This window comes from Vicugna pacos, chromosome 4 (genome assembly GCF_048564905.1).
Source record: "Vicugna pacos chromosome 4, VicPac4, whole genome shotgun sequence".
Lineage (NCBI taxonomy): Eukaryota > Metazoa > Chordata > Mammalia > Artiodactyla > Camelidae > Vicugna > Vicugna pacos.
The window spans coordinates 62,582,575-62,816,476 of NC_132990.1; the positions used below are offsets into that span (position 1 = coordinate 62,582,575).

General features: G+C 43.2%; 2 protein-coding genes and 3 long non-coding RNA genes across 10 annotated transcripts; 2 read left to right on the top strand and 3 right to left on the bottom strand.

Moving 5' to 3' along the window:
• The first annotated feature begins 10,875 nt into the window (after positions 1-10,875).
• Positions 10,876-113,952, top strand: LOC116280353 (uncharacterized). 2 transcript variants are annotated; one of them, XR_012072219.1, is made up of 8 exons: positions 10,876-10,981; positions 52,454-52,536; positions 89,734-89,811; positions 92,485-92,584; positions 96,702-96,776; positions 108,950-109,059; positions 109,488-109,630; positions 113,923-113,952. It is a non-coding gene; the product is annotated as an uncharacterized lncRNA (long non-coding RNA). The 2 variants fall into 2 exon arrangements; XR_012072220.1 differs by lacking the exons at positions 10,876-10,981; positions 52,454-52,536 and adding an exon at positions 58,600-58,728.
• Positions 35,019-59,525, bottom strand: TNFSF8 (TNF superfamily member 8). Its single transcript, XM_006211370.3, has 4 exons — positions 59,041-59,525; positions 49,598-49,640; positions 37,308-37,379; positions 35,019-35,843 (listed from the first exon to the last, which is right to left on the bottom strand). The coding sequence occupies exons 1-4, from the start codon at positions 59,233-59,235 to the stop codon at positions 35,449-35,451; spliced, it is 705 nt and encodes a 234-aa protein (XP_006211432.1). The 5' UTR covers positions 59,236-59,525; the 3' UTR covers positions 35,019-35,448.
• LOC140696138 (uncharacterized) lies at positions 100,897-116,332 on the bottom strand. 2 transcript variants are annotated; one of them, XR_012072217.1, is made up of 4 exons: positions 116,200-116,332; positions 110,144-110,381; positions 101,546-102,723; positions 100,897-101,234 (listed from the first exon to the last, which is right to left on the bottom strand). It is a non-coding gene; the product is annotated as an uncharacterized lncRNA (long non-coding RNA). The 2 variants fall into 2 exon arrangements; XR_012072216.1 differs by having other exon boundaries at positions 100,897-102,723.
• Positions 116,333-133,575: 17,243 nt separating this feature from the next.
• TNC (tenascin C) lies at positions 133,576-224,767 on the bottom strand. 4 transcript variants are annotated; one of them, XM_031677466.2, is made up of 28 exons: positions 224,556-224,767; positions 198,233-198,827; positions 193,353-194,762; positions 191,816-192,079; positions 190,702-190,817; positions 189,803-189,959; positions 186,134-186,403; positions 185,190-185,375; positions 184,901-184,990; positions 183,169-183,432; positions 175,259-175,531; positions 174,483-174,755; positions 173,599-173,871; positions 170,541-170,813; positions 168,009-168,281; positions 160,037-160,309; positions 158,210-158,482; positions 152,701-152,823; positions 151,407-151,550; positions 149,158-149,277; positions 147,136-147,279; positions 146,239-146,369; positions 142,874-143,006; positions 141,085-141,236; positions 140,407-140,503; positions 139,368-139,529; positions 136,863-137,026; positions 133,576-134,277 (listed from the first exon to the last, which is right to left on the bottom strand). In XM_031677466.2, the coding sequence occupies exons 2-28, from the start codon at positions 198,687-198,689 to the stop codon at positions 134,167-134,169; spliced, it is 6,606 nt and encodes a 2,201-aa protein (XP_031533326.2). In that variant the 5' UTR covers positions 198,690-198,827; positions 224,556-224,767; the 3' UTR covers positions 133,576-134,166. The 4 variants fall into 4 exon arrangements, with proteins under 4 accessions (XP_031533326.2, XP_015100841.2, XP_031533332.2 ...); XM_015245355.3 differs by lacking the exon at positions 160,037-160,309; XM_031677472.2 differs by lacking the exons at positions 160,037-160,309; positions 168,009-168,281; positions 170,541-170,813; ... (1 more) ...; positions 174,483-174,755; positions 175,259-175,531 and having other exon boundaries at positions 224,556-224,766.
• LOC140696144 (uncharacterized) lies at positions 152,862-184,490 on the top strand. Its single transcript, XR_012072227.1, has 3 exons — positions 152,862-153,092; positions 182,517-182,693; positions 184,401-184,490. It is a non-coding gene; the product is annotated as an uncharacterized lncRNA (long non-coding RNA).
• Positions 224,768-233,902: the final 9,135 nt, after the last annotated feature.

Below are 233,902 nucleotides of genomic sequence, written 5' to 3' on the forward strand. Positions count from 1 at the left end.
TCATCTAGGTGAGGAAGAGTGGAAAGAGCCTTCTGGATAGACAGACAAGTGTGAGAATACGACCACTGCTGCTCCTCCCACAGCTGCTACCTGACCCTTACTGAGTATACACTGTAGGTACCAGATGCTGTTCTTTGCAGTTTAGACCTACAAACTCATTTGAACCACACAACCTTACGAGATATATACTATATTGTCACTGTTTTGCACATGAAAGAGCTGATCAGGTGACTTTCCTAGGGTCACACAGCCAAGTAAGTAGTGGTGAATTGCACCGAGTCTGACACCAGAGCCTGATAAGCTTAATTACTATTTAAGAGTGGCTCCTCATACTATAGGGAAATTTAGGGAGCTTAGTATTACTGAGTATAAGGATAAATGCTAGCAGTGGTCAGAGATGAAGCTAGAGTTGGTAATTAAAGGCTTGGTCATGGGGTCCTTTTGTTCTTTTCTTCCAGGGGAAGGGGCTCCTGGAATTTTCTCTCTCATCTCTCTTTTCTACCAAGAAATCTCTTTCCAGTTGAGATGGACCAACTTGGTGTTACATCAGTTGTCTATTGTCTCAAAAACACTATGTAACAGTACAGAATATTTAGTTCAGGAGTCAGTTGGATTCAGATGCTCTGGATAAGACTTGATCTTGGCTGAGTTTGCTCATGCATTTGTGGACAGCTATGAGTCAGTTAGGTAGCTCTGCTGATCTTGGATGAGCTCGCTCATAGGTCTGGGAATAGGCTCACTATTGGCTGATCTAGGCTGGAGTGCCTCTGCTCAGTTCCACATGACTTTCATCCTCTAGCAGTCCAGCTCAGGCCAGGTCACATGGCAGTGGCAGAAGTGAATGAAGCAAACTGAAATGCTCAAGCCCCTTTTCAAGTCTCTGATTACATCCTATTAGTCAAAGCATGTCACTAGGCCAGCCAAGACTTGAGGAGTGGAGAAATAAACTGAGACGCACATGACAAAGGGCATGATATATGAACACGAGAAGAATTGGATCATTAATCCAATCAGTCTACCATATACACTCACCTGTTTTGAGCCTATTGCTGCAAGCCATTTACATGATCACTTGGAGGAGCTGTTTGGCTGCTGTGCTTATTAAAGCAAGGAAAGGAAAAGAGTGGAGAGAAGAAAAACAGGACAGTGTTCGTTTTGGAGTGGGGAGAAAGAAAGACCTATTATTAAAAAAGTTACGATTCTGCATTGAGTTTTTTTTAAAAAAACTTTTATTTTAGAAATTTTAGAATGGTTTTAGATTTGCAGAAAAATTACAAAGATAGTACAGAAAGTGCCCAGATAACCTGTGATCAATTCCTCCCTATTCTTAACATCTTCTATTAGTATGGTACACTTGCCATAATTAATGAACCCATATTGGTGCAGTATTATTAACTAAAGTTCATATTTTATACAGATTTCCTCAGTTGTTACCTAATATTCTCTTTCTGTTTCTGGATCCTATCCAGGGTGTCACATTATATTTAGTCATCATGTCTCCTTGGGCTCCTCTAGGCTGTGACAGTTTTTCAGACTTTTCTTGTTTTTGATGACCTTGGCAATTTTGAGGTGAATTGGTCAGGTGTTTTGTAGAATAGCCCTTATTCAGAGTTTGATGTTTTTCTCATGATTAGTCTAGAGTTATGGGTTTTGGGGAGGAATACCACAGAAGGAAAGTGTTATTTTCACCCATCGTATCAAGGGTCCATGCTATCAACATGACTTACTACTGTTGATATTAATCTGCATTGAGTTTTAAAAATGAATGTTATATTAACAATTTATTTTTAATCACATAAACTATATGAAGAACAAACTTATAATTTTTTAATGCCAAGAGAATTTATGCCATTTTAACTAACATTTGGATTAAGTATGACAAGATGAGTGAGATCTTAACTCAATGGTTTAACTATTACAAGTGTGATAAATAAGTTTAATTTCTCATAACAAACATAAGGTGAGTAAATAAAATTTCCCAAAGCAAATGAAGGAAGCATTTTAATGTCAGAGTAAAGAGTATATCACTATGAACCATTGCAGTTCAAGGAGTATCTCATATGAGAGTTTCCTGGAAATAAACAACTCCTTTCCATTCATAACTGGATATAGGATCAGAGCTTTAATTTTCAGAAAGACCTTTCTTTCTTTTTCTTGATGAATGCTTTTTGCCTCCACCCACTCAAATTTCTTCTAGTCTTTGGAAAGATGATGTTGTCTACCCTAGAGGGTTTTATTCTCAAAAGAACTCCTAGGAAAAATTTATTTTTATTCTTTTAGGATTCTTCATTTACTGCCATAAAGGCATGAGACCTTTGGTTTCAATAACAATATCAACCAAAGTGGAAACAAGCTATTGGAACACATAATTCTCTATTTCCAAAGTCTAGGGGGCACAAACAGGAAGAAATTAGGCAGAGTGAGCATTCACTGATTCAGCTAGTATTTATTGACACCCGTATGGGCCTGGCTCTCACCCAGAGGGCAATGAGACAGTCACTGCCCTGAAGGAGTTCAGCTGTGATGTGGAAACAATGACAAACCAGTGTGAAAAGTGTGATCCATGTGTGGGGCTGCAAAGCAGAGGTACTGCCTTCTGGGAAGCGGGGCTGAGGGCACAGTTCAGGGAGGGTTTCTTGGAGTCCTTGACTTCCAGAATACCTGAAGGAGGAGTAGGATTAGGGGAAAGAGGCATTTATGTGCATGCATGTGAGCGTGCGTGTATGTATATTTGTGTATGTGTGTGTCTGCACTCGTGTGTGTATGTGAATAAAGACTTTTTACGTGGAGGGAAAATCTAGAGATAAGCATGGTTATGGCATGATCAGAGAAGGGCAGGAATACCTGTGTTTAATCTGAAGAGTTTGATTTAGGAGGGTTCCTTGAATGTCTTAAATGAAGGATGGGAGGCAGCAAGCCAAACCAGGGGGTGGGAGGGCAGGACTCTGAGTTGGGACCATGGCCTCAACAAAGTCACAACATGCCTGGTACCCTCAGGAAACTACAGAGAGCTCAGCCAGACCAGACCGAGATTGCAGGGAGGAGGGCACAGAGACAGGGGAGGTGATGAGAATCTCAGGTCTGCCACTCAGTAGCCTTGAGAGCTTGAATGAGTCACTTGACATCTCTAGCCTCAGTTTTTTCATCTTAAGGTGGGGATAACGACAAAAACAACTACAACCACCACCGCCACCACAACAGACCCTGCTCTGTAGCATTGTTGTGATGATTAAATGAGATAAGCCTGCAGACGTGTAGCACAGTGCTTGGCATGTAGCAAGAGCTCAGAAAGGGGCCGATTTGATTATCATGCACTGACTTTGAATTGTCAATGCACTGATTAGTAACCACTGTTTGCAGCTGGAGGTTTCTGAAGTTCTTCAACTTTCCCCAGAGTGCTCGTTGGAGAAAGCCTTGGCTGGGCAGAGGGCCTGGCACATTACTGGCAGTCAGAGGCGAGGCATAGAGGTGAAGGGAGATTATTCTTTGGGTTTCAACCACAAGGATGGACCCCAGCCCTGCCCAGGCTCAAGTGAAATAGAGTGGAAGGCTACACAGGAGTCTGATCCCACTGGGAGGTGTTCCTCACCCTGGACTGAAAGATTTCAGACAGACACGTGTCCTTGAAGGCTACTCTCAGTTTTTGTTCCAATTTTAATCCCCTCTCCTCCATTTTTTCCCCTGAAATAAAAATGGGCATGTTGAGGGTGAGGGTGGTAGGAGGGAGTATCATGCAGTATTTTTTCGTTTAGTGAAGTACTGTTCTGCCAAAAATTCTACTGTGATTTTCATCTTTCCAACTGACTGGCAGACTCTGGGTGTGTAGAATATTTAACAAGATGGAAATCTTTATGCCTTAAATCTTTACAAGAGAGAAGGAAACTGGAGAGGGAACCTGCCTGTAATGGACTGAATGTATGTTTGTGTCCCTTCAAAATTCATGTGCTGAATCCTAACCCCAGAGGTGGTAGTATTAGGAGGTGAGGCATTTGGGAGGTGATTAGGTCATGAGGGTAGAGGAACCCTTATAAAACGGACCCCAGAGAGCTCGTGCCCTCTTTCTGCTGTGGGAGGATACAGTAATTCTACAACCCAAAAGAGGATTCTCACCAGAAGCTGGCACCCTGATCTTGGATGTCCAGTGGCCGCAGGTGTGTGAAATAGGTGGCTGCTGTTTATAAGCCACCCAGGCTGCGGTCCTTTGTTACAGCAGCCCAGGCCGCCTTGCGCATAGCCAGTACCCGCTTAGATTCAGACCACCGAGGCCCTCTTCTCTGAAGGTGTTTGGGGCCATTGGCTCAGGGCATTAGGGTTAGACCACTAGGTCCAGAGCTGATAATACCATCCTGTTCACAAACATGAACAGAAAAGCAGGGACTCTGTAAAGCTTCATTACTTCTAATTATAAATTAGGAAAAATGCCAAACCCGCTCTTGATCAAACCAGCTTTTCTAGCTGCTCCTCTACAGCCATCCTGCTTCTGGATATTTATCGAAAAAAATGAAAACACTAGTCTGAAAAGATCTATGTGCCCTCCTTGCTCATTGTGGCATTATTTATATAGTCAAGATATGGAAACAGTGGATGACTGGATAAAGAAAACGTGATATATATATCCCATTCACAATGCGGTGTTATTCAGCCATACAAAAGAATGAAATCTTGCCATTTATGACATGAGTAGACCTCAAGGACATTATACCAAATGAAATAAGTCAGGTAGAAAGACAAATACTGTATGATCTCTTACATGTATATATAAAACCAGTCTTATAAATGTGGAGAACAGATAGGTGGTTGTCAGAAGTAGGGGGGGTTGGAGGGTGAGAGAAATGGGTAAATTGTCTTTATTTAAATAAATTAAATAACAAATAAAAATAAAGGGAAAAAGAAAAAAAGAAACATGCGAAGTCAGCTCCTGACCAGCTTTCTCTAGCTGTTCCTTTACAGCCGTGCCTCTCTCTGGCCATGTCAGTTTACATGTGCCTGCATTTTCATGCTTCATTGTTTTTGCCCGAGCTGTGCCCTCCATCTGCACTGCCCTTTGCCACGTGCTCTTCTCTGTCAGGTTAGCTCCTACGCTGATTGTATGTCATAATTAAGCTCAGGCAAGGCTCTTCTCTGCAAAAGTCTTCCAGTGTGTTCACCTTCCCTCACCTGGTGGATGACTTTCTCTGACTCAGCCTCCCTCTATTGTCTTGAGTTCCCAAATTAGCATTAAATTGGAAGCTCAATGAGGACAGGGATCTTATTGGACTGATGTCTGTAATTCAAATCATTACCATGAGAGTATAAAGTTTGAAAGAAAAAAATAAATGAATTAGTAAAAAAGAAAATAAGTAGGCTGAGAAGACCCACCAGAATAATTTTTTCTTAGTTTTTAAGATTACTTTAAAGACAGTGTTTCTGGTAGATTTTCATTCTTTATAATAGCTTAGTAAAAGTTGCATTAAAAAGTTTACTGTCTAAAAAATGATTTCAAAAGTAATTTTTATTGTAAATAAAGTACATCCTCCTATAATTTTGCCACTTAGAATATTTTGATACATACCTTTACATTTGATCAAACAAGTATGTATATAATTTTAAATACTACATAAACCTCCCTTTAATCACTTTCTATATCATGAAAATCTTTCTTGCTGTTCAATATTTTGTCATAATAGCTGCATGATATTCTACTAAGGATGAATCAAATTTTATTTAGTGATTTACCTGCAAGTAGGCCTTTTAGATGGTTTCTTTTTCTTTGTTTGCTACTATGACTACTGCCATATGAACATTTTTGCAACTAAGTATCTGTGCATATTTATGTTTTTCTTTCCTGCTTTAGAATACATTCTCAGGAATATAAAATAATGGAGTCAGAAAGTATGAGGATAATTTTTAAGACTTTTGACACATACTGCCTTTTTGCAGTTGAGGAAGTTAATACCATTTATACTACCATTGAAGTGACCCCTTGCCAGCACTGGGCACTGCCATTACTTTTAATATTTGGCGATTACATGAGTAGAAAATGATATCTTACTTGAAGATGCATTTCCTTGATGATTGATGAGGTTCAGTATCTTATTTGTTGATTGATCATTTGTTTTTCTTCTTTCCTGAATTACCTCTTAATGATCTTCATCCATTTTCCAACTACTGGATTCATCTTCTTTTGTTTCTTCTAGTACCAGTGATAATACTGATATTAAATTGAGGCCCACCATTTGATAAATGTCTTGCATTAACTATCTCATTTAATTCTCACAGTAATTCTGTGAGGAGGTAAGAGATTTTTTTTTCCCGTGACACCAAATGTGTGATTTTTTTCCAGTACTACTTCTCTAACTCTGACACCAACTGTATGTCAATTATGATACTAACTACCCAGAGTTAGCATCAGACTCATAGGTTTAAGGGCTCCGTCCCACAAGACTGCCTTTAGTTCAGACACTAGCTACAAGTATCAGGTCAGTGATAGACTTGGCTATAAATTGAGGGTTCCCACAACCCTCTTCTCAGGTTTGATGGTTTGCTAGAATGGCTCACAGAACTCAGGAGAGCACTTTACTTATTGTTACTAGCTTATTATAAAGGATATAAGTGAACAGCCAGATGAAAAGGTGCATAGAGTGAGGTCCAGAGTGCAGGAGCACTCCCGTGGAGTTGGGATGTTTACCATCCCAACACTTTGATGTGTTTATCAACTGTGAATCTCTGTTGTTTAGGACTTTTCATTGGCTTGATTGATTAAATCATTGGTCACTGATGATTAGCTCAATCTCCATCCCCTCTCCTCTTTGAATATTGGGGGATGGGGCTGAAAGTTCCTAACTCTAATCAAGTGTTGATCTTTCTCATAACCATCTTCCATCCTGAAACCATCTAGGAGCCCACCAAGAGTCATCTCATTAGGACAAAAGATGCTTCTATTACCCTTATCACTCAGGAAATTCTAAGGTTGTTAGAAGCTCTATACCAGGAACTGGGGACAAAGATCAAATATTTTATTTATTATAGTACAAGAGGGTATTATCCTCATTTTGCAGAGAAGGAAACTGAGGCAAAGAGAGACCATGGCCCAAGTCATACATTTGGCAACAGGGAGCCCTGGAGTTGACTCTGTCTCCAAAGCCCATTTCTGAACAAAAGGCTATGTGGCATTATTAATACTTATTAGTTCATTTATTAAGTATAGCAGTCTGTGTCTGTGGTAGTTGTTGAAAATACATTTTGTCTTTTTAGTATATTATTTGTCTTTAATTTTTTGACTATGGAAATTTAATTTTTTTCATTATTATTTTATTTTTTGAAAAACTAATCTACAGACATAAAAGCAGCACAATGACAAGTTAGTCACTTCCCCACTCTTGGCCCCCAGCCTCCAGTTTTCTACTCCAGAATTAAAAAAAGGAATTTACAGCTGAATCTGTTCATTTTTACTTTAGTGGCTTGTACCTTAAGCACTGCATTTAAAAAGCATATCACTACTACAAGATGTTATGAATATTCATTTATATTTTTCTTACAGCTTTTATAGTTTTTTAAGATCTAATTTTTAAACCCCATGGATTTTATTTTGATTTAAGGCATAAAATAAAGTTCTATCTTTTTTTCTCTGTTGTTAACTTACATTTAAATTTTAAAGTTGGAGGGAAGACAGTATATTTCATGTCTAACTGCAGACTCCAAGGGAATTAATTATGCAATAATAAAAAGAGAAAAGATGCCTCATCTGGAGGGAATGCTGAAGATGTCATAAGAAAGGGCTGCTTCTGTGAGAGAAAGTGAATGCACTCATGATCTCACCAGTGGAATCCACAACTTTTAACAGAACTGGTTTAAATGAACTAATGTGATAAAAGAGGAGCCCACAGGACCACTCCCAGAAAACTCTCCCGTTTGGATTTCTGCCACCGTGTTCTGCTGCAAACCCCCAGGGAAGAATGAAGGCAGGCTTCTGTGCATCTCAAGTTTGGGGACTTTCTCAGTTTTCCTGGGTGGAGATCTGTCCCCTCTCAGGGTTATTGTAATTGAGGCCTTTGGCAGATAACCAATCCTGGGACCCATGATGGAGATCTTCACTCTGTAATCTTATCTGACTCAGCCAATGCCAAATTGAGCTAGGACCTTGGGAGCAATGATTGGGGGAAAATTGGTAAATTAGAGAGGGGCTGGTCTGGGGAGGTCACAAAACCTGTTCTAGTTCCATTTTCTTACTGAATCTGAACATGCTCAAATTCTACAGAATCTCTAAGATCCTTTCCAACTTGAGGTTTATGATCTTTCTGGGCACTTCCCATTGCATCCCTGTAGGCCTCAGGCATTCATTCACTCATTCATGCAGCGAGTGTTTATCAAGTACCTGCTGTAGAGATAGAAGTTCTCACAGCTAGCTCAGATAGAAGCTCTTAAAGAAAATAAAAGTGGCCTAAATAATAAGACAAAAAGAGCTTACATGACACAATGTTCTGAGATAGGAAGACTTCAACATAGGCTAATTCAGCTACTGAATGACATCAAATACTAGGTTCTCCTGCCTTTTGTAAAATAGGAAGGGGTGAGGCTTGAAGCCCCTTCAGGACCTCTGAGGATTTCAGGGCTGTTTGCCACAGGCCACTGTCACATCAGATGAAGGCTGATGCATCCCCTCATTTTCCCAGTATAGCTGCAGCAGCTCATTGTATCCTCATGCATTTGGGGCAAACAGAGTGGGTACTGAAAGGTGAGCTTTCTAAGAACTAAGAAACTTCTCCTAAAGTCTTTCTCATCTTTCTCGGTGTATTCCTGTCAAATATAATTAGCCGGAATTGGAACATATGTCCCTTCCCAAGCCAATCATTAATAAAGAGAGTGGAACGACCAGTTTTGGTTTCTACTAATCAAAGTTCTTTCTTACTGGGATGGGGCTGGGCTGGGACCTAGAAAAATAAAGCCAGCTGGAAGAGCCTAGAAACCTGAACAAACCCAGAGCTCTGCTGACAAGAAAGGGTGCTGCTGGTTAGGCAACCGACATGTCCGCCTCACCAATTTTTATATTTTTTGCCAATCTTAAGAGGCAAAAAGCACCGTTGCATACTTTTATTTGTTTCAGTTAGATTTTTTCCCTATTTTTTGGCCATTTTTATCTGTTGTTTTATAATTTGCCTGTTCATATCCATGGCCTGTTTTCCCATTGGTACATTCATTTTCCTTATTGATTTGTAAGAGGTCTTTGCTTAACATTTTTCTAGTGGAATTATTATTTTCTTCCCTATTCCTTTACTCTGAATCAGATAATCCTAAATTCTTTCTTTTCCTCGGTCCCATATACTTCCAGATTTACCGTCTTAGGGTTGTTTCAAAAATTCTTTCTTTTATAACACACACAACCCTGGCCTAGCATGGAATAGTTTCCCACCAACATGAAGTTAGTCCGCAGTCTTCTGTATTCTTGTTTTAGAATAAACGTCACATCCTTTTTCCCTCTTCTCATTACAAATGCCCCACCCACTTCTTCCTTTGGACTGTTGCCCTGGCCTCATAATTGTTTACCTCTCCACTAGTGCCTTCCTTTTTATTCATCCTGCAGTGTATCAGTGAGAAAACACCAGGGTGTGGATGACACAGCTTTACAGCCATTGTTGCTAAGGGTGACCTTTCGCTTGTTCAGTCAAGTCTAGACTTCTTAGCCTAGCATGTAAGAACTGCTCCATTCAGTTCCAAAGAACCTTTTTCACTGTTGCCTTATGCTCTTATTATATCAGTCTACCATGATTAATTCTGTTTTCTACCAGAGCCATTTCCCTTCGTCACGTCCTTTTGGTGAAATCTCACCCATTTTCAACACCCATTTCAAGAGCAACCACCTTGTCAAAGTCTTCACAGATTCCTCAAGTCAGAATGACCTTCTCTTTCCTCTTTCATAAGCATTTTTCCTGTTCGTGTTTGAGTATTTAGGACATTTTGCCTGTATCACTGTCCCGTATATGTGGAGCTCTCCATAGTCTGAAACTCTGATCTAAGCTCGAGTCCTGGAGTTTATGTGTAGTGACATTCAGTGTGGGCTTGCTGAATCTGTTAGTGCTCGGTGAATGCTTGACATTAACAATTCCTCTGGATGTGCAGTTAACTCAGGGGTCAACTTAAATTTAGTGGCCATTTAGTACTTGCTGGAGCAAGGCTGATTACCACTACATGCACCAACACTTTTGGAGAGGAGGTATTTTCCACAGTCTGTTTGTAGCATGGATTTTCAAGCCTCATTTTTGATTTGTTAGCAGATGACTCCATAGTGGTCCCTCAGTCAATGGATCCTTTGAGTGTGAGGATATTTTAAGTGAATTCAGCCTCAAAATTCCTGCTCCAAACAAATCTTCATAAGTCGTGCTCATTTATGGGGAATGGGGTCAATTGTAGAAATTTACTTTTCTAGTTCTTTTTAAGAAACTTTAAAAGATATATAATAGCCAGTAGTTATTGACAGTTTGATACATGTCATGCAGTATTTTAAGTACATATGTAAGTTAATTTAATTCTCATAACACTTCTAAGAGATAGGTACAATGATCATTTTCATCATAGACATGGGAAACTAAAGCAAGCCACACACAGTGAATAAGTGAAGGAACCAGGATTTGAATTGAGACAGTTGGATTTCTGAACTCACACCCTGAAGTGAACTCTGAGCTATATTTTTACTACCACCAAGGAGGTAAGTCAGTTCCAAGCCATTCAATCAATATAAATTACGTTTTCAGCAACCTTAAGTTTTAAGGGACAGAAGGACAAAAAGGAGAAGAGTTAGATGGTAGAAATTTTTGGCTAAGTCTACAGTTAGGAGAATTAAAAACTGTATTCACTTACCATCTTACACCACTCTTGATTTTCTTGCTAGAACACCTGATGCTCTGGAAGGCACAAAGATGCAGAAAGATGATAAGATATAACTTAGAAGGAACATTACAGAATTTACAGTTTCATGCTGCTATGCTGAGCATTCTGTGTCACGAAGGTAAGCTTTTTTGGTGGATTTTAACATCTATGATAATCATTTAATGAGAATGGGCATTCGGATTTCTCTGCTATTGACATTATGATGCCATATTCTAGTAGGGTAAGACCTTATATCTATTTTAAAGCAGAAAAATAAATCCTTTGATTAGTTTTCCCTACTGTGTGTAGAACTTGCATTATGAAATGTGTGACGTAATGGTTCTCAGCGTGTGGTCTGGGAACCCCTAGGGGGTCCTTAAGACCCCTTCAGGAAGTCCATGAGGCAAAGGCTATTTTAATAGAGGTGCTAGGATGCTATTGGGCTTCTTCACTTGCATTCTCTCAGGAGCACACAGTGGAGTTTTCCAGAGGCAGTAAGTTGAATGCAGATGCAGACCTGAGAATCAGTTGACTTTTATTAAGCCAAACTTTAAAGAGATTTGCAAAATGTAAAACATTGCCACGTTTCTCATTAAATTATTTTTGTTTTGGAAAAATACTTATTTTTCATAAAAATATGTTGTTCATGTTAACCCATTAATATGTAATGGGTCTATTACTACTATTTAAAAATAAATACTCTCAAATAATCAGTTTTAACTTGTAATCCATTCCATATTGATAGGTATAACTCATGTAAACAAAAGCTCTTTTAGATCTTCTCTGAATTTAAGTGTAGAGGACCAAAGAGTGTGAGAACAGCTGATACAGAGAGACTGGAACATATCCAAGTCCTAGCGTCTAAGATCATGATTTCAACCTTGTGTATGTGCTGAAATATTTATAACTTGGAATATATTCACTTAATTATTCACGTATTCAGTGGATATTTATTGAACTCTTGCTGTGTGCCAGGTGCTGGGTGAAGCATTGGGGGTACAAAGGGAGCAAAACAGCCAGCTTTCATTCATTCCTGCAGCTTTCCCTTTATCAGCTATACCCAGGGTCTACTCTAGTCTTAGTAGAGGTTCCAAAGGGTTTATAATCTAGAGAGGCAAGACACCTGTGTGGAATCTTTAAGCAAATCAGTTGCAATGTCATCGTTAGCAGTTCTCATGATGTTAGGAGCTCAGAAAAAGGAGAAATAAGCATGGGCTGGTATGATAAGGGATTCTGGAACTGGTCTTAAACCCAGAAGGACAGGCAGGCTTAAGAGAGGCTCAATTGAGAGGAAAGGGCCAGGCTGGGTGGTGGGTGAGATGAGCAGGCTTGTGAAGGTGAGATCATTGCTCACTGTTGGGATGTAGGGAAGGGAAGGGGCCTGCCTAATGGAAGAGTCTTATGGAGGGGAACTCCTGGTCCAAGACTGGGTTTTTTTTTTTATGTAGTTGATGGAAACCTCCTATGTCTTACAAGCTGCTGATCATCATTTTTTCTCTCTTGAGAATCATTACAAGTCTATGCCATCATTCAGTATTTCCCAGACTTGCCAGATCCTAAAGTTTCCCAAATAACAAGAATTATCTGGAAGTACTTGTTAAAGACACAAGTTCCAGGGCTCCATCCAAGATGTACTGATCTGGGGAGGGGCCTAGGGTTCTGCATCTTTATTAGGCATACTAGGGGATTTTCTTTTTAATAATTATATGCAAGTTTGAGAAATATAACTCAACCCATTACCAATTGTTCCATCTCTGATGAAGCACACTGATGAGAAACTTAAAAAAATAAAAAAACCCACTGTGACCTAATTAATAATAACAGCAAAATGATAGAAACAAAGATAAACTAACAATAATTAGAATTAAATTAGAAGAGTTTTTGGTCCATACTTACCCCTTCAGTTGCACCATTTTTTCCATAGCCCAAGAATCAGCTAGGAAAATCACATCTGGCTCCATTAACAATGTTTTGCTAGTTTCAAGATGCCAAGAACACAGCATTGCAAACTTAGGGGTGTGTTTATTGGTGGGGTGGAGGGAAGAGTGACATGGCTTGCTTTGGAGAAAAAGATAACATTTGTGATTGCTTTGGGCTGTCACTGTTTGTTCAGATCACAGCCAAAGTTGAGGGCATCCCATTGAGGCTACATGGGAAATAATTCTCTTAGCTCTGCTTAACTGGAAACTTTGGGAGGAAGCAGAGAAACAAAATCACACGAGGGCTCTCATTATTCCTGAGAACTTTCTAAGTAAATGCGAAGTATGTGATGTTTGATTCCACAGGAAAATCAATTTCTTTTTACTGAGAAGGTGTTGATGTTTTTCCACTTGTGAAATCATGGACTCCACGTCTTGGAGGCTCACAGGGCCAGAAAATCTGTGAGAGGCATTTGGCTTTACTGCTTACTCTCTCTGCTCTTCCTCACACAACCACTCCCAGAGGGAACTTGGAGCTGCCTCTGGCACTGTCTTGCTTTGTGACCGTGGGCAGGCCCCTTGCGCTTTTTGGGCCACAGCTTCCCTATTTGTTTGAAAAAAGGCGTGCTTTTAATTTGTTGTATTGAACTACTTGCTAATAATCTAATACCTCAATTCGGTTTCTCCTGAGAGCAAAGCCTAAGGCAAGGATTTCAGTGAGAAGTTTACTTGGGAGGTGACCCCAGGAAGTAGAAAGGAAGGAAGGGAGAAAAACCAGTAAAGACTATGTCAGTGAACTGGTCACTGTTGTGGGCAGCTGGAGCTCAGTCCCTAAGGGACCCTCTTTCAATCCACGTAGTTCAGTAGTTCTTAACTGAGTGATTTTTCTCTCTCAGTGGCATTTTGCAGTGTTTAGAGATGGTTACGGTTGTCACAACTGGGAAGTGCTACTGGCATCCAGGATGCTGCTAAACATCCTGCAACACACAAGAAAGCCCCTCACAACAAATAATTATTCAACCCAAAATATCAGTGGTGCTAATGTTGAGAAACCTGCCTCAGAATTGTCCCTTCTATGGATGATAAGCCTAGAGCATCTATCCATCAACTCTCAACCTCTCTGGGTAAGCATTGCCTCTGGGAGTGTGAATGGATTCAGACTAGCAGGCTGCGCTTGAATTAGGGCTGGGCAGCCTTCAATGGGTTTGGGAAAAACCCTGAAGCGAAAAAGCAGAGAGACACACATAGGTGGGGCACAGGCCACGTGCAAGAAATAGCCTGATGTGTGCGGAAGTCAGGCCAAGGTCGAGGGGTTGTGGCTAAGTGTAATTTTCCTAGCTGAGCAATGATTCTGGGCTGTGAAGAGTATGGTACAATTGAAAATAAAATTATAAACCCCCAAACTTCCGTAAATTAATTTGACTGTGAAAATGGTTAAAGGCTGCAAATCCAGTATAGTACAAAGCTGCTATGTGGTGAAATGGTTAAAAACATGGTATCTGGGTCAAGACTAGCTGCCTTAAAATTCTGCTTCCAACACTTTTTAGCATTGTGACCTTTGGTAAATTAATTAATTTCTCTGGCTCTCAGCTTTCTCACCTAGAAAATAGAGTTAATAATGGTTGCCACCTCATAAAGTTGCTGTGAGGGTTAAATTTTATTTGTATATGTATGTGTATGTATATATATCTATATATTAATGTAACATATATATTTAATGCAACATACATAAACTACTTAATGTAACATATTAACAGTACTTGGCATTTGGTGAGCTGACTGACTGGTTGGCTGTTATCATCATCCCAGGGCTTGGGTTCTGGGCTTGGGAAAATGCAGCATTAATCTAGTTTGGCATAATTGTACCCATTTTGCAGATGATTAAACAGATTCAGCAAGGTTAAGTGACTTTTTCAAGAACTTAAAACAAAATAGCAGATGTATGATTGGAATTCTGGCTCTGATGCCCACACTGTCTCCAGTTCATCACAGTGGTTTCATAAAATATTCAGTTGCATGGTTTAGAGCCAGCGGCTTATTGGATAGGAATCGGAGGTGAGAAAATTGAAAAGTCCAAACCATTGATTCACTTTGAATTGATTGGCATCCTTTAGTTTACTTTTAGGAACTTCTTTTTTAAAACAAGGAAACAAAAATAGGTCATTGTTTAAGGCCCCTTTTGGAAAGTAACAGTGAAAGGTGCTTTGGGCAGATCAGTTTTCATGGTGTGTGATGGATATTACTGGTGCTTGCCAGAAAAGACCTCCCATCATAGTACAGCATGCAGTCCCATATATGGGGTACTCCTGACATGTGTCCCATTTAGAATTCCCTGGAGTTTGGGTTGTCTGTCTAAATACTGCTTTAATACTGACTTCACATTTGGACACATTGTAGCTAAAATTTCATTAACTGAAAAGTAGACTTCCCCAGAATTTATTCCCTATTTTATTTTAAGAGAAAGAGAGAACTCATTTTTTTAAAAAATCTAGAATTAATCAGTTTCTTGGAGCGTTCTGGTCAGTTGAATTCATCTCAACATATACGTTTCAGGCTCCCGCTATGTGCCAGAACCTGGGACAGAGTTGCACACAAGACAGAACACTAACCCTAGAAGAAGCCACATAGACTCTGTTAGTGTGTTATTTTTCCAGTTGTAAGAGCTCTTTTTTTTTTTCCAGTTGTAAGAGCTATTTTTCCAGTTGTAAGGGTCTCTACCCTCCCAGCTCAACTAGGAAATACTCAATGTTAGGAAACTACTTGAATAGACAACCCCAATTTCAGGGAACTCAGGAGCTCCCTCAGCCTGCTGTAAGGATACATGTAGAAAAAAAGGAAGACTAGAATCCCGGTCACACAGATAGATCCCTAAAAGATTGGCTCATCATGGGAGCACTGGAAGGCTCAGGGCCCTCCCGGAGCACTGCTTGACTACTGCTACTGTCTTAGCTACCACTAACACATTTCTCTTTAATGACAGTCGTGCCTGTTAAGGGTCAGGCACTGTGCCACTCTCCAGTTCTGATCATTTGTCCCTTTTTCATATTGTCTTCTACTTCTTGGCTATTACTCTGCCTTCCTTTACATGTGTGCTTTGGCTTCTGGCTCTTTAATAATTTCTCAGCTTGCTGTGCCTGGATTACAAATGTTACAGAATATCCGATTGGCCCACTTCGTTGACTCATTTAACTAGTATTTATGGTCCTCCTGTTATATGCCAATGTTGAACTAGGTTCTGGGGATTTCAAATTTAATGAGAGTGGTGAGTCCTAAAGTGTGTGTGAGTGTGTTAGAAAGAGAGAGAGAGGATGTGTGAGTGAGCTAGACCAGTACACTAACATGATCCAGTTTTCACTTTAAGAAGATCATTTTTCATGAATGGAGAATGCATGAGGGGTGCGGAGGAGGAAGCAAGAAAGTGATGAGAGCAGGAGGAGCCTATTCTGGTAATCCAGGTGAGGATGATAGTTTGGATCACAGTGCTGATAGCAGAAATGAAGAAAAGAGGAAAATATGAGAGTTTATTGTTGGTTGCTTGGATTTTGGATATTAGTGAAAGGGTGATTTCTGGTTTGAGCAGTCGAGTTGATGGGGTGACAATTTTTGAGGAGGGTTAGAGAATGGGAGGCATGGAGGGGAACAGAAGATGTTAAAATTAAAAGTTTGGGACAGTTTTTTTTCTTTCTCATCTTTTTTAAATTAAAGTATAGTTGAATTACAGTGTTGCGTTAGTTTCAGGTGTACAGCAAAGTGATTCAGTTATATATACACATATATATAAAGTTTTGGATATTTTAAATTTGAAATAACAGGGGAAATTAATTTGAGTTTGGAAGAGTGGATCTCAGAGGAGCTGTCTAGAGTGGAGACAAAATTTGGTAGTTCTAGCGTATAGATGGCACTTAAAGCCATGGTTATGAAAGAGATAATGGAAGGAAAGACCATAGAGGGAGACCAGAAAGATCCTCCAAAGAACCCTAAGTTTGAAGGTGAGGAGGAGCCATCTAGGTGATCAACTGGGACTGAGGAGGATGTCCCAGTGTGGTGAGAGAAAAAAACCAGGTGATTGTGATGTTATGGAAGCTGAGAGAGAAGCATGTGTCAGGGAAGTATTCAACTGTGACAAATACTGAGAGACTGAGAAAGATGAGGACAAAATGAAGTCCATTGGATTTAGAAATATGGAGGTTATTGATTGATTACCTCAACAAGAGCAGTTTCTGTTGAGTGGTGGGGGTTGGAAGGCAGAGTAGAGAGTATTGAGAATAAAAGTTTGAAGCAAAATTTCCCATTTGTCCCACACTTAGTCTTATCCTGCTGTCCCTACCATAGTAGCAAGCAGTGTCATGAATTTTGTGTGTATCCTTTTGATTCATTTGAAATACACATATAGAGATAAATATCCAGTACTTTCTCTGCATTTAAAAAATTTCTAGAAAAATACAGTAAGTTGAAAATCAGTAAGAGGAAGCAAGAATTTGGAAGTATTGTGTGTCCATAACTCTAGGCAAGTGTGGCTATGATTGGGGGATAGAGGATGGTGCGGAGGGGTCAAGACTTGCCTTTTTAATAAGAGCAGATATTTGAGCATGTTTGCCAGTTGGTAGAGAGGGAGACCAGTGACGTTCCAGAAGGGGCATAACTAGGGAGTGAAGTCTTTCAGAAGGCAAGGATGGATCCATGGGATGGAATTCAAAGCCCAAGAGGAGGGTTGGCCTTTGTTAGGCCCAAGGACACTTCCTCTATCATGGTAGGGTAAAACAAGGAGAACATGAGTACAAGTACCCAAGGCTTGAGCATGGGTGGTGAGAAGCTGAAGGAGTAGTTTGCTTCTGGTGACTTGTGTTTTTCTCAGCGTAGTATGAGGCAGGGTCATCAGCTGACACTGTGGGTGGAGGAGAAGATGTGGGAGGCATAAGGAGAGAGGTTATTCACCTCTACAAGTGAGGAGGTGAGCCTGGGAGAGAAAGATGGTTAGCTCCCTAGGGAGATGTGAGAACCCATTGGTACTTGGGACTGTTAGATTCACGTGACTCCATCAGCTCAGTTGTGTGTGCGTGTGATTGTTTTCTCCAGCAACATACAGCTGCTTGCAGCCAGCCTCAGATGGAGGGGGCTGTGTGTGAGGAAGTTGAGGCTATTTCCTAGGAAGTAATTAAAATGAAGCTCATGAAATCATGGATGGGCAGGAAGGAAGTCAAAGGAGATTAAGGGATGATGAAAAAAATGGTAGAGACGGAAGAATAAGGTCAAAGAATTGTGGTAGTAGGGTTGGTTAGAGCTGTTCTGAAACATGTGATTTGGAGTGATGGGAGGTGGTGGTCAGAATAGGGGTGTTTAAGTTGATATTTCACAAATAATACATTGTTTTGTTGGAGGAGAGATCCAGGATGTAACTGTGAGAGTGGGTAGCTAATAGAATGGAGGACAAGGTGAAGGACCTGAGAGACCAGGGCACTGGATGTTTCATTGTGTGGATGTTGAGCCCAGTGAGAATGATACAGAAGTTGGGGTGAAGAGGAAAACTGAGCCAGGAGCTCAGGTCTTTAAGGATTAATGGAGTGGTCAGGAGATTAGTAGATACAGCAACAAGGGGGAGGTGTGAGTTCACAAGAGCCTGAGTGTTTTGTTCTTACATAAGGGTGAGGAAGGGTGTGGGAGAAGAAATGGGGAACAAGGAGGACACCTACCCCATTTCAAGACTGCTGGTGTGGGCTGTGGGAGAACGAAGCACCTCCACTTGGGAGGCCACAGGAGGAATGGTGTCTCAGAACAGCCAGATTACAACTAAAGCAAAAAGGTTAAAAGGCTATTCACCAAGAAAAGTTGATAATTTATTGAAGTTTGCTGACCCCAGAGTAGGATTTTCAGAGGGTTACAGTGGAAGGGTTTGTTAAGGAGGGGCTGAGTTAGATGAGGAGGTATGCAAAGCAGCATGGAGGTCTGCGCCCGCTTGCTCCCTGTCGTCCCTGCAGAGCTAAGTTTGTACACCAGACTAATTCACAAGTCACTGACCATTCTGTAGGCTTGACCAGGGGTAACCTGTCCCTGGTCAAATCCCCTAAAGTCAGATGGTTGTCACTTGGGTACAGAATGTGGCTTCCTATGCTTAAGCTACCTAGAACTGTTTCCCTCAGCAAAGGCTGGTAGGATAGGGTAGGTACTCTTAAGGCAGTAAATTCCTGTACAAAACCTTAAATAATCCCAGCCTCTTTTCAGAACAGCTGTCATCTTGATAGCATGGTCAATAGCTGATGTTTAAACCTGCTTAGTTAATATGACAATATTTCTAAAGTCTAGCTCATATTAGTGTTGGCAGTTTCCGGCATAGATATGTGATTAAGTTATTTTTAAATGCCAAATAAAGTGTCAATGAGATGTCATCTAATCCCCCTTAGATTAGCAAAAATAATAAAAATCGGTAGTACTCATAACTGGTGAAAGCATGGAAGGAAGGTGGGCACTACTATACACTGTTGGGTGGACAGCGAACTGGTTCAGAATTTACGGGTGTACTTTATGATATCTATTAAAATCTTAAGTATTCATATCCACTGACATTAAATTTACTTCCAGGAGTCTAACCTATAAAAATTTCCCACTGTATCTTAGTCACATAAAGATGTATTTTTCAGGAATGTTGATTGTAGTACTGTTGAAATAACAAAAAACTTAAATGTTTGTTCATCAATGGAGAGAAAAATGGTTTGAAAATTAACTCTTTACAAAGAAGTATTAGACAGTAATTTAAAAGAATGAAGAACAACAACAAAGAGATCTGTCAGCATTGACATGAGGATGTTTTTGCTATATTATTAAGGAAAAAAGTAAATTGCAGATGCATATGTATCATTATTGCACTTTTTGTAGAAGAAAGTGTATATGTATTGTATGTGTTTCACCAATTTTAAGGCTTAACATTTTTCATATTTTCATGTCTCTGAAATCAAGATGTGCCTTACAGTGTGTGGTGTGTTACAGTAGAATTCACAGTAGTATTTTTTTTCTCTCTTGGCACAGAAATTAGTGGTGCATTTTACAATTGACAGAGACCTAGGCATGATGAAATATGGTAAATAAATAGACAAGTAGAGAATAGGAAAGAAACATACAAAGGTATGAGCATAGGAAAAAAGATACCCATCGAATAGTTATTTGAAGTTACCTTTAGGGGGATTTAAATGACAATGTGTGGGTGTTTTCCTTCTTCTTTAAAATATTTCTAAGTTTATTTAAAATTTTCAAATGAGATAAAAATGTCCAAATCTTAAGTAAACAGTTTGATGAGTTTTCATGCATGTATATAACCTGTATAATCATCACTCAGAACAGCTTTAGAATATTTCCATCACTCCAGAAATTTCCTTCATATCCAGTCACCCACAAATGTAAACCCTGTTTTGACTTCTATCAACAGATTAGTTTGCCCATTCTGAACATTATATAAATACAACGATATATGAATGTATTCCATTCATCAAATGCAATGAAATGGAATGTACTCTTTTGTAAATCTGTCTTCTTTTGCTTAATAAACTGTGTTTGAGATTCATTCATATTATTGTATGTGGCAGTAGCTTTTTTAATCCCCCATTTTTGCTGCCTAAGTACTTTGTATGAATATACCACTATTTATCCATTTTTCTGTTGAGTGACATTTGAATTCTTTTAATTTGGGACTATTGTGAATAAAGGTGCTACATTCTTCTACCTGTCATTTTGTGGACATATGACCTCAGTTCTCTTAAGTTTATGCCTAGGAGTAGAATGGTTGAGTTACATACAGGGCAAACACATGCTTAGCTTCAGTAGGTATTACCAGTTTTCTGAAGTCTACCATTTTCACTTCTCCCAGCAATTTATGAGATTTCTAGTTGCTTCAAATTCTCACTCATATTTGATGTTGTCAGTCATCCTAATGTTAGCAATTCTGATGCATGTAATATGTCATTGTGGCTTTAATTTCCATATCCCTGACTACTAATGATACTAAACACCTTTTCATATCCTTATTGGCCATTTGGATATTCTTTTTTGAAGTCCTGTTCAATTCTTTTGCCCACTTTAAAATTAGGTTGGTTTGTCTTTTTAATTTATGGGAGTTTCTGTACATTGTAGATGTGAATTCTTTGTCATATATATATGTAGCAAACATCTTCCCAAATATCTCTGGCATTTCTATTCACTTTCATAATGGTGTCTTTTGATGAACAGAAGTTCATAGTTTAAATGAATACCAATACCACAGCTTTTATGGTTGTGTCTTTCATATCCTATGGAAGCCATTTTTGCCTACCTCAAGATCGTGAAGGTATTCTTCTATATTTTATTGCAGAAGTTTAATGCTTTATTATTTACATTTAGGTCCATGGTCCATCTCAAATAGATTTTTATGTATGGTGCAAGATAGGGGGTAAAAATTCATTTTTAATACTATTGTTTCAGCATCATTTATTAAAAAGAACCATTGTTTCTCCACTGAGCCTTTTGTCACAATTCAAATGATCATGTATGTGGCTGTACGGTTAGACCCTACTGCTTTGATTATCTTAACTTTATAGTAAATTGAAATCTGATATTGTTAAGTCTTGCAGTGTGTTCATTTTCTTTAAGGCTGTCTTATTTATTCTAGGTTTTTTGCATCTCCAAATAGATTTCACAGTCAGTTTGCCAATTTTGGCATATAAAATATCTACAGGGATTTTAACGAGGATAAAATTTATTCTTATAGGTCAATTTTGGGGAAAAATTACATCATAATATATTGAGTCTTCTAATTCAGATACCTGAAATATCTCTCCATTTAACTCTTTGATTTCTCATAGCAATGTTTTATAATTTTCAGTGCAGAGGTCTTGTACATCTTTCATTAGATTTAGTCCTAGATATTTGATATTTTGGGTTACTACTTATTGTACATAGTATATTTTTCTGAATTTTGTTTTCTAATTGTTAATAGTATGTAGAAATATAATTGATTTTTATATGTCGACTTTGTATCCAGAAACCTTGCTAAGTTTGTAGACTGTTTACAGTCTTATAATTAAAATATTTGTATCATCTATTAATAAAGACAGTTTCACTTCTTTTCTGAACTTTGCACAATTTACTTCTTTTGCTTACCTTATTGCTTTGGTTTGGACTGCCAGTACAGTGTTGCATGAAAGTACTGGTAATGGACATACTTGTCTTGTTCCCTACCAGTGGGCAAATGTTCAGTGCTTCACCACTGAGCATGATTTTAATTGTAGGCTTTTATAAATATAATTCTTTTGTTTCTTAGTGTGAAATATTCAAAATAATGATGAGTGTTAGTGAGAAATACTTCTCTTTTCCAGATGTTTCTTTCACATGCAGGAAGTTCAGTTTGGATAGCATCATGTCTCTTTTTGCTCTTCAGTTCATTCTGCCATGGGGTAGTGGCATGGGCTTATCTGCTTGGTAAATCTGAGATGAATACAGTGGGACTATTTCTCTCAGCTGCTCCCTTTATTTTCCTCTTGGTGGACCCATGTTCTTGTCCAGGATTCAGGAATGCTACAACAGTCAGTTCCCTCTAGATGAGGAATTTAGCTGGAAGGGCTGGTGTATTTGGCTTTCAAGTCAAGACACATCATCCAACTTGGCCTTTTATAATCACAGAGTTGAAACTTATTTCCCATCTATCTTAATTTTTGTTTTAATTTTCAGTCTGTTTCAGAGCCTGAGTGCAGAAAGGAAGGGCTTACTATTTGTTGTCCCCTCCTAACCCTGAAACTTCAACAGTGGTATCAAGGAATACATACACTTTTTTGTTGCATTATTTTTAGATAAAACAAGTTTGTCACAAATTTTTTTTAATATATAAATCCTTAAGAAATTTTTTTAAAGATCTTATTTATTAATTTTTTTGTTGTGGGGGAGGTAGTTTATTTTTCTAATGGAGGTACCCAGGACCTCGTGCATACTGGCATACACTCTACCACTAAGCTATACCCTCCCCCCAACAAAGAATTTTAAAAATAGATGAAGCTAAGGTATCTTCAAGGTATGATTTTCATGAACCACTTGAGCATCCTTCTTTATTCTGCTTATCCTGGCCCTTTTGCCATTCCCCTTTCCTTCTCTCCACTGTCTTGTTGCACCCTAGCCAGGTTTCATCCCCTTCCCTCCTTGAAGGCTCTGCTGGCCTCTCTCTCAGCACCACCACATCTGCTTAGCTGATTTGTCCTATGGATCCCCTTCTTCCCTAATGGATCGACTGAGGCCCTGCAAAGTCAAATTCCACAGTTATCACAGAAGCTCCACCCCTTCGTTAGACCTTCCTACAATAGGCTCTGAAGTAAATTAACCTCTCAGGGCCTCATTTCCATATCTTCTAAGTTGGAGATAGTAAATAGGACCAACCTCATAGGATACCTGTGAAGATTAAAGTTATTTGGATGTAAAAGCACTTAGATTAATGTCTGGCTCAGTGTGCTCTCATTACATGTTAGCTACTATTGTTAGCTGATATGATCACATTTGTTGGGCTTTTTAATGTATCGTATTAAATATCATATATTTTCTACTTTTATCAGGATATTTTGGGTATGTATAACTTATTTTCCAAATTAGTTTTTAAGCTGTATAAAAGCACATCTTAGTCTTGTACTTGCATTTCTTTTGTGCTAGTTGAATTTACTGTCTGTAATAGAACAGCAAAATGATAATATTGGAATATCTGTATTTTTTTTCCACCTGTATTTCTCAAATACCATTAGCCTGATCCTTTTGAAGTGGTGATATTTTGGGGATAATGGATAACTCTATTATGTGGAGATTTTACTTCTTTAAATATTCAAAGAAAGAGATGAAGAAAGCGTCTCTCAAGAAATAGAATAAAAACTAATTTGGTTCCTGAAAATCTGGGTAAGAGTCCTGGTTTTTTCATTTAGTATTTATTAGCTAGTTGATTTTCATCTTTGATTCTCAGTAAAATAGGGACAGTAAGGCCTCTTTTTTAATGCAGCCTTTAGCTTTCTTCTATATTTTTAATATTCAGATTAAAAATAGCAAGAAATCTTATTTACTGAAAAAAAGTACTACTTAAAAATAGCTAGACTACCAGAATACTGTAAATCTGTACCACAACCACTAGTACGCATGCGTGTGTTAAGTATGACATTGTTGAGTTAACAATTCCAGAAAAGATTATAGACCAATGTTTACCAAAGAAGATTCCCTGGAGGTGCTAATAGATGCTCCTGGGTTGGGGAGAGGGTTAGAATAAATGAAAACTTGCAGAACTTCAACATCCACAAAATGATAATCAGTTGCTTTGCATGAGGCACAGTTTGCACTTTTATGGACAAGAACTGTTTGCATTACTGTCACATTTTTACAACTTTCAGGGTTGTAAAAAATATCAGAGACCACAGAAGCTTGAAATAATTCGAATTTATGAGCTAGTCAGTAATTTCACTAAATTTTAGTCTTTCACAGTCTTTCACTGTTTTCTCAAATAGAATGCTATTCTTACTAATCTTGTATTTAAAAGGAGTGTTGAATTAAGTATTTTAAAAGTATGTGAATATAGAGTTCATTGACTGAGTATTTGGATAGAATATTTTCAGTTTAAAAGAAATTTGAACTAAAAAGAAAAAAATTCTATGTAGGAAGTTTTTTTTTAAAAGGTGATTTCATATTCTATTCAAGTTAATAAATATTTCATGAGTAACTACCATGTGATTCAAAGAGGAATAATAATGATATCTTGTCTTTATTGGGTGCCAATAATGTTCTACTACTCACAGTGTTGGGTTTGGCCCCATGTTTGAATAGGACCTTATGTCTGATAGTATATTTCTGGAAGTCTGGATAATTCAGTCCAGAAAATAGCCATAAAAGGGTTTTCATAATTCACATAAAATTCACTTAAAGTCCCCTTTACTGGTATAAATGGAAGATATGTTTTCATGCCCCTTCAGTCACCATCTAGTCTCTGTATCCAAACTCCCCTGGGTAGCTGATTGAAGAAAAATATACAAATCTAAGAACAAATCATAATTTTCTTGGAGCAGTGCATTCTGAATTCCTATTTTAGAAAGAGATGTTCATTAAAAACCTTTTAATTATTGTAAAGAAGTTCAAATCCTCACATTTCAAACCTCTTTTATTTAAAACAAGATCTTTGCTGTGTTTTTACATAACTAAAAAGTCCATTAATGTGTTTTTCTCAAAACAAAAAACTCTTTGTCCTCAAAGGTTAATTCAGGCTTCTCACTTAGAACGCTCCTGGCAGCCTTCTATCTAACTCAAGTCATCAAGATTTAATCATAATAATAAAATAAATACAATACAAGAGATGTGTTTGAGTGTGAGGCACTGTATTGCCACTGGATTGAGTTGGGCCAATTATAAGAGTGTGTAGGGCTTTCACAGAACCCCGAGCTAAGGGGTCCAAGTTGTGATTTTAAAATTATTCTGTTTTATTCATGGTTCTGTCTCTTCTTACTAGAAGCTATTCCTTCTCATTGTTTTTGGTGGATTTGCCTCTGAAGTCTTCTTCTTTGAGTTTGTTACTTGTATTGTTAGAATAGATGCTGCCATGGTCAAAGCCCATGCCCTGGCCCATAGTACCTGTCACTCAGCATTCACAGACGTATTTTATACGCGATTCCAACATACTGGATACTTTCTTCTCACAGTTAACAATATTGAGAAATTCAGATAGAGCCAGTGGCCTGGTGGTTCTCTTTGTGGGTGAATTTAGGATATGTATATGTGGTATGTAAATACGTACATTTGAACATGTATGAAGTCACCAGTAATATATAGCAGATACGGCAAGTATTTTCTATAAAGGCCCAAACAGTAACTATTTCAGGCTTAGCAGGCCATAGGGTCTCTCTTGCTTCCTGTTGTGACTAACAAAGCAGCCATAGACTGTGTGTAAAAGAAAGGACACACAGTAAAAAAAAAGAAAGTTTTACTGTGTTCCAGTAAAACTTCACTTATAAAACATGTATATACCGTACATATGTATAGCTCAGGGAACTAAATTCAATACCTTGTAATAGCCTATAATGAAAAAGAACATGAAAAGGTATATATATATATTCAAAACTGAATCACTATACTGTAAACCAGAAATTAACACAACACTGTAAACCAACCATACTTCAGTTTAAAAAAGTGATTACCCCAAGGCTGTCATTTGCTGACCCCAGAATACAGTCTAGTTTAGAGAAGCGATCAGAATCCTGGGGGCTCCCAGGTCTGCATGAGTGCACAGTTTAGTTCCCTGAAAGAGTGGTTTTGTAAACTCTAAAATATTATGCAGCCATCTAAGGTGGTTTTCACCACCTTTCATTTATTCAACAAGTATCTATCAAATGCCCATCGAGAACTATCCTAGAACAAGACGGTAGTGGATAAGGATGAATCACACGGACTTTGGTGGGAGTACCAATATCGGACTGTTATGTGATTGTCAGGTTGGGGTCATAGGGTAAGATGACAGCCTGGTAGGTGGGGGTGGGGTTTTCCCCTGAAGGGAATGGATGTTCACATAGTTATTTATTTTGGGAAGTGGTTAATTCTGGGCAGGAAATGAGTTGGCACTTTGGCTTGGGATGGTCACGCTTCTTTCTCTCTGGGGCCAGGGAGAATTGGGTCAGGATTCTCAGTCATGAAAGGGCCTGGGTAATTCTGGTAGCGGAGAGTAAGGTATTGCCTGGCTGTGTGGTTTTAGGCCTAGAGTGATTGGTATCTTTAGGTTCATAATTTTCCACTTAGCAATGACAGTGACCAAGAGGAGAAGCAGCCAGCATTTCTGGAGCAGCCAGAATGAAGCATGAAGGCTCAGGGATGTAGAATCACCAGTCTCAAGGTAGCAGTGTCCTTTCCAGAGTCCACAATAGGATATGAGTGGTGGGGAATCATACCAAAATAATTTGGAAGCAAGAGCCACTTTGACTCTGTCAGGAAAAGTATACTCTCTTTAAGCAGTGTTCTTATTAAGAAGTCTAGCAAGGGAAGCAAACACGTAATCATACAGTTATGGTTCAGGGAGATAAGACTTTTGATGGAGGTGAGAATATCAAGGCCCAGGTTGGAATGCCTGACTTAGCCTGGGAATGGTTCTTGAGAAATAATGTTTGAGTTGAGATTTTATGAATGAGGTCAGCTAACCCAGCTGAGAAGGGAGGGCAAGAACCTTGTAGGCAAAGGAGTCACAAATACAGAGCAGTGTAGTGTTTTTAGGGATGCGGCTCTGGAGTCAGACTTTGAGCATTGACATCGTGGCTCCTGGCCTGCTTAAACTTGGACTTGCTGATGCATTTCTTTGAACCTCAGTTTTCTCATCTGTAACATGGGAATGGCAATCTCTCTTTCATAAGGTGTTGTGAGAATGCAATAGACTACAGTACTTGAAGGCTTCAATATGATGCCTGGAACCTGGTGAGTAAGCACTCAGTAAGTGTTACCAATAACATCTGTTCATATAATATAAAACTGTGTAAATAAACACATAGTTATTGAAGGAGGAGCATGGAGAGATCAGCTCAACTGAGGCAGTGTATTCGAGTGTAAGAGTGTAACTTTGGCAGCGGGAATTAAGCCTCCTTAAGCATTTTGTTGCTTTTTCCTCATCGTAATGTGGCAATCCCGTGATGGGTTGTGGCCTTTCTTACCTTGACTACTTCTGTGCCTGCGTGCATCAGGCCAGCCAGTAAAATGAAACTAGTTGTGAGAGTGGAAGGTGAAGTCAGAAGGTCATGACAGTTACGTCATCTGTGCCCCCAGCAAAGGGAATGAAATGATGAAACACTTCAGCTGGTTTTTCCTTGGCACCTTCCAGTGGTGAAGGGGGATCAGATTTCAACGTAGCATGTTCCTAGCTAGCGGCACTGATATCCTCACCGATTAATTCCCTGTCCTGCTCCAAGTGAAATCTCCATTTTCTGTGTGCTGACTGTGCCAGACACTGATCTAGGTGCTGGGGTCAAGAGGAGAGTTCTTGCCTTCTGGATGTACCGCTCTAAGTGGGAAAAAGACACACAGATACCGACACCTGCCATGAGGGAGACACAGGGGCGGGGCCTGCGTGCTCCACCTCCACATTTTCAATTGGCTGATCCAGGCCAGTTTTCTGTAAAGTATAAAGCATCCTCTGCGCATTTGTATCACGGATGCCTTTGTTGGTCCAGGGGTTAGTTTTCCTGGACACAGATAGGAGTGGCTTTGCTGAGTTTGGGGAACCTTCATTCCTGTCAAACATGCCATTGTCTTTTTCCCCTGCTCCTCCCAGAACAGTCAAACTCCTTTATGGATACGGAATATAATAAAGTTACCTCACATTTGTGTACTTTTCAAGCTGACTGTATGTTTGTTCTCCCACAGCTTTGGGAAGGATTATGCTTCTCATTTTACAGCTGAGGAAATTTAAGTTTACTGAGTGTTTGTGACTCATCAAGATGCTAATATTACTAACTACCTGAGCTAGGATTCAAACTCAGGTTTCCAAACTGTCCTTTCCCATCTGCTGCCCTCAGACTTGTTTTCTGTCTTCCTTGGCCACAGGGAAAGTACATAACCCTCTCTGTACTGTATCCAGAAGTTTCAGCATATTGGCCATAACTTTTTCCCGGGTCCTGCCTTAGATTCCCAAGGGAGAGAGCTGAACCAGAAACAAATTTTAAAAACTCAGTGATGATAATTACAAATGAATGCCATCATCGTGACTTAATGATGCTTTTGGCATATCCAGACCCCACATATTTGCATAAGCAGCAGAAGGGAAGAGAGACTCCATTTCCCAAAGTCAGCCTAGGGGAAACAGGGAGGCATAATGGATACGGAGTAATCTTCTCCACTTACCAGGGAAAGTCATGGAAACCAGTGTTTCTCAAACTGTTAGGTGCCCGTGAATCTCTCTTGGATCTTATTAAAATGCAGGTTCTGTTTTAGTAGGTCTGGGTGGGTGTGAAATTCTGCATTTTTAACAGGCTATCTGATGATACCAGGGATGCTGGTCCAGGGCACAGTATGGATAGCGAGGATTTAAACCACTGACTTTTAAACTTGGCTTTAAGTTCAGGATCGCAGTCCTAATGCCTGGGTCCTAACCCCAGAGGTCCTAATTTAATTGGTCTGGGATGTGGTCTAGGCATGAAGATTTTAAAAAGCCTTTCAGTTGTTTCTAAAGTACACTAAATTTTGATTTAAACTCTCTAGGGTGACTTTTGCCACCTACAAATGATCCTAATAGCACATAGCTATCTTATAGGGAGAGAAAGAAATGGGTTATATAGTATTATACCTAGATTATATAAAATATTCAGTAAAGTGAGGGTTTGCCTTTTTGCCTTCTAAATTCTCTAATGGCACAGGTGGATCTGTTTTCTGAAAATTTCACCTTTGTTTAATCAATGTTCTTACTCTCCTGAGTGCTGAAAAATATTTCTAAGAAAAATAAGTGCCTTTCAATTTACATTTCCATATTTGGTAAAGAGTTTTTATTTCTTTTTTTAGATAGCTTATTTGATACCTTTTCCCTAGACAGGGCCTGTTTTAGAGAGCTTTTCTTCAATTATTTATTTAGGAAATACAGCTATTAAGCTGTCTGTTTTGTCCCAGTAACTGTGTTGAGTTGTAACGATCCAGTGCTGAATAAGATTAATAGGGTTCAGGGAGTTTGGATGTTAGAAAGGAGCTATAGAAGAATCAGAGGTGGACAGTAAAGTATAGAAGAACCAGGGGTGGCCCTTAAGGATGAAGCAAATGTGGGAAAAGACAGCAGGGAATTAGGTGTGGCCAGAAGTGACAGAAAGACTTTGTTGAGGAGGTCAGAACAATGATGGGAGTTAACCAGGCAAAAGAGAATGAAATGGGTATTTCATGCAGAAAGAAGAACAAGTGCAAACACCTGGTGGCAAAGCTGAGCACAGAAGGTTTGAGGAATTGGGTGAAGTTCAATGTCATTTAAGCATAGAGCATGGGAGGTGAGAGGTGGGTATGAAGGCATGAAGCTGAAGAGAAAGGCAGGATCTAGAGGGAGAGACCTAGGTTTGGAGACCTTGGATTTTAGGAAGGCTAGATTTGGAGTGATTGGAGCATAAAAGGTGGATGTTCATGAACCAGGGCTTGAATCCCAGCTCTCCCACGCGCTGGCTTTGTGATATTGGCCACAACACTCAATGTCTCAGAGTCTCAGTGTCATTGTTGCCTGCAACCTGCCTGCCTCATCAGGCTGACTGAGGATTAAATGAGCGAGTACTTGACAAGTGCATGTTTGGTAACTGATCATTATTACTTTCAATTTCAAGAACAATGAAAAGTTGTTATTCTGTCTGGAGATGTGATTTGTAAGGAGTAAGACAGGAGACAAGGATGTGAGTTAGGAAGTAATGGGAATGGTGCATATGAAATGATGGTGGCTGGGACTAGAGAACTGGATAAATTGGACAAATGTGGATTGTATGGGAAGTAGGCAAGAAGGGGCATGAGAGTCTCAGATAGTCCCTGAAATTTAGAACATGGGAGTAGCGACAAGTTTGGGGTGCATGTCATGAGGTCAGTTTTGTACATGTTGAGATTCTGTCCATCAGGGATCAGTTAAAGGGAGCAGACTTCACTCCAGCTTGCTCAGCAGGAAGGCATTTATTCCCAGGGTATTAAATGGCTTGTAAGATGTCAAGAGGGCTGAGGAAACAATCCAGGTTGAACTCTCAGGAGCAACGTCTTACGCCACTCCTAGGAACTGATCTGCTCTGGTAGCTGCTGTCTCTTAACAATCTTGCAGTCAGGAAGCTACCTCCTCTACAGCTACAACACCACTGTTTTGAACAGGAAACTGCCCCAATCAGGAAGCCGCTACTGCCCAGTTCTAGAACCAGCGTGAATCTGCAACAGACCACGTCAGCAGAACGATGCTGCTCTCCCTACAGTCAGGCTTGCCACACCTACTAAGCTGGTGTCTGAACACTGGAACCTCTGCAAATGCAGCTCCAGGAAAACCACGTGCCTCCACAGCTGTGCTTGCAGGGTGACTGGACTAACATTCCAGAATCTTGTCCATCTCAGACCAAGGTATTCTAAAGCCCAAGCTGCAAGGGGATAAGGAAAGTATATTTTTAGCTTTCCCACTTCCAGAGCAGGGAAAAGCACGCTAGAACAGTATTTTGCAAACTGTAGGTTGTGACTCACAAGAGCATCGTAAAATCACAAGTTTTTTTGCTCAGTCACAAGTAATAGGGGTAAGTATTACTTAATGAAATGTTTGTCTTAGGTGTGTGTGTTTGTGTGTATGCAATCTTGTTTGCAAAGTAAAGCATTTCTTCCTCTGGGTAATGGTGAAACAAAACAAAACAAAACAGAACAAAAAACCCCAAAACTTGAAAGCCACTGCACTAGACATTGAGTCTGTCCAGTCGTCCACTCTAATGGGTAGAGTGCAATAGCTATTGAATATATGGGGTTGGATTTTATGAGAAGAATCAAACTGAGGATAGAGATTATGCAGTCATTGGCAAGAAGATGAAGGCAACGGGGTTGATTAAGTCACCCGGAGAGACAACATGGAGTGCAAAGAGAAAAGGGAACACACCTCAAGGAACACAGACATTTGGTCTTGGGGGAGAAGAAGATGGGGATTTTTCGTTTTCTCTCCAAGAAGAGAACTGGATCCAAGGGAGCCCTGGGTGCTTTGGAAAGGTGTATGTCAAGCACAGGCCAACTAGAGCTGATTTTGCAACAGCCACGCACACACTGTGCTGGGTCATAGGCTGGCACTGGCCTGGGCAGGAAGAACTCTCTAGATTCCAAGGCTGCAGCTTATGAGGAGAAGTCTGAACCTTCACTGGTCAAGGCTGACTCAGTAGCTTTAGGGTACTATTTCTAATTTTCAAAGAGGACTTTTGCTGTATTGAAAAATGGCAACAAGTGGTGGGAACTGTTACAGGAAGATGTCCTTATTGCAACAAAATTGGGAGGCAAACTACATGTTCATCCATAGGAGAATGAGAAAAATGTGGTGTATTCAAACAATGAAATAGTATATAGCAGTTAAATGAATGAGCTATATTGACGTGTGTCAACCTGGATAAATCTCAAAAACTTAACATTATGTGAAAAATTTCAAGCCACAAAATGTTATTTAAAATATGATATCATTTATTGAAAATTTTAAAACCGCACAAAATTGTACCATATATTCTTATGGGTAAACAAATATAAAAATTATGTAAGTGAAGGAGACATGCAAACTTCCAGGCAGTAGTTACCTCTGGGGAAGGCATAGGGAAATGGATGGAGGGGTGAGACTTTATCTGTATTGTTACTTTTTTTTAAAAGAAGCGGAAGCAAATATAGCAAAATAGTAATAGTTATTAAATACACTGGTAAGGCATGGGAAAAATATTACTTTCTGTTCTTTTTATAATTAAAAATAAATACAAGCATACATAAGTTTTGCAATATCCAAAGCAAGAACAGACTTCCTTCTCTGACCCTAGGTTAAGTATATGATCTGTAAAACAATTATTAGGGAAAAGCATATACACACACTCGTACATATATGTGTATGTATATAATATACACATGTGTACACTCTTATATACACATATTTATATACACATACCTACTTACACACACATATACATACACACATATATGCATAGCCTCAAATTAAAACATGCTTTTAATTTTTTTATTGCAAAATATCATCCTTATATTTCTTCAGTTTCTGAGAGAGAGAACTTTTACATCATGGGACACTAACCTTTTTCTGTGATTTGAGCATGTACAGAATTTATAGACACATTAAAATGATCCTGGATTGATTTGAGAGGGGCTAGGAGAAACAGAGGAATCCCTGAATGCTGGGAACTGCTCCAGGGCAGGGCAGGAAAGATGTGACCTGAGTTATAGAAAGGCTGCTGGTGGAGACCAGTAGGACCTAGTGGGAGATAATGGAGTCAGGAGGCTGGGCTCAAATCCCAGCTCAGCTACCAACCACATAATGAGGACTTATGTCTCTGCCCCAAACTGGGCTTCCGTTCAAACGCTAGCTTAGCTGATCTCTCAGGATCTTTCCACAGATGACACTGACTGACTTCTTTGTCTCCCAGTGCCAGAATAATCAGTGGAATTCCAGGGATTCTGGAAGCCTCCCTTGTGTGGTAAATTCTGCCCAGTTTTCCTCAGTACTTCCTCCCTTTGGTGCCCATTCATATCAGCCCTGCTAGGGGTGCTGGGCCCTTCTCTGGGCCAACCTTTTTGTGACCAGGAGCAATTCTGAGAAGTTGAATAAGGGAGTTACAGGAGACATCAGTGTGTGATGGAGAAACTGGGTGAAGGAAAAGTTGTCAAATGTGGATGAAGAAAGTCTTATGAATTTTCATAAAGGCAGGAGTACATTTACACTGACTTGTTAGTTTTTTTATTTTAATTTTTATTTATTTTTTGGAGGGTATGGGCAATTAGGTTTATTTATTTATTTTTAGAGGAGGTAGTGAGGATTGAACCCAGGACCTCATGCATACTAAGCATGTGCTCTACCACTTGAGCTATACCTTCCCTCCTGACTTGTTATTTTTCATCAACTCATTCATCACCTTCCTCTACAAATTCTACCAGTGTACTGTGTGTGTGTGTGTATTTTGGGGGTGGAAGTTTGTGAACTCCAGATGAGTTTTTACCGAAGAGGCATGTTTTCAGTAGTCTGGGTCCCCAGTTAGCAAAATGATTTGTTTTACTTGCATAGATGGTATCATTTGCACACAACATTCCCAAGAGGTAGGTGACCCTCAGAGAGTGACAGAATTTCATTTTAAACTTTCTAGGATGTCCACTCCTATGTATTATAAGTTGAGTTATTGATTATTGTCTTGTACTTTTTTTGTTTTGCTACTGGATTCCTTTACATTTTGTGCTTCCTGTGTATTCAGATGTTGGCTTTCAGAGCATTGCTTGACAGAGGCTAAGATTAAGAACTCTTTGTGATGTAAAAATAAGGTACCTACTTCAGCTCGGAGAAGGGTTGGTGATAAATGAAAATGAAAACTTTCTCAAGTTAGAGTATGAGATGGTAGAAAATTTGCTTAGTTTACACATGTTTAGGTTGCAGATACCTTTTCAAGAGTGCATTAGTTGGTTTAAGCAAGATTTCATTTATCCTACAGAGTTAGGGTATAAATACCAGAAACTCTCTTGTAGCTTTGGGTTCTCAAAGCCTCTCTATTTTTACCACCTATCACTTGGCTTGCTGAATTCAACACCTTTCCCAATGCTTACTCTTCCCAAAGAATCTGCTCACAGAAACATGTTAAAGAGAAATGTAGACTTCACTGAATATTTCATAGTGGAGACCTAGGAGGGGTCAACATAGCACCCTGCTCAGTAAATGCCTTAAATCTCTCCCTTAGCCATTTTTGTTCTCCAAAGCCCCTCTCATTCATACCAGCACTGCTGGGTTTTTTTTCCCCTTCTTTTAAATATTTTCTAGTCTTTCTCTGACAGACTTTCCTGAATTCTTAACTCCTTTCTTTTCTCTCCTTCAATTTGAGAAAAATAAAAAATTTTGCTCCATTCTTTTGCATAGCAGGTGAGGGTCCGTGTACTTCTGATGCATAACCTCAGGGGTTTATGCTTCAAGTCAGTGGTCCTTCTCTCAAACAAACAAGGTGCTCCTTCGAAGCCGACAATGGACAAATGTAAACGTTGATTGAAATGTCCTGGCTTCCTAAATCAGAAGGGGACGTGGCCTCAGAAGTCCTTTTCACCATTTTCAGAGTCATCGTTGTCTATCAGCAATGTTGTGGGGCCTTAGAAATCCTCCACAGAAATATGTTCCTGACAGATGGTTGAAGCAGAAAACAGAAAGCGATCACGTGGGGGATGGCAGCGGCTGTCCTCTGACTCGATGACTGGTCACCTTGACCCCTGCATGCTGACTGAGTGCCTGCTGAACTCACGGTGCTTTCCTGACAGGAAACAAAAGCTGTCTGTGGTTGACTTACTGTCAGTCTTAACTGAGGTGGAGTCATGCCTGGTCGATGGTTTTCCAAATACCCAGAAGGTATCAGATGTTCAATTTTACACATTTGAGATCCTACAGTTCGTACTATTTGGCAAGGTGCCCTGAATCTTGTCCCCAAATCCTGACTGTGTCGAGGTGACGTGCAGCCAGAACTACAAGTACTGTCAGTTTTATGCCAGTGTGTGGGGCCTTTGGCTGGGGGCTTTTGAGAACACTGCCTGGAATCTTAGTTCACAAGTCTGTGATGAGAGAGCCTGGTCTTTATAGATGGAAGAGATTTTGGAGATATTCAAACCTAGCCCCTTGATTTTTCAGACATGGATCCTGAGTTCCAAGGAGGGGAAGGACTAGCTCTAGGTCATACAGTGAGCTAATGGTTGGGCTAGGGCCTAAATCCATCCCTTTTGATTCCTGTGTGGGGCTCTGTCCACCACACCACACTGCTTCCCTGCCTTCTTTCTGAAAGATACTTCACTCAAAACCCCCTTTTCTTTTCTTTACTTTTTTTTTTTTTTAACCCTGGAGCTGTATCTTCCCAAGAGACAGAAAGAGAAGTGTGCTATTTAATTCCCTTCGTGGTTTTAGTCTTGGTTAAAATTTTCTTTTTTTCCCCCCAAGTGCCTGGATGGATGAAGTGCTGTATGATAGAGAGTTCCTTTCTTCTTAAAAGCCAGAAGAAACAGTTCAGTCTGAACTACTGTATAGGAAGATGGAAAACACATTCTCTAGAGGAAAGGTATTTGTATCCACATACTGAAATTTATCCACCTTGACCGATATGGTGGTGTTGACCTGGAGGTGCTCCAGCAAGAACTGAGAGAGATTCTGGTATATGTTTTTAGTTTGCGCTCCAGACTCACACACTGTCACCAGTGTCTGCTTTTTGACATCTTTGTTGATGAGAAGCTCCAACTTCAGGTCGACAGAATGTTCTGGGCATTTCACAAGAAACTGCAGTTGGCAAATGATGAAGTACCAACCTGGGAACTGGACCACTAGATTCCCATCCTGATATCGGACTCCATGGATAATGCCATCTTTGTTCCAAGACAACTTGGTTTTGTTTATATGCTTTGACACTGGAAAGAGAGGGACAAAAGAACCCCAGAATTATTAGGCAAATTTCAGATGCAGATTGGAAAGTTTGAAGTCTTTATTTAAGGTTCCCTATTCAAGACCAGTGTTTTCTGTATATTGCCTGCTGTTTCAGCCATCTGGAGTATCTTCTGCGTTACTCCTAGGTGCTGCTTAATGGTCAAGGCACAGGTGCAAAACCACCCCTCTTCCTCTTCTGTAATGCATAAAGCTGAAGGGTCAGAACACACGCGGCATTAGACCTCTGCCTCCTACACAATTGTTTTCCACTTAACTATTACATTATTCTGTTATTGTTCTAATTATTATTTTTCCCTTTTTAGACTATAAGGTCCTAGACTGTATTCTCCATAAATTCTGGACTGTCAGGCTCATTTATTCAGTCAATTAATGAATGTTTGGTCAATGAGAGACCACTATTTGGTAGGCATTGCACAGAGTATCAGAGATAAAGCATTCAATTTTGTTCAATTAGTAACTAGTTTAGGCATCAAGAGGTCCAGGAGAATCTGTTTTTAACTGTCACACAAACATGTGTCCTTTAACTGTTCATTGTCTGAATTTTTAAATGTCTTCCTCTCTTAAAAAGGGTGGCCAAATATAACTGTGTAGACCCTTCAAGTGCACATTAAAGGACTCTTCCCAGCTGAGATATATAGAAAAATAGAGAATTAGCAGACCCTCTAAGCTGACATGTTGGTGTCTGAAGCCAGATCTCTGAGTCTTAACAAGTGAAAATCAGCACTGATTGGTAAGGGTGCCTTCAGGACTGGGAAGCTGTCATGTTCATTTTAATTGCTTCCCTTTAAACCTCATTGTGATTCAGTTGAAGAATAAGAACTCATCTAACTGCAAAACTGAAGTTTTAGAATGAGCAGAATGGCTATTTCAGAGGATGTTGGCCATCTCCTCTGCACCTCATCTTCCCCAGTGTAAATGCCTCCTATTATTTCATTTATAAGAGGCCTCTTCCCTGAGGCATGCTGCAATATGCAAATAGGCCCATGCCAACATGCTCATTAAGCTGTCAATCTGGGCACAAGGCAATTTTGTGGTTCCCTTGTGAATAACTTGATAGAGGCAGAGATTAAGAGCCTGCTTCCCTTGCATGAGGAAGAGTACTGTATATTTGGCCCCCAACCTGAAGACAGATGAGTGAAGAGGGACGGTGGGGTGGGACACAGATGCCTTCAGAGGCCAAGGAGGCAAACGTAAAGGAGGGAATGAGGCTGAAGGAGCAGGAGCTTTGAGCTTTGGAGAGTATTATTCTCCCCGTCCCCACGGCATTTATATCCAAATTGTAAAAAAATACCATGCAGGCTAAACAGAAGACATCTGCAGGTCACATCTTGCCATGGGCTTCTACTTGTGAACTCTGGCTTAGAGATTTCAGAAAGGCCACAGGAAGTGGTCTCATCTGGCTGGGGTTCCTGCATTCGGTTACTGACCTTGGAGGTAGGCCCATGACTTCTTGAATGGAGCCCTTTCCAGGATACATAAGATGTCCTCTGAGCAGTTCCCTAAAAATAAGGAGATTATGCATTAAGTATCTTTCTCTACTCTGGAAACTGGAGACACCAGATCTTTTTCCATGATCCTTTGATGAGACAATGACTATTCTGTTTCCATTTTGAGGGCAAAAGGAAAACCTGTTTATTTCTCATTTTGCAATAGAGTACCTTAGGATTTTAAAAAAAACTTGATTGCTTCCACTTGGGCTTTTACAAAAGACTGGAAGGTGGGGGAAGGAAACAAACATGGCCTGAGTTCCTATAGGTACCAGGTGCCATTCTTGTCACTGTATGTATCTCACTGCACTTGATCTTTGCAACAACTCCATGAGAGAGGTATAACTAATTTGCTTTGAGAGATGGAAAAAGGCCTGGGGACCAGACAGATTAAGTACATTGTCCTCTGTCACTCAGCCAGGCAGTGGTAGTAAGAACACTAACACTGGTAGTAATGATTGCCATCCTTCCTTTAAGGGTGCACCAATCCTGGTCTGTGTACCTTTACATATTTCAGCTGATGTAATTCTCAGAATAACTCTGCAAGGCTAATCTTATGCCTAGACATGGTCAGTGATGCAAAGTCATGCAAGTTGATGGAAACCCTGAGATTCACACCCATGTTTATCTGATTCCAGAGACCAGGTTTCCTTCTCAAGGCTGCTTTTCTAGACAGAGGAGATAAACACATCCTAGTGCTCAATTTGAAGAGGATATAGGATTAAAGAGATCTAAGCAGGGAGCGTGCTATCTAAAGCTTCCTTGGCAGGGAAAAGGACAATGTTTATGTCATCATGGTATTTAAGAAATAAAAATATTTGTAATATATTCACTGATGATGGCAGCTTAGCTTCTTATTATAGTAACTATTTTGTATGCAAAGAACAAAGTTATAAATTTCCTGCAGTGACTCATGAGTTCAACTACTAGGCAATTTTTTTTTCCTCTTTGGGCCTTGGTTTCTCTATCTGTAAAACTGACATTCACATCTTTTTGGTGGTATCACCAGAGATGACCATCCATGCCACCCATCAGAGGATAGGCAGCCATAGGCCCATTCAGAGAAAGCGGCCACATCCTAGTGTGGTTGCTCACTGGATCTTCGAGTAGCATCTGCTGAGTTCACAATCTTCTTCGTTGCCCTCTCTGTCCAAGCCTGAAAAAATATCCCTCCTGGCCTTCCTTACAGTGGGACGTGGCCTTGGAGTGGCTGAAAGTTAAGTGAAGAGTTCCCTCTGCTGTCTGAACAAGCTCACTGCTACTGGTACCCCCAGCAGAAGCAGGGGGCAGTTTTTATCCTTATCTGCCCTCCAGGCATAAAGAGGTTCTGGTCCAAATGTCTCTTGAGTGAGGAGGGCTGGTAGGCCAGCTTCCATTCTTCTCATCCCATCTCTCACTTAACCCTCTAACTAGTGTTCTTGTCCTGCCTGTTTCAGCCTGCAGCCCACACTCCTGGGTGTGTTTAGTCACAACAGTGAGGGCTGCTCATTCTTGAATGCGCTGTGACTACTGGTAGAGGGTCCCCGGCCCTGCCTCCTCTTTGGGGATGTGGAACTTCAAGTCGGAAGAAATCGCAGAGAGGCATGTCTGGCTGCATCTCTCTGCATCTCTTCTCTGCTTGGAACCCCTTTTTGACACTGCTGTCCCTGCAAGATTAGAACAAGCTCCACCACGTGGCATTCATGTTCCCTTGTGTTCTCATCCCTACTGAGTGCTGCAGTTTCATCTGTCACCTCCCCTATTTCCCCTGCACTCTGTACCAATAGTAATAGTAGTAGTAGTAGTGCTAGAAATAATAATAAGAACAATAATAATAATAATAATAATAATACCTAATACGTATTGACTCATGGCTGTTTTCTAGGTATTCTGCTAAGCATGTTACATGCATTATTTTACTTAATTCTCACTAATCACTCCATGAGAAACGTACTATAATGACATCTCTCTTGCACATAGGAAACCGAGGCTTTAAAAAGTTAAATGTTTTGTTCCCATTGGCACAGCTAGTCATTGGTGGAGTAGAGGTTCAAACCCAGGCTATCTGATTCTAACGCCTAGGTGGAATTTGGATCACTTAACTGGAGCTTGGAGGCATGGAGTGCCTGCAAACACACCATATTGGTTTTCCCATTCCACCTGGAATCCTCCCCTTCACTGGGAAGTCATTCCTTGCTTAAAACGTAGCCTGGCAGTCATCTCCTCCATGAAACTTTCTTTGACCCTTCCCTCTGTTTGCCTGTTTGCCTCTTCCATTAGACCGTGAACCCTCAGGGCAGAGACTACTGTTTACATATTTCCATTGCTAGCCCAGAAAATGCTCTGTAAATGTTTGTTGAATTGAATCATCTCGTCTATCTCTTACTTCCCTCTGTGGGTGTCAAGTAAGTTCTTATGGCTTGAGTAGGATGAATGCAGGTGCTTGGCTTGCCTTTCCCTTCTGGGCTGGAATAACACCTGGCCTCATTCTCCCATTGATTCTACAGGTTAGGTTAGATTACTGAGGAAGTAAGCCTCATGCCCTGGGCTGAGGCCAGCATGTCACAGCAAGAACAAGCGCTGCTCCTTGGCTGGAGACCCCCTCACACCGCGCCACTTGTGATGGCATCTGTCAGGTGAACATCTGCAAACAGGTGGCTGTAGAAGTACAAGCCTGGGCTTGCCTCTCGCACATGCAGGTTTTTTCTCTTTCCTCTTTGGTCTTTGCATGTTTGATGGGTTGACCTCAGTTGTAATTCTGAGAAACCCAAGGATGGAAAAAAACAACTTATTCTGAAGCATTTGCATTTCCTGAAGTCAAATGCCATGGCGTATCGGCGCATCTTATTTTTTCTTGAAGAGTCTTTCAGATGGTTTCAAGAGAAAGGAAAAACACAGGCCACTCTCTTGAAGAATGACATTACTAGAGCTGGCTAAGGGGAGGGGGCTGGGAACCAGGACATGGAGGAGCTCTTGGGGGAACCAGGCTGCTGGATTTGGAGGGAACCCTAGGAGAAGGTGCACCCCTGGCCTTCAGCATCTGACAAGGCTGTCAGCAGGAAGACAGGGAGCCTGCTCTGTGGGGCCCGAACACTAAGGCTCCATGGGAATTCAAGGAGGCGATGCACTCAGCTGACAGCTAGCGGTATTCTTGTCCCCGTTTCTCAGGTCAGTGCATGGGAATACTTCCACTCAGGACACAGAAATCACACTCCAGGTCGCAGTGCTGGCAGCTCAAGTATTTGACCAGTTAGTGTTGGTCAGAGATGCACTGGGGTGTTTGAGGGTCGTGAGGCCCTTGTCAAGACCTAGGTAAATACTTCTTGGGTCATCGGCCATGTGACTTGAGTCTCCTCATCACCGGGTGAATCCATGAGATGAGTTTCTTTTCTGATTATGTGACAGGAGTAAGTAATTTATAAATAGGCGGTGCTGCATGCAACTGGAATCCTGTAGTATCCCTAGAATTTTGAATGTTTGGAGCGTAAGGAGCAAAATGCACTCCTGTTTCATTCATTTCCCAGCTGAACGTGATGTTTAGAGGGGTTTTGTTTGGAGAGCTAAACACTGGGGTGGAGAGGTGAGAACAATCTGTAAGTCATGGCAGATTAGATGACCTGAGATTTGGAATCTAGGAGTTTCCCCTCTCTGGGCTCTCATGTCCCTAGCTAGATGAAGAGCAATGTGGATTTGATGGTCTAGAAGGGCCCTTTTAGCTGATTCCAGCTGGCCGTCTAGACTCCGCTGCACACTGCTGGGCCTGCTGCAGGGGCAGAAATTCAGTCCCAGCTCCAGCTGTCTTTGTGGGTGTTTTGCTTTACCCTAGCTAAGAGTCTGTCTTCACACATTAAGATTTCCAGATACCTGCAGTGGTAGAACAGAGCATTTTAGGTCTGGGGGCAATCTAAGTTATGAACAGCCTGGTTCTGTAAGGATTTTCATGGTTTCTAGAAATGGAAGTTCCCTGAGAAGTCATCTGGCCAGGCTTAGTAACTGCATAACACATGTGCTCCCCATTGTTACCCCCATGACAGTCTTGTCCTATGAGTTAGTGACAAAGGCAGGGCCAGATCCCAGGAGTCCTTGCTCCTGTGGGACATTCCATCTTTTAGACAACTCAGGTCCTTGTGAACTCTTCTGACGACCAAAGCCTTCAGATGGATGAGATATGTTAGCTGTTTTCCCAAGCTTTGGTCTCCTCTAGAAGGATCATGGAACTTCCTTGGGCTTTATTTGGAAGCCTGGAGAGAAATATGTGCCAATGAAACCCTCTTGGCCAGATGCACAGAAGACAGAGATAGGGAGAGAGAGAGATGTTGCTTAAGGTGGTTTAAATGGTCATGATCTAGAGGTCAGAATAATGGTAACCTGAAGACTGGAACCCATCTTGAGATCAATAGTAGTCCTGAAATGGCCATTAGATGCCAAGTTAATCAAGACCCTAGATTTATGAGCAGGAGACTGAACCCAAAGGGACTGAGGCTCTGGTTCAAGGCCCACAGTAGATTAGTGGTAGAGCGGGTTCAGAGCACGGGTTTCCTGATTCCTAGTCCAGGGCTCTGTCCCATGATTTTTAGTCTTCCTGTGGAGCAGGGAGGGTTAAATGTAGAAAGAAGTGGGTTTGCAGCCACCATACATGCTGGACTGAAAACTGAAGAGACAGCTGAAGGTGCTGGGAAAATAAACACTAATGAGCCTTCTAGGCTCCCTCTTCCTGGAAGAATGCTAGCAGGTGACTTCAGGCCCATGAGCTGAACCCTGACAAGTCATAATTCAGGGACAGTCATGCATTCATTAAGATGCAACAGTGCCCAAGGTGGCAAAACAAACCACCCTACCATTCTGGCCAGAAGGTATGTGGCCTGAGTGCCAGGCACCTTCCCGCTTGGTATCAGTACAAGACAGACACAAGTGCACCTCAGAGAGAGCACCTGGGTTCTGGTCAAGACTTTTAGCTTGAGGCCTGTCACTTGCCCTTACTGACCTTCAGTTACTGCATCTGTAAAGTAGGGTTGGTAACAGTCGACCCAAATGTATGGATGTTGTGAAGATGCAGTGAGATTATGGATGTCAATTGGCCAGAACAGCAAGTGGCTTAGAGGAGACACTCAGAAAATGGTAGCTCCTTTCTCCTCTATTCCTCTTTTCCTAGTTTTTACAGTGGCACAGCTTAGCAGTGCTGCTTAGCAGAGTGATTTGGCTGGTGAAATGCTCATTAAACCAAAGCTTGTGGCATTATCTGATGGATTGGGGTTTCTCAATTATGTACAGAAGTGTTTGAGGCCATCTGATGCTCCCAGGAAGTGTGCAGAATCCTCCTTCCATCTGTTGAAAGTATGTTAATCCTTCCAAGAAGACGAGGAATTATCCTAATGACTGCATTTACTGCGTCCAGGCTTCTTAATTCCATCCCTCTGGTGGAATATCTAGGAGAGTCTCGACAGTGACATCTAGGGGAGAGTCCTCCGTTATCAGTAGAATTTGGAATCAAAATGAGTCCTTAACCTATGGATCATTTCAGCTGGCTTCAGTCTGACGTTTCCTTAATGCCACCAGGCCAACTAGTGATGGAGAAACTCCAGGATGGGCTAATTGTTAAACAAAGGACAACTAGGTGACCCTAGATTTATAAACAGCATATGGGGACTACCCATCCTGGCATGCTCTGTGTTAAACACATAGAAAGTCATCAGTAAATACAAATTGAGATCAAGTTGAAATTCATTTGAGTCACTTGAAGGTTACTTAGGATTTTGTGGTCTTTTCAATCCTGACCTGCTGTAGTATATGAGATAAAACCTTTTGACTCTATGGGTATTTCCTCAGAATTCACTTATACTAAATGCAGATTGAATTGGTATTACTGGGAGTATTTAAGAAGCATCTTCTAAAGTCTGTCATTTAAAAGGCAAGGAGGGTCTGGAGTCGTATGGTGATATCTGCTCACATTTTACACAACTTTTAAGAAACAGCTTCTAGCTATTCTAGGTGCAGAATTATGCCAGCACACTTAGACAGGTAGGCTTGGGATCCAACAGGCTTGGGTTCAGATTTTTCCTCTGCTACTGACTACGTCATGTGGCTTTACACAAATTACTCGGCCTCTTTGAGTTCTCCCCAAAGTGAAGATAATTATACCCTCCTTTGAAGAGTTGGGAGGATTAAATGAGATAATGCATAACAATGAGCCTGGTGTCTACCACCCAGCGTATGCTCAGTAATGATTGGCTCCCATTCCCTGGCCCAGGGCTTGCACTGCTGGGCTTGTGGAAATTTAAGCCAACACATGTGATACCCAGAGAGCTTGGATGAAATATATAGTGAAGCCAGTTTGAGAAATAGACTTTCTTTCCCTCCCTTTCTCATCCTCCCTCTGTCCTTCCTTCCCTACCCCACCTCTGTTTCTTGTTTTTTTTCTCCCTTCCTCACTGTATTTGAAAGATGGGCATTTTTTTTCTGAATTTAGAGACTTGTGATTTGTATGTGCTAAATTCAAGTACAGATTTTAATGTTTCTCACTGATCTGAATATTGTTTTCCTTTTCCTCTCCTTTCATCTCCTCCTGTCTCCCCTCCCCTCCCGTCTTCTTCTCCCTGTCCTCTCCTCTCCTGCATCTCCGCTCTCCTCCTGGTGAGAGGGGTGGGGATTAGGCATAGATGGCTTTAGCACTCTGGACGGCCTCTCCACGACCCTCTTCCACCTTATTCCGAGTGGCCTATTTTCTAGTTTATTTCTTGTAGGGAGATTCCTGATTATTGTTAGCTCTGCTTTAAGAAAAACACAATATAAGGATGAGTTTTGAGTGAGTGGGTTTAAAGTAAATGGAGAAGCAAATAATCTCTTTGAGGCCTGTGACTATCTGAAAAGCAATTACCCTCGAACAGGAGTACCCCTTCTTGCTGTGGGAAGAAAAAGGCTACAACAACTGGTGGACTGGGCAATCCAGACCCAGCTCAGTCCATCTGATAGAAGTGGGTCTCTGTTTGCTATTTTCAGTCTTTCCAGGGGAGGAGGCTGTTGCTTCTTCACCAGCCTCTTCTGCTGCCATTGTGGCGTCCTGGTGGGGCTGCAACTATCTGGGTCACAGCCTTGTGATACCAGGGTTAGTGAGGGGTTGGTGAGTAGCCAGATCCTTGGTTTAGTCTCATTGCTTTCAGTGGACAGCTTTTATTGTTTCTTTGGGGGTGGGTTCGCTAGTTACAATAAGAGAGCCAATGGTACTTGATCTCTTTGAATGCCCACGTTTTCTTTTTAGCGGGAGGAGTGGGAAGGAGAGTAGCTTGCCAAGCCGTGCAAAAATTGTGAATTGTTAGAATGGTAAAATGGTCAAAGAATCCCAAGATGTTTCTTTGATTCTTAGAATGTTATCCTCAGAGCAAAATCCGTGCCAGATCAGGTCAGCGGTCTTGCCCCCCTCACTCCTGTTATTTTTAAAAACAGGAAACTCCAGTCCCTGAGAGTTCAAGCCCCAGGACTGGAATGTAGGTATTCCAAAGTTCAACCCAGGTCTCTGCCTTTTGTACCTCGCCTTCACCTGGAGACTGAATTCAGGCGAGGATGGGAAATGCGCAGAAGGGGTTCAGGACCCCTTCACGTAGTCCGTCCACTGTTTCCCCTTCCTCAGGGCTTCCAGGAACCTGTAGATATTAGGGGCCACGTGACAGTCACAGGAAAAACAAACTCTGATAACTGGCTGGCTGTGGGGAGGAAGGAATCACCCAGGTCCCATGACTCCCCAGCTGCAAGGCTGGTGCTTGAATTTGGCCTCTAGATTCCCTGCTGTGGGCTGTTGATGCTCTGCATCACTCCACCTTTCATGCAAACCCACGTGTGTGGTTGCCCTAGTGGCCCTCTCTGTCCCCAAGCTCAACAACAGAGTGCGTACTTCAGTGACAAGCGAACAGCTGCAGGAGTGGGTGTTGAGGAAGCGATAAAAAGCCTTGGAAGGATTCGTAACCCTGGGGAACTGGTAGTTGCACTGGAACAAAGCACAGCCATGTTTCCCTCAGCACCTGACTATGTACAAGCCTGGTTAAGCAGAAGGGCTCCAAGGCAGGCCAGCCTGGGCTTTGAGGTCGTGCTCTACTCCTTGCTAGCTGTGCAATCTTGAGCAAGTTGGTAAACCTCTCTGTGCTCCTGTTTCCCTACTTACAAAATAGGGCTAATAACTATCTTCAGGGCTTGTTGTGAGATCTCACAAGTGAATCAAAGCACTCAGCCCAGTGCTTAGCACAGAGTGAATGCCCCCATCAATGGTCGTTATTTTCACTCCACCAGGTCCTCACATATATGTAGTAAGGGAATGAAATAAAAACTGATTCAAAAGTTGTGTACAGAATTCCTCTAGTGCAGGTGAGAACTGACATTTGGTTGTTGGGATTTTGGGAAGGCCTGAGGCGGAGGCCAAGGTGACCAAAATTGTTCTGCAATAAAGTCAGTAGAACTTTCTGCATAGTTTGTGAGGGGAAGTGATGGGGGGGTGGTGAAAACGGGGAGAAGAAGGACAGGAAAACAGGTCAGAGGGAGAGTGAATCCGTATGCATGGTGAAGGGCTGAACCCCAGGGAGGAGTGCGGGCCCTCGAGAAGTCCGCAGGGAGTGGAGTGTAGAGGCTGCACAAGCACAGAGGGGTCTGAAACTCAATTCTGCATCATCGTCTGTGATGGAAGGCATCGCCCTGCCAGCTTCTCCACTTACCCTAAATCCTGCTCTCAGCCTTGCTGTTGCAAATGCCAGGTGCTTCTGGAGCTCTGGGGAAATCGGGTAAAGGGGCCTGTATTCTGGGGTTTGGGCAAATAAGCCACATACACAGGCACACATGAGATTCAAAATGTGGCTGAGGCAGAAAGTCAGAACAAGGAGCGGTGGGAAGCAGCACAAGCTTTCCTCTCCCCGCAGCCCTCCCTGGGTCCAGGAAACAGGCTCTGCCAGGCAGCAGACGGGTCATGTTGGTTGTTGTTTCACCCTCGTAGTGGCTCTGTGTGGGAGTCCTCAGTGAGTCCGTTAAAGCAGAGGAGAAGGGTGTGGGGAAAGGTTCTCCTCCCACTGTCCTTCCTGGCCCACAGTCCCAGCTGAGCCCCTGGATGGGCCACTGAGTCCTAAGCACAGTGGAGTGGGTGTGAGGTGACAGTCTGCTGGTGACAGGTCTTCTGGCCAGGAATGAGAACCCTGTGTTGGATTCGGATATCATTTCACTACAAAAAAGGCTTGATTGTCTGTGGTTTCCCTGCAGCTAAGTGTCATCCTGTGTTACGTTACTTTAGTGTGTGTTTACGCAGCCCGGCTTCCGAGGTTCTGGGTTGGTACCAGCTTCCTGCTGATAGTGGACAATTTCCATCAGCTGGCAGAGGGCTCCCTGGGAAGTGTCTGGCTTCTGCCTGTGTCCATCCCAGTGACAAACCACGTGCTGCCCCCTGGAGCTTCTTCCATGGAGTTTCTGAAAGTGATTTTCCCTCTGCCTGTAATGTCTTGCAACGGCTTTTCAGAAGGGACAGTTTGCTGCTTGTGCCTGTTTTAAGAGGGGTTTGTTACAGGAGGAGGCTGTGGCTGCAGACTTCCTCAGGATTATTAAGAATCATGTTTTAGACTTTTTTCTTCTATATTTACATATTGAACGAGAGGTTAGAGTATCATAAAAGCATCAAAGCTGGAAAGACCTTTAGTTCATTTAGTATATTGCTGTTATGTTACAGATGGGGCGCAGAGTAGAGGGAAGACTTGCCCAGAGAAGCACGGCCTGCTGGTGTGAAGGTCAGTTCTGGAGCCCGGGTCTTGCTCCAAGGCAGTACTCTTTCCACCTCACCCCACTACTGTGTCTGCAGTTTGCCAAGATAAGAGAAGCAGAGACTTGCATTAAAAGCAGGAGAGAGCCAGGGAACACATACGGCAGGTCGCTGACATTTCATGGCTGAAGCATATTATGTAGGGGCTAGAGAGGAGCCCTGGATTCTGATCCCTGCTCTGCCATCAACTCCCTAGGTGACCTTAGGCAAGTCACCTTGATTCCTTGGGCCTCAGCTCATCATCTGCAAAATGGCAGTATTAATCCCCATGTTGCCCTCTTACAGGATGGAGGCTAAGATCAACCCAAGGGAGGTGTGGGAAGGTCTTTAACAAAAGTTTCATTGTTCTAGTGAGAATTATTAGCATTTTTTAATATGATTGCAAAAACACTAAATTGTGAACTGAGGTTGGTTTTAGATTCGTTTGTGTCCTGAGATCCACAGTGATTGCCATATAAGAAGTGATCTGATAAGTTGCCTAGTCCATGACTTCCAAAATTTTGGATTTTACGGACCAAAATGATCTATTCCAAAATGTAAACTCAGTGATCTTATAGAATGGGCAGCTTATTATTTTGCCTATTGTGACCATTAAAACAATAAAAAATAACTGATAAGAAGCAAACCAACTTAATTCCCATTTATATTAGCTTCATGTTGTAAAAGGAAGGACATTTTAATACCAGAAAATACCCTTTTAGGAAAGGACACACTCTGAGAGGGAAGTCTAGTTGGCTACAGGCAAAGGGGGTTACTAGTTAGAGCCCCTGTGGTTGGCAGCCTGCAGATGGAAGTGCCGAAACTGAGACCCAGAATGGCTGAGGCTGCGTCGCCTAATCAAAATTCCCCTTGTCACTGAGATCATGTTCTTCTTAAAGATCACCTCCCCCTCTTGAAAAATGAAGTTCTGGTCCAAACTTGGACAGTCTGGATGGATGCGGAGTGGTGGGAGTGGGGAAGGGAAAATGACATTCCCTCACTTTATTTGGCTTTTTGCAAGGCTCTGTGTTCTGATTCCAAAGCCTGTACTGTTTCCATGATAGGGGTCGGCAAGCCCTGGTCTGTGGGCGAGATCCAAGCTACCACCTCCTTCTGTGAGTGAGGTTTCGCAGGCCTGCAAGTCACGCCTGCTGATTTGCAGGGAGTCGATGGCTGCTTCTGCACTACAGCAGCAGAGTGGACTTGTTGCAGTGGGGACCTCATGGCCTGCAAAGCCTAAAATGTTTACTACCTGGCCCTTTACAGAAAAATCTTGCTTACCTTTGCATTATGCCATGCTCTTTTTTACCTTAATGAGGCATTATGGGAGTCAAGGTCACGTGCCAAGTAATTCCAGCCGAAGTTAAGCGATTGTTGACAAAGCTGTAATTATTAGTCTGCCTTGAAAGATAAAGAATGCTGCTCTCTTTGGGGGATTTCCCCCTTACATTCTAAGTCTCTGGGTGACAGAGAGCAGAAGCATGGCTAAGGGTATCCTAAAGGAAACTCCAGGTGTGATTGCTGGATTGGTGTGAGGAGCTGTGTCCAGATACTTGTGTCCTTCGTCTGGTCCCAAGGATGCCCTGGTGTCTCTTTCTAGGTGGCTATAATGATGTGCTCTTTCTCTTTTACTTTTTTTTTCTGTCTGAGCTGTCTGGTACCCAGCTGTACTTGCTGTCTAGATTCTAAATATTATAGGACAGAGATGGGGTTAATGTTTTGGGGTTGAAAGAACACTGGATTAGAGATGAGGACATCTGGTTTCTGAGGACATCTGGGTTCCAAATTTGACACCATATGACCCTGAACAAGACATTTCACTTGGTCTTACTTTTCCTCTTTTGTGCAATAAAATCATTCATCAGAGAATCTCAAAGTTTTTCATTTTCTGTGTTCACCTAACTGCATATCACCACTCTGGGGCTAGTAGAGACAATGCATTAATTAGTGACTTCAGTGATAGGAAATATGAGGAGTGAGGAGGACTGTTTCACAAGCTCTCGACTTCATTGTGCATTTTGGCTGTTACCAGTTATTTAATGATTACTATATGCTGGTCACCATGCCAAACAATTTACAGGAGAGATCTGATAGACTTCTCCAGTACCTTCATGAGGTGGGTGTTACTAGTCCCATTTCACAGATGAGGAACTGAGTTTCTCAAGTGGGGTGTAGAGCAAAGATTCATACCCACATTTTCCTGACTCCAGATTTTAAGCTCTTAACACAATGCTGCTTTGTGTTTCTGTCTGTGTCCGCATGACAGCCTATGCCAGAGGTAGGGTTTTCATTAGTGGGAGAGTTGAGGGTCAGTGGGAGAACTTGTGGGGACAAGAGTGCAGCTCAGAGACTGCTCAGGTGAATGGAGATGCATCAGCTTCCACCCACTCTTCTGTTGGACACTGTCAAGATGTTTCTGGTTGTAAATCAGCTATAATGTGATATGTATGGATAATTCCCTGCACAGTTACTTCCGATTTCAAGGACTTACCTCCTTTAAGGTGGAATTTGCCCGGTGGGTTGGGAATGGAGTCCTGAAAGAGAAGAAATAGAAAAACAAAAACCAGTGTGAGGATGTCATCATATTGGAACAGCTAGTCTTCCCACTCCACCACCCCCATTTTGGTCAGCATCAAAGTATTGTGCAATTTAGAATTTGTGTTACACCTGACTCTTAGATTTAAAAAAAATTTATTCACTGTCTTAGTTTACAGTAGGCTTTCTCATCCATTTGCTTTACAACTTGCTTATCAGGAACACAATTGGAGGATTACTGTCCACATTTCACAGGTGAGGAACCAGGGCTAAGAGAGGTAATAAAGAGTTTATAGTAGCTCAAGGACCAGAATCTGCTACTCTTAACTTTCAGTCCAGTGCTTTTCTTTTCACCTCCATGTGTTACTTTTTCCCTGCCTTGGTCAACATAAGAGCAATCAAATATAATGTATAAATATATGTGGTTTTTTTTTCTGTATTTGATTCATCAGACAGTGAAAGCATGTTGTAAGCATACCTGGGAAGGTACATTTCTGTCTCTCTTGTGGTTGGAAATTCTGAATTAATAGAATAATTACATGCCAAGCACTGTGAAGACACCATAAATAATTAAATTGGGTCCCTGCCCTCATGATTTATTACAAGTTTATATTTGACTGTAATACCTAAATATGTATAATATAATATAAATAAGCATAAATGTATATTACTTACTTCTGTAGTCACATTATCTTTTATGTTATTTATTCTGTAATAAGCATAAATAGATACTTAAATATTTACACCAATAATAATAAATTCTTCAGAGACTAACTTCCCCACCCCTGGTCTCACTCTCCCTTCTCCCCACCTTAGCCATGGAGACGCCCCTCAGGTGTCCTGCCAATAAGGAATGAGTATCTTACTCATCTTTTGACCTGTCTAGGTTGAAGTGTCTTGTAGTGCATTAATAAAGACCTAGAGAGATGGGAGTGTTTCCATGGATGAAAGCAACTTCCCAGCCTCTACCGGAGCATGCAGTTAGCAGCTGCCCACATCGTATTCTCTTAGTGTTCTGTATGAACACCTAGGACCACCTGGAGTTCCCTTTTAGTCTATCATTGCTCTGGGTGCTTTGTCCTTTGCCTCCCGCTGCTGATCAATGGCTGTTTCTTCAGCCCAAGTGAGTGGTAGTGGTTGGGGGTCTCCCGAGACAGAGCACTGATCTGGAGATGGTGGAAGTCAGTATAAATCTGGGGGCTTAAGCTTATCAAGGGAAAGGAAGTGAACTTTGCTTGGAAAGTCCTTCCCTCTTTGCTCTAGTATTCTATGATTTTGCTTTAGTTGAAAGCTCTTAACCTAATTAACAATGGTGAACATTTGTGGTCTCTCAGCTTACGCATGCAGTTTAAAGGAAAACCTGACGTCACAAAATTCCCCTCCAGGTTGCCTCTGCGAGACAACAAACAGCATTTTGTGATTTAATAAACACCTAGTTTACTGCCAAGCAGGTCCATGGGTTAGTGTGATGTGCAAATGCATGAAGAAAAACATCGCTGTTTAAACGTGGCACTGAGACTGTTGAATCTGTCAGATCCCCAGGAACATACCCAGGACAGTGAGAGAATGCTAGAACAGCAAAACCCATGGGTCGTCCCAGTAGCCACTGGCAGCTGGGAACTGCCAGAGAGTCATACATTTCAGCACATGTTAAACAAGCACCTGGTGTGTGTCAGGCATTATGTTAGTCATATGTGTGGATTTTATGGCTCAATCATTAAAGCATAGATTTAAAATTCACAGATACATATAGAATTGCAAGTTATGGCAAGAGCTATGAGGGAAAAGAGGCAGAGTGTTTAGAGATAGTACTTCTTGAACTTTAACATGTGTACCAATCACTTAGGGAGCTTGTTAAATTGCAAAATCTGACTTAGCAGGTGTGGGTGGAGCCTGGGAGTCTGTTTCTGACAAGCTCCTAGGTGATGCTAGTGCTCCTGGCTCACAGAACACACTTTGAGTTGTGAGGTTTTAAGACCATAGTATCTGGGAGGAGGATCTAATTTACATGGGGGTTGGAGTTGGGAGCGCCAGTCATTTGAGGACTTTCTGGTTTCCTGGCTTCAGACAGGAAGAAGTTAAAAACAAAGCATCTTGGTACAGGAAAGAATTCTGTTGCTTAACCCTTCACTCAAGGCCCATGGCATCCAAGTGTGATTATCCCTATCATGAAGAGCTCTTAGGACAAGGTCTCCATAGCTTCCCTTGGCTACACATGGTAGACAGAATCAAAGATTCAGGGCCAGGCAGGAACCTAGACATGAACAACTTTAGTCCATCAAGCTAATTTTACAGACAGGGAGATTGAGACAAGCTCATGAGTCAGTGGCAGATCCTGGACTGAAATTCTCTAGTGCTCTTTCTACTGCGAAGGAGAAATGCTGTCTTCAGAAGCCAAGGATAGAAAAGCTCATTCTTCCCTATCTCTTCTCCCATTTAGCAGTCCTTGCATTTGGAGGTGGAGGAGTATAAAGAGATGATGACTTAAAATTTGCTGAGGACTGTTTATATGCCCTAGGCACTATACTAAATGCTATCCATCATCTCCTCCTTGGCAAGGTACCTCTCAGCCCTAGAATTCTCTCGCAAATCTTGCCTGGGGATTTGGGTCCTGGCTGGGGTAATGTGAACCACCTTGCTTAGCAACTTGGCTTTGAGGTAAATAGTACATAGAATAGACACAGACACAAGCAAACGGCCCCTCCCAGGTTGTCACTCTCAGCTTCTTTGAGTAGTTCAGGAAACTCCATCTCCATGATTAGCAACCAGCTACATTTCCTTAAGTGTATTTCTGTCTTTTTTTTTTTTTCAGACTCTGGGTGTCTGATGGGGAGCCCCAACAATGTTTCTGTGTATTGGGAGAGGAATTGTCACCTTTAACCTGCTTATCCCCAGGTAAGATGACATGATCCCAATCATATTCTCTGCCTAGGACTCTATTTTCCCACTTCCTTTAATCACTGTGATTATTGAGTTAATAATCCTTTCCTCCACTGGGTTGCTGTGGACATGGACATCATAATTGTATACATAAGTGCTTGAAAACGTTGGCTATTTTGGTTACCCACTTGATCCTAATGAGGAGCTTAATTTGCCTCAATACCTTGAAAGGCTTATTTGTTTTCACAGAGCAATGCTGTACAGGGGAATCAGCTCCCAAATTTGCTTTGACAAAAAATGTCCTGTCTGATTGAAAATGGCCAAAAGGCAACTAATGTTTGGAATATGCCAGGCAGATTCTATATCTCCTTCCTTGCTGGCCTCACAGTTGGCCTTGTAAGGTGAGCCATGAGATCTTTGCCAGGAATCCCTCTCTTACTGTCAAGCTAACAGGATTAAGCACTTAATGAGGGTGCTTAATCCTCTGGGGCTAAATCTTATACTGTATATGCATTATCTTATTTCATCTTTACCTTAAGAGTTAATGATTGACTAATACTTAGAGAAGTGACTTAATGATTATAGAAGGTCCCACAGATGGTGAATAGCAGGAAAAGGATTCAAACTCCGATATGTTGACTTGGAAGGCAGTGCTCTTCAATGTCAAGCCATGTAGAGCAGGATGAACCCAGGGCAGAAAATTCTCCCAAGACTCCATGTGGAAGTGGACGGAGGTCATAGAAAATCTCCAGGAGGAAGGCTATTTTCATTGGCAGCCTTCCTTTCGGTAGAGTTAGTGAAAGTGGTAATTAGAATACGGTGGCTTAAAGCAGTGCTTCTCCCACAGGGAATCTTGCTAAAATACCAAGTCTGATTCAGCAGGTCTGGGATGGGGTCTTAGGTTTTGCATTTCTAATGAGCCTCCAGATTACACCAGTGCTGATGGGCCAGGGACTACACTTTGAATAACAAGGGCTTAAAGACTACTCAACTGGCAATCAGAATACTTGAGGTCTTCCTTCCCCAAGGAATGGAAACAGCTACTGGAGGCTGAGTATGGAGCTGGCCTCATGTATGAATTTAGGAAATCTTCGTAGTCTGTTGTTGGGGGTGGCAGCCTATCCTCTCATCTTCCTCTGTCAGTGCTTCTTGCCACCTAGTCCTAAGTCCTGCTGCTCCTCTGTGCAGTCTGGACTGACCTCTGTTCTGTCCCTGCCATGCCTCTCCTCTCACCTGGAGTTGTCTTCTAATCTGGGCCATGCCTCTCCTCACTCTTTTGCCTCGCCTGAAATGAATGCCGGCACCATCTCCACCTGTGCCACCATCTTTCCAATGGAGAGCTCTTCTCCATTAAAGAATAAATGCAGCTAATGAATGCAGAAGGAATGATAGAATTAAGCAATGATGTTTCAACCCTCAGTGTATTAGCTGATTCAGATGAGGGTCATCAAAGTGTGCCAAAGCCGCTGAGTGAAGGATATTCATATGTCTTCAAAGTATCACCCCGTAGATTAAATTTTAATAAGAACGAAAAAAAAGTGTTTTACCAAAGAGATAGTGGTCACCAACTTAATCAAGTGACCAAACATCATAGCCAGTAATGGGACAACCTGACATTCTTCTAGCCGTGCTCCAATAAGAAGTATTTACCACTGTCTCTGTACTTTTCTTGCCAAAAGTGCTTCATCTGAATATATAATCATGAGTGAACACTAAGACAAATCCAAAAATGTGAACTATTCTACACCAGAACTGGCCTGGACCTTTTGAAAGTCAATGAAAAGCAAACAACAAAGAGCAGAGGAGATTGTTAGATCATTGCTTCTCAGACTTTAATGTGCTTATAGATCACCTGGAGACCTTTTTGAAAATACTGATTTTTGATTCAGTAGGTTTAGAATGGGCCCTGAGATTCTGCATTTCTAAGAAGCTTCCAGGACCACCTTTTATTTAGTAACATTCTAGGTTAAAACTGAAAAAACCAAATGTGATATGTGACCAGAGAGTAGATTCTGGGTCTACAAACAAAACAAGGCACAACAACTATGGAAGATGTTTTTGAACAAGTGGGGGAAATTAAAATATAGGCTGTATATATTACTGCATTAACATGAACACTCTTGGCGATGAGAATGGCCCTGCAGTAAGTAGGAGATGGGTGCTAGAATACATGCAAGCCAACGGTCACCCTGTGTGTGACTCTCATGTATACAGAAAGAACACAAATATGGCAAAATATTAATGCTTAATGAATTTAGGTGAATTAAGTGAATGAGTGTTTACCATTCTATTTTTTTGTAGGTTTGAAAATTTTCAAAATAAAACTTTGAGTATAAGACATGATTCTTCTGATTTTTGAAGGAGGCTCAGCTTACTTTCTAGCTCTTCTGCAAACCCCTCCCTCATCCAAGCAGAAATTGTCTCCCTCTCCTCTGGTCTATGGCATTCTGTGTTATTCTACCTTGAACTCAAGTTCTTGAGTGTTTGGGCCTCATCTCTTCAATTTAGAGATTCTCAGAAAACAGGGGTCCTGCCTTATTCACATGGATCCTTCTGTCACAGTCCAGTTTAAGGCTTGCCCCTGAGAAGATTTTCAGTGGACTTTTTTGAATTGATTAATTTGAATATATTGGAGAGAGTAACTTGGGTAGAGGGGAAGTATCACAGGGCATTTCGATTCACTCCTGTACTTTATCTGGGTTGAAAGCAAACCACAAAACCATACCACTCCTATCACCAATCACTACCCCTAAACTCCACTCTTAGTGGGGAGGTAGAATGGTATTGTCCAGATAAATTTTTTGAAAAAAGGAATTTTCTTTCCTTATAAAGGGAAGGAAGGCAGCTACTTTCTTTTCTTTCTAGAAAGGGTCTCCTTGAAAATCTAATGAGCCCTTTGTTCTAACCTTTTGGAATGTAAATGGATCTCTTCAGGGACTGGATAAGTCCAGTCACCTGGTTCTTTGTTATGTCTCTAGACTGAAGCTCTAAAGACCCTTGAACTGTAAACACTTCTGGTGTCAACCTTACAGCCTATCTCTTTATATAACCCTTTTCTCTGGAGGAGATATGAGAAATTTTTTTGTTTTTCTTTTTGCTTAGCTGTAAATTGCATGAAATTTCATCCTGACATATATGCATGCTCTCTGTTGGGCTTACTCAGTAAGAAATCAGTTTTCTTTCTTTCCGTATTAAAGTGAAGACCTGTCTCTTTGTTGGTAGGACTTTTACTTCCTCAAGAATAGTGTATTGGTGCAGTCTCTTTGGAAGCTGATTGACATTATTTACTGAAGTGAAAAATATACGTTCTATTCCCACCACTAGGACTTTATCCCACAGATACACTTGCATACCTGCCCAACGGGCAAAACTTCTTGAGAGAAATATGTGTTCTTCACTAGGCACAAATGAAATATGAAGTACAATAAAATACTATGTGACTCTTCAAAAGAATGGGATGGACTTCCATGTATTGGCATGGAAGGATCCTCAAGATAAACTGTCAAGTCAATAAAGCAAGATGCAAATTTGTGAGTTTACTATAATGACGTGTGTACTATATATTTGTAGATGCATCGATTTTTTCTTTAAAAGACATTTTTTAAAGGACATCTGTTAATGGTCATCATCTCAGGGAAGAGGGATTAGTAGGTGGTGAGTATGAGAGATTTCTACTTTTTCTTTTCCCTTGTTTACTGTTTGCTTTTCTTAAACCATGTAAATACAAAATTTTAAATAAATATTATATTATAAATAAATATAATCTAAATAAAATACAGACACCATAGATACTTAAGACATCAGTAGGCAATAAGTTCCCATGAGAGTGGGGATTTTGTTGGCTTTGATCAAGGCTCTATATACCCACTGTTTAGAACAATGTCCTGCACACAATAGATCCTAAAAAATTATTTGTAATTGAAACGTAAGTTCCTTCTTTGTCTCTCCCAAGGAATTTGAGTTTGGGGTTATTTGGTCTTCAGGCCAAATCTCAAGGCAAACTTTGTTGATTTTCCTACAGGTCCTATACTTCTCTTTTCCATCACTTTGCTCACACCATGCCATTGGCCAGGAATGCTTTCTCCTCTGATTTCCCTTCACCTGTTTGAAACTGTACACATTTCTCGAGCCAAACTGAAATTACAATCTCCAGTGAAGCTTTTCTTAGTTTTTCTTAGCCCTGTGTGCCTACCTTCTATCACTTGTTATATGTTATTACTTAATCTTGTTTTTGAATTTTGTCTGTACACGTGCCTTTAGAACTGAGACTTCTTAAGCCAATAGAACCCTTCTCATGGTTCTCACCCCTGCCCCCATCCACCCTCACAAATAGAGTGCTATGTGGCCATCACTGTATTCCATTTTTAATTATTAGGATGTGAGTTGAAGTTCCTTGGGGATCTCACATTGATTTCTTTACCAGAAGTCCTATTAGAGTTTCTTCATTTGTCCAAGTTTTACCTGTCCCAAAGCCAGCCTGCAGTCCCTCTTCCTACAGGAAGCCTTTCCTGATAACTCAGCTTCAAAGGGATAACTCTTTTTAGCTCTTAAAACAGTTAATAGCTGAACAAATGATTGGAAATGATATGTGTAAAATGCTTAAATTTTAATATCGCAATGCCTTTAAGCAAGTAACTGATATTTCACAGTACACCCAACCCTGCAATCAGATTGTGAAGTGAATCTTTTCATATCCCACCATGAGTCTAATAAGTCTAGGAAATGGATGCCAAGAAGATAAAGCTCCCAAGAGAAGAGCAGGAAAAAAGTTTCTTAGGGCTTTTGTGGCTGTCTGTATTGTCAAAGGGAACAGTGTCCTCATTTAAGAGTCAGGAAGTCTTGATTCTACCACTTTCTCTGGACAATTTAGGTCAAGCATTGTCCCCTTTCTGTTCCTCATTTCCCACATTTACAAAAATGAGGCAGAAAGATCCACTCCAGTTTCTTCATGGAAAGAACCAATTTAACCAAAAGTGGGATTTGAATAAGGTCCATTCTGGAGCTCTCTAGCTTTGTATATCACTGCCACACCCTATACCCCCATCATCCGTCTCTCTCCACTTTTCCTCCTCCTTTCTTCCCTCTCTCCCTCTCTCTCTCTCTCTCTCTTTCTTTCTTTCTTTCTTTTCTCTCATAGCAGTTCTAGCTGCAACCTTTAACAAAAGAACTTTTCAAAGGTCACTTTAATTTCTTTGCTGTTGCTATAAAATGATACACCTCTGGTTTACTTCAGATTAGAATTACACAAATTATAGAACCTCTACAAAAAAAAAACGGCCCTCAAGAGTATTATTTGAAGTAAACATAGATAATCTCATTAAATGATGAGTTTCATAAATTCTCCAATCTAAATTAAATGCTGGCAATTCTGTTTTCTTTCAGTTTTATGGAGATACGAGCCTGAAAGTTTCATTTAAATTTCAGAGCTTGATGACACCTGAGAAACAGATACCAAAACCCTTTAAAGCCTGGTTCTTTTCATTAATCAATGAATTCAGGAGCATTCAACCTAAAACAACTGAAAGAAACCAGAACAAGTTGTACAGGATTGTAATACCAAGAAAAATGGGATCTTTGAAGGAATAAATAGAAATGTACTTACTTTCGCAGGTAGGGGGTAAAGTTCTTAAACTATAAAAATTAATTCATTAAAAAAATTCATGAGCAATATATATTTTCAGTACAGTATTTTATATAAAATATATATTGGTGGATTCTCTGTAAACACCAATTTCCTAAAATAAGAGGAAGCTCCCTCCTTCATGTCTTCTGTTTTCACAACAAATCTTGCCATTTACTTCAAAAAAACATAAATTTCCTAAGACAGTTTGACTTTACAGTATGTACCCATAATTGCTTGTAGTTTTAGAATTCTTAGCAGACTCAGAGAGAACAGGTGTGAAAAACATTTCTATGTTCTGCCTCTGTGCTCTTATGTTTTTGTGACACCTTAAGCTCTTCAAAGCAGGGACTTGGGAGGAAGCTTTCAGTTTGTCTTGTGAGCTTTAACACTGAAATGCCCAAGCTCTAAGGAGCCTGGTCTTCTCTCCTTCCCTTACAGAGTTTGGCCTCTGAACCTTAACTCCTGGTTAAAAAAGCTCTTAGCATTGGATGAGGCCTCCGAAATCTCAGAAACATTTGGGCTGAAAATATAGACCCCGGGAATCTGGTCTGAAGGCATTGAAGACGTGATACCAACTTGTGCAGGTGTGTCATCAAGTTTCCTTATTGCTTTGTTCCTTAATACAGGTCTCTGGCTCAGCAACATTTAAATCTTAATTTCTCAACGCTAATAGCTCCTCTCCCTTCTTTTGGCCCATATGAGTCTGGAAGGTTTGGAGATGATGGCTCAACAAATTTTTCTTTCAAAAAGCCGAATTATTTGCGAGGGTTAAGTTCCCATTTCTTTGCTCCCTTTCTGTACCTGGTATATGTCCATTTTTAGCATATTCCCAGGTCTCTCTCGAGAAAGCGGAACATAAATCAGAAAGGAAAGGCGAGGAAGAGAAGTCCACTTACCGTCTTCTGAACTACCAGCACCATAATGGTTGCCACAGCGAAGACGAGACACAGAGCCAGCAAGGCTGTGGTGAAATAGAAATAACCACGGCCAGTGCTTCCCAAGTGGTTGGTGACCGAGCCAGCCGGCACGTGCATGGCTGCGCCTTGAGAAGGGGCCAGCGGGTTGAGTGCTTGCTGCAGCCCTGGGTCCATTTATATAGTCTTCCCTGCATCACACCTTATCTCTCTTCATCTGATTCGGTTCTGGGCCCATCTCTGTTCCAAGAAGGATTCTCCCCTGAATCCTGGATCATGTGACTTGGAAAAAAACCTTCACCGGCTGCCTCACGAAGAAACTCTTCTCTGGGGGCGTGAGGCGAAAGGCGGCAGCAAGGGTGGGGGAGAGGCTCATTTTTCATCGCCAGGGATTAATTTGAGTGAAGAGAAACTGTAGCTACAGAGAAGGTGGCTGATGTCAGAGGGCGAGTAGGAAAATGACGGTTTCCCTACTCTGGTGTGTGTGTGTGTCTGTCTGTGTGTGTGTGTGTGTGTGTGTGTGTGTGTGTGCGCGCGCACACACAGAGTGACTTCTCTTTCGGTCAGACTTAGCCACAAAATGCCTTCCTGCTTGAGAAGCTGAACATTCTCTTAAGTGAGGCCTGTGGCTCAGAAATCCTCACCTGAAAATATCTCTTTGCTGGGTCTCGGGGGGACTGGATTCCTTGAACTATGTTAGAATCACTCGAAAGGGTTGATAGTATTGGCTCCTGCTGAGAACTGGTGCTACCAGATATCTGGGAAGGAAGGACCCACAAATGTGGAGTTTTATCCAGAGGGGGACAAGCTCATGGCAGTATGAAATTTGGGGACAGGTTCAAAGATACTGTGTGAGAGCAGGAATCTGGAAACACTGATACTTTGAACAAAAATTCCTGCAGAATGTATTGGGACCTGTTAAATTTGCAGATAAACTTGTGTCTGCCATAAAACTCAGAAAAAGGGGAAGGAATTGGCAGTGAGGGTGGGGGTAGGGAAGTGGTATGGTACAGAATGTGGGGGGGTGTTCTGTGTGGTGTGTGCATGTGCTGCCTGTGGGTGGTGGGTGTGTGGAATGCCTTCACCATGCTTGGTGCATGTTGTGTGTGTGTGTGTGTGTGTGCGCGACTACTATAGTTGAACCTCTCCTATCTCAGGCACAGTGCTAGGACATGTATACAATGCCTCACTTCACCCTCACCTTTGCCCTCTGAGGCAGGTAATATTTATTTTTTTTAGATAGGAAAATTGAGGGTCAGAGAGGATGAAAACTGTCACAATCAAAGTCACAAATTTGATCAATGAGATAACTTGGGTGCGTAGCTGTACCTGGCTGGACCCCAAGCCCACACTAACTCATTCAACTGTCATTGCACTTGATGGCTGAAAACCTGAGTTCCTGTCTCAGCCCTACTCCTACTGGTCTTATATTCTTGTATAAATCCTTATGCTGCCCCTCTCTTAGGTCCTTGTACAAATCCTTGTGCCCCTCTCTTTTCCCCATTGGCACTGACAGCTACTGTGAAGATCAAATGAGATAGTGATGTGAGAGTACTTCATGAATGGGAGTAGACTTGGCAGGTGGTGTTAGACCATTCTAGTCAAACATTCCAAATAGTCTGGAATTTAGGTAGAATATATGAATTCTCTATGGGGCAGAGCTGGTCACATCTATGGTTGTTAATGATATTCACTTCAAAATACCATTTAAAAAGTGTGTCACTGCATAACCAGTGCCTCCAGATGTAGCTCTTTGAAAACTTTACTTGGTAGTACCCAATTCTTTGTAGCACCCCTCCCCTTTCTGCTCACTTTTTGGCTGCCATATATCTCTGAGAGCCAGCAGAAATCCCAGATCCTCCCAGGGAAGTGTCCTGTGTCCAAAACCAAGCTTGGATAATTACCACTGCCACCCTTGCAGAGCTCCCAAGCTGCTGAGCATCACCTGAGTTGGGTCACTCTAGGAATTGGTCTGGATATTCCTTTCCAGTGAATCTGTAAAATAATAGATTTCTGGAGATCAAAGAGGTAAGTTGTTTTCTTGGGCTAAATAGAGTGGTATGAAGTGTACCCATTTTATAGTCAAGGAAGCTGAAGCCCCCTCAATCCCAAGTTGGGCTCAGTTGTAGAAGAAGTGGATGCACACATTTATTTGATCTGTTACTGAGGTGGGAATTAAGCAAGCTGGCGTTTTGGGGGGTGTGCACCTGGCTGATCTGGGAAGAAGGCTGTGTCCTGTGATGGGCATGGGCAGTGAGTGGGTAGCAGGGGGCTCTATAATCTGCCCAGAGCTGCTGAGAACAAGCTGTTTCCTTGGCCTCTCTTTGCAGTCTCTTTGATGAAAGTGGAAAACTTCTGATTGTTGAATGGAAGCTGTGGGTGTTGAAAAATAAAAAGGCTTTGCTTGAAGTGCAAGTCTTCCTGAAGGCCCATGGGGCTCAGAAGGGCAGCGGAAAAAAATGTTTGTCTTACAGTTACACGTTTTGCATAAAGTACAGTGTCCTAGGAGGGAAGGCTGACAAGGGGGAAAATCACCCTTTGTTTTTGCTCAGAACCTTCTGAGCAGTTGAGACTTTCAGATCAGTTTGCTTCCCTGGCTACTTGTGGGCCCAGTGTCACTCCTCTCCCTGTGGTACCCCTCCACTCATGAGCCATCAGTGTTCCCTAATTCTCACCCTCACTGATCTAAACTCCTCTGCTGTCAGCTGTGTCAGAAGCCAGCCCGGCCCACCTCGTGGTCCCATCCTTTGTGCTAACTGGCTTCTTTCTCCTCTCTATTCAGCTTTTACAGAGTTTCTTGTTGAGTGATTTTCAAATCCTTTCTGGAAGCAAAACTGTACAGTGAGTGTAAACGTGCAAGAAAGTGGAGCTCTTGGGCTGAAGCAGAGGCAGGATGAGTAGAAGGGCTGAGCCCAGATTGCTCATTTACCATTTAGTGCCCTGGGGTCTCTCCATGATGCAACAGAATTTGTGACTTAGCTCAAAACCCTCAATCCTCAAATTAGGAAACTGAGGCAAAGAAATGGAAATGACTTGAGGGAGTTTTAAGGGGGGAGGATAGAGACATGCTTTGAAGTCCCTGCGCTCATTCTCATCCCCTCTCTGCTAATATTCAAGGCACACTCAGGCTTCTTGCCATGTTCTCCTCACTCTTCCACTGCGTCAGGTCCTTTCTGTCCCTCAGGGCCCCTGCCAGCCTAGCTCAGTCCCCTAGGAAAGCCTGCCCAGACCTCTCAAGTCCACCAATATCCTCACTTCAGAGCCCTCTGTCTTCATGCCACCTAACACTGCATCTCATTATCTGCTTGTCTTGACGTCTGTCAAGTGTGTGAACACATGTGAATTTTGCCTTTCCCTTAAGACTTCCCTGAGGGCAGTCTGCACTTTTCCAGCCTTCTTCTGACTCCTTGCACCTCACCCTGCATTACTTGGCTCTAGGCCTATGTGTGTTCAAACTGTAGTCAATGATCATGTTGATTTTATGTTTATGGAAAGAGAAAGTTCTAGAAGTTTGGCTCATACAAAGGAATTGTGTGATAGCATATTTATCTCTCACTTCTCAGTGGTCCTCCCTTTCCCTGTCCTTCTCCAGATGGCTCATCCATTGGCTTTTCTGTTCCAGCATGGCTCCGTGAGAGTCACCACCAGCCTCCTTTCAGCCTGTAATTAGTTGCTGAAGTGTGGCTGCAGCACCTGAGATTCAGTGGGCAAACAGAACCAATCTCTCATCCCTTTAAGAAGGAACCCCATTTTGAAAAAATGAAAAGGAACCAGCTGTAGGACACCGGTCCCCTGCCATTGCTTCCCCATATGTGGGACTATCATGTAGGCCCACTAATGGTTCCCAAAGTGTGGTCCTTGGACCAGCAGTAGCAGAACTTGTTGGCACTGCAAATTCTCCACCCAAGACCTACTGAATCAGAAACTCCTGCTGAGGTCTAGTAATCTGTGTTTTAACAAGCACCTTGGGGAATTCTGATTCCTGAAACCATTTGGAAATACTGATTTAGGGAAATAACCTGTCAGTAATTCCAGAAAGAACCTGTGAGGGATCATCTGGTCCAGACTCTGGCTTTGGGCAGGTGAAATCCTACCCCCATCGTGCAGATGAGAAAACTGAGGCTCATAAAGAGGGGAATGTTGGCATGAAGACTCCTTTTTCCTATCCCTTGATTGAGCCCTCTTTCTAACCTCAAATATGGGTATATAACCTCAAATATAGGCTGCAAAAATACTATTGCTTGTGTAGATGGAGATATAATTATTATATTTACCCAAAGTTCTTTTGTGATCAGTGTATGTGGTAGAAATAAATATTTAAAAACTATTGGTCTGTGTGAGAGGACCTACTCCCCAGGGTATTTTCAAGCAATAAAACATGCAGTGAAACTGCCTGCTGAGGAAGGAGGGTCCTGTCATGTTAACTGTAGAGGCCTCTGTTTTATTAAGGCGGACTAATGGGGATAGATTGGAGTTGGCCAGAGTGACACTTCCCTGAGAGGATCCAGTGATGACAGATACAGTGGGGAAAGATTTAGGGCTGGGTCAGCAAACTGTGGTCACCAGCAAAATCCAGCCCACCACCTGTTTTTATAAATACGGATTTATTGAAACATTCGTTTATGCACTGTCTGTGGCTGTGCTTGCATTGCAGTGGCAGAGTTAAGTAGCTTCAACAGAGACTTGGCCCATAAAGTCTAAAATATTACTATCTAATCCTTTACTGGATAAGTTTGTTGATCCCTAGTTTAGTGTATTAAAATAAACTCAAGGCAGAATAACCAAAGACTGGATCTGGAGAAAAGAACAGAAATGTGTTTCATAAGACTCTTCTATAAAAATCTTCACTGTGTTTACATTACTAAGTCATGCCTTCACGGGAACTGAGAGCGAGGTGTGTCAGAAGACACCTGGGAAATAAATAGATAGATATACCTTCAATATTGGATATGTGTGTGTTTATAAATAATATGCAATATACATATATGTATATATATGATTACACACATATTATTCCTGCCTACTTTAAAAAGGTTTTGAGTATGGAGATTCTTCAAAAAACTAAAAACAGACTTACCATATGATCCAGCAATCCCACTTCTGGGTATATATCTGGAAGGAAGTCTAATGCGAAAGGATACGTGCACTGCAATGTTCATAGCAGCACTGTTTACAGTAGGCAAGACATGGAAGTAACCTAAATGTCCATCGGCAGATGACTGGCTAAAGAAGTTGTGGTATATTTATACAATGGAATACTACTCTGCCATAAAAAGAATAAAATAATGCCATTTGCAGCAACATGGATGGACCTAGAGATCGTCATTCTAAGTGAAGTAAGCCAAAAAGAGAAAGAAAAATACCATATGATATCACTCATCTGTAGAATCTGAAAAAAAAAGGACACTGTGAAGTCATTTACAAAACAGAAACACACTTTCAGACTTAGTAAACAATCTTATGGTTACTGGGGAAAGGGGGTGGGAAGGGATAAATTTGGGAGTTTGATATTTACAAATGTTAAAAATAGATTTTAAAAAAGTTTCTTTGTATAGTATAGGGAACTATGCTCAATATCTTGTAATAACCTTTAATGGAAAAAATATGAGAACTAATATATGTGTGTATATTGCAAGAGTGGGACATTGTGCTTTCCACCAGAGATTGAAATGTTGTAATTGACTGTACTTCAATAAAAAATGTTTTGAGGCAACTTAGAATAAATGCACAGATATTTAAGAACTGAAGCCACTAAAACAAGGCAAGAAGTGGGAGTCAAGATACCAAGATAGAGTGTAAAGTGAATGGATTAAGGAACCCTGGCTGATGCCAGCTTCAGCCACTGAGCACAACATATATAATCCTGAGCTTCCTGGTAACCAGGGCAAAGAAGAAAACACATAGGGTTGGATAACTCTGATCGTAAAAAGCAGCTGAGTTCAAAAGGAGAAACGGACCCTTTGTTGCTTATACAGGTGCTATGAAATATAGACAGTCTCTGACTTAACGATAGTTTGACTTAAAATTTTCGAACCTGACGATGATGCATAGGAGTTACAAATTCAGTAGAACTTCGAGTTTTGAATTTTGATCTTTTCCCTAGTGAGTGACATGTGGTATGATGCTCCTTCCTGATGCTGGACAACGGCAGCGAGCCACAGCTCCCAGGGAGGCACAAGATCACAAGGGGGAAATAGCCATTCTGTACCCATACAACCATTCTGTTTTTCACTTTCGGTATAATTTTCAATAAATTACACAAGATATTCAGCATTTATTATAAAATAGACTTTGTGTTAGACGATTTTACCCAACTATAGGCTAATGTAAGTGTTTTGAGCATGTTAAAGGTAGGCTAGGCTAACCTACACTGTTCTATAAGTTAATTGTATTAAATATATTTTTGTCTTTCAAATTATAAAAAAGCACTTCCAATTTACAATGGGTTTATCAGGACAGAATTCCACCCTACATTGAGGAAAATCTGTATAACATATTCTGAAAGGGCAAATGATTGTCATCTATGAATTTAAAGTATGACATTGCAATGAAAAAGGATAAGAGCCATTTTAACAAGCGAAAATACTGTATTATTTGAAAAAAAGTATTGTTTTATGATTTTTCAGTGAAGCAGAACTAATTATAAGTAAATACTCATAAAGTGAGAGGTTCCAGAAAAAAAAAAGAACATCACTTTCCCAGCTTCTAGGGTCTTCCAGGAGAAGTGAAGGACTAGAAAACCCTGTAGGGCTTCCTATAGCATACTTCTACCTCCAATCAATAATGATGAGAGTAATAATAATTATTTTATGATTACAACCACCACCTACATTTAAAGAGCTCATGTTGTGTGCCATGCATATTATGTTGATAATCTCACCAATTTTGACAGTTACCCCGTGAGTACTGTTATTCCTATTTGGCTACGATAAGGAAAGTTAAGCTTGGAGCTGCCAGATGGCTTTTCCGAGATTTTACTGTCAATCAGTGATGGAGCTTGCATTCCAACACAAGTCTATATGCTGACAGAGCAAGTTGCTGTAAACACTATGCGATTGTATTACCTGTACTCTAGTTGCCTAGGGCTCTTTCCCCCCAGTACACTGTAGTCACCTTGAGAACATAGCATGTCCCTGGAGGAAATTACTTGCACGTGTCCTCACCTAGCAGGCTCCCAATAATTGTTTAAACTACACGTCTACCTAACAAATCCATTTCATTTTTAATTTTTACCTTTTTTTTTATTGAAGTATAGTTGATTTACAATGTTATGTTAGTTTCTGGTATATAGCATATTGATTCAGTTATATATATATATATACACACACACACACACACACATATACATACATATATATACATTCATTTTCATATTTTTTCGTTATAAGTTATTACAAGCTATTGAATATAGTTCCCTGTGCTTTACAGTAGGACCTTGTTGTTTATCTATTTTATGTATAGTAGTTTGTATCTGCTAATCCCAAACTCCTAATTTATACCTCCCCTCTTTCCCTTTGGTAACCATAAGTCTGTTTTCTATGTCTGTGAGTTTCTGTTTTGTACATAAGTTCATTTGTATCATTTTTTAGATTCCACATATAAGTGATATCATATGATACTTGTCTTTTGCTGTCTGACTTACTGCACTTAGTATGATAATCTCTGTCCATCCGTGTTGCTGCAAATGGCATTATTTCATTCTTTTCATGGCTGAGTAATACTCCATTATATATATATATATATATATATATATATATATATATGTGTGGGTATACCACATTGTCTTTGTCCAGTCATCTGTTGATGGACATTTAAGTTGCTTCCATGTCTTGGCTATTGTAAATGTGCTGCTATGAACATTGGAGTGCAGGTGTCTTTTTGAATTGGAGTTTTCTTGGGGTATATGCCCAGGAGTGAGATTGCTGGATCAAATGGTAAGTCTATTTTTAGCTTTTGAAGGAATCTCCATACTGTTTTCCATAGTGGCTATATCAATTACATTCCCACCAACAGTGTAGGAGGTTCCCTTTTCTCCATACCCTTGCAAGCATCTGTTGTCTGTGGACTTTTTAATGATGGCCATTCTGACCATTGTGAAGTGGTACCTCATTGTAGTACAAATCCACTTAAAATACATAATATTGATATGTAATATTGAGGAAAACACCATTTAAAATTTTTTATAAATGAAGTCTAAACATGAGCCTGTGCTGGAACGGAGATTCCAGGCTTGGTCCCTGACCCCTTCCCTCTTGCTGCCTTCCATTGTCCAGATTCCTGTCTCTCTCCCTACCCGAGTCCTTGCCTCTTAAGTGTGTGCGTTACACACGTCTAGAAATAGAAGCAGAGAGAAACTCTGACATATAGATGTCTAAGAACATTGGAGCATACTTGGTGAATGAAGAATTAGATGAACAACTGTTACTTGGAGAAAAGGAGAAGGAAAGTGTGGAGAGGGAGAAACAGAAATTTCAAAACTTTTCAGAAGTTCAGGATCTGTTCTGTTTTAAAGAGAAGAGTGGCTCATTTCTGTGTTATTCGAACTTTTTTTCATGTAAAGTCTAGCCTCTGTTCTGATTGTGCTACATTTATGGACTTCACTGAGGGTGGAGGTTGACACTGAATGATGTCCTTAAGTGTTGTTTCCTGATGTGAGTGAAATCAGGAAGTGAACTTTTCTCTTTAAAGTGGGCTAACTTTTTTTTTTCAATTTCTACGAAATCTGAAGCTCAGTGGGTCTTGGTTTTAAAGTAAAAATCGATTTATCCCTGGAGTAAACTATTCAAAGTGAACATTTGAATTTGAATGCTTTAGCTATACAATACTGCGTATTTTCAGTTGTGAAGGGCCAAGCAAAGGAGAAAACATGTGAACCACAACAGAATGCACCAATTCATTTTTCATGGCTGTTATTTTTACTGAGAAAGAGAACAAAGAAGTCTCAACCTAACCTTGCCTTTTTTTTTTTGAAGTATAGTTGATTTATAATGTTTTGTTAGTTTCTGGTGTGCATCATGGTGATTCAGTCATGCATATATATACTAATAATCTTTTTATCATAGGTTATTACAAGATATTGAATATAGTTCCCTGTGCTATACAATAGGACCTTGTTGTTTATCTGTTCTGTATACAGTAGTGTGTATCTGCTAATCCCAAACTCCTAGTTTATCCTTCCCCTACCTTTCCCCTTTGGTAGCCATAGTTTGTTTTCTATGACTGTGAGTCTTTTTCTGTTTTGTAAGTAAGTTCATTTGTGTCACGTTTTAGATTCCGCATATAAGTGATATTGTATGATAATTGTCTTTCACTGTCTGACTTACTGCACTTAGTGTGATAATCTCTATGTCCATCCATGTTGCTGCAAATGGCATTATTTCATTCTTTTTTTTATGGCTGAATAACATTCCATTGTATATATGTACACTGTATCTTCTTTATCCAGTCATCTGTTGGTGGACATTTTAAGTTTCTTCTGTGTGTTGGCTATTGTAAATAGTGTCACCATGAACATTGGGGTGCATGTATCTTTTTGAATTGGAGTTTTCTCTGGATATATGCCCAGGAGTGGGATTGCTGGATCATATGGTAACTCTATTCTTAGTTTTAGTTTTTTAAGGAATCTCCATACTGTTTTCCATAGTGGTGGCACCAAATTAACCTAGTCTTATTAACATTAGACTTTCAGCTGTGCAAAGAAAGGGATTACTGACAGACTGAAGATGCTGAAATTTGAGCATCTGCAGAGGGGCTAATCAAGGAAGGGGAACACAATAGGTGTGAAAAAATGGGTAGTGGGGCACCTCTCTAGGAAATGCATCCATGGTGAAGCTACGAGGGAGTGTGGGTGTTTAGAGAAGGGTTCAGAGAAGTGTGCTGGAAACACAGACTTGACTTCAAATCCCCCTCCCCTTTGTTTCTCCTCAGAACAAACATTTGTTGAGCATTCGCAGTAAGATGCTTGTAACCTTTGAAAGGGGGTCTGCTTAGTCACCCCAAGTCTCAGTTGTTTTCATTAGGAATACGACAACAACCATTGTCACTGTAGGGTGGTTAAAAGCTTGATATTGTGTTTAAAACACCTTAGAACACCTCCTGATACACAGTGGGCACTTTGTTTACATTTATTAAAAAGATATGAACCTTTCTTCTGTTGACGTGACGTGTTAGACACTAATCTAGCTAAATAAACCACTGGATATCCAGGCAACAAAACTCTTCCTCCATCATCTCCAGGCAAATCCCCAAAGATGTTTGTTCTCCCTTTCTTATCTCCCTCTTTCTCTCCTCCCAAGTTCTTTCCCTCTTTCTTGCCTCATTTGATCTTATGCACTCCTTTGTTTTAACTTCCGAACTGCAATTTTACCAAGTATATTTATTTCTTTTTTTTATGTTACGTATTCTTTGCCCCAAATTGTTTATAATAAATATGTATTTCTTTTTTGTACAGAAGATACTAGAAACAACCCATAATCCATATCCATAGAGGAGACCACACATAATACTTGGGATCATGCCAATGCATGTTATACTGTTGTTTTCTTTTTAAATCTATAGGTCATAGAATATCTATTATTTTGTTTTCTGAATACCATGTACTATTTTTCATTACATCTTTCAAGGGAACATGGAATATATAAGAAATAAAATTAAATTCCTGCCTCTGAAACCAGCCCACAGAGTGGTTGACATACACTTCGTGCCCTTTTCTTCTTGATATGTGAAGTTGCTTTCTGACAAATAACTGGGCCAACTGAAAATCTTCTATGGGAACTGAGAATAAATAAGGTATCAGTACCAGAGGCTCATCTGCCAGTTTGGCAAAACCTTGGAAGATGATTCCCTTGCACTTAGAGGACTAGAACCCAGATGTGGCTCGGCAAGGTGCTCTCTGCAGTGAGCTCCTCCCATGAGGTCCTGTGAATGCCCCTGGGAGTATCCAGGCTGATCAAAACTGGCCCAGTTCTCCCAGACTTCATGAGACCGTTGGAAATCTCACCCCAGAGGCCACACGGCTTTGCCTTTCTTTCCTGTTTTTCTTGCTTTGATGTGACAGACCTTGATAATAAGCATTTTGGGGGAGAGGAAATAAAGCCTAAAAGTTAATACATTTTTTAACATTTTTTTATTGAGTTATAGTCAATTTACAATGTTGTGTCAATTTCCAGTGTAGAGCACAATTTTTCAGTTATGCATGAATATACATACATTCATTGTCACATTCTTTTTCGCTGTGAGCTACCACAAGATCTTGTATGTTTCCCTGTGCTGCACAGTATAATCTTATCTATCTATTCTACTTATGCCTGTCAGCATCTACAAATTTTGAACTCCCAGTCTGTCCCTTCCCACCCTCTTCTCCCCAGCAACCACAAGTTTGTACCCTATGTCTATGAGTCTGCTTCTGTTTCTGTTTTGTATTTATGTTCTTTTTTTTTTTTCAGATTCCACATATGAGCAATCTCATATGGTATTTTTCTTTCTCTTTCTGGCTTACTTCACTTAGAATGACATTCTCCAGGAGCATCCATGTTGCTGCAAATGGCGTTATGTCGTCATTTTTATGGCTGAATAGTATTCCATTGTATAAAAGTTAATACATTTTAAAACATTGTGGAAGTTGTAGCCCCTGCTGCATTGGGATTGAATGCTAACTGATTAATTGTAGGTTAAAATAAAAGAACCTCATCTCTCTTACAGAGTCCTCTGGAGAACATCATAATGTTGTGATTAAAGAATTACAAGTAAAAAGTGGAAACAACAAGGGGAAAATATGCACGGATATTGATCTGATCCGGGAATGACTAAGAGCTTCTTAAGAGCGGCAGAAATTGTCCAGTGTCCACAGTTATGCCCATTCTGTGTAACCATGGGTTCTGGTCCAGAGTTCATCTATACCACTGCCTTTCAAACTTTAATTAAGCAGAGGAGTTGCCTGGGGATCTATAAAAGTGTCGATTCTAATTCAGTAGGTCTGAGGTGGGGCTAACTGTATTTCTAACAAGTCCTGGGTAATGCTGATGCTATCTCTCCAAGGGCCATACTCTGAATAGCGAGGATAGATAACCAAACCTACACAACCACAGAGATCTCCTTCACCTCGAATACAACAGAAGAAACACCGCATATCAAGAGGCAGCATTAAGTGTACCTCTTCACTGGGAATCTTCACGACAGTTTAAGAGCTGTTTTCCCCCTTCCCTCAACAACACAGGTGCTGTCCTTGTAATGAGACTACAGAGTTGGGTATAGGGGCCATTCTGGTTTAAAAGCCTCAGGTTCCATTGGAACCAATATCTGTTCTCACAGCTTCCAGGTCCCACACTGTGAGAAGCTCAGATCTATGGCTTTCCGCTGGGTATTCATAGTTCTTTCACAGTTGCCCAGTTTATCGATCAGCAGTTGTTTTTCCCATTCGCAGTGCCTTTCCACCTTTGTCAGGAGGTAGTGCTTTGAGATTAACACATAGTCGCATTCCCATGGAAGAAGGGAATGCATTTTTTAAAACCTTTACTCATATGCCTAATTTGCTTTTGTATCTGAGAACACAAGATCACCATGAAGTCTATAACAATCTAGTCCCCTTGCAGGGAGGGTAGAGCTCTGCGGCTAGTTGAAACACTGAAATATGATGAGAAGGTACGAGCTGACATATTTCTCTTGAGTTCCTTCTTAGCTACTGAGCTGGATGTGGAGAATCTGATAAAGTACTGTAGGGAAGATGTGTGGGGGATGGTGGAGTCTCAAGGGGAAAGGAGAATAATAGTGTGAACAGAGAGATGTCTGGAAAGAGTTGCTATATGTTGTGTGAGATATAACTAGTTTGCCCTGTGATTTATTATTTAAACCATGATGCCTAAGAGGCAAAGGTGGCTCTTGTATTAGTAATTACGCTAGAACAATAAAGCTAAATGTACACTGTCCTAGCCAAACTATAACACATATGGTCACTCTTTTGGTATAATCCATTTTGTTATCACCCAACAAATTCTTCAGTAAAACAATGTGATTTACCACTGCTTTTAGAGCTGTGTGCATGTGTGGGAGAGAGGACCATAGTGAAGTACTGAGTGAAGTTTCCAGGTCATATGCAAAATTAAGGATCATCACCATAGTGATCTATTCATGTTTGAGTAACATGGATGAGAAAATTCAGAGCTAGACAGGTGAATTTCCAATGTTACCTCATAAGCTGATGATAGAATCAGGCCTCGAACTCTAGGTTTCTTCATTTCTTTTTCTAGTGTTCTACTCTGCCTCTTTGTATGAGTCAGGATACTACTAGGATATGCAGCAGTAACAAGTTAGCCCTGAGCTATCAGACACTTAATAAAATTCAAATTTATTTCTCACTTCTGTGAAGTCTAGTGGGCGACAGCTAACCCTTGTGGCCTCCCAGGTGACCATGGAGAGAGAAGACAGTATTAGACGATGGCACATGGACTATTTATGGGTCAGGCCTAGAAGTGGCTTAGGTCATTACTTCCTGCAAATCTCTTGGCCAGAATTCAGTCATAGGACCCCAATCTAAGTACAGAAGAGGCTGAGAAATGCAGTCTTCCTGCATATACAGGAAGAAAAGTGTGATGAACATAAAGCGTTTTCTTGCACACACTCTCAGAACTGTGCTTTAACAGTTTGTTTTAACAATTGTATAGGAAACTGTATGAATAGGACCAAGGGCCTCATGAATACAGCAGAGAATCCGCCACCTCCACTTCTGCCCTCCAGAGGAGAACATATTAGTCTGCTCTGGCTGCTGTAACAAAACACCGTAGGCTAGGTGGCCTAAACAACATTTACTTCTTACAACTCTTGGGAAGTCAAAGATCAGGATGCCACCAAGGCTGGGCTCTGATGAGAGCACCTTCCCTGTATTGCAGATGACTGCCTTCTTGCTATGCCTCACGTGATAGGGAGAAAGAGAACGAGCTCTCTGTTTGCTTCTTATAAGAGCACTAATCCCATCATGAGTACCTACCACCATCTAAATCTAAATACCTCCAGTGGCCCCATCTCCAAGTATCATCACATTGAGGGTTAGGACTTCAACATATGAATTTTGGGAGGACACACACATTCTGTCCATAATGGAGACCTTCTGACATTCTCTGCCAAGACCCAGGACATGAAGGGCAAGACTACATGTTGTCCTCGGATTTTCAAGGGTTGATGCCCTAACCCCCTCATTGTTCAAGGATCAACCTTATTTGAATCATAACTAATTAGTATAATTAGTGCTATGAAGGAAAGATCCCCAGTCATGTGAATGGACATCACTGGGGCATTCAGTCTCATTTGGGGGGACATAAAATCTTCCTGGGGCAAGTAATATTTGATTAGAGATTAGAAGGGTAATTTGGAAATAATGATGATGATAACGCTTACTGAGATCTTACTATTTGCCAGGTGCTGTTTTACATGCTTTACATGTATGATCTCAGTTATCTTATTATCTCAATTACTCCTCACAACTACTTTATGACCTAGGTATTAATATTAGCCCATTTTTATAGAACCAGTTGGAGAAAAGAGGGGTGCATCTTCCAGGAAAAGGGAGCCTCAAATACAAGAGTCCTGTGGTTGGACGGAACAAGGCACATGACTCATTTGAGGACCTGAAAGAAAGATGAAGTGTTTGGAATCATGTTGTCCAGAATGTTACAGGGAAAAAGGCTTCCCTCCTTCTCATCAAAGCATGAATGTGTTGAGAGACAGAGGGGAGAAGCAAAGAAGCAAACATGGATGTTTGTATTTGGGTGTGAGATTCAGCTGTCAGTGAAATACACTTACCAGGTCGTAGGTAGAACCAGACTTTTGTCTGTATTCTTCATAATGTGACCAGAAAAGCCCAGAGAAATCTAGACTTTTGGAAGATGAAGAAAACCCCAAGACCAGAAGGAGGGAATTTGGGGTTTACTAGCACTTTCTTTCTTTTGGAGCTATCAAGTTGGGTATGGGAGGTACTGAGGTTTTACTGAGGAGAAAGAGTTCAAGGAGGAGTACTTCCACTTGTCCTTATTTCAGCCTGCAGTGTGAATTGGGGATGGTAACAATTTTGTATAATACAGTGATAGCTTATCTAGTCCAGCTCAGACTGTTTTCACAACAAGTTAATAGGAAGGACATTTTTTTTCTGTTCTTCTTAGAAAATGCTCAGCTCTTTTTGAAGTTAGAGTGATTTTCTATGCTAGGCAGCATTTTGTTTTCATTGAATTGACTTTGAGGTGAAATTTCCTGGCATTTCTTAATTCTGTAGAGGAGGTGTCTGCCTTTGAAACTGAGATGTGTACGTGCATAATTATATGTGCTGCTGTGTCTCTGACTGATGCATGTGTTCACACATCAACTAGCAAGTGTTTATTCAGCACCTCCTATACTTGGGAATGCTGCAATAAGCACGTGGAATTTACATGGCCATGGAATTTACCATCTGAAAGTGCGTATAGACATTCAGCAAAAAGATACAAAAGTGAAAATTTTGTTGAATGCTAGGAAGAAAAAGAAACAGATTGCTATCAGGCAGAATAACTGGAAGGTCTGCGTGAGAGTGGATGGTGTGCAGGATAGCTTGTTTACCCTGTCATCCTTCTTCCCACCATTTTCCTTTCTTCCTGGGAAGCTGGCCTGCATGGACTGCCATAAAGGGCTCCTCTGCTCCCGGTTGGGGATTGGCCTTCGGGATGTTGGGAGAAGAATGAGGCTGGGGTTTTACTTCCCTAGTTCATTCTTTACCACATCTCCCTGCTTAGTTGTGACCCTCTAGTGATAGCCACCAATACTTTAAGGTCGGCTTCTTCTTAACACCTTTTCTCTGCAGGTTCTGGTACATGTTCCCCCTGCCCCTTCCTGCTTCAGGCCTGGATGAGGTAATGGATCCCTGCTGTTGCTGGCCATGGGGTGCTGTGTTATCTCCTGTTGGTGTCCTGAAACCGTGCTCATAACCTTTGTATATAGCCCCTTTATTATCATTTGACCCTACTTGGTATGTGACACCTGTTTCCTGCCAGGGCCCTGACTGATATCTAAGAGGGTCTTTTTGAGGATGTGGGTTTTAAGTTGAAACCTGAAATGTCAGAAATTGACCAGGAAATTAATGGGAGGAAGTGGGTTTTAGGCAGAGGGAAGAGCATGTATGAAGGCTCAAGGCCAGAAAGAATTTTATGTGTTTAAGGGACATGTAGGGGCGAGAAGTATCTGTAAAGGTAAAGGACAGGTAGTGCCAGATGAGGCTGCAGAAGTGAACAGGGACAGCCACCCTTGGCTTTACAGCTGCTGTTAGGGAGTTTGGATTTCGTCTGAGTGCAGTGGAAGCCGTCAAAGGAGTTTAGGCAGGAGGGTGTCATGATCAGACTTGATCTGTTTATCTATTTGTTTGCTTAAGGCCATCAGCTGACACTTATTATATGCCAGGACCTGTACAGAGTATGGGGAAGAGGGGCGTGGATATAGAGGCATACAAGGCATAGCCCTTCCATCAAGTAGCCTACTGGAAGAGTTAGGATGTTGGGAATATAGAATGCTAATACAAGATGTGATTTAAGTAGTGTAAGAGGGAGCACCAATGAGATCACTTTCAGTGGAGATGAATAGGGAAGACTTCCTAGAGATGGAGCATTTGAGTGGGGCTTTAAAGGATAGATAGATCTTAGATATTGATGATGGAGAGGCATTCCAGGGAAAGAGAACTATATTAGGCAGCATTATTCAAAGTAGCTGGTCTGTGTACCAAGGACATAAGAAACTTGTGTCTGAGTATAAATCAATACATTATTGCTTTGTTCATCAAGAGAGTTTTGCAGTGGGCCATCTGGCATTTATAGGTAGAGATGGAGGAGTAGAGAGAGAAAGAAGTTTGGTAAAGTGGAATGCAGCCAGATCACAGAAGGATGCAGGGTGAGGAGCTGGGGTTTTAGGCTATGGGCAGTGAAGTTGTGGGACACTGGACATTTTTGAGAAAAATGTCAAATTTGGAGCTGTGTTTAGAAACATAACCTAGCAGGACAAGGCTGATAGCTCCAAGGGGGAAAGTGTGAGGCAGTGATCAGAAAATCACTGTGGAAGACACTGTGGAGATTCAGTTCTCTCTCTTGTGGTTTTATTAATTTAACAGGAATTATTTATCTTTGAAATGATGGCTGTGGTCTAAAATGTGCTGTTACTTGCTCCCTTTCCAGACTAATTTTTGGTATGTTGGAATAAAGCCAAGAGCCTTCAGTGAAATAAAAGAGAGTCTTGAGAGCAAAGTGAATTGCAGTCTGCTCATTTCTAGCTTGTGGATTTGGTGGGGAGGAGGAAAGCATAGCTATCATTTCTGTAACCTGTGTGAACTTGGGCTCATTACAGAATTTTAGTAGGCCCATCACTTTCTGAGCAACGTCAAAGAATTGTGCAGAGAAACTTCGTGAATTATCAGCATACTGTTTGTTTGTAGATAAAAGAAAGAAATCATTTTAATTAACAAAGTTCCCAAATAGGATTTATAAAAGAGAAAGAAGAGAGGGAGAGGAAAACAAAAACAGAAAAACGACAGGCAGTCTAGGAAAAGTGAATCTCAGGTGCACATTTTCTGGGTAAACTGCTTAGTTGGCACCAAGCACATATCCTTGAGGAGCCTGGCCTGGGGTGTTAAAACCATTCCAGCTGTTTATGGCTTGTCTGGAAAACCTGGAGAGTCTAGCTATGGAACATACATGACAGACTGGGTGACTATAACTTTGGAGTGCTTTAGAGTGCTTCTGGGCAGAGGGAATAGCATTTAGGAAAGCCTTGAAGCTGGGAGGAGTCTGGCATCGTTGAGGATCTGGAAGATGGCTCTTGTGGCTGGAGAAAGTGAGGAGAAGGGAAGCTGTAGCTTCTACATAGAAGCTTCTCTGTGAGTCTTGGAATCAACTGGCTGTGCCAACATCAGGATTTTGCTGCATCCTCATTACTGTGGTCCACATCATCACAGCTGCCATTTTTGGAGTTCTCACTATGTTTCAGGATCGATGATTGGTACTTTGCATGCTTTATCCTGTAGGAACTTCCCCCAAACCCTGGGACACTGGCATTCTCATCCTCATTTTACCAATGAAGATACTGAAGTTAACAGAATCCTGTGACTTGCCCGGGTCATACAGTTAGTAAGTGGCAGAAAGGAGTTGGAAGCCAGTTCATCTTGATGCACAACCTCAGTCCTTATACCAAACACGTTGTTTCTTGCTGTGATCCTCTTCTTCCTCCTCAACTCCAGCACTCAGCAAAGTGCAAATCCATGTTTGCTCAGCTGATTCTTACTATGATTGTTATTTTGCTCAGCCGATGCCAGGTTAAGGGCGTTGCTTTCCCCCCAAAATTGTCACCAAAATAAGATACCCTGCTTCCTTAAACAGCAATCTATACTCTAGACAGATGAAATAAAACTGAGATAAGCTATTGAATGAATGACGGATCCAAATAAATTGCCCACAAATGGCTATTTAAGAACAGGTTGAACAACTTATTAAGGTAAGTAGGCACTTCGAGTGACATCACTTTGGCCATTTGTTGTCTACCAACAGTCCTGTAGACCCTGAGTCATGGCTGAATCACCTGACTGTTTAAAAAACAAATTCACCTATGTCCTTACTAACAGACACCTTCCTATATGTAATAGGATGTAAACATATCTTTTCCTTGCTTGGTTGGGAAGATTAAGTGAAACCTCTCATGTGAAAACACGAATGTTTAAATAAATAAATATATTTTGCTTTTTAAATTTTAATTAAGCTAGCGATTCTCAAAATGTGGTCCAGGGAGTACTTAGGATCTCTGGAACCCTTTTACGCTGCCCATGAGGTCAAAGCTATTTTCACAATACCAAGACGTTTTGGCCTTTTCCCAGCTCATTCTCTCATCAGTGTTAAGTGGAGTTTTCCAGAGGCTGCATGATGTGTTTTATCTACAGATAACCTGGATTAAGAAACAGATGTGAGAATCCAGCCGTCTTATGTTGATTCAGATAGGAAAGAGATTTCCAAAAATGCAAAACCAATGCCACTCTTCTTAGTACTTTTAAAAAATATGTAGTTTTAAAAAAATTAAAATGCCATTTATATTAACATGCAATGAGTTTATTATTGGTATTTTAAAATAAATTAATAAGTAAAGATTCTTAAAGTTTATCAGTTTTTATTTCTTGGAATATTTATAGATAAACCCATACAAACGCAAGCTTTGGAGTCTGATTTTTAGAAGGCTAAGAAGTTCTGAGACCAAACAATTTAGAACCATTGACTAAATTAACGTTTAGCACACATTATCAGTTAAGTGCTGCCTTATCTCAGTACAATAAAGATAATTTGTAATTAATCTTTAGTAAGACCTATAAGAAAATGCCTGCAGCAGTAATGTAGAGGCCTCCTGATTCTTCCAAAGGAAGCAAGAGTTAATATGCAGAGAATAACTGCTGTTTCACAAAAATAATTAAATCTGGGTACATGGTAACCCAAGGGCGTGAATTGTAAAATGTAATTAGAACAAGTTTTCCCAAATATTAATCACAAGTCCTTTTTTTTTAAAACATTTTTTATTGAGTTATCGTCATTTTACAGTGTTGTGTCAATTTCCAGTCACAAGTCCTTTAATAGAGGGAAAATCTTCTATTAATAGAGAGGGGAAAAGGAAAATTCACTTCTTGGAATTCCATAATCTCAGGCTCCTGCCCGCAGGTGTGTAGTAATTTTGTTTTGTTTTGCTTTGTTTTTCCTGGAGAGTTTTCAAGGGAGGACCTCACAAATAAAAAGTGGTATAATTTGCATTATGACCCTGGTTCTTCCATCAGCTTGTTTCTTGATGTTGGCGAAAATAGTTTCTTTTCCTGGAGTCCATTTTCTTCATAAAAGTCAGGAGAAAGCTTCTATTGGGTCCTTCCTTGGAAGATCCAAATTTGTTTTGAGACATTCGGGGAAGAATTATGAGAGGGTAAAGAATAGGGCACTTAGGAAGTCAGTCAAGTGATGGCAAAGACCAGGACTTTAGATTTGCTTAAAGAGAGGGAAGTGGGAGCCTGAGAAGAGATTGGAGGGAATCCTGCATGCAGAATTCCAGGAGGGGAATAAGAGGATGGAATAGGCAGGTGTGGGAGCAAGAGTTTACTTGAGAAAGGCCACTTGAAAAGCCAGCAGGGACATTGGGAAGTCCCCTCACTTTATGGATGAGTCTGACACATCATCTTGAAGGAAACAGATAAAATCTGGCTCAACTCTCTGACTGTACTGTAACTTCTTCTATTATGTTGTGGATTTGAGTCTGTTTTTTATGCAAAAATCATGAAAAGAAGAAATGTGCCCCAAACGTTGGTCTCAGTTTTGCAACATGTTCTTATGACTCCACTGATGTTGTCATCAGCCAGTGATTCAGCAGTCCCTCTGGGATGCTTCATGGTGGCATCATGTTTTTTTTCTTGCTATCTTTGCTAGTTTGTTCCTGAACACTTCTATATCCACAGTCTTACCCTCAGCCAGTCCTATCCACTTCAGGTTCATTAAATCATCATGCTTGATGTCACCCCTGGGTCTTTGCACATGCTACTTCTTTGCCTGGGAATCCCCTTCCCCTAAACTGGCTGGCTAGATAACTTACAAGTTCTCTATTTAAATGTCATCTCCTTAGAACCAACTTTTCTGAAGACTAACGTAAATATATAGTTTATCCATTTCCATTTTTCTTTATCATGGCATCTTCTTTTGTGGCTTCTTAACGCCTACTATCTTGTGTAGTTTTTGAGATTGTGTGTTTTTGAAAATTAATTGCCACTTTATCAAATAACATGTATATGCAGTTTTAAAAAAACAGTGTTGAGAGGTTTGTAATGAAAATAGCAATGCCCTTTTACGAATCTCTACCTCATTTGGTCCTGCTTACCAGACAAATCACTTTTTAACTTTTGTACCTATTTCTTATGGCATGTGTGTCTGTATTTCTAGCAAATACACTTATATTGTTATCTATTGATTTAGTGTCCAACTCCTGTTGACTTCCTGCTATAGTAGATGAAAATTTAGACCTTTTATACATCTCTTCATTTCTTCCCTCCTCTTCCCTTGATATTTGTATCATAATTTTTTGATAACTGAGAATTAGTGTGTATGTTTTTATGATCATGCGAATATTGTTCACTGCAGAGTTCAAGTAGTTTCCTATGATCATTTATTTTCTTGTACAACTTTGTATTTCCTGAGTTACCAGTTGCCTCTTTACCCCTATTTGGTGTGACTTTTTTCCCTTACATTTGTTCTTTTTCACACAGTCCATCAAATCGGTAGGTTTTTTTTTCCCTTTTAAATCAAGGATTGACAAAACTCTTTCTGTAAAGGATCCTATAGTAAAAATTTTACGCTTTTCAGTCTAGACGGTCTCTGTCACAACTGCTCAACTCAGCTGTTACAGAGGAAACAGTCATGGGCAATAAGTAATCAAGCTGCGGGCAGTACGTAAGTGAATGAGCATGGCTGTGTGCCCGTAAAGCTTTATTTACAAAAGTAAGTGGCAGGGAGAATTTGGTCCATGAGCTGGAGTTTGCAAACCCCTGTTCTAATTGGTAAACTATATCAGATATTAATGTGTGTCATTTTTTATTTTCTAGCAGCCCTTGTCCTGGAGCCCTCCACCCTGTGCTGACTAGACAGCTTGTTCTTTTTGTGCCCTGCCGTGCTGGCATCCTGGAAATTCCCTTCATTGCTTTCCTGTTTTGGACCCCTTATTTCTTGGGTCTCTGCATCTTCCTCTTTCTTATTTTATTCCTTTGCTTAGCTGGAGGGTGTTCTCAAGTAACTTCCTAAAAAAGAGGGTGTGCATGGGAGGTAAATTTTCTGAGCCTTCGTATGTCTGAAAATGTCTATATCTTTCCCCTATGTTTGTTGATACTATAAGCAAAGAAATGGGTTATACATTATTTCCTCAGAACTTGGAAGGCTTTCTCCATTTATTTTCCCACTTCTAGCATGTCTGGTAGAACCCTGACTTCTCTTCTGATTCCTGTTTGTTTGTATGCAATCCTCTTCTCTCTCCCGACCCCTCATCTGGAGCTTTTAGGATCATCTTTTTATCCATGGAGTTCTGGAATGTCACGGTGGTGTGCCCTGGCATGATCATCTTCAGCCCCATGCCTCATCTCTGTTCTGCTCTGTGCCTTATGTACATGAGTCTGGAGCTGCTTCAAACTTCTCCGGACACTAGCTCTCCTGTCTTCTGCCTGTAGGGTGGCTGTCAGGCTCTGAGGGGCCAAGAGGGAACCTAAGAGCTTAGTCCTCTCTGTGTCCAGATGAGCAGCCTCGTGCTTCTGCAGAATAGCAGGTCTCTGAGAGCCTTGCCTTGCAGGTGGTCTCATAGAGTGTGTGGCTGATCTTGTTCAGTATATGCCTCTCCACGTCCTTAAGGTTGAAATTTTCTCCACTCTGCTTCATTGATCATTGCTCATCTATTTATATCCTGTCTTCCAAAGTTTCATTATAATTTGTTGTTTAATTATACTGTAAACAGTTTATTGTTGTTGTTGCTGTTCATCTCATTGAAGGAAGGAAACAACATAAATGCTGTGGTCAGTCGTGTTTAACCAGGAGTTCAGTTTGTCATGATACATGTGTTTACATGTCTAAAATCTGTCTGTTGTACTATGGAGAGGCTGAGTCTGTTTATTCACCTCCTGTTTCTCTAATACTTGGCTCAACATGGGTATTCTCCAGGTATTTGTTGAATGGCATGAATGCATGTTGAATGAAATGGTTTGATGAGAGCAGAGGCCTTAGGTGAGGAGCCCTGGGAGATGAAGCTGGGAGAAGCTGAGCCCATATGTGAAGAACCTTGAGCTCCAGGACAAGGAGTGTATGTACCCTTCTCCCAGTTGGAAGGCTGTTGATGGTTTTTCAGTGATGGTGGAGGTGGTGGTGGAAGGGTATTTTGTTCAAGGTGATTTCGAAAAGAATTTTTCTAGCTTTGGAATAGAGGCTAATTTTCCAAGAATACACATGTAATGGAATAAAATGTCATGAACTGACCAGAACCTATGAGGAAGGAAGAATTGGCCTATAGAGAGCTATGGAAGAAGAATCAATAGGGTTTGTGTCCTAATTCAATATAGGAAGTTAAACATGGATCTCAGTGACTGGTGGTTCCATTATCAGAGAGAAAGAACAGTACAGAGGATATGGGGAATGTCATTTTTGAGGCGGGGAAGGAACTTCCAAGTGAAAATGTTTAGCAGGCAGTTGGCTATGTTAGAAGTAGGGACTGGAAACATAGATGAGGGAGTTAGTCTCACAGAGAAGTCAAAGAAGAGAATGACACAAAGAAAGATTGTTACTTGCTGAAAGGCTCATAGATGGCAAGACAGACCCAGAATTTGAATTCAGATCTGTCTAAATCGATAGCCCATGTTCAGCCACAATAGTGTATTAGCTCTAAAACTTTGTCACGATGTAGCCCAGAGGAGTAGAGGCTTAGGATTGGCCTTGGGAAGGAGTCACGTTTAATGGGACATGTGACTTCTTAGGAATGGAGGTGTAAAATGCAATAGAAAGCTAATTAGGTGTGTGAGAAGAATGCTGATGCTACAAGATTCCCCAGAGTCTGGACAGAGGGCAGGCCCGGCAGCCTCCCTCAACAGGCCAACTTGCCCTTGACCAGAGCTGAGGTTCCCACAGACCCCACCAGGTTTCACTCTGATGACTTCCCCAGGAACATCAATTGCACTTTCTTTTCTTACACTTTCCACCTTGCCTGCTGCTATGGTTCAAGCCAGAGAAAACTATAGCCAAGTAGCAATTCTCAGAACCCAAGCGGGGCTAACATCCTGCCTGGTTTCCTTCTCTCTCTTGCTCAGCCCAGAGCAGCTTCAGAGGATCACAAGGAGGTGGTATTTAGAGATTTTCATAAGCGCCACATGCGGAGAAGGACTCTTGGGCTCCTCTCTGCTGGCCCCCTCCCTGTAGTGTGGCTTTGGGTTCATGTCATGGACTGAGGGAGGAAGAGGAAGCCGACTCATGAGAGTGGGGGCGTGGAGAGTGTAGGTTGTGAAACAATATGAGAAACCTCCAGAGCCAGCAAAGAAAGTTTTGTTTCTGGAATTTCGAATTCAGACTTTTTTCACAGTCAACATTTCTGTGACTAGAAGTGAAGATAAAAATCTATGTCATTCCATCGGTTTTCACCTTTGTTTTAAATGATCAGATTTTAAACAGAAATTATTATCAGTCTGGTATTGTTTCCTTTTCTAAAATGTGGTTTAATTTTGTAAAGAGCCGAGTAAGACGGCAGAGCTGAATCATAGGAAGCGTCAGCATGCAGTCTCTGCACCCGTGATTACAAAATCATGGCCAAGTAACCTTGGTGTTCTCCTTGAAAAAGTGTTCCTTGATCCTTTTCGTTTTTAGCTAGGGGAATTTCCTCTTCCTTTCTCCTACCAACATGACCTCTTTGGTTTCATGTAAGAAAATGTTTAATCAGCTGAAAAAGTATGGGTCTTGAATTTGAATCTTATCTCCTCCTCTTCCTTACTGGGTAGTGTTGGGACAGTCACTTAAACTTTCTGAGCCTCAGTTGTCTCCCTATAAATGTAAATAAGCAGATGGAAGATACATGATTGTTAATATATAATTATTTATATTATGTGACTAATTATTACATATTTGTGACTAATGCATTGCTGGATACTTAGTAGGTGCTAAAATTGTGTTAATTGCTACCATTGAACAAAGCTGGGTAATCTTTTCCTTATTGATAATCACTGACTCACCAAAAAAAAAGAAAAGAAAAAATCAATTTACTGTATGCTGTTAATTCAAGGGAGAGAGTTGTGGGTGCTTTTGTTTTGGATCTTATTTTTAGACATTACAAAAATGTTCCATCTACTGTATTTTGAAATTAAGAATGGGGAACATTATTTATATCTGAATCATATATTACAACAAATGAAAATATTACATGTATGATTTTAGGTCTATATTATAAGCATTTAAAAGAAGGAGAGGGAGTGAGGGGAGAGGGGGAGAGAGAGAGAGAAAGAGGAGAAGAAAGGGGGAAAGAGCGGAGATGGGACACATGCAAAATTCGCAGAGTTGTAGAAGAAATAGCAAGGGACTGGACTTAAGCACCAGTGTTTTTAGATGATTAGCTTTGGGTTTTCCCTAATTAATACTTGTCCTAATCCATACTAAAGTCATTGCTGCTGTCACTTCCCTTTGAAACTCATTCATCCATCTATCCATTCATTCTTTATTTTTTGAATCAACAAACAACTATGAAATACTATGTGTTTAGCCCTGCCCTAGGTCCTCGTGATGCAAGAGATCAAGCCAACCTTGTTTTCTAAGAGCTCACAGTTTTGTGGGAGAGAGAGACAGGTAAACAAACAGCAGCAGAATAAAATAAGTGACTGACTCAGATGTGGCATAGTGGGAAAGGCTTCTTAGATGAGCTAATCCTATAGGCTCTAGAAGAGAATGCAGTAATTTGTTAAGCAGGTAAGATTTTTTGGTGGTGGGGGGGGAGATCAGGAATGTGTTCTGGGCAAAGTAAAACTCTGAATAGCTTTTGGAGTGACCTAATTCTGTCTGAACTGGGAACTTATTTATTTAAAACATAGCTCTGTTTGGTCATGGAACCAGTGTGGCAGATGGTTAAGATCATGGATGCTGCAGGCAGATAGACATGGGTTTAATCCTGATTCACTAGCTTTGTGGTCAAGATGTTCATCCTTTCTGAGCCCTAGCTTCTTGGTATTTAAAAGGAGGGTAAAACTCAAGAATGTTTTAAACTTTAAGTGAATTGACATAATACATCCAAAAGCTTTGTACATTGTTGGGCACATAGTAGATCCTCAAATTGAAACCATTATTTTCATTTCAATGTATTGGATCTTTGGTATATTAGAATCTTAGTGGCATTCTGAGCAAGTTGAGTCAGGGACGAGAAGCTGTGCCCCTGTGACAGAAAATAGATTATCTCCTCTTGAAACTTCTCAGAAACTTTTCTGAATCATAATAACTCAAGTTATCAATGTCAATTTTTTTTCTTTGAGGTGCATCTCCTTCTGTATTTTCTAAGGCTGAAATGAAACCAAACCAAGGGTAAGAGATTCACTATCTTGGTTGTAGATTACCTTGGTGGAAAGTCTTAAACCATTAGCTTCTGAGAGCTGAGTTCTTCAGGAGGCTATCAGCCACACCTTTAGCACAAAACTCTTTTCCATTCTGTAATTATGAGTAGCACCAAGGGCACCAGATGGAGAGGATGCTGTCAGCTCTCTTAGGATGGACACCCATGTATAAGATATAGAGAGAGCAAATAAAAGCACAAGACTAAAGCATGAATGGAGGGGAATCATTTTCAACAGCAACCCACTGAAATTTAGCTGTCCCTTCCATAGGAGTACTGTTAATTACTGGAGGGTTGGAGTGACTCTCCAGTGACACTCCAGACTCTCCAGTTTATAACGGCTCTTCCCCAGGTAACACAATAGACTGCAACACAGTGGTCACGTTTATTCTCGATCTCCCTGTGCCCTTGGCCATCGCTGATCCTAGACCAGTGGTTCTTAAGTGTGAGTATGCATCAGAATCTCCTTGTTAAACACACGGATTGCTGGGTCCCAGCCCCAGAGTTTCTGGTCCAGGAGGTGTAGGGTGGGCTTGAGAATTTGCCTTTCAGAAGGTTCCCAGGCATGCTGATGCTGCTGGTCTGGGAGCACACGTTGAAAACTGCTGATCTATGGAGTAGCTAGTTCTCTTCTTTCCAGTGCGCCTGTCTCCCCTCAGCCTTCTTTGTGTGTTTGCTGGGCATAGTTTCTTTTACTCACAAATAAAACAAGTTTAATGAATACTGGAGGAGGGATTATCTTTATCCTGGAGAAGAGAGGAGTCAAAGTATAAGGGGGAAATCAAGGTGTTCTCTAATATCTGAAGATCTGTTGTGTCAAAACAAGAATAAGAGGTGAATCTTACCGTGCTGTCCATTTTGCCTTAAACTAAGTAAGACATTTTAAACCATTTAAATTGTTTGAAAATGGGTAGCTTTTAGTTAAAAGAAGATAAATTGAACAGCCTCATTTATCCCTGTTCTCTCCTGAAACATCAGTAAAATGATAATGCCTAAACTTTCAGCATAATGTATGGCATAAATCCAATGACAAAAAGAAGGGAAGAAGGGAAGATAAGGATACTGAAAGCTGGGAAGCAGATGGACAACTGGTTCAGTTGGCATTAGCAGACCTGAGAGGTCTGATTTGTAAGCTGGCAAAAGCAGAAGAGCAAAGAGATTTATACCTTAGAGCCCCAGGAAGGTTCTGGATTTTGGAACTTCTAAACAGGGTGAAGTTGGGCCTTACAAGAGGAGGACTGGTTGAAAATCTAATGCAAAGGAACCTACAGATTGTCCCAACCAACCACATCAGATGATGTCTTCCCCTATGCTTTGGTATATGGCTGGGGGTTTACTCTTGAAGAGAAACAATCAGAAGGGCTCTGGACTAGTGGATACCAGGTACAGGCAGAAGAAGGATTACCTTACAGAAAATGAGTGGAGCGGGGATTAAGTGAAAGTCAGCATCTGGAACCTTTATACTCCAGTCTTCTTCCCATACTGAGCTCCCAGAGTCTTGACCTTCATGTGTGTGCCTTCCACATAGTAGTACTGAGATTTTAAAGGTACGCAGTAACTGGGAGCTGTTATAGAAAAAGATTGGAAAAGGAAGGAGGGAGTTTGTGGTGCAGGGGAGTCTTGCTGAGGGTGTCCAAACTGAGTGTAAGTCAGCAATATTTACTAAGCAGCTACTTTGCACAAGATAGTAAGCTGTAAGCTCAGATGATTCAATGCTGAGTAAGATTCAGTGTGCCCATCCCTCAGTGAACCAGACAGGACAGTTAGGGGAAGAAACAGCATGTATAAAAGCAGACAGTAGTGAAACAGCATGCTGAGCTTGCGGAACTGCAAACAATTCAGTGTTGTTGGCGTGGAAATTGTAGACACACAGGGAACGTGGGAGGCAGAGAGGCCAAAATGATGCTGTTGTGAGTATGTCCTCTCTTTGTACAATTTCTTTCAAAATGCATGTAATTTTACATGCTTGTATTTTGAATCTACATAAGTATATCCATTCTGTTTTTCCCTTTATTTCTATCAAGAGCAATGTTATTAAGCTCCATCTGTGTTGCTGCGATAATAATTTAAGCCATTCCTCTGAACTCCTGTCCAGTATTTCATGATATTTTATGGTGTGTATCTACCTATTTGTATCTACTTATTCTCCCACGAGTGGACATCAAGGTTATTTTCCATCCCCTCTTCCCACTTGGTCCAAAGAAAAGATACAGCAACAAGCATCCCCAGGCATGTCCTCTGATGAACCTGTTTGAGAATTTCTTGTGTTTTGTACCCTGGAGGGAGATTGCTGGGTATGTGTGTGTGTAATGGGAGTAAGTATGGATAGTTTGCCCTCCAGGATGTCCCACCACTGGGACGTGATGACCATTACATTCCCACATCCTTGCTAATCCAGTTTTGTGGGGCTTTTTGTTTGTTTATCTTTTCACCTACAAAAGTTTTCTTGTGCCTCTTTGGGTTGTTATTATCATTATTATTATTTTTGCAAGAACACTTAACGTGGGATTTACCCTCCTCACACATTTTTAATTATACAATACTGTATTGTTAACTATAGACATTATGTTGTATAGCAGATGTCTAGAATTTATCTTGCACAACTGAAGCTTCATCCTCATTGGACAGCTCCCCATTTTTCCCTCCCCCTAACCCCTGGCAACCATCATTCTATTCTCTGCTTCTATGAGTTTGACTATTTTAGATACCTCATGTTAGTAGAATCAGACAGGATTTCTCCTTCTGTGACTCGTTTATTTCCCCTAGCAGAATGTCCTCTAGGTTCACCCATGGTGTCATATATGGTAGGATTTCCTTCCTTCTAAGACTGAATAATGTTCCATAGTGTGTATACTGGCGTATCTATCTATTCATGTGTCAGTGGACATTTAGGATGTTTCTGTATCTTAGTTATTGTGGATAATGTTGCGTTGAACATGGGAGTGCAGATATTTCTTTGAGATCCTGACTTTAGTTCTTTTGAATATACACCCAGAAGTGGGATTCCTGGATCATATAGTAGTTCTATTTTTAATTTTTTGAGGAAACTCCATCTTGTTTTCCATAGCGGCTGCACCATTTTGCATTCTCACCAACAATGTACAGGTTTCCAATTTCTCCACATCATCACCAACAAAATTTTTTTAAACACAGGTTTATAGTTTTTGCTAATGCAAAATGTTTATAATTTTTCCTAGGTCCAAAATGTCATTTGCATTTTTCTAATTGCTGATAATTTTGACTATCTCTTTACAAGTTTGTTAGCTTTCAAGGGTTCCTCTGCTGTAAATTTACTGTTCGTATCCTGTTACCGTATTTCTGCTGGGGCGACTGTATGTTTCTTGTTGATCTGCATGATTTTCTAATGTATTCTAGATCTGAATCTCTTGTTGGCTGCTTATTTGAGAGCTGAGGAAGGCCCTTCAATGGCAAGTCCTATCTCAAGATGTGGCCATAAAATCTCAGAAAACAGAAAAATGACTTTGAGACAGAATAAACTGGCAGTGACCTTCTGTGTGACATATACTTACTTATGACCCCAAGGATCACTGGAGTTATCTAGTCATTAAATCTCGTCATATCTGACTTCATTCACAAACTTCCCCCTTCATTGCTTCCTTTACCAGCCTAATCTTCAGTTATAGGCACAACATATTACTGTCATTACCCTATTACTTTTATTATAGAGATGAAAAATATTTTGCTACTGAAAAATTATGAAGTGCTCAAACTGATAACAAAATTATTGAAAAACACCCACAACTCTGCCGCCTAGAAATGACTACAGTTAATCTTTTAGGATGTGTTCCAATCTCTGGAAGGGGATGATTGAGAAGACGGAAGCATCACTTTGACAAATGGGCCTCCCCTTCCACTGCAGGGCCCTACATTCATCTCTTCTGTAGAACTTTCTACATTTTACTATAGTTATTTGTTCAGGGATTATTAGAACAGGAGTCAGCTGACTGACGTTTTAGTTCCATCTTGGATTTGCCAAAGCTTCCCTTTTTAAGGAGACCTTGAAAACCACGTGAGGGGGTTTAGACTTTCTTCTGTAAGTAACTGGGAACCATTGAAGGGTTTGAAGTGGTGAATCATCCAAAATGGTTTTGATAGAAGATGTTCTTCCTGGAAGCAATGGTACATGAATGTAAATGAATTGAAATTACACTTACCAAGTGCCAGGTATTGTGCTAAAGGTACTCCTTTTAGTCCTATATAGTATAGAGATGATTACCCCCAAGTTACAGGTAAGAAATCTGAAATTCAGTGGGGTTAAGCCGTGTGCTCAAGGACACACAGCTAGTGTTGGAGTAGGGTGTTAAATCAGGCACATTCAACTAAGTGGTTTCTTTCCAGGCACAGACTGGTTTGAAAGATATTTCAGCAGTCTGGGTGGGATCCATTCCCATTTAACAGTGATAAGTTCAAGTGCCTTGCAAGCTGCATTCTTATAGCAGCAGCTTTGTTAGTTGCTGGCTGTCCCCAGGGGTTTTTCTCTGTGACTCATACAGCAGGGGAATCCTGAGGAAAGCTCAACTTTTACTTCTTGAATTTCAGAGTCCTGACAAACTCTGTAGTGATTGCAGATAGAGATCTGAGTCCTGGCCAACAAAAAGATTGAAGGAGGGATCTTGGGTAAGTCCCTTCTCTCTGGACCTCAGTTTCTTAACCACAAAGGATTAAATGATCTTGAAGTTTGTTTTTTTTTTTTTCATTCTAACACTCAAGGATCTCTTGTGGTGCATAATGTGGTGCTGAGTTCTAAGTAGAGCTTTACTGGTGATTCATAGGAATTAAACCAGCAAAATATAATTACACACAAAACTGGTTGAAAATAGGCTGTAGGCAGGCTATAAAAGATACATGTTCTTAGTTACTCAGCTTTTATTTATATTCGCTGGACTGTGAGACTCACGTGGAAGGGACTGTGTGTCTTCATTCTACAGCTTAAAGTCTGTCACTAGTGCCTTACATATAGGTGGCCAGGCAGTTTTGCTGCAGGAAAGAATGAGCAATGCAGATAAGGCTCCTTGTCCTCTAATATCTGCCTTGTTCCCTCCCTGAATAATACAACACCTGGAAGTTACCTGGAAATAGTAGCCCAAGTACAAAACCTCACTTCCCAGATTTCCTTGTAGTTAGACATGACCATGTTATTAAATTCTGACCAATGGGGTGTAAATGGAACTAGTGTTGACATTTTTTCAGGAAATATTCTTAAAGGGAAGGGCATGATTTTTCTACTTCCTGTTTCTCCTTCTGGCTGGCCCAGATAAAATAGATAAATAGGTAAGATATTTGGAGCCTGGATCACAAACTGGAAGCCACATGTTGAGAATAGCAAAGCAATAAGAAGGATGGTGTCTGGGTATCTAATGATACTCAAGCCTTTAGATAAACCTTGAACTGTCTTTGTTAACATGAGAGAGAAATAGATTTCTAATTTGTTTAAAATATTACTGTTACTGATTTACTATATATTGCCGTGGAACCAAATACAAGGGAACATTTCCCCCCAGAAAAGCACATGATCTTCATAATTTTTCTTTTAAAGAATAGCTGATAAAAATATTTTGAGTTTGGTTGCCATAAACTTCACAATCACATCTGGCAGATCTGATTTGGAGGATGGCCACAGGGTGCCTACTCAGTTAGCCAATAGTTTAGTTTTATCAGGGCCAGTAATTTTTGTATAAATACATACAAGTTTTGCCAGGGCGATAACTTGAATATTAACACTAAGTTCTTAAACTAATCCTTTTATTTTCACCAAAAATGTTCATTTCTATTCTTTACATGAGATTGTTACTATAAAACCAATCTACTTCTGCAAAGGAAGTAGAGAAAAAAAATAAACGGTTAGACAGTTGTTCCAAACCACTTATTTTATAAGATATATTTTTTGCCACTGACACATTTGTCATATATTAAATTTTTATATACACATAAACAAATAACAAGAAGGTAAATTTACCCAATTATATTATTAATTATATTGAACAGAAATGGTAAACATTCCCATTAAAAGGCAGAAGTTAAACAGCCTGGTTAAAAATGCAAGAACAACTATGTGCTGTCTATAAGGAAATCATTTTAAACACAGATAGGTTAGAATTCAAAATATTGAAAAAAGATATGATGTGCACATATAATCATAAAAAAGAAAAACTGGCTATATTAGTAACAGACAAAGAAGAATTCAAAATAAAGAGTATTATCAGGACTAAAGAGGGCTGTTTTATAGGGATATGAGGGTAGTTCATAGAGAAGACATAATCCTAAACTGTAACCAATTAATAGAGCTTTAAAATATATGACTCAAAAATGGACACAATTGAAAGACAAATTAGACGAATCCACAATTACGTTTGGAGACTTCAACATTGCTCTTCTTATAACTGATGGAAAATCAGACAGAAAATCACTAAAGATACAGAAGAATTGAAAAACATCAACCAAATTGACCTAAATGACATTTATAGAACACTCTACCCAAACAGCAGAATTTAAGAGCTCATGGAACGTTCACCAAGACAGACTTGACTGTATGCTGAACCATGAAACAACTCTCAGTAAATGTAAAGGGACTGAAAGCATGCAGAGTACGTTATTTGACAAAAGCAGAACTGAGAAATCAGTAACAAAATGGTAATTCCTGAATATTCAGAAATTAAACAACACACTTCTAAATAATCCATGAGTCCAAAAAGATAATACTAAGTAAACTAGAAAACATTTGAACTGGAACAGAGGGGCAAGTTTTACTTTTAAATACTTACATTAGAAAATCAAGAGGATTAAAAATGAATGATCTAATCTTTACCTGTAAGTATTGTGTTGGCTGCTTCTCACAAATTTTTAAAGTTGTGTTCATTGTCATTCTATTCAAAATGTTTTCTAGTTTCCTTCATATTGTCAAAACAGTATTGTATGCTGCGGGGAGTGCCAGAGATCAGTGCCACATTTAAGACTTAACGGACATAAGGTTGGTGGTCCTCCTCATATCTCTGTTAATTCATCAGTGTGGCCCCTGCAAAAGTCAGATGGTTCATGGAGGATGACTGAGTCTACTGCAGACTCAACTTAAATGGAACCCTAATTGCAGCTGTTATGCAAGACATGGTATCTTTAATAGGGTAATTAATAGCATCTCAGATACATGGCATGTGGCCAGCTTGTGTGACAAATGTGTTCTTTCCATCCCTATCAGAAAAGAGAGTGAGAAAGTTTGTATTCACTTAGAACATAACAACAGTATACATTGGTCATGCCCCAGGGCTGTGTTAACTCTCTTTCTCTCCATAATAGTAAATTCTGGAGAAACCTGAACTGTCTGAACATCAGGAAGAATGCCACACTTAGAATCCTGATGTCATGATAATTGGACCACATAAACAAGAACTGTCAGGTACGTTAGAGGCACTGAAGAGACTCTTACACTCTTACCAGGGGTAGGAGATAAACCCTGTGAAGTTTCACTTTGAAAGGGCAGCAATTCATTTTGACAGGCCAAGGCACGTAAGCTGGGTGTGGCTTTGCCTTTCTTCCCTGCTGGACCTCACCTGGTATCACTGTATGGGAGCTTAAAAACTGTACCGTTCAGTGCCACAGGATCCCACATAACACTGTGTCAGACAAGGGGACCCCTTTTATAGCTACAGAGGCATTGGAAACTCACTTATTATACCATGTTCTACCCCATCCAGAAACGGCCAGCCTAATAGAGTGATGGAATGGCTTGTTGAAGACAAGCTGAGGCACCAGTGTGAGAAAGATGTGTTATCTTCCAGGACGCAGTGTATACTCTTAAGTCAATGATCTTTATATGTCACTGTGTCCTCAAAAGCTACAATTTATGAACTGGTAATCAAGGGGGTAGCAGTAGGAGTATCTTCATTTGGAGAATTTATCATATCCCTGAATTCTGAGTGTTTGTGGGTCTCAGTTTCCAAAAGGGATTACTTTCAAGGGAACACAGAGAGAGACCCATTGAAATATAGGTTATAACTGTTTCCAGGACACTTTGGGCTCTGTCCCAAGGGACCATCATGCAAGAAGAGGAGTCACCATCCTGATCAGGGTAATTATTTCTGAGGAGAAGTTGTTTGATAATGGGAAGAAGAAATGCTGAGTCTCCCAGTGGTCCACTCTGATACTCTCTTGGTGTTCTTCTGCTCCATCCTGACAGTAAGTGTACAGATGCAGCAGTCACAGTCTCAGAAGGGCAGGTGACTGTGGCCTCAGACCCTTCCAAGATGAATGGGTGAGGCCATCAGGTAAACCTAGACCAGCAGAGGTTCTAGCTGACAGTGAGGGGAAATCTCAGATGCGTGATAGAGCAGGGAATGATGAGTATGACTTAAACCCAAAGACAGATTGCAGTGTGGTAGGGGCTGTAGTTTCCCTGTAAACCTTTCAGAATCCTGAAGGAATGTTTCCAGAACTTACATGAACAAGTGGATCTAGGCAGCACAGGCAGTGGACTCTAGAAGATGCTGCGGTACGCTGCCCTGGTCATTGTGGAGGCACCATCCCAACCCTGGAAAGAGAAATGACACATAACATTGTTTGTACCACTGCTGATTTGGATCTGTGTTACTTCAGCCAAGCCCAGCCTATCTAATGCAGTCATAAAGCAGGGAATACCATTGCCGTCTTGGAACACTAGGACTGTTTGTAGGAGATCAGGCTGTGAAGGTATAGCTTAACCACTATGAGTGAAGCTCTGTCCAGAAGAGCCATAATTTCTCCTCTATCTCCCCAGTGACATGTCTCAGCAGATGCATTCCTGTGGTGCAGGGCTCACCCCATAATTTTTGCCTAGTTCTTTGGCAGATAAAACTCATAGTGGAGAAGATGGAAAAGAGCTCACAAAGAGTTTTTCTTGAAGGTTTCAGATTTCAGTTTGAAAGTGATTAGTCTCTCTCTCTCTTTTTTGTTTTTTTTTTTTTGCTTATTGAGAAAGTTTAAAATAACATCTCAGTCAATAAATCCAGAATTCAGTTGCTTTGTTGCTTTGTGAGTATGTGACTCACTGAAATAATTTCATATCATGAAATAACCTCTTTGGAAATTTACAGCTTTTTATTATTCCTTTGGTGAAAAGGAGGGAAATGGGTAAGATAGTTCATAAAGAAATTCCAGGGAATGCCTCTAAGTCCTCACCAGTCCTTCTGGGGCCCTGGGTTCCAGGAAAAATCATTATTTGATTAAGTCAGCCAAGTCAGAGTCAAATTGTTTACTTATAAAATGGGACGCATATACTTACTCAGGGCAAAAATTATCTTCTCCAGTCATGCAGAGGAGTTGAGTGAATTGACAAAGATTACACAGGTAGTATGTGACATAAATGCACCTTGAACAGAAGTCCCTTAAGACAAAGTCTGGTGCTCTGTCTCATATCCATTCAAGGAGGCTGCCTACAGCTGAGAGAAGCCAGAGGAGCTTGCTGTGAAGTCGTTTGACCAGAGTGAAGGGTGGTTGAATGAATCACTGTGCTGTACACCAGAAACTAACACAACATTGTAAATCATCTAAACTTCCCTTAAAAAAAAAAAAGGCAGGCTTGAGATGATGCTGGGCTTGGGAAGAGCTTCAGAGCAGAGCTTGAGATGGTCCATGGTTTGACTTTGAAAATCAAGGGCTGTAACCTTTGAGTATGAACCAAATAACTGGAGAAGTGCTTGAAAAGGGTTCATGTCCTTCAGGCAAGCAATTCCCTTCTTGGGATTCATCTGAAGGAGAGTTTAATGGATATGAACACATGTATCTGCAAGAATAGCCATAGCAGAATTGCATGGCAGAATAGCGATGTAGTAGAAATGGCCTAAATGTCCAAACATAGGGAAACTTAAAAATAAAGCATGGCACAGTCATATAATGGCATATTGTGTTTTGAATAAAAATGATGATGGGTTGGTCTTAATATTTGGCTCATGGACCCTTTGAGTCTCCAAGAACCATAGAGCTTCTCCCCAGAAGAAGCCATATATGCACATACCCATAAATTTCAACTTGCAATTTTAGAAATCTTCTCAATTTTCCTAAAGCCAGTCCATGGGGCACTATGTTAAGAATCCCTATGTTAAATTGTGCTCTACACTGGAATTTGACACAACATTGTATAGTGACTATAACTCAATAAAAAATGTTAAAAGAAAAGAAGAATCCCTATGTTAGATGTGTTTTTAATGACCTGGAAAGGTATTTGTTTATGCACAGCACAATTATTGTATAAAGCAGTTTGCAAAATGGCATATGTGAGACGTATGTGAATTTTAAAAGAAAAATGTAAATATCCTAAGTATGCAGAAAAAAATTTGAAAGTTTATAGTTGTGCAAGTAGAGTGCACAGGACAGAGCTCAGAACTGTGAGGACTCTGGAGGAGGCCAGGTGTGTAGCAAGTGTGCCCAAGGGCCCCATCTTCTGTTGAGGTAGGCCTCGGGGCCTGACCCTGCCTGATCTGAGGGGACCTGCCCCTACTCTTATAGGAGAGCAACAGTTCTGAGTATTTGCATGAGAACTGTCACTTCTTCCATGTGCCAGTTCTTGAGAACCTACAGGGTTCTCCTGGAAGTATGACACTGAGTCCCAGTTATCAGAGTGACCTTGGGAAATGGGAGAGTATGCAAGGGAGGGGACAAGGATGGAGAGGGAGCCAGGGTCCATGCAAAGGAAGGATTAGTGAAGGATCCTAGGAGTCTCATCAGGAGAAGAGATGATTAAGGATGGGCAAAGTCATTGTCTTCACTCATTTGAAGGCTGTCATGGAGAAGAAGGCATACAGTTTTTGTGCAGTAGTTCAAACCAATGTATATTATGTACATGGCCTTAGCCTTATGCCAAGAGCTGGAGAAACAGACGATGAAGTTCCTCCTACGTGATAGGGGAAGGGAGAGAGTTTAACACAACTTTCCAGTATGGTCTGCTATGTGCTGTATAATAAAGGTATATAGGGGAGCACCTGGAACACAAAGGAGCAACTGAACTACTCTACCTGGGGAAGTTGCAGTGGATTTTAAGGATTGACAGAACTTTTCCAGGCTTAGAAACCTGACAAAGAGAATTCCAGGCAGAAAAAAATAAAATACACAAAGGCCAAAGGCCCACAAAATAGACTGTGTAGAGGAGAGAGGAAGGAGGGAAGGAGGAGTAAAGAATCTCAAATTTTCCACTAAAACATATGAACCCGTGCTATGAGAGCCACAGAAAGTATCACCTGTCCCTCATCCTGTGATGGAACTAGGTCCAATGATGGCAGGTGCAGTGGGGTCAGTAGTGCCTTGGGAAGGAAAGACTCTCCATCAGGCAGAGGCTGGTCATCCCCTTTTTGGAAGTAGATAAAGAGAGACAACTACTGGGTGGGCCATTTGACAGGACTTTCTGATCCCTTCCACCCCAAGAATGTTCCTGGCCCAGCTTTTCAGGGAGATATATTTGTGTATCACCTTCTGTGAAAGAAATGACTCGGAGTTACTATATATTTTTGCTTCCTAACTTAGTAAACTTTTTATTATCTTAATAGCTGGTACCAGAATTCACCAATGAAGGAATTCTTCCTGTTTGGAAAGCTCACATGTCAAGTCACTGTGAGTGGCAGGTAAGACCCCAAGTGAGTGGTAAGAGCTGAAGCAAAAGGAAAACTGGCTAAGCTGTTCAATTTGGGAACATAAGAGGGATTTAGAGATGTGTTTGTATCTCTGTGTCAGTGAGGAAGAGGAGCAATCCAGGGCTGGTAAGGGAGTGAGGGGAGGAGGGACTAAAGAGATGGTCTGTGAGGACTCCGTGAGGTAAAGCCAGAGCCATCATATGCACGTTGTGAAGGTTTCCATTGCTCAAGTTGACTGGCTGAGGGGGCGGATTGGGACTGCAAGGAAACCAATACTTCGCTCTCCAAGTCCCTTGGTCTGTGAGCACATGGAGGGGGTGCGCCTATGGCCTAGAGGTGACCCTGGGAAAAACATCCCATGGGAATTCCCCTGTGGCAGGTTGGTCAAAGGAAAGTTTCAGCAAGGAGATCTCTAATGTTCAATTTGAAGTTGTTGGTATGTAACCCCTTTCCTATCACCTATGTAAATCTTCGAGTAAGTATATTATACTTATCAGCTCTTTGTGCAAGATGACTCACATGTGTGTGAATGTGTGTGTGGAAATTGAAGAAGGCTTAGATTTCTTGTCTGGTTTGTAGCAATGTGGAATAAACAGCACTTCCAGAATCAGGAACCCGGTTTTGGAGGCATCAGAATGCAGTCCCTCCCTGGAAATCTGCAGAAATCTTACAGATTTTTGCTTTTCCATGGAGCATGGACTTAATGATTTGAGCCAACTTTATCTGGATTTTAAAGGGCAGGAGGGAGCAAGTGACATCAGGATTGTAGTTTACTGTTTTGGTGCCTCCAGCAAAATGTCTTTGATACGTTTATTTTGTGCTATTGCATCGTGGGTAGCTTACACAAATCACTGAGGAATTTAAGGAATTAGTTAAAAACACCAATTTTATGAGCAACTGCAGATTCTTATCTCCAGGATCCAAAGGAGAATAGTTCATTTATTCAATGTGTCTTCTGGAATGTATTTTTATAGGCTGTAATTGTTTGAGCCAGTTGAGTGCAATGTATGGTAGTAAGGGTAAGCAGTTAGATGTCCTGAGTTCAAGACCCAGCTCTCATTCTACATTGCTGTGTGAATTTGGGTACCTTCTAGCTTTCTCTGATACATAATTGTCCCATAATATTGGAGTGTTAGACAAAAATGGTGTTCAGCATCTGTATTAATTAAGATAATTAGTTGTATGAAACTTTTTTTGTAGTTGTTGTTCATTTCTCCGTTCAGCTCTATCAACGTTTGCCTTGTGTTTTTAGGTACTCCAATGTTGATTGTCCTGGACTGAATCTTCTTTCATTTTATAATGTCCTTCTCTGTCTCTTCTGATAGATTTTGACATACATTCTGTTTTTCCTAATATAAGTAATGCCACTCCTGGTCTCTTTTATTTGTTATATTATTTTCCATTCAGCCACTTTATTAATTTGATTAGGGAGTTCAGTTTATATGCTTTTTTTATGTATCTTTTCTTTGTGGTTACCATGAGGCTTACATAAGGATCTTATAATTATAACAATCTGTATACTCTTCATCTTTTAACTTTTATACTAAAATTAAAAGGAGTCTACACACTGATGTTGCAATATTCTGTACTTGTCTGTATATTTACCTTTATCAGTGAATTTTATGATTTCATACTATGCTTTCTTTTTGCTGTTTATCAACTTTAAACACTCCCTTTAGTATTTCTTTAAAGCAGTTCTAGTGGTAATAAACTCCCTCAGCTTTTGTTCATCTAAAAAAAGTATTTTGTTCTCTTTTATTTTTGGTGTACAGCTTTGCCAGGTATAGCATTCTTGTTTCATAGTTTTTTTTTTTTTTTTTGCATTACTTTGAATATACGATTTCAGTCTCTTCTGGCCTACAAGGTTTCTGCTAAGAAATGTACTGATCATCTTTTTTTTAACATTTTTTATTGAGTTATAATCATTTTACAATGTTGTGTCAAATTTCAGTGAAGAGCACAATTTTTCAGTTATACATGAACATATGTATTTTCATTGTCACATTTTTTCCCTGTGAGTTACCGTAAGATCTTGTATATGTTTCCCTGTGCTATGCAATATAATCTTGTTTATCTATTCTACATTTTGAAATCCCAATCTGTCCCTTCCAAACTTTTTTTTTAATTAAGCTTTTTTGGGAGGATTAGGTTTGTCTGTTTGTTTTATTTTATTTATTTTATTTTATTTTATTTTTATTTTTATTTTTATTTTTATTTTTTTAAATGAAAGTACTGGGGATTGAACCCAGGACCTTGTGCATGCTAAGCACGTGATCTACCACTGAGCTATATCCTCCCCTCTTTATGAAACATTGACTTAAATAGGACAGAAATACCCTTTTTCCTCATGTAGAGGTCTCAAGATAGAATATAGGTGTCGCTACTTCAAGAAATTCTGAAGGACCCAGGATTGTTTCGTCTTTCCAGAAAGCAGGAAAGCATGAAGAGCCAAGAGGATACCACCCCTAATGATTAAATATACACTCCGGAAGCTGCACGTGACATTTCGCCTCAAATCCCATTGGTTAAACTGTGTCATGTGGCCACGCCTAGTGAAGTGTGGAGTAAAGTTTTTATTCTTAGTGGCTACAGTGCCAGCTAAGAACTAGAGTTCCATCACTCTGATTGAGGAGTAGGTATTCCAGAACGATCAGAAGTCTCTGCCGTGGATTCCTTCTAGACCTAACAGTCTAGGATTCTGGCTGTTACCTACAGTTTGGATGATCAGATATCAAAGCAGCCTCCAACTTTAAGGCCCTCTTCACTGCATGATAGTCAAGGTGCCTTGATCAACAAGTCATGTAGACCAGGGATGTCCCATAGGAACATAAAAGGAACCACATAGAAATTTAAAAATTTCTAATAGTCACAATGGAGAAAGCAAAAGAAACAGGAGAAATTAATGTTAATAATGTATTTTATTTAAGCCCATCATGTAATCACTGTAAAAAGTTATTAATAAGATATTTTACATTCCTGTATTCACACCAAGTATTTGAAATTTAATTTGTAGTTTACACTTACAGCATATCTCAGTTTGAACTAGCTGCATTTCCAGTAACTATGTGCTGGCGGCCACCCTGTAAGACAACACAGTTGTAGATTGTACCTACTAGGACAACAGCACCGTTGTATGGACATGTTAGTTATTTGTTATGAAGGAGCTCTGCTAATTAATTAGTGCAGATTTAACACTGTACTCTGGTCTTCATGAATATGAAAAAGAACATTATCTTCTCCCCTGAGGTTTTCCTGTGGATAAGTGACCATAGGCTGTTTACTTTCTTGATCAGCCGAGGTCTAGCCAGGTGTCCATACCAACTAGCCAGGTCAGGTAGAAATGGTTAGAACCTAGATCTGCCACTGACCAGCTGTGTATCAAGAATGAGATGCTTAATTCCTCTGAGCGCAAGGTCCTTACCTGTGAAATGGCACATATTGAAATATTTTTTAAAATTTTTTTGTCTTTTGGAAACTGGACTCAGCAGAAATGGTACTGGACTAAGAATAAGAGATTTGGATTGTAGCTTCAACTTTCCCCTGACTCTGTGATGCTAACAGTCTTGTCCTGTCTCTTACTTTTCCCACTTTGAAAGTAGGGGAGGTGGTATATTTGATGTTTATTAATTTGTCTTTTTTCTTTTCTAATGAAACCACTTGGCATTAAACTTAAACTAAAATAGTCACATTCTAGAGTATGACTAGGGAGATGATTACTTTCTCAGCTTCCAGCTATTTCCATAAAGGAGAGAAATCTGGGAGATTGAAACATCCATAGTGGTATATCTGTAAATAGACATGTTCTTTGGAAGAAGGAGTGGGAGGGGTCAGGTAGAAATAGCTCTTCTAGGAGTGACTGGGCCTTTAGCGTAGAGGATGGGAAAAACTTCCGAGAGTTCTTTATCATTGCTGATGAAAGTATATATTTGAAAGTGTATATTGAGGAATCTCTCTGGAAGCCAATTGACAAAGTGTATCAAGAGACATAAAGTATGTCCATGTAACAATTTTATGTTTAAGAATTTAAGGAAATGATCTTGTTGCCGAGTCCAAATTCGTTCTGCTCGCCACATGACAGGCCAGTAAATCGGGAGACGAGGTGTTGGGACAAGGAATAGTGACTTTATTCAGAAAGCTGGCAGACCAAGAGGATGGCAGACTAATGTCTCGGAGAATCATCCTGCTCTAGTCAGAATACAGGCTCCTTTTATACAAAAAATAAGGGAGGGGGAGGGAAAACAAGGGAAGGGGTGTGGTTGATTGTTGTAATCTTGCTGCAGGCATTCTTTGTTCTCGCAGCCATCCCCAAGGGCTAGGTCATGGTGTCCCTGTAAACCTCCAACAAAACAAAGGTTATTCTCTACTACAGTCTGATGTTCACGAAGTTCTGTTTATTCAAATGTTCCTTGCTCTATTATTGACGTCACCAGAAAATTAGAAATACTCTGGCTGTAAAAAAAAATAAGGAAATAGTCAAAAAATTACGGTACAGGCCTATGTCAGGGTATTATCAAACCACTAAAGCCCATGTTTTCAAAGAATATTAATGACGTTGGGAAGTGCTCCACTACAGTGTTGAGCCATAAAAGATCACAAAGAACATGTACGATGTTGTTCTAACCCTCTTTTTAAGTTGAGTCTTTCCCAGAGGCTCCCCTCGTATTTCCTGTCCTTGCCTTCCTTCTAGTCCCCACTCCTCCCTTCCTTCTTCATATGTCCTGAGTGAATCTTTATTTTTTTAAAGTTCAGAGTTTCTTAACCTCAGCACTCCTGGGCTGGTTGATTCTTTGTTGCAGGCGGGGGCAGGGCTGTCCTGTACTTCGTCAGATGGTGGGCAGCAGCTCTGTCCTCTCCTCACCAGGTGCCAGGGGCACTGTTCTCCCAGTTGAGATGACCAAAAATGTCTCCAGACATTGCTAAATATCCCTTTGGGAACTAAACCACCCACTCCTTCCTCCAGTTTGGTGGATATCCAAGTTTGATGATTATTAAATTATTCTTGCCGGCGAGAGGTGGAAATTGAGGATTCTTTTTGGTTTCCCGCCCTGTCTTTCATACACACATGCACACACGCACCACTGAACACATCTTCATACCCTCACGTTAACACAGATGTCAGTTGTCTGAGACAGCTCAGGCTCTGTGCACCGTGGGCATCTCCCACCTTGGGAGCGTTCCCCCCGTGGGGGCAGGGCTTGGTGAGCGTGCAGAGCAGTCTTTTCTCTCTTGGGTCATCCTCTGGTTTCCAGTGTTTTGATGGAGATACCTGCACTTTGGAGCTCAGTGATCAGGACTTGGAGCTGAGACTTCACATGGGTTTACCGTCTGTTCCAGGAAGCTAAAGCTGTAGACCAGTAAATAACTTCATTCTTAACCTCAGGCAGCTCATAAAAGCCATTTATCCTTCTCAGGACAACTGAGTGCTCACCTGGGCAAACGTCAGCCTTCTCAGAAAAGTAGACTGCTCAGCTGGACAAACCTCTCACTCATCAGACAACCGTTTACTCACGGACACTCCCTTCAGGATGCTAGCCTTTCTGTGTCCTCCAGTCCTAAACTATTCAGACAGAGACCTGCCTGAAACACTCAAGTCCAGACCCCCAGACCCCAGGATCCTTTAGTAATGTCACCTCTTGCCTCCCTTTTCTGAGACACACCAGAACCCTCTTGAGGTGGTGTCCTCCCCAGTGTGACCAGTAATAACTCAGCTTTGCCTGGTGGAAGGAGGTATCTTCGCGGGAACTGGCAATCCCCCAGAGCCTGACTGCTTTCCAAGAGGGGCGTAATGCAGGACCTGATGACGCTTACAGAAAGATCAGGAGGAAGTTTTGCAACAGCAGCTTTTCTGCGTCTTTGGCCACATGAAATTCCTAGTCATGGTGTATGCACACTGCACTCTGTAGGTAGAAAGGAGGCGACAGGAGGAGTTACGATCCTCCTGCCCAAGGAGTGTGAGTATAAGTGGAATAGAGTTAAGGTCACAAGTTTCATGAGCATTGAAAAAAGGCAAAGTTTAGAAACACACATGAACAAACACACACATATATATACATTGGAATTATGGACTACTTCATTTTTAAACTTTTCTGTATTTAACATTTGTTTCTTAGTGAAGATGTCTACCTGTTCATTAAGTAATTACTGTTAGAATTTTAGATGAAATAATATAATTTTCTCCTACCATATACTGACAGAGCCAGGCTCTTGGCTTCAGAATCTACTACAGAGTTGGGAGTCTATCATTTATAGCAAGTACTAATATGAAGTATGAATGAAAAGGATTGTGATTCCCCTTTTTTCCTCTTTGCATTTCTTTCACAATCTCATGGCTACTAGTAAATGCACTTAGCAGTGAGATGAGGTGGTTGAGCTGTGGGGCATATGACAGGATACAATGACCAGGCACTAAAGTAAATCATAGTGCTGAGACCCAGGCACGTGGACAGATGGATGTAGAAACTAGGATACCCTTGATCCAGTGCGTCACTGTACAGAAGACCGCTCTGGGTTTGGCTTCCACTGTACCTCTTACTAATTCTGTGACCATGAGCAAATGCTTCACTTTTTGACTACAGTTTCTTCACCTGCAAAGGTGAGATACCTGTACCTGCCCATGAACCTCATGAGTTTGTTTTAAAGACCAAAGGAGATAATGGTTATATACATGTTTAGAAAACAGTTTAAATACATGGTGTGAGACTACCTCTCAGTTTTTCAGATGTCTCCTTGATTGATATTGACATAGATTAAGACAATCAGCCCACACCCAATTTGAATGCCAGGGCTATTTAACTCTGTGAGATTGTTTGAGACAGAGATATAAGCATTTGGGGATCTCCACCTTATCTTACATTTGAAGCACCGTGGCCTGGCATAGCACCAGGGTCCTGGCTGGAGACCCCCCCACCCCCCAGCTTGCAGCCTAGCTCCACCAGGGCTGTGGGGGTGCTAGGTGTGCCCGCTGAGAGCATGCCTAGGAAGAACAAGTAGGAATGCTTGCCACAGCTGCTTACCATCCCTCGTTAGTATTTCACGCCTAGCACATAATCCACTAGTTGGATTTTACAGGGTGGGGTCAGAGGGATGAGGAGAATGAGGGAAGAACAGATGGATAAGTGCAGCATCTCCTGCATCCACTATTTTTTACTGTGTTCCCACCATCTTCTAGTAAATGCTATCTCATTTAATACCCAGGGCTGATGCTAGTATAAGGTCTGTGTGACCCAATACAAGCTTCAAGAGTTTAAGTAATTTACCCCAAGTCACAGAGCTTATCAAAGGGAGGGCAAGAATTCACATTCAGCTGCATAAACTCCATTCTGCCTTATTCTGTTGAGCAAGGAAAGACATTTCAGATTTGTAGATTGACCCCGTGAATGGGACTACAGCAATACTAGTTTCCTACTACAAATTTTTTATATCAACTGCAGATGGCAAGAGGGCGGAGGGCAAAAGAAGGTTCTCATTTCTTCTGAAATGAGAACTTTAATCTTTAGTGATCTTAATTCTTCCACATGAGCAGAATTTATGCATAATGATGCAAAATGCTCATGTATACAAATCATCATAAAAGTGGATTACATTAATATCAGGCAGTTCCTAGAGCTAAATGCTTTACTCCCCCCCCCACTCTCCATATTTTGATCCCAAGAATCAAATAATCCAAGAATGTCATAATCCAGTGTTAACCGAATGAGATATACATGAAATTCACAAAAATAACTAAATATTCATATATTTTTAAAGCTATTTTTGAATAAGGGGGTGAGGATGACTTTAGGAAATAACTTCCCACTTTTTTGACTTTTGAAATACAAACCGGAGAGAGTATGTGAAAACAGAATTTGATAGTTTGGGGAAAAGATTTTTCTAAAATCCCTGTGACCTGCTCAGGATATGAAAAGGGTCACACTTATTTATTACTTGTAAACCTACATGCCCACTAGAAGGAGATGTAGTATTTCCTTTTTTTCAGACTTCCCCCACATCTGATTTTCTAGGAACCTTAGATGCTTACTCAGTTCAATGAGGGATCAGTCCTTTTCTAATGTCAAGCCTAGGGAGAAAGCTGGGTTCTGAGCACCTGCTTCTCTCTGCCACTTGGTGGCACTGTTGTAGCTCAGTCCTGCGGAGCTCTGTAGTTGGTTTCCCTCTCTGGAATCATGTGCTTGCTGGTCCAGGTCCTTGTCCAGACTGAAAATCTTCCTTGATCTCCAGAGTAATTGTCCTTTTCAGTTACATCCATAAGCCTAGGCATTTTTGCCCACCTCGCTTCGCTCTGCCTGAGTGCTGCACCTGAACCAGCTTTCCCTGTGTTGGCTTGAGATGTATGTGCTAGTTTGTGTTTCCTTTTCCTAAAGGTAATTTTATTTCTGGTGTCTGTTGCCTTTTCCTGAACCACTGATTGAATCTCAGTGAGCAGCAATGGAGTCCTTGTCAGTTTCTTCCAGAAGACCCTATACTCCTCATGTAAATTGACCCTTCCTTCTCAGTGAGCTGCTTTGCATACCGTTGGTCTCTGGAAGTAACAGTTCTGATACAATAATACAAGATTCTGTTCTGACTCTCCTTGTGCTTCAGTATCACCTATGTTTAAGTAACTCAGGGATCCCAGAAAGCATTTTTTTTCCTGAAGGATTTCTTTTTCCATATCTAAATGGAAGAATGGCTATCATAACTTTAAAATTCATCCGTTCAACAGATACGCTGTTTGATGTCTTGATAGGCACCTTATTGCTGATATATTACGTGACATCCTGGAAAAAAAAACTTGGAGTTTGCAGTCTGAGAAAAATTGGGCTTTGAAGCCTGGCTCCCAGTCATCACTTGTGTGACCTGGTTATTGTTGTCTCAGACCAGGATTTCTCTCCCCTTGCCTCCTGTCTCTGCCTCACTGATCCAACCTCCATGCTGCACTTCCGCAGATTGATTCTAGATTGATTCGTCTAAATCACTGCTCTCTGTAATAGGCTTTAAAAAAAAACCCTCTTGTATATTCCAAGTTTTCTATGTTGATCATGCATACCTTTTGTATTTTAGAAAGAAAATAAAGCAGGGAATGCATAAATAAAACATGATGGCAGACCACACAGCGGTTAGAACTAAATGGCTAACTCTATATGCATCTTCAAGGATAAATCTCCAGATCACTTTGATGAGTGAAAAAAGCATGTTGCAAATATGTTCCGAATGGTTCTATTTATGTTCAATTTCAGACATACAAAGAGTAGAATAAGTTGAGATTTGAAGAATCCAGTAGATAGGTTTTTCCTTTCCCTACCAGAGTTCAAAATCATCACACTCCAGGCACCCCAGGGGGAGCTCTCTGAGTAGCTTCTGAAAGGACCCTTCATTTGGTTTGAGGTGGGGGAAAAGTGCATTCCCTTCCCCTCCTGTATGATGGGATGGGGTGAAGGAAAGCAGAGCACCCTGGCAAATTCCTTTTCTGAAAAGGCCCCGGTTCTTTGATCTCTTCATCCTCAGGAAGAATGAATTGCAAGCCCTTTCCTAAGGCCTCCAGGTGAGTGATGGGGTCATGTTGGCCACCTGTCCTCAAGTCTTAACATACAATATCTATGCTTCGGGACATGGGGTATTTGATAGGTACTTATTTGTAGGTGGTCTTTAAGAGAGATTTCTGCACAAACTCCCAGGCAGTAGGAGATAATGTTGTTAACACACTTTTACATTTCATCAAAGCCCAAAGTTTTGACAAACAGACCCCAGTGACATTCATTCAGTGTTCTTCTGTGCCCAGCCCTGTTCTGGGCACTGAGACGTGAACAAGGCCAGGTTCCTGGCTTTGGGAGTTGTAGGACTGGTTGGAATTACCTTCCTAGTGAGTTTGCTGCAACTGTGCCCTGCAAAAAAGCTAAGCCTCATCACAGGGGTGACTCACTGGGATTACACCGCGTACTTCCCCACTTGGGGCCTTTGCTGTGCATGACCCTCTGCTTGCGGTGACCTTTCTTCCTCTAGTGAACACATGCTCACCCCGAAGACCAGCAGCCTTCATTGGTGCCTGGCCCACTGCATCTCTCCCATTCTGACCCTTGAGACTTCCTCTGTACACCTCTAACCCTTATCCCAGTCAGCCTGGCGTTGACTTGAGCTGTGCGTGTATCTGTCTCCGCAGCTGGACAGGGGGCTCTGTGAGGACTGAGCCCTTGTTTTTTTCATTTCCGTGTTTTCTAAGATGCCTGATGCAGGGACTGCACCTGGTAGAATGGAGGACACTTAAGTGCACCTCTTCCATGAGCTGCCTCCGCTCCTTCTAGGGTGGGTGTCAGGAGGAGTGGCTGGACAGATGTGGGGAAAGAGCATGGGACAAAGCATCATGAGGCCTGGATTTTCCTTCCTGCCCTCTCAGCCTCCTAGTCCCTGGGTGATCACTTGCCCTCTTCAGGCTTCAGTCTTCACTTCTCAGATGGGGGCTCGTGGCTCACGGCTCTCAACACGTGAGAATCCGTTGCTATTTGCTGCGCTTCTTTCAGATCAAACCTCCCTTGCATCTGTCTCTGTCTCTGTCTCTCTCTCTCTCTCTCTTTCCTTCCCCCTGTCCTTCCTCTTAGGTGCGTAATAAACTGAGAGTTTACAGTAAAAGCACAGGAAGAGCTGAATGATGCGTTCTCTTCAGGAAAGTACCAGGTCCCCCAGGTAGCCAGCAACTGCTTCAGGAACCCCGAGCCTCCCTGAGCTTTGGCTCCCGAGGGCTTTCAGTGTAGACCCGGCAACCCACCTCAAGCTTTTGATGTGGCTTTGACAGGACACATTACGCAAGCAGCACTGGTTCAGAGCTACAGAAATGCTTGCTGCTTTCTGCCACCAACCCCAGGGATTGAACAGTGGTAGGGGACAGTCAGGGAAATTGGCAGAGAGCATGAACCTCAGTCACACCCACCTGATCCCAAGACTTCAGGTGGGACCAGCCTCTACTCCACCAAAGCTCTTAAAGAGGGAAACAAACATACCCTTAAAATCTGTGTGCACCCTAAGGAGCCAAGTGGTACTCAAAGGACGTCCCTGGGGAGACAGTACATTGAATAGTCAGCCCCTGAATCTTCAGAAGTGTCTGTGCTCTTATAAAGAAGCAAGGAATCCCCAATGTGTTTATTCATATGTTTCTTCTTAATAGAAATAAAAGTGATGGCAGAGCCTGAAGATACGGTTCTTACTCATGGCTTTCATCCAGTGCATTCATTCTTTCATTCATTCATTCACTTAGCAAAAATTTGAGGACTTATGCTATACATGGCACTGTGCTGGGCATGAGGGACACAATGGTTTTGGGTAGAAGGATAAATAGATAACAGATGTGTGAATATTGATAGGGATATAGACATGGATGTGGGTATAGATGCAGGTGTGGATATGGGTGTGGATACAGATATCGACTGGGCCCTTGCAAAGCTCAGAATCTGGTAATGGGCACAGGCATTATACCAACAGTGGCACCTGTAATTGTGGTAACTGCCCAGGGGAAAAGACTGGTGAGCCACACACTACACTATGGGGGGATCCTGAGTGAGTCTGCAAGGCTTCCTACATAGAGTCATTTGGGAGCTGAGCTCAAGTGAAAGGAGACCACCCTCCCCTAAACCCTACCACAAACTCTGGTCAAACTAACTGTAATGTGGGCTTTGGAGTCAGACTGCTTGAGTTTTTTTCTTTAGAGCTCCGTTATAAAGTAAGTAGTTCTACAGAGTCATCCAGGACCCAGACTCCTTCCTTCCACCCTCCCATCTGCAGCCCTTGACTGTTGCTTTCAGTTACGGGCGGCAGGATGCCTGGCTGCTGCTCCAGTAGGCATCACAGCTAGTTTCAGGTGCCAAGAAAGGAAGGACCAAATGACTAAGGGGGTATTTCCTTTCAAAGAGGTTACCCACGAGTTCCAGCCATGGGATTCTGCCTACATCTCATTGGCCAGAACTGGATCTTACAGCTACTCCTAGTTGCAAGAATGTCCGGGAGGAGGCGAGAGGATTTTAAACTGGGCACTTTGCCTCTTTGAACCAAATCAGAGGAGACTGGGTGGTAAACTAGCTGGGTCTGCCCAAGCTGTAGTCAGTATTTACTTCTTCTTGGCCGTCTGTAACTTTTCCTCACTTTGGGCAACACTAATCAGATTGTCTTTCTTTCTGGAAATGAACCTGCTTCAACGATAGAAGTTCCTGATGTCCTGCCTTCCTGAAACCAAAGGATGGACTTCCAAAACTTGGAATCCCAAGCAAAAGAGATAAAGATGGAAAAACAGTTGGAGTGTGTTCATTTCAAGGTATGGTCAGAACTATTGGTTATTTCCTGCTACTTAGAGCCTGGGACTGCCCACTTTCTGGGTTTTTTTCACACTTGGTTTTTTTTGTCTTCTCTTAGATTCTGTGAACCAGACTCACAGAGCTTCTATTCTTTCTTCCTGGATGCCTTTTACTTAGTGCCTTCTCCCCCCTCCCCATCCCACTGCCTCCTCTTCCCCTCCCCTCCCTCGGCCCCCAGCACCCTGCTCTTCACTGGAAGCTCTACCTAGCAGTCAGGTGGTGGGAGTTTCTATTCCAGGCAGTTGCCCCTATGTCTGTGCCTCTTCCCAACCCCACCCTCTAGACTGCAAACTCCTAGAGGGATCTGGTTCATTTTAGGGTTTCTAGCGCCTAGCATGGTGGTTAGCATGTGGGGTTTCTCATGTGCCTTTGCTGTGGTTGTATATAGGTGCATCAAGGTGCTGGGGACTGTCACAGAACAGACAAAGCAGAAGACAAGACTCTTGTCCTTGGAGAGATTCCTGACCATGTCTCCAGAACATTTCTCAGGATCCCACCAGCTGGACAGACTTGATAAGACCTTATTCTTCAGTAAGTCCTGGTTTATGGAGCCACCCCCCACTCTGTGTCACAACACATTCTTACCACTCTCACCTCTTCCCCTTCCTCCCCCTCCTCTCCTTCCTCCTCCTTCTTTCTTGTCCTCATTACCTTCTTCTTAATCATCATCATCATTATCATCATCATCATTGTTAGCGCATATTGAATATTTACTATGTGCCAGGCCTATTCTAAGTGTTATCGAAGAGGATAAACCTCTTGCCCAAGATTAATTTCATTGCAAGGTTAGGACTCAAACTCAAGTCAGTTTGACCCCAAACCTGTGTTCTTGACCCCTTCCTCTCTCAGCCATAGAGACTCGGGGAGGATGGAGAACAGCTCTAGCCATTCTCCACCTTAACATCCCTCCATGAACTGGACTCTGCAGTGTCCACTGTGGTGCACGCGGGTGCGTGCTGAGCCCTCGTCCTGCAGACCCATGCTTCTCTTCATCTGCACGGAGCCCTCCCTCACACCTACCTGTCTCTACTCTGCTTCACTCACCCGAGGTTCTGGTCCTGCCACATCTTGGTGTACCAGTTATGCGCCATGCTGATGCCTCTGCCATCCATTCTCCCCACCTGAAATGCCTCCCCTATCCACCTGTGCAAATCACATTCTTCACTTAAGACCCATGTCGAGTGTGGAGGCACGGGATCTGATTCGCCCCTCTCCAGACCTCAGCTCCTTCTTCTCTAAACCTCCACAGCACCTCTGTCTTCTTAGGGTCTAAGGAAGCAGCCTGGGGTGGGGAGGAGATAGGAAACCAAGGCCTTAGAGACAGACACACTCTGTGAAATCCCTTTTCAGCCTCTCCCTAGCTTTATGAATAATTTTGGCAAGTTACGTACCCTTTCAGAGTCTCTTAGTAAGAAGGAGATAATAGTGACACCATTGGCTGTTATCATTTCTGTCTAGTCTGCTAGGGTACTCATGGCCCCGTAGCAACTTCCTGGCCTCCTGCTATCTGAGTCCCCCAGCAGCTGGTGGGCAGCACCCTAGACATGAATATCTGCCCCATATAGGATGGAAATTCTACCTCAGCAGCCTTGCCACTGGTTTATACTGGTAGGTCAGATAAAGGGCATTTCAGACTGTGTGGAGAAGTGGAGGATGTATGCACGTACAGAAGGAAAATAACCTCGTTCTAGTTTTGGAATTGCCTCTTACTCGTCGTGTGATTCCATCAAGTCTCTGCCCCTCTCTGTCTCAATTTCCGTCTGTAAAATGTGATAGTGGGACTCAGTCCCTAAGCAGCGTCCACCTGGATCAGCTCTTAGGGTCTGTAACTCTGTCTCAGGGGAGTCAGCTTGGCTTTGGATGCTCCCTGGTGTTGGGGGGCGTGAATTATTAGTGGTGGATCATCCTGCACTAGAAGAGTCCAGGATGTGTGTGTGTCTGTAGGAGTGGGGGGATTGGGACCAATCCAGGGGACTGCTAGGAGGATGTGTGACATCAACCTAGAAAAAGCTGCTGGGAACTCAGCACCACTTGGAATTCTTGAAGACACCCCAGACGGTCTTTATGGACGACCCTAAAGTCAAGCAGTTGGCATTCCCTGAGCACCGGCTGTGCGCCCATGTGACGCTGGTAGGAGCTTTACACTTAAAGCTGTGTTTTGACATGGACAGTTGAGTTCCTCGTACGCTCTGTCTCAGGGTGTAGCATCAGCGATGGTCCAAAGAGCCTCTTTTGTTTTATTTTTATTTTATTAATTTTATTTTCTTCCCTGCACCCTCAGTCCCCTCTCCTGCCCTCCCCCGGCTCTGTCATAGAGATATGTGTATATTTTTTAAATGTGTAGTGTTTACAGTGAATGTGTAAGCTTTTAATTTACCTGTATGATGCCGTCTTATATGTCTTACTCAGTTTCTTCTTCCTTCACTCAATATTTTACTTTAAGACTCTGTCCACTTCAGTGGATGTGTTTGTTGTTGACATTTCCAACTGCTACATAGCTGCTTGGTGTGGACCGCTTAGTACTTCCTGTTCTGCTAGGGATGATAAGTGTGTTGCCTCCAAGTCCCAGAAGCAGTGGGGCAGGTCTTGTCTGCTAGGGTACTCACTGCTTTTTTCCTAGTGCTTTTTTTTTAATTTTATAACTTAAAAAATATTTTTATTTAAAAAATCAGAAATTAGAAGATGTTTGGTAACCTTTGATTCTCTAGTGCTTTGTAAAGGCAGACACTTGGTGCTCATAGAGAGCGTTTTAGGTGCTGCATAGCGTAACTGTTAGCAACATGGAGTTACAGACTGTATTGTATCACAAATGTCCTGTCAGTTTGGTGCTAGTAAGTCATTGCTAGCCCTCTTTGTTCACTAAATTTACCATTTTAAATAGGTCAGGAGCAGGCCTCAGGCTAACATTTGCAGGCAGCACACTCTAGCTGAAATTTAATTACATTGGAAATTCAATTAAAATGTAATTTAGTAAAATCTATTTATTTAAATGGTTCCTTCTGTTTTTAATAAGCAACCTGATTTTCTACTTAAAGAAGTCACATTGCATATATAATAGAATCTAAATGTTGCTGGTTATACAAACATCATTATTATATATTCCATTAAGAAAGAAAAATAATTGTACTGATTAACTATCATACACCACTGAGTATAAGAAGCATGCTGCTTTCAAGATTTTAAAATATGAACAAGCATGCATCTTTTTTTGTTTCCTTTACCAAATAAAGTTATTTAAGTAAAGAGGAGGGTTGATTTAATGGAAGAAAAACAGTAAATAAATGACAATTCTGGTGAATTTGGTAGAAATGAAGGTGCTACTACAGGAGTGACTGGAGTTTGGGAAACACGGAAGTATCTCATGTGGGTGGTCCTCAGACCATGCGCTGCGAGAGAGGGTGGTTCTTCCTGCTTGGCAGGCAGAGAGGAGAAGTGGTCTTCCCCAGGCCACAAGGCTAAGAGTAGATTTATATTCAGGCAGGTATGTCCCAAGTCCCTGCTTTCAAGCCCTCAGAGTCCAGCAGACTTGTGACCTGATTCCAGCTTGGCTTCTCTCCTGCCTGTCCTTTCTGAGAGGCCTTGACGAGTGCCCAGAACACGGCCTATTTCCTTCCAATCATGAGCCCTTCAGAGCACCTGAATGCTTTCATGTTAGCAACCGCTAACACTCCCACCTGAGTATGAATTGCTGCGGTCTGGTACCTTTCTCACCATGGCTACGTTATCAACAGAGAAGGCAAATGACGATGAGTGGACATTTCTGGTACTTAGGCATCCACTAAGGGATGCATATTGAGGACAGAGACTATTCTAGTGATAGTGGTGATAGCAGTAGTAGCAGTAATGCTTTGTTAGTTATAAGTGTTATTTTCATTTTTATTTTTATGTGATCCTGGCCACCATCATGAGTAGGCATTATCCTCATTTTACAGGTGTAAAAATTGACAATGTTAATTTGTCCAAAATCACACAATTAATAATTGGTGAAACTGTAAGTAGATCTGTGAAGGCACTGCTTTTCTGTCTTTTTTTGTATATATATATATTTTATTGAAGTATAGTCAGTTTACAATGTTGTATCAATTTCTGGTGTACAGCATAATGCTTCAGTCATACATGAACATACATTTATTTGTTTTCATATTCCTTTTCACCATAAGTTACTACAGTATACTGAATATAGTTACCTGTACTATACAGTATAAACCTGTTGTTTATCTATTTTATATATATATATATGTGTGTGTGTGTGTGTGTGTGTGTGTATATATATATATGTATATATATATATATATATATATATGTATGTATATATATATTAGTTAGTTTCTGCAAATCTCGAACTCTCAATTTATCCCTTCCCATCCCCTTCCCCGCCCCGGTAACCATAAGTTTGTTTTCTATGTCTGTGAGTCTATTTCTGTTTTATAAATAAGTTCATTTGTCTTTTTTTTTTAGATTCCACATGTAAGTGATATATGTTATTTTTCTTTCTCTTTCTGGCTTACTTCACTTAGAATGACAATATCTATGTCCATCCATGTTGCTGCAAATGGAATTATTTTATTCTTTTTATGGCTGAGTAGTATTCCATTGTATAAATATACCACAGCTTCTTTATCCAGTCATCTGTTGATGGACATTTAGGTTGTTTGCCTGCCTTTCTCTTTTTTTAATTAAACTTTTATTTTGAGATAATTGTAGATTCACTACTGTTAGAAATAATACAGAGAGATCCAAGAGATCTGGGTGTATTACTGGATTGATGATCACTTTCCCTCATTGGGGACATCTTGTGAAATTGTCTCACCATGTCACAACAGGGTGCTGACACTGATGGAATCAAGATGCAGAGCATTTCCATGGATCTGTCCCCTGGTGCTGCCCTTTTGCAGTCACATCCACCTCCGTCTCCTACACCCCATCCCATTCCTGACTCCTGCCAACCACTCATTTGTTCTCCATTTACATATTTTTGTTACTGCAAAGATGTTACCTATATGTTGTTACACAGTATGTAACATTTTGAAATTGTTGTTTTCATTCAGCTTAATTCTCTGGGGGTTCATGCGCCTCATTCAGTGTGTCAATAGTTTGTTCCTCCTACTTCTGAGAAGTGTTCCATGGTTTGTCCATTCACCTGTTGAAGGTCATCATGGTTGTTTCCAGTTCTTAGCTATTACAAATAAGGCTTCTGTGAACAACCTTGCTCAGGTTTTTGTGTGAACGTAAGTCTTCATTTCTCTGGAATAAATGCCTGAGAATGTGATTACTGGATTGTCGGGCAGTTGCGTGTTTGTTTTATGAGAAACTGCCAGACTGTTTTCTGGAGTGGCTGTACTCTTACATCTCTCACCAGCAGTGTATGAATGACCCCATTTCTCTGCATCCTCATTAACATTTGGTTTTGATTAATTTTAATTTTGGCTAATGTAACAGATGTGCAGTTATATCTCACTGTAGTTTTGATTTACCTTTCCCTTATGGCTAATGGTGTTGAATGTCTTTTACGTGCTTGGCTGCCATCTGTATATCCTCCTTGTTGAAACTTTGCTACTTTTTTTCCCCCAAATACCCTTCCATTTTCCCCAAATATTCTTTCTTCTAAAAAGTTAAAATTTGTATTGAGGTAATTGTAGATTCATATGCAATTGTTAGAAATAATACAGAAATCAATAATAATAAAATGAAGAACTCAGAAAGGGGGCAAAAGATTTGAATAGACATTTCTGTAAAGAAAATACACAAATGGCCAATAAGCACATGAAAAGATGAGCAACCTCATTAACCATCAGAGAAATACAAATTAAAACCACAATGAGATATCATTCCACACCCAATAGGATGTTACAATTAAAAAAGAGAGAAAATGACAAGTGTTTGTGAGAAAATGGAGGAATTGGAACCTTCACACACTGCTAGTGGGAATGTAACATGGTGTAACTTTTTGGAAACCAGTCCGGCAGTTTGTAAGAAGGTTAAATGTAGAGTTAGCATATGATTTAGCAATTCCATTCCTAGGCATACACTTAAGAGAACTGAAAACATGTGTCCACACAAAAACTTGTACATGAATATTCATAGTAACTTTATCCATAATAGCCAAAAAGTGGAAACAATCCAAATGCCTATCAAATGATGAATAGGTAATAAAATGTGGTATATCCATACAATGGGGTATTGTTCATCAATAAAAAGAAATGACATATTGATACATGCTGCAATAAATGCTAAGTGAAAGAAGCCAGTCACAAAGGACCACCTATTGTATGATTTCAGTTATGTTATATGATTTCAATTATATGATATATCCAAATCCATAGAGACAGAAAGTAGATTAGCAGTTTCCTAGGGCTTGGGATATAGAGGGATTGGGGGAGTAATAGGTAAAAGATGCAGAGTTTCTTTGTTTGGATAATTAAAATATTCTAAAGCTGTGGTAATGAATGCACAGCTCTGAATATACTAAAAGCTATTGCATCATATACTTTACGTGAGTGGATGGTATGTTACGTGAATCGTATCTCAATAAACTTTTTTTAAAAAATAATACCAAGAGATTCTGCGTACCCTTTACCCAGTTTCCCTCAATGGTAATATTTTGCAAAACTATAGTATAATAGAATATTGATACCAGGATGTTGAGATTGATACAATCCACTGTATTATTTAGATTTCCCCAAATTTACTTGTACTCATTTTTCTGTCTCTGTCTCTGTCTCTCTCTTTCTCATTCTCTCCGTCTCTGTGCACGTGTGCATTTAGTTCTATACATTTTATCACAAACGTAGATTTCTGTATCCATCATCACAGTTAAGACACTAAACAGAATATTGCCTCTTTTAAAGCTCTGTTCACCCTAGATTCTGTCTGAGGAGGAGCTCCAAAGACTTTTAGTTTGTCCTCACTGTTATTAACCAGGTCAGAGCAGCTGCCCCCCTTGCCTCCAAGCGCGCTTCTCCTTGCTGTCAAAGGGCAGAAGTCACAGAGGAGCATGAATTCCCACCCACACCGGAGGGACGGGAGGTTGGGATTGCTGGCACCATTCATCTAGATTCTAGAATCACCCACACTTTTGAAAGAGTAGGAAATTATCTTACCAAAAGGAGGAACATGAATTCTGGAAGGGGGATACGCCCCCATGTCTCCACTCCCGCTTTCTCCTCCCACCAATTTCGGAAGCGATCTCTCTAACTCCCAGGCCTGGTGGGTGACTTGTCAGCGCTTTCGGAGATCAGGTATCTGTTGGGTTGCCAGCAGCTAATGCTCTCAGGGAGAGGACTGGCAATGATTCATCTCTACTAATCCCTGTGTTTTCATCAACCTTGCTTCTGTGTAAGGGGACAGCCCCGGTCGCTCTTCCACATCATCATCACTTTGGTTTCTCTCAAATGTTTGCTCAGAAAAAGCCCAGAGTTTGGCCCCAGTTCATTCTGGGCTTCCAGGGGAATTTCCCATCCTTCTTGGACTCCATGGGCGAAGTTGCTAGAACGTTTACTCCTTACCTGGCAAGGCAGAAGATGAAGCTGGCTCTGGCACAGATTTTTCTGTGGGATCAAAGACAAACTTAGTTGGACCCCTTCATTTGGGACAAAAGATATGGGAAAAGTAGTCATTATCACTGTCTGTTTCTCAGCTGTGATCCCACTGCCCCCAAAGCACTGGTCCTATCACAGCTGACCACGTGCTAGTCTCAGCTCTGCCTTCCACCTGGATCTTATAAACCAGCCATGACTTGGCCATCTAGCACTTCCCTGGTGTACATCTATCCTTTACAACTCTAACTGTGGACCCTGAATGCTGACTTCATCATCTGGACCCTCCCTCTCCAAAACCTCAAACTCCAGCACTCATGATCCCAGTTAAACTTTGCATTGTGACTGGTGCTTGGTGGAGTCTCCAAAAATGAATACTACTACTAAAGATAATAATAATATCTTAATTAGTTGAGCAACTTTGTGAGACTAATAGAAGCTCAGAGATGTGAAAAGACCTGTTCAATATCACATAGTGTAATGGTGATGAAAATTTGTAATAGCAAATTTAAACGCCTCCCCTTTAACTATGGTTTCCTTGTAGTCTCCTACCTCCTTCAAGTTCATTATCTCAGATGACAGGTACTTGTCTTCCCCTAATAAGGCCTTGAAAACAGGGCCTTTTAGAGGGAAAAAGGGTGGTGAGCAGGCTGGAGACCCAGGGAAGAGTTGATGTTGCAGCTTGAATCTGAAGGCAGTCTGTTAGAGAACTCCCTCTTCCTTGAGGCCTTCAAATTATTAGATGAGGCCCACATATGTTATGGATGGCAATCTACTTTACTATAGTCTACTGATTTAAATGTTAATCTCACTTAAAAAATATCTCCACAACAAAATCTGGACATGCTTGATCAAATATCTGGGTACCATGGCCTAGCCAAATTGACACATAAAATTAACCATCACACCAGCGTAGGCTCTTATGGAAAGGAGACAAAGAGGGAAGAAGGAGAGGGGAGCCAGACTTCAGTAATATCTAGAGGCGGCAGGGCTGAGTGAGCCAGGGAGCACCCAGACTTTGCCCAAAGCAGAGAGAGAGAGAGAGAAACACAGCAAACCTCAAGCTTCACTTGTTGCAGACTTCAGTTGCAAGCACTAGCAGGTCAGCCTGCAATTAAGTGGATCAAAGGTGTTATTTCTGACACAACCTCCAACTAGCTTTGTGCCTCAGGGCTCCAGTGTTGCCCTTCCATCCTAAGCGTGCATAAACCACATCCAGGCATCGTCTTGAAGAGGCATTGGGGGTGGCAGGTGACCTTCATTTTAGAAATTGGACCTTATTCTCCTAGAGAAACTGAGAAGTTCCTAAAGGGTTTACTTAAATTACTGGCTTAAACTAAATATGTATTATATAAAATCTGAAGTCCACATTTTATGTACATGAGGAATTGAATTCATTAGAGAAAGCAATACATTTCAGAGTTGATGTGTGATTACATTTGTGGCCTTATTATATTAGTAAGTGGTGAATCCAGGGGTGAAAACTGGGTCTTCATTTCTTCAAAGTTTCATGCTGACTCCCAGACAGCGTCACCATGATTCACCGACAGTCTCCATGAGCCTCCTCCACCACTGACTAACTCCTGCCAGCCTTAATTCTTCCCTCTGGCCGTGGCCTTCTGACTTCTACTCCAAGGTCAAGTTAGGCTAATGGAGGGAAGGACACTTTCATCATCCTATGTACGATGCATTGCTTTACTTTAATTACTTTCACTTTGAGAAATTAAAAAAGTACAGACAGGTATAAAGAGTAGTATCAGACACATTATCACCATCCAAATTAACAAATGCTAAGGGTTTGTCATACTGTTTTTAGTTTTTTAGACACGAGTAAAACATCGCAGATGAAATCACTGTCCCCTTTGACCATTATCCCTAGACCCATTTTCTTCTACCTTCCCCAGAAGCAGACTGGTTCATGAGTTTGCTGTATGTTCTAGTCCATTAAAAAATACCTCTATATATACGAACATACACATCCATGAAAAATACAAAGTATTTTGTGTGTGTTTTAAAATGTAATCAGATGGTACACAACTGTGTGTGTGTGTGTGTGTGTGTGTGTGTGTGTGTATACACACATATATAAATTTGATAACTGCACTTTTCATTCAATCTTAATGAGACTACATGTTAATGATTCTAGTCACCTGTCTGCTACATTTTATTTACTCTCCTGTTGATGGGCATTATTTTTTTCCCCTAATTTAAAAAGTTATAGCCAGATTTCAGTGGATGTCTCTGTCTGGTTGTCCTCTTTTATCTGTGCTTTTCCTTTCTGTGGTTTTGCCTTCTGCAGCTTCAGACACCTGTGGTCATTGACGGGTCCAAAAAATATTAAATGGAAAATTTGAGAAATAAACAATTGATAAGTTTTAAATTACAGGCCTTTCTGATGGACGCTTGCGCCGTCCTGCTTCATTTCCCCTTTGTCCAGTGTATCCTACCCATTAGTCACTTAGCAGCCATCCCAGTTATCAGATCGACTTTTGTCGTGTCTCCATGCTTATGTTCAAGTCACCCTTATTTTACTTAATAATGGCCCCACAATGAGAGCAGTGATGTTGGAGAAACATGGTATATATAGAGTTTGGTACTACCTGCGGTGTCGGGCATCCACTGGGGGTCTTGGAGTGGATCCCCCCACATAAGGGGGGACTGCTGTACGTGTTCGCTTGGACACACATGTTTGTGTCTCTGTGGTGTGCTTCTGCAAGTGGAATGCTGACTTTCTTGTACATGTAGGAGGTAGTTCTCACCCTAGGGGATCAGTAACCTGTGTGTGTCTGTCTTTCCACCTCATCGCTGAATTCCTTGAGGTTGGGGGCTGTGCTTTATTCATCTCTGTATTGCCAGCGCCTGACACATAACGTGGAGATAAATGAATAGATACACGAATGAATGAAATGCTCCATCCCTCCCCCTGCTTTCCCAAACCAGCTCCCTTCCTCACCCTAGCATGACGAGAGTACAGGGAAGTCCCTGCCACAGCTCACAAGGTGTTTTACTCCGATTATCTCATGTAATTACCACAACTTTCTGAGATACACCATTGTACAAGTGATAAAGCAGAGGCTTAGAAATGTGAACTGAGTTTCTGCCGTCACAGTCAGTTGGAGTAAAGGAGAGATCTGAACCCAGGTCTGTCCAGATCCAGAGCCTGTGGCCTGTCCATCCTCCCGCTGCTTCTCCAACAGTGGAATCTGCTGATGTGGGACCGATCTGGTCTTTGCCTTCATAAACAGGACATCAGCTTCGACAGCTCTCTCCACTTCAATGAGGTTTTTTTTCCCTGAGAGTCTGGGGAAATCACCTTCATTAATTATCCCACAGCTTTGACTAATTAACCTACATCCTTCTCTCTCAAGCCTTGAGTATACATATTAGGATCTTAAAATGTTAGCAGGATGCTTTTGTATCAGTGAGGCTAACCCCATAATTCCCATAATAATGGGAAAGCTTGACCAAGGAGCCGAGGAAATGTGCTCAGAGTGACACAATGAATGAGAAGCCAAGCTCAGACAGTACTGGGTCTCCTGTGAGTGAGTCTGGTGCCTTTTGATCTGGCCTTTGGCTTATCTGATGGGGCAGGCTCCTCTCTGACAGGGAGGAGAGCTGCGGGGTATATGGCTTTTGCTGCCTAACTGATTTCAGGGGCAATGAAGAAGGGCATGGGGGCAAGAACTGGAGGCAGGAACCAATATCACAGAAGCCAGACAACGTGCATTCAGTGAAGTCCAGCTTGGTAAGGACCAGATGGAGGGATAAGTGACGCTGAGTCCGCTGGACTGAAGTCAGAGGAGAGAGCCGTCTTGACTGCATGGGACCATATTGGCCAGGGTTGGCTAACTGTGGCAGCAAACAACCCCTTAGGCTCTGTGTCAGAACGCTATACACGTTTATAGTTGCTCACACAGCCAGTGCTTCTGGTGGGTCTGATGTCTGCTCTGTGGGGTGGTTTGGGGAGTCAGAGTCCTCAAGAGTCCATCTGCAGACTGCAGTCTGCAGACTGCAGTCCACAGCCTGCAAAGTCAGGGTCCAAGGTGAATAGGGAGACTGGTGAGTCGAGGCCAGTCAGGGGTAGAGATTGGGCTGGAGAGGGCATTCCTGGCTCCATGGCCTGCGGCTATTTCTGCCACACTGTCCTGTCTCTCAGCATCCCTGCTCCTGTTTGTTCCTCTTGGAAGCGGGAATCACACAGCCTACTCTGCCCATCCTCAGCATTGTGATTTCAAGCCCTGAATGTGTTTTATAAATGGGCATGTGTGCCCTGCAGATAGAAGCTTGGCTGTGGTTTCTTTTCTAAGCGGCAAAAAACTAAGTATCCCACTCACCCTGGCCTGGAGTTTTTTTCATTCAGGCCCTGAAAGTAGATGACAAATCTGAGGCACGCTCCTCTTGGATGGAAAGACAGCCGCAGCGTGACCGCTTTGGACCCGGTCACTGCCGCTGTGAGTCTGAGGCACAGGGAGCAAATCTCCCCAGGCGGCGCGGTGAACCGCCGCTGTGTGGGCGCTTTGCCTCTGGGCATCAGTGCCCGCCTCTCCCAGCGCCTCCCACCTGCAGCCATCAAGCTTACAGCAGCAGGGTCAGTGGTTGACCTTGAGCCTGGGCAGCAGCGCCACGGGACCCTGGCGGGGTAGTTGCTTGGCCAGAGCATGGGATTTGGAATCCAGTAAGTGGATTCAAGTCTTGGTTCTAGTGCTGAGTGGGCTCCCTTTCCTCGTCTGTTCAATGGGAAGAATGCCTCACACGGCTGTTCTGAGAGCTAAGTGAGCTCATTATGAAAACTGCTGAGCAGACTGAGCATAGGCAGCAGTCAGGAAAGCTGCGGTTGTCTTTGTGCCATGTCCAACGTGCTAGAGATACGAGTTCTGGGCACTAGTATATGAGCTGAGTCAGAACTTTACCTTGTGGCTTCCCTGATGGCCCCATTTCGATAAGCAGACTTTTGCCTCAGTGTCCCCTCCCTGCCTGTCCCAGTTCCTTCCCCGAATCTTAGCGGGCTTAGCAGAGGATCCAGTCAGGCCGGACCTCCAGCCACCTGAGGGCCTGTCAGCTGGACTCCCAGGCTGGGCTCCACCATCTTGACCCCCAGGCAGTGCAGTCTAAAACCTAAAGCTTTTCTGTGGCCCGTTCATGGTCTGGCTCATATTGACCTCAAGGACCTGATCTCATATAGTGCTCCTGATTTTCACCATAACCATTATGAGCTTCCACCTCAGCTCATCAGGCCTAAAGCAGAGCCTGAGGAAGAGCTTGCAGATGATCCCAGGGTGCAGGAGTGGGGGTGTGGGCAGGGTGAGACCGGGAGAAGGGAAGGACCATATGTGCTCTGGTATTCAGTTCTTGCTGTGGGTGGCTGTGGCTCTGCTCCATCCCTCAGGGGCTCCTGTGAGAAGGCATGGTAAACATGCCTCGGAATTGTCCTGTTGCAGGAGAGGAGCCTGAACATTCATCCAGGGCTCCTGTCCCTCACTGGTTGAGGGGTCCCAGGGAGGTCCCACCTCCCACTTTGAAAATGTTCCTGGGTTAGATCTGAGTGGGCTTTCCAGGCTCTGAAGAAAGCCCTGAGGCAGAGACGTGGAGAGGCTTACAGGCATGTGCTTGAAGGACCGCTTGTCTGCTGCAGCTGCACTGATGGCAGAGATGATGTTGGACACAGGAAGTGTCTGCCAGAGCCATTTCATTCAGCAAGGTGCTTCCCAGTTGGGCCCTTTTGCACTGACTGTGCTCTGGGTCACACTGAGGGTCTAGGTTTAAATGTTACCTTCTCAAAAGGGGCTTTCCTGTCATCCTAACTGAAGGAGCCTGCCTGTGGTTGCTCCATCCCATGGTATTTTTCTTTCCATGATCCTTCTCTGACAGCCTGACCAGTGTAATTTAAAATTTACCAGCTTGTTCATGTGTCTAAGTGTTGGGATAAGTTCAAATAAGACTTGCACCAGGCTTGGTAGGGGTCATTATAGAAAAATAGGGGTCAAACGTCCCTGGTCCAGGGAGTGGATGTCAAAGGAGTGCTAAAGCTTTGGCTGATGATCAGGTTTGGGGTAGAAGATGTCAGAGTCAGGCACAGCAGGCAAGGGAAGGACCAGGCAGTAGGAAGTGGGGCTCAGGAGGAGACCAGAGGTCCAGTGTTATTTCTGTAGACAATGTCGGGCCGGCAGGAAGCTCTTTTGGGAATGGACAAGATGCGCTTCCTGGTCCTGCTTTGCCATTTAAAGAGCACTTTCCTGTATTTGAGTTTCTTTCCCTCAGTGTGGCCATACTGATGATGTCATTCAAGGTTGGGAAAAGTGACGACTTGTATACACATGTCAGTGAAGTTACATTTCTATCCTGTAGGTTATTTCAAAACCCTGAAGGCATAGGGATTCTAAGACCTGTAGAGAGTGTCTTTTTGAATCTTGGTCCACAGGAGAAGCAGCTTGCAGTGGTCCCTAGAATTCTGGAGACTCTGGGATGTGGAACAGCAGGGCACTGCCTCCTCTTGACCCTAGATTTCTGAGCCGCAGATGAGAGCAGCTACTTCTCCACAGACCCGCTCAGCAGGACCAGCTCGCCTGAACACGGTGTGAGTCACAGACTGTGGTCAGGAGCTGGGGCTGGAAGTGTTCTTTTCACAATGACCTCACGATCCCTGTCTCAGTTCACCACACTGGGGAGAGCCTGAAGAATGGCAAGTCTGCCGTGTCAGCCGAGAAGACGTCAGGGTCCGTGCCCTCACGCCGTGTGGATCTTTTTCCCTTCTGACCCAGTTACAACAGTCTCTTGGTTTTCATTGTTTCTACAGCCTGGGTCTGCAGTTCCTGAGAGTGAAACTTGAATGGTAGAGGGAAAATATACTCCTTATCGTTAAAATCAGTATCCTAACCGTGTGGGCTGGCTCCATCGCCAGCATTTGCAGTGTATTGATTATACAGTTGACTCTTGAACAACAGGAATTTGAACTGTGCGGGCCTATGTATATGTAGAAGTTTTTCAAACGTGAACTCTAGTACAGCCGGGTCCGTGGTTGACTGAATCTGCAGACGTGGAGCCTCGGACATGGAGGGCTGACTGTAAAGTTATACCTGGATTTTTGACTGGGGGGAGGTTGGCGCCCCGACTTCTGCATTGTTCAAGGGTCACAGTCATCTTCATGGTTCCCAGATGATGAGGTTTTAGGTTAAAGTGTTCCATTTTAATCCTAACTGTCTTAAATAAAGCAGCTCCTCAGAAGTGTAGTTTTGAAGTTACCTAACCTTTCTATGACTCAGTTTCCTTCTCTGTATAATGGGCATACTGGTATTACTTACCAGGTATTACTTACCTCCCAGGATTTTTGTGATGATTACATGAGTTTCTACGCGGGAAGCACTTACAACAGTGCTTGGCATCTAGCCAGAGCTATTTTAAGTGTTCGATATTATTATTTGTTAGCATCATCACTCATTTAAAGATGGTTACATCTGAGGGAAAGAAATCAGGTATTGCTTTCAAACTAGGGGGCCCACACTGGGAATCTGTGTATGTTTCATATTTTAATGATCTTCTATCTTATTTTTCTACGGAAATATTTGAAGTGGTTTATGGATTAAACAGAAGCAAAATTTAATCATTAGGATGGAAAAGAGAACAGGGACCAGTGGAAAGATCTGGAAGGAATAGATTATGCCCCAGACCTGAGCTGTGATGGCAGTGAATTTGTCTTTACTTTCCTTGCAGTTAACGTAGTGAGGGAACATGCGGGGTGGCATATGTTTCATTCCTGATCACAGCATCCAATATGGGTCCATTTGCAGAAGTAAACTCACTGGGGTCAGGGAGCGGGGACCAGACACTATAGGAATTTCTTATGTGGTTCCTTTAAGAATAAATGATTCTCTGAGTGGAGTTTACTGTGTCTATATATCCTGTTTTAATAATGGAAAAACCATAAAGTGTGTGAATCTTACGTGAATCCCCTGCAAGACCTGGGAACTCTGCTTTGTGGAGCTAAAATACCAAGTTAGAAATCAGAGTGTGAACGGAAGACACATACGAATGTTTGCTGCCTCTCACAGTTAGCAGAGAGGTACTTAAATTTTGGATTGCCTTCTCTCCCTCTGCCCCAAACTCTTCTGTGGAGCAGCTACCTGAGCCCGAGACACCTGAACTCACCTGTCTAAATTAACCTAGAGCATTCATATCAGTTCCACCTACAGATCAGCCAAGGCAAATGTTTACCGGGTGAACAAATGTTACTACGTAAAATACGGTTCTAGGGCCTAGGAGGATGATACCATTTACTGGGCTCCAAATCTGTGTGTCTAGGGCACTTTATACACATTATCGCATTTATTGCAGTCATTTGATGTAGCTATTACTATTTCTGATTTAAGATGAAAGCACTTGTGGCTCGGAGAAGTTGTGTAACTTAACGAAGGTCGCACAGCTAATTCTGTAGCAGAGCCAGAGCTTGAAGCCAGTTGGTTCTTTCATTGGTTTAGCATATGTCTATCTTCCTTGCCAGATGCTGCTGATACAGAGTTTGTTAAGAGATGATTCCTGTCCCCACCACACCTGCTTTCTGGTTGGGGAGGCAGTTTTCTACCTCTTTGCCTAGTGGTCTTGTTATGATCGATCTTAAGCCTTAGTATTAAAAACATGTATTGTATGCTGTACACGAAGCCATTTAAATTCCATTTGAATGCTCTCAGTTATTTAGGTTGAGTGCGGAAGGAAGGATGAAGTAGTGTCTGAGATAGGGAGCTGAATGATAATATGGTCTCTGTTTTTACACTTAAGATCTTCTTTATGGAGACTGTGACTTTGAGCAAGCCTCCTGTAACTTCCCAAAAGAAGTTTAGAAAGTGAAATTTGGCCTTGAGCAATCTCTTGTAGCCAATATCCTGGCCCAGGAGGCAGTGAGAGTCTCTGGCAGGAGGTCATGGTTGGGGTTGCAGATTTCTTTTTCTGTAAGGAGCTTGCTTCGGAGAAACGAATGAAACTAGATTTTTTTAGGAGGTTCATGACGTTGCCATCTTGCAAATATGGGTCCTCCCCAGGGTGTTCCCTGGAGGAGGGGTTCTGTCTGTGCAGAGAGACAGTCAACCCTCTCTTTTTATTACCTCTCGTGTAAAGGGCCACCTTCTTCTTAAGAGTAATATCTGTGTTTCATGCTGTCTCAGCTCTTTCATGATAGCCCTTCCTATTTTTGTATCTGGGGCTCAGGCTGGACCCTGGAAATCTGGAGTAGAAACATTTTAGACCCCTTGTATGAGACAAGTAACTGATCCAGAGGTGCAGAGTAAGTCCATTTGGGGCTGGAAGGGACACTACACCACTATTTAGTGTCTGAACTACCACGAAGCCCCAGGATCCCTCCAGTGTCAGGTGCTCACTGCTTCTGTGGCTGCCTATTCTCTGGATGGCTTTGCTCGTTAGAATTTCTCTTCTTATTTGAGTGCCAGTTGTCCCCATGTAGACTTCACCATTGAACCCTAGTTCTTCCCTCTGCCTCCCAACAGATAGATCTGTTCTCTCCTTTCCATGACAGACCTTCAGAGATTCTGAGACAGAGATTACATCCCTACTTATTATTCCACTTCCCTCTCTCTAAAGAGGTGGGGTTTCTAGTCACCTCACTATCTTGATTGTCTAAATATGTACCATTCTAAGAATGACAAATATGTTAAAACATCTAGAAAATATACTGAAGCATCTATTAATTGAGTGCAACCCTCTTTTCAGATAAGCCTGGGTGTGACCTCACAGTCCTTCCCAGTAATTTCCAGGCAGCTATCATAAATGTATTTCTTAAAAAAGAAATCTTAATTGTATAGCTGCTGTGTTCACGCACTACGTCCTGTGAATGTGCACACAGAACAGCCCATGCCCTGGTGGCGTCTGTCGCCTGCTCTGACGCTAACCCCGTGTTGCACTGAGTTGGAAGCTCTTTGCTGCCTTGAGCTGGGCTTTTGGATGGAGATAGACGCCTTTTCAGACCTGACTCTGGTGCTGCCTGAAGGGTATCCAGGTGGAGTGTGGTCTTCTGTCTCCACTGGGCTGGGTCTCCTGTGCTCCTCTCCCCCAAATTCCTTCCACACTGCTGGGGCCTGCTCCACTCTCTCCTCTGCTAATTGCTTAGAAGGCCTTGATTGCGGGGAAAACACACGCACACGCACACGCACGCTAAATGCCTCAGGAGATAATCCAGGCCTCATTTTGCACTGCAAACTAGTGGCAGTTCTGGAGAAGCTTTTGAACGCGTAACTAGGTGAATCCAGTTTAGTGATGTTTCTGCCATAACTGGAAATTTTTCTCCCTTCTCTTTCTATTGTTTTAGTAACCTTTTAAAGTTAATGCTTGTAAATAAAAGGCTTGAGAGATCAGATGCATTTTCCACTTCCCATCAATCCTTGAGAAATGATGGTCCACTGTGTGCCGAGGCAGTGGGGCCTCTGTCCAGAACTGGGAGGATGCGCTCCAAGAGACAATGTGTGTGGAAGGTCTCCGGAGGAGTGATTTTATTTGGGCATATATTATGCTCTGTCTTTGAAATGACTGGTATCTATGGTGGTGTTCTTTTTTTTCTTTCCCCTTTAAATGTCCTATTGGATTTCTCCCTCCCTGGCTATGAGACAGTCTTAGTCCATAGCTTGTTCCTCCCTGGGAGATGCTGTTGTCTGGGGCTCTTGATAGAGCAGCGCCTTTCCTGTTGCTTTAAATCCTACCATTAGGTTCTGATCGGTCAAGGTAATGATATGGCTGGACAGGAACTGAATCTGAGTCCATACTGACTACGTGGCCACTTTGGGAAAATCACTTTGTTTCTGAGTTTGCTTCTGTTTAAAATAATGAGCTGGGAACAAAGTCAACATTCAGTGAATTGACTAGGAAAATAAGGTGAGGCCAGTAGGGACCATTCACCTCTCCTCCAGGTCTGGTCACATGCTCAGTCAACATGGAATGATGGGAAAACGACAGAGCAGGCTCCATTCTAGGTGCTGGAGATGCAGCAGAGGGGAGACGCACATAAAGCCCCCCTCCTCACGAAGCTTGATTTCTCGAAAACATGGACACACTTAAGTAAACTGGTAGTGTGTTCAGTGGCAATATGTGCCATGGAGAAAAGTAGAGAGTGCTGGGGATGGGGGGCTGTGTGTGCGTGTGTGATTGTGCACGTGAGTGTTTACACAGTAGGTGAGGGAAACCCTCCTTGAGGAGGTGACATTGAGAGGCCGCCTGCAGGAAGTGAGCGAGTGAGCCCTGCATGGAGTGGGGAAGGGGGAGCACTGGGGGAGAGAGCATTCCAGGCCAAGGGTCTGCAGTGGGAGGGTGCTTGCCGGGCTTAATAACAGTCGGGAGGCCACTGTGCCTAGAGCATCGTGAGAGAGAGGTCGAAGTCGGGAAGCATCAAGGCTTCCAAGGCCACTGTCACATCGGGCTTTGCTCTAAGCCTGAGGCAAGCTTTGGAGGGAGGGCTTTGAGCAGCAGAATGAGATGACAGGACTTGGCACTTCAAGAGATCAGTCTGTACCTCTTTGGGGTGTAGACCAGCTCCGGGAGGCAAGCCCTGCAGACAGAGGGCCCTTGGCTTCACTTTCAGAGCTACCCAAGCTCCTCAGGAGTATGTGGAGGGACTGTCGTCTAAAGGAGGCTTTAGAGGTTACGGGAAAGTAAAACAGCAGCAACTAAAGGCAATGGGAACGCGTCCCCGTTTCTGGACCCGCCTCCCTCTGCAGTGGAGTGATGCAGTGAGGAAGCAGGTCAGGAGTCTTGTCGCCGAGGGGCCAGGGGCAAGCCAAAGGAACAAGCGCTGGCAGTAGGAAACGTGTGAGCTCGGCCTTCGCAGGTGGCAGTAGGGGTTTAGTACACAAAGGAGAATTAGTGATGGGACATCAGTACAAGGCCAGAGAAGGGGGAGGTCCTTGCCAGCTCTCTGCAGAATCTGAGTGGGGACTGGGCATGTCCCCACCCGCCTGTCCTCCCCAGCCCTCCCCACAGTGTACAGGAGGTGCTGAGCAAGAGGGTTTGTGGTTGTTGACGGGAGGTTTTGTGTAGCAAAGGGGAAGTCAAAAACAGAAGAGGCTCCTGCCATCCCCTGCCGTCTCGGGCTAGGTGTGAGCCACTCCTGGAAAGAGGGGTTTGAGTGCCATGAAATTGTTTCCTGAAAGTGTCTGTGAGCCCGGGGAGCCCTTGGCGGCGCCGCATCAATGCAGCCTTCCTGCGCGCTCCTAAAGCCGGGGGAGGCTGCCATCTACTGGTTGACTTCAGTATTTCACCCACATGCTCCGCTTTGGACAAATGTCTTTCCAACGTTAGAGAGACCTGTGTTGGCATTTTCTCCAGGCCAGGCGCTGCCTGTTTTCTCTTTTAACTCATACCAAATTTTCATGAGCGCCAGTCCTCTTCATTCCCATTTTTAGGGATGCTTAGAAAAATTAAGTGACTAGATTGAGATCATTTAGTAATTGGAAAATTTGGAATTCAAGTTCAGCTCTGACTACACACACAATTACTTTAAAACAGTTGTTATGATCACATTGGCTTTGCAGACTATAAGTGTTCAGAGGGAACTGGCAAATGGCAGTTGTTCGTGTGTGCTGAGTGGAGCAATGGATAAAGGAACAGAAGTGCAGGTGGGTGCTCCTCAAGGCTCTGCCGACGAAGGGGCCAGCAGACGTAGGCTTTAGTACTGACTCTAGCACTTCAAGCCTGGTGAACTTGGGGAAGTCATCTCACTGCTCTGAAACACAGCTTCTTTACCTGTAACTGCAAATGTACTGGCTTAATGTGGGAGCTACTTATTTTGACTGTGTGTGTCTTCCTTCCATAACACATTGAAATCTGTTTTCCAGTCTTGATAGGATTGGAGTGATTCGCAAGAGGACAGCTTTTCCCTGCTTCCTTTCCAAGCTCTAAATGCCTTTGCAGGGCTCTCTGGGATGGAGGAGGATGTGGGAGTGAGCCCTCTGCTGGCAACTCATATCCCACACCAGCCCAAATCCTGGCAAGATGCATGTGTGAGGACCAAGCACCCAGGCGAGGCTGAGGACAGGGGTGGAGGGGCAGATGCCTTTCTGCTGCAGGAGTGAGCTTCCCCAAGGGCGATGCTGGTTATGTCACTGCTGGCATAAGTACCTTCAGCACTCTCAGCTGCGCTCAGAGGATACAAAGCCTTTGAGGCAAGGCCTGCACCAACTTCACCCTTGGCATCCAGCCTCAGCCCCCCCCCCCACCTCTCCCACATCATCAGAGTTCTCATTCTAGTCAGAGTAACCCCAGGGGAGCCTCCCCGATTCTCTCACCCACCCCACCCAAATTCTGAAGCGCAGCACCCTATGGCTGTAGGACCCTGCAGTCCTCCCAGTTCCTGGAGCTAATGGGCCATGAGCCCAGCTCCCCACATCCCTAGTTAGTCTGGCTTACTTGAAATGACAGGGAAAATTCCCTGTAGGGATTGAGGGTAGCTCAGGAACAGGGGTGTAGACATAGAGAAACTCCCTGGGACCCCATGTCCTGTGGGTTTTACCTTCTAAACATCTCTCAGAACCATATACTCTACCTCCAGGACCATACTTCTGCAAACTCCATCACCTTTCACCTGGACTCCTGCAGGGACCTCCTTACAGCTCTCTCCTATCTGTATCTTCTGGCTCAAATACAGACCGCAACAGAAAGATGGTTTTAAAAAAAAAAGACATGAGTATAATACTCCTCTGCTTAAAATTCCTTATTAGCTTCCTACTGTGTTTAGGAAAAAGATCAAAATCGTTATTCTGGACCAAAAGAAGCTCCAGAACCAGGTTGCTGTTACCACTGTAGCTTCTGTTGCTCCTGGCTTTCTTCCTGAGCAGCCTGGCAGCTCAGGGCTTATAGAAATGCTCTGCTCTCTGCCTCTCCTACATCCCTCACTGGTTAGCACCTACTTACTGTTTAAATCACATTTCCCCTGCCCTTCCTTAGAGAAGCCTTCTTGGTCAGGTCCCTGTTAGATGTTCTCCTAGTGTCTTGTATCTGCTTCCAAAGAATGCCCTAGTTTGCAATTATACATTCGCTTGTGTGATATGAATGTGTGACTCACATTGGCATCCTCCCCCTGGCATGGAGGCTGCATGAGGGCAGGGCCCATGGTTATTTTGTTCACTCAGTGCTGGGCACATAGGGCTTACCCAGTACTGATTTATAAGTGAAAAGGAAAGTGAGAACCCCGGGAAAAGAGAACCAGTCAGCACAGCCCACAAGGAGCACGCCCTGGATACCCTGGAGTTGGTGAGGTGGGAAGGAAGATGGCTTGGGTGGGGCAAGCTGAGAAGAGGAGAAGGTGGGAGGGATTGTAGTCCCAAAGGACGGGGCTGTGTGGACAGATACTGTGATGGTGGTTGTGGGGAAGAGGGCCTCAAAGGCTCTTCGGTTTGCATCCCTTGCTGAGGTTAAAACTCTCTCTGCAGGTATCCAGTGGGCATAGCTCAAGTTATGTGCCCATGCTCCAGCCACCATGGGGAGGAGGAAAGAATGTTCTCCCCAGTGGCTTTCATGGTGGGAGGCAGGGTCCTCACCCACTGGGAGATTCTCCAGAACTAGAAAGGAGTTTGGATGCTGGGAAGCCATTAAATGACCAACGTCCACTACACGGGGAGAGAGGTGCTAGTAGGGGAAAGGCAGGCAGGCAGCTGTAACAGCGGTACCGAGGGCCTGGGTATCCCCCAGAGTGGGCGTGCCTGTCAGGGTCTCTGAGGGGAGTTTAAGTAGAGGGACTGTTTCCAGCGATGCAGGCAGGCCGGAAGAGGACCACGAGGGCTAGCTTGGTTCCTCAGGTCTAGTACCAGCTGATGTGCAGAGGCCTCCCCTAGGCCTGGAGGGGCAGGTGGGAGGAGCAGTTACCTGGAACCTGAAGAGAGTTGTGTGGAGACAGCCAGTTGACAGGCTGTGACTCCTATGAGGAAACCTCACTCAACGTGATGGCCGGCCTGCCGTGGTGCTATAGGGATGGAGCTGGGGAACAAGTACCCTGACTGACTCCACCACCCCATCTGCACCCGTCTCCTCCATTCAGTGTCCACGTGCTACCCATTTTGATACCAACTGGAAGCCAGAGGGCATCAGAGCCCACTGGTCCAATTCACATAGGGTAGCCATAAAGATACAGAGCGGGGAGAAGGGGGAGAGCCCGTGGGGGAGGGGTAAAGGGGAAACCAGACACCCTGGAAACTGATTTTCAGTGGAGAGCTATGGAGTGCGTCATGGGGTTGGAAGTGGACTTGGACTTTGAGGTGGCGTAGAGTTTTGGGAGGCTTTTCAAGATGGAGGAGTGTGCTTGAACAAAGCCACAGAGCCAGCCACTGAAAGGTGTATGTGAGAACTACCGAGCTCACACTTCTGACCAGAACTTGGGGAGTGTAGGCAGTCTGAAACCCGCCGTGGAGGTTTTGAATGCCATGGCCTCAGGCCTTTTGCCCACCAGGTCCCCACGTGGAGGCATCTACAGTCTTCCGAACGCCATGATTTTAAGGATTCTTGTTTGATGTGGTTTCTTCACCAAGGAAATTTGATTCTTGTGTGGCTTCCAGGGGATGCCTCACCAGCTTAGTTATATCTGTCTTCCCCTGGAGGGGATAGGTTGGGGTTCAGGAAATCCTCAGTCAGCAGCCAGGAGAGGGTTAAGCCTCCCATGTAAGGCTTGGTTGTTACAGGGAGCCCGCTTGTTTGGGTTTACACAGCAAGGCGAGTGTTGCTATGGCTGGATTGCAAGCAACAAGTCTTATGATCTGGAACAGCAAATTGTGTATATAACATGACAGCATTTATTAAAGCAAGATAAACTCTGCGGCACAGAATCTGGCTGGAGCCATAGATTCCTCTGATCCTCGCTTTGGAGCCATCACATTCCATTTGAGTGAGGCCGATCAGCCCAGACATTTTCATTAAATAAGTCGATTTGTTGAAAATCCCTAAGAGAATGAACTGAGAATTGCTCCCGCTCCATCCTTGTTTTAAAAGAGAAATGTATATATAATGTGTGATTCTGACTCACAGTCACTGAGTGTAAACAGATCTGCTTTTCTGGGTGGTGAGTTCCCTCCATCACTACATGTGTTCAGGCCTGAGTGGGCAACACAGGGGGCATCGAGTAAAGTAGAAGGAGATGTTCCTAATATTCTTTTTAGTTCCAAGACTTCAGGATTGTAGAGCCTGATGAAAGATCCAGGTAACTTCCCCACACCCCTCATTCTGCAATCTGTACTCTGTCACCATGACACAGTATCCTCAGGGAAGGAGAGATTTTCATCAGGAGCTTGGGGAAGAGCAAGGACACTGGGGCCAGAAGGCCTGAGTTTGAGCCCTGGTTCTGTTATTAATTGGGCAAGTAACCACAGGCAAGTCAGTGCACTCCTGTGAACCCCAGTCCACCATCTATAAAGTGGTAGTAGTGATGGCCAACTCACGAGCAATTAGTATCTGCCAGGCACCATGCAGGGCGCCTCATGGGGATGCTGTCATTTATTTTCCACAGAAATGCTAGGAAATTAAGAAGTGTGAGTGTCCTCACTTTACTGATGAGGAAGCAGAGGCATGGAGAGGTCAGGGAGCTAAGGAATGGAGGAGCCAAGATTTGAACTCAGGCAGTCGGCCTCTGGAGGTTTTAACCCTTGTTGGATAACAGTTGTCACCTCATCCATATCATAGAATTTTTAGGAGATTGCATTAGGAAGTGGGCATAAAAACAGCTTTTAAACCATAAACTGTTAGCCCTGGAAATGTTGAGCAGAAAGCTGAATCTTAAGATATAAGCTTTCCCCAAACTTGTTCAACTTTGTTCAGAGATGGTTTTTTTCTCTCCCAGCCCGTAGTCTCCCTTTTCTCACTTGACCAGCATCCCTCCGATCTCTCCCTTCCAACATTCCTTCCTTTGTTCAAATACACTGGTTTTGATGGAATTCAGGCTCAACAATTAAAGGAGGACCAACAGCCAAATTTAAAAGTACTTGTGCTTTTATTAAAAAAAAAAATCAGGTACTGTCCAGATGTGTTTTGGAAAGGAAGATCTCTTTAAAAATCCTTAGTTTACAACATCATCATTATTATTATATTAATAATATTAATCATATCCTTAAAATTGAAATAGTATTGCCTTTCTGAAATGTAAAAAAAGGGACGGATTCAAGACGCACATTGAATCATTGCTAACAAAAATAATGATAATTAATTATACAGCTTTGTGTACAATACAGCTGGTTCTAAAACAAACTACCACTGTACAGCCTACCCGCTCCCATTCCCAGAGCCACCCAAGAGAAGGAAAGTCATTGTGATGCTGTCACTGGAAGATTTTTGCTGAATCAGAATAGAAGCCTGTTGGACACTGTGGTCTTTGGTGTGAAGGAAGTATCGCAGAGTGGGTGAGGCCGGTGCTGCTGCCACTGGCCCCGACGATCCATGGTCACCTTGAACTCCTGCCAAATGCCCAGGTGTGGCTTGATGGTCGGACTGGTTGCATCGATGCTTTGGTAAAACTATTTTCTTTCTCTGGGCCCTACTCCTCTGTCACCCAGTTGTCCCTGGAATTTATGCCCGTTTGCGCCTGCCTTCAAGATTTCGGAAGTTGCTGGGTCTCACCTTCATTTCAGCAAATTGGATTGAATATTCGTGGCCCTTCCAGTGGAACCAGTTAACACCCTGTGAAAAAGAGGAGATCTCTAAATTGGTTTCCATTACGCGAGGTGGTCGCTGACCGTGACTCTTTAGTTGATGGGACAAAACGAGTTCTGTTTCAGCTTGACCATTTGGTATTTCACAGGAGTCTCTTGCCTGTCTGTCTGCTGATCTGTGTAGTGAAAACTTTCAAAGGGGCTGACTGAATTGGACTTGTTTTTTTTTTAACTTCAGGCAGAAGTCACCTGAGTTTGCATTGAGCTTTGGTCTGAAGCAAATCAGGTCATGACTGGAGGTTACAGAGTTGAGTAGCTATATGCAGGGGGGTCTATAACTCTCAGGATTCCTATGGAGTGTATTAATTGGGGTTTGTATGGAATGGCAGAAGGAACATAGTTGGACACGAGTTTTGCAACCTGATGTATAAGGTTAAATCTTAGTACTCTTACTTTATGGATAGATGGTCATGAATAAGTTATCAAAACATTTGAGCCCTCAGGTTCACTACTATTTTCTTAAGGTCTAATAATGCTAAACTTGAAAGGATACTGTGAAGACTAAATGAATCTGTAAAGGAGCTATCACAGGGCTGGACACATCGTAGGTGTTCAGTAAATATTACTTCCCCAGTCTCAAGTAGGGAGAAATGTCCTTGGAATTTTGGCCAAAATTTTCCTCAAGAAAAGACTATTTAAAAAAAAAAAAAAAGAAGAGACAAGACTATTTCTGGGCTTCCTAGTTCCATGTTTGGGTTTTTAGCTAAGTCTATGATGGTAGAACCTGCCCACCGAATTCCTCAGCCCCCTTGTCCTACTAGGGGTGGGGGTCAGCTTCACAGGGTCCTCCTCTGAGGCCTCCACCCCGTGTGCTGAGCCCCCTTCTCTTTAAGCTTTGTGGGGCTGTGAGGGAATGTGTCCGTGGAGAAGTTAATGGCTGGTGCAATGAGGGGAAAAGTAGACGTTCTATTTAATTCTGATTTTTTTGGCATTGACTGATACTGGGCAGTCTCTAGACTTGAGAATAGCTGACTTACCTCATAGGCAAGTGTGTTTGTAATTACTCAGGCTGATCCTTGTGCTGCCCTCCTCTGTCCCTGTTCTTCCCTCTGCTAGAGGTTCAGAGCTGGAAGCAAGCCCTCCTTGTACCGTGGTGGAGATGGACGCCAGAGAGGGAAAGCAGCCTCACAGAGGCCACACAGTGGCTGGAGCAGAGACAGAGCTGGGACCAAACTCCTCTTACTGTTCTGTGGCCTCTTGTGTCATCTCCCTTTTCCAAAATTGGATGGAAAGATGGAAAAGAAGTTTCCTTTTGGCTTGTAACTTTTTTTTTTCTTTGGAAGGACTTTGTGTTACACCGGTGTTAGGGGGACAAGGAGAGAAAGGCAGTACAGTAATGCTCAGAGCGCACGTGTTACGATGGAGAAGACGCAGGATGATGTGCAGAGGTGCCCTTCAGGTCTTGCCTCCTCTGTAAAACAGGCATGAAAAGCCGTGTCCTGGGCCCCTGGCAGGGCAAAGGTGGCATGCACATGGGCTAGAGAAGGCGAGCGCGCTTTGAAAAGTGTCAGAAACTATGTCAAGGTAAGGTCTACGTTTAAGGTCACAGTGACCACTTGCTGGCAGTTAACTCACCGTAAACACAGGTTTGGAAATCACTGGTAACAGAGAGAAGCCGGTCGGAAACAGAAACAAAACAACCCAACAGCAGCAGAAAGAAAAACCCAACAACAATAAAGTCTAAGTGGGCAGGGTGATGAGATGCCGCACCCCCCTGCGACCACCCGTCAGGATCCCTGGGGCTGCTGGCCGCGGCTTGGGCCTTTGCCTCTTCTTAAAGCCCCTGGGATCCCGGGTTACAACTGGGTCAGACTCCCTGAGGCCCAGGGGTCAGGCTGGGTGGCTCTGTGTGAATACCCGTCCCTCCTTCCTGGGCTGGGGACGACCTCTGACTAAGTAGCGCACTTGACTTCGTCCACTTTGAGGGCACCTGCTGGTGTAGGCAGGGCTCAGTGTAAAGTGATGGTTGAATTTGGTTTTGCTCACCTGTTTCTGAAGAGGGTGGACAAAACCTGTTTCTATGATTGCAGAAATTGTGTCACAGCCTCCAGTGTGGTGCAGGGAAACGCAGGGGGAGGGGGCTGGAAGGGGGAGGCTTAACTCTGCCTCCAGCTTCACTCTGTGACCTCAGGGAAGTCATCTTTCTCTGGGCCTCAATCGTATGATTCATAAAAGGAGGGGACTTGGAATCTGTGGTCTTTGTCCTGAGATGTTTCTGGGATTCTGGAGGTGCCCCCAGGCCAGGGTGAGGAGGCAGCGCCCTGGTGGGGAGCATGACCCCCAGTTCACCCAGACGGTCTCCACCTCCATGTTTCCTTTTGGGGTTCAGACAAAGATTTATTCTGAGGAAATCTTTCTGTTTGAAATTCCCTCGACCAGTGATTCTCCTTGGGACCTTCCTGGTTAACATATGCTACATATGCCATTTCTGTGACTTTACCTGACCTGCAGTGCCAGGGGGCTCTCTCCTCACTTTGAACAAACATGTTGTCTTATACCTGAGGTCCCTACCTCCTTGTCTCAGCCCTGCTCAGGGCCTCATGGTCTGCTCACCTGACTGTGGTTATTGTCCCCATATCTCCCCATCAGGTTGACACGGTGGCAGTTCTTGTACCAGAAAGCCCCCTTGTAGGACAGCGCACAGTTGGTGATGGCTGAGTCCGTGTCCTTGTCGAAGGTGGAGAAGGATCTGCCATTGTGGTAGGCCATGGAGTCACCTGGGAGAGAGAGGGTGGGACTGAGAACCAGCTGGAGCTTCCTTGTGGGCTGTGAAGGCAGTGCCAGGGTGACAAGTGAACAGCCCTGCGGTGGGCTGGCCTTGAACATTGGGCTCAGACTTAGGATGAAACACGGGCCTGGATGGGACGTGAGTGTCACCCCAGACTCATTTCTGATAGAAGCAGCATAAGGTGGTAGAAAAAGGGTCCAACTTCAAGTCTTATCTCTCACTCCCTGTGACCTCACGCAAGTCAAGCTCCTGCCGAACCTCAGTTTTCCCATCTATAAAATGGAACTAGCACATTGATTTGGTCCGCCTCGGAGGGCTGTTGGAACAATGACGAGGAAGGTAAATGCTAAACAGAGAGTGTGGTATGCTAACGGTCACGACTGTTGTTATCTTTATGATTGTTTTTGCATTTTCTTTCCACAAAGGAGCTCAGAGGGTAAGGTGGGAAATCTGTATTTAATAATGGTGTGCTTTCCCCCCAATACAAGTATTTAGAGCTATGCTTATAATTAAACCTTTCAGGCATTAGATGTCACCAAATATCCTGTGTATCGTACAATGATTTTTCAAAGTGTTTATGGGACCTTTTCCCTTATTCTTAGACAAGGAGCCCATTTGTATACAGTGCTATATGGAAATCTAGTTTGTAATTTAATGTATTGAATTTTAGGAGCATTTAAGCACCATTTTTTTTTTCTCTGCCCCCTCACTCCTAACCCTGACTAATGCTGTGCATAAAAATTTCAGAGCATTGAGGCATTCTATCCTGCCGTTTTGGAGCAAGTCGTCAAAGGGCCTTGGGTGCCTTTTTAACTGAGGAAGCTACCCAAGAGCAGTTAGATCCTGATGAAGTGAGATACCCTCCTGTGGAGGGGCTGGTTGCCGTCAGTGCACACAGGAGAGTGTGGCTTCCAAGGCTTAGCTCAGTGAAGGGGCATATTTCGGCTCATTTTCTGTTGGAAATACAGAGAGAGATGGATGGAGGCCACATTCCTGCAGCTCAGTGCCTTTGCTTGCTGTGTAACAATATCCTTCTTGCCTGAAGCCGTTTCAACAAAAAAGGTATTTATTGCCACGTAATAAAATGTCAGGATTCTTTGAAGAATGCAAGAATGAAAACAGTTTGTGCCCCTGGGTCTCTCTCTTCACTACCACCAGACTGATCTCTAAAGAGTTTGATCTCTCCTTAGACTGAGCCTGGCTTTTGGCAAATCTTACTGTGGAGACTTTCCCCATTGTGGGTGGGTTCTTCCAGGGCTGAGAGACTGGGGATGTGCTATAGCATCAGTGTCTTCTGTTTTCATAAAGGTAACCAAGAGCCACCCGGACTGGGCAGGGGTGGTGTGAGGTGGTCCCACCTTTACACCTGATCCCCCCCTTGTTACCAGGAACACCCGTCTGAAGCCAAGCTTGCACCCCAGGCCCACCTTCCGCCGGCTGTTACATCTTGAGCAAATCGCCAGATTCTCTAGGCTCAATTTCCTCATCTGTGTAATAGCAATATTTTCCTGGAATGTTTTTGTTGTTGTTTTGTTGTTTTTTGATGAGAATTAAAAGAGGGTAATGCATGTGAAATATCTGAGGACCTGAATGCATGTTGTTTCCTTATTTAGTTCTCCTTTAACGTGGAGCCAGAAAACCATACAAAGGCCATTTTAAATCAAAGAAACTTTTAAAACCTGTACTAGGTTATGTACCAGACAAGGAAAGAAGGACTGCTTGTGGGGTAGTGAGCTTCTGTCATGGAGGGTGCAAGCTGAAGCTGGATGGCCACGTGGCAGGAATGTCGTAGAAGAGATTCATCCAGTCAGGTGATGGAGTGGATTGTCTGTTACTCAAAGTGCAGCTGCAGACCAGCAATGCCACCAACAGTGGCATCACTAGGGAACTTGTAAGAAATGCAGTATCTGGATTCCACCCCAGATGTCCTGTGTTGGCACATTAATAAGATTCCCCACCCGAGTCAGATGTATGTAAATAAAGTTGAGAAGCACAAAAGTAGGTGAGAATTAAGGCTCTAAGCAACTGCTTTTCTCTCAGTCTAAAACTGATATCTCAAAATAGGTAAGAAAAAGATGTGTTTTTTGAGCAATGGTAGCCACAAATCCATCCTGATTGTCCTGATTCTCAACCTACTTCATGTTTCAGTGACCAAAACATCCGCTCAACTTTGTACAGTTATAGTTCTGCTGGATTAGCACCTAGTAGGGATTCAGATATTTGTTGACAAACGGATGGACTGATGAAGGAAGGAATGATGACTGGAGGAAGTAGCTGGAAACACAAGAAGGTTCTGTGGTTCCGTAGGCTCTAAGTGCGGCTGCCCCTACCTGCTGTCCCGCTGTACCCCTCCACCTTCAGTTTGTAGCGAGTCCTGGCGTCTCCCACGCTGAACCGGTCGTAGACGGCATAGGCTGTCTTCCCGTGGTCCCGCAGGTCTACCCGGAGCTCATACTGCCCTTGGGCTGTGATTTTGTTCAGGTTGTCCAGCCCTGTGGATGACAGGCAAGGGTTGCCAAAGAAGTGCAGTGACCAGCGCTGTCATTTCTACTCACCCTGTAAGAACAGCGACCCTGAAGAGGTTGGCATCACACAGACCTGGGCTAGCAGCTTGGTCTGCTCCTTGCTGCTGCACCACCCGGTGAGATGTATGCTGTTTCTGAGCCTTAGGAAAACTGGGTTGACATCTTTGCCCTGCCAACCTCCTAGCGTATTGTGACAATGAAAGGAGATAAGGTGGAGAATGTTCCTTTTAAACTCTACAGCTCCTTACAGGTGAAAGGCAATGGCCAGACATTCCCTGGTCCAGGCACTGGTATGAAGGACAGTGCCCTGTGCAGACAGGTTGTTGGAAATTGTGAGTTGCATGGATGGATGGATGGATGGATGATAGCATTATAGTGTTGGCTTGAGAGATTTCAAATTGCAGCTTAACTCTTTGTTGACTAGATTCCTATGGAAAACAACGTGAACTCTCTGAGGCTCTGTTTTTCCATGTACAAGAGGGGAATTTTGTGCCTTGTGAGGGCACTGTGAGGCTTAGAGGTTATGGCTATAAGGGACCCATGTCAGCACAGGACTAAAGTAGTAAAGGATACCAGTGAGGTTGCTTCTGTATATGGTCCAGTGATGGACTTAAGGCTAGGTTTATTCTTAAAGCCTGGATTTTGGCTCTCCTTTGATCAAGTTTTTATTTTTAGTGACCCAGAAAATTTAGTCTTTTTCATTGAGAATTTGATATTCTGTGTCGACCACCCAAGCTGTTGTTTCCTCATAATCCATTTTTCTCCCACATGTTGCTGTAGGTTAGGACAAATGACAAGGAGGGCAGAAAGGGGCATTTGGGACACAGCATGCAGGCCGCATTACCAAGCCAGAATTCTTCTTTTAGGTCCCCAAACCCAGCAGCGTAGGCCTTCCAGTTTCGGTAGAAGTCCTCACGTCCGTTTTTGCGTCTCAGGAATACCTATAAACATAACCAATGAATCAAGTGTGCTTAAGCTGTTGAAGGAAGAGAAGACATCTTTCTGAGAGGAAGAAGCATCCACTGTGGGAGAAGCACTCATCCCCGCCTGTGTCCCGCTTATTTGCCACGTGACTCAGGGCATGTCACCTCCCCTTTCTGAGTCTCAGTGTTCTCGTCTGAAAAACAGATTTGAAAACTACCGCCCAGCTTTGAGTAGTTGTGGTGTGTCAGCGTGGGTTCATCAGTTGTAACAAACGCACCACGCTGGTGCGGGATGTTGGTGTGCGGGAGGCCGTGCTGGTGGTACCCACGATGGGCTTGCTGACTGCTGCCATTATAGATCACACAGATGCTTTAGGATCAAATAAGATAAATTACAGGAAAACAGGGAACTGTGCTTTATCCTCAGCTTCTTTCCCATGTGTTTGTTTAAGAGAGAATTCCTGTGTCTCCATGTGACAGGCACTATCTTGCAAAACATCACGCACATTAGTGTCAGAGGGCACGGGGAAGATCCTTGCCCCTCCTCGGCCCTACCCCCGACTCCTGAGAGCTCTGGAGTCCGTTTCCATGACACTCACGATCCATCCGCCCCCGTCAGAGGCCATGTCACAGAAGACTTCCAGCTTCTGGGCCTTGTCGTTGTTCAGATAAATGGTGTAGAGGCCAGAGGTCGTGTCTCCATTCAGCATGGCTTGGGAGCAGTCCCTGGGGAATGGGTACAGGAGTCCAGCTGCAGGATGAGAAGAAAGAGTGACTCTCACAGAGCAGGACTGGAGTAGGACCTTTCAACTTGCAGCTCAGGGGCTCATTGACTAGATTCCTGTGGGCAAGCAGCCCAACCTCTCTGAGGCTCTGTCCTCTCATGTGCAAGCTGAGATAAAAGCTATTTTGCAGGGGTGCAGTGAGGCTTACAGGTTATGGGTATAAGGGGCCCATTTCAGTTTCTTATATTGATGGAAGCTCCAGTGATATCAGTGGGAGGAGAGCTGAGTCACTGTGAGGAGCGTGTGTCACGCTGACCTTCATCTACCTGGAACAGCCAGGCAGCACCTGATGAAAACCCAGGTACTGGCCAGGGTAGCAGGGTCTCCAGCACCCAGTGGGTGGCACACTGTGGGTCAGGGCACTCTGTTAGGCTGGATGCAGCTCTGTCTCTTCAGAGGATTCTAAAGCCAAAGATAAGGGCTCTAGTCCTGAACTTGACACTAACTTGCCTTCAGACTCTGGAGAAGTCTTTTAACTGCTGTGAGCACAAGAATGCCTGGGGAATTTCCAAGTGCAATAATGTGGTGCAGAAAATTAAAAGCTTGATAGAAACAGATGATCTTGGGGCTTAGCAGGTGGGCCGGAGAACTGATGGTCAAAGAAGTTCTTTTTTTCTGATCTGACCTCCTCACTGTACTTTACTTTCACCTGAGGCTGTATCCTTAGCTATTTTCTTGTTTATTTCATGGCCCTGCTCTGAGAGCATCTTTAGGGCACACTTATATTTTGTGTCCCCAGCCCCTGGAGTAAGATCTGGCAAAGAGGTGCTCTGTGCAGAGTGTGTGCAGAGTGACTAGAGGGCAGTGTGAAGGGCAGGAGGCAGCGCTGGGTACACTTTGTGTATGCCAGGGTCAGGGCTGTCCAGAGGCCCACTCTTCCCTTTCTCAGAAAAGGATGCTTCCTTCCTCTTCTCCACCAACGGAACAACTTGCATGTCTGCCATCTGCAGGGGACATCCAGTGGCAGGGTGGAGGGATGGTTCCCTGGTCCTGGGACACCTGAGCCTAGGGCTGACTCTAACTCACAGTATAACCCTGAGCAGGTCAGTTAGTCTCTGGGAGCCTCTGTTTCCCCGCCAGAAAACTGGGCGTGATAATCCTGGCCCACTGTACCAGCTTTGGGGGAGGACTGTTTGTGATTTTGATTATGAACATCCTTTGTACATGCTGACATGCTGCAGGAGAGAGAAAATGACACAGCTTATAATGAGCCCCTCAGTGGGCCACACTCTGGGCTGGTGTTCAAATACACTACAAGGACCCTCAGAGGTCTTTGTGAGGAAGGGATAGTCATTGATGCCATTATATAGATGAAGAAACTGAGGCTTGTAGAATGGCAATAACTTTCCTAAATCACTCAGAGCAAGTAGTGGAGGTAGGGACTGAATCCAGATGCTCTCACCGCTGGCCCTCCTCCCCTTTCGCCGTGAATCCTGTAACCTCCTGCACTCACATTCCTCCAGCTTTTAGGTAGAAACAGCGAATTGATTCATTTCAGAGATTTGGTGGAAACATGTAAAGTAGCAGTTGGAGGAGAAGTTGAGGGTTGGTTTAGTCTCATGAAGTTTGATGTCAAAGCTTGGCTGCCTCCTGAGCCCCTTACTTGTGGTGAAGACGGTCTGGACCACCTTGCTCCTCAGGGCCCCATTCAGTGCCTGAATCCTGGCCGTGTAGTGGGTTGATGGACTCAGCTCTGCCAGGCTGTAGGAGGTGGTGTCTGGACCCACGACGACTTCCTAAGAGCAGAAGGAAAATATAACAGCTTTTGGCTACACAAATCCTCAGAGTACAGACGGTGCATTCATTCATTCACCCATCCATATATGTCTTCATTCAAGAGGAATCCACTGAGCCCCACTCTGTGCCAGATTCCACGTTCACTTCTGGGATGTCAGAGATGGGGAGAGTGCAACATGAGCAAAGCTCCTGGGGCCAGAAGGGGCAGAGCAAACGCAAGTGATACGAGGAGGCAGTGCCCTCCCTCAGCCACACTTCAGTCAGGGGAGCAGTACAGGAGGTGGGCAAGGATCAGATTACCAAGGGCCAAGCTATGGAATTTGAAGTTTATCATTATAAGGAGCGGAGGTTCCTGAAAGGTTTTTGAAAAAGTGAATGGCATGAGCTTACCTAACCTGGTGGCAAGATGAATCACACCAAGGGCAAAGGTTTAGACTTTGAGACCAGTTAGGTCAGTGGTCCCTCGTATGGCTCATTTTCATAGCCCTCTGGGAAGCTCTACCGTAAAACAGTGCCTGGGCTCTATCCCAGAGCAACTGGATCACAAGAGTCAGAAGTGGAGCCTGACCAGGGATATATTTAAGTAGCTCCCCGATGATTCTGATGCACGGTCACTTTGGGGCTCTCTTGAGTCAGGAGGTAATTACAACAGCTCAGGGGCATGGATGGCATGGTGGCAGCATGAGCTGACCCCGCCCGTCTCTTTTCTAGAACAGGGATGTCCAGGAGAGGCAGATGTGTATGGTGGCTGCAGGCTGCTGTGTTCTGACTACGCCTGCAGATTATGACTGGCCACTGTGCTGCTGCCCAGAGGACCTGATCGGTTTCAGTTTTGCAGGAGATCCTCTTTCCTTTCGAATCCTCTTTCAAGCTTCAGGTGCCTGTGAAATCACCTTTTAGCAGATGACCTTGGTATCAGGGGATTGGAATTCAAGCTACATTTCTAGCAAACCAAACACAACAGTGCTTTCTACAACCTGTGAACACAACCAACTGGGTTTAGGCAATAATGAGTCAGTGTGGAAGCCCCTGAAGGTTCTTTCTTGTCCTCACAACTGGGAAAGTGAAGTTATCCTGGTTTTTCCAATAGTGGAGCGGGAGGTAGGTTCAGAGGACTAAGAGACTTGCACTCACTCCATAAATTGTTGGTGGCAGAGGATGGTTCTGCATCCTGTCTCCTAATATGCTGTCCAGGACTCTTTCCTCCTACACCAGGCTGATTTTCTTGAGTGAAACAGATATAGCTGGGGACTGGACATGCCGGAAAGTAAACCTTGGTGAGTGCCCATTTGATACTAGTGACGCAGTGACCTTTGTGTGGCCCCCAGGTCTGGTCCTTGGGGAAGGATCAGGTACAAAGCTTGGTTCCTTGAATTACTTGGGGATACAATAGCCTATCAGCTTTCTAAACTGGTGTGCAAAGTAGTTTTCTAGGCATTTAGGGTAGATGGAAATGAGACGGATGACTTCAGGTAAACAGTGAGTCCTAGAATGCCTGAACAGGAAGGGCCCTTAGAGGCTGGTGAGTCCAGTGCACTCATTTTACAGATGTGAACACTGACACCCAAAGAAGATGAGAGGCTTGCCTCCGCTCACACAGTGAGTTAGTTCATTGTTATAAGCATTCCAAGAAAGTTGTGACAGTAACTAGAAATGTTTGTCCTCTTCTGGTTAAACGTGGCATATTGAACACGCCAGTTTATATGCTTCTGATACCCACTAATTTTAGGGATATAAAGTGTAAACCCACGAGGATGAGGGAAATGGCAGAGGAGACAGCAGCAGGCATGTGATATCACCAGAATCTTGATGGACGGAAAGTGTGAGGTGGAGTGACAACTGAGGCGGCAAAATGGAGAAAGCCGGGAGCTAATTAACTAGCGGGTGGAGTCAGTCAGAGGCTGTTTGATGAGTGCCACAGAGCCCAGCAAGTTCAGGAATGGCATGTATGCAAAAGCAAAGATTCCTTTGAAGGCCAGTGTAGGGCGTGGCTGAACAAAGATTTGTTTAAAACTTTGTGTAATAAACAGATCCCCAGCTCTGTCCGTTCCCCAACAGTCTGCATGGCTGTCCTTCCTGGCCCAGATGAAGGGCTGAGGTCTCCTTTCTGGAGAGGCTGAGCCAGAGAGGAGTCTGTGGATTCAAATCCATCAGGCCCAGCTGGGGGGTTGGGGGGAGGGTCTGGGGTGCTGCACTGAAAACAGAAGAAGTGAAGGTTTGTAAGAGTGGGAGCCCAGGCTCCTTCTCCAGGTAGGCTCCTGGCAGCCTGCTTTGAAGAAGTTGAAGGATTCTCCAAGGAGACTGATGAGTTTGAGAGAAAAGGCTCACAGTATTGATTTTCGGGAGACCCCCAACAAAATTGCTGGGTATTTGCCCAGTCACTCTACAGCGAGCCCCATAGTGGACAAGCCCTGTCTATGCAATGAGAGCTCCCAGCCAGCCATTTCATTCTTGGCTCAGCACAGAAGGACCAACAGACATCAGGTGGAAGTCTCCAACATGAAAGATGGAGACCCAAACCAAACAGCAGTGAACCAGAAAAAAGACCCTGGAGGAAACGCTGTACAGGCTGTAGAATAAAATGCCAAGAACATTTATTCTTAGAGATGAAGAGAAGAAGATAGACGAAATGCAAATAATATGCTAGAAAAAAGATCAAGGTGCAGAAAATAAGTAAAAGATCTTGGAAATGTAAGGATGATGACCAGAATTACAAATTCAATAACAAGTTTAGAAGGTGAAGGTTAGAAGATTTCTTTTACTTGTGTGAAAGTCTAAAGTTAGTTCAGATTAAAAAGAAAAAGAAAAAAGTTCATAGATAGAGAAAATAAATAACAATAGTTGTAAACAGTTGATGTCATAAGAACGTGGTGATACATAGTTCAGTATATAATGGAATGATGCCATCTGTGAGATAATATATATGGCAAAGATGCAAAAGAAAACATTAAAGGACAAAGAGTCCAGCTCCTAAAATCTCCTCAAGTCTTGTGAGCAGTGGCTCTTGACCTTGGCTGGCTGTCAAAACTGGAGTCTGGTTAAAATGAGACAGGGAGGCTGGAGCGTATGATTCAGAAGGTCTGGCATGGTGTCCAGTTCCTACTAAATTTTTTCCAGCTCCCTAGTTGCACTGGGGTAGGAGAAATAGCATCCAGATCATTCTTCCCTACTTTGAGGACCATGTAAATGTTTCACCCAGCAGTGGGGAGTTGTTTATATACTTCAACATACCTTGACTGTACCATCCACGGATTCATACACCAATAGGTAACCGGTGACAGAGGCTCGGGAGGGTCTCCATGTGAGAAGGGCACTTTCCGACTGAACGTCGGTAGCAGTCAAGTCTCTTGGAGAATCGAGGTCTGGAGGAGATGAGACATTTAATATCAAATACGTTAGCACGTGTAGAACAAAAGTCCTTGACTAGGTATTAGGAGGTCTGAGTTCAAGTCCTTTCCCTACCATTGACCTGTATACCTTGGGCAAAACCTTCCACATCTGTAAATGAAGAGATTGATCCACGTGATTTCCAAAGACTTACACTCTCTGTGGTTCATTTCATCCTAAGGGCCACATTTTCCTGAGCCCAGTATGATCTTGATTGGTTTTGGTTGGATTTGGGGAGGAAGAGAACACAGCTGAGAACACCGCTACAGCATCATTACTTTTCTAAAGAAGAGGATGGATGAATGCTGTTGTTGGTGCTCAGCTCTGCTCAGAAGACATTTCCTCCATTTCTCTGACTGCTGCAATTTGTAAAAAGATCTCAATGTATAAAAACCCAATGGACATCTAGGAAAAGTTGCCTTTAAAATCTTTCTGTTAAACATATTTCCCTGCCTAGAATATGGATCATTAAATCTTGGGTTTAGGGCCAGTGGGGACTGGTTTTCCACTTAAAAAGCCTTCCTCTTAAAATCATTTCCTGGCCCGTGGGGAGAGCAGGGTCATTTCAGTTCAAAAGGAAATGGTTCTTAAGGCCTTGATCGAGTGGGCACTGGTGAATTTAGCTGATACTGACTGTCATCATATTTCAAGGATTTGACTTGAGGAACAAGAGTTGGGGAAGGTTACTGTTAAAGACAGAGGCTGTGGGTGGGCTTCTTCCAGCTCTGAGTGCCCTTGTACCTGTTGTGAACTTGGTGCTGATGGTCGAGCTCTTCTGGGGCCCTTTCTCTGCAAAGATCCGCAGCGTGTATTCCGTGGCAGGCTCGAGATTGGTCAACGCGTACTCCACCGTGTTCCCAGACACCGTGCGTGTAATTTCTGGCACTAAACAGGAAATACACACAGCAGGGCAGTTACCTCTCCCTGTCTGGGCCATCAGAGGACTTGGCCGACAACGCACACACCTTCTTCTAACACAGAAACTCTCAGTGACCCTGCAGAAAAGCAGGTTTGATTTCTGAGATGACTCATACCCCTTTCTCTCTTCTGAGCGCTCGTTTCATATACAAAGGATTTATCATGTGGAGACTGGATTTTTCCAGGCACCAAATCAGAAGGAAGGGGAACTGGGGGTTAGGAGACTTTTCCACATGGTGCTGCTAAGACAGCTTTGCAGCTGAGGCCTTGGAACCAGTTAGAAGAGAGTCAGAGTCACAGGTAACAACTCCAAGCCTCAGGTTACCCAAATTGAATCTGTCCCATTGCTTGCTCATCTCCTTTCTTCCTTCCTTCCTTCTTTCTTTCTTTTTCCTTCCTTCCTTTCTTTCTCTCCCCCGTCCCCTTCAACTTCCTCTCATGTCCTTTTATAATTTGCCAAATGTCTAATCATTAGGCTGGGGGATCACAAAAATCAGGCAATGCAGACACACCAGAGCCTGGTTACTGCCTCTCAGTCCCACTGAGTCAGGTCCAACAGTGGGCACCAAACCATGGTGCCCAGGTGTATATGTTTATTTCCTAACTGTACGTGACCGACCATTCTGGCTTGCCAAGGACCAAGAGGTTTCCCAGGCTGTAGGACTTACAGGGCTAAAACCAGGAAAAGTCCTGGGCAAACTGGAATGAACTGGTTACTCACTCATCATCCATGACCCCTGCCCCCTACTTCTGGATTAGGGTATTTTCTATGCCTGCATCCACAATTTCCATGATTCCCATGACCTATATTCTAATTTATTTTAGGTGATACAGCATCATCTTTCCTGACATCGTATTTCCTGTTCACAGGGAATATTTAAAAATTGAAAAGTGGAAAGAATAAACCCAAGCTTCCCTCTGACCCGACCACATCTTTGCTCCGTCCTCTCAGAGAGCTCTTGTAAGCGGTTGCCAGGGCTGAGTTAGGATTTTCAGAGCCCCCAGTGCAGATTATGGTGCCCTCGCATATTGTCACTGAAAGTAAAACAACACTGAACCATAAAATGTGAAACTCACATATACTTTGAGTTTAAAATAGTAACATGTTTTTTCTAGTCTTGCTTACGACAGAAGTATGGATTTGTTCACTCAAAAGGAATCTCTCTTTTTTTCTTCTCTCTTATTTGTATTTAATTTTGCGTTCTGGTGGCTGTAATCTGCTGGTGCCCCAAACAAGTTTTTAATCTGCCAATTGAGTAAATTAACACAGATAGTGCAACGACAAGGAAATAATTACTGATTTTTTCAACCACATTTGCTCTAACTGGCCTCCTTTGTGGCATCCGAGAAACCCAGGCTCCCCAGAGCCACCTGAAATAGTCTGTTTAAGATTTTAGACTCTGGACTCCTTCTTTGTGAGAGACGAGAGCTGCTGCCCAGAGAGGGTGACTCACTCTGACGGCAGAGGGACTAGCAGGAGAGCAGGCGCAGGCTGGGGAAGTGTGTGGAGGCTAGAGGTGCATCCTCTGTTTTTCTTTAAATGGCCTGCTGGCCTCCCTTGATATCACCACAGTGTTGAGGCTTTTTCACTTGACGACAAGCAGAGGAACTGGGTAGGGCCTCCCTTGCTACCACCTGAACAGGCCCCTCCACCCCCACCCACCCAACCCATGAGTCTGTTCTGAGGTGGCAGTTGAGAGCCACAAGGACATTGCTGGACTTTCCAACCTACCCATGCATTTTTGCCACTATGTACCAAATGTGGCAGGAAGAAGGGAGAATGGGAAGAGTTTACAGCAGGACAGCCATTCCTCTGAGTGTGGAGGGTCTTGGACACGACCTTACCTCTCTCCCCTGTGTAGGAGATGACATAATTGTCCACGGGGGCGATGGCTGGCTGCCACATGGCCAAGGCTTCTGAGTCAGTGATGTTGGCTGTCACCAGGCCAGATGGGCTATCCAGAGCTGCAAGGGAAGATGGAGATGTGTTGGAGAGCTAGGCAGTCGGGGTAGGACATCAGACCACAGCTGCTTTGCTGTCTGTGCTGCTCCTGGACTCCTGGTATGGGACAGTGTCAGAAGCACGGAAAGGGCAGAGTCCTGACCTTGGAGCCGGGATGACTTGGGTTTGAGTCATGACTCCTTCCCTTGCTAGCTGGGTCACCTTGGGTCTCTATTTCCCCACCTGTAAAATAGGGATAATAATTCTGTCCGGCTTTGTCTTTGGTGTTGCTTTGATTTTCCCACGACCTTCTAGGTGGAAAGGTGCCGTATGAACGGGAGAGGGCTGAACACGTGATCAGGACTGTCATTGTAGTTCATATCACTTTCCGCAGAGAAAGGACTTAAAAAGCTGGACATGTACAGAGTAAAGGCTGCCTGCAGCTTCTCTGGCTTTGAACAATATCTCTGGTTAGGTGGCCTGTGGATAACATGGAGCCTGGCCAGTGGTCCCGGGCTCTACCTTGGCTCCTGTGTCTGCAATCTCTGTGCTGTTGTGTCACCTTCCTTCTCCAAACCTCACTTTCTCAGTTGTCAGAGGGTGGCTGCTGTGAGAACGAACTAGTCAACGTCTGTGAAGTGTGCGAGGGGGGCACTTAATAACTGCAGTTATTAGTAATATGCCTATTTAGGTTATTGGGAGTCTTCCATACAGGTTCCAGGTGACTTGTATCGAGAAGGGATGGATATTCACAGGGCGTTGGCCTTTTTAGTTGATCTCTGCTACAACCCAACATCCCTTTCTTAGAAACCAACCTGAAGATGACTAGTTCCCTCGTGCGTTCACACGTATGACTCAGTTACTCCGACGACAGCCCTGGGAGGATGGAGGGCAGCTGTCATCAGCTCACTTTGCAGAGGAGGGGCCTGAGCCCCAGGGGATGAAATGACTGGCCTTGGAGTCAGGAGGGGGCAGAGTAATTTGGGAGGCCCACACCAACCACTCTAAATTCCTTCCTGTTTCATCTTGCACGTACAGAATCTGCTTTAATGAGTGAGGACAATGGGGCCTCCGGAGGAAACACATCCAGCATTTGCAGTCCGTTGCCGTGGAGAACCGTGAATGAAAGATTTCTAGAGGGGAAGCAAGGGACTGTGTGGCAGGGTGGACAGGATTCTGGGTTCAGATGGGTGGTTTTAATTGCGTGTTAGCAACCCTTTTAGACTATTAGGATATTTTTAAAGTTTCCTATGAGGCCCATTCTTTGGATCCCGTAATGGATTAGGCTGGATAATTGCTCATATATCAAAGGATAAATTGTTTAGAGACATGGCTGCCCAAAGAGAAATTTTCCACTTCACTCTCCTTCAATGCAATTCATTATTTCCTCCTCCTTACAGTGTGCTGTACAAATCAGGTCATAATAGGAAAATCATCCTTTAATTTAGAAGAACACAGAGTTTGGAGTTAGACTGACCTAAGTTCAAATTTGCTTCTAGCATTTACTAGTTACATGGACTTGGCCAAAGTATGTAATTACCGCAGGTCTCAGTTATTTCTTCTGTAAAATGGGAAGGATGACGGCTATGGGGATTACATGGGAAGGGCCTGAAATACAGTAGCTGCCAGATGGAGAGCAGTTACTTTGTAGCTATAGTGACCCCTTATGCGTCTGTGTGAAGCATCTGCAAGAAAGGATCCTCGCAGTGGTCCCAGCACTATCTGGGAAGGGAAGGAGGTGGATTCATGCATTCAGTCATTTATAGTTACAGATGCTCTATGTATACACTTTCGCATGGTTCTCATAGCATCCTGCACAGGAGGCAGAATTGCACTCACTTTACAGGGAAGGAAACTAGACCCTCGAAAAATTAACTGACAGCTCATGCATCTAGATGCGTGCATTAGGATTTCCATCAGGTCAGTATGACTCCCCAACTTGTGCTCTTGTTCCCACAGCACCCAGGAAGCGGCAGCCCAGGGGGGTGGAGGATGCAGTCTAGGTCACCTAGCTCATGAGAGGATAGAGATGGGCCAGAAATGAAGCCTCAGGTGCTCCAAATCCAGCCCACTTTCTGCTAGAGTTTCCTAAATAAAAACTTTTTTCTAGCTGCTGAATCATGAGAAATGATGCTGAAGGTGAGAAAAATACCTGTGGTGAGTGTCCCTGAGACAGGCTCGCTCTCCTCAAAGCCTTTCACGGCGATGACGCTGACCAGGTACTCCGTTCCAGGTAAGAGTCTCAGCAGCCTGGTCTGAGTCTTGGTCCCATCCACAGTTACCACCGAGGGTGTGCCTGGAACACAGTAAGGCAAAGTGGGGAATGGTGAGCCTCACTGAAACTCATTCACCGTTGCCCCAAGTATGGGTGTATCCGATTTGGCAATGAAACTGTATCTTTATCCAGTACCATTTTCTTGACTTCTCATTTGCTCCTGCCCTCTGGCATAAGAGAAGAGCTTTTACTTTTTGTATAATGTTTTTTCCATCCATGCAGATGCCAAAACCAAGCCAGTAGAGGGAAAAACATGAGGTCACAATGTGCTAAAAATGGCAAGTTTCCGTTCAGTAGAGAGCTGGCATGTTATACAAATTTTATTTATCTTTTTTTCCCACAAAGAATATGGGAAACTCACTGTGTAATGTATATCTGATAATGTTTAACCCATCGTCTTAGCTTAGGAATATGTAGACTCCCCCCCTTATTAGCAAAATTCTACTATTGAAGAAGACGGTCATGGTCAAGTCTGTACTCTAACATTTATTAAAAAGTCCAAAATTTATTATTTCTTAGAATTTGGGGGCTAATGAGGAGCTTGTGTATTAGCTGGCCAAACTCCCCACAGAGATTCTACAGCATTTCTCTGAAGAGGTTGTCAGCCATCCTCTCTGTACACACTTCCAGTAACAGGGAACTCACGACCTTCCAGAATGTCTTTAGACGGATTTGACTGTGCTCCCCTGACCCCCGTGGTGTCTGTTACAGCCCCTGTGCTCTGAAGCAGAGCTCCTGACTCTGCTAAGTCACTGCTCCCCATCCTGCGCTGAGGCAGACAGATGTTGGAACCCACAGGCAAAACCTCACGTATATCCAGGTTAACACTCATGCAGATGGGCGTGTTCAAAGAGAAAAAAGCCACTGGATTTAGAGTCTGTCATTGTGTGAAAACATTATTGGGGAACTACTAATCGTAGAATTTTAGGATTTTGAGACTGGAAACAGTCTTCATTCATAGTATGACCCTTCACAAAATAGTTTCTTCCAAACATCTCATAGTACTTTACAAATGAAGTCTATCCAGATGATCTTAAATACAGAGAAGCATTTTTCTTTGGCCATGATGTTTGGAAGTTTGGAATTATTAGGGTCTCTTCACTTTCCCACTCAAACCCTCTAGCTCCTCTTCCTCCCCATGCACCCCACCTCCCTGGCCACATCCCCGTACCTCCTGAAATGGGCACATAGGTGATCCGGAAGCGCTCCACCTGGGCAGTGGGTGCCATCCAGCTGACAGTGGCTGAGTTTTCAGTGATGTTTGAGAAAATGATTTCCTTCGGGGAGCCCATGGCTGCCAAGGAGAAAGCACAGGAGAAACCCAGAAAAGTTAACTATCTTGTTCATCAGTGATTCTTCCAGAATTTCTTATCCATGAGAACTCAGCCCCCAGTTCGTATCTGAGCTAATTTAGGATGGAGAACGTGGTGATCTGTGGTCACGTTATGACTTGGTGGAAACAATTGTTCTTTCATTTAGGTACAGGGCCCGGGTTGTAGAGCTGCCATTTGGTTTCATTCAAGAAGAATGTTAGCACCACAGCTGACGTCTAAGGAAGTGAGGGTGAGTGAGTGGTTTCACAGCTTGGAATACATCCTCCTTTAATTTTTGATTTTTAGCATTTTTCAACCTTTGCTCTTTAGTTTCTTTCATTAAATGATACCAAGACTTGACAATTGTGCAGTTCTTTGCAATTTCTAAGGATTAACTCTCACTTGGAAACCACTGAGAACATATGGTTGTAGTCATTTTACAGAAGGCTAAACTGAGACCCAGTTCTCCAGTGAACTTTCTTGTGATATGACCTTTCTAAGTGCCAGGACTGGGCAGCAGAACTGAGCACAGCCCTGAGCACAGCCCCAAGCACAGCCCCGATTTTGGAAATAATGTTCACATGGAAACTGGCCTCGACAAACCCATTCCCAGAACAGGATGGAGGTCCAGAGCTGGAGGAGCAACTTCAGACCCATCTCCAAAGCAAACACCGCATGGACATTGGGTCTACCTGCAGGAAAAGCCATGCCCAGGGGACAGTTTCTGCTATGTAAATACTTCCCCTGCAAACCAGTTACCTTTGGCTTTTCTCTGCGCATTTTTTGGCTTAGCTTTTTGCCCTCTTCAGCTGACTATGCTTAACCATAGAATTCAGGAAGCAATTTTCAGGTCTCCAGGGAGCTCATTTCCTCATCTTTTCCCTTACAACCCACATTGATCGTTAAGTTCTGAAACCCACAGCCCACTTCAGGGAGTTTTTTCTCTCTCCATCGCTGTCTTTTTCTCTCTTCCTATGGTGTTCTCCTGTGGTCTGGTAGCCACCCCTAGACTCTGGGGCTGCCTGAGGTTTTGTCCTCTCCTTGGAAAGCTTTGGAAACCGCAAGCGCTCTGGAGCCTGGAAGATGTTGATCGTCCAGATACCCTTAACCCTGGGGCAGTTCCCTTCACTTCTGTGAGCCTCAGTTGCTCCATCTTTCCCCTGGGAAGAGTGGTGCCCACCCTCAGGAATGTTTTGAGGATTAGTAGAGATAATGGATGTAAAACCCCTAGCATAGAATCTGGCACTCTGGAAGAATTCAGCAAACATGCTCACCCTCTCTCTCTCTCTTTTTTCCTTTCCCATATGACTTTTTCCTCCATTTGCCACCTACAATCTGAGATAGCCCCCAGGAAAGATCTAGATGAAAGCTGAGTAAAAAACCCAATGAGGTATGTAAACTCAGGCACTGGGACACTGCTACTGCCAGCCTGGTCCACTCAGGCCTTCACTGACTGTGAGCCTCACTAGGACAGAAGGTGTATGTTGTGGCCACAGCTTTCCTCTCTAGATCCTGGTTTTCCCATCTGCAAAATGGCGATATCATCTGCCCTTAGAAACCATAAGAATCAGTAGCTGCATCTGTCATTCAGTCCTGAGGGATGTGCTTGACAAAAGTGACAGCAGAAAGATAGCCATGTGTAATCTGAAGAGTGGCACAGTAGTGGTGGAATTCAAGGGGCAGTGGTGTTTCTGGACAACAGGCCTTCCTAGGTGTGGAAGTCTGTTATTTTAGCATGTGTCCCTTTGCCATAAATAGGGACCACAATTCTCTAGCACTACCATGGAGGTCAGTGGGAAACTGAATGTTAGCCTCACAGAGCAACTAAATCATACCTATTGAAAAGTTGAGAAGATCCAGGAGAGGTGATGCCTTTGTCTCTCTTTCCAAGTGAACTCTTTTAGTTGTCAATAAAAATTCCATTAGGGAAACATTTGGAGTTGCTCGAAAGTTTCAAGGTGGTTGAAAAGGACTTCTATCTGTTCTTGGCTTAAAACATTGCCTCCCAAAATCTGGGGTACATATCTTTAATAATGTAACCATTGACAATCATTTAAAAAATTATTTTCCCTTCAACATATTTTTATTAAATACTTAATATGTGTGAATCCTGTGCTAAACTAAGGGGACAGTTACTGTAGCTGGTGTGATTTAATAGCAAGATTTTGGAGGTACACCAACCTGGGTTTGAATTTCATTCTGGCCTTACCAGCTAAAAAGTCCCTTAGGTCTCAGTTTGCACATCTGTGAAACGGGGTTGAATGTGGCACTCATCTGGGTCTGTCTGTGTCATGTGAATCAGTGAGGTAAAGTGTATCAGTTTTCAGCTGTATGTAGCAGGAAGCAAGTGCTTTATAATTGGTGGTTATCATCTTTATAGTTTGTGAGATTCAGAGTCGAAGGCGCTAAGCATAAAGAGCCTGGTTCATTTATTACTGGGCAGGTGTCTGTGCAGACACAATACCATTGCAGCTCTGTGGTGTTTGGTTTCAAGTGCATCTGAACTGGACCTGAGTGGAGGGGCTGGGAGGCTGCCTGGCTCGGGAAGGTGAAGTAAGGCAGGAGTGGGGCACATTCTGGGAGCTGGAAGAAGGGGCATTGATTGCTGTCTTGACCTTGCTGGTAAAAGGGAGTGGCAGGGGTGTATGTTTGGGGGTGGCGATGGGGCCAGTTAAAGAAGCATTTCAGGGTCCTCAGTACCCTGAGGTGAGTTCCAGAAACCTCCAGAAGAGAATGACAAAGTCATCTTATTCTGTTGTTGGATTTTGAACTATTTTCTGTCTATTCTGGGGACCCTCCAGATGGTACATAGAGGCATGTTGGCATTTAACTCCCCAGAGGCAAGAGAATCTCTTGGCAACTCTGGGCTCCCCAAGAGGGACCACAGCTGTTCTGAAGAAGTGGCTCAAACCATGGAGGGGAAGAGGAGCCACTGAAAAATGCAGAGATCGATAGAGGAACAAACAACTTACAACCTAAGTGTCCGTCAACAGGGAAATAGTTAAATAAGGTATATGGGATTTTTCTGAGATCTGTTAATAAGCAAGAAACACAGACATACACCCCAATGTGTGGAAGAGTAGGTATATTAACCACTGTGCCAAAAAAAAAGGTCAGAAAAAAAGAACGTCTATTTCTGTCTAACCTTGTCTGTTTGTATAGACTATTTCCACGATGGCTGCCTCTAGATAGAGCAACTGTGTGGCAGGGACACGGTAGAATAGACACTTCATTGTATATCATTTTTTTAGCTTTTGAATTTCGAACCAAGTGGGCCATTAAAAAATGAAATTTACATTAAATCACCCAAACATAATAATAGCTAATACTGTTACAATGGGCAAGGAAACTAAATACTCGACATTTCATGATCTGACATAAACCTCATGGCAGACCTTTGAGTTAATTCTTTTGGCCAGATGAGGGGACCAAGGCTCAGAGGGGAAAGGAGAGGTAAGTGGTAAGAGGGAGAGCAAGGATTAGACTCCAAGGGATCTGGCCAGAGGCTGCAGGCTTAACCACTAGGCTGCACTGCCTCTGACCAACCTCTCTGCCCCTGGGGCACTCAGGGCGGGCAGCTTGTGCTCATGGGGTGAGAGGAGAACCTGAAACAGCTGTTACAAGGAGAAAGAGGAACAGAACATCACAGAGGAGGGTTTACAAGGAGAAAGGATGAAAAACAAAATGGAAGCTCTGTGAAGCTGATGAGGTGAATTAGACGTCTGCCGTGTTCAAGAGTCACCTCTCCTGTCCTCTCCAAGTACCAGAGCACAGGCATGTAGGCACACACGTGCACACAGACACAGACAGACTTCTCTTTGGCTGTGAAATACAAGGCCCCAGAGAAATAAATCAAAGAAAGGGCTATCCTAAGGAGCCTTTTCTTTTGTTCTTAAAAAAAAAATCTTATGATTATTCATTCTCTTTTCGCTTTAGAACTGCAGGGCCTAGAAAAAAAGATAAGCCAAACAAAATCAGTGCTTAGAAGTAAACTTTGAAAAACAGTGTTTATAAACCAGGGTCAAAATCAGGCTGTGCCTCTGATCTGCAGTTGTTTTATGGGAAGCCCACGGGGAGGAGGAGACAAGGGCCTGTGTGCCAGAGATAGGGTGTCGGTGTTAATAAGAAGCAGGGTATTTCCTCTGACTGAATTGCTGCCTGGATCTCAGCATTTTCTCCACATCTGCAAATACTGATTATCACTATGGCTTCTTGATATCAGGTGGCTTCCTGGAGCTTATTAGGTCTGAAACTTGAAATCACAAAATACTCATCTCTGGACAAAGGGAAGAAGGTTTTGGGTAGTGTAAGTGCTCTGTGCTGGTCGGAGATGGCAAGCATGTGTGTTTGTTTGTTGTCTGTCACCCAGCCTGCTTCTACTTAATAGTATTAAAATCAGTTGGTGTTTGGGTTCTACCCGAGATCTGGCTGTGTGACCTGAGGCAAATCACTTCATCTTTCTGAGTCTCAGATCTTCGTGCCTACACTGAAGAATCTGGGCTACTTCATTTCTCAGGTCCCTTTTACCTCTCCCTGTTTTGTGATTCTTTCTTCTGGTTCCTCTTTGAAGCAGCTGTTTCTTGAGAACTCTGTATTTCCTTCTCTCCCTCAGTTTCCTGAAGGAATTCACCCTCCTTTTTGAAGGTCTTTCCTTTTCTCTTTAAAGAGTCATGTTAGTATTATTATTCTAAACAGTCATATTATTAGCCATCTTTTTTTTTCTCCTTGAAACAGCTCATATTGGCAAGGATTTTCATTTCTCCCTTAGTGCCTTTTAGATTTGCTATGAGTATAAAATAAAATTAGTGAACTTCGTGAAGAGCAGCCTGTCAGCCTTCCCAGCTCCCTCTTTTTTGCTTCTTGATCAGGGTACTGACTATTCACACACAACATTTTATAAGTCTTAATCTTTATAGGTGGGGATACCACTTCTCCAGTATTCCCTGCCTGGTGTGAACATTTGACCAAAGAATAAGGAAGTACATCTCTGGATAAAACATGATAGGTAGGCGGAAGGGTCTTTGGAATTTAAAAACAAACAAACAAACAATGATTATAATGATTGTCTTAATGACAACAATGAAAATGTTAGTAGTTCTCAATTGCTGAGCCCTTGCTTTGTGCCAGGCCCTCTCTGTGGGCTTTCCATGAATTATCTCATTTAATCCTCAAAACACTATTACGTCAGTGGCATCATACTCTTTTTGCATAAAGACTTAACCAAATTATCCATGGTCACACAGTCAGTAATCAGGAGTCAAGATTCAAATGCAAGCCCGTCTGCATACAGAGCTCTTGTAGTTTCCCAGCCCTGTGAGAATAAGAACAGAGAGTTTTCCTCTGTTCTCTCCGGTTTATGTACGGTACCTGTTGTCGCTACAGCACTGACTGGCTGGGATCGCTTTCCACTGCTAATTCCATAGAGTTCAATTTCGTATTCAGTGGCCTCCCTGAGACCTGTTATGTCCCTGGTACGTTCGGGGGCAAGTAGGGTCATTTCCAGTGGCTCAGACTGCTTTTTGGTATCTCTGATTTTGAGAACAAAACTGTCGAAGACCCCTTCATCAGCTGTCCAGGACAGACGGAAACCATCTACAGTGGCATCTGAAACCAGAAGATTGTCAACTTCCGGCTCGGCTTCTAGAGGGGGGAGAAAATGGTGGAAGGAGGAGAGAGAACATCATTCACCAGCCTGTGCAGTCTTCTCTCCAGTGGGGTATCAATATGCAGTGATGCCCTGCTTCTCAGAGATAGAAGTGTCCTGAGATGCCAAAAATAAAATTATTCAATAAGAACATATTTAGTAGGTCTAGAAGAGGGGAAAGATGGAGTTGACACATTCAATACAAGCCAAGTGGCTGCTTGCATATGTGAGTTTTGTCTAAAAGCAATTCTATAAATCCACATCTGGACTCAGCAATAGCCCTTCCCATGCGTTATTAAACAAGTTCAAAGCCAGAGACTTGTTTACATTTGCTGTCTGTCTTCCAGTGGCTGATTGCCCATCCTCTGTGAGACCTTCTTTTCTTTTTGAAAAGATAAATAAACCAGCATTAACGATCTGTAGAGCTGCTCATGATGATACTGCTAATTATATTTCCCTTGATCCTGAGCAAAATGGCTTTTAAAATGTTATAAATGTTATATTCTTTTTGGTTTTTTCTTGGAGCTGCTTTACTAAAGAAGGCTTCTACTCTTGACTGGCTTGCTTTCTGTTAACCATTCAGTAAGTGTTCAGATGGTAGAACTGAGACTTGGAACTTCCTGTGCTACATACTTCAGACCCAAGGTATAGTCTTGGATTGCCTTAACTAGACAAAACTCAATGTCAAGGTAAATTTAGAACTGAGTTTCCCAAAGTATACTCAGCGCAAACTCTTCCTGTTTGATCATCTTCCCTAAAAGGTATCTATTGTCAAATAAGTTTGGGAAATATTGCCTGGGTAAGTCCCTCTTAGAAGTATGCACATTAGGATGTTCTGTAAAGGCTTGTGGTCAAGGACCCTGTTAAACTATGTTTAACTCACTGTTTCCAAAACTTATTTGAACATGGAACTTCTTCACTGAGTAGAACCTTTGAAAATTCTATGGAGATATAATCTCTAGAGACTTTGGGAAACACAGATTCTTGCTGTTAAAGTTGTTAATGCTGTATTTTTTTAGGAATTATTAGAGTTGAGAAAATTAGGGATTTAGTCTGTGTTGAAGAATATCTGTGATATTAGTGTTTACCAATATAAGTTCATAGTTGGTTTTCCAATGACAAGCCCATCTGGTAAGTTTGTCAAGATCACATTTGAGGTATTGAGATGACAAATGTAGTAAGTTTTTGAAATATACTCATTGGTATATTTCTTTTGAGAAGGCTGAAATGTAGCTGGGGACCAGCCAGGATGAACACAGACAAGGGTGACGTGGAGTAAGCACACAAGAGCTACAGGCAAGACATGGTCTAAAGGATTTGGGACACCAAGTGGAAACATTTCGACCTTCTCGTTTCTGGAGTGGGTAAAGGGGCGTGCTCATTAGAGACATAAGACAAGAAAGAGTGTCGGGGGAACATAAAGAATAGGCCACATCTGTGGATTAAGTAGGGAACATGGACAAGGATGTTAAAACCATGATGATCTGGAAGATGGATTACATGGAAGAGAACCAGGAAGAGGAGAAAATGGCTCACTCGAGCCAAAATACCTGTAACAATCTCAGCTCTCAAGGGCTTGGTTTGGTGCCCTTGGGTGAAGCCAGAGACCATAACCTCATAGCCAATGCCGGTTATGAGGCCTCTAAGCTCCAGCTTCCTCTGAGTTCCCGAAAGTGTGAATTCCTGGGGGTCCAGCAGCTTCCCAGAATCCACCACCGTTACTAGGAAGCTGTCAAAGGCATTCTCCGATGCCATCCAGGAAACTGTGAACCCGTAGGGATTAATGTCGGAAATGGTTAGGTTTTCCAGAAGGGGCAGGGCCTCTGAAAGAAGGGAGGAGTGAAAACAACTCAGGTTAGCAGCACTGACTCTACTGAGAAAGCACAAGCCTCCACGAGCACTGACAGATACCCGTCAATCATCAAACGTGCTGTATGCTTATTTAGTAAGAGCTTATTGGGTGCCAGATGATGCTGTCTTATGTAGATCTCTTAACAAGCCTATGAGATAGAGGTTATTCCCATTATACAGGTAAGAAAACTGAGCATCAAAGAAGTTGATTGACTCGGCCAAAGTCACAGAGCTAGTATGTGTTAGAGCAGGGATTTAGCTTGGTCTCACTCCAAAGGTCATGAGTTTTTCCTTATAAAACTGAGTATCTTTTGTTGGGTTTGGACCCTTTTGTCTATTTCCCACTAACTTGTGGTCTTGAAGGAAATCAGCTTTTTAATCTTATTTTTTTAAATGTAGTTCCTTTTCGGTATGTTCCATATGTTTCTATTTCACATCTGATTCATGTTTTTAATTAAGTTGATTAGGCCAATTAGTGACATACATCCTCACAAGCTGAGATGAAAGGAGGAAGTGAGATTTTCAGGTGTCCAAATGAATCAATTATAATTACGGTCTAGTAAGGAATACTAAGATTTGCTAATTCTTTTGCTGATTATTTTCCTGGATAAAGTTAGGAGATAAGGACATGCTTGGATCTTAAGTAAGTTCTGTCATCATCATTTGTTCATCATTCACCAAACATCTGTGTCTCAGGCATTCTTATTTCATAGGTGCCAAGGGGTCTTTTCACACACTGGGATTCCTCAAAGAAGTGAGCTTATATCAGCTAAATTTCTGTCCATACTTCTCAACTGACAAGGCTTCATGTCCTGAATCCAGTTGAGGACTCACGATGACACTGTAACTAGATACTACTACCCTCTCTTCTCCTCCATGACAGCAAAGGAAACAGAGAGGTCAATGATTTATCCAAGATCACATACCCACTAGGTGGTTAAGCTGGGATCCAACCCAGGTCATCTGACTCCAAGTTCAGTGTTCTTTCCATACTCTAAGCAAAAGTCTAGTTAGTCAACGCCATCCGTGCTGGCAAAACCTGAGGCATAAGCAGGATTAGTGGAGAAGGTCCAGCTCCTCCCTTCTAGCAAAACAAAATCCAGTAGTGGTGAATGTGTTTATTTTTTATCAGAGGGGGGAGGAGGATGGGAATTCCACGGCCAAGGTGGCTTTAGCCACATCTAGTTTAGAGTCTTCTTTTTCATTACAGCTAAATAGGAGCACTCAAAGAGATAAATGACCTTACGCTAGTGCCCAGAGTCTAATCAGTGGAATGTTAAAAAAAAAAAAGTTTAAAAAAGAAATGTTTGGTGACTGAATGAACAAATGAATGAACGCCCTTATCCCCTATGCAGAGACTTAAATTTTGTTGTGGCTTGGATTTCCTGTACTTATTTTGAACTACGTGGTATTTGTTTTGAGGTTTGTTTTTTTTTAACCAAATAAAGATCTCCCCTAAATCATAACTCTATCAAAGGCAAAGATGAAACCACATATACCGTGCAAACAGGCTTCTTTGTCTGCAGTACAAGGGTGTCGAGTTCTGTTGCAGAGTTTGTTTAGATAAGTGGCGCCTTCCTCTGATAACTGGCCTTTACGCTCTTCCACGCCATCAAAGCAGGGAATTTGGAGGGCGTGCAGACTCATTAGTCCATCAAGAGCTTGCTATTTATAGTCCCTAATGTTCAGTTGTTTTTTTTTTCTCTCTCTTTTAAAAATATGCTTCCTTTAGAATGCAGAGTCTTTTCACATCGGGGATTAGCTGAGACAATGCTGTAACTGGATCTAGGATTCCCAAGACCAGCTCTCCCAGCCTCCCTTTCTTCTCTCTGTTCTGTGGGAGGTCCTGCAAGAGGCTACAAGTCAGGGCCTGGTGGGACCTGTGGCCGGCCATGCTTCCCCTCCTGGGCAGTGAGTTCCCACCTCTTGGCTACTCCCCGCCCTGCCCCACCCTGTTCCACATTTGAAGACAGTCTAAACAACTGAATTCACACTAGATAGCTGGACAGAAAATATAACCACTCTTGGATCTTAAGTTGAAACATGTCCAGTGTTCTCTTGAAAATAATAGGGAAGTCATGACTGCAGAGGTCTGTTGTTTCTGTCTAGTCTTGGTGCTTGTATTTAAGAATCCCACTTTCCTCGTCCTGTTCGGAGGAAGGGGAAGGACCCAGCATCTGTAAATGCCTCTTGGGCGCCAGGCGGTTGGATTTTACCAGATTCATTTAATCCCTGAGACAAGGCTAACCAGAGGTGCCTGTGAGTACCCTCTCTTCATACATAAGAAATTGCGATTCAGAGAATTGAAGAACCAGCCAAGGTTGTGTAGCTAAAAAGATGTGGGAGAGGATTACAAACCACACAGGCCTGATCTCAAAATCCTCACACTTCTAGGACACCATGCTGCCTCCAGTTAAATACTTAATCAAACTTATTAAAAGATTTTATTTGTATAGATAAATAGCGATTTATAGCCATTTAGACCTCAAGAGAGGTGAGGTTTAATGTTCAAATCAGCCAGCAGAGTTGGTCTCTTAAAAATTACCATTAGTGGAAGGCAAGAGACTCCTAAATATTTTTGAGGCTTTTGAGGCTAGAGATTTGGTAAATTGACACCATTTGCAGCCTTTGCCATTGATTTAGGATAATTTTAGGAAAGGAAATAGAAAACCATTTCTCTGTGTAATTCAAAGAAAAGTAAGAAGTTGAGTCTAATGAATGGGTATGGTTTAATTAAACTTGCGATTTATCTGCTATCTTAGGTTGAACCTTCATAAATCTGTTAACAGATGCCAGTTTTAAGAAAAAGTAATTGTTTCAGAAGAAAAAGATAAATTATTTTACTTCTGGGGCAGGTGGTTTATGAACTGCTTTACCTAGCATGATTTATGGACAGAATTCCTGCCTTAGGCCATTGCTAACTTAGAACTTACTCTTCAGCCAGAGTCTCCAAACTGTGATTCAGACACCCTGTAAAACTGGGCCCAGAATTCCTCGGCAGCTTGGTACAACTATTGAGCCTACTATATCCGTTGCCTAAGAGTGGCAATGGAAGGTCCCTGTTTACAAGAGTCTGCTCCTTCTTCACACAGAAATTTACATATGGAATGGAGATTGTATTTTAGGCTGAATTTCCCTTTAGAATTTCCCCTCTCCTCCCTTTTTCCGGCTTAGAATTCTGAACAGGCAAGCGAGAACCTTTGAAGGAGTACCTGTCATGACAAAGGCAGTGAGGGGTCTGGTGGGATCCCCAGCCCAGGTGGTCCCTGCCACACTAACGTCATAGCCAGTGTTCTCCACCAAGCCCGTGACATGAGCGTGCCGAGCGTCTCCTGAGACCGTGATTTGCTGGGGCTCATGCAGCGAGTGAGAATCGCTAACATTGATAACAATGTTTGCAAAAGGCCCAGCTTGAGTGGTCCATGACACGTTGAAGCTGTCAGGAGTAATATTGCTAAGGTTTAGCATGCCCAACTGTGGCTCTGGCTCTGAAGGGGAGGGAACATGGGCAGAGAGAGAGAGAGAGAGAGACATTATTAGAGGAAGCAGAGGATTTCTTCAGAATGTAGTCACCGAGCATGAAAGTATCAACCCCTCCAAATATTTGCAGAAAGGCAGTGTATTAGGCTGTGTCCACACCTGCACTGAGTATAATGCTAAGGAATTTAGTGCTTTCTCTGCAGGTATGGATTCGCATTCTTTTTAAGTAGAGTCATGACCATTTGCCAGTCACATATGTGGAAGAGCGAAGAAGCCATTACAGCAGTAGATAGAGTAAATGTACAGATGTATTAAGAGTACATTTTCTAAGGTTTGTGGTGGGACACTAGCTCTGTAAGATGTTCCAAGAAAATATAAGTTCACATTATATTGAATTTTATATCTCACCATATTCACAAAGTGTACTAGCATTTTAAAGGCTCTGGAATGCTGGTTCTGTAAAGAAACCTACTTAATTTTGCTTAGCCTAGCATTTCATAAACTTACTGATAAATGGATACTCTTTCTGAGGAATATTCTCGTAACATCTCACGTTGCTGGTACGCCACCTAGCATGCCTTAGAAAATGCTACTTTGGAGTTTCCTGGTTTGGTCTTCTTTGATCTATTGGACTGTACAAATTAAAGGCTAATATCCACACAAGAGAAATTCTCTGTGGTATTCAGAAATCTGAATGTATGCACCATAGAGAAAGCTACATCTCACCGTAAATACTGGAAAGTTGAAAATGTCTTCCATTTAAAAATTCTTGGTATATGTAAAAATTAAAGGAAAGCTTGAAGTTAGGCTTTGCATTTTCTGATTATGAAATTCACTTACTGGATAATCTGGACAGATGAATGGTTCTACTGAGGTTAAGTTTCTCTTGACCCTTAAAATCTAGATAATCAGTGATGAGAGCAACTCACTTTTAATGTAGGCAGCCTACACTGCTAGTTTCAACTGGGATGAATATGGTTTGGCTGCCAAAATGCACATTTATCAAATAATGCTGACATTAAAATAAGTTCAGTCCAGACTGCATTTTAGAGACAGACAACGGTCCTGGAGGACTGAGATACTAGGGTTAGGATTTAGGGTTGGGAAGAAGCAGATTATTTCTTCCAAGGACTTGGGAGTTGTTTTGCTGCAGCTCCAGTATTTGGAGGAAAGAAGGAGCTCATTTGGATAAATTTACTTGAGCAACTGCACAGCATAACTCGATGCCATAAAGTCTCCAAAGACAAACGAATCTGGCTCAGAAGCAGAACATAGCCGTAAATAATGGCATGGGATTTGATTTCCTGCTTAGCAATTAGTTTAAGAAACTAGTGATGCTATAATTTTCAGCCACCAGCATTGGCAGATTACCTCCATCACACAAAAAGTGAAATCCTCCAAATGGGACTCCATCTGCTTTTTCCTTATATTTTGCTGTGGAAGGAATCTCCCGAATTAAGGATGCATGTTAGGACTCTTTTCATGCTACCAGACAGACTGGCGGTGCTGACACATTTACCATGCAGAGTAAGGCCTAGGTTCTTAAGGTCAGCTTACTCTCTAGCTGTCTCCCAAAAGATGCAACCAAGATGAAAAGCGAGATGCAAGAGGAACCTCAGAGAATTGTGGTTAGGGTCCAGTCAATGTTCCATGCAACCTGGAGGTGTTTTTCTCTCACCTTTCTAACCCTTTGAAACAATTCTTTGACATGCTGTCTGCTTCCAGGAAAGACGGACTTTTTCAAAAACTTAATGCTCTAAATGTTCACCACATGCACCAAGATTTGGACAAGATGATAGATGAAAGGAAGACTCTGACACTTTGTGACAGGTATCAGTGGATGACAAAACATGCTGATAGAGTAAATGTCAAGAAAGAGATATCTGTTTGTAGGGAATGCAGGCAAATGAAAGTTTCCAGAATAAGATGAGACCACTGGGTCCTTTCAGGTGGGTCTTGGGGTGTACTTTGGGGTCTCTTTCTCTGCATGCTAGTGACACCACATTTAAAATCTTGGTGGAGAGAAAGAGAAGATAGATCATTCTGACCAAGGAACCAATGATGGCATGCACACACCCCTTTGAATATGACATAGGCAAACTTTGATTAGAACAACCACAGGCAGATGATAATGGGAACTGGAAAAGATTATTCAAGATCAGATGAAAGGATGGTTTAGAAATTCAACCAAAGCAAGTCAGGTTAACTTTATACAAACAAACAGAGCAACTCCAGATGTGAGTGGATATTTAGGAAAAAGAGGTTGACACAGAAGTTCCTTAATTTGGGGGGAGAGTTTTTCTTTTCAAAACTTTGAAGCCCTGATTTGAGTGGCTCTCTCAAATTTGAGAAGGATCGGGAGGAACCAGGAGGATGAAAAATGGGCAGGGGGTGATTTTTTGGAATACTGTTCAGAGGAAGTTCAAAGCAGCATGAAGAAGCCATCATGGGAAATACCTGTGGTTGCTTGGACTGTCAGGGTCTGAGCACGCTGCCCGCCAATCAGCCCCTGAAGGCGGGCAGTGTAGTTAGAAGAAGCTTTGAGGTTGGTGATGACAAAGCTGCGAGACGCTGCAGGCACAGAATGTACCACCGTCTCCTGGAGGTGGTCAGAGTCCCTAATGTCTATAAGAAAGCTATCAAAGGCAGACTCCTGAGCTTTCCACGAGATGGACACACTGCCCGAGGTCACATTTGAGACAGTGAGGTGGCTAAGGAGAGGTTCGGCTACTAAAGCAAGAAGAAAAAAAACATGAAAGCGAGTCAATTTAAAACACTTACTGAGAGTCAAAATCAAAACTTGTTAAGACTAAATCCATAAAGTTTTAGACTTTACCCTCTGGTAAAGGAACTTGCCGTAGTTTGAAAACCAACTTGGGCCATGAGAAGCAAATGTATCTGGCTGGCTAATTTTCTTCCCTAGGCTTTGGTATCCTTTCATCTGGCTGAGATGAGAACTTGGTAATGCTGGCTCTCTGCTTCTCCTGTGGCCCACACTGATGACAATTCGTAGTCTCACGTAGAATGAGGACAGACCCTCCCTCAGCCATGGGTGACTTAAATGATAGATAATTTTGATACTACAATGTTAACCCTTTTTCTGAATTCCCCTAGAATTGGGAACCCCTTTTTGTGATCAAGAAGAAGAAACTTTCCTGTGTTTATTTCACAAATAATAATAATATATTATTTAAAATATTTTAAATAAATATTTTAATATAATAAATGTAATAAAATATTTAATTTACTATAATAAAACTATACATAATATAAATATTTAATATAATAAATATAATATTTATTTATTAAATAATTAAATATTTCCTAGTAAGATTCCAAAAATTATTTTTTGCTTCAGTTTGTGATGTCTAACTTTATCTATCAAGAGAGGGCATTGTCCAAAATGTGCTAAGACTGTTATTTTAAGTAGACAAGGCTCTCCTTTCTGAATTCATATAGAATTCTCTTTTGTTGCATTCCAGAGAGCATCTCCGACAGTGTGTGTCACAGATACCACAGATTTAATGAGAGCACTTCACTCTTTTGTTAGCCAAATTCCTTATTTAAACATGCCTAGTCTACTTTTATTTTTGCCATCTACCATTCACTGTTTTGGAAGCAAGCCAGCATGTTCTGGTCTTTTCTTCTAGCGGTGGCATTGGAACTGAGGAGGTCTGGAAAGCATGGCTTCATCCTGCACTCATCTGATGAATAAATAATCTTTGCCCTTTCTCATCACTTTCCCAATTAGGGGAAAAAACAGCACCAACTTAATTTCATTAAATCATTGAAATGTTTGGATATTAAGAATTCAAAGGCACTAGGAAGACAAAGATAGTTGGATAACACAAAATATAATTTTTAAGGCCTCTTTTACCAATATAGACATCTTTCCAAGTCAAGGACAGTTCTCATTTATGACTTTTGAGTTACTGATGGAGAGAATTCTTTTCTCCATATGGCAGTCTGGACCAAACTACATTTTATGCTGTAAATGTCCTGGTCAGCGATAAATCAGAGTCACCATTTGGGCTGCTGTTGGAAGAGAGTTATGTTAAATAGAGCTCCAGCCTAGTATCATGGAACAGTTAGTGTCCTGTGGTCTGTGCTTCAGTGGGTGTAAGGAGTGGCTTCACCCTGCAAAGAAGACTCTGGAGAGAGGGTGTTAGGAATGGGGGAACGTGCATGTACCTGTGGTGGCTGTGACACTGATGGTTTTGGTCTGGATGCTGGGAGCGAGTCCAGAGAGGTAGACAATGAAATCATTACTAGGGCGTAGCCCTGAGATGTGGGCAGTTCGTTCAGCACCAGAGATATTATATTCCATCGTCTCCAGGAACCTATTGGAATCAATAATTTCAATGGTAAAGGTCTCGAAGGCCCCATCGGTAGCTGTCCAGGAGAGATTGAAGCTCTCAGTAGTTACGTCAGAAACATTTAAGTTTCCAATTTCGGGTTCTCCGGCTGAAAAAGGAGGGATACGAGAGAAGAAACAAATAAATCTGTGTTAATCACTGGGCTTGTGTTTTAAGATTGCACTTGCTAATAGAACCATACCCGGGTAGAAAGATCCAACAGTTCAGGGTTAGGGCAAAATGAAGCAATGTTACCAATCAGTGCCAATAGGAGAGGAAACGGGGCTTTGTTAAAAAGAAAAATACAAGAAGGAAGGCATGGCAATTAGACTTCCCTGCTCTGGAGCTGCCACACATGATCAGGGCCTGGCTGAGATCCAGCGTGTGAGGAGACACGCTGAGTGATGGCAGCAGGAGCTGCTCTGCTGAAGCCCAGATGCTTCTGGAAGCTGCACCTCAGGGATGCTGGCCATCGGTCAAAAGATATGAGCACTGGCAGCTTCCAGTCTCTGGAACTGCACTCCAGAGACCACGAGTACTTGGCTCTCTCCGGCTCTCTCTTTGCTTTCAGGGATCTCCCATCTATTCAGATGACGACTAAATCATTCTGACACCATTACCCTCCCTAGGTGGTACCTCGAGGCCTCTGATACTGTGACTTAAAGGGAGTTGGCAATTTGTCAGTGTAATTCTTGGTATTTCCATCATACTTCTGACAAGGGCCAGCTGTTCTCATATTCTGTTTAAATAGCTTGTCCTTTCTTAACTGCTTCTTTGTGGGCCAAGAAGGCTAGCATTGCATTGCCAACCAACAAAGCTGAGCCAAGACAAGGGCTTCAGGGAACCCTGTTCGGCCAAGAAATAACATTTTTGTCTCAGAGATGATCCTACCAGTGCTCCTCTGAGTAACAGGAATAAAACGCAGAAGGCAGGCAGCAGGAGGGTTTGAAAGTCTAGTGCTACTTCCCTAGCAAGGAAGGAGAAGTCCTTCCCATCCCAAGAGATCTGGTGGAATGCAGGTCAGATGGAATTATGGCCTGTCCTCCCCACAGACCGACTGGTCAGAAGCAAGAATGTTGCTATCATTATGAAGAAGAAAAAAAAACACATAAAAATACTAAGAACAACCAATCCACAAGATCTGCAGGAAAGATAAAAAATGATGGGTGATTTCTCTGCTGTCTGAGAAAGAATGGTTTGTGGATGTTGGATAAAAGAGCCCTGGGTCCCTCCACGGCAGCCTCAGCTGCGATTTTTATGCCTTTCAGGATCACCATTCATGAGGCAGTTGCCTGTGCTGTATGTTTGTCTCAGCGAGAGTTACTGAAACGATTGAGGCCCAAGTGCAGAGCTATGCTTTTGCTAGAATCAGCTAGGACATACAGGTCTGCAATGAAAGTTTAGCTGCAGTAATTATCAGAAAGTGGGCAGGCATATGCAAAGCTAAATAACACGGCCTCTGCCCAGCTTCAAACCAATGGAGGCGCATGGGAAGATGAGCCGTGGAAACCAGTGCTGGGGAAACACTGAATGCTTTGTCACTGGAGCAGAGTGATGAATAAACTATAATGCACCCTCCTGGGCCTCGGCTGGGAGCTGCCATCCAAAGGCTAGTGGTCCAGGGAGCAACTCTCGATTAAAGGAGCAAAAAGGGCATCAGATCTTTGACATTCATAGCCCGGGGATATTCCTTGCTTCAAATGCTGCTGTGTGTACTTCTGCTAATGAATGGCTCTTTCTTTGGTACCGTCTCCAGTCATAATTGTGTGATTTTTTTTTTCCTTTTAGGTCTAGTTATTTGCTAATTTGATGTTCTAACAATGACTCAGTATCTGAGAGAATTGCCCGGAGGAGGGTAATTCAGTTCTCTTATTATACTCAATGCATTGTAAAGAAACATTTAAATTAAAACGTTTCTTGTAAAGGCAAGACCCACAGTGCCTATACCCTTGAGGGATTCGGGATAGTGGAGCACCATTTCCAAACAGTGAAAAAGACTCCCTAAAGTAAATAATCTGTGCTCCACCAGAACTCACCCACGTGGGGAGGGTCGACTTTTAGTTACATCCTAGTGCTGGAGAACAGAATTAAAATCATCAAGCTGTCTCATGAAATGGAAAGCCATCATTCAGAAGAGATGTAGTTATAGGATTGGACAGGTACAGTCTGGGAGAGACTAGAGGTCAGAGAAGGCAGCATTTGCACGTTCATTCCTGAGATGTCACAGGCATCTGGACCAAGGTGCAGCCCATAGGAATGTCTCTAAGCAGCAGCAGCAGCACATGAAAAGGATTTAGAAACGGACAGAAGCTGACGCCCTGCATGATCTCTTGAAGAGGAAGCATCATCGACAGAGAGGGGAAGGTACCTGTGGAGGCCTCAGCAGACAGCACTGGTGTCCTATAGCCCCGAATCACCCCGTAGATGGTAACTCTATAAGGGGTGGCAGCCTTGAGGCCCGGGACGTCCACAGCCCGCAGGCTGCCGGGCACTGTGAGGTTCCGAGCCGCCTCCACCCTGTTGGCCTCCTGCACCTGAATGACAAAGTGCTCATAGGCCTGGTCGGCTGCGGTCCAGTTGAGTTTGAGGCCATCCCAGCCAGCCTCGGTCACGGCTAAGTCTCCCAGCTGGGGGAGCTCCGCTGAAGAAGGACAGAGAGGAATTTGTCAGTCCTGCAAACCCAAAACGAGGAAACCACATGTCCCACAGCCCAGCTCTAGGGAAGAGAGAAAGGGGCAGGAGAGTTTCTTGTGTGTGTGTGTGTGTGTGTGTGTGTGTGTGGATGTTCTTGGTCTTGGGGCATTTCCAGTTTGAGCTGTGGTAATCTGGCCACAGCCGCCTTCAGGAGTTGAAGACGGTCAGAAAGGGGGACATCTACATTGTTCATTCTTGAGGTGGCGGGGCCCCCAGGACCACTGACAACCCACCGGGAGGTCTCTGAGCATCACGCAGGACCAGCATCTAAAGGGCACATAAAAAGGGTGGGGTTGCGGGTCAGGGTAATGGAAGTAGGAATTAGTTAAAAGTACAGGCATTGAGGGCAAATGAACTTTGGTTAGAATTCCAGCACTGGTGTTCTCTAACTGCGTCATCTTGGGCATGTCACCCAGCTCGTCTCTGAGCCTTGCTCTCCTCACCTTTAATTGGAGCTGACAGTACCATTTCTTTGGGGTGTATGATGATTGAATGATAATTTTTGTAAACCTCTGAGTTTATATCTGACACATACATGACACAGAATGAGAGCTGGACAAGTAACAGCCTAACATATACAGTTATTCCTCGGTATCTTTGGGGGGTTGGTACCAGGACTACCAAAGTAACAACCTGAGGATGTATATAAAACAGCATAGTATTTGCAGATAACCTACGCACATCCTCCTGTACACTTTCAATCATCTCTAGATTACTTATGATACCTAATGCAATGTAAATGCTATGTATATAGTTACCAGCACATGGCAAATGCAAGTTTTGCTTTTTGAAGCCATCTGGAATTTTCTTCCCTAATATTTTCAATCTGAGGTTGATTGAACAGTGAATGTGGATGCCCCGGATAAGAGAACTGACTGTGTATCACTGTGTTGATGTTTCCCCTTGGAATTTCTCGGTCATGTGGGAGAGAATTACCTGCTTCATTTCATCACTTGACGTTTGAGAGATCATCTCATTGTTTTGGCCACAGACTATCTTACTGGGCATATGGCATATGGCAAATCAGGTTTGGGCAAGTCTGATGTTTTATCTCGGGACTTTGCTCTCAGGGATCATCGGTTCTGTATTAGATTTTTGGCTTGGCAATTTCCCTCCCACCTTCTCCTGATTGTACTTTGTGTCTGAATGAGGAATGTCTGCATCATAAAGCAAGGCCGTTTGTGTGAAATGAGGGCCTGCTGTTAATTAAAAGTGACTATGTTTTGCATAGCAAATGGCATGGAGGGGGCCAGCTATTCATTTTTGTACAAAGGAGGAAGTAAATTTAAGGTAGTCATTGCTGATTTAGAAAGTTTGGATTCTGGATGTTAAATGCAGTCTCCCTACCTCTCTTTTTAAGGCTGGGGTGGCCATGGATTTGACATCATAAAAGAAAATATCTGCAAGATTTCAGCCCGAAAAGGTCTGATGCATTTGTTCTCAGGTGTTCTAGGATTCAGCGCACCAGGAGAGTCTGGGCAAACCTGACCTTTCGGAGGGGCCGTATTCAGACTGTGTTCCACACAGACTTGGTGCTTTTGTGCAAGAACCGAGCTGGGGACATGGAGGCAGGCAGCCCTCTCCTCCTTCCCAGCTCACAAGAACAGCTGTTCATTTATCTGTCATATAGTGGGGTTCCTTGTATGCTTCCACATGCAGAAGGAATTCTCCTCCTAAAAATGAAAGTTTATCAACTACAGATGGAGGTCACTAGCATGCTATACCTAGATCTCACAGGTCTCAAAGGCCCCTTTTGCTCTTGTTTGGTTGGATGATACTCCAGGGAGCACAGGCCATTGATAAGCTGGCCAGTTGAGGTGTATTACGACATTACTTTTCTTATTTGGGGAATTGTGAGTAGTTTCTAGCAGGGACCAGGTTTATTTGGTATATATGAGCAAGAAAAATAATTCATTTGATTAGGTCATTTGGGTGACGTTTTCAAAACACAGGATGTGTGGAGAGAAGAGCATGGGTTTAAGGCCCAGCATAAAAACCCTATTCCCCCATATTAGGCCCATTTTCCCATGTCCCTTTTAAAACCTGTTTCTAGAAGCCTCCGGACCAGCATAGAGTTTTCTGTAACAGATGGAGCCGCATATTTTCAGGGGACATATTGAGATGAATTGTTTTTCCTCTCCAAACTGAATCAAAAACTTTAAAGTCAAATGTGGCCGTCCTTTCTTGGAAATAGCCCTGCCTCAAGGGTCTGTTAAGGAGAAAGGCTTGGCTAATTTCAGCAGAAGATGATAGATCTTTTCAAAGGTTATTCTGTGGAGGTCCGACCGCAAGACAGACGGCAGTTGGTGACTCTAAGACCACTCATGATAAAATTTCTCCAGAAACTTCAGACCCTATTCTGTGTCACAGTCCTCCTGTTCATGCTATTTATACTATGATACGTAACTGTCTGATAAATTTAGCTATTTGCCATTCACAATCTACTATGGATGGGTGCTTTGCTAAGCACTTTGGTTCATTATTGCTCATGACAGTGTTCTGAGGTATGAGTATTACCTCCGATTTGAAGTTGAGAAAATTAAGGCTCAGAGATACAGAATGGCATACCCAAGAGTGGCCAGTAAGGTGGAATTCCAAACTAGACCTTAGAGCTCATGTTGATGCTGCCTGCCCAGAGCTCTGCGATAAGGCCCTGACACATGGGGAGCCCTCTCTGTTCCAAGTAGAGGCTGGTTCAATCACGTCTTGGGTCTGGGAGGAGGGTTGTATACCTGTGATGACCTCCACAGCAAGGGGTTGGGTTCTGTGGCCCCTGACCTCGCCATGCAGGGTGACTGTGTAAGGGGTACCAGCCCTGAGGCCTGGGATTTCCACGGAGCGCCGGCTGCCAGGAACCATGAGACTGTGAGCTTCTTTGGCCTGGTCAGCCTCCTGGACCTCGATGACAAACTGCTCATAGATCCCATCAGGGCTGGTCCAGCTCAGTCTGAGGGCATCCCAGCTAACCTCGCTCACCGTGAGGTTTCCCAGATCTGGAACCTGCTCTGCATAAGGACACAGAGTTGCTGAGTTACTACAAAAGGCAGTGGCAAGCTGGGATGCAGGTGAGATGGCGTTTTGGATATGGTTGGGATGAGTTGTCCGGCTAGCATTGATACAGACGCCTGATTTACAGCAGGTGTTGAGCACACGCTAATTGTTGGCAGTAAAGCCAAGGTTTTTCTCTTCAGCCTTTGGGAATGCAAGATAGTTCTAGGAATTGTTCATAGCTTCTATTCTTGACATATAAATGGGACCATAGGGAGTCTTTTGTTGTGTTTTTAAAATGAGCTCAGATCAATGTTTTTATTTTTTTCCACTTGTAGAATGTGCTTTCCAACTTCTTAGATACTATGACTGAAACTTGCTTTGAAAGAGGAGTCACCTCTTAATTTATGTAAAAGAAGAATAGATGGAATTTTCCATGGAATTGGCTACCATGCTAAGGCTAGGACTTGGCCAAATAAGGGACAGGACATTTGGATGGAAGCAGGGATGATTCACTGGTATTCCCTCCAATGTGGGAGGGGCTGAACCCAGTTCAGAGCAGGGAAGAGCTTTATCCCTCATGAGCAGGCAGTGGGAAGAAGCAAATTAGTGAACTAGTGTGGAATACCTGTCAAGACTTCAACAGAGAGAGGGGCAGTGCTGGAGTCCCGAGTGACCCCGCGGATGGTGATGGTATAGTGAGTGGCTCCCTTGAGCCCAGGCAGGTCCACGGACCTCAGTCCTCCCGGGACACTGAGGTTCTGGGCTGCCTCGACCGTGTCAGTCTCCTGCACCTGAATGAGAAACTGCTCATAGGCTCCTTCCGGAGCTGTCCAGTTGAGTTTGAGGGCGTCCCAGCCCACCTCAGACACCGTGACCTCTCCCAAATGGGGAGTTTCTCCTGGAGAAGGACAGAGAACTAGTTTAATGATCAAATCACACACCAAGATCCAGGGACTCCTTAGCAAAAGAATAGGCTTTATATCACTTGAAAAAAATGACTTTCTTTAGATAAACGTGCATCATGCAGCTTCCTAAATTTGAGAAATAGAGCTAAGTGATAGAGTGAAGTATAGGAAAACATTTGTGATCTATTTTATTAAGGAATTGCCTTAACATCCCTCACCAGGAGGGAGCCTGTTTGTGAAGCCAAAGGTCCCTGCCATTGGGGCCATGTGTATAGTCCCCAGGAGGGGCTCTGTACAGCCCCTAAGGGTGTTATTCACACGGTGTGCATGTGAAAGCTGCCCCAGGAGTGGTACAGCCTGGTTTCTTCCCATTATTAGGTACCACAGTGCTCTAACTTGGGGAATTCAAGTGTGTTCGAAAGCCAGTTACGTCTGATTATCCTTGGGCAGTTTCCTGTTGGGAAAAGCAGAATCTATAGACAGAAAGGCAAGGTACCTGTGGAGGCCTCAGCAGACAGCACTGGTGTCCTATAGCCCCGGATCACCCCGTAGATGGTAACTCTATAAGGGGTGGCAGCCTTGAGGCCCGGGACGTCCACAGCCCGCAGGCTGCCGGGCACCGTGAGGTTCCGAGCCGCCTCCACCCTGTTGGCCTCCTGCACCTGAATGACAAAGTGCTCATAGGCCTGGTCGGCTGCGGTCCAGTTGAGTTTGAGGCCATCCCAGCCAGCCTCGGTCACGGTGAGGTTTTCCAGTTCAGGGGCGTGGTCTGAATAATGACAGAGATGGGGTCAGTTAAGCCATTCCTGAAACGCTTTCCATCTGTGAGCTCAGAAATGGCAAAGCCACTGCCAGTGCTGGGAGACTGTGGAGGCCCCAAAGCCATCCTGGAGCCATCACTCACCGCATCCCTGAGCAGTCCTGTTACCATCGAAATACCAAGAGAAAATCAATATGATTCTTATTTTGCCTTGTTGCATATTTGGGTTTGTCCTTTGAAAATGGTGTTTTCCTCTTGATCAGTGTCCTGTGGATTTAGAAAATGCTACATGTATGTGTTAGTACTGCTCCGGGCTGCAGTTTCTGTCTTGGCTGAAGTGTCTCTCATCTTAAGGATGAAAGCAGAAGGAACAGCCTTCAGCTATTCTCAGGTTCCTTGGTCTGAGCTGCCCAACCTTCTGTATTTTGAGAAAATTGTTCCTGTTAGACTCCCTTCCTTTTTGTGTGTCCTCAGTCTCCTCTGGAAGGTCTGTTTTATAGTCTCTTTATATTGGGGCTTTTGTCAGTTTCCGGGGTTCAAATCAGTTTACATAAACCACTTCAGAAAGGTCAGAGATAAATTAGCACAGCACAGGTAAGGCTGACCTGAGGAAGGCACCAAGTCTTTGCAAAACTGTCTCTCATTGGATAGAAGGAAAGACTGAGGTCCTGGGAGAAACAGTTTATTAAGCTCAATTAAAATAGAATGTGCTCTATTCATTTATCTCTAAAATGAGCAAAGCACAAAACACTCACTTGTCTGAATATGCCTTCAAGGTGAAAATTGGCCCAGGGAGGAGCCTGGTGAAATTTGCATCATCTAGAAAGAAAGGGTTTTCTCTGGAAATAGATCCTCTAAACAACAGATTAAGAATGGCCTTGAGCTCATTTAAGAGAACAAATTGTTTCTCTATCCGTGCCTTAACACTGGCTGCTAATTTTAAATCAGCCCTACGTGTTTATTAAAACAGACCTCTTACTCGAAAATCTTAGCTTGCAGTTGCTTTGAAGATACTCTTTCAGAGGGGAAAATATTTCTTCTCCAAAATCTGTTTGATTCAAACTTTTCCACATTCCGGGGGAGTGTTCTTCCTAATTGCTTCACGTTGGCAGAGCTTACACTCCTTCAAATCTTGTTTGATCTAGAACAGGGGTCTGCCAACTACAATCTGAGGGTCAGATCTGGCCTGCTAGCCTGTTTGGTAATAAGTGAGCCAACAGCAGTTTTTATATTTTTACATGGTTGGAAGAAGAACCCAAAGAAGAATATGAAATGAAAGATGAATATATATGAAACTGAAATTTTGATGTCATGAATAAGGAACACAGCCATGCTTGTGCGTTTATGTGTTGTTGATGGCTGCTTGCGTGCTGCAATGGCACAGTAGAGTAGTCGAGACAGAAACCATATGGCCTGAAAAGTCTAAAATATTTACTGTCGGGCCCTTTACAGAAAATGTTTGCTATACCTGATCTTGACCTTCGTTCCGTGGCCTCCTCATTTAACCCAAATCCATGTCCTGGAGCCCTCACTCAGGATCCCATGGCAGTTCTTAACTACACAAACATGGTCTAGGCAAGCAAGAGGGAACCCCAAGCTCAAAGTGATATATCTACTTTTGGGGGACAAAAAGGGAAAAGGGTGAACCATCTTTTAACCCAGTGGCCCTTGTGAGCCCAGGAGCAGTGCTCCATTTCCTTGACCTTGGGATCTTACCACAGCTAAACTCAGGAGCGTGTCCTTTTTAAAAATTCCAGCAGTCCTCATGCGTAAAGAGATGTCGGACAAAAACCAATCTAAGCAAAACTGTGAAGTCAAAGAAATCAGTCCTGTGGTCCGTAAACTCTCTTTCTTATCCCATTTCCCTCTGTTTTTCTCCTCCTGCTGTCAAAACTGCTTGTTAGGAACTTAACTGATACTGACAGTCGACCCCCTTTATGTGAATTAAGTCAGTGTTTCCTCTCCAGGTAACTTGCCTTTTAAGCTGTCTGATTATGACACAAAACATTTTTTTCCATGAAAGTAATTTCAGGTACCAGGTTGCAAGAGATATGAGGAGAATTACCTAACTGGGGGAGGGAGGGATTACAGATTGTTAAATGGCTGCAGTAAAGATGGATAGAGAGAGGAGAGGAAGAGATCCACGTTAGAGAATGTCTCTTCCTCAAGAAAACCATCCTTCCTCTTTGAATCAGCTCTTTCATATGCCACGGATACCATTATATAATGCCCCTCACTTCCTGCTTCATTTCTTCATACAGTTGATAGAGTAATTTTCATATCATGTCATGTTGCTCAATAAACGGTAATAATCATGGTGCTGATACTTCGACTTTCGACTTTTTCTTGGGGGCTGGGGGTAGGCAGAGCAAGGAAGAGCATCAATTTATATTTAGTGCTGTGACTGTGACCTCTGTTGGGTGGGTGCTCCTGGTGCCCCACCCAAAGCCCTTCACTAAACAAATGCTAGTCAGATAAGTAAGAGGTGTAACTTCAAGGAATAAAATCAGCATAGAAGTTAAAGGGAGGTGGGTGAGGATTATGAAAAGAGAGGGGTAATATGAATAAAAATACAGCAAACAACAGTTGAATTGGGTCTCAAAAGACTTCACATTAATGCGGACTCTGCATTTCGATGGCAAAGGACACACTTGTGGGCTTACTGTCCCAGAGGCCCAGTGTTTCCGTTGTATAGTTCCACACTGAATTTCTTGGCCTTTCTTTATGAAAAGGCTCTTGTCTTTTCCTTTCAGCTGTGCACTGGCATCTACCCTCTGAGTAATGTCAGTGGGCCTGGGAAATCAGAATTTCAAAATCCCGTTTCTTTGCTCATGGTGGGTTGGCCAGCTGGCCTGCAGGAATTTCTGGCTGTGCCAGCTTTAAATCTTTAGATTTCCACCATCATGTAGATAGTTAATTACCAAGTGCTGACTGATGAGGAAACCACTTTTAGTGTCCACTGGTGGGAGAGAGAGTGATTCTCCAACAGCAGCGGGGATGGCCAAAAGCTAGCCTGAGGACCCCCAAGGGTCGATCACATTTCTTTGATCTCATCTTGTAAAGTTAAGATAGTTGAAATAAAAAGCCTTGCTTGCCTGAAAACTTTTCAGAGTCTTAATACTGTCAGAATGAAACCCAAGCCTCTTAGCATGATATTCACTGTCCTTTGTGATGGTCCTGATGGTGCCTCATCCCCTGCTGTCTCCTGTTCTATCATACAGCAGGACTCTACGTCTGGTGTTTCACCAACAGAAAGTTCCTCACGCTTTTGAGCATCTCACATGCTGTTCCTCCAGCTGGAAATGTTGTTACTCCCTTCCCCACTTCAGCCAAGTATTACCTCTTCCAAAAAGGCTTCTCTGATAGCCCGCATCCCCTTTGCTCAGGCCTGGGATGGCTTTCTGCCTCTGTGCTCCCGTAGCTTCCCACACTTTCCTCTAAACAGCCTCGTTGCATTCTTATAATTTTGGTCTTGGTTCTCTCATTCTCATTGCAATGTGCATGATTTCCTGAGAGGAGGGGTTGTGTCTTTCTGTTCTCAGTACCAGCATTGCCTGACCCATGGCAGGTAAGAAATAAATATTTGTTGGATGGATAAATATTTGAATAAATTTCAGTTTGCTCCAAGGGAAAATCAAAATGGCAAATTAGAGTAGAATGTTTTCTATTACTTGCAGCTGTGGCTAAAAACAAAACTCCACCTCTCTGCTTCCCAAACCCTTGAGAATTACTGGGGTCTCACTGTTGAGTCTTGTGTGGTATGGAAAGATGCTTTATTGGCCTTGTGTTTCCATACATCATCCCTGCTTTATGTCCCTTACTGCTATAGCAAATTCATGGCCTCCACTTCAGGCAGGGTTTCGTTGAGTTTATCAGAATACAGATGCAGGGGTTGGGGTGGGGAAGATGCCTGGCACACACTGGTTTTGTTCAGAGCTAACAGGGATAGTGCCTCTTTTCATTCCTTTCCTTCTTTTGTTTCTTCTTCCATTTTTTCCTCTCTCCCTCCCATCCTTCTTTCTTTCCTTCCTTTTTTTATCCGGAGTAAGCTTAATTGAAGACTAGAGAATGGCTCCCTTTCCCTTAATCCTTGAGAGACAGAATTTGGGCTGTTGATACAGAGATGAAAGAAAAAGACCGGAGGGTTCAACGGAAACACTGCCTCTGGAGGAGCTGGGGTCCCCAAATCCTTATGAAGCACATGCCATGTGTTTGTGTGTGTGTATGCATGTGTGTGCATATGTGTATGTGTGTTCAAGGTACTGGGGCTGCAGCACTGGATAAAGGAGACAAAGTCCTTACATTCTGGTCAGTAGTAGGAGGCAGGCCATAGATAAACCAACTACTAGATAATATCAGGCCAGGTATGTGTCATGAGGAACTCTGGAGCAGCATGAAAGGATAAATCAGGATAGGGCACCACTTTGGATTGGTGGCCAAAGAAGTTTTTTGGGATGATACTTGAGCTGAATGAAATGAGGGAGATGCCATGTGAAGAACTGGGAGAAGAGAGGTATCTAGGCAGCAGGAATAGCATGTACAAAGGCCCTACGGTAGGAGCAGGCTTGGCATACTTAAGGAACAGTGAGAAGGCCAGGTGACTGCAAGGGGACAAGTGGTGTGAGTGAAGTCAGAGAGATGGGAAGGACCAGATTCTATAGGGCTGTGCAGCCTGTGGTTGGTCTTTGGGTTTTATTTCAGGTGTGATGAGCAGCTAGGTAATGCCAAGGCTAGAGCCCTGGAATTCTCTGGGAAAAGCTCTCTGGGGCAGCCAGTTTGACATCTTCTCTGTAAAACCCACAGACAACAGGTGGTATTTTGCAGACTTCTGCTTTTAAGTATCTAGTGATGCAGAACTGGGAGACCCTTCCTTCTGACGTTGGAACCTACAGCCCTTTGACATTTCAGGACTCATAGGTACATGGTACATTCACCCATGCACTCCCACTCCCACTTTTCCTGTTATTCTTCTCCCCATGTGTTTACCAAGGCCAGGTGCCTGGACTTCTTCTTTACCTATTCCACAGCACACCCCTGTTTGTCTTTTCTGTTCTGTCCAAATTTTCTTCCCATTTTAAGACTTTTCTGAGCTCAGGGGCATCCTGTGCTTCCCCTGCTGTACCCTCCACACCTGCAGTTAGAGTTAGGGAAGTGTTGTGTGGGTCTGTCTGTTTCCTAGATAGTGAGCTCCTTGGAAGCACAGACCTGTCTTCACTGCCCCAGGACCCCTAGAGCCTAGCCCGGAGCACGGCTGTGGTACACTACGGACTGAGTAAGTATAGGAGATTGGGAAGATGGACTTCAGGTAAAGGAAAGAAATGTCCACCTCACTTTTAATAAAATAAAATAGGGCTATGGAGAAGCCATAGGGAGAAATATTCCAGAGACAATGGGGGAGGAGCCCGTAAAGGGGACTTTGCACATTTTTCCTGTAATGAGGAATGTCTTTAAATATACAATGTGATTTCTTTGAAACAGTGTTAAAGAGGCATGACTAGGAAAATGAAACCACTGAGCCCTTGGGATACCAAAACTGGGCTCTTAGTCACAGACAAAGTAATTCCAGCCTGCGGTTCAGTCGAAAGCTTTCATCTCCCTGAGCTGCTGAGACCTGGGGATTCCCCACTGGAGACAGGCAGTAAAGTGGCTATAGCCAGTGGGACAAATGATTGAGTGGGGATGCGGAGCTCTTCTGATTGAAAAAAGCACGGAAGAGGAAGAGAGAGGGAGGAAGAGAGAGAGGGAAAGAGAGAGAGAGAGGCAGGAAGAGAGGGAGGGAGGAAGGACAGGAGGGAGCAGGGAGAGGAGAAGGGGGAGGCAGAAGAAGAAATTCCCTTTTGTTTCTCTGATCCGTTTGTTTTCCTTGACACTTGTAACAAGCTCGAGTTTATACAGCTGAATTATTCACATCTCTGCCGAAGATTTCTTCTTCCTGATTTCTTCTTCCTCTCTCTCATCTGTGTCTAAGCCACCCCGTCCAGAGCATCCTTGACGATCGTCTCACAGTTGGGTGGGAAGCAGTCCATGCACGTCAATAGAATTGACTACCTGAGCTCACATTAGACTCTACTGAAGAGGCTGCTCTTTGCCTACCAAACAAATACCCTTTCTCTCTTTCTTCATTACAAACAACCGCAGTTTTATGTTGGCAACAACACACTCAGCCAGAAGACTACCTTTCCTAGACTTACTAGAATGACTTGGTTAGAATCGGCCCGTGAAATGTAAACATAAATCATTGGTGAGTCTTTCCAGAAAGACTGATCTAGGAGGTACATTTTTTTGGTTTTGGTTCTGGTTCTTCCTCCTTCATGCTGCCTAGAAGGCTGTACTGAAGCAGCCATGTTGTGACATGGAGGTGACTTTGAGACTGGACGCTAAAGACTAAGGCTCATGAAACAGAAAGATAAAAGGAGCCTAAGTCCCTGGTACTTTGGAACTGCTATGCCACCCCTGACCCACCTGACCTCAGACTTCTTACTTTATGAGAGAGGAAAGCAACTTTTATCTTGCTATTAAAAATTGGAGATTTCAGTTATATGCACGTGAAAGTGTTTATAAATGACAGAAACTCTGCAAGGAATTTCCAAATATGCCCATGATTACAGCCCCTTTTCTTATCGAGATTCAGCTAGAGTAGCATCTCTGCTATGACACTTTCTCTGGCTGCTCCCTTTCCTTGACTGTGTTCCGTCAAACGTTCTGAATGTCTGGTCTTCCCCAAGGACTGTGAGCAGAAGCACTTGAGTCAAAAATAATAATGCTAAGTACGTAATCCACTTTTTCCTCAAATATCAGTGTACAACAATGTATTCAGTGGGTTCTCAATAAGTACTTACTAATTAAATTGAAACTAAAGATTATTACTTGTCATACCCTAATGAATGAACATTTTCCACCTATACTTCTTGAATATTTGGGGGCCAAAATTAAATGTACATATTTTTCACATAGGAAGAACTGATTTTTTTTTCTGATTGTTTTTTTAATTTAGCCACTGAGAAAATGTGGAAGCAGGTACAAAGAACAGGATAATTCAGCTAGAAGGGATACTGGAGGTCAGGACTTAAGCTGTCATGGAAAAACAAGGTTCACCTCTTCGTGACTAACAGAAAAGAGAAAATGAGCAGGGCACCATGGAAGGCGCAAAAGACCGTGTGCAACTTTTCAGGTAACCTTAGAGGAAAGCAAAAGACCTGAAATAAAAAAATGTTTAATGGGAAATAGCCAAAGAATTATTCCCAACATCTTGGTCATCTTGAAAAGAAATAAAATGAAAAACTAATTAGTTGTGCTAAAGAGGAAGGAAAGAAAAATATAAAAACTAAAGATTCTATGAAATGCACAAAGTTAAAAAAAAAAAAAAAAGAACCAAAGACAAACACAAACTCTGATGCTTTAAGTTCTCCTAGGAAAAAATATTTAAAAACCACTATTCATTGCCCAGCTGGGGACCTTTGCTGAGTCAGTTGACTAGAGGAAAAGATATGTAAGTAGCTGTTTCAAATGGCATTTAGAGGATTCGTGAGCAGAGAAAGTCGCACATCTTCCCATCTGGTTTTCTCACTGGAAGACGACCTGGCTGATGAGTCTGCAAGTCTCAGAGCCAACAGCGGGTGGGGAGAGAGCTCAGGGGCTGGCCTCACCTGTGGACGCCTTTACCCGTGCGGGTTTGCTCTTGTGCCTGCCCTTCTCTGCTGTGAGGAGGATGGCATATTCCTGTCCAGGTGCCAGGCCTCTCAGGACGTAGGAGGTGCTGTCTTTGGGAAGCTGCACCTCCACTGGCTGGCCGGAGGGAAGACTGTAGTTGAGGCGGTAACGGTCAAACTTGGCCAGTGGCGTCCTCCAGCGCAGGGTCAGGCCGGTCTCCGTCGGCTCAGAGACCTGAAGGTCCTTAGGCGCATCAATGTCTGGGAGGAAAATGGAGAGATGAACACCCTTCAGGCTTTGGGGCAGGACTGCTTCCAGGGCTGAAAGCTGGTCGTGGGCTGCTGTCCCAGGTCTGCCATAGAGGGGCCGGGTGGTTTCGAGCAGCTCACCTGTCTGAGCCTCAGTTTTCACCTTGGTGAAATACCATTGTTGTACCTTACCTCACTGGGTTTTTGAAAGATCAAGAATAATGTAATGGTATATCCATGCCATGAAATCATACTCAATTAAGAGCGTTTACAAGGAACTGACTATTGACACAAGACACAATTTGAATGGATCTCAAGAGAATTAGGCTGAGTAATAAAGCCAATCTCTAAAGGTTGTGTATGATTCTCTTTGTGTAGCATTCTTGAAATGGCACAGATTAGTGATTGCCAAGGGCTAGGGTGAAGTTTAGGGTGAAGGGGAGGGAGGGAGGTACCTGTGGCTATAAAAACTTGTAGCAAGAGGGATCCTTGTGATAGAACTATTTAGCATCTTGACTGTAGGGGTGGATTCCAAAATCTACAAGTGATGAAACTGCATAGAACTAAATTCACACACACACACACACACACACACACACGAGTGCTGCGTGAAACTGGTGAAATCTGAATAGCGTTGATAGGTTGTGTCAATGTCAGTTTCCTGGTTGTGATATCGCTCTGCTGTTACACAAATGTTACCACTGGGGGAAACTAGACGAAGGGTTTAGGAGATCTCTCGGCATTATTTCTCCCAACTGCATGTGAACCTACAATTACCTCCAAATAAAAAGATTTAAAAAAAGTATATGAATGTAAGCGCTCAGCGTTGAATCCTGCATAATGAGGAAGCTTGATGAAGCATGATGCCTGAGGACACTGTGCATATCAGCCTCCCTTTTCATCACTGTCGGAAGCTGGCAGAAAGTAAAGAGTTCTCTCTCTCTCTCTCTCTTTTTTTTTTTTTTTAACAAATTTTCCAGGATGAAAAAAAAACACAAACTTGTGGCAAGAATCAGTGACTTCAAATCATACAGCCCTTCATCATCCTCACCCAGACACTGAAGCTGCAGGATGCAGTGAGTAAGAGCAAAGACTCCCTTAAACTCTGCTCTGGCCGCTTGTAATCTGTATGACGAGGGTATATAACACAAGTTAACTGTTTTCTAAGAGCAAATGCCCCAGATGTGTTGTGATTAGGCTATGGTTTCTAAAAAAATTGACTTGGTTACCAGCTTTTAAAAGTGTATAGATTTCTTGTGAAGTCTGGTTCTAATTTTCTGTGAAAGAGTCCTCTGCACCCCTTCCTGCAGACAGAGAGTGACGTCGGCACCATTTACAGGGGGAATTCACCTGGGCTAGATAATCCTGGAAGCCCCTTTCCCCTCTGGGCTTTTACTGTTTCTTTTTAAATAGATTTCCTGCCTCCTAGGTCCTGTCGTGTCTGCTGGTGCCAGCCCAGCGGTGGGAATCCAGGACTCACCTGTGGCCGCATTGATGGTGGCTGGGTCGCTCTCCTTGTCCCCCTTCACGGCAGACACTCCAATCCCATATTCGGTTCCTGGCCTCAGACCTAAAAGAGAATGCACAGGTTGAGATTCCACCCAAAGCTGGATTAAAATGGCCCTGAGCTAGTCCCTGAAGGCTGCGACTTCTCAATGTCCAGAATGTTCCACAGACTGACTCACTAATGCCCAAGTGAGAGGGATTGCTGGAAACTGCCTTTACTCTGTCTCTGGAGGGCCAGTGGGGTCGGGGGAAGCAGGGCTGACCTGTGAGCGTGGTTTTGGTTGTGGTTTGTTGGCTCCTGGGGACTTCAACCTCGGCATGGTCACCTCCGGAGATGGGGGCGTACTTAATTCTGTAACTGTCAGCGGCCGCCTTGCCGTTTCTCCACTCCAGGGTGATGCTGCTGTCTGTCTGGGAGATGCGGCGGAGATTCCTGGGAGCATCCAGGCCTGTTTGGGAGAGAGCATTTGTGTTGAGAACACCAGGCAGCAGAGGAGCGGGAGTGCTCGACCGTTGAAGGTGAGACATGGAAGGTGCCTGTCATGGGAGAGAAGTGACAAAATCGCCCCCACACCCCTCTGGCTCAGTAGCTAATGCACAAGTCTAAACACATATTACACATTTGACACTTTCTTCACTATTAAAGTGTGTGATATCTCAATCATTCATGTTTTCCACCGATTTTGTGCTTAATAAGAAAGGTACCAGAACTCACAAATAAGCTCTCTGAGTCTAACAACAGGTTTGTTGCCTCCGTCACTGGATTTCTAATAACTCACATGGAGCTCACTGTGCTCTGAAAAAATATGTTGTGAATGAATGATTGACACTTTGGTACTTTTAAAACAATGCCATAGGCTGAGGTTAGAAGGCATCTTTGTCATTCATGTTTTCCATATACTGCATTTTATTATTAAAGTATTTATTTGAATTTTATTTTAACCTAAGTGTCTGAATGTCAAGGCAGCATCTTCTGTGTAGGCAAAACCTTTTTCTTTTGCCTTAGAAGGTTATTTGGGATAATTTTTTTTCTATGAAAAATTAGTCCAATTGCTGCAATATTTTTAAATAAAATTAAAGGAATGAAAATCTCCTTTCTGTTTTTCCTGCTGTAAAAGGAGCCTGGCAGACGCTCTGACATGGAGTGGGGGTGGGAATCTCACAGTCTTCCCTTTCCTGGTGCTGTTAGCAGCGGGGGGCCCGTTACCTGTTGTGAAGGCCTCCTTGGCAGGGTTGCTAGACATGTCGGCCCTGCGGGAGATGAGGGACACCTCATACTCAGTGTCTGGCTTCAGGTTCCCGATGGAGTACTGGTTCTCCTCGTGTGTGAGGTCGATGGTGGTGCGGTCACCTGGCACGTCTTTGACCCCGTAGGTGAGCTCAATGCTGTCGATCTCGGCCAGAGGCTTGGACCAGGTGATTAGAGCGGTGGTGTCTGTGACATCTTTCACTTCTATCTGGCTGGGGGCGTCCAACCCTGTGACAGGTAGTGGACAGAGGGGTTTCAGAGATACGGGCCAGTGTAGGGGCTGGACAGAGAAGGGGCTTGCAGCCATTCAGATCCGTGTGTGTACATTTAGGTGTATACTGGCCACTTGGCCTTATTTTATCTTTTGGAACCTCAACCTCCTGTTTGATAAGCTATAAGTGGGGATGATGACAGAGCTACCTTGTAGGTTTTGTTGTTTTTTCAAATATTGAAGGAAATAATGCATGCAAAACCCCTAGCACAAAGCCTGCAACATGTAGTTATATGATAAATGGTTGTGACTATGTTATTATTATTATTCTCATAAGTTGAAGAAATGCACTTAGGGGCTACGTCACTTGAAAAACACTGACTTAGTTGCGCTGGCTTTTTAATTAGGCAAACTCCCTAACTGGTAACTTCTCCGTGAGAATAATGGGGGAGAAAAGTGAGGCAATGACTATCTTGACAACGTATGGCAAGTTAATTTTGATGAAAAAATTTCAGGCAGGAAAGTCATGGCTACCTCGAGCCTTGTCTCTCTTTGAGTCCCCATCTTGGCCTTCCTCCTGCCTCGCCGCTCCCCTCCCGCCCCACCGACCTTGTGTTTCCTGCTCTGACAGCGTGCTTCTCCTCTGAGAGCACTCCGTGTTGATTCTCACCTCCGGGCCCCTGCACTTGCTGTTCGTTTCTTTGTCCTGAAATTTCCCCCTCCCTCTAAAAATCTATTCGTCCTTCAAAAATCCCGCTCTTATGTTGCTCCTTAACAAGAATCCTTCTTTGACCTTGTTGCAAACAGATAAACACGTACTCCCTCCCTTACAGGTATAAAGTTTCTGTCTGCAAGGTGGTTAAGTTTTAGAGATCAGCTGTGTGACCCTGAGCTTATAGCCCAGGGCTGTGTTGTACACTTAAAAGTGCGTTAAGAGGCTACATCTCAGGTTAAGTGTCCTTGCCACAATTAAAAATAAAAGCTTCCTAATAGTGTCCTTTTCTCACTAGCCTGTAACACATTCCTCTACAGTTTATTCAAACTGCATTATACAGTTTAGATTGGGCCATTCATTCATTCAAAGGGCGAGACTTTGACCGTTTTTAATCCCCAGCATAGTGTCAGGGTTTGTCATTTATGTCCTCTTTTTTTCTAATTATATAAAGAAATTTAATGCATTAAAACATTAAACATTAAAACACATCAGGCATTCAGGAAAAGCCTAAAATTAAGATATTAAGGCACTCAGTCAATGTCTCTTTCTTCGTTTTTTAAAATAGTTAAGTTGGTTTTTTCAGCGTTGGATGAGGAAACAATAGCAAATGAAAGGAACTTGGTTTCATAAACAAAATGAGAAGGAGGAGTAATTCCCGGCTGATTGTGAGAAACCTGCAGGGTTTCTTTTCTGAATTCTAGGGTTTGGTACCTCTCTGAATTCTAGGTTTAGGGACCCTGCCCACTCACAGCTCAGAGATGATGAACCCATAAAATGCACAGCGAAAATGATGCTGCAACCCAACAGTGAGACCTCTGTCCTGTGTTCTCAGAGGCTCTAGGAAACACCTGAACCACACCTACTGTCCTATTTAACAGCCCTTTTATTAAAGAGGTTGGGATTCAGTGTGGGATGCGAATCTCCCCCTGGATCCAGAACCCTTCAGTAGAGGAGATTCACAGTGTCTTGTGCTTACCATGTGCCAAGCACAGTGCTATGTCACTTACGACTCAACTGTCATGACAGCCCCATAGGAGGAGGCGATAAACCCAGTTTCCAGATGGTGGGTCTGAGGTTTAAAGAAGTGGCTCTGCCCAAAGTGACGTGATGGTGAGCAGGGAAGCTGGGATTCAAACTCAGGACGGTTTGTGTCCAAAGCCCATGCTCTTTCTCCTTTAAATGAAGGTGCCTCTCAGAAACATTCACCTGCCAGGAATGGCTGTCATGCAGTCTCTATACAGAGCTGAGAGGGAAGGAGCTAAAAATGAAAACTTTAAGGTCCTTTAAACCTGGAAAAAGTTCAGGTATCAGCAAAATAAACATAAGTATCTGCATCTCATTGTTGATATTTATGTGATTCTGAAACTTCAAATGTTGGAATGTTTGTCCTGCAAGAAGAAGATAAAGCAGCCAGTCCCCAAATTTGTATTAAAAAGAAAAGGGCAGATGAAAGAAATGTCTTTTGTGTTTTCAGAGTGCTGTCTCTCTAGCAAATAAGCATTTGCTTGCTCTTTTCTATGCCTTTCTGGTGATCTAACAATTTTTCTTGTTGGTTCCCGCCTTCTACCTACCACAGTGGGATGTTGTCAGGATGATGGAAAACACTTGCTTATGAAAAAAGACAGTCTTATGAATTGGATCTGAGCTAAGCAAAATGTGCAAATATTTAAATGCAAGATGTTCTTTCTTGTCATCAGTCAACAGATTTAACTTTTCCAATAACCCTCTGCCAAGAAGAGTCAATTCCTTGAACAACTGGCACATATGCTATCTTGAAGAAGATAAAAGAGATTTTCCCAAACATCAGTGCAAAATAATTTAATTAATTTATTTATAAAAATCTACTTCTTGGTAGAGCAACTCCAAATTCAGGATTCCTCCCCCCTCCAAATGATCTGGCAGTGTCGAATCCTATTCTACCCCTAGGAAGGAAGTTCTGAGTCACATTTTATTCAGGTTCCTGTTGAAGACATGGAATCAACACTCTACGTAAGCCAGAGCCTAGTCAATGTTACTGGTAATGGGATTAAAGTTATAAAGCTAAAACCAGGCTTAAAATCCTGGCCCTGCTAGTATTAACCATGTGGCATTAGTTAAATTGATTTAGCTTCTCTAAGCCTCGGTTTCCACTCTTGAAAGATAGTAGCATTAATATTTGCCCTACCTCTTTCATAGGACTGGATACTGATATTAAATCAGATGGTGTGGCAGATTATTTGCTATGGTCTCATTTATTTTCCTGTGTCTGTGCCCCTTTGAAATGTCACTGTGAAGCTTCTCTCATGAAGGGATGGATCTGTCTCCCCACCCCTTAAATCTGGACTGGCCTTGAGTTTGCTTTGACAGAAGTGGCACAGTGCCAGCTGTGAGCCCGCTGAGCTCAGGCCTAGGTTAGCCTACTGCAGGCTGAGGAACCATGTGGGGCAGAAGGGCACCGTCTTGGCTGAGACCACCCTCGCTCAACCAGCCCCCAGCCCACACAAGTGCATAAATGAGCCCAACCAAGAACAGAAAAACCATCCAACCCCAAATCACCGATATGAAAAATTGTTGTTTTAGTCATTACGTTTGGGGCTTGGTTTTTTTGTAGCATGAGCTGATTGATACAGATGCTCTGTAAGAGGGCGTGTTATCAACCAGAGGTGCTTTGCGGCACAGTCATCGTTATCCTTGTGTCAGTGGTGCTAAGGATGATACTCACGGGTGGTTGTCACCCTCTTCAGGCCGGGGCCCCGAGTGTTGTTTTTCACGATGTGCAGAGATATCTCATACTCTTGCCCAGGAGCTAGGCCAGTTTGCCGGTACGTGGTCTCCGGCCTCCGCAGGCTTTTGGTGATCTCTCCCTCATCTTCTTTATTCTGAAATACAGAGGCACCTTTGTAAGACCTAGGGAGGTGCCAGCCTCTTCGTTTATGTGGTTCATTCATTCGCTGCTTATTCCTTCCTCGTTCATTCTTTTGTCTATTCACTAGGCACTAAGTAAGCATCTGATCAGCATGGTAGGTGCTGAGGATACAGAGACAATAAAAACATTTCTCAAGTTTGTTTCCAAGTTCCTCCCATAAACCTTTCTACACACCCCTCTGACACTCAAGTCAAATGACAGGTGTGAGAACCAAAGGAACGCTGGAGTCACAAGCTCAGTCCTTCCTTTCATCAGAGAAGTCAGGTGATGGCCCCATAGTCACACACCTAGTAAATGAGGGAGCCTGAGTTTGCGCTTGGGGACCCACTTTGCTGCCTCGCATGTGCTTTCAGGCACAGAGAGAAGGGACATTCAGTCTCAGATATGCCTGGAGGCATTTTGAGACAGAGACCATTTCTTATCTTTGTTGCCTTTGAGTAGAAATTGCAAGACTATGAGGGGTAATCAGACCCTAGATGTGACTTCCCATCTATTTGTCGAGGCTCTCAGCCCTAAGTAATGTGCTTACTGACTTCTTAAAGTCACTTAAAAATGGATGCAGACACCTAGGGGCTAATTAGAGCCCTGTCTCCCACCAAAAGTAAGGAAACAGAGTTGATTCAAAAGTCTACAGAGCCCTGTGACCATCTTCAGGCTCTTGTGATCAGTTATGCCCACTCCACTCTGCTCCTTACCATATTCCGGAAGATGATTTCCCACGTTTCAAAAGCAATGTCCAGAGGATCCCACTCCACTTCCACAGATGTCTCCTTGATGGACTTGAATTTTAGACCTTCAGGTGCAGGCAGGTCTGTCAGGAAGGGCACAGAGAGGAAGTAAGGATGGCTACATGTGTGGTAGGGGTGATGATTCCAGTAAACCCCACGGGGCCGGTCATCAGGGCTGATTGTCAGAGTTGGGCTCTACTTAAGGGTTCTTCTAGGATGGTGTCTGCTATGAGACAGTATGGAAATTAACATTAGGACCAATCATAGGATTAAGTGTTAAGCAATTTCATGTGTTTAAACCTAATGTGAGCACAGACTTTAGCATCAGATAGATGAGCTGGAGTCTTAAGCTCCATCATTACAAATGTTGTGTGCTTGGTTGAGTTGAACAAAATGCCCTGAGCCACAGTTTCTTTACTCAAGAGGAGGTAAGTATGCCTGCCCCTTGGGAATGTTTTGAGACTGAGTGATATATCCCATAGAGACTGCTGGCCATGGTTCCTGGCATGAAGCACAAGTTTAATAAAAATCAGCCAATGTTACTGTTACTAAGCAAAACAAAAGGACCAATTTCTAGCCATAACTTTCTTTTCAGGACTGGCGGTAATTATTCTGATGTTGGACTCTTAAAGAAATAACTTAAACCCTAATGTTTCCACTTATATTTTTAAATTTACAGCCAGTGAGCTCCATAGAAAGATAGTAGTAGAATACAGTACTTAAGAGCATAAATCTGCAAGCCAACTGCCAGGGTTCAAATCCCATCTGTACCACTTATTAACTCCGTGATTTAAGATGAGATGCTTAACTATTCAGAGTCTCAGTTTCCTCATCTGTAAAATGGGTTAACAGTAGCTCCTGTCTCATAGGGTTATTGTGAGTTGAATGAGTTAGTATGTGAAGAGTTTCTTTAAAAAATACTCAGCGGGCTTAATGGGATTCCAGGGTTTTAACTGGTGTAACTACATGAAGATAGCTGTAGAGCTGTGGGGCAGAGGTGAGGCAGTAACTCATGGGGCGGGTTATGCACTAGACAGGCAGAGGGCGCTGGGGGCTGCCAAGAGGGACCCTGCCCACTCACAGGTGGCCACCCTGGCGCTGACTGGAATGCTCTTCTTGTTCTCCAGGATGGCGAACACGCGGATAAAGTACTCCACGCCAGGCTCTAACTCCTGGATGGTGGTGGACGTCCGGTTTCCAGGGACGCGGAACTGCATTTCCAGGCCATCCTCGTGGGTGGGCGTGTACACGACGAGGTACTCGGTGACCCGCATCTCATTGTCCCACGCCAGATTTACGGTCTCTTCTGTTACTTCCGTCACAATGAGGTCTTTGGGAGGGGACACTGGCAGGAATTAAGAAAGGATGGTTTGGGTCAGACAGCGTCAGTTTTGCACTTTATACATTCTCTCTCAGTTTGTTTCCCTGGACCTGACTCTTCTACTGCCAGTCACAGAAGCCTGGAATACAGCTTCCGTTTTCTAAAATGCAGACTCATTGATGACCCCCAGCCTTCGAAGCCTTTCGTGACTGTCCCTTGCCTACAGGGCGAAGTTCTAGGTCTGCCATGTGGCCTTCAGGGCTCTTTGTGGACTGGCCCCTCCGACTCCTCCACTCCCTGGACCCTAGTTCAGATTCAGGCTATTTGCATAGGAAGGTGCAGCCTGAGCCTCGCCTTCTGCTCTGAACTCCAAGCCATACAGCCTTCACACTGGAAGGATATTTTGGGCTCACCTGGTCCAACTCTTTTTTTCTAGATGTGAGTGAGGCAGAGAGACTTGCCCAACTTCGCTTACTCATCAAATTTGGGACTCACATCCCCTCCAGGACAGCCTGGTGTTGCTTCCAGCCAGGCGTCCCTGGCTTGGCCATGTCAAACACAGAGCCCTGCGTTTATTCTCATGTACCAGTAGCTTTAATCCAGGCAGAAGTTCTCCATTATGACAAGTATGTAAGGGTGGATGAGAGGAGGGCAAAGAAGACCCTCATTAAACATGAGCACTATCAGACTTCCTTGTGTTTTCACTCGGCCAGTGTTTACTGAGCACTTAACTGAATACATTCCTGTGCTAACTGCTGGGATAATGCTCCTTTAAGGCATTCACAGTCCTTGGGATCAAAGACAGTAACAAAAAGATGACTCATAGGTGATCAGCATTTCATCTTTAGCTGAGTATGCATTTAAAACTTTGTTTCATGTAATCTCACTGTCCATTCAATTTAGCTGAACTTTTACTTACATCTCAATAAAGGGATTTTGTTTATTATTGGTTTGATGTCGGTGGGGAGTAGGAAAGAAGGCTGATGTTTACTGAAAGGGAGGTGATCATTTCATCTACTTCATTGTGAGCACTGGGTGTGAGACTTGGTGTGGGCGAGCTAGGCAGACTCATACCAGCTCTGAGCTGTATTAGTTGTGTGCCCCGGGGACAATTTCAGAGCCTCTCTGAGCTTCTGAGCCCTCAAATAGGTAGCTCTGTAACAGGTGAATGACCAGAGCCTCTTCAAAGAGTCAGTGTGTGTGTGTCTGTGTGTGTGTTTAGTGTAACGCAGAGTTAATCCAGCCACGTCAGCTCAGGCGTGGCCATCATCCCGCTCGCCGGAGCGCGGGCACTCACCCTGGGAGCAGTCTTCTCCAGAGTAGCCCTCATTGCAGATGCAGCGTCCTGAGACGCACTGCCCCCAGTTGCTGCAGTCATTGGGGCAGGAGCGCTGCCCGCAGTCCAGCCCCGTGAAGCCCTCTTGGCACACGCACTGGCCGTCCACGCAGCGGCCCCGGCCGTGACAGTCCTCGGGACACCTGCGCTCCCCGCAGTCCTTGCCCGTGAAGCCCTCGTGGCACACGCACTGGCCGTTCACGCAGCGGCCCTGGCCGTGGCAGTCGCTGGGGCAGGAGAGGTCTGCACAGTCGGGGCCGGTGAAGCCATCCTCGCACACGCACTGCCCGTCCACGCAGCGGCCCCGGTTGCTGCAGTCCCGGGGGCACCGCAGATCCCGGCAGTCCTCACCCGTGTAGCCGTCATCACAGACGCACATGCCGTTCACGCAGCGGCCGTGCTGGTGACAGTCGTTGGGGCAGCTCATCTCGCTGCAGTCGTAGCCCTGGAAGCCGTGCTCGCACACGCACTTGCCCTGCACGCAGCGGCCGCGGCTGTGACAGTCGTTCGGGCACCGCAGTTGGCCACAGTCCTCCCCGGTGTGGCCCTCGTCACACACGCACTGCCCGTTGACACAGCGGCCGTGGCCGCTACAGCCATTGGGACATTGGAGCTCGCCGCAGTCCGCGCCGGCAAAGCCATCGTCACACTCGCACCGCCCGTCCACGCAGCGGCCGCGGTGGTGACAGTCGGACGGACAGCGCTCCTCACCGCAGTCCGCGCCCGCGAAGCCCTCGTCGCACACGCACTGGCCCTCCTCGCAGCGGCCGTGGCCGCGGCAGGCGTGGGGGCAGGTGAGCCGGCCGCAGTCCTCCCCCTCGAAGCCCTCCTCGCAGAAGCAGGTGCCGTTGACACAGCGGCCGCGGTCGAAGCAGTCGTTGGGGCAGACGAGCTCTCCGCAGTCCTCGCCCGTGAAGCCCTCGTCGCACACGCACTCGTTCTCCACGCAGCGCCCGCGGTTGTGACAGTTGTTGAGACACAGGGGCTCTCTGCAGTCCTCGCCAGCAAAGCCGTCCTGGCACACGCACCGGCCGTCCACGCACCGGCCGTGCTCCTCGCTGCAGGGCACCGGGCAGGTCTCCTGGCTGCAGTCCTCCCCCGAGTAGCCTTCGAAGCAGACGCAGGCCCCGTTCACGCACTTGCCCTGGTCATTGCAGTCGCTGGGACAGGCCACCTGGCTGCAGTCCTCCCCCGTGAAGCCCTCGTCGCACACACACTGCCCGTCCAGGCACTGGCCTCGCAGGTGACAGTTGCCTGGACATTCAGGCTCAGAGCAGTTGGGGCCTTTCCAGCCAGGTTCACACACACAGCCGCATCCCTCAGTGCTGAAGTTCCCCCGGCCGCTGCAGAAGGGCCTGGTGTCCAGTCGGCCTGCAAGGAAGAGAAGAGAGGCTCTTGACTGAGTACTGGCAGCCTGGTTTCTTGGCTTCTATCCACAAAACCCAGATTCAAATTCAGCCAAAGCCAGGCTGCACCCTCAGGCCTCACCTGGCTTACTGTGTGAAATCAGATGGGGCTCACATCCAAGGACACCAGGTAGGAATTTATAACCTGTACTGTCTGCAGTTGCAGGTTATATGCAGATTGTGTGTTCATGTGTGTAGTAGTGTGTGAGTGTTCCTACCTCTGAAGAAAGGATCTATAATTTTCATCAAATTTTCAAGCGTTCCCGTGACCCCAAGGGTCACTGCCTGTGGAATGCATCGTGCTGAGCTGTATTGTTACTTCTCCCGTACAAAGTTGTTTCACCAAGAAATAATTGTTGACCTGAACTCAGTTCTGACTCTTGGACTCAGTAGCTGTGCTGCATGTGGGAAAAGATTTAGCACTCTGGAGCTCAGTGTCCTCGCTGGTCAGGTGGGACCAATGGCCCGCTTCCCTGGGGTACATCAGGGTTAAATGACATTAGGGACCCACTGCCGCCCTTTTTGTAATTTTCTCTCGTGGAGTGTTTTGGGTTGACTCAAGTTGGTGTATGTGTTTACGTGACCAAATCTTTCTGAATTTTCCATGACTGAAGTGAGGTGGCTAACGAGTGGCTTTCTAATTCTGTCAGTACAACTTTCAGTTTTGCTCTGCCGCACAGAACTCACTTGCCTCCATCCTTTTTCCTGTCTAATCCTGGAGGCTGCAGTAGTGGGTGAATCTGAGGACTGCATGGTCAGGGCTGACGGGACTCCGGCTCTTTGAAGTCTCTATAATGTCTTGGCTAAACTTGCAGCAGTGGCTGGTGTGGTCTCCATGGAGCCAAGGAGAAGAAACAAACAAAACCCAGTCCCTTTTCTCTGCATCTAAATGCAGTTGAATTAATATGTTTTATCTCCTTCCTGACAGCAGGAAGGAAGTCAGTTAAAAAAAAATTGGTTTGGAAAGTGAGAATCAAAACTTTAATTGTCTAGTATGGTAGCCACTAGACACATGTGGCTTCTAACAGTTGAATCGTGGTTAGTCTGAACTGAGATGTGCTCTAAATGTAAAATACGCACTAGATTTCAAAGACAGCGTAAAAGAAAAGAATGTAAAATATCTATTAATAATTTTTGTATTGATTCCAAGCTGGTAGATTATTCAGTTATATTGGGTTAAATGAAATAGATGACTAAAGTCATTTTTACCTGTTCCTTTTCCATTTCATTACTGTGACTACTGGAAGAGTTAAGATTATGTCCATTTGTTCTAATGGAGCGCTGCACTGACCAGTGATTGTAACCTGTTCTTAAGCCTTAATCCTGCTGTGCAGCTCCTGTCTGCATTTTACCGGGAATTTGACAGAAGCAGGAGATAAACTAATTTGTGCATAAAGCAAAAACTTTGTTTTTGCCTTGGAAGCCTAAGGCGTGTCCTGTAGTACACTCTCCACTTGTGGTGATGTGGGCTACTCTTGAAACAATTTGTCAGAATACTTTCTGGCTTTTTTTCCTTTTTTTTTTTTCAGTTTTTTTTTTTTTTTGAGTGGCAGAAATAGAGATTTTCATCTCCGATTTGAAGCTGATGAAACCTCTGTAGCTCTCTTAACTTTAGAGATGGAGACAAAGACAAATGGAGATGAAGACAAAATTCCAAAGTGGCAAAATTCCTTTAAAAAGGATGCACCAGGAGACACCGTCACTGGGACAGCGTGAATTCTGGAGACACGCAGGCACCTTCAGAGCTCCCATCTCATTACTCTGTGTCATCTTGTGCCAGTTGGTTAACTTCTGTGAGTCTCAGTTCTTAGCTCTGTAGAATGTGGGTACTGAACCTTATCTCAGAGGGTTGTTGGGAGGATCAAATGAGAGAGTGAATGACAGTGCTGGAGGTAAAGGGGCTCGGTTCATATTGTGATCATCACTGTTGCTGCTGTTAAGCTGGAACATTTTTCTGTTTCCCACAGACGTTGCCTCGCTGTAGGCAGCAGTGTAATTTGGTAAGGACACCGGGGTATGGAGCACCATGGTTTAAGTCCTAACTTGGCCACTTATGGCGAGACGTTGAGGAATCCCCTCCTCCTTCTGGGCCTTAGTTTTTCCTATTTGTACAATGAGGTGATGGGGCTATATCACTACCTTTCAGAGAGTGATCTTTGGGTCAGGGATTTCAAAATACATTCATAGGTTTTTAGGGTAGAGAATGGGCAGATTTCATTGTCACGTAAGAAACTAGTAATTATTGATCTCCAAAATATATAAGCAGCTCATATGACTCAATAAGAAAAAAATAAACAACCCAATCCAAAAATGGGCAGAAGACCTAAACAAGCAATTCTCCAAGGAAGACATACAAATGATCAAAAAGCACATGAAAAAATGCTCAATATCACTAATTATCAGAGAAATGCAAATCAAAACTACAATGAGGTATCACCTCACACCAGTCAGAATGGCCGTCATTCAAAAATCCAAAAATGACAAACGCTGGAGAGGCTGTGGAGAAAGGGGAACCCTCCTACACTGCTGGTGGGAATGCAGTTTGGTGCAGCCACTATGGAAAACAGTGTGGAGATTCCTCAAAAGACTAGGAACAGACTTGCCATATGACCCAGGAATCCCACTCCTGGGCTTGTATCCAGAAGGAAATCTACTTCAGGATGACACCTGCACTCCAATGTTCATAGCAACACTATTTACAATAGCCAAAACATGGAAACAGCCTAAATGTCCATCAACAGGTGACTGGATAAAGAAGAGGTGGTATATTTATACAATGGAATACTACTCAGCCATAAAAACTGACAACATAACGCCATTTGCAGCAACATGGATGCTCCTAGAGAATGTCATTCTAAGTGAAGTAAGCCAGAAAGAGAAAGAAAAATACCATATGAGATCGCTCATATGTGGAATCTAAAGACTCAGGGACAGAGAATACAGACTTGTGGTTACCAGGGGGGTAGAGGGTGGGAAGGGATAGACTGGGATTTCAAAATTGTAGAATAGATAAACAAGATTACACTGTATAGCACAGGGAAATATACACAAAATGTTATGATAAATCACAGAGAAAAAAATGTGACAATGAGTGTGTATATGTCCATGAATGACTGAAAAATTGTGCTGAACACTGGAATTTGACACAACATTGTAAAATGATTATAAATCAATAAAAAATGTTAAAAAAAAAGAAACTAGTAATTAAAGTAAAATAGGATTTTTCAAACTGAGGAACATTTGTCGCTAAGACTCTCCAAGAGCAGAATAGAGATGGTTACATTCTCTACAATTATTTGTGCATAAAATCTCTTTTGAATGAACACCTTGTGAGGCTAGTTCCCCAGGGAACCCGCTTTGGAAACAACTGATGGATCCTGCTCATCATTCCTCCCGTCCCCGTGGTGAGGGTCGGGGCCCGTCACCAGCTCGTACCTTCGGCAGGCTGGAGACAGCAGCCTGCTCCTGTGGTGCACTGCTCCCGCAGGGAAGACACCAGGCTCTCCAGCTCCTCCAGTCTGCTCAGAAGCTCCTTGACGTCGGGAGCAGCGGCACAGCCGCAGGCTCGGCGGGGGATGTTGATGCGGTGCGTGAAGACGATCTGGTTTTCCCCGTCCACTGTGTGCTCCTGGAAGCTCTCCCTGGGCTCTGACGGTGGGGCCACGTCTTTCTCCCCACCGGCTGATTCCAGGTCCACTGAGCACTGGGACCCCACAGGCAGCTTGATGTTGTAGACGTGGTTAAACACAACCGGCTGGTTTTCCTCCGGCAGGGTGACATTCATCCCGCTCTGCCTTTTGTGCCGGATGACTGTCCTGAGGACACCACCTTCAGCAGGCAGGGCGAGCAAAGCTAGGAGGACGCCCCCCAACAGCTGAGTCACGACCCCCATGGTGGAGGTGGGTTTGGCTGAATGTTTCCGGGGTTTTCTTGGTCCTAGGGTGTCTCAGTCTTAGGCAGAATTGGGGATTTGGAAGCACAGAGTAGAATCCAAAGCAGTCGTCCCTGGTCTTTTTGAAGGACCTCTCTTCTGCAAATAAACAGAGGGAAGCAACAAGCTTGTTAATATCTGCTGCTAACTGAATGTATTGAATTCCTGCGATTCCAGGTGGATTTTGGTGTTTTATCTCCTGTGTTTGAAGGTCTCCTGATACTCCTTCAGTATTCACTGCAGCATGGGTATAAAGTGGTCTCTAAAAGAATTTTACAATCTTGAAGGAATGACTTCACTCTATTCAACGTTTGGAAGTTTAGCGGGACAGCAGCGAGGGCAAAACTTTGTAATAAGGCAGGCCAGTTGTGGGTTTGGATCTCAGATCTTGCTCCAGGCCTTTGAGTGAGTTATATAACTTTTATTTGTCTTATTTTAATTCTGTACGTTGAGGATCATAATGGCTAATGCAAGGCTAATGATGTAGGTGAAAAGATTAAGTAGAAATCATTCATATATTCATGGATCCTTTCAATATTCACTAGATGAACACACTGAGTCATTTTGGTGATAGGAAGTCCATAGTCCCAGGGATGTTCAGTAACTCCTACCTCTAATTACTGACCCTCCAATCTGAGTTTAACACCGTCTGCTGATTCTCCTCTGCTATGGGAGACAGAGTTCAAAATGAAGGCAAACTGAATTTTAATTCCAGCTGAAGATCTTACTAGTTATATAGCTGTTGGAACTGTATTCCACCTATTTGAACCTCAGTTTTCCTTGTTTTTCATTTATTTCTAAAACCTTGAAAGGTCAAGTTTTTAAAAGAGCTGAGCAGAATATTCCTGAACCAGTTGTCCAGACTATGACCCAGGGCAAGAAGTGGCTCAGAAAGGATGTCCATGAATCCTTGATGTCTTCTGCAATTAACAGGTGCTTATACCATTCCTACTGAGTGTTTGGTCTGAATCATGTCTTCCCTTCCTCCTAAGTTCATATGTTGAAGCGTTAACCCCCAGTCTGACTATATTTAGAGACAGGGCTCTTAGGGAGGTAATCAAGGTTAAATGAGGGTTCAAAGGATGGGGGCCTAATCTGGTGATAGTATTGGTGTCCGTATAAGAAGAGGAAGAGACTCCAGATCTCTGACTCTGTCTCTCTGTGCACAGAGGGAAGGCCATGTGAGGACACACTGAGAAGGTGGCCATCTGTAAGCCAAGAGGAGAGACCTCACCAGAACTGAATTTTCCAGCATCTTGATCTGGGACTTCCAGAACTGTGAGAAAATATATTTCTGTTGTTTAAGGCACTCGGTCATGTTATCTTGCTATGGCAGCCCGAGCAGACTAGCCCACTGAGTTTTCCACAATAATCAGAGTTCTGTGGATGGTAGGAATAAATATAAGGCCAAGTGGCCACCCTCAAAGGGTTTAACAATACAATTAATAAGAAAATGGAACTGTCTATTCAATACTCAAGAACAAAGCAAGAAGAAATGCAAATAATTTGTGTTACAGACTCTAACAGATTATGGAGTTTGAAAAAAATAGAAGGAATCTTCAAACGAGTGATAGGACATGGCTTGTTGGAAAGGACGGAATTTAAGCTGAGGTTTAAAAAATAAAAAGGATTAGATACAAACGGTGTGGAGGAGAACATGCCTCTACAAGGCAGGCCTTACTCTGCTGAGTGGTCTCACGGCGGCTGTTTGCCTGTACGGGATTCAGGCAGTAGAGGAAAGCAGGTGTTGTGTCTCAGCCTGTCAATAACCAGTGTTGTGACTGGACCAGCCCTTGTGGTTATTATGACTGCAAGACACCTTTCAGCAGTAACCATCAGGAAACTTTGTAAAAAAAAAAAAAAAAAGCTCATTTCTTATAGGACCTGGACATTACATGGCATCCCTGGGGCCACACAGTGAGGTAGAGAGAAAACGAGAGTGAGACAGCGTGGTGGGGGTGGGAGGTGGTGCAGAGGGTTCTGCTTTGATTTGGAGGCTTCGGGTTCCCAGGCTCACTCACTATTGGTGAGTTTAAAACACAAAACCAGGAGTTTAAAGCCCAAGAAGAGAAAAAACAAGTGGCCCAAATGGTCAGTCATTAAAATCAACCAAGATCTCTAAAACAAAGGAGTCTCAGTCTGGGGAGGGGTCCTCGCTCTCTACCTAGCCGTGTGGCTGGCGATGTGTTTATTCCAGAGAGCCATCCTGGAAGTGGATGCCTCTTTGAAGTGAGTGTGTGGCAATCAAAGCTTAAGTCAGGTACTTGCACTGCAAAAAAGATAAAAACCCAATTGTCAGGGATTACACTACAGGGAGTTGTCAAAAGCGGTTGAGAAATTAATGAGTAAAGATAAGAAGACCCGGTTAAACTTTAGGTGGTTGTAATATTGACTAAAATATGCCTTATATGCATGTGAGAATAGTCTGTGCATAGTATGAAGTCACTCACAGTCCTCTTTAGATAGGAATTACATCTGAATGTAATTCAAGAAAATAGTTGAGAGCTATTTGGTGTTTAGCCAGTCGTGTCATACATTCGTATTTCCCTATGCTTAACGCTACTCTTACACTTACACATTCTATGTGAGTGATTGCTGTCAATTAGATGTGGCATTTGGATTCCTTATTCTAAAAGAGGTTTTCCAACTTTCCCCTGCCCCAGGAAAATCTTATCCCAATAATAGAATGTATCAACATGATCCCAAGTGATCCTTCCTGAGGACAGAAAGTCTTTGCAAAAACTGGAGAGGGATTGTGGTAGGGAAAACCGAACTGAGAAGCATTTCTGTAGGACTGGGCAGGGAGGGGTCTGGGGACCTAGAAAGCACTGGCTGTGCTTTTAATCAAGAACTTCCTACCCATGTCACATCCCAATTGTTAATATTATTATTTGCTATTTTATCAACTCTCTATATAACATCTACTTAGGGTTTCTACTCCTTGATTAGGCAACCCTTCCTCCCCCCAGGAAACAAACATACCCCCAAACCCAAACAAACAAGAACAAACAAAAAACAAACCAAAAAGAAACAAAATACTTCTTCTGAGTATGCATTCTCACTCAAATTAGCTCCCTAAACAAGAATTTGTGGATCTGTGATGTAGGCAAGACCACTGAATGAAAATTATTATGAAGAGGAGAACTTGGCAAGTTCTCTCCTCTCAAACCAGCACAGCACATCTCAGTCATTTACTGGGCACATATTTATTGATTGCATATTCTATCGCAACTGCGTTAACTCTCTTTGCCTTCCACAAAGTCCTTCCTTCTCACCCTCTTCCCATCAATTCTTTGCTCTTTCTTTCTTTTCTTTTCTTTGTTTGTTTGTTTTGTTTTGTTTTAATAAGAAAGGGATATGGGCCAAGTCTGAAATGCTTTTGGACTTTTACCCAGCACTTTTGTGTGTGTTGCTAAATGACTTAAATTTCCATCTAAAAGGCCGTTAGAGTTGTTGGTTGAGACTCTAAGGCAATGAGTCTGGGGTAATAATGACCAGAGTGTGGGTTGAGTGAGGATTTTTCACTGTGTACGTACGAGACGTGCACTGGCACAGCCAAATGCTGCACTGGTTGGAGGAGGGAAATGTGATTCCTGAGGACTGTGTATTTCCTGTATTAGCTCATGGCGATCTCAGGGCAGGTGGATGTTTTTGCACTTTGGGAAAGACCCACTGTATCTTCCATGTGGTGGAAAAGGCCTAGACTTTGGAATTAGACACACCTAGTTCACGTGCCACTCACTGGCTCTGTGACTTGGGCAAGCTGTTTATCCTCTCTAAAGCATAACCTCACTTGTAAAATGAAGGTTAAAATCCTTCCAGAGGGAATTGTGAATTAGAGATCTGCACAGAAAACACCCAGCATGGGGTCAAAGCCACAACAGGCAGACGTTAAAAAGCAGCTGCTATTTTGTTGTACTCAGAGGAACAGAGCCTAGCTCAAGTCCAGGCCAACAGCCTCCTTTTGCTTAAGCTTGATCTCCTTGTTGAATCCAGTCCTAAACTCAGCAGCAGCTTGGATCTAGATCAAAGAGGAGTTGCAGAAATCACCGACGAGTGAGGGAGAAAACCTTATGAAGATGAATTTACTGGAACTGGAAATATTTACACCAGAGAGGCAAAAGATTCAAAGCAAATAATAACGTTTAAGAATGTAAAATAGTCTCCCGCGAACAACTGGCTGGTTAATATCTCCTTTGAGGACGGACTTAGGGAAAACTACTGTAGACTGCAGTTTGTGATATTTAGGTTAGACATGAAGGATCATGTTCTGACAGTAGAGGCTTTTAAAATTGAGGAATGAGCCACTTATTGTGTAGAGATTCTTTAGAAAGCACAAGCAGATTCTTATCTTTATAGGAAGTGATCAGGCCACGGAAGGTCTGGAAAATATCTTGTAGAAGGAAGGAGTGCGAACCTGTACGTGTTTGTTCTGTAGTTGAGAAAGCCGAGGTGGAGAGGAGCAGGATTACCATGTACAAATCCTGGGGATGCAGGAACTGGCTTGTCCCTTGTGGCCCCAAAGGACAGAAGAAGCACCAATGTGTGTATATGTTAGGGGTGGAGAGAAGAGTTGGTTACAAGACGGCAAATTTCAGCACAACAGGAGAGATGTGTTTCTAATTGGAATTATCCAATAGAAAGGATATAATATAGCAATAAATTGAGAATATAGCAAACTCCAAGGCACTGAAATGTGAACAGAATAGTGTTGAAGAGTGCAGGTTTGTAGACAGACTGTCTTGAGTTTGAGTCATTGTCCAACCACTGCCTCTTCCTTGGGCAAAGCATTATCTACACCACAAGCCAGGGTCATCTCATCGATTAAACGTGACCCGAGTGTCCTCACAGGTCGTGGTGGGAAGTGCACGAGATAATGTGTGATGAGGGTGGCATAGTCTTTGGCATCAGCAAGAGCTCAACGAAGGGAAGCTGTTGTGAAAAATATGGACTTCAATTAATATTTTTTTTCCAGAATTTTCTTTCTCCCAACTCTTGAAACTCCTATCCTGGCATACGCAGATTTTTTTTTTTTTTTTTTTTTTTTTTAGAGCAAGGGTGAGTTCTGCAGTGAAGTGAAGATGTCCCTCTCTCAGAGCTCCCAGGAAAACATGTCCTGGGAGATATCTGTCGCTTTATCTTTATCTACCCTATATGTACATCTATATCTACACTGTGTCTATATCTATGTCTACACGAATACCTATGTCCATATCCACGTCTGTGTCTATAACTGCAGCTCTGTTTCTCTGCCTGTCTGTCTGTTTGTCTATCTATCTATCTAGTTGTATATCATCTATCTTTTATGGTGAGATTAAAGTATCTGTCAATGTTTGCAAAGGAAGCAGCTGGGAGAGACACAGCCTTTGTATTGGCTCAATACATGGATTGTTAGGGTCACACATCCAGGACAAAGTGGCTTTGTCCAAGTCGTGCACGTTGCCTTGCTCTGTACCCTGTCTCGGCATGCATGCTAAATGTAGAAAAATACACATGTGGCCCGGTCTCTGCGTTCCGTCTTTATCCAAAGAAACGTTTAGAGCCAGAATAACTGTTCTGATCATGTCTGTGACTCTTCTGGCACCTTCTTTCCTGCAGACTTCTCAAAACATAATTAATATAGAGAAAAAAATCTCCCATAAAGATTTCTTCAAGAGAGAGAACATTTAGGAAGAGGTTGGGAAAAAAAAAAACCCAAAAGCAAAAATTTTGAATTCATGGGTCTAAAGCTGTGTTGTTCAATATGGCAGCCACTAGCCACAAGTGGTTATTAAAATTAAGATGAATTAAAATTAAATACAATTAAAAATTCCATCCTCAGTTGTACTGTTCACATTTCAAGTGCTTAATAGCAGTGTGGCTAGTGGCTGTCATATCAGACAGTGTGGATAAAGGACACTTCCATCATTTCAGGACGGTCTGCTGAGCAGTACTGGTTCAGAGCTCTGCTTGGTACTATTAGGCTGATGGGACAAGTGAGGGAATTGAGGCTCAGAGAGGTCAGAGAGAGTCTGCAAAAGGGGAGCTATAACATTGTTAAGTCTCCTGTCTAATGAAAATGAATGAGTAACTCACATGCAGATGCCAGGAGACTAGAGAGAGAAGATGATGTTTTTTTTTAACATAATAAAACATAAGCAAGTATGTATGCACACTGTAATTTCCATACCTTACATGTTCAGATGTATCCAGGTACAAGTGAGTATTCTTTACAGCTTTTGTCCTCCTCAAACCTGAAAGGACAGAGACCTTGCCCCAGGTGAGCATCCTTTCCCCCATCCTACACTTGGAATAGAAAATGTTTCGTCTTCTTCTCTCTATATACCTTAGAACCCAAATTTCTCCAAGAGATTCTTCTCCTTAAATCAAACCAAAGATAAATCGTCCAGGAACCAAGCTGCTTACACCCGCCATCTTATCCTGGCCTTCCTCACCTTTCTCTTGGGAGCTGGTGGAGCTTGTCAAAAGTAACTTATGGCTCTCCTGCTTCTGTTGACCCAGCACTACTTTGCTCTGGAGTTTTTGAGGGGACTAAGTCCATTTCCTTCAGCAGTCTAAACAATTCTATTGATGCAGAAGCTGAGTATGGGAGAAAGAGCCTGGTCTTTGCAGAGTAATAAAGCTATTTCAGAATTCAGCTCTTCCACTTAGTAGCTGCTACCTCTGGCCATTCACTTCCCCCTCTGAGTATCACCTGCCTCATCTGCATGGCTGTATATATGCCTCTTTCATAGAGTTGTGGGAGGATAGGATAAAATGAGAAGATATATATAAAGCTACTAACAGTGCCTGGTGCATGGCAGGTGCTTAACATGGTAGGTAATGATAGTAGAAACAATTATAATGACACTGGTTAAAGAGAGAGCAGATCAGAAAGGAAAGTTTGCATCCAGAAGAGAAGAGAGAATCAGGAAGCTACATCACGACTATAATGATGATATACTAGGTAGCAAAAGAGGTTGGCCCACCTAGGTCTGTTAATGTTCAAAGTAGAGCATGGCTGCATTCTTTTGAGGGGCTGGAGAAAGACTCCACAAAAAAGGTGGCACCTGAGATGAACCTGCAGGATGGGTGGGATTCCAAAAAGTGAATGATACACTGAGCAGGTGGGTTGAATTTGAACCTTACGCACCTACCCTTCTAAAGTAGACATCTAGAAAGAGGGGACAACATGAGAAAAGGCAAGGGAGTTGGAATGCATGGGTGATAAGGAGGACAAGGAAGATGACAGAAATGACAGCAGCTTCCCTTTGTGGCTGCCTGACGTAGGCAAAAGCCGGTAACATGTATGGGATTCTCACAGTCTGGCTCTACAGGGGTGTATAAGATGTGTGGGACGTGGAGAGGAGAGAGCACGTAGAGGTGGGAGAACCAGTGAGGAGCATCAAAGGTCACTGTGAAGGTCTGGTACTGAGCCCAGCAAGCATTGTTGTAAGGCGAGGTGCCTGATTGCTCACACTGTCATCTGTTGAGAAGACTAGGCAAAGCATAAGCTACTGTATTTAGTCCCTTGGTCTCCAAATACCTGGCACATTTATGGTGCCTGCCTCCTATAAAAATGAAAAAACAAAAAAGCCCCCAAAAAACAATGGCACTGAAGGCTCTTTTTTTGGTGGGAGGAGGTGTTAAAGTGTTAGGACTTAATCACTGATGAAAGATAAAACTTAGTTCTTGCTGCAGATTCTTTGATATTAGGTATTGCCAGTATAGGATAGTATCCCCAGATTCTGGCATTATAGATTTTTATTCAGAACATTACTCAGAGGTAACACTTCATTTAGCAGGTGGGGAAACCATGGTCAGTATCATGGCAGCCACGTCCCAGGAGCTTTTTGGTTTATAATTGCATACTCTGAGGCGCCTCAAATCCTCCCTTTTCTCCATTTCTTCCAGTAGAGGTATTTGGTAGCAAGCTTTTGGAAGCAGCATGGAATAAATTAATGGTTATTTTTAGGCACTTCGCCGCAGGACAAAGACCATTGCTAGAAGAAGGAATCAACAATGTTTGAATTTTTTCCGGGTCACAGCCGGAGAATAAACAATTTCATTTTTAGATAAAGATAAAACTTCCAACTGGCTAGAGTCATATTTCAGAATACTTATGACTTCATTTTTAGTAGCTCATGGAATATATTTATCTTGTGGACTTAGGCATTTACGTCAACTAGCCTAGGTTTGGGGGAACAAGGAAGATTCTTACTGTTTAGAAATGCAGATGAATTTCTCTCCACACCACTTTGGCAACACCTAAGGTGGCTCACACCAAATTTTTCTTCTTGCTTGCTTTTGTTGTCAGTTAAGCATGGAGTTGCTAACATGGGCATTCTTAAAGGTTCTAGAAATTCCTCACCCCTTGTCCTTCCCAACATCCATAAATTCCTTCTTGGAATGTGTCAGGAAGAGAGAGGAGCCAAGGAACAGCCTTAAGTGTGGATTTTTTCCGAGGACATCTGATCCTTGCACTTGAGCCAGTCTAGCACAACCTGTGTCTTAAAGGAATCGAGAAAACGTTGCCTGCCAAACCAAAGCCTCTCCAAGCCCTAGGTGTTGGGATTCCAACACCGAGAAGCACTTATCCGTTTAGGTAGTACGGCGATGTAACTGGCACCCAGTTAGGACACTAATGGAGCCAGCGATCATTTCAGAGTCCTGGGAATTAATTCATTTTCAAAATCATTTATTCTTGCATTTAACAGAGATGAGTTGAATTAGTGTTTAGACCAGGCTATGGGATAGTTCAAGAGGTAGCAAGGTGTTCCAGAGATGAATGAGGGATGGTTCCTGCTCTCAGTGAGTTCACAGTCTAGTAAAGGAAATAGACAGTAAAGATAGCTCCAGGGAAGGAGGATAAATGCTAAAACTGACACATCTGGCACATTTCCAAGGAGAGTCTGTGCAGTGTTCGAGAATATCTGCTCTATGTGCTCAAATACTATGGATTCTGGTACTGCCACTTGCTGTTGGTTTGAACCATGTGGAATTGTCATTTTTGTGGGTCAGGTAGAGTTGGATAGGGGCAGCTTCGTATGGCTCCATCTGGTACCTATGACCTTAGGTATGTAACATTGCCTCTCTGAGCCTCAACTTTCTTGTTTGTAAAATGGCAATACATAGAAACCTCACAATGACCTTCTTTCAACTGCAGGTGAGAAAAAAATGAGATTAAATGAGATAATACATGGAAATGCTTAGGACAGCGCCTAACACGAGGGAACTCTTAGTAACTGGTGTATTATTATTGTGTGATGATTTATATCTTTTGTTTGGAGAAGGCAGTTAGTGTAAGGCTACTCTCTGAAGAATGAGAGATTCCTAAGGGCATTTGGGGGAGCCCCCCACCCCCACCCCCGGTCCACTGTTGCTTTTTTCCATGAAAGTGCATAATTCTTAGTGTTTTAGTTTGTCAAGTGACAGGGATACTCTGAAATCCTTAGGACAATGAGGGGCCTGTGTTTGTAGCCCTTGTTTTCCCCCCAGCCTACATATTCTCATTCAGTAGCAAGAAAAGCAAGCCCATGAGCCCAGGGTGGAGCTCTTTTCTGGCAGGTCAGTCCCCTGGCCAAGGGGCGGTGCTGCTACTGGGGTGGTTGTCCATGCTGCTCAGCCAGGTCTTTCTCCCGAACAGGCTGCCTGTGGTTTAGTTTTTCAAGACGTTGCTTCTGACGGGAAATGCTTGGCTCAGTTTTTCAGCACTTTCCATGGACACAGACAGACATCGAATTATAGACTCAAAATCAGACTTGAGCAAGCTTAGAAGCAACTGTGGAAGATCACTGAGTCCAAGGATGGTAAATGTGTGGCACCACACATGTCCTTCTGGTGCACATGGCAGACATTGCTAACCGATGCCCACACACTTCTTTGGAGCCCCGCTTCAGAATTGTTATGCATATATCACTTTAGGCAGCTGCACTGAATTAAGGAGAAGTAGTACATGACATGAAAGAGAATAACCGAACTGAAATACCCAGAGAGAGTCACCAGACAATTAGTAGCAAAGCAAATATTAAAACCTAGACATCCTAGTTTGTCAGTGAATTTTTTTGTCAATGAATTTGACTACGACCGCTGGGAGGCCTTCAGCAATAAGTGCATATGAAAGGCTCCTAGTCATTCTTAGTCTGAAGTCATTGTAATGGTCCCCAGAAGGAAGTATCAGCAAGAGGATTTTAGCATCTGTGTTAAGATATGTCCAGATTTCTTGGTCTTGTAGGGTTTCTTCAGTTTCTCATCCATCCATCCATCCATCTATCCATCTATCTTTTCAGTATGACTTTATTAAACAGCTCCCGTGTGCCAAGCCCAGAGTTAAGCACGCAGGATACAAAAATGAAGAAAATAAGCATGCTCTCTGTTATCAGAAAGCTTACAGTTTTCTCTGGAAAGGTCACAAAACGGAATTGATTTTAAATATGTGTATTGTGGCTTTAATATTTGTGATATTCTTAAGTTCCCCTGCAGATTGAGAACATGGTGCACACTGCTAAGCCAACAGCAAGAGTAGAAATATTAAGATTCTTTCAAAAACTACCTGCTGTTTACTCACTGTATGCTGCATGACATGCTGGGGAAACTAGGCAGAGTAAGGACCTGTTCTGTTTCCAGAAATCTCATAAACTAGGACATACACAGGCAAGGTTTGTTGGCAGTGCTAGTCTAAATGAAGGAATTGAAGGAAGAAGTGTCACTCTGAGCTTGGAAGTTCACAGAGGGCTTCCTGGAGGAGGAAGTGTTTAAGATTATCAACTATTGATTGAAGAGGCCTTGAAAGATCAGGAGAAGATTGAAATATTAACAATGATAATAAAAGTAATAAAGACATCATTAACTATCATTCACTGAGTGCCTAATTGCCAGAGCCTGTGCTAAGCATTTTAAACCTCTAATTTTAAATTCTTGCAAAGTAATATGAGATAGTAGCTTTATTCTCATTTTGCAGATGAGGTAAGCTCCTGGAGATCTGAGGCTCCCATGGGGCCGTGTAGTAGACTGTGCAGTAGATTAAAGAGCCGTAAGATGAGCCGTGAGCCACAGTTCTGCCAGCCACTCTGGGAAAAGTCACATCCACTCCTGGAGCCTCAGATTCTCTTGTAAAATAAGCAGTTGTGTATGGCTCAAATTCTAGGGTCTCTTTTGTTTTAGTGATGTGCGGTCCACTGCTGATTCGGCAATATTTCTGCTGAACTTAACTTTGGATTTCATTTTAAACCCAAGTCACATGGCCAGTATTAAGAACAAACTCCCCAGTACTGTTTCTTTCTTTAGTCATTTGGCTCAAGCATTAGTAGTGCTTCATGGCTTCCTCCCTCCCATCCCCCAATTCCCCCAAACATACGTTTCATTACCAACCAAATTAAGCCCACAAATCTTAATCCATAAAATATTTCCACCCAGACGCAATAATGAGATTCATATTTGTGGTTTAGTGTACCTAAGAAAAGCTCAGATGAAATATGACTAGATCCATTGATACATTCAGACCACAAACTGCCCTGGTGTGGTCTGGTTTCAATTTTTGAAATAAAAATTCTGCAGAGCACTTGCTTTCTCTTTTCTATTTCTTGCCTAGACAGAAAAGAAAATTAAAAAGTGGATCTGACCAAGTGGCAACAATATAGGTTCCTGTAAAATTCTGGAAAATTGTTTCAAAAATAGATTTGAATTCATTTCCCAGTGGAACAATGACCTCCTCTGTTTCAGCCTTCATCCAGAATTTTAAGAAATCTAGTTGACTCTTTCACAAGTTTTGGAAAGTGGGTTTTTGAACTCTTGAGCCAAGATTAAACAATTAAAGAGATTTCTCTAGGAAGGACAGGTTACAGATGGACTCATAACTCAACACTAAAAAAGATTTTCTGAAAAGGGGTGGATGACATGGTGGCCTTTGTGAAGCTGATATCAGCCAGTCAAGGCCAGAGATGTAGCCTCGAAAGGCTATGAAAACTCTTAAGGAGGCACCCTATTGGGAGAGAAAGGAAAGTAGTCTTTAGAGTCAGGAAGACCTGAAATCAAATTCTGCTTTTATCTGCTTAGCCTTGGACAAAATCTTACAACTTTTCTGAACTGTGGCTCCTTTAATTGTAAAGTAGAGATTTTTCCAGGGTAACTGGAGAATGTGATAAGGAGTTATAAATGCCTGGCATATTAACAACAAATGCTACCTAGATGTTAGTGTTTAGTCTCCTTTTCTCCCCTTTTCCTTCTTATCATCCCCTATTAGGAAGCTCTTCAACATTGAACAAATTTTTTTAAGTAGACAATAATATTGTAGAGGTCACTCAAGAATTGGGTAAGAGGTTGAATTGGTTTGGGATGACAAGTTTCAGTGTATGTGTCAACTTAAATTAGCTGGTAATGGCTGCTGGAGCTGCTTTGAGAAAGATTCTGTGGCCGTGTTTGGACTCAATGGGAAAAGATGCTGTGATGGATTAGCAATGTCTGCTCTTGATACAGAAGTGGGAGAGTGTTGGTGTGTGTGCCAGATATTTGGCATAGCAAGACTAGATAACTGTGGCAATCTTTTCCAACTCAATGTGCTGATATTTAAATGAAAGGAATGCAGCCTGACTGATGTCTGTGTCAGAGGGAGCCAGATGGAGTCACTGACAATTATAAAAGCCTGTGTGAATCAAGTCCAATGAAGTTTGATACCTTTTGATGAAAGTTGACTCCAGAAATGAAAATATGCCTCTAAGACTAGAAGCAGGAAACAAGACTCTCAGGGGAAGCGAAGACTACTCCAGTAATCAATGTATGTGATCGCAGGCAAGGCAAGTACTTTCACTGTCTGCTTTCCCTTTCTCAAAATGGGGTGATTTAAATGCTGCAATCATAACTAACATTGTTGGAACACATCTGTGCCAGGAACTGCATTACTTGTCTTGTGTGGAGTATCTCACTGAATCTTCTCCAAGTCTTCTGAGGTAACTGCCTTTATGTTTCTCATTTTACAGATGAGGAAACTGAGGCTTGCACAGTTCAAGGTGACAGAGCAGGCATTTAATGCAGGTGGGCTGACTCACGAGTCAGAGACCTCATTTCTAACCATCAGCTCCGCTGCCACCCTTTAATGATGTCAAGGGAGGGGTTTACATGATTTGCATGACTGAGTTAGGACGACTAACTTCAGAAGGGCTCGGTGGTCAGGGTCCAGAATAACTACCAGCAATGAAAGACCCTTATGTCTTACAGAGAAAACAGGAGAAAAACTGCACGTGAGCCTGAAAAATAGAGATATTTCTAACCCTTGCCTTGGGTTTAATTTAGCTGAATGACTTCAAGCAGCATATTTCTACAATGTAATTTACAACATGTTGATATGTATTAATGCAAAGGAAAGAGATCCCTAGTTCAACATTTTTGGAAAATGCTATTTTAAACCAAATGCTATTTAAACCAAACAAATTACCCAGCTTTCTTTACTTTAGAATTTTCTAGGGTCTTTAATATGTTTGTGTTTATCTGAAATCTCCAAGAAGGGGAGAATTTATAGTGTTTCCCAAACTCACCAGATTATTCTGTCTTTGAGGTACGTTACAGGATTAGGTTCGATGGCACATGATGGGGAAAGTGCGGATTTGGAACAAATCCTAAACCCTTTTCCTCTTTAATTTCTGTATATATTGAATGGGGGTCATGATATTCCGCACCATGCCTGCTCTGTGATAAGTCTGAAGCTCCACATTGGAGCCTGTCTAGCAGTTTAAAGTCAGAGTGAGACAAAGAGTTGATCATTTATCCTGTGTCTAGAACTTTAGAGATGCCATTTAACCGTGACACCAACCTTATGGGTTAGGAAGCATTGTTCATATCGTACTGTTAAGAGAACTGAAGTTTTGAGAAAGTTAAATAGGTTGCCCAGTCAGTAATTATTTGACTCGGAATTAAGAACCCAGTCTTATAATTCCAAACCTTATGCTCCTTCTGCTACACCAAGTTATCTTTTGAAACAAGATTCATTGCTCAGTTTAAAGAATTCATATTTATGCAATAAATATCAGAGGGAAATCCACCATCACTGATGTAAAGAGAGTTATTGGATTCCTAAAGTGAGACCACTTGGGAAGGTGATGTTGGGGAACTGGGGTGCACATAACTATTTTATTTACAGTTTTGAACTTGAAGGGAGGGCACAAAGCCAAATGCACTATAATCTCTATGTCTCAGGCAAATCTTTAAAGACCCTGGAAACAGTGCACTCTCCTTGAGTCTGGCCTGGAGAGAAAGTGAGTAAGTGAGAGGGAGATAAAGTGAGAAGTAGCAGACAGGGGAGCTTTAGAAACTCTCCTTTCTGGAAAGTTGGGCCTCATGCTATGAGCTTCCTAAAAAAAGTGTATGGCTTCCAAGAAACTAGTCAAAGCATGAGAACATTTTGGAGAGTCTAGAAATTACAACTCTTATTGTTGAAATAATGACTTACGTGAACAAACAAACTCATAAGGAAATGGGGAGAAATCCCTTCTAGACAAGATCGTTTAGTTCAGCATATGGCAGGAGAGTCAAGAAATTTAGCCTGAGAGAGACAAAAGTCAGAGATAGTTGGGGAAAATCAAGGCTGAATCTTACAAATTAATAAGTTTTCTATCATTCTTCCAAACCTCCATTCAAATATAGAGTTTGACATGTTTTTGGAGGAAGATTTACTAGATGAACCTTTATTTCTGCTTCAATCTCTTTATACATAAAATATAATAATATCTAACTTGCTAGGTTATGGCAATTGGAAATTACGTATGTACATTTAGCACACTGACTGGTGGGAGTCAATAAACTTTCTTAAATGACCAGATAGTAAATACGTTAAACTGCAGCCAGAAGATGTGTCACGACTATAGGAGACAAGTTAGCCCTAAACATGACATAAATGAATGACCATGGCTGTGTTCCAGTAAAACTTTATTTATAAAAATAGGCTTCCACCCAGTAGTTTGCTGATTCTTACTGGAATATAGTAGTTAGTTAATAAACGACAACTTCTCTTATAAAACCAAATACAGGTTGAAATGGACAGGAGAGAAACGAACATTTTGTTGACAGCCTACTGTACGTGTATCTGTTTTGTGCCAAGCTTTATGCTAGAATCTTTTTTAAAATACATGTCATCATTTATTTTGTCATTTATCATGACAGCCTGGTGAAATAGGTATTATTATGCCTACTTGGAAGTTAAATCTAGAGTTAGGGAGGTTCGGCGACTGACATAAGACTTAGGCAGAGGCAGCTTTTGGACCCTGATTCACAACTCTAAAATGTGTGCTCTGACCTGCTACACTGGTGTGACTCATCAGGCAACTTCCTGGAGTTCATATAAGGTCAAATCTTAAATTATCACTTCTTGATGAAGAGAGTAGACACTGTCAGCTTCCATTTCCCAGATCTTCAGCAGCCATCTGTTGGCTGTCCTTGTGTAAGTGCAGAAATATGTAACCTCTGTGTTTCTCCCAGAGCCTCTGGCTGGACCTCAAGTTTCATACACTTCCCCCTTGGAGAATGCTTAAGCCAAGGTGTATTGTTTGCAAATGCTTGTTAGATTCTAGGCAGATGTTGGCAAGTTTTATTTGGCCTGAGATGGAGTTCCAGAGTCTACTGAAACCTGGCTGTGCTCTCTGATCACCTTAGCCAAAAAGAGCTTCTAGTTAGGGTGACACTCTGCTTGTCCCCACCTCTGGAGCTAGATTCTCCCGTTCTGGGCATGCCTGTTTCAACCCAAGCGGTTGGTTTGGCTTTTTACTATAGATCTAGAGAGCAAACTTATAGTACTTTTAATGTCTATGAAGCCTCGTGCTCCAGTGCAGAATTTATCAGACTATGTTCCAAGATATACTTAGGTAGATGTTCTATGGAAAAGGGTGTTTGTGTTCAAATAAGTTTGAGGGCACTGGGTTCAACAAAGCTGAACAAAGGAACTGCTGCAGGATTTCTCAGATACATGCACTCTTTTACTCCAAATCTCCCACTGGCTTCTAATCACACTCAGAATAAAATCCCAAATCCTCACCACTGCCCACACAGCTCATTTGCTCATTTCCTTCAGATCTCTGCTCAGAGCTCCTCCCCATGTCTCATCCTAGTTAAAAGAGCACCCCCTTCACCACCAGTCATTGTCTGATCCCTTACCTTGTTTTAATTCTCTTCTTAGCAAATATCTACTGGAAATTGTACTATAACTTTGATTACTTTTTATTGTCTACCTTCTTTCCCCATGAGCTCCGGGGCTGAAAGGACCTCACGTCTCTTGTTATCCATTGTATCTCTAGCCCTTACAGTTATATATCAATGGACTTATAAGCTATGAATTTCTAAGAACAGGACACAGGGTCAAGTGTTCTCCACTCTTTTGGCCACAGAACACTTTGTGTAGGTGCATCTCATGAGAAGCCTGTTCCACAGGACACACTTTTGGGAACTGCTTTTCTAGTGGAGTCTTACTGCTGAGAACTACTTCAACAATAGGTAACAGCAACACCAAGAGAATATTTATATTGAGTGCCCCATAGAATATTTATAGTGAGTGCCAGTTTCTGTGCTAAGCAATGCACTCACACCATATCATGTAATAACCTTATGGAACAGGTATTAACTATTTTGTCTTTATTTCAGGTGAAGAAAATGAGGCTTAGAGAAGTTAGGAAGCTTGGCTAAGACCACATAGCAAGCAAATAGCAAGCTCTCAAACCCAGAGCCTTCTGATGCCAAAGCCATGCTCTTAATCATTACCCAGTCCTTTCCCTGGGCTGTGAATTTCTCCACGTCCTAAGATAGAGAGCTCCTTGTCTTCATCCCTCCTTTACCCTCTCCTTCTTCCCGCTAGTTGTATGTAGACTCATCCTTGTTAAAACCGCTGGATTTCCCACTATCTTTTGTGACTCAGCCTCAGATCCCCAGATGGGCCTCCTCTGTCCTTGGTACTGGCGTTTCAAAATCCCAGGCAGTGCAAATTTTGATCCTGGGGGCCACCTCTGAAAGCAAGGACATTTCTTGAAGTCTGCATCCTGAGACCGTTTCCTGTCCCGGGGCTGGGCTGGCTTCCCCCCCGTCACATGTTATGACATCACTTTGCGCAGTTGACAACCTAGAGGGCAAAGCATGCAAACACCATCAAGTTCTCGGCTTTTTGAATAAACTCGGGTGAGGAAGAGGAGTCCAAATATGGGACACAGCAGTGGACTCCTGTCTGTTTTTGAAGACAACAGATTTTACTCCAGTTGTACTTGATTTTAGATAAACTAGATACAGATTCTCCTTTTAAAACTGTATTGGCAGGAGGAGTTGACCTCTGAGCAGACAGGCAATTCCAGAGTGATAAAGTGATGACGGAGAGATATATGGGGTGGAATGGGTTGACAGTAGAGTGCCATGTACTGTACTTGGAGGAGGTGGGTCCTGAACTGAATTTTGAAGGAAGGATACGAATAGGTGAAAAACATAGGGAAGGACATTCTAGGAAAGAAGGGATGACATTTGGAAGGGCAAAGAAAGCACGAAATGGTTGGTGTGGAAAGCGCGAATTGTAACAAGGTCTGTTTGGAGACCAGGGCCAGATCATGGAGAAAACCAAATGCCAGGCTGGGGATTTGAATTCCTCCTGTGGCCAGAAGAGAACCATGTGGAGGTCTTTGCACCTAGGAATGTTGATTTCTGCAACCCAAAGTTGAAGGACAGACTGAAAGGGAAGGTTGGTTGGATGGGTGGTAGTGGGGAAACTTCTGCCGTGGTCCGTCTGTGAGATGCCTCAGCCTGAGCTAGCATGATGATGAGGGTAGGAGGTAGTGAACTGATGTGCTTGTCAAGACTGTGGAGTCCACAGATTTGGTGTGTGGTGGGGTAGTAACAGAAAAATGGAAAGGGACAGGGAATTAATCCTAGAGTTCAGTCTTCATTGTAATACCTGCTAAGAGAGGGTAGGTTGGGGAGGGGGTGCAGTGGGTGAGTTTCAGTTTTGATCACTTTGCATGTCTTACCTTTGAATGAAATACCTTTGAAGTCATTGCCTTGGAAGATCCCACCCTGGGGTTATATTCAAGAGGAATCTTGGCTCCCCAGTGAACTATGACATCTAATGCAAAATGCCTGACTCCACCCCATAAATAGGTAGGAAGCTTAAATAAGACACAGTCCACCCTAGTGGTTGCCTTAAGTATCGACTGCTAATCAGTAGGTACAGGTGGGCTGGATGGGTTTATGGATAAGAAGTTGTCAGAAATTGGTGACACTGCAGTATCAGAGGCAATGGCAGGCAAATTATAAGGATGGCCTCGACGATACTACGCCCTGCTAGTCACATCCTTATGTAATTACTTCTCATTGAGGGTGGGATGGTCTAGTGGCTAGCTTCTAATCACAAGTATATGGCTAAGGTAATGGACTGTCACTTCCACAGTTAGGCTGTACAAGATTGTGGTATCAATCTCATTTGCAAGCTCTCTCTGGCTTGCTTGCCTTGATAAAGCAAATGACTATGTTGGGGAGGCCCATGTGGCAAGAAAGCGAGGGTGGCCTCAGGCCAACAGCCAGCAAGGAACTGAGGTCCTCAGTCCAACAGCCCTCCAGGAGCTGAATCCAGCCAACAGCCACATGAGAAAGCTTAGAAGCTAATCATTCCCCAGTTGAGCCTTCAGACGAGACCCAGTCCTGGCCAACCCTGTGATTGTAGCCCCGTGAGAGACCATGAAATAGGACATCCATTTAAGCTGTTGGAATCCTGACCTACTGAAACTGTGAGATAATAAATGTGTGCTGTTCTGAATGACCAAGTTTTGTGGGATTCGTTATACAACAATAGATCACTAATACAGAGGACTCCTTGGCTCTGTCCATGTGTACTAAAGCTGTTCAGAGAATAACACTGTTAATTTTTCCTCTCTAAAGAATATATTAACTCTGACACTTTTTATATTGTCCCTGGCTTCCAAGAGCAACAGTCAAAGGACCTAAGGTTCAGTGCCGACCCTGTTGCCAACTGGCATGAGATCTTAGAAGGACTTTTCCTTCCTCTGTGTCTCAGTGTCACCATCTTTAAAATGAGGGAACATAAACTTGGTCAGCAGTTTCCAAAACCTTTTTTTTTTCCCCTCTGGCCACAGAACTCTTTCATTAAATGACATTTCATGAGGAAGCTTGGTGCACAAAACAGATAAAAGTGTTGGGGCTTTAGCTGAAATAAGGTGGGGTGGTTGGCCTCTCCGTCCCTCCATAGCAACCCTCATAACACCTCAGAACAGCCTTTTAAATCTAGTCTTCAAGCCCCTGGCTTAGAGACTACCAGTGAGCCCTTTTAGTTTTAACATTCTATGGGTTGTAGGGAGTTTTTTTAAAACACCCCACCTATATGTTAGAGCAATCTTCTGTGACATCTCCACATAGAGCTACCTCTGTGTGACCATCCCAGGACCCAAGGCATACCGTACCTTGGAGAGCAGGCCACTTCCCTGGGGGCAGCACTAAAGGTGTATCCACCCAGCGGGAGCCTGTTTTGACTTCCAGGGCTCCCCAGCAGGTTGACTTCTCCTGTTGCATCAAAACTCTTTTAAGTATTTGCCTCTCCCAAACTGCCGTGTCCCTCAGTGGAAAGGCATGGCTTCCTTGTCTGGATGTGCTCACAGGCTTTAATATTACTAATATTGTTATTGCTGTTGTTTTGTATGCTGGTGCCTGCCCTGGGCTGCTGTATTCCTGAGGGTCTCTGGCTGGCAGGGAGTCCAGTGTCGCTCTCGGTTCCCTTGTGCTGGCTGCAGTGAGGTTACCCGTGTCCACGCTGCCTGGCGTGCCTAGCCGCGTTCCCCGGGGCACTGCTATCAGCCAGGCTTTTCCTATTTCGCATCAATAGGCATAGAGCTTTAAACAAAAATATTCTGACTTGCACTCAATATTCAGTCTCCTATCTTTTTTTTCCTACCTACCAAGTATGGTTTTATAGCGCTGAACACATCCCTGAGTGATTAAACTCTCCTGTTCCTCCAAAATATCCCCTTGCCTAAAGTCCATCACTGGCAGTTCTCTTTTTTTTGTGTGAAGCATTGCCCTCTCTACCGAACTACCCTTTAAAAATGTGAATGTTCCTCTAGCGAGTAACCTGCTGCCTCTACCTTCTTTTCTTATCTAGAAAATGGGAATCATACCTGAACACCCCAGGGACACGGTGAAGGAAGCACAATTTGGGGAGCTAGGCAATTTTTGGAGTTCCTGGAGAGGAACCCCAATGCCACCACGTTCTACTTTATGCAATGGACAACCTTCCGTGGCCTCATATCTGTAAAATAATATTTGGTTGCTGGGAAAATCTGAGAGTGATGCACAGAAAATCCATTTTATCCATTTATAAATGTACGAGTAACCTGCTTTGTTAAAAATCTGTGTGGCATGTGAAAATGTTTCATTCACCATAGGACACAGTTCAGAAGCAGAGTGGTGTTGTGCTATTGTGCATTGCCTTTGGGACAGCAGAGAGTTTCTTCAGCAATACCTTATGGGGGGCCTGATACCTGCCAGCCAGCAGGTGGCTAAGTTCTGGGGAAAATGAGCCCTAGCAGACACGGTTCCTGTCTCACTGGTGGTCTTGGCCTCGTGGTGTGCAGTCAGGTGAGGGACGGGAGGACATAATCTAGGCAGTTAGGATGCACGGAGGTCAGTGGGGGCAGCGTGGAGCTCTGTGGGAACCGGTCAGTGGGGCGTGCAAGCCAGCCTGCCGGGCAAGCTCTGGCTTACGTGTGTGTCAGGCTGGCAGGAGGGATGAGGTATGGATCAGGCTTCGCCCTCCTGCAGCTTCGAGCCCACTGGAGAAACATGTTACGCCAGAAATCACATCCTACTCATTTAATTACAGTTTCTGCAGGGGACCCAGAGGAGCAAATTGGAGAGAGCCACAGCGGCCACCTGCTGCAGAGAACACCAGGGTCTGAAAGACGGCCTCTGGCTCTTCTCCGCTCTGCCCTGTCTAGCCCCGTCTGTTGTCAGAGATGAACAGAACTTCAGTGCGGAGCTTGGCGGTTATAACCACTTGCTCGGGACTTGGAACTGGGTTGGAGATCTGGCTCCAGCAATCACTGTCTGCATGGTGTTGGGGAAGCTGCTTAAATGTTTCCAGCCTCAAGTCCCCCAGGTTTCAATTAGGGGGCAGGTATACTTGCTGGGAATGATTGTTGGTGATTAAATGGCATAATGCCTATAGCGTACTCAGTAAATACGAGTTACTACCATCATCCCCTCAGCCCCTCCTAAAAGAACTTTCCGGACACATTCATGTAGAAGTTAGTAGCAGCCAACTCAGCTCCTGCAGAGGAAGAGTTGGTGAGTGGTTAATTCTGAAACAAGCTGTCTATTTTCAGAGTTTGTGAACTATCTCTGGCTGTTGACATATGAGACATTAAAGGACCAACCAAAGCTATCTGAGTTACCATGGCTGCATAATTAAGGACCTGTAAATTTCAGGACATTTCAAAAACCTGAGACAACTTGGCATGAAATTTTTTTTTTCATTTTCACTAACAAACAGACTAAAATTACACATGGAAAGGATTTTCCATTCATAATCTGCTTTCAACTTGAGCATTTGACATTTATGCCATGACAGAGGGTCAAAGAGAGTGATGGAGTGTTGAACTAGGTTGCTGGTAAACTTAAGGAGAGGCCAGAAAAATGAGACAAGGGAGGAGAAATGAGAAAAAGGATTTCTAGGCTTCAGGGCATAACTAAAAACAAAACAAAACAAAACCAAAAACAGTCTGGTCACTAGGGTTAGAATCAGGTAGGCACATAGGCTTTTCTGCTCTGTAAGAAGGTCACAGGGTGGGTAAGAGCCCCGTACGGTCAGCAAGGCCACCACTTTCTTTGTCTTGGATGGAATTATTGCCTGGAGTTTCCAGGAGCTTTAGGGGGGGAGGTTTCCTTCTTGGAAAGGAGCCTGCACCTAATGTTTCCCACATGTCGAAGGTGTTCATACTAGCCTGGGATTAGATTCAAGGGGATTCCCTGTGATCTTCTCAGAGTGAGAAGTGACTGAACCATAACCCCGGGGAATTTGTGGTGCAGCGCCCACTACCATTTCCTGGCCGTCCTGGGATTCACTGTCTGGAGGCTAGGCACGCCGACTTCGCTTTATCTCCCAATCAGCCCGTTAAAACCCAGATGCTCAGTTCACCTGGCTCTCAGAGAAGGTGCAGGCACAGGTACAGCTCTTCTTTCCCAATTAGAGCTCCCCTCTGCCACACATGGCTGGTGTGTGCCTACGTTTCTGAGATGGAACTAAGCGGTAATGACCCGACTGCTGCCTCCAGTGCCATGCTTCTCTCTCTTGGGGCTGAAATGTGAACTTTTCTGTTCCCAGGCAGAGAATTCCACCACCATGAGAAATGATACACGCAGGGCTGTTCTGCAAAATCAATAGACACCAATGCCAGGAGAGGGCTTCTCTGCCCTCTTGGCCGATCACTGAAAGACATCATTCCATGTTCCCTATGAGGTCCGCCCAGCCTGACTTTAGGAGGCCATGCCACAGAGTGGAAAGAATAGTAGGGTTTCAGCCCAAAAGTTTGGGTTCAAAACCACCTCTGCTCCTCACTCATGGAAAATCCTCAGATGTATCACTTCACTTCCTTCCTTGGGCCTCGATGTCTCTGGCCAGAAAATGGGGCTAGTCATTCATCACTTGCAGTGTTAGAGTGAGAATTAGATAGGCAACCATAGGCAAACCCTCCTATCACATATGTGATGTGTAGTTAGCCCTCAATGTTAACTATTTTGAGTGCGTGTTGTGTTTTATCATCGCAAAGAAGTTGTATACTGAGTCAACTAAGTGTTTGTTCCCTACTTTCTGCTTTTCAAACTGCCATGACTTCAGTGTGGGGGTACGTGTGCGTTAAGCCAGCTGGGCATTTTTTCCTGTAAGGAAACACGGCTGTTTGTCTGTAGAAATCCGGGGGGGTGGGGAGAGAAGAGGTGTTCTCAGACCTTCATGAGCATTAGAAAGGGTAGGATTAAGGGGGCGATGTTTTTCATTCTGTCAGCTTGAATTCCCTTCCCAAATTCCATTCTGGTTATATGATCAGGCTACCGCTGTATTTATGGGTGGCCACAGTCTGGCTGGAGGGGCAGATTTAGACAAAAAGAACGTTTTTTTCCTTCGAAAGGCAGTTCAAGAAGCAGCAGCATTCAGAAGGAACGTGGTGAAATGAGCCTCTGATTCAGGGGATCATGGGGACCTGGGTCTGAAAACCGACTCCATCTCTCTGAGTTCTGTTACTCATTCTCTCTGCTTTTCAAGCCATGTCTTTGTCCAATAGGTACAGTCCTTTCCCAGAGACATGGGGATGTTTAGTGAGATGAGGTATACAAGGGGCCTTTAAATTAGAGAATGGGTTCTGCATATGTTTTGGCTATGGTTATAATCACCATTAATTGAAAGAATCATCCTTTGTTAAGCATTTTAAACTTCCCACACATATCTCTGTCTACCGTCCTAGTTGCAAAATTGCTCAGACTTCCTTTGTATGTGGAGACCCAGAGGGGCACAAATCCTTGTCAAGGTGCAGAACGGTGGCCTGAAGGCACACTACCTGGCTTCGTGACTTTTAACTGTGTCTTGTGTGTTCAAGAGTGTGGAAATGTCCCAGAGGCTGCGAGCGGTGGGGTGAGTTTTGGACCCTCCACCCCACTTCAGTCCAATCAGCCCCACATTAACCTGTCCTATACTGGGCTTTTGCCAATTTATTTCAATTTCATTTAATGACCATTTCCACTGCTAAAAACAACTTTGAAAGCCACTGTCTTAGAACATGAATCGTGGACCAGTCCCTGAAAATCGATAAGCAGAACAACCTCCACGTATTGAGCTCTTACTGTGTGCCAGGTGCTGTGTCGAGAGTTTGATGTATTATCTCACTCGAGTGTCACAAGAACCCTGTGGGCTACAGATGGTCATCTTCTTTATATGGACAACAAAGCTGAGGGCCGGAAGGTCAGTAGCTTCTTTGTGGGGGTCTCGGAGGCAGTTCGTGGATGATGAGATAGGGAAGCTAGGTTTTTCAAAGCATAGGGAAAAAAACAAACAACTCTAGAGTTTGGCAACACTCCTCTAAATCCTTATCCACTTCACACTGAGCACATCAGAGAATATTCACATTCATTTTCTTCCCCCAAACACCATCACCTCCTGTAACGCACAGGTTTAATGTTCACTCTGCTGTGAAGGGCTGGATGCACACAATTCCAGCAAACTTTACACACGTTTCTTTGGCCCGTTCCTTTAGCCCTGAACAAAGCCCTCCCCAGTCCTGAGCTGGACAAGGCAGGAGGTTTTATTTCTAAAGCTCCATATGGGAAAGCTCCATAAAAAGGGGGAAAGTTTCACAAAAACATGAGAGAGTCATTCATTATTCAAGTGAGGTTCCCCATCCCGCTCTGCTTCTGGACAGAATGCATTTCTAAAGATGTGGTGGCACTTTATAGCCGACAGCTTTAGAATCTGCAAATGCCCAAGCTCAAAACCTTGTTCATTCTGGAATCAGAACTCAACGTTTACATCCAGCCTCAGCTGCTTCCTTTACTCCCAACCTGTGACAACATAACCTCCAGGTTGTAAAATACAGCCAAGAATCTGGCCTGCCAGCTAGTGAGACGCCCTCAGATCTGGTGAGATAAAAAGACAGGGAGTGAGGGTGTGGGGGCTGAGGAAGCCACAAGAAACACGCCAAGATTGGCTGAGTGCCTCTTTTAACTTCCAAGGTGGTGGCAGCTTGGGGCAATGACGACGCTTACTCAAATTTCCAGGTCTTGAGCTCGCCTCACTCTCCCAGTCTCTTTATACTTCATTTTCTTGTAAAGACAATAGGGTATTGTCCCCATTTTAGAGAAGTGAAAACTGAGGCTAAAAGAGATTACATGGTTTTACCAGGGTCACATGTGTGGTGATGGTGGTGGTGGTGGTGGGGACACTAAAAGAACCCCTGGCTACAAAACCTGAGCTCTTAATCCCTTTAACAATGCTGCTGGGAGCAAGAATTCCTTCCACAGTCTTCCAGGGAGGAAGAGCTTCTCGTCCCTACGGGCAGTTGTTGTTCAGGGCTTTCTGTGATGAGAGGTGAGGAGGGAGAGGTGATTCTAGAAGGATATGGGAAACTGCTGGCTCTAAGCCCGCAAACACGCACAGGTACCCAGCCCAGGGAGGGATCAGTGAATCAGGAGACATCCATGGGGAGCGCCCCCGCCCGTCAGAACTGAAGCCGGTGTCCACCACTCCCACCTTACAGCCTGCATTTGTCCATCTGGTCCTAGGCATGACCTTCTCCCTTCTGTGCCTCAGTCCTCATCCCTTTCCATGTCTGAGTGCGGGGTGGGTATTATGGCATGAGGGGTTGGGTATATAACTCTTTGTAAGCTGTAAGGTGAGAGCTGTTTAGGTGTAAAATGTTATTGTTCTCTATACCATCCTTTGTCAGTCTCCCCTTAACCCACCCTGCGTTAAGGCTAAGAACAGACTCCTTGCAAACTCTACTTCCTTAACCTTCAGACAGAAACATTCACAGGTGAACCAGCTAGGTAGGGAGTTAAGAGGAAATTCTTACTTTCCCTCTGAAGAACGGCAGAGAAAACTTCTCAAAAAGTTCCACGTGGAAATGTTCATAGAACTAAAATAAGCAAACAGAAATCCACGAGACTGGAAGGAGGCGAATAGAAAACAAGTCAAGGTGCATCCGATTATAGCAAATACTCCATTTTGCCAGCAATGAAGATAAAGCACAAGTTGTATAATTAGGAAACCACAACCCAGTTAGTGCCGGCAATGCAAGCACTGTATCATAATGATCTTTGGTGACGGGGGTGAAACAGACTTACCTTTCCGGAGTTGGGAAAGACCTAGATCCTTGAGTGAACCAGCTCCATGGAATAAGTAGCTGGATGTGAGCGGCGGGGCTCCCACGTGCGCTGCCCCCCAGTGTCACCCGCAGCCCCGCTGTCTTTGTGCTGAGGACAGGCGGGGGTGTGTGTGTCTGCGCGCGGGAGAGCGTGTGACAGTAGGCAGGCTGTGGCCAGTGCAGCCAGCTTTGGCTGGCTTATATAGCGAACTCCTTCCTCTGTAATGGGACGCCTCGCCTCCAGACATCCTTTCCCACTTTTTCAGTTGGCGAATTAAAGGAACAGCCCTCCCAGCGGAACAGGGTTTGCTCATGAAAGACACACTCACTCCCAGCTCTCTGCCAAGAAAAGAACCTATTTGCATACAATTTATTGCAAAAGTAGGAATTCCCGCTTCCCTTGCCTCCTGCCCCCAACAGGGAGCAGCTGTTAGTGAAGTGTGATTTTTGCTTTACTCCCCAAATGGGTTTTCTAATTGTGAGACAGAAGCCCAGGGAGCGAAAGAGAGCAGGATCCGCAGCTCTGGCTCGGCTGGAAACGGGCAGGCTGGAAACATGGAAAGGAGACTGGGGATCGCCCGGGCTCTGGGCAGCAGCTGCTCAGTGGCACCTCAGAGAGAGCGGAGGGGTGAGCCGAATTCCTGGAAAGAGGAGAAAAAGCCTTTCAAAAGCCTGGGGTGTTTGGGGTTTCTCCGGGCCAGCAGAGAGATAACCCGGGATTAGTTCTCAGCAGGTGGGAACAGCGCTGGGAGCACAGATCAGTCTCGCTTCTCTTTTGTGGGAGACGGCCTTGCCCAGCTGCCTGGAGGCATCATTGTCCCAGTCCCAGTGCCCTACAGGGGAGCAGCTTTTTGACACTGTTCCTGCCCTCTGCGTGGTCCTGCCTTCTAAGCTGCGTCTCCTAAGGTTCTCTGAGGTTTCTTCTCAATGCTGAACGGTGTCCTCCATGAGAGGAAAAAAAAAGTAACAAGTTAATCTTTGAAACATAAGCTGAGCCTTTGCTCTCTAGCCTGCTGTGGATTCTTTCCAAGCTCTGAGTCATCCATTAGTCTGGTGGTTAGCATGCACTGGGTATCCTCAGGGCACGCACAGGCAGTGGAGCGAGCGGGCAGGCGGTGAGGCCAGGGCACCCACACTTGAACTTGGTGGTTTTAGGATCTTGGAGGGAAATGAGGCATCAGGTAACCTGTAGCTACTGCTGGACCTTCCTTTATTAAGTCTGTATTAGGTGCCATGCAAGGTACTTCTACAGACCTTATTTCATTGCATCCTCACAACCAGAAAGTGATAGGTGTACATGCTGTCCCTTTTTTACAAAGAGGAATCTGAGGTTCAGAGAAGCAGTGAAACCTCACTGAGAGAATACACCTGGGGAGCATTTAGAATGTAACACTGGGCTCCACAATTCTTTCTATCACACATTACTGCCCAGAAACATTGTAAGATGATACTTAAACAATGTTTTATGACCTATTAGACCATAACACTGCTTGTATAAAAATCACTGCCGTATTTGAATAGGGAAGACAGGTTTTTTTCTTCCACAGAGCTAATTCAGAGATTCTTGATTTTTCAGATTAAGTACTAATAACAGAGGTTTCAATTATCCATCTGTTTTCAGCACTGAATGGTAGCAACACTACACTTGTTATTATTATTGCTCGGGGGCTTCGTTTCGCCGTCTGAAAGAAGTGGGCAAGATTAGGTCATCCCCATGGTCTCTCTGGCTCTGGTATTCTAGGATTCTCTGGTTAAGAGACCCTCCCAGACAGCAAGAAATAGTCATGCCATAAAACAGCTCAGTGGACTTCTGAACCATTTTTGCTGATTCAAATGTTGGTTGGTTTGGAAGTTTTTAATTCTGTGTTTTAGCCAAAGCATATTGTAGTAGCATGAGGCTGTGTCTTTCTACCAGTAGTGAATGCTTTCATTTCTTTTGGCTTTCCAAAGTCTACTGAATTTATCTCCTGGGTTAGGGAATAGAATATTAGAATAGTATAAAATACATGTCATATGGAATATAGACTATATTACATATAATGTATGATCGATATGTATTTGCAATTGTATGTGTGTGTAAGTGGTACAAGAGCATGTTGGAAAAGTGGGCGATGTATTTGGCTGCTTCTGGAAACATCCACCCTTGTAGTATTGCACAGTCATTGGCTGGGGCATACCACAAGTGGCTGCACCTCTCACAGGGAAAGCAAAACCAAAGAGAACCAAGCTGGCCCTCTAGGCAGGAAACAGGCCAGCGGAACAAACAAACAAGAATATTATTAAGCATGAAGTTAACTGTCAGAGAAATGTATTCCAATACCATAGAGAAGAGATGAATAGTTTCATTTACTAGCCTCTTTAAAAGAGGCTACTTGTAAAAGGAATTTTCTCCAAACGTATGAGGCATCTTAAGCCATACCTTGGCTTTGAGAGAAAGAGGCTCAGATAAGGCACTGGTTTCCAGCCATTCCCAGACCTTGTGCAGCGTCCCTTCCAGGCAAACGCGTCTGCGTATAGCACGTGCCCTCCAATACCTGCACCTCTGCTGACGCTGTACGCTACCTGGACTCCTCACGCCACCTCCTCACATCCCGCTTGGCACCCAGTTCTGCTCTGACTTCACCATGGTGCTTCCTAGATGTCTCCCACAAGAAATGCTGTCGTGCACCATAGCATTTTGTCACTCTGTTAGGACATTCATTCCCTGTACAGTTATGTCCGTGTATGTCTAGTTTTTCCTCCTGCACTCCAAGCTTCCAGAGGGCAGTGATCACACCTGCTTTTCCTTGCCTGGTACGGAGCATTGGGTATCAGTACATGTTTATTGAACGAATGAAGTAATGGAGGAACAAGTGAATGTTTGACATGCTGTGCTCTGTAATTAAATTCTTCTTTTTTCACCCATAGAACATAAGAGGGAAACTAGATTTCCCAACACACCCATTTCACAGATGAGGAAATGGGGCCCAGAGAGGAGGAATGACTTACCCAAGGCCACCTCGGCTGCTTTCCATGTGGATGGCCATCACAGTCAGAACTGAGCAACCAAACCTCAGTAGACATGACAGCAGAGGGTGCTGATGGAATTAATAACCATGCACCCTCCTGCTTGGCAGAGCACCTCTTGGCACTCAGTCTCTTATGGTTGCATTCTTCTCAGTACTATAAGCACTTTTTTCCGCATGAGAGGACAGACTGAGTGCTTGTAAACACTACCTCTGCTCGGAGTTCTCAGTCAAGACTGGTTTTTATTGTTTCTTGTTTGCAGTCCTCATTCACAGGTTGCTGGTGGAGGCTGAGGTTTGGAGGCCAGAGGGAGTGTGGGAGTTCACCTCATGCGAGATTATTCTCCTGAGGAGTTCCTGGAAGATCTATTAGACGTAATACATTTTTTTTTTTTTTCCTGAGACAGATCAGCCGGTGAGTGGAATATTAGCCAGGACTAGCACTGTCTGGGGAAGCTGAGCATCCATTTCTTTGAGAAGTCTAGCATTTACTTCCCATGGGACCCTGTACTTCCCACCAACACCTACCCACCCCTTCCCTGCTCCCGACCTCCTCCCCCTCTTCTTGGGATTCATCTAGTGTGCTAACTCCCGTCCAAAAGTCCCATGTGACTTTATATTTGCCAGAAATCTCTCCCAAAGCAATGAAGGAGCCCTGGTCCAACACAATGAGTTAGTCATTCAATTAGATGCATTTGTGTAGAGTCAAAGTTCCCCGGCTTGCTGTCTGCAAGTCTTTATTCAGTGCTCTTCTTCTCCATCTCTTCTCACTTCTCCCTCGACAACAAAGGATGAAAAATCTCAAAGATGTCATTGGTCATGGAATGAGCAGCAAGATAGAGAGCTTTCCTGCTTGGTGGAATAGGGCAAATGAGCTGTACAATCAACCAGTAAGGAGGCTGTCTGGTCAGCATGGCAAAGTGGAAAGAGCTTTGGTTTAGAGTCCGGCATTTGCATCCTGAGGCTGCATAACTTACTGTGTGACTTTGGGCGAATCTCTTCCCTTCTCTGGCTCTCTCGGTGTACTGGTTACCAAATGAGCGATCCCTAAGGAGCTTAGCAACTTAAAAATTCTAAGTACAAAATTCAAAAGAATAATTTAGAGGCCTCAAAGCCTTTGTACATTCCCAGCCCCTAGACAGACCCTCCCCCAACTTTATCCACATGGCAAATTCCTGTATTATTTTTCAAGATTTACTTCTAAGATAGTTTGCCTGACCTTACATTCCGAGAGAAGGATGCCTCACCCATGCTCATCCAGACTTCTGCTTTTCCTTTTTAGCACATTGTATACTTGCCTTTTTAGCTCATCAGACCGTGAGTGCTGGGAGGGCAGGCACCGTCCCTTTTCCTGTGCTAACACGTCTGTGTGCAGACAGCGGCTGTTCATTGTCGGTGCCCGTGCTGTGCCACTCGCTAATAATTGTGAATATCGCTTCTGCATATCGTGGTGTTTAGAATGGCATGTGACCTATGGCAGGATTTTTAGGTAAACCACAAACCTTCTTGAAATGATTTACTATATGATTAGAGCTCTTATTGTTATCACTGATTTTTACTCATCCAGTTCCCCAAAGGGACTATGAGAGTTCCCTGGGGTTGAGAACTGTGCCTTTCATCTCAAATTACTGGAAAGTCAATTAATATTCCCATGAAATGACTGATTGGCCAGATGATGGAAAAGATGGAAGCAGCATAAGATTGACGTGAGCAGTTCTGGGTTCCAATCATCTTGACAATTAACAAGGTGAATTGTCTTGAGGAAATCATATCTCTTCTCTGAAACTCAGATTCCTTATTAGTGAGACAGGTAAAATATCTCTGCCTTAAGTCCCTCCCACAGTCGGCGTGGAGACCATGTAAGAGCGGAAGAAAGGTGCTCAGTCAACTGTGATGCCCTATGCAGATTTTTTTTTTTTTTTGATGATGAATGATTTCCCTCCCCAAATTTCAGCCAAAAGCTCACACTGGGCACAGATGTATTGTGCATGAATCCCAGCTTCTAACTAAAATATTTCTGGGCTCTGTGGGGGTTAGAAGGGGAGAAAAGGGAGTTGAAGCCACCACCAGGGGCTGTCTTGTCTGCTTACACTTTCTAAAGACTACCTTTTAGCTGGAGACTGAAGGGGAAGAGGGAGACAATACAAAAGGCCAGCAGTGACCAGTGCTAAGTTGGAAGTCTGGAATTGTGGGAGAGCGTGGGAGGTGGTTTTGGTCATCATTGCTGGTGCGCACCCAGGCTGTTGTGATAAACGCAAGTGACTCAGACCATCTCAGGGCTTAATGCAGGTTACAGAGGGAATACACAGCTTTGAAGTCAGTGCAGACTGACTTTCTTTGACTGACTTTCCACAGCTGTGTTAGATAACTAACTAGCATTTAATTTGTCCCTTTTCTTATTTCCTTATTTCTCTTCCTTGTTTTTTCTTAGATTTCTTTTGTGGACAGTGATGAATAACAGAGGCTCACGTGGATTGAATAGTTCCCAATAGGTGGGTCCTTCTTAAGTGGTTACATGCGTGAAGTTCAGTGATCTTTACAGTGAGTCCATTAGGTGGATACTGTCATGATACCCATTTTGCAGATGGGAGTTGTGAGGAACAGAGAGCTCGAGTAAATTGTCCAAGACACATGAGTCATAAATGGCAGCAAGAAGATCCAAGCCCAAGCTGTGGACTCTATCCCCAGCCTCCTATGATTGTGGGCGCTTCCTTATGTACTTAGTTTAACAGCTATGCAAAGGCAAGGATGGCATTCCTGGCCTCAGACGGACCAGTCTGAGTGGTTGTGGAGTTTGGCCGTAACAGCCTAATGAGGCACGAAGGGCTTTGCTTACGTTTCTCTGGGCACTGTGGCAGCAGGATGCAGCGAGAAGCCTGCCTCTGTCTGTGCTAATGCTGGAATTGTGGAAGTATCTGGCATGAATTTGATTTCCATCCTAATTCAGCCACAAACTAGTTAGGAAACGGAGTGGGACCCTGGACAAATTGTTTTACTTCTTTGTTCCAGGTCCCTCATTTGTGAAACGGGCACATTAATAAGAAGCGCTGTTTCGAGTCATTCTTAGGATTAAAGGGAATGTACTTGGTCAAATGTTCATGTTTGCCACACTCTGAAATAATCTCGAAGTGATGGCTATTGGCTATTCTAGGCAAGAAACTTTTTTCTATTCTGGGCCTTTACTTTCTCATCTTTAAATGATAGAAAAGATAACCTAGGAGTTATCTTCCAGAAATGTGCTCACTGAAATAAAAAGGGTTAAGAAAAAAAATGTGTAAACATATAAAAAAATCCATAGCACCTTCTGTTACAGGCCTTGGGAATCCCAGGCTGACCAAACTGAGTGTACTGGTTACTCTGTTTACTCAAACATCCTTCGTAGATTACTTCCCCCCACCACCCCCTTCCTGTTATGCACAGACAAACACACACACACCAGCTCACTGAAATGAGTGTTTTCCTAAAGGGACGTATAGTTTTGGAACAGCAGGCTTTAAGGGCCCTGTTCTCCCATTGTTTTCCGAGTCTTTACACGTACTGTGTCTTCAAGTGATGCTGGAAAATTCCCCTCTTTTCAGAGCCAGCTGGATGGTGTTGCTTGCCTGAGAGCTGGAAGCTCCACCAGCAGGGCCTGGGGTTGATGCACTGCTGTCACAGAGGCAGGGCAACCACGTTCCTGTCTGGGGAGTCCCCTGGGCTGGCCTTGGTCCTCCTTTCCTCCCAGTAGCAGGAGTGGTGGCAACTATCCTCACTCACATTGCTAGCAACATTACAAAGCAGTAACCATTTCAGTCCTCACACCTAAGCTTTCTCCATCTTACAGGTGAGGAGAGGTCAAGAGACTTGCTTCAAGTCGCAGAGCCAGTGTGTGGTTAGATGGAAGTGCGGAACACTGGACTCTGGTTTCCACTGCAGAAACCACTTGTAGAGAGTGTTATATTATCAGTCTTGTAGGGGGAGCAAAGTTTGCCACCCCAAAACGTCTCTTTGGCATGCACATTATTTTTGAGCTGAAAACAATCAAGGCCCAAAAGACTCAAGAATTCTTTCTTTTTACCTACCCCTTAGGGGCCTAAAGAATTTAGATAAAAGGCCTGTTCCTAGAATAGAGCTGTCGGGAGGTGCCCACAAGGAGCATAGGCTAGGTGTGGTGGTGAAGGAAGCTTGAGCAGGGCCTAGAGAGCAAATGTTTGTTTACCAAACATTTGTTTCTCCATTTCCATGTCAATTTCCTTCCTCCCCTTTGAAGTTCCAAACTACTACCCCAACGTGCTCTTTTGTCTTGAGCTGAAGATGGTGTTAAGGTAGGGGTTTCAGCCCTCTGGGGAGTTACTTAGTTTCTCTGGGTCTTTTCCCATGTATACGTGTTATTAAAGTTTTGTTTGATTTTCTCCTGTTAATCTGTCTCATGTCAATTTAATTCTTAGACCAGCCAGAAGAACCTAGAAGGGCAGAGGAAAACTTCCTCCTCCCTGACCATATTAGAGGGTACAGTGGTATAAATGATTTGCAACTAGGCAGACTTCAGTTTAATCCCAGCTCTGCCATGTATTCGTGTGTGAAGTGTTTCAAATTCCTTTACTCCTATGAGCCCCATCTGTGTCTTTGTCTGTAAAATGGGAGAGAGGATACCCACGCCACAGAGCTGACAGGACTGTGGTAGGCTGAGTAATGGCCCCCCAAGATATCCAAGTCCTCACTCCCCAGAACCAGTGAATGTTAACCTTCTACGGCAAAATCGACTTTTCAGATGTGATTAAGAGTTATTTACATGCGGAGATGATCCTGGATGCAACCACAAGCGACCTTGTAAGAGTGAGACAGAGGGAGATTTGACTCCAGGAGAGGAGAAGCGTTGTGACCATGGGATAGAGATTGAAGTGATGTGGCCAGAAGCCCAGGGATGCTAAAAGACGCAAGGAACAGATTTTTCCCTGGAGCCTCCAGAAGGAGCCAGCCCTGTGGACAACTTGGTTTTAGCCCAGTAAAACTCGTTTCAGACTCTGCCCTGCAGAACCGTAAGAGAATGAATTTCTGTTGTCTTAAGCCATTCAGTTTGTGGTAATTTGTTAAAACAGCCGCGGGAAACTGATACAAGCACTAAATGGGCCTGCCTTGTGCATAACAGGGCCTGAAAAATGGTGGCTCCATCTCACTAGATTTTCAAATGCCTTCTTGTTGCATCTCCTTGCATGTGACTTTTTAGGTATTGGCTGAAAGACAGTCAGGGAGAAGGAAGTTGGAGGGAACTGCCGCCTGCACCATTAGCCTGACAGTTTTGAAGTGGCCTCTTGATGTGGGAACTTTGCAGTGTTGAGTGATTTAGCCCAGGGAGAGGAGTGAAGCTGGACTTAAAACATTGCATCCTTATCATTCCAGAGTCAGCCTGACTCTAGTAAGTGTCACGCTTATCTGAGTAGCTGCTCATCTATAACCCTGAGGATTCACCCAGAGCACACTTTGTCAAGTTGAAAAGAGCTAAGAGATCACCGAGCTCAAATGAGAGATAAGTAAGGAGGCCCAGAGCCTTGCCGGTTTTGCCCACACGCTGTGAGTCGTGGTCAGCTGAGGCTAAAACCCATGCCTGCTTGTTCTTGGAATAATGTTTCACATGAAGGAAGCAGCTTGTTGAGATTTCTGAAAGACCCACAAACCCCAGAAAAGTTTATAGCTTAAAAAATCCTTCACACAGACTGAGCTGCTTCTACTTAGAAAAGACGCAAAAAAGTGACTGAGAGGAGCAAGCAGACACACGCCAGGCTCCCCGCTCCCTCTGTGCTTCTGCGCATGATCTCCAAGCCCGGCCTCTCTCTTCTGCTTCCCTCTGGTTTCCATTCTGCTCAGTGATCTCATCGGAGGGAGCTGCGGTATCTGGGGACCAAAGGAACCCCTTAGTGAGATGTCAAGCGGTCTCAAATCTTTCAGACACTGTCTTAGAGAATGGCCTCTGTAGGGGAAGTTCAAAGGCTTCCTGAACGCCTTGGAACACCTGCCCAGGCCAGGATTGGACTCGGCTTGCAGATGGTGGTATATGGGGAGTGCTATTCTGTGAGTATAGATACATGACTCATCGTTTGAGACAGATGATAGATGATTTCCTTCATGGAAATACTTTATATGGGAATTACGGTGAAGACTTGATAATCCCTATGGACAGGAGCGGGCGGGGGCCCGGATGAATCAGAGAGACAGCTGCATTGTAGACCAGCTGAGGGGTGCTTGCTTTGAAGTATATCCTGCCAGTAGCTCCTCTAAGCTGATACAGTATTGCCAACGTGGGATATTCTGGGAGCCCGGGTTAATGAGCAGAAATCAGTAGTAC

Excerpts from the sequence above, each read along its gene's own strand:
- TNFSF8 (XM_006211370.3), bottom strand. The coding sequence starts at position 59,235 with ATGGACCCAGGGCTGCAGCAAGCACTCAACCCGCTGGCCCCTTCTCAA. Across the intron at positions 49,641-59,040 it reads TGCTGGTAGTTCAGAAGACG|GACTCCATTCCCAACCCACC; the intron begins GTAAGTGGACTT and ends CTTCTCTTTCAG. Across the intron at positions 37,380-49,597 it reads CAAATTCCACCTTAAAGGAG|GGAACTGCTCAGAGGACATC; the intron begins GTAAGTCCTTGA and ends CCTTATTTTTAG.
- TNC (XM_031677466.2), bottom strand. The coding sequence starts at position 198,689 with ATGGGGGTCGTGACTCAGCTGTTGGGGGGCGTCCTCCTAGCTTTGCTC. Across the intron at positions 183,433-184,900 it reads CACCATCAATGCGGCCACAG|ACATTGATGCGCCTAAGGAC; the intron begins GTGAGTCCTGGA and ends TTTTCCTCCCAG. Across the intron at positions 152,824-158,209 it reads CAGTGCTGTAGCGACAACAG|CCATGGGCTCCCCGAAGGAA; the intron begins GTACCGTACATA and ends TCTCCTTGGCAG.